We start from the raw sequence: 253,765 nt of genomic DNA, 5'->3' as shown, positions 1-253,765 counted from the left end.
GGCTGGATGAATCAAAAGCCAGAATTAAAGTTGCTAGTTCTAGATTAGGAATCAGGAGTGCTAGGTCACGTTCTCCTAATTCTGGGTCTCTGTTTCCTTCTCTGTAAAATGAGGAAGCTAATCAAGATAATCTCAGATATGCAGATGATACCACTCTGATGGCAGAAAGTGAAGAAGAATTAAGAAGCCTCTTGATCAGGGTAAAAGAGGGTAAGTGTAAAAGCTGACTTGAAGTTTAACATTCAAATTTCTGGCAAAGTTGTACAAAATTGTCAGCCTCACTCTCTTTCAGTCATCGAAGTCCAGTGACAAGACAAAAGTCAGGATGACTGGGGATGACCTGGGATACAATGGATGACCTTAGCATCTTTAATGTCTGACCAAGCTCTAAGATCCCCTCAGCACCTGCTTCAGCTGTTTTCATGGCTAGGTCTTGATTATTTTTAATCTGGTTTAGTCCTTCTACTGAGATTGGCATGTCTGCATAGACTACAGCTTCTTAGAGCCCAGGTGAGAGCTGGGTAGTCACCAAAGGTGGATGAACAACCCTGAAAAGGGCTCAGAAAACTTTCACACCCTAGGTGCTAGTCCTCTCAGAACACCCCATACATCCAAAGACAAAACCTTAAAAGCCTTTTGTGCCCCTTCTATCACTTAAATGGCTTTAGGGCAATAACTGGAGGACCCTAATCTCAGGATGAGAGAAGCCTGGGGTGGACAGCAGTGGAGGACAATAATGAAAACTAGAAATCCCAGTTTTCCCCCTTCAGCAGGTCTGAGTCTTGGATCTGAACTATATGCTCCATGTGGTGGGTGCTGCAAAATCTTTGCAGTTCACACTGGGTCTCTCCATGTAAAGATATTAGTGGCATGAGGAACATAAGGGTCATAGTCCATTTGGTGACACTTTCACCTTTATCACTGATCATAGGTCATGGTCATCTATAAGAGAGTAGCTAGGAGGACCTTACCCTTTTGCATTCAGCCTGTTTTGGAGCCAAGGTTCTACCTGAGAATTGTTTTGTACCACCATGAATTCAGTGTTCCCTGGCCCATAAGCCAAGATCTAGGCTCATTCTGATGTGGGGGAGAGGGAGTATTGTGTGGAATTCCAAATTATTACTCTTTTAGAAGTGTTTTCTCAGGGACTGTGCTCTTGCTTCTCTGGGAACTGGGTAGAGTTTCACCCTTTTCCTGCCACCAGAAAGCAATGGATACCCTAACAAAGCCATCTCTTTGTCTCAAGGCCTCTCTGAAGGGGAGTTGTTTATTGACTACCAGGGACTTATCTAGGCTAGCAGAAATGTGGAGTTCCAGACTGTAGTAATTAAGGATTCTGCTGGACCTGTGTTTCTGCTGCTTGTGCTCATGATTACTTCCCTGAAGCCCTTTTCTTTTCTTTTCTTTTCTTTTCTTTTCTTTTCTTTTCTTTTCTTTTCTTTTCTTTTCTTTTTTAAACCCTTACCTTCTGTCTTGGAGTCAATACTGTGTATTGGCTCCAAGGCAGAAGAGTGGTAAGGGCTAGGCAATGGGGGTCAAGTGACTTGCCCAGGGTCACACAGCTAGGAAGTGGCTGAGGCTGGATTTGAACCTAGGACCTCCCATCTCTAGGCCTGGTTCTCAATCCACTGAGATACCCAGCTGCCCTCCCCCCCCACCAGGCCCTTTTCACTGCCAATTCTGCTATTGGTGAAGCCCATGATCCTGCCCACAGTGTCAGAATCAAGCTCTGCCCTACTTTGCTGAGGGTCCAAGCATGGTCTGATCTCCTTCCCTACCCCAATTCCTATTCTTCCGCTGCTATTAACCAGGGCCTGAGTGCCATCCCCAGTACGTGTACCCTAGCTGCCACATGTAAGGAGTTGCTATTTCTACCAGGGAACATGCCTGGGGCTGTGCTGGCATCACTTTTTTTTCCTGTTTTACTTGTGTCTTTTAAACATTTTTCAAAATAACATTTATTTTTTCCCTCAATTACATGTAAAAGCAATTAACTTTTTTTTAAAATGAGCCCAATTCTCCCTACTTTCCCCATTTCCCTTCTTGAGATGGCAAGCAATGTGATATAGATTTTACATGTGCAATAATGTAAAACATTTTTTCCAAAGTGTCATTTTGTCGAAGAGAATTTGAACAAAAAAATGAAGAAAGAAAATGAAATATGTTTCAATCTGCATTCAATCTCCATCAATTCTTTCCCTGGAGACGAATGGCATTTTTCATATAAGTCCTCAGAGATCATCTTATTGCTAAAAATAGCTGTTATTCACAATTATTCATCATATAATATTGCTGTTACTGTGTACAATGTTCTCCTGGGTCTGCTTATTTCATTCTACATCAGTTTATGTAGGTTTTTCCAGGTTTACTGGGGTCCACTCTCAATGGGACCATCCCTGGAAGCTCTAGAAAGAGTTGTAGTTTATAGGAGTTAGAGCAGAAGCTCTTTTCTTTTAAATAGATAAAATACTCCATCTTCAGAGAATCAATCCATTTACATTTGACATATTTGTCGATTTCCTCAATTTGGGAAGTCTTTGGGTTCTTGTCTAATCCCCTGTCAGGTGCTATATTTCCATTCTGGGCTGAACACTGTTTCCCCACCCCCTTCCCATCTCCATTTCTGCTGAAGGTAACACAACACAACTCCCTTTGGAAGCACCATACTTTTCCTACAGTCAATGGTCAGGGACCATCCAACTTACCATTGTTCCCCAAAGTCCACTGGGTCTAACCATCTGCCTTGCTGTTTGCCTGCCAGATGCTTTTTTTTGCCTGCCAGGTACTTTTTGGCCTTTCCTTTGGTCAAGAAGGCAAACCTTCTTATATGTGTTGTCTTCTCCAATTAGAATTGAGGGCTCCTCCTCCAACTCCTTGAGGGCAGGGACTTCTGTGTTTCTATTTGTATCCATATTATTTAGTAAGCCACTTAATATCTATCTAATCTTCTATTTCATTCCACTGACATTTTTGTTGCCTGTAGAGTTTAAAAATCCTTGTCCCAGTATTCAGAGCCCTTCAGTCTGGTTCTAGGTCCTCTTCCTAGCCCAGTGTTGACATGATGTCATAGTGTCATGTAACTTTGGGCACTGGGGATACCGGCCTGGGGAGTGAGGGTATCTGGGAATGGGGAATAGCTTCCATATTCTTGCCCTACTTTCCTGTACTCTGGGACTGCTTATAGAGCTGATGAGGACAGAAACCTCTTCCTTTCCCTCCATTCCACCTTTTTCTTCTCCTGTCTCCTGTTTGAGATGTTTGAGGTGGGGAAAGATCGCTGGATGAAGCTACTTTTTTTTTTTTTAAACCCTTACCTTTTGTCTTAGAATCAATACTGTGTATTGGTTTTCAGGCAATGGGGGTCACACACAAGGAAGTGTCTGGGCTAGATTTGAACCTAGGACCTCCCATCTCTAGGCCTGACTTTCAATCCACTGAGTTATGTAGCTATCTCTCTGAAGCTACTTCTTTATAATGTTATTGTTCAAAACTCCTTTAGAGTTATTTTACGTTTTAATCATCTTGTCTCAAAAAAGTCAAGAAATCATCCAGATTGGAGGGGGGGTGTGTGAAGGGCTGAGAGGACAAGATTTTATAGCCCTTGTAGTTTAGCATGATATTCTGGTTTTTGTTGTTGTTGTTTTGTTTTGTTTATTTTTTACAATATTGAATCCCGCCAATGCCCCTCCAGATCCTCAAGCTTAGAGTTTGTAGTCTGAGAGCCCTCTGGTAGACAATGGAGATCCTGAAGTCCAGTGTGTCCATCCACCAGTACACACTTTCACCAACTGAATACTCTGGCAAAGTCTCTCTCTCTTTTTTAAACCTTTACCTCCATCTTGGAATCAATACTGTGTATTGGCTCCAAGGCAGAAGAGTGGTAAGGGCTAGGCAATGGGGGTCAAGTGACTTGCCCAGGGTCACACAGCTGGGAAGTGTCTGAGGTCAGATTTGAACCCAGGACCTCCCATCTCTGGGCTTGACTCTCAATCCACTGAGCCATCCAGCTGCCCCCTCGCAAAGTCTCTTGAAGCCTGGTGGTTGGAGACTAGTGGCCCAATTATAACTAACTATACTCCTTAGTTGGCTACTTCACTTAGAGCCTGTTTTCCTACAGATTGCAGGAATGATGGCAACAAACCAGGTGTGGGTGGCTAATCCATCTGCAATGCTGGGGACATCCACCGACCCATACCACCTGTTACAATGACTAAAAACTCACATTTCTCCAGAGCTATGAGATTTACAAAGTGTTTCCCTCACAAACGAGTCTTTATTTCACATTACACTGTTTCCCTCACTTACTCGAAGTCTAAGGCACCGGCAAACTGCGATTCTCACAATCCCCCTATTTGCATTCCTTGCTTCCAGGCCTCGGTGCCTTTTCCTAATAATAATAATAATAATAAATAGCCAACACTTATATAACACCTGTTATGTGATAGTATGAGATGTTAATCTCATAATCTGACTTTTTCATTTTGTAGATAGGGAAACCGAGGTTCAGAGGAATTAGGAGACTTGTCCAAAGTCACATAGCTAAGCCCAGCGCTCTTTGGAGTATGCCACAGACAACAGTCTTAGCTATGGGATGTAACTTGTTCTAATCCACAGTCCTCCCTTTTAGGTAATTTGTACAAGATGATGCCACCAACTGATGATGCATTTATCCATGTTTCCAAGGGGACAGTCAGTTGAATTCTATCCTTCGATAGTTGATCCAAAGTGAGAAATGTAATCATCTATGGTACTTAATACAATACCTGGCACCAATTAGTTCCTTAACAAATACTGTAAAGATAATTATTCATCACCACTCTTACTTACATCCTGGTAGCCAGAGTAAGCTAGGTGAACAATTTCAAAAAGTTCTGATTGAAACATGCTACCCACCTCCAGTCAGAAAGCAAGGACTCAGCAGTGCCGATTGAAAGCTTTCTTGCTTTTCTTTTCCTTGGGCGCCTAACTAATGGGGGAAATCATTTTCACTTGACTATACATAATTGTAATGAGTTTTGTTTTTCTTGTCCTCTCCCTAGAAAATGGTGACAAGAAAAAATTTGGAACTAAAAATAAAACAAAACTGAATTTAGAAATTTAAAAAATAATTAAAACACAGAATAGGCTACATGAAGACACAAAAGAATTAAGACATCAGAAGAGTAAAATTAGCTATGTACAGCTTTCAACACAGGGAAAATATTAAATATTTCCTATGTATTTATAAGCACTTGACATTTGCTTTATTTCTGACAAAAAAGAAAATGAGCACAGCTTAATATTAACTTTTTGGTTTTTTAAAAGATAAATGGTTGCCTTTTATTTGATTGACATAAATGTTGGCTCATTTTAGTCTCAAAACAACCCTGAGATGTAGGTGCTATTTTATCCTCATTTTATAGACATGGATTATGGAGGCAGATTAAATGAATTGCTATAAGGATTTTATAAAGTTCATATGGGTTGGAAGCTGGATTTGAATTCAGGACTTTTAAACTATAGGTCCAACAGTCTATTCACTGTGACACCTAGCTGTTTCATTTGATTACTTATGGGAATGGTTTTTGGTTTTTTATTGTGTATTCCTTTTTGTCTTCCCTTCTTTTTCTCTTCATACTTCAAACAGATCCAATCTGCCCACCAGAGGTCTTTGCCTTTCTTATTTTGCATCTTCTATATCCTTTGAAGAGGTTCTGAAGGAACATTTGCTTCTGCTCCCAATTAGAATATTAGCATTACATCATCATATAGCTCTTTCTAATTGCTCCAGTAAATTTATACCTCTATGTTTTTCTGGATTTTTTAATTTCTATTTTAATTTGTATTTCAACTTTGGTATTTTCACCAGAGATACTGTAAAATTATTTATTCCATTAATGATCATTTTTTATCCTTGCTGGATAATATTCAACTTTCGCATGGTGAGTTATTATTGGTTGTAAACCCATCACTTTTACCTTTTGGAATATTGTATTTCAAGATCTCTTCTCATTTATAGTAAAAGTTGATCCTAACTTTAGTTCCTTGATACTTAAATGGCTTCTTTCTGGATGGTTATAGTACTTTTTCTTTGTGGGAGATTTAGATTTTGACTATGATAGTGCTGACACTTTTCCTTTTGAGACTTTCTCAGATTATTGATGGATTCTTTCTGTCTGTATATTATTTTGGGGGATATATTGGAGTATTCATGGAGGACTAGCTCCTCTGCAGTAAGGGCTTACTAAGCTCTTTTCAGGGATGCTCATCCACCTTTCTACATTTCACCCAGCTCTCACCTGTGACTCTAAGAAGTTGTAATATGAGCAGTAGTCACACCCCCTAAAAACTGTCTCCCTGACAAGCTAAATCAGGTAGAGGGTAACCAATAGGCCTCAAACAATGAGTTTGGGGTCATTGGAATGGATAGATGAAAACAATTTGTTCCAATAGTGATGAAGGCAGTTGAAGTAGGCACTATAGAACCCTTAAAGCTTGGTCAGACGTTGAAGATGCTATGGTCCTCTACTGCAATCTGGTCCATAGCCAGTCATTCTGACTTTTGTCTTGGCACTAGACTTCAATGACTCTGGAGGAGAGAGTGAAGCTGATAACTTTGTGCAACTCTGCTTCACTTAAATCCAATTATTGTTCAAGTCAAGACATCAACTGTAAACCTTAAAATTCCTTAGACTTATAAATGCTGGAAATTTCACCATTGGGAAATTTCATACTTGGAAAATTTCTTACTGATAGTCTATTGGAATGTGAACCCCATTGGCATGGGAGGTTCCTCCTCCTCCCTTTTTAAGATTACTTTAGGACAGAAACCTTTTGCTGAACAATGGAAAAGACTTTGACCTATGCTTAAGCACAGAACAGGAATTTCTTTGAGTCATGATTGATTTTAGAATTGATACAATGGAGATACTTGGAATCAATCTCCACCCTACTCAGTCCTAACAGGATTTAGGAAGGGCTGCAGCATAGATCAAAATGTAATTATTTGAGAATATGACCTCCAACAGACATGTACAAAGCCACAGACCTCTGGGCGGTCCTGGGTTAAGCTAGAGCCACCATTGGCACAGGGAAAATGATGGACAGTGATTGGTAGATGTGAGAACTGAGGGGAGGGAACTTGGATGGTTTCCTTAAAGAGAGAGGGGTCTGAGGACTGAGGGGTGGTTGGAGAGTTTGGTGGAGTGGTTGGAGAGGTGCTCTGAAAAGCTTGCTCTGAAGGAAGCTGAAGGTGGGGGCCCCGGAGACTGTTTCTCCATTTTGGTCACGTGAGTAATAGGGACTGATCTCTTTTCTTTGCCCCAGCTATCTAAGGGCTTGGGCCTTTTGGCCCAGCCTAAACAGAGGGGGTATTTAAGCCCTATTCCCTTCTCTCCCCTTTTTCTCTCTCTCTCTCTCTATCTCTCTATCTCTAATTCCTTTCTTCCTCCTGTTTGTAATTAAACTCCATAAAAGGTTGACTGCTGAATTAAGTTTTCATTTAGGAATTACATAGCTGAATTCCTTGGCGACCTTAAATTAATATATATCAGTCTTTTAAAGTGATTTCCTTGTCACACAACCCCATGATGTCATTGGTCTTCTTGAAAAACATGAATGACAAATTACAATAACATTACTTTCTGGTTCTAATAGACCTGGGCAGTTTTCATTTTTTATTTCTACAGTGGGCACTACTTGGCATTGTGGTGGTCACTGTCCACTGTTAGAGGGCTTTAAGGGTCTCACCTTGGCATTTTTTCAGGAGAAGCCTCTGCTCTTGCTGCCTTTGGACACAGAACCTTTCAGACTGCATGTTCCCTACATCTGGTTCTGAAGAACTGTCTTTCCTGTTGCTCATGGACCTCTTGCTAATTTTTTATGTACAGTTCTGTGGTATAAGAAATCATCTGCTGTAGTTTCTCATTAGATTTTTTTTTGATCATTACTCTGCAGAACTTCAGGGATTTATTGGAATAGGTATGTGGGAGCAGCCAGCCTGCCTCCTATTCAGGAAATCATCTTGGCAGGAAGTCCTTAACAATTTTTTTTTTAAGAAATTGCCCTCCATAAAATACTGCTGTTTGATTTGAATTTGGTGGAAATGAAGTCGATCTTATTTCTATTAGTAAAAAATGCAAATTTCTAACCTCCACATTTGTAGTCCTTGACAATCTGACTCAAACTTATCTTTCCAGAATTATTTCATATTACTCCATTTCACACACCTTACATTCCAGCCAAATAATCTTACTCGTACTCCAAATTCAGTATTCCTTCTTCTGTTTCTGGACCTTAATATTTTCCCCATGCCTGGAATTGGTTCCTTCCTGGACACTTAGAATCCATCCAGGTTCAGTTTGGGCACCACCATCACCTGAATGAAGCCTTTTCTAGTTCCTCCAAGTTATTAGGACTAATTCCTTAAATTATCTTGTGTTTTCTTATGTGTATAAATTCTGCTTTCCCAGTTCATCCCTTCCTCTCAAGTCCCATTGTAACCATCTAACTCTTAACTAGTCTTCAAGTTTACATATATGTATATAGTTTCTCTGCTTTGTAGTCCATCTTCCATATAATTTCCCAAGCAATCTTCCTAATGTACTGAACTAATCATGTTATACCTCCAATCAAATATTTGCAATGGATTTTTATTGCCTTCTGAATTAAGTATAAAAAATTACTGATTCTGACCTTTAAAGTCTTCTACAATCTGGCTTCAATCTACTTTTCTAAACCTATTTCATAATAATTCTCTTCATTTATTCTGCCTTTGGCAGATGTGGTGGTCCATACCTGTATATCCTGATGCTACGGAGACTGTGGCTAGTAGATTACTTGAGGCAGGGAGTTTTAAGCTTCTCTAAGGAGGCTAATTGAGTAGCCATGTTAAATCTGGTACCAATATGGTGAGCTCCTAAAAGCAGGGTACCAGTAAGCTGCCTAAGGAGAGGCCTGGGTAGAAAAAGGAGTAGGTCAAATCTTCCATGTAGATCAGCAGTAGGAAGAAACCTGCGAGGGGCTAATGAATTGCCAAGTTAGAGATACTCAGTCCCCTTACACACACCCCAAATTATTATGCCTTCCAGACAAACAAGACCAGTTTTTCAGTCTCACTCCTATCCTACCTTTTCCTTTCTGTGTGCCTGGAATAGGGTCTAAACCCATTTCATTTCCATTCAATAAAGTCCCTTCAAGACCCAGTTTAGGCACTATGTTCCCCATGAACACTTTGTTCTCTATCTAGCCTTCCCACTTTAAGTCAGACATTTTCCCCCTCTCTAGTTTATCATAACACTTTGCCAGGGCTTTTCATTTATACATTCCTTAGGATAAGTTATTTGTATATATGCCTATTGCCAGTTAGATTGTAAACATCTTCAAAGCAAGGTGTATATTTATCTTTGTATCCCCAGAGCCTCAGTTTGATCATGTCTAAGGTTCTTCTCAGCTAGAGTCCTTTCATCCTTTAAATAATGAAGTCCCAAAGAGAAAAGAGGTAGTAGGCCCCTTAGGAAAAGTATCCTTCTCCAATAGCTATAGATAAACTGAGTCCCTAGAGAATAGGTAGAATCTTTAGTGCCTACACAATGTGCTTCTCTTTCAGCTCTATTCAATTCATGCAAAGCTGTTCAATTTCATGTAATCAACTCTTGTTTTCTCTTCTGAAATTTCCTCTTGTCCCTTGTTTAGTTGAGAACTCTTCTCCTAGACAAAGCTGTGAAAGGTATCTGATCTGGTTTTCTTCTAATTAGAAAAAAATGACACAGCCTTTCAAGATCGGGTGGCATAACCATTCTGAGTTTGTGGCAAATTTTGTGAGATGGTAGTTAAAACCCATTATCTGCCAAACTGCTTTTCAGTTTTCCCAGTTTTTGTCGGAGTTTTGTCAGAGAAGGAGTTATTCCCTAAGTAATTTATATTCTCTGGTTATTCAAGCTGTTAAGTTCATTCGTTTCTGACTCATCTGTTCCATAATCTACTGTTTTTTAAACAAATACCAACTAGTTTTGAAGATGACTGCTTTGTAATACTATTAAAAAATGCTGGAACTGCATCCCTTTTATTCCCTCTTTTTTTTTCATTAATTCTTTTGAAATTCTAGCCCTTTTGTTCCTCCCAATGAATTTTGTTATTATTTTGTCTGGCTCTATAACGTATTCCCTTTGTAGTTTAATTGATATAGCACTATATCTGTAAGTAAATTTAAGTAGTATTGTCGTTTTTATTATATTGGTGTGGCTCATCCAAGAGCAATGAATATCTCTCCAACTGTTTAATTCATTCTTTATTCCTTTAAAGAGCATTATTATTGTATCTATAAAAGTTTTGAGAGTAATTCAGATCAACTCAAAAAATATTTTATTAATCCCTGAATAAGGGCTAAGGCATTTTTAGGGGGTCTAGACCTATGATTTCAATAGGCTTTTCTGTTATAAAAATTTCTTCTTTTAATGAAGATAGCCAAAAGTCTATAGCTTATTCCACTCAAATCTCTTTCATGTAAAGAATAATCTGGAATTATGGTAGGGGGAAAGAGAAAGAAGGCAAACAATCAAGGCAAAAATAGGAGGGCAGTTATAGTGATGGGGTGCAGTAGAAAGCAGATTAAATTCTGTGAAAATTGACAGTCCTTTCAACTCCACAACCTGAGATTACACTCTGAAAGTCAAATTTCTTTCTAAGACAAAGGATTGCCATTTCTTCATATATAGGAACTTTTTTTTAACTTAAAAAAACTTCCTAGTCCTTTTTTGTTGGAGCTAAATAAAGATTTTTTAAAAGACAATATTTGATGCAGTATGGATCTGGGGGTCCCTTATAATAGCTGCATCTCCTAGGTTGTCATTAATCACTGTAAGCTTTGCTGGTATCCTATCAAAGTTGCCTAGGTTTCTTGAGTATGGATGATCAAATTGTTTGTAATTCTGGATACTGAGGATAGGCCCTGGAAATTTCTCTCTATATGTCCTTTTTACTCACAACCCTAACCCTTCTCTTTTTCTACTTAAAATGATTTCTATGTTAAGATATTTAATTTCTTTATAATTTTCTTTATATGATATCTATATAATTTCCTCACATTAGATTGTCAGCTCCTAGAGGGATGGCACTGTTTTTTCACTTTTCTTTGTGTCCCCAGTGCTTGGCACAATGCTGAGCATTATATGTCTAATAAATGATTATTGACTGACTGACAATCACACTAAAGTCCTGACATACATCCCATAAAATAAAATCATGTACAGGATTCTTCTATATAAAGAGCTTTATGAAGCAGGTTGGAGAAGGTAGAGGAGAATAGGAGAGGCACATGTGGGGAAGAGTTGGCATCAGCTGAATTTCCTCCAATTGACCAGAGTTCCTTAGTCTACAGACTCTCTTAGTGTTTTCTGGCATCCTCCCAATGAAGTCAGTCAGTAACTCTACTTGGGCAGGGACACAAATGTGCCTGTGCATGAAGGGGAAGACCTTGCAATGGGATAGAGGTCCTGCAAAACTAGAGGCAAGACTCCCTTCTGGACAGAAACCAAAATCACATATTCATCCTACCTAACAAACATCCTAAGAAAGTGGCATGGCAGCAATCTGGAATTCCTCTGATCCTGAATTTTCCCATGGACATATCTGGGTACTTAGGAAGGGAAATACCAAGTACTGGAGAAGCCAGCTGTGGGCTATCTCAGAGGCAGAATAGAAATGTCTTGAGACCACGAATCCTGAGAGCACCTGTCTGGTTCTCCACCACACCTTTTTGGAGACCCTCAGTGTCCCCTCTAGCTCCAATTCCAGTCTTGCTCCAACATCTTGGGCTCCACGGTGATGAGATGGGGTATACATCTCAGCTAAATTTTTGCAGATCTGGAAAAGACCGAGGAGAGTCATGGGACTCAGTTTCTTTGCAAATGAGGTCCCTCTCTCCAAGTTGGTCACTGTCACTTCCTTTCTCTGTTCCCAAATCTGTTCCCAGACTCAAGGTAATATTGCATTCCTCCCCTTCCCTTCTGTACCTTTGTCCTTCACCCTTGGGGGCCCTCCCTGGTCCCTTCCCAAGGAAGTCTCCATCCCTATCTAAAAGAAACCAGAGTAACTTTTCAGGTAGATCAAAGGCCTTTTGTGTCCCACCTCCCCCACCCCCACGCTTACAACGCCAGACTGTGTTCTTGACCTTTGGAAATCCATTGTCGGGACCATTGCCATCCACATAGTACATGAATCGGAGCTCTGGGGGGTAATTGCTTCGGGCCAGGCCAGTCACCAAGGGTATGGTGTGGCCCTCAGACCCAGGGGCCTCACTTAATGCTTGTAACATTTGGTACTTGCACCAGGGGTCCTGAAGGAAGTGGGGAGTGATAAATAACACACAGCAGTGGCTGCTGCCCAGAGCCTGGCACAGTTCTGACACGATGGCACCGCCTGGGGCTGCATCTCGAAGATGCATGAAGCATCGAAGTCCATCGGGCTCATCCTCTAGATAGGAGACCAGCTCCTGGGCAGGTATCAGGTCTTCCTCGCTGTGGCACACACAGACGTCATAAGTCTTGCTCCAGCGAGAGCCACTGCTCCTGCTGTCTGTGTCTGCTGGTTTTGGGGTTGGAGCACTGGCAGAGTCCTGACGTGGAGGTAGAGAACTGCTTTGGGAGGGTAGCTCTGAGACATCTCTAGTGCTGCTTTCTGACTGCATGTGGCGTTTCTTGGGTTTACGCAGGATCTGCCGGAACCAGCCTGAGAGATCGAGAGAGCAGAACGAGGGTAATCCTGACAGTGCAAGAGGGAGTATTTGCATTAAAAGGATGGAACAAAGGGAAGGACAGATCTGGCTTTTGTTTGGTCTCAGGAAAGCTTGGGTCATCACTGGGAAAGGAAGAAACAGAAATGAGAGAAGGCAGCAGCTAGGTTTAGCTAGACACAACCCAGCAAGGCCATAGGAGTTTCGAAGTGTCGGAATCTGGGGCTTCCCTGAGCCTTCCTTTCTTTTCAGTGGGGAATGAGGATAGTTGGGGCAAGCATTGCAATGGAAGAAGACAGGTTTCTGTGCCCTGGGCATTATAGAACCAGGAAAAAAAATTTAGAAAAGAAACTGGTTGGATAATTTGGGCAACCTTTTTTTCCAGTAGGTATGAAGTCTTTATTATAATACACTTCTCTTTCTTCCTGTAGAGTTCATAGAATTACAGGATTTAACTTTGGAGGAAGTAGTTGTGAGGCTAGAGATCATCTAATCCAAATCCTTTATTTTATAAACAGGGAAACAGAAATCCAAATAGTCACACAGTAAATTAGTGGCAAAGTCAGAACTAGAAAGCAGATCTTTCTGACTGCTAGTCCAGAGTTTTGGGGTGGGAGCACTGGTAGAGTCCTGACTCTATTGGGCCTTTGAGTTCTTACTCCCCAGCTTCCCTGAGATTTCTATCCAGGAGGCCCCCCAGATAGGAAAACTATATCTGGATAATAAAGAAGGAGCCCATACCCAACCCTTACCTTGAAAAAGAAGTCAAATCCTAAAACAGTTGATTTACTCACCAGCCATCCGGTTGAAGTCTCCCGCTTTGGGAGCAGGGAAATGAAGGTGAGGTGGTTGATGCCGTTTGACTTGAGCTCGAAGCTGATCTAGGGGAGGCAGCACACTGATGGGACAGGGGAAGCCTCGGTCCGGATCAGGTATCATGGAACAGCCATCCTGGGAGGGATAGTCTCAGATGCCATCATGCCACCACGGAACAGTCCCTGGTCTCAGAGAGTGAGCTGGCTGCTAAAGGCCCCCTTCTGTCCTAATGACCCAGAGGATTTCTGTCTCATGAATTTCCCATAGGATTGGTCCACAGTTAATAGAATTCATTTTTCATTAAACTCATATTAGTATAGCAAAGTCTATGAGTCCATACAGTGCAGGGGCTAACAAAACTCAGCATGTTCTAGTTGGTCATGACAGCCACAAGTCCTGAAACACTGTAGTGAGGCAACCTGGACTGCCTAACCCTGCTAAGAATGGATTTTGAAACAGGGCTAGAAGATGGCTGTAGAGATTGGTAGGTCAATCAACAGACTTTAAAAAAAACCCTCCCTTCTGTCTTAGGATCAATACTAAGAATTAGTTCCAAGGCAAAAGAGTAGTAAGGGCTAGGCAAAGTGGCTCACCCAGAATCACACAACTAGGAAATATTTGATGTTAGATTTGAACTCAGGACCTCCTGTGTCTAGAACTGGCTTTCTATCCACTGAGACACCTAGCTGCCCCAGTCAATAGGCATTCTAAATGAACCCATTATGTGATACGAACTGTGTATACAAAGACAAAAATGAAACAGCCCTTGTCTTTAAAAGGAATTACAGAAGAAAACCAAACTTGAGATCCTAAAAATTAAGGGAGAAATTAATAAAAATAGAAAGTGACAGAACTATTGAGCTAATAAACAAGACTAGAAGCTGGTACTTTGAAAAAACAGACAAAATACTGGTTAATCTAATTAAAAAAAGGAAAGAAGAAAGGAAAATGAACAGCATCAAGGATGAAAAGGGGGATCTCACCTCCAATGAAGAGGAAATTAAGGCAATCATTAAAAACTTTGCCCAACTATATGGCAATAAATATACCAACCTAGGGGATATGGATGAATATTTACAAAAATATAAATTGCCTAGACTAACAGAAGAAGAAATAGATTTCTTAAATAATCCCATATCAGAAAAAGAAATCCAACAGGCCATCAAAGAACTTCCTAAGAAAAAATCCCCAGGGCCTGACGGATTCACCAGTGAATTCTATCAAACATTCAAAGAACAACTAATTCCAATACTATACAAAGTATTTGACATAATAAGCAAAGAGGGAGTTCTACCAAACTCCTTTTATGACACAAACATGGTACTAATTCCAAAGCCAGGCGGGCCAAAAACAGAGAAAGAAAACTATAGACCAATCTCCCTAATGAATATAGATGCAAAAATCTTAAATAGGATACTAGCAAAAAAGACTCCAGCAAGTGATCAGAAGAATCATTCACCATGATCAAGTAGGATTCATACCAGGGATGCAGGGCTGGTTCAATATTAGGAAAACCATCCACATAATTGACCACATCAACAAGCAAACCAACAAAAATCACATGATTATTTCAATAGATGCAGAAAAAGCCTTTGATAAAATACAACACCCATTCCTATTAAAAACACTGGAAAGCATAGGAATAGAAGGGCCGTTCCTAAAAATAATTAACAGTATATGTCTAAAACCATCAGCTAATATCATCTGCAATGGGGATAAACTAAATCCATTCCCATTAAGATCAGGAGTGAAACAAGGATGCCCATTATCACCTCTATTATTTGACATTGTATTAGAAACACTAGCAGTAGCAATTAGAGAAGAAAAAGAAATTGAAGGCATTAAAATAGGCAAGGAGGAGACCAAATTATTGCTCTTTGCAGATGACATGATGGTCTACTTAAAGAATCCTATAGATTCAACCAAAAAGCTAATAGAAATAATCAACAACTTTAGCAAAGTTGCAGGATACAAAATAAAAGGAATTACATTTTATTGGGTAAGACTATATGTAGGAATCTACAAGTACACAAAATAAATACAAGGTAATTTTCAGGAGGAAGACTCAGATAAAAGGTGATGCTTTGATAGGAATAAATGATTCTAAGAGAGATAAGGGAGAGTATTTGCGTTAAAAAAAAAAAAGGTATGTGTGGGGGCAGCAAGATAGCTCAGTGGATTGAGAGCCAGGTCTAGAGACCTGAGGTCCTAGGTTCAAATCTGGCCTCAGACACTTCCCAGCTGTTTAACCCTGTCCAAGTCACTTGACCCCCATCATCCATCCCTGACCACTCTTCTGCCTTGGAGTCAATATATACAGTATTGCTTCCAAGATGGAAGTAAGGGTTAAAAAAAAAAAGCTAGAGAGATTTAGTTTTTAAAAATACATGTGTCCTTTCCACATCAGAGGGGTTAGGGGTACAGCATCATCTGTGATCTAGAAAATCCAAGTAAAATTTTTTGGCCCTTCCTGCATACCAGAGAAGAAGTCTGAATTTTTTTCTTTTTCTTTCATGAGGTGTTTACAGTATCTTATTGTAAAATCTGGGTCGAATATTTGGTCTTAGGCTATCTGTAGGTCAATGTTAAGATATCTCTACAGTTCAAGCCTTTGTGGGTCATCTGCTGGCTTTCATGAAAACTTTTTTACTTATTTAAATTCAATTAAGCTTAATTTAATTAACATTAAATTTAATTAAATTAAAATGTATTTTTACTTATTTAAAAAAGAAATTATGTACATTTGTGGCATTAAAAGATAAAGCATGTTATTGTTCTATAATTCTAAACATGTTTCATGCATTTCTGAGTTTCTAAACTTTTCTCTGTTGTCTGCTGGCCTTTCCTACGTCATCTGCAGCTTCCCCAAATTTCCAGTTAATTTCTTTCTTCTTTCTTTTTAAGCCCTTACCAGAAGTCTTAGAATCAATACTGTGTTTTGGTTCTAAGGCAGAAGAGTGGCAAGGACTGGGCATGGGTTAAGGGACTCACCCAGGTCACAGAGCTAGGAAGTGTCTGAGGCCATATTTGAATCCAGGACCTCCCATCTCTAGGCTTGGCTCTAAATTCACTGATCCACCTAGCTGCCCCTCCCATTTAATTTCTTATGCAGACCTGTGACATATGGAACCCGAGTTGGAGAAAGTCTATGTGTAAGGGATACTATATTTACTAAGTATATACTAAGTGTAAAGTACTGGGTTTATTGTTGTGGACAGAATGAATGATCCCTGACCTTAGGGAGCTTGTAATTCCTCTGATGGGATAAAACATGCCCTCAGCTAAGTAAATACAAAATAATACAATCTAGCACAAAGTCATTTCAAGAGGTTACCTGTAGTCAGGTGGCTTTTCCTGTGTAGACAAGTGTATGTGGTGGCTGACATGAGACAGGTAGAGGACTCTAGAGGGAAACAGTGAGACAGGGAGCTCAATATGGAGACTAAGGGCTGCTGGAAGCTTTTTACAGCGGTAAAAATGACATCTCTCTCAAGGCGGAAATTAGATCGCAGTTTTTTTAGGTGAAAGAGTGGTTGAAGGAGAAAGGGAAGAGGAAGAAAGTGGAATGGGGACAGGAGTGGGGGTGAAGTGGGTCACTCAAGCGGGGGGGCAGGGAAGAGGCAGAAAAGTCCATCAGCCCATCTGGGCAGAGCTCAGGGCTTCCCGTTTCTGACCCAGCACTACTGGTCCGGCCGCCTGCCAGAGAATGCCTTCAGTCCGGTGCTGCCCTACGCCCGAACTTGCTTTCCAGGTGTCTTCCCTGCCTCCACATCTTAGGAGTCTGGAAGCTGTCTAACTGCATCCCCCTCAGTCCTTCCTTAGGACTTATTGTGGCTCTCGACACCTCCCGACACCTCCCTCCCCTCCTCTCCTCTTCCCCAGACCCTAGGACTCACCCCCGAGGGAAGGAGGCAGGAGAACAACCGCTTACTCAGGCTCTGATAGTTTCTCTGGCTCCGCCTTTGGCTCAGGAAGGAAGTGAGTGGTCAGAGGAGGGTGGTTTCTGGCAGAAGAGGTTCCAGACGGAAGTAAAGGATGCCATAGACTACCGAGTCCTTCCCCTCAACCTCTGGAGCCTCCCTTCTCTAGACTGGGGCAGAAAAGGCAGGTAGACAACGTAAGTAGGAGACATTTAGCGAAGTAAACGCGAGCTTGGAACTCAGGCATCTCCATGTACATTATTGTGTCTGGTTTGGATTTGAACCACAACACCATCTCCTATCTCAAGCTAACCTGATCTACTCTTTTTATCTTTCTCTCTTCCGTCTATATCTTGGTAGGTCCAAGCAGATGAAAGTCCTCATTCCCTCCTCCTGGATTCTTATCCCTACTTCTCCCCACATTGTCTTCTATCCTTGGTGCCCTTTATGACAAACTCCCTCAGATCCTTGGGTTTTTCCTTAAGTGCTACCATTTTTAGCATTAACTGGCTGCTCCTGGAGGATACCATATCCTTGGCAATCCCCTCCCAAAGAGATCCCCTCCAACTTTTAGGATGAGTCAGTGGACATGGCATACCTTTTACCCTTTCTCCCCTTTTCCCAGACCTTCTTGCAATCTTTGTCCAAAAATCTCTCCTCCTTTTGGAGTTCATGCCATCAGCCCATACTACCCTTTCCGTATACTGGTTGAACTAATCTGCTGACCTCCCGGGAATCTTTTAGTTATTTTAGCATCGGTCTAACAATTTTCTTTTTTTGTCCTCAGCTTTTATCTTTGGGTTCTTTGAATGGTTCCTCAATTTTCTCCACTGCAATGATTTCCATCCCACAATTCTGGCCAACCCCACAACCATGGTCCCTCCATAATAATTATTACCACTGCATATTACTATACTCTTTAAGTGCCAGAGATGGAATTATAATTCCAAGGCTAATTTCTAATAGCCATCATATCATATTGCTACCTCCTCTCTACTTATTTTTCTCAATCCACCATTCTTGCTATGGAATCTATGACCTTTCTACTCAGCCTTCATCCATCCTATGGTCAGGCATTTCAGGGATCCTCTTCTAATCACTTTGACCTATCAGGGTCCAGTAAGAACTGTCTCTGCTATTGAATAATTCCTCTTTGTTGCTGGCCAAATTAGAGCAATAGGTGACTCAGCAGGGGCTGAGGGCAAAATAGGGGCAAGGATACCTGGGAATAGAGCTATTGGAGTATAATTACAATTCCATAGTCTTTGACTTTTACCAGACTTGGAACCAGCTTCCAAGTTCATTCTCATTGTAAGGGGCAGAATTGATAGAATGTAAGGGGGTTAATATAAAAGATTGGACTGGATTATTTAGAAGTAGGGTCACCAGGAATTTAGTCAAATTCCAAAGAGATTTATTTATAAAATATAGAAAGTGAAGTAAGAAAATCAGAGAGGGGATAGGATAAGATATCTGGCCTAAGCACTAAGTATTTTGCTCCTGCCCCAGGCTCAACCCAGGCAGGGTTAATTAGTACTTAGCAGGAGGGGCCTCAGCCTTGAGCAGAGGACCCTGGGATGCTGGAAACCTCTCTCAATAGGGTAGGCCTCTCCTGAGGCTAGTCCCTTCAGAAAATCCAGGAAAGGAGTTAGCCTTTTTCACTCGCCCCACAAGGTAGTTTTAAAGAAAGTAGAAGCAGTCCGAGATCCTCGTCAGAGCTCCTCCAAAGTCAAGTTGAAGACAAAAGACTGAAAAAAAGAAACTCATAGGAAGTTCTTGGCATTTTTTATTTTATTTTTAATTTTATTTAGTCAATTTGGAACATTATTCCTTGGTTACAAGAAACATATTCTATCCCTACCTCCCCTATCCCTACCCATCCCATAGGTTATTGGCATTTTTAAAGATCATTCCTTTTCATCACTTCCTGTGACTTCCTTCCATTTTACATGTACCAATTACAGCTCTGATTGTCCCCCAGTATTGCACATGTGGATCACAGACCTCCCCCACTCAAGTGTAAGTGGGGTGTATATGCTTTTGGTGATTAAATATCAAAATGGGCAGGGGAGAATTTAATCTTTACATCATTCATATGGGGAGATATTCTCAGTATCTGTGCTCTAAGAAGAAACTAAGTTGAAAATGATGTGTGTAAGTAATTCAGAGAATTCCCTATCCATTTTTGTTATGTAGTCTCAGATGGGGCCCTTACTGCCCCATCTTATCTATCTTTTTTTTTTACTCCTCTTGACTCTATCCCACTCTGTCCCTTCCAGATCTCTTTACTGCCTCACTTGGCTACTTCCTGCCTCTTAGCAGAGAACTGTACCAAATACTTCCCTGAAGAAACCCAAGGCTTCTTCTCAACTCTACATTGCAAAGTACCTCAACATCATCCCTGACTCATTCCTCTTTTACTCCATTCTCAGAAGAGGTGGCCCTTCTATCTTGCCAATGCCAGTCTATCAACTTATATCTTCAATCCCATCCCCTCTTAGAGACCACTCTAAATTATCTCCTCTTCCTAATTTTCTGTCTATTAGCGCCTTTTCTATTCACAAATTTGGAGCTCTAACATCCTTAAAAAGCCTTCATTTAATCCTGCTATCCTCCAACTCACAGCCAAACTCCTGGAGAATATGAGCTATGCTGGGCCTGGAGCCAGGAAGACCTGAGCTCAAAATCTGATATGTCACTGCTGAGACTCTGGGCAAGATGCTTTTAGTCTGGCTGCCTCGGTTTCCTCAAATGATTTAGAGATAATAGCACTGTAAAAATGGAGATTTGAACCCCAGACTTCAATTCCCAGGAGTCCTTGGTACCTCCCAGAGTTCCCCATAATCCCTGGTGAGGTCCTCACCTGGGCCTGTAGCAGAGAGGGATATTTAAACTGACTCCACCTTCTATTCTCTCTCTCTCTCTCTGTCTCTCTCTGAGCTTCCGCTTCTAGGGTTACGCGTCTCCCAAGATGTAGTGAGTGAAATTGAATGGGCCTTTCGGCCCTCCTAGCCACGTGCTTTCTATATTTGTATTTTCTTTATTTCTTAATCTTTAATAAACCTCATAAAATATAATACTTTTAGCATAGAAACTAAATTTTAATCTTAACAGCACCTACCTGATAGATTTCTGAGGATCAAATGACATCATAAAATGTTTAATACAGTGCCTGGCACAAAGTAGGTGCTATAGAAGTGCTTATTCCTTTCCTGTCCCCTCCTGATATCACATAAATCAGGTCTGAACTAGGTCCTTCCTGACTCCAAGTCTGGTGCTCTTTCTACTATGCATTGTCTTTCAGATGAGAAAACAGATCCCAAAATATTAAGTGACTTGACTAAGGTGGCACAGTCATCAAATAGTAGAGCTTTGAATGTAGGTTCTCTGAGGTCATATTCAGTTCCCTTTTCCATAAATCACAATGCCACCTTTCTTCTCACTCTCTGACACTCTCCAGAGTAGCTATCTCTAAGGGGAGGAGGGAATGAGGCTACCAGTGGAACATTCCACCAAAGTCCTCTTACTTCCTAAATCAAGCATTTTTAAGAAGGGCAGCTTCCTTTAACTTTTACTATATGGTAACTTTTATTGGACAAGAGTATTCACTAGATAAAAATTGAGGCTTTACCAATTACATGGTTTCCCCAGAGTAATTCACCTGTGAATATTGGAATGTGATAAGTGGGCAGTGTTAGTGGCATATTTAACTTGTTCTTGTTCTCCAAGTGTTTCCTCTTGCTACCCCTGGCCTGTTCATTAAGGATGGTGGGTTCCTGGCTGGCAGCCATAGCAATAATGACTGGATCAGGAATCAGGAATTAAGATACAGGAATGCTCTTGAAGAGAAGCTTAGTTCTTGATTTCCTGAAAAGTCAGGTACAGTTAGTGGTTATCAAAGGCATCCTTTGGCTTCAAAAGCAGAGGACACAGTGTGTGTTGGTGGGGAAGGAGTTAATTGAGTTTATTGATTGGTAAAGAACAATTTCAAAAGGTTTCGGCTCAGTCTGTCCCAGAATGCCCAGACCTTGAGACATTCCTTGAACAGGCACTGGGCACTTCAGCACTGAAGTATTCTTCAGGACTCTTAATGTACTGTGACCAATCTGGTTCTCTGTTGTGATCAGGAAGCAATCCCCAGAATCAGCTTCAATTATCTCTGTCCTTCCAGTGCTTGGGTGGCACAGCTCCTGAGGTAGTAAGACAAGGGGCTTGGGTACAGAAGTCTTGCATGCTGATCCCTGATGTCCTGAGAATATTGTTCTCAGTCGTTTTTCCATCATAGACAAAGAGGTAGCCAGACCTAAAAGAAGGTAAAGAGCAAGGGAGATTAGGGCACTTAAGGTGCCCTAAGACCAACCTTATTCCTGTCTGGGGAAAGGAGCCTCTGGCACAATGGCACAAGATGGGAAGAAGGCTGTGGATACAGGAAGGGACTGCAGATAGAGCTGAGGGATGATCCTGGATGGCAGTGACACTTACCAGCTTAGATGATATTGTGCTCCAGCACCTTTTCCCCCAAGTAGAATCGGTTGAAGGAGAATGGGTTCAGGTCAATAGTGTTGAAATGTCCATTCAGCAGTATTTCTGCCACAGCCCGTCCCACAGCAGGGGCATGTTGTAGGCCGTGGCCACTGAAACCTGTGGCAAAGTACATGTTGGACACCAGTGGGTGGGGTCCCACAATGCCATTCTGGTCAAATGTGTTATAATCGTAGTAGCCAGCCCAGGCACTCCGCACCTGCGTGGAATTAAGAAGGTAGAACTCAAGTAGGTATTTTAAAATTGTGATTCCTTGTACTTGGCAAGCACTAACCCATCTCCCTATTCCATCAACTTCAGTTGGGATAGATGACCAATAGCTTTCATAGGCCCGCCCCCCCTTAACAGACTCCCCATGACAGAAGTGGGGTTCCAGGGCTTTCATGAATACCAGAACCCCAGCCCTTCTTCCCCCTTCCCTTTTATTTCCTACCTCCTAACAAAGAATTCTTGAGGGCAATTACCTTCAGGGTATTGAAAGCTGGAACCCTCTGGGCCAGATGGGGCCATACTCTTTCCTGAAAGAAGTTGTGATCAACTTCTAGATCTCCATTATCTGGTTCCTCTTCCTAAGATGAAAGCAGGGAGTGATCTCTGAGGTGTTTGGGGAAAAGAGCTGGTCATTTTTACCCCAAGGATCACTCTTTAGGCTTATCAGGTGAAACCGATCCCTCTCCATGGTCCCTTTTTGGAGACAGCCTTTCTTCTATTTTAAACTTCCAAGAGACTGTAGCACAAATTGTGCTGGGTATACCGTAGACAGTTGCTAAATGATTAGTTCACTGACCACTATAAAAGTTTATTACCTAAATTCTTTCCCTTATCACCCCAAAGTTTCATTTGGAACCCCCCCCCCCCAGCTTACCTCAGTGGGGCTACAGCCACCTAAGTAGTGGCCACCTAGTCCTTCCCGTCTGAAATAGGTTCCACTGGTATCTGTAATTAATGGCGCCTCCAAGCCAGGCCCCTGAGGGCAATGCCAAACATACACAAACCTGCCACATGCCAGGGAGAGCAGAGTCAGGGAAGCCCTAGACCTCCTTCCCCAACTTGCAATCTTTGGCTCCTCTCCTTTCCTCCTTTGCCTACTCAGACCCTTATCACCTTTTCCTTGGCTCCACAGGAAGTCTGGTTCCTTGCAAGCTTCCTGGGGGTCCAATGCCAATGCCAGCCAGCTCAGATAACTGGCCAGACCAGGCCCCAGCAGCATTGATCACTATAGCACACTCCACAGGTTGATACTCCAGGCTGTTGTTCACTTTCACCTGTGGGCATCAGAAGAATAGGGGAGGAGGTAGTTTTTGCCTAGCTCCAAGCACCATAGGAGATTCATTCATTTCTTTCTGAGTCTTTGACTTCTGCATCATTGTCACTGGGCAAAAGATTAGTCCCCATCAGAACAGGCAAGGAAATGAGGTGGACATGAGAAAGGGAAGTTAAAATGAGGGTAGTCACTATTCACTGTTTTGGGTACTTACTTACATGGACCTCATAAATCCTTTTAATGTTTACTTGCTCCCCACTGGAAGTCACCATGGGTCTTACTGAAGAGACTAACTCTGGAGAAGAGAGAGAAAATGGCCTCCTGTGTTCCAGTCAAGGAAGCTGCAGAGAAGCCAGGTACAGGGTGAAGGTCAGGGCATTTCATAGGTATTGGGGAAGATTGGCATCATATAACTTGGAAGAAGAGAACCAAGCATAGTCTGACAAGGGCTGGGATTCTCCAAGAGAACTCAGGCTAAAGAAGAAATTGGTACTCGGCTAGAGCAAGAGGGAGGGTACCCAAGACTAACACTCAAGGTGACTACCTTGCTTAGCCTAAGGATAAAAATGAAAACCCCCATTAAGGGTTTGGTTGGTAGAAAGTACAAGAGGAAGGCACAAGACTCACCTGTGACCTCCCCGTGGCTGAAATAGACCCCCATAGACAGAGCTTTTCGGCGAAGTCCTTGAAGCAGGCACCATGGATCAAACCAGCCTTCATTCTCTATCCCTGGAAAAGGAAAACAGTGAGAAGGGAACCCAGCTAAGTGGAGAAAAGTCAAAATCAGAAGAAGTCAATATTAGCTTTGTATAAAGAGGCTACCACTCAAACCTGTTCTTTTTAAATTAAAAGAATTTTTTTTTTGCACAATTATAGTAATGTTTTATTTTTTCTCATTTACACATGAAAACAATTTTTGGTGTTCGTCAAACCCCATTATTTAGAAAAGTATGTACCCTTCCTTTTCCCTTTGTGAAATAAATCTTACCATAAGATGCCAAAGCCACACCATCTGTGTTGATCCAGGGAAATTTGTTTTTAAGTTGCTTGGGGGATAGCAGGCAAACTTTGGCTCCTTCTTGTCTGAGAAAAAGCAAAGGGGTAGAAGTTAGGGAAAAAAAAAAGGAGATAGGGGAGGCATTCTGCTCTGGAGAACCAGAACTGAGAAAATGTCCCTTTTCCTTTCATGAGAGATGGGACAGGTTCTATCTCTGGGACACTCTCAGTGGGAAGCAGCACCTCTAGGGTGGGATGGGAAGTCTGATTCCCATCTGAAATGCAAGGAAGTGTGGATGGAGTCGGGGGTAGGGCAGAAGTTGATGCTGGCCTTGGTGTGGCACCCACCTCTGCACTTTTACATTGTGCTCCATCACAGAGGCATTTTCTTCCGAAGCCAGTAGAAGGTAGCCTGAGGGATTGAACTGGACATCTAAGGGAGGCTCATCAGGCACAGCTAGGTACTCCTGTGTGATGTAGAGAGAATGGGTGGGATGACAGCCATTACATGCCACAGATACTGCTAACTGTAATGACAGGGAAGTCCCCAGAAAGATAAGCATCCCAGTCAAGTCTCAAGACTCTTTAGCTGCCTAGACCCCTCTACCTCCTGGGCTAATGGCCCAATGATTTCCCACCTTTCCCCCAATCCCTCATATACATTGATGTTACGGAGGAAGTCAATGGAGAAGAGAGATAGCTGGATGTTCTGAGGGATTGAGAACTGCTGCCGAATGCCTCCGATGGAAAGCACAGTAGAGGCCCTAGAGTACTGCAAGACAGAATATGGAATAGTTTAATCAGCCAGTAGAATAAACATCATAGGCAGAGTGATTCTTGGACATATAAGCATTTAAATTGAAGGAGAGCCATGTGAATGTGAAAGTAAATCAATAAGGAACCATATATCAATGCATAAATCAGTTCAGATCAGCGGATGTACAGAAAAAGGAGGGTCAATTTAAATAGAGGGATGGGAATAGTTAGGGAGAAGTGACAGAGCCCTGGGCTTTAGGTAGCATTTGAAATTTCATGCTTTACTGGTAGAATTGCAAACCAGTTGTCTTTTTGGAAAGCAATCTGATAGTACACAGTAAAGGTTAAAAAATAATCATTCCTCTTTACCCAGTTTTTTAAAATTGTTGGGAATGTATCCTCGGTGTTTTAAAAAGGAAAACAATCTGTTCGAAGATTTTAAAAGCAGCATTATTTCAAATTGCAAAAAACTAGAATCAACTTAAATATTCAAAAGGGTAATGTGATATGGTACTGTAATATACCATAATGAAATATATAGTGATGAGGATAAAAAGTATTGAAAAACCTTTATAAAATTATATGAGTATACACTATTATCATATAAAAAGAAAACTGATTTGAAATGAATTTCTTTTTTTCTTAAAACCTGTCTTACATTCTGTCTTAGAGTACATATTAAGTATAGGTTCCTAGGCAGAAAAGAGTTAAAGTCTGGGCAATTGGGGTTTTGTGACTTGCCCATGGTCAAATGTCTAGGAAGTATCGGAGGCCAATTTAAACCAAGGAATTTCTTTCTTTAGGCCTGGCTCTCTATCCACTGAGCCATCTCACTGCCCCTGGAATAAATTTTTAAAAAATTTCTGAGATTTAAAGGGAACATGGAAAAAGTTGGTATGATACTCTAACCATTGAAATAAGCTTTATAAAATGTAAAATGTTGCAAAGAAAGTTACAATGGTGATAATGATGTTTAATATTAACAGGAAGCTGTGGTGACTTGAGTTCCTTACCTACAACTTGAATCAAGGGTTTTGAGGCCCAAAGGTAAGAAAGCACATTTTTGGAAATGGGACTAGGGCCAGACATCTTCATAAAATACATGAATCACTATTAGTTACCTCTCAGGCTAGGAGCCCTAGGATGACTAGTTTTAAGGCAAGCTCTTCTATTTCAACCTTTCCCTAAAACGCCTCCCAATATAAAATCCAACCTCCATGTCCCCTTTACCCATCTAGTCCTTACCGTAGGGTCTCTTTCCACCACCAGTACCCGTATGGCATTTCTCCTTGCCTCCAGCCGCTTTAGCCAATACGCCACAGACCAGCCGATCACACCACCCCCTATAATCACCACATCTGCACGTTCTGGGGGCAGGTGGCTTGTGTCAGAAAAAGGCTCCCAGGATCCTCCAGGCCAGGCCGCCTGAACTTTTTTCTTAAACTCTTCCCATTTCCCATCTTTGTCTGTAGGGAAAGGTTATGGTCACAGAGGGGTATTGTACATCCTCTCCTTTCTCATCCTGGAAATGAGAACTACCAGGCCAGGCTGCCCAAGATGTGGGACAGGCTTTCCCACCTCAACTCCACAATTAAAAAAACAAACAAACAAACAAACAAACAAACCCTTATCTTCTGTTTTAGAATCAATGCTGTTTATTGGTTCCAAGGCAGAAGAGCAGTAAAGGCTAGGTAAAGACTAGGGAATGGGGGTTAAGTGACTTGTCCAAGGTCACACAGAAAGGAATCAAATCTACTTCTAAAGAATGTTTCATTGCTTTTCACTAGTTAGCTTCCTGAGTGGTCACCCAGTACCTCTACCACAAATCCTGGACACTGATACTAAAGCTAATTGCCTTGAAACAAAGTTGCTACTACCTAGTGGACCTTGGGTGAGTCACTTAATCTATTCTGGACCTCAGGTTCCTCATATGTAAAATGAGGGAGTTAGAATAGATGACAAAGCACCTTTCTTGATAACATTCTGATTCTACATCTTTTATTTTGTCATTGCCATACTTAAGCAATTTGAAGCCTACAGGGTAAAGTCCAAAGTCATTAACCTGGTATTAAGTACCTCCTTAATCTAATTGTCCAATTCAGGAGATTTGGAATCAGAGGGTCTAAATCTGAATCCAGTTCTGTTGTTAACTACCTTCTTATAGGCCAAGGCTTCTTAATCTGGGGTTCAGAGTTTCATGGATAGATTTCAAAGGAATCTGTAAACTTGGAAGAGGAAAAAAATATCTTTCGTTTCACTAAAATCTGACTGAAAATTAGCATTTCCTGCAATAATTCAGACATTATTCTGAGATAGGGTCCATGACATGCAAAAAGTTAAGTCCTTTCCCTCCCCCCCAATCTGAGCCTGTTTTTTCAGATGTCGAATGAGTGGATTATTAGCCTGGATGATCTATAAATGTCCCTTCTAACCCTCGATCCAAGATCCTTCCTTTTCTCTAGTCCAGCAATCTCTTACCACACTAAACTGGGCTCAAAGGGCAGCTGGTAGTGTGAATAGACCACTAGGCCTAGAGTCAGGAAGCCCCGGAGTTCAAACGGGCCTCAGGTCCTTATTAACTGTAGTGACTCTGGGCATGCCATTTAACTGCTGCCTGCTTGAGTTTCTCCAATGGTAAAATGGGGATACTAACAACACCTTACCTTGCCAGGGTTAGGAGGATCAAATGAAATGATAACTGATAGTGCTTAACACAATGCTGGTGCGGAATAGGTGCAATATAAATACCTGTGTTCTAGGCTCAGGGGTGCTTAACACAGAATCTGGAGAAGGGCTCCCATAAGTTATCTAGTCCCGCCCCCTCTTAACTACTAGGAAAGTTTCCTCTAATTCTTGCTGTGTCCCGTCACTCAGGTGGGTAAACGAGGTTGAAGAACAAAGGCTCTAGCTGGGTGCATGTAGGCAGGCCAGGCTACCCTTGCCCCTTCAGTCTCGGTGGGAGGTCACCCTTCTCCCTAGCCCAGAGAGGGGGGCTCCACGTACAGGGAAGGGAAAAGGAGGGGTGGGGAGAAGGGCAGGCCAAGGCGCACACGGTTCCCAGTTCAGCACTCTCGGACTGGGATATGGCTACCAGCTCCAGACCCTAATTCTTCCCACTTTACCATCGAAGGGCCCTCTACTGCGCGTGCGCAGGCCCCGGCTCAGCAATCCACGGGAGAGCCCCAGCAGCAGGACACGGTGGAACATGGTACCCGAAGGCGCGGAGAACAGCTCCCGGACCGTCACTTTCGCGTCATCGCTCCGTGCGGCTTGAAGCCAATTCTCACTGGCTTACTCGGGGCTACTCCCATCTACGTAATTGGCTAGAGTCATCACGTAATTCCCAACCAATCCTCTCCTGACTCTTGCCCCGCCCCCAACTCCCATTGGCTAGCTTCGAGATACGCCAGCCTTACGGGACAGGGTTTGGGGGAGGGGAAGGAAAAAAGCCCTAGAGACCTGAAACGGAAGTGCGGCTGTCAGGTTTCCGGGGCCTCTGGTGTGACGTGTCCCGCGCCTGGCGCAGCAGGAAGCGGCGGCGATCGCAGCCCGACTCCCCCGGCTGCGGCCCGCTCCCCTCCCCTCCCCGCCCCACCGCCGCCATGCTCGACTTCTTCACCATCTTCTCCAAGGGCGGGCTCGTGCTCTGGTGCTTCCAGGGCGTGAGCGACTCGTGCACCGGACCCGTCAACGCGCTGATCCGCTCCGTGCTGCTGCAGGTGCCGTTCCCCCCCCCCCCCCGCCCCGGCCCTCCTTCCTTCCCAAGTCCACAGCCCTTGGGGACACCTCCCCAGGAAACATCAACTGCCAGAAGCCCTCAGACTTTTCTTTCCCCCCGTGCCCCGGGAGGGTTCCCTCCCCCCCCCCAGCACCCCCCAACTTCTCCCTCTTCCCTCCGGTTTCGGGGAGCCCAGGCTGGGGCCACTATCGTTTCATCCTTGGGTGTGCGTGATCGTGTGCGTATGTATGTTTTTATGCTTTCTTTTGTACGTGTGCGTATTCAGCCTTCCTTTGGGTGTGTGGACGTGTCTCCCCCCCATCACTCCTGAAGGCCTCCCACCCTCCTTTCCATCTTTTCTGTCACAAGCTGACACTGCCAGGATGCTGAGAGGGCAGCACTGAGACAAGAACCTTTACCTACATGCCCGAGTCTGGTAGCAGGTTTTAGTCTTGTGAGCTCCTTCCATCTCAAATTCTTTATTTTTGTGGGGTTTGTGTTTCTATTGCTAGCCTCATCTTTGGGATTCTCCTTCTAGGAGCGGGGAGGCAACAACTCCTTCAACCATGAGGCCCTTACACTCAAATACAAGCTGGACAACCAGTTTGAGCTGGTGTTTGTGGTAAGTGGGGCAGAGGTAAAAATACTGTATTTGTAATATTGTCTGGATAGAGGTCTTCATTTGGGGCCAGGATATTTGTGGGTAGAGTAACTGACTTGGTTGGTAGGAGAGGGGTAGAGAAAGGGTTTTGAAGAGAAGGAAACACTTTTGGACCCAATCAGGCAACTGGACTTGTCACAGACAGGGAAATCTGCCAGATGTCTGGGTGAAGCTCCAGGGGCCATTCATTATTCATTTGGCTTCCTCCTTTGGAAATTGGAATATAAACACATCCTCTTGCTTTGTGTCTCTCTCGAGACAGGTTGGTTTTCAGAAGATCTTAACGCTAACATATGTAGACAAATTGATAGATGATGTACACCGGCTGTTCAGAGATAAATATCGAACGGAAATCCAACAACATAGTGCCCTGAGTCTACTAAATGGCACCTTTGACTTCCACAGTGACTTCATGCATCTCCTTCGGTAAGGGCCCCCCACTTCTTGCCATTAGTGAATAGATCACTATCAAGGAAGACTTATGGGCAGTGTATGATGTGGGTTGTTGGGGGGGGAGGAAGTTTCTTAGCTGCAACAACCCTTGAAAATATACTGTGTTATAGAAGGATTTCAGTCTGTATGATAATCACAGACCTCTGATTTAAGTATCAGGTTGGGTACTAGAAATTCTGGATAGCTTTGACTACGAGCTTCCTTTTTCTCTTTTGTGTGGGGAGAAAAGAATAACTGTCTTCCCTTATTAATCTGCAGGGAAGCAGAGGAGAGCAGTAAGATCCGTGCTCCCACTGCCATGAAGAAGTTTGAAGATTCTGAAAAGGCCAAGAAAACTGTGAGGTCCATGATTGAGAGACCCAAGGAGAAAGCTAAGAGCAACAAGAAAAACAAAGGGGCTAAGAAAGAGGGTGAGGCTGGGATAAATTAGAGCTTTAACGGTTTGGGGCTGTTGAAAAAGAACCAGGGACTGGTATGGCCAAGTGCTTCTCAGACATTCCCTTAGAAACTACCCTGCTTTTTCATTCAAATAGTTTTATCACCTCTCATTCTTATTCTGCAGCCCTTGTGACTCTCAAGAGATTCTCAGTACTAATATTCTCTTGTCTTGACCCTGTAGGGATGAGACACTTTTTCCCAAAGTAAACTTGACTGGAGCTTAATCCAAACTTTATATATTAACTACTGGTACTTATATAGTGCTTTAAAAAGCTTTAAAGGGGGGGGGCAGCTAGGTGACTCAGTGGATAGAAAGCCAGACCTGGATTCAAATTTGACCTCTCAGATACTTCCAAGCTGTGTGACCCTGGGCATGCCACTTAACCACCATTGCCTAGCCCTTGCAGTTCTTCTGCTGTGGAACCAATATCTTAGTATAAATTCTAAGACAAAAAGTAAAAGTGTTTAAAAAAATGCTTTAGGGATGAAGTGCTTTGTACGTTCATTGAGCTTTACAACATCCATTCTTTATAGAGGAGGAAACTGAGGCCCAGAGAGGTTGAATTGCTTATGATCATATAGCTAGTGTCAGAGGAAGGTGGTGACTTCAGTTCTTCTAGACTTCCAGATTCAACAATTTCTCCATTATACTGTGCTGTCTAACTTAATGAAATCTTTTTTCAGGTTCTGAAGGCTCCTCATCTGCCAACAAAGGGGCCCCAACAGGAAAGCCAGATCTCCCAACTGGCCCTGGGGATGGAGTAGAACTGTCCAAAGAAGAGTTGATGCGTAAGAAACGTGAGGAATTCATGCAGAAGCATGGGAGAGGTGCTGAGAAGTCCAGGTGAACTGACCACTTGACCCCCTACTCTTTATTCCTTAGGTAGTCAGTGGTCTAGCTATGCTTTCTTGGGAGAGAAGACTTAAGCCTCTTCTTTGGATGGACGGACAGACTTATTTCTTATCTATTTATTTCCTTTCCCAACCCCTTGTCAGTAAGTCCTCAAAGTCAGATGCACCAAAGGAGAAAGGCAAAAAGGCACCTCGGGTATGGGCACTAGGTGGCTCTGCAAATGAAGCCTTGGATTATAGCCCACCTACCACCAATGGAACTCCTGAGACCACTTTGCCAGAGGACATTAACCTGGTAAGAAGGAGTTGATTGTTGTGGGGGTGGAAAGAGCAGGCTTCCATTACCAGGGGATCAAAGTAGGAAGGGGAATGTGACTAGGTACTAAGAGTTCTAGATCCTCTTTTTGGAGGATAAGAAAGTAGTAGATATTTAGAAGCCTTTAAAATAAAGGAATATAAAAAACAGTGGTTCTCAAAATTTTGGTCTCAAGGACATTTAAAAATTTTTCAGGACATGAAACTTTTTGTTTGTGTGGGTTATCCATTAATATTTACTACATTAGAATTGAAATCTTAGCATTTTGAAAATAAATTTGACTTCATGGACCCCATGAAAAGTCTTAGGGGCCCCAGATCACACTTAAGAATGGTTGATATAGAACACTGGAATTATCATAATCCTGGTTCTTGGTTTGAGGAATCTTGCTCCATCTTGCTGTTACTAATTATGTCCTTTTTTTCTTATTTCCCCTTCGACTCTCTAGATCCGAGGAACTCAGGCAGGAGGGCAACTACAAGATCTGGACTGCAGCAGCTCAGATGATGAGGGGGTCACTCAGAACTCAGCCAAACCCAGGTAGTAGGTGATTTGGGGTAGAAACTAGTCATGTAGGCCATAGAGAAGGTTAAAGGAAGATGAATGGAAGTGGTGTCAGAGCTCCTTATAGCAGGTATTTTGGTTTAATAAGTACTTAATAGTATCTTCTCTCACTAGTGCTTCAAAGGGAGCTCTGGGTGGCATGTTCGGGATGCTGAAAGGCTTGGTTGGCTCTAAGAGCTTAAGTCGTGAAGACATGGAATCTGTGTTGGACAAGATGCGAGATCACTTAATTGGTGAGGCCTGAGGAGCTGGGGAAGGGCTGTGTTTGTGAGGATGGGGATTTCTGGGGAGCAGGACCCATTTATTTATAGTTCTGCCTGAGTATCAGTCTGTGAGCCAAGGCAGGGGGAGGACCTCCTGGCCCACTGATTATTAAGGGTCAGAACAATTTCTGCTGATGTGGTTCTTAAATAAACCTGCTCTGTTTTGTGCCCTCAGCTAAGAATGTGGCTGCAGACATCGCTCTCCAGCTCTGTGAGTCTGTCGCCAACAAGTTGGAGGGAAAGGTGATGGGCACATTTAGCAGTAAGTATCACCCTGCCCATTATCTGCTGCCTTTCTGTTTATTGTTCTCAGACTTTAGCATTTGTCATAGAGAATATGCTGGGATGGAATTAGAAGACACTTGTCCTGGGGCTGCTAGAAACTAGGGGAGATAACAGTAATATGGGATTATGTTTGCCTAAATAATTATGTGGCTGGTGGCATTAGTATTCCAGGGTTCTGTCTTTTGAGTGTCTTGACTTAGATCCTACCTCTTTTCACTCTTCTGCTTCTAGCCGTGACCTCCACGGTAAAGCAGGCACTGCAGGAGTCATTAGTACAGATCCTACAGCCACAGCGCCGTGTGGACATGCTCCGAGATATCATGGATGCTCAGCGCCGCCAGCGTCCTTATGTTGTTACCTTCTGTGGGGTCAATGGAGTGGGCAAGTCCACAAATCTTGCCAAGGTAAGGGCTCTTCCCCAGCTGCCATCAGCCACCATTATCTGTTGTTCCTATGCTACCTATCCTAGGTGCCCCCAACCTAGGGCCATCTTCCCACAAGGTCCTCCTCTCCTCTCACAGATCTCCTTCTGGCTGTTAGAGAATAACTTCAGTGTCCTCATTGCTGCCTGTGACACATTTCGGGCAGGGGCGGTGGAGCAGCTGCGTACCCACACACGGCGTCTTAGTGCTCTGCACCCTCCAGAGAATCATGGAGGCCGAACCATGGTGCACCTGTTTGAGAAAGGCTATGGCAAGGATGCTGCTGGCATTGCCATGGAGGCCATTTCTTTTGGTACAGTTATAGGGGCGAGAGGGCAGGATGGAGCTGAGGGCTTGTCTATGGCTTTTTCCTGGTTTCATGCCACCATGCTTCATTTTTCCAAGGGGCTTTTTCTAGGTGGGTTGGCAAAGTCCCTGGGATGCCACCTTAGTCTGGCTGGTGAAGAGTAAGTAATGAAGGTCAGAGCAAGGCTCTGTGTACAGCTTCTGGGCTGCTTGTGCTTTATGATCATACCAAATTTCAACTTTGTTACCAGATAGCCCTGGTCTTTAAGTGGTATATTCTTGCCTTCCACTTTGTCTTACCTATGGTGGTAGGCTAACTTGAGACAAAATTCCTCTGCTCAGTTTTTCTCATATTTGTAATGAGAAACCAGGCTTGAGAAAGGAAATGAACAAGCTTTTAATACAGCCCTGATATGACTGAGAGGAGGTGAGAATGAAAAGTAAGGATGTCCAGACCTTGCAGTCTCCTTTCCCTATCCCCAGTCATTTGACATGATGAGTGTTCTCTCTACAGCTCGTAATCAGGCTTTTGATGTGGTGTTGGTGGATACAGCTGGCCGAATGCAAGATAATGCGCCTTTGATGACTGCTTTGGCCAAACTCATTGCTGTCAACACACCTGACCTGGTGCTGTTTGTTGGGGAAGCCTTGGTGGGAAATGAGGCTGTGGATCAGCTGGTAAGGGCCCTTCTGCTTATTTCTTTCCTCTCACTTTTATGGTATGGCTCTCAACACTTTTATGCCTTTTTCCTCTTATAGGTAAAATTCAACAAAGCTCTGGCTGATCACTCTATGGCTCAAACACCCCGGCTCATTGATGGCATTGTTCTCACCAAATTTGATACCATTGATGACAAGGTAAAAAGGATGAAGAGCAGTGAACATGGAACAAAGTTGATCTTTAAGGGCAGGAATCCTTTGTAGTACACAAAGTCAATACTAGATTTTTTCCAGTCTGTCTTCCACATCTTTTTCTCAGTGGGTTAGGTAAAAGAAGAGATGGGCTAGAACTGACTGGAGTGTTTCCTTTCCCTGTTGCAGGTGGGTGCTGCCATTTCTATGACATACATCACAAGCAAACCCATTGTCTTTGTTGGGACCGGCCAGACTTACAGTGACCTGCGTAGCCTCAATGCCAAGGCTGTGGTGGCTGCCCTCATGAAGGCCTAACTTGGTGCAGCACCCCAAACCAAATCACCCGCTTTCCCCCATCCTTTCCACCCCTGTGTCAAGAATGTTCTTTGGAGTATGAGATCTGCTTGTTGTGAATGTATTGTAAACAAAGAATAAAGGGAGCTCCAGGGGCTTGCAATTTTCCCAGAACCTTGACCTGGCCAGCCTCCCCACCCAACCTAGATTCTCCATCTGCAAGGAGGGCCCAATCATGTTTCAATCACTGCCCATTGTCCCTCAGCGCAGCCCTGTGGTCCTCCCCCACCCAACTCAGGAGTCCCCTTCACTCTGCCTATATTGTACTGTCTCATTACAGCTTTGACCAATGGCTGGAAGACCCTGACACCAGAGCTTTCTTTTTGTCCACACTGTGAGTGTGGTTCAAGGGAACTCTGTGCCTGATAAGCAGCTTCGGATCCAAGCTTGATTTGGGACTTCTACCTAAGCAGCCCTAGGTCTTGATTTGGCACTAATCAATGAGACATACATGGCTTTCATTCCCTATTTATGTGCTGTGGCACAGGATAGAACCCACCTCAGTCAGTGTATGACATATTCTTAATTGCTGCTAATTCTGACAACTGTAGCTCACCCATAACTTTAAAACACAACTAGGCCAGGGTGACCTGTTACAAGTGAAGAGGCAGAGATAAGTCCCTGCTTCCTTCAGAGCTAAACTTCCCAAATAAGGGGAATTAGCTGCAGTGTGCATTGGGCTTGTTCCGCCTTTTAACACACCTTCCCAGCCCTTTCCTAGAGTTCATTTGTGAACTTTGCATGTTGCCCTTCCTGGAAAGGGATGCCCTTTCCCCCCTTCCCATTCTTTCTCCTTCCCAGCAGATCCTGTTAAGGGAGGCTGGCAGTTTCCTTTACCCTATCCTCTCCAGAGTGCCTGGTATACAAGTGCTACGTTGAAGAATACAAACTCTCGTTAAGATTTGTCTTGTAGCTTGGTATTGCAGATGTGCTGTTAGTGCAATAAGGTAAAGGCTGTCTGCCCAGAGAAATACATAATTTATATAAAGAAAATAAATTTCATAAATAATGCTTTTTTCTGTTTGCACTGGTTGTGTCTGAGCGCCTAATTCTGGGATTTCATATTAAATATAAGTCCTGACATTGGGTGTTAGGCTGCCACAAGTAATCTTGGTCTCCTGAAAATTAAACTATGTCAGTCTCTGAGCTCTAAGTAAACACTGATGAAAATGGAAGCTTCTTTGGTGAAAGCAAGCAGTAGTGAGTGAGGTAGTAATAACTTTAACCTTGGAAAGGGATGTTTCTATCTTCTCAATTGGTATACGTGGAAAAAGAATCCCCAAACCTATATTTTAAGGGCAAATTCCCATAATAACCCTCTTGCATCCAGGGAGATACTGGAGATCTATGATTTCTAAATTTTATAAGCCCCTTTCTGAAAGAAACCAGGACCAGTGCAAATCCTAGTTTCCTTACTGATTACTTGAACTGGGATAAGTTGTTCCATTGAGTGTCTGAGGTGACCTTATAATTAAAGCTAGGATCTGAGAAAGTAAATGAACAGGTTTTTATTGCAGCTCAGATATGCAAAATACTGTACATTGTAAAAGGTCTAGAAAACTAGAGCTTCAAGTCATGTTTTAAAAAAGCCATTAAGCTTAATTGAAAAACCAAAGTACAGAGTACAAAACTGCAGCAGGGACCATGGCAGCTCCATGGCATCTAGACCCCGAAGTCCTTCATGCAGAGATGCTACCATAACCAGGAGAGGTATCACATTGATCTGTTCAGTGGACACAAGCATGTCCAACCCATGAAGGGCCCAGTGGTCACTCAGGTGTTCTTGAAGTGGGATAGACAGCAGAATAACTAAGCCCAGCAAGAACCAAACACAAAAGGAACAAGGTAGGCCCCTTTTCAGTTTCTCCCCTGAACCTTCGATTTCTTCTGCGTTTTGGTATTTTCTGGGAGCTGTTGGGTTCTTGTAAAGTTGCTTGTTAAACACTGCCTGTGATGAGGCCTGAGAGCTGTGGCTTTTGCTCTAATCATGATGGCTTTTTTAGCCCCTCATGTACTAACACCCTGTGTGAGGAGAGAAAAAAAGGCAAAGGACACTAATGTCACTTCTGAAAAGATAGGTGTACCAATGTCTATAGCTACAAAAAATTAGGACTTTAGCTAACTTTTGGGATCATATAATAGGAATTGTTACATTTTAATGTGAAGATATAATGATTAGTTTTTGAGCTATCTACAACTTGCATTCAGATCTTAGATTTAGCAGTCAGATCCTACAATGCATGGAGTCCCTGTTTCACAGTATTTCCTAAGCCCTCAAAAGATAATCCCTTATTGGTGGAAGCACATAGTACTTAAGAATAAATTTGTCTGCTAACTTCAAAGTTAATGTAGAACAGAAAGTAATTTGTACCTCTTATTTCACTATGTGCTGCAGATGCGCCATTTAGCTGACCTTCTTTTGCCAACCCTGTCAAACAAAGGAATCTGGTTAATAGTTGTAGAGTTCATAGCTAAAATTTTAGAATAACAGTCATGTATCCCTGTAGATTAATATTAAATTAATATTAAATGGCTGAGAGGAAGTGGTGAGCACACCTAAGGAGTTTCAAAATCAATACTGGATACCTAGAATAAAATATCTTTGGGTTCCTACCTAGGGTCCCTTTGCAGGGGGTCCTTGATAAGCTTTAAGGGGTCTATGAAAAAATTACATAATTATTTTTTAAAACCCTTACTTTCCATCTTAAAATCAATACTATGTATTGGTTCCAAGGCATGAGTGTTCAGGGCTAGGCAATGGGGGTTAAGTGACTTGTCTAGGGTTACACAGCAAGGAGATACCCAAGGCCAAATTTGAACCCAGAACCTCCCCTCTCTTGGCCTGGCTCTCAATCCATTAAGCCACCTTACCTGACCCCTTACATATTTATTCTTACTTACTGAAGCTTAGTATTTCCTTTGATTACAAATTTTAAAAAATTATTCTAATAAAGAATTTCAACAGCTTGTCAGAGAAGTCTATGACTCAAAAAAGGTTAGGAATCTCTCAACTGTAATGGAATCACAAATAGGTACCAAAGAGAGACAGTAGCAAAAGATTCAGAGCGCTCACCTCAGGAGGGTAGGCAAAAGTGAGTGGCTACTCCCATAGCTAATCTTGAGGCTTACCTTTCAAGGAAAGTTGGGTGTTTGGGTAAAGGCCAAAACTAACTCATTTTTGAGCAAGCTACAAGACTTATTTGGAATATAGGACAAATATGCAAATGAGAAATGTCACTGTAACAGAAAAGTTCATGTTCTCCCATCGGCTTCTATGGGCAGGCTTACAAAACTCAAGCAAGCAAATTCAGCCTGGGGTTGGAATGGAATTTACCAAGGGACATTATGAAGCACAATGGATTAAGTGATATTATAAAATGGGACTCAGCAACTGAGTTCTTAAAATTTTACTATTAGCTATTTTTCTTATATTAAACCTATTTCTGTGTTGAAACCTCAGAAAAGTGTGTATATTAAAAAATATATATATATATATACACATATACATCTCTCTCTCATATATATATATATGTTTTAAACCAGTAAAAATATACACTAACTTTGGAAAATGATGGAGTTTAAGTATAGAATTCCTATGCTGTCTTGCCCCAAATGTCTCAAGCATACAAGGCCCCTATTGGGGGAGCCCCAATTGGGTTTCCTTTAAGCAATTTGCTAAGTCCCTATTTTGTATGAAACACTACTAGATACAAATCACAAAATCTTGGAGTTAGGATGGAACTTGGAGGCCATAAGTCCAACTCATTTCTGAAAATGGATACCATTTACAATTAATTGATAAGCAGTCATTTAGTTGATTAAAGACCTCTAAAGAAGAGAAACCCATCATCCCCCAAGGCAGTCCATTCAACTTTTGGATAGTTCCAATAGTAAGGAATTTACCTCCCTCCTTTCAAGCCTAATTTTGCTTCTGCAAGGTCCACTTATTGTTCCTCTGGGATCAAGCAGAATAAGCATTTCTTCTTCCATGTGGCAGTTATGCAGATACCTGAAAGGCAGTTTCCATATCCTTCCTGAGTTTTCTCTTCTCTATGCTAAATATCCTCAGTTCCTTCAATTAATCCTCATATTGCATAAACTCAAGGCTATTCAATAACCTGGCTGCCCTCCTAGACATTCACTGACAACGTCCTTTATAAAATGGGGGGGGGGGGTCCAGAACTGAACACAATACTTTAGGTGTGGTATGGCTAATATAAAGTACAGTGGATGTCATGTCCCTATTATAATGTAGTCTAAGATTGCATTAGTTTTCTTGGATGTCATATCACATGACTGATTCATTTGCCAGATAAACTTTTATTTAGTCACACCTTTTCCATCTTGAACTCATGAGGTTGATTTTTCAAAACCAAGCATAAGACTTTACATTTATCTCTATTAAACTCAGTCCAATATTCTATTTCTTCTATTCTACAATATTACTTCTCAGCAGAGCTACCCAGAGATGAGTGAGACTGAAATTATAATTCTGATTTCACAAACTGGAACAATCTTCCACTCAATTTGCCTGTCTAGTATAGTCTACTTAAATGGCAAGTTATTATTTTGAGGGGGAAAATTTTTATTTAATTAATTAATTTAGAATATTTTTCTATGGTCACAAGATTCATGTTCTTTCCCTCCTCTCACCCCACCCCCCTCCTGCAGCCTACTTGCAATTCCACTAGGTTTTACAACTGTCATTGATCAGGACTCATTTCCATATTATTGATAAAAATTGGCAAGTTATTTTTTAATCAGGCTATGGTACCCTAGGCTTGTACTACTATGCTAAAAAAAGTCACTAAAAGTCTACACATCCCATTCTCAGAACAAAAATATTTTCGGGTTTTAGCATGTTATTCTGCAGTCCTACAAAGTTTTCTAGCATGGATATTCAAGATGAGGATAAATTAATATTCTGGAAATTTTAAAACTACTAGAAAAATCCTAAAGCATTCTAAAATCAGAGCTATATAAAGTAACTGTCTTCTGCACAAGAGGATGTGGCCCAAGTATATCAGACCCGAAATGATATCACAGTAAGACAAGGACTGATGAATCTGCCAATATAGGAAGCTCCTGGTGGGGTACTTTTACCAATCTAGACTGAACCTTCTCCACAACTTAGTGTTAGAGAGTTGCCTAAATTGCTGGGAGGTATAACTCATATTAGCACAGGGCCTTAAAGTTTATAAAGTCTTTGTTTCACAATAAACATATGATGTATGGGAATAATTCAAATATTATTCCCATTTTGCTAATAAGAAAACAGTCACAGAGATGCTGAATGATTCACTTTTGGTCACAAACTGTCAAGAGGTGGGACCTGTAAACCTCAAAATTCCTTAGACTTATAAATGTTGGAAATTTCACCATTGGGATATTTCATACTTGGAAAATTTCTTACTGATAGTCTATTGGAATGGGAACCCCATTGGCATGGGAGGTTCCTTCTCTTCCCTTCTTAAGATTACTTTAGGACAGAAACCTTTTGCTGAACAATGGAAAGGACTTTGACCTATGCTTAAGCATAGAACAGGAATTTCTTTGAGTCATGATTGATTTTAGAATTGATACAATGGAGATACTTGGAATAAATCTCCACCCTATTCAGTCCTAATAGGATTGAGTAAGGGCTGCAGCCTAGATCAAAATTTAATTATTCCAATCTCTACCCTACTCAGGTTAACAGGATTTAGAAAGGGCTGTAGCAAAGGAGTAAAGATTTAATCATTTGAAAATATGACCTTCAACAGACATGTGCAAAAGCCAGAAACCTCTGGGCGGTCCTGGGTTAAGCTAGAGCCTCCATTGGCACAGGGAAATTGATGAACAGTGATTGGTAGATGGGAGAACTGAGGGGAGGAACTTGGATGGTTTCCTTAAAGATAGGGGGTCTGGAGACTCCAGGGGAGGGGGAGAGTTGGTCGGTGTGGTTCCTGTGGGCTCTGAGAAGGCTTGCTCTGAAGGAAGCTGAAGGTGGGGGCCTCTGAGACTGTTTCTCCATTTTGGACACGTGAGTAATAGGGACTGATCTCTTTTCTTTGCCCCAGCTATCTAAGGGCTTGGGCCTTTTGGCCCAGCCTAAACAGAAGGGGTATTTAAGCCCTATTCCCTTCTCTCCCTTTTTCTCTCTCTCTATCTCTAATTCCTTTCTTACTCCTATTGTAATTAAACTCCAAAAAAGGCTGACGGCTGACTTGAGTTTTTCATTTAGGAAATACATAGCTGATTCCTTGGCGATCTTAAATTAATATATATCAGTCTTTTAAAGTGATTCCCTTGTAACAGACCTGAATCCAAGTTCTGCTAATCTGAAGATCAGTACTAATCCATTCCTCAACCTTGCTTCTCTACCTCACAAAGCTGAAGTATTTGGTAGAGTACTATATAGGCTACAAATCTGGAAACTTTATGACATAGCTCCATGGAACAAGAAGTCCCCATGCTTGGTACCCCCAATGTTGCTTCCCCCTTTCCAGATTCCTTTTGTGTTTTGTAGTCCCCCCTGCATTAGCTTCTAGATTCCCTGAGTGCATGGACTGTTTCTTATTTGTATCCCTGGAGCTTAGCACAGAGGCTGTGCTTAAATATTTACTGAATTAAATGAGTCAAAAAGTCAGGTTGTCACTCCCTTTTTTGAAAGTGCTATTAGTGTGTTAGATTAAGAGAATACTTAATGTAAAACAGGATTTTATCAAGGGATTTGAGAAGGATCTGAATTATCATTGGAGATCTAGGGTAGATAGAATTTGAATTATCTGAACAGATTCAAAGATTGATAATAGATGAATCCATGTCAACCTAGAGGGAGATTTCTAGAAGAATACTATGGATCTCTGTCCTTGGTGCTGTTCAAGACTTGTAGAAGGTATAGATAAAAGCTTTATCAAGTATGTAGATGGCATGATATTGGATAGTTAACATAGCTGGCTTGGTTTTTCTCATATATAATGTTCTATTTCCTAACTTTTGTATAGGTTGTTCCCAAACTTGGAATGCACTTCTTCCTGTTTTTAGAATCCTTAGATTCCTTCTGAGATCAATTCAAAAGTCGCTTCCTACATGAAGCCTTCCTTTTCTGCTTGGCCTCACTGTTTGACATTTAAAACCTCACAACCAGAGGACTTCCTGTCTTTCCAGTCTTCGTATACTTTATTCTTCTCCACATACTCTAGACTCAGTAATACTAACCTGGCACCTGACATTCCTTTATCCTGACTCCATGCCTTTTCACTAGTTTTCCTCATGCCTAGAATACTCTCCCTCTTTGCCTATGCCTAGTGACTTCTTCCTCCAGGAACTTCTCTTCATCCAAGAACTCTACATTCTGACCAAACTGTCCCATCCAAAGGAGTAATCTTCATGATGCCCTGCATAATCCTCTCAAGTACTTGCACCCTCTTCCCTTAGATTACCTAGAATTTTCTTATCTGTGTATATGTATTCCAATAGACTAAGCTCCTGGCTGGTAAGGATTGTTTTATCAGTGAATCCATGAGTGACTTTAGTGGTTAGTTACAAAACATATGCTAAAAAATTTCTTGTTCTATAGAGTTATGATACAAATGAAAGAGAATGAGTATACTTTGCCCTTGTCAGATCACACATGAGAAACAGTGGCTTCAATTTCGAATCACATAAAAAAAAGTCTTAAAATTTTGCCTCTAATTGCTTAAAAATATTTTTAAATTGATGTCTTTTGTTTGTATGTTGCCTAGATGTCTTCTGTGTCATATTTTAGGATGGCTTTTGATCAGCTGCAATATGTATATTTCGGGTAGGACAATCAATTAAAGTAACTGGGATCAAATTGCTTACCAGATCTGGGAGAGGGGAGGGAAGGAAGGGAAGGAGACAATTTGGATCACATGATTTCAGAAAACTTATGTAGAAAATAGTTATTATATGCAATTGCTAAAATAAAATATCTTCCAAAATTTTTTTAAATGAGGAAAATAAACATTGAAAAGAGGCAAAAAATAAAGTAACCAGGGGCAAAAAAATTGGAAAAGGAGGGGATGTCCCTTGATTGGGGAATGGCTGAACAAATTGTGGCATATGATGATGATGGAATAGCATTGTGCTATAAGGACAAATGAATTGATGGATTTCTAAAAGAACTGGAAAGACCTATGTGAACTGATGTAGAATGAAATAAGCAGAACTAGGAGAACATTGTGGGATGATCAAATGTAATTGATTTTGCTACTAAAAGCACTGCAATGATCTAGGACCATTCTGAGGGACTTATGAGAAAGAATGCTGTTCATATCTAGAGAAAGAACTGTGGGAGTAGAAATCCAGAAGAAAACATGATTGATCACTTATTTATATGGGCATATGATCTGGGGTTGTGGTTTTTAAAAGATTACTTTATTATAAAAATGAAAAATATGGTAACAGGAATTGAGTGATAATATATGTATAAACGAGTGAAATTGCTTGTCAACTCCGGGAAGGGGGAAGGAAGAGGGGAGACAACAAGAATCATGGAACCAAGGAAAAAAAATTTAAAAATTAAATTAAAAAATTTTAAACAAATAAATAAAGTAACCAGAACTGTTAAGCCTGGAGAGGAAAAGACTCAGGAGGCCTTGATACTGCATTCAAGTATAAGAAATTTTGTTATTCGGAAGAGGGATTAAGATGGAAAGCCTTGCTCTGGTAGTCTTTATGTGTAGAAATAGAAGCAGTCAATGTGTGGACATCAGAGAGACATATTTTGGCTCTGTACAGAAAAACTTCTTAATAATTTAAGCTATCTAAAAGAAGAATAGATTATACCTTGGGAAACAGTGTTAGTGAATACTCTATCAATGGAAAGTTCCCAAGCAGAGACTAGATAACTATTTGTGGAGATTGTATAGATGGGTTTCTACTCAGGTACAAGTTGAAATACATCATCTCTGACATTTCTAACAACTCAATCACAAGGTGATTAGTCATAAAAATTTTCTACTAAAATGTTTTGCCAATTATACAAGTAAATCTAAAATGATTTCATTTATAAGAACTCAATTTATGTACAGTTTTTTAGAGGCACGTTTATTGTGTAAATCAAGGTCCTTTTGCATTTCTCAAACCTCTCAAATGAGTCAGATCTCTATGGAACAGTACTTCTTTTTTTCCTTTATTCCATTTCAAAGCATCACTAAGTCTCTGGTCTCTGCAATAATACTGATCAAAAAGTAGCAGAACCCCATCCAGGTTCATTACCCAAGTTCTCAGCCTCCAATGCTTCTTACCTGTTTTGTCCCGGGTTGAGATCTCAGAGGTCAAGCGCTTGAAATATTCAGGAAGGTCAGCATATTCATCTCCATAGGAGATCACCTTGATCCCTTTGTCCAACATGTTTTCCCGGAGCTTCTTGAATTCATCTACATCTCCCCTCCGAACCAGCATAAAATGTTCCAGGTCAGATTTGTGCTTGACAGCCTCCAGGAATAGGGCCTGGAAGGTGGTATCATCTACAGTCCAGCCACAACCCAAGAAAAGGAATGATTTGTTTTCATAGAGTTTCTGAATCTCTCTCTAGGAGGAAGACAGATATCAGTGAGTATACAGCTGGTAAAACTCATCTCATGCTAAAGACAACCTATGAACCATGTGTTCAGACTGATCAGAATGCTTAAAATCTCACAAAGTTAAGAGTTTGGTTTTCTGTGAAAGATTCTTATCTCCTGCTTATTCAGAGCAAAGTTTTTTGTTTTTGATAGTATAAGTCTCTAAGTGACCACCTCTTATAGACTATTCCATCAGGGTTTGTTTAACATTTGCCATTGCACAGATATCTTTTATTTCCTAGGCCTATGAAAACAGAGGTCTTCATGTAATAAATCCATAAAGAAGATAATATGTTGGTGGTTTTTGAAAGTGAAGAGCTGGTTAAGAAGATGGTGTTTGAGAACAAGATTTGTATTTTTCAAATGTTATATTCTTGGACAAAGATATAACACACCTAAAAAGTACTGGTAAGATTGTATTTGCTGTGAGGCTGGCAAATCCAATCAAAATGGCTATAAACTGGAAAAGAAAATAAGAAAATGAGTTATGTATATTCAGCAAGCTGGATTCCACAGGGGGAAGCTATAAGTAAGAAGATAAGCAATAGTAGATGTAACTAAAATTTCACATTATCAAAAATCTAAGAAAGGAGTCAGTAATAGAACTGGTAGAAGTACTATATATAGATACATAAAATAGAGGCAACCAGCAGGGGGAACTAAAGGATAAATCCAACATGACAAATTTGACCTAATTTGGTAGAATAAGAACTAGGTCTAGGTTGTGGCTCTAGGATATGTATTATTCAAAATAAACAGGATAGATAAAAGGGAATGAGACCAGGTAGCACTTTAAATCAAGAAAAATTTCATGTGAGGAAAATCCAGGAATCAGAAGGAACAGAACATGGCTGAGAGCATTTAGGCCAATATCAGACTATACACCAAACCACCTGGACAGAAAGAAGAAACAGAGAAGTAGTTTAGGAAAGAGATGACTATCATGTTATAGTAGTGATAAGCACTTTAATTGTCTAGATACCTTTCGAAGCCCTTTTTGCTCAAAGCAAAGGAGCTGTATTTTGATTTGCCTCAAAAATGTGAGCTTTCAAATACAAGATCCAATTCTATTTTGTATATGACTCTCACCTATGAAAAACTACAAAAAAGAATGGTTGTTGGTATGAATGTGACAAAAGGGGAATCTTAGAATGAAGTGACTATTTGCCCAACATTTGTGACAGAAGAGAAATAGACATAGTCCAAGGTGCACCCTGGATTTCAAAAGAATATATTCTGAGGCTTCAGAGACAGGATAGATTTATAAACTAAAATTCTATAGGGAGAAGTTGGCTCAGAAAATATGAAAATCTCTCTAATAAGAAATTTTGAAGGCAAAATAAAATAATTTTGATGAGAAAGAAAGATGAAGTTGTATAAAGAGATTAATGGGAATCCATCAAATAATTTATGTTTTTTAAAAGATATGTTGTGAAAATGGAACTAAGAAAAGATAATGGAGGGCAATTAGAAAATTACAGCATAGTCTCAAAAGAATAGCTTTCAAGAATGCTAAAGTGAAGAATGAGCTATGGTTAATAAGGACAACTAAGGACAGCAAATAAGGTTGTTTTTTTTTTTTAAGTTGTATGGAAGGATATGATTGGTAATTTGGATACATAGGATAATCCTAAATCATGAAAAGTTCCAGGTCCCCAAAGCAAATGAGCTCAGGTACTAAAAGAACAGGCACTAAGGCAATGTCAGTGAATTTTAAAAATAACTATGTTGCACTTTGAGAAGTACAAAGTGCTTCATAAATATTACTTTATTTAATATTGGCTGAGGTACCTGGTCACAAAGCTGGAAAACATTTGAGGCAGGATTCAAAGCTAAGTCCTCCTAACTTCATGGGTTGCAATCATTAGAATCATGTAGCCTTTGTCGATGATCTCTGATAGATGGCAGAGAACAGGTGAGGTATGGCAGGGGCACTGCAAAGGACAAATGTCCTCATTTCCAAAAGCAGGAAGAAAAGAGTATGCAAACTACAAATCAATAGGTTTGAAAATCTTCCTAGCAAAATTTTAAAACATTATTGAAGGGATGGTAAGTAAGTATCTAACAAAAGAAACAATGTTCACAAAGAACCAACATGAGTTCATCAAGGATAATCTATGCCAGACTAATCTAATTTCCTTTTTTTACACTCTGTTGTTAGATTGGTAGATCATAGATCAAGAAGATGCTTCACGATTTAGTTAGATTTTAGCAAAACACTAACAAGGTTTCTCAGGCTGTTTTTATGGATAAGATGGAGAAATTTGGACTGGACAAGTTCATCAGACTCGGCGCTCCCTGGCTGGCTAGTTGCAGAAATAATCATTAATGAGTTCAACATCAACAAGGAAAGTCTCTAGTGGAGTGTTCTTAGGGAGCTGGGATTAGGTTATAGTTTGACATTTTTATCACTAACTTCAGTAGAGGCATAAAAAGACTGTTGTAAGTGACACAAAGATGGGACAGATGAAGCTACATCGAGAGGTGTGGTAACCTGGTTAAGGGAGTTGAAAACCCAGTTTTCTTCTGCCTCAGATTATATCTCATGTCTTATGTTCAGTTTTAGGTGTTATATTATAAGAAGAATATTGACAAGCTGAAAAGTGTCCAGAGGAGGACAACCACGATAATAAGGACATCAAGACAATGCAATATGAGGATCAGCTGAATGGACTGCAGGTAGTCTAGAGAAGATATGAGTTAGGATAAGCTGTTTTTAAATACTTGAAGGGCTACCATTTGGAAGAAGAATTAGACTTGTTCTGCCTAATTCGAGGTAGAACTACAGAAGCAATGTGTAAAAGTTGCAAAAGGGTGAATTTAAGCTTGCTACTAAGAAAAAACTTCCTAATACTGAGGAAGCTGAGGTATTCTCCTCACTAAAGGTCTTCAAACAAAATTTGGATGAGCACTTGGTAAGGATGTTGCAGAGGGCCTCTTTTTTTCCAGGCAAGAATGGACTAGAAAGCTTCTGAGATTCCTTCCAATTTTGAGATTCTACAATTCTGTGGTTACAGAGTTAAAAAGAAAGTACTATTTAATGTTAAGTAGGCATTTACAAGTACTGATAAGGCAGAGAAAACACACAACAATACATTCTTATTATCTGAAGCCAAGGGAATGTTCAGATACTTAGCTAATTTGGAACAGAAAGCAATGGCCATAGTACCAAGTACCAAATATTCTCAGAAGGCAGTGACCATAAACATTACTCCCTTTCATGTACTCTTTAATTCAACTAAATTGGCATTTTTGCTGTTCTTTTAGATAACTTTTCATCTCCTATCTCCTTGTACTTGGAATACCCTCCCTATTAATCCTCATCTCTTAGAATCTCTGGTTTCCTTCAAAGTCCAATTCAAATACAACTTCCTAAATAAGGACTTTCTTGATCCTCCCAGTTGTTACTGTCTCTATTAAAATTAACTCCCATGTATTTTGGATATCTTTATATGTGTACACATTATCTCCCTATGAGAATATATGCTCCTTCAGTACAGTGACTTTCTCATTTTTATTTTTGTATATCCCAAGGACCTAGCCCAATGCGCTGGCAATGTTTTGTTGACTGAATGACTATATCTTTTCTACTGGTCCTAGAGAAGGTAAGCGTGAATAATAGTAGTCTGTATAAGAGAATCCTTACCTGTTTATAGTACATCTGTAGAATGCAAAGGAAAAACTTCAACTAATTATATTTGCCACATAGTTCTGTAACATTCTTTTATTCTTAAATTTTTAGTGAACTCATCAAACAGAAACATTTAGATATGCAAAGGACAACAAGAAGACTACATGAAATGGAATTAATTAGGTAGTTTGTCTTTTTCAAAGTCTGCATTCCACTTCAAATTTTTTGATTTAGAAAATCCCCATTCATACTTCTGAATTCTGATCTAACAGTTAAAGAATACAATGATACTGCCACTACACTTATTTGCTCCTCATTGGTTAAAATAAAATATATTCCCTCTTCCATATCTGTATAAGCTAATAAATGAAAAAAAATAACCCTCATTCACATATACAAAAAAGAAATGAAATATGGAAAAGGGTAAGTGATTCTAAGGTGTCATTCCCTGCAAATTATGGTGGAACCAGTAATAGAATTAAAGTCTGTGTCAAGGAAAAGTATACAAATACTTTCTACCTTTTAGGAAATCTGACTTTAAGAAAGAAGATACAAGAAAAATAAAAGTATTATTATTATTCTAAATCTTTCCAATCCTAGAAAGAATTCATTCTAGTCACTAAGCTAGAGAAGATACAATGTTATTTCTTATAAATCTATTGTCCATGACTTGAGTTATTTAGAGAATAGAGTTGATCATGAGTCCAGAACTGGCTAATGGGATCAAGGTTATAGGCTATATCTTAGAAAAGGTCAGCTTTTTTTGTGGAGAAAATTCTTTTCTATACCTAGGACTGCACTCCCTAATTCTGGTAAGTCATTTCCTAAATGTTGGGGGAAAGTTTTCTGATAATTTCCAAAAGGGATACTGATTGTATTGATATTATATATCAATATGATATAGGTATTGATGGGTCCATATGAATCCATCATTAACCAAAAATTCCTTAAGTCAATGACTAATGAAAGTATTCAGTAATACATTTTGTATAGATAGATGGCATTATTTATATAACCAGCAGATGGCAACCAAGTACAAAATATTCTACATGGATCTTAAATGTCTCCAAAATGAAGCAGGGAAATCCCTACAGTTTGGTATTGCAGGAGAAGCTTCAAGTTTCCCAGGACAATGCTGACACCCACCAACTGTGAGGAACAGAGAAGGAATGCTTGACTTTACAATATTTTCCTACTGTCAGAGGAAATAACATCTTTTTTGAAGATCTGTGACTCATGCTAAGAGGTTTCTCAGAAAACAGTTACTAACATACCAAGCAGGACCCTGAGCACTCACCATGACTTCAGTATTACGTAATACATTCTGATAGCCAGCTGGATGAAGTACGATTCCACTAGGATTGGTATAGACTCCGTGGATGTGTAATACACTCAGCTTTCTCTTTTCCTGAGCCCATTCCAGGACCTGTACAATATAAATAGAACTCAGCAGGGATAATAAAGCCCAGTATTTGTCCCAAGGTCATAATTGTGTAAAAGATTGTTTTTGAGGCTAAGTTGGTCAAGTCATTTCACCCCATTGGGTCTCAGTTTACCAATCTGTAAAATAATATAGTCAGATCAGAATAGTGGTATCAAACTGAAATAGGAATAAGGATTCATAAGGATACATATGGACCCCTGTGGGCCACAGACTGACAGAATATCATGTTTACATGTTTTTTTTTAATTAATATATCAATATGTTAAAAACAGAACATTTTAATTTCATTTAGGCTACTTTCAGGAGTATTGAAGATCATATTTGACCTGTATATTTGACATCTCTGAACCAGATGGTCTCTTGGGTAACCTAAAAGATCTAAAGATCTAAAAAACAAAAAAAACAAACCTATGAACTTTAGTTGAGCTCTAAGGACAAATAATTTTTTGAAGGTAACTCCAAATATGTACTTATCTATACTGACTATAAAAAAAAAATCTGATCTTTCATAGTTTTGTTTTCAGGAATACTGAAAATTTCTCACAAGGAACACAGGAACTACTTATAGTTTTATCTAAAATGCTAATTTAAGTTTTTAAAAAATCAACTGTATAAGTAAAAGATAAAGGAAATATGTATAGTAAACAGCTGATGTGAAAAACTAGTGATTCTAACCTGCCACAAACTCAAGAGGAATTAGCAACATGTGACAGGCAAAAGAGCTACCACCTCACTCTTAATATGTGAGCTAGTCAGGGAAATGATTATATTACAGTAGCCTAGTTGGTCCTTCCTGCGTCACAATAGACACAGTAAGTCTAATTCTGGGTGCCACATCTTAGCAGATATATAGAAAAATAGGACATGTCCAGAAGAGAGTTACAAGGATGTTGGGGTCTGAGGAGAATGGATGGGTACACAAAATGTCATATAAAAATCAGTTGAGGAAACTGTGCATGTTTAATCTGGCCAAGAAAAGGTTAAAGAAGATAAGATGACTTCAACTATTTGAAAGACTGTTTTGTAGAAAAAAGATTAGATTGGGACCAGAGGGCAGACTTGAGATCAATATATGGAATTTAGAGGAATTTTAGCTCAGTATAAGAAAAAAAACTTCCTAACAATTAAAGAAATGCAATTTAGAAATGGAATGGGAGGACTGGCACTGAAGCAGTAGGCAAGTGAGTTCCTTTTAACTGGAGATATGAGGGCTATGGTGGAAAGGCTTCATAATTTGGGTAGAAGAAAAAACTTGCATCAAGGCAATAATAATAAGTTACTCCTGGTCAGTGGCATGTAGAGTACTAAAAAAAAATTATATTTGGAGTCAGAGAACCTAGAACACAGTACTGCCATTTACTGTATAAAGACTTGGGGCAAGTCATTCCACCTCTGGGCCTAAGTTTCTTCATATGTAAAATAAAGAAGTTACACTAGATAATTTTGGAAGTCCCTTCCAACTCTAGGTCCTATGGCTCCAGTATTCTTTTCTTCTAGACCTTAAGACATCTTTGTGTGCATTATTAAGCAATGGGTTTAAGTGATTTATGCAAGATCTGAGATGAAGCTAGTGTTAGAATAATTCTGACACCATTCCCTCATCAAGCTCTCTACAATTAATCTTCACTACCTCAATCCATGCTTCTCTGCTTCCTCACCATCCAAATTTTCATTTCCTGCTTTTTTGTTGATAAATGATGACAGAAATTATGTAACAGTGCTGAACTAAGAAGGATCCATTACAAATTCACATTAGCTAATTTCAGCTGGATCTTCATAACTATTTGGAAATGTGTTCTTTTTTGTTTGAATCTCTATCATGTTTGTTGTCATGTTGTAGTAGCTGTCTCATCTCTCCTTAAACTCCCAAAGCCACAACAAACCCACTGTCATGCAAATGACAATGCCTCTTTAAAAAAATCTATTTTATTCTATATTCACTTCCCCAAACAGAATTCTCCCTTGTAAGAATGAAAAACAGTTACACAAAACCAACTGACACAACAATCAAGTCTAAGATTATCTGGCTTTGATTTTAAAGAAAAATTGAGGCCCCCTATAAGGAAGTGCTTTACCATTCATTTCTACCCACTGTGCTCTCCTTTGTGCCAGTGTTTGAGGAAGAGGTGATTCTTCTCTTCTTGCTAAGGGTAATACTTTCTGTCTCTTCTGAAATTTAGCATATTTAATTGTTCTTCTTCCCCTTGCCCCCAAGCTCCACTCCCAAACAAACACCAACTTTCAATCTTCCCCTAGTGGACATAATCTTCTCCATTGTCTATAGACATGTCTAGGTACCTTATCTTTCCATTGCCACATTCCTTGAAAAACTACTTTAATTATGCCTTTATTTTCTAAGTCTCAATTTTTTCACTATGGCTTCTAATTACAGTACAACTGAATCTGCTCTCTCATCTCTTAGCTGTTAAATCTAATGGTTTCCTTTGGCCCTCATCATCTTTGACTATGTAGCTAGGCAGTTTCTTACTTCTTCCTCTGGTGGTTTCCATGACACACCCCTTTCCTAGTTTTTCTCCACTTCCTCATTCTCAAGCCTCTGACTGAATCCTCATCTTCCTTCCCTCTAATTATGAGTACCCTCCAAAACTATTTCAAGTCCCTTTTTTGTATTCTCTCTACCCTCTTCTCCTTGGTAATCTTCTCAATCCACATTGATTTAGTTTTATCTGTATGTTGTCTTAATCTCTCTCAAACTCTCCCACATTACCAACTACCTACTAGACAGTTCTACTTGGACATCAGGTAGGCATTTCAACCTCAATATGTCCAAATGTAATTAATCAACCTTTCCTCTAAATCTCTAAACTTTACCATCTCTGTTGAGAGCACCAGCACAAAGTTTTCCAGTTACCCAAGTATGTAACCCTGGAATCCTCTTTAATTTGCCCTCCACATCCAATCAGTTATCAAGTCTTGTTAATTCTGCTTCCATAACATCTCTTAACAATCTGTCCTATTCTAGTCATCTGGCTGCAGGTACCCTAGCGTGGGCCCTTTAAGAGATGTCAGAACTATGCTAAGTGCCTCCAATTCTGCCTCCCTACTTTTTTAGACTCTCCCAGACTGACTGTCACTTCCTTGCTCAAAACTATTCAATACCTCCCTAGTGACTTTAGGACAAAATATGAACTCTTCAGCCTGTTATTTCTAACCTACCTTTTCCATCTTTATTTCAAATTAGTTCTCTTAACATAATTTATTTCCAAATTGTACTATTAGCTATCACCAAAACTGGGGATGCCATGTCTTGCCCTTGTTCATTTGTATCAAGACCCCACACCCCACACCCAATTACCACTACCACTTATCATGAACTCTCTCCTCATCTCTGTGTCTTCAGAATCTTTATCTTCCTTCAATGGTCACTGAAGGTATAACTTCTCCCATTCTTGCCTGATCCTCACCATTGCTTCCTCTATTGTTACAATTAGTTCTCTTTCCTCAAATGACTTATTATTAAGCTTATGTGTAGTTTTCAGAAGAATATAAGCTACTTGTGAGCAGAGACTATTGCATTTTCATCTTTGTAAACAGTGCCTAGAACATAGAAGCAGATGCTTGTACTGAACCATACTATATCAAAGATCTCACATAAAATAGAAAAATTCTTTTAGGTATCAATTTGTCCTGCATTTGAGGATCTCTAGCACCATCATCTCTCCAAAATAGCTTTTTTTCTTTTTTAAAAACCCATTTACTAAGTCAGTAACTATAATAATGATGTATAGCTATAGTTATAATCAGCAAAAACTACTGTCAATTTGTCTGTTTTCTTTTTAGGTGTTAAAAAAGTGAGGCCCCAGTGACTATATCAATAGTCCATTTAGGGGGGAAAGGAAGTAAACAATATTGAAAAAAAAAGTAACTAAGAGTACCCTTTTCCCCCCCAAATACAGAGAAGAGACTAAAAGTTCAGAAAGAAGAACAGACAAGAAAGGCAGCCTTGAAAATAATATATAGGATTATATACTTTTTCCAAAAGAAAGTGGTATGAAATGGTGGTTCGGTTTCATATGGAATCATCTTTTTGTGTGCTATGATATTGTTCTTTTATTAGATGAAGTTGATAAAGGAAAAAGTGTAGAAATACAAGGGGGCTAAGCCCTTAGGGGTTGCTTACATTTGTTAGGTAGTATGGTGACAAACCAGTGAAAGAAATCAAGAAGAACCAATGAAAAGACAATATTATGGAACCCAAGGGAAGAGAGAGCATAATTAAGACAGGGTGATCAAAGTATTAAATGCTGTAGGAAGTAAAAGGGTGAAGACTTAGAAAAGACCACTGTATTTAATGAGACACTGGACTTCTTAGAGCTGTGATGGTGAACCTATAACATGTGTACCAAAATGGGGACATTACTCACTTCCCTCACCCCTCTGCCCAGCAACCAATGGGAGCACTTCCTCCCTCCCTTGTCTGGGGTAGGGGTGGGGGGCTAGGGGAACAGGGGGTCCTCACATACTGTGTGGAGGCAAGGTGCAGAAGGCAGCCTGTTGAGTATGTGGTGAAGGTGATTTCCATGATGGAGTTGGAAAGGAGCTAAGTTTGAGAGTAGAATAGCTCATAGCATGGCACATAGCTGGAGGGGTGCAGAGTGCATAGGCCACTTTCCTCCCCATTGCTACATGCACCTCTCATCATCTACCTCTCTGCCCAGCAGCCCAATGGGAATGCTACCTCCCTCCCCTGTTGGGGGTAAAGGGGAGAGGAGCCAGACATGGTATTTGGTTGAGGGCATGGCACTTGGTCTGAGGGGGGGTGGTGTAGAGGTGAGGCCTGGTACTCCATCTCTAAAAGGTTTTCCATCACTGCCTTAGAGAATGCCATGTCAGCAGAATGGTAGATATATTAGAAGAACAAAAAATTAAGAATACCAAGGGAAATAATGAAAAAAAAAGTGAGGGAAGGTGGCCTAGCAGTACTAGATCTTAAACTGTACTATAAAGCAGTGGTCATCAAAACAATATGGTACTGGCTAAGAGACAGAAGGGAGGATCAGTGGAATAGACTTGGGGTAAGTGACCTCAGCAAGACAGTCTATGGTAAACCCAAAGATTCCAGCTTTTGGGACAAAAATCCACTATTTGACAAAAACTGATGGGAAAATTGGAAAACAGTATGGGAGAAATTAGGTTTAGACCAACATCTCCCAGAATAGTATACATGTCAGATTTTTGGGAAAAGAAAGATTTTAAGACCAAGCAAGAGTTAGAAAAAATTACACAATGTAAAATAAGTAATTTTGTTTACATTAAATTAAAAAAATTTTTGTACAAACAAGACCAATGCAACCAAAATTAGAAGAGAAGCAACAAATTGGAGGAAAATCTTTCTAACAAAAACCTCTGACAAAGGTCTAATCATTCAAATTTATAAGGAGCTAAATCAATTAAACAAAAAATCCAGCCATTCCCCAATTGATAAATGGGCAAGGGTCATGAATAGGCAATTTTCAAGTAAGGAAATCAAAACTATTAATAAGCACATAAAAAAGTGTTCTAAATCTCTTATAATCAGAGAAAATGCAAATCAAAAAAACTCTGATGTACCACCTCACACCTACCAGATTGGCTAACATGACAGCAAAGGAAAGTAATGAATGTTGGAGGGGATGTGGCAATATTGGGACATTAATATATTGCTGGTGGAGTTGTGAATTGATCCAACCATTCTGGAGGGCAATTTGGAACTATACCCAAAGGGCGCTAAAAGACTGCCTGCCCTTTGATCTAGCCATAGCATTGCTGGGTTTGTACCCCAAAGAGATAATAGGGGGAAAGACTTGTACCAAAATATTCATAGCTGCACTCTTTGTGGTGACAAAAAATTGAAAAATGCGGGGATGCCCTTCATTTAGAGAATGGCTGAACAAATTGTGGTATCTGTTGGTGATGGAATACTATTGTGCTCAAAGGAATAATAAACTGGAGGAATTCCATGCAAACTGGAATGATCTCCAGGAACTGACGCAGACTGAAAGGAACAGAACCAGGAGAACATTATACCCCGAGACTGATAAACTGTTGTACAATTGAATGTAATGGACTTCTCTACTAGCAGCAAGGCAATGATCCAGGACAATTCTGAGAGACCTATGAGAAAGAACACCATCTACATTCAGAAGAAGAATTGTGGGAATAGAAACACAGAAGAAAAACAACTCCTTGATCACATGAGTTGATGGGGATATGATTGGGGATATAGACTCTAAATAATCACTCTAGTGCAAATATCAATAACATGGAAATAGCTCTTGATCAATGACACGTGTAAAACCCAGTGGAATTGTGCATCAGCTAGGGGAGGGAGGTGGGGGTACAGGAGGGAAAGAACAAGAATCTTGTAACTATGGAAAAATGCTCTAAATTAATTAACTAAATAAAACTCTCAACAAATAAATAAATAAAGATTTAGGGGGGAAAAAGGATGGTGGGTATAGAAATCAACCTGCTGAGGCTGAAAAGGAGTGGTGAAGAAACAGAAAGAGAAGTGTAACTTACTTTTTCCTTAAGTTTGGTAGTGAAAGGGAAGAGATATACAAGATTATATGGATGCATGGGTATCTCCACCAAGGGAAGAGTTGCCTTTTGGGTTCATTTTATCACAGGGAGAGACTTGAGCATGTCTGTAAGTACATGGAGGGTAGCAAGATAACAGAAAAAGCAAATGACTAATGATGCAAGGTCTTAGAAGAAATTTGTAATTCTCTAATTTGGGGGATATTAATTAGTATAACTGCTAAATTATTTTGTAAACCCATCACTTTGCCAAGTGTAGGGCAAATAAACAAGCACATAATAAATGCTTATTGACCAAAGATCCTCAGGAAAGCAAAATGGGAAAGTAAAGTCACATGGTGATATGAAACTCATCTAGTTAGCTTTCTGAATTCACAAAAATCTTCATGGAACACTTATTTTCAAAATTTCCTAAGAAGCATAGTTCTACACCTTCTCTTGACTGTTAATTTTAGCAACTGATTTAGAATATATTTATATTTAGAATATATTTAGAAAGCTTTTTGGAAATTACCCAGAATATTAGCCATATGAAATCCACCATATGACATGTGATAAGTCAAAGGCTGGATGATTACTTCCTGGATATGTTATACAACTTGAATCCCAATGTCCCTTCCAACTCTAAGATTCTACAAAGTCTTATTCTTAGTTTTTCTATTTACACATATTTATACACATTTTTCTCTGACCTACTGTTATTTTGAAATAGTCTATATTTTAAAATACATAATATTTCAAAGATAGTTTATCTTGTCAAGATGAGCACTCTCTCTGCTGATAGAGGCGGCAATTACCTAGTGGATTATTTTTGTGAGTTATTGTAATAGAAAAATTCATCATCCTATAGCCAAATAAGAGATAGGTTGCTCCTCTTTAAGACTTGGCTGAGCTGAAGCACAATATATAGTGCCCTGTTAGAGCAAAACTCAAAGCCTTTTTATCTTAGGACCTTACTCCAAGGATAGAATTTTTGAGCAGCCAGGGTAGGTAACACATGTAGGTCACAAAAACACATTGGGGGGGGGGGTTAATTAATTATAAATATTAAACCATCTGTCTTTAGGCAAAATGAGACAATGTTCACACCTTCATTGCACCCCCAGGACCTAGCTCAGTACCCTACATAATAAATAAGTGCTTAATAAGTGTTTTTGGAAGTAAATCCTTGGGGCCAATTCTAAATCAGTGCCATAATCACATAGCATTTTAAATAATGAATGATAAAAATCTCATTATAGTTCAAAAGGATTTATTTTAATACTCAGATAATGTAGAAGGAGGTGCTCAGATGCTATTTTTCTATCTTCTAAAGTACAAATGCTGTAAACTTTAGGAAACAAGGGTGTTTGTCAATTATCAAGAAACAATCCTTCATCCCAGAGAGTAGTATTTTATTTTTTATTCTTTACCTTTTTCTCATCAGTAAGGTCAAGGGACTCAAGCTCTTTCCCTTGGTCTGCAGCATAGAGTTCTAGGAGATTATCAAAGTTTGTAGTTAATACCAAGGCTCCATTCTCCATCAGGTAGAGGACTGATTGAAGCAGTTCTTTTCCTGAATCTTCCATTTTTGACTCCAAGTCATCAAATACTTCATATAAACAATCCTTGAAAAATGTAGAACGGACATTGCTGGTACGCTAGAGAAGAAATTAAAAGAAATAATGGATAATAATGGATCAAGTCTATGTTGACATGTCACATGTTACCACTTTATTATTTCTCTACATAATATTCATTATTTGTGCATAAGGCTTTTCATTTTAAATCTATAAATGATCAAAGAATTTCAGCATTAGAAGTCTTGAAAGACTATCCAGTTCAAGCCATACCTGAAAAAGGGCATGTTGTATAAAATAGCTGATAAATTTTTAATCAGACTTTATCTGGAAATCAAAAGATTTCCAAATGAGCAAGATCCTACCAGTTTCTCAAGGTAGCACATTCCATTTTTTAATAGCTACAATTTTCAGGAATTTTTTTCTTATACCAAGCTTAAATTTGTTTTTTTTGCAACTTCCGACAACCATTGCTCCTAATACTGCCCTTTGGGGCCAAGTAGAAGCCTAATCTCTTTCATGTGATAGCCTATCAATATTTGAAGATAACTGTCACCTAAGTCTGTTGTCCAAGTCTTGTCAAGACTAAGCACCTTAGTGGTTTTCATTGTTCCTCAGATGACATTAAGTTAAGGTTCTTCATCATCCTAGTTACCCTCCTCTGGATGATATCCAGTTTTTTATTTTAAACCCATATCTTCTGTCTTGGAATCAATACTGTGTATTGGTTCCAAACAGAAGAGCAGTAAAGAAGAACAGCAGGACCCTTATTCACTTCCTTATTCCTAGATTCTATGCTTCTCTGAATGTAGATCCAGATTCTAATTGCCATCTGGTCTGCCAGAATATCCTATTGATTCCCAGTGAGCTTACAGCTGGGGCTCAATGAATGTTTTCAGACCTTTTTGGATAAACTGCTATCTTAGCCATGCTATCTACCCCATCTTATACTGGTGAGGCTAAGTTTTTTAATCCAGTCATAAAAATTTGTACTTAAACCTATGATTTCATCTTACACTTACATGCACTTTAGTGCTTTAACCTTCAATATAATTTTTGAACCCAGAATCTCTCATGCAGTACCTTATTATCAGTTTAGCATATTTGAAAAATTGATACGTATGACTGACATCTATGTCTTCATCCAAATAATTGATAAAATGTTAAATCCAACAGGGTCAATTAAAGATTCCTGGGATGTTTTATTGGAAACCTATTTTCAGACTGAAATCTAAGTAAGTTTTAACAATTCTTGTTTGGGTCTAGTCATTTAACCAAGTCTAAATTCCTTCACTCTACAGGTATCTCTTCCACAAGGAGGGAGTTTTATGGGCATGGCACCACTCAGAACCTGGAAAATCATAGTAAAATCCATTGGCCTTACTAATAATACCTTACTATAAAATTTAGGTTAAGTATTTGGTCATAGGCTGTATGTAGGTCAATGTTAAGAAAAACTACTGTATAAAAAAGAAAATTTAAAAATATGAAACAAATATGAGAAATTTAAAAAATAAAACAAATTTGGGGAGAATACTGAACGTAATGTATAGGTAATACTATACATAACAGTAAGTACATTTAATGCATTTAAGAGTTTCTAAACTTTTAAAGATATCTCTAGATTTCTAGCCTGTGTATATTGTCTTTTGGCTTTCACATTCTTTTCACAAACCATAACTTTAAAAAAGTGTATATTTATGGCATTAAGAGATAAAATATGTTGATATCATACATATATTTTATGTATTTGTGAGTTTCTTTTTCTGTATTGTTTAGGGACCTTCAAGTGTCATCTGCACCTTCTTCAAAACATCTCCAAAAATTCCCATTAATTTCTTATGCTGACTCATGATACACTGAAATCACGATGGGGAAAGTCACAATGTGGAAGGGATATCTGTACTTCTATCTAGCCTACATCTCTCCATCCTTTTTTCAGGAATAGCATGAGAGACATCACAAAGTACTGTGTAGTAAATTATATTTATAGTATTCCTCTGATCAGTTTAGTAATAGGAAAAAATGTTAGATTGCTCTTAATGAAGTCATGCTGGCTCTTTGTGGTCATGAATGCCCTTTCTAGAAGTTCATTAATGATCTCTTTAATACCATGGTATAGAATATTGGGGCAGTTAGGTGATGAAGTGGATAGAGAGACAGGCCTAGAGTTAAAAGGATTCATCTTCCAGAGTTCAAATCTGGCCTCAGACATGCACTGGCTAGGTGATCCTGAATAAGTCACTTGACTCTGTTTGCCTCCATTTCCCTCATCTGTAAAATGAGCTGGAGGATACCTCAGTATTTCTGCCAAGAAAACCCAAATGGGGTCACAAAGAATTAAATACAACTAAAAATGACTCAACAATAACAACAAAGAATTTTGTCAGGAATCAAAGTCAAGCTTATTATCTTATTAGTTTGAGACTTTAATCTTCTCTTTTTAGGAAAACTGGCACACATTTATTTAATAGCCCCTTTTCAGTTTTGCTGTACCTTTGCCATTTGTCATCCTCCTTCAATGGTTTAGTAACTATGTCTGACACGTATTTTAATACTCCAGGATATAGTTCATTTGGGCTTAGTACTTGAAAACAAGGACAGCTAGATATTCTTTCACTAGTTCTTTATTTATTTTGGGTATAAACTTCCTATTAGCTGTCCTTGTTCTGTAGTTTTTCAGTCCAAAGATACTTCTCCTTGGCAAGGAAATAAGCAAAATAAGATCCAAACATCTGCCTCATGTCAGGTCAGTTATTAATATCCTAAAAATCCCAGCCATACCTCTTTTTAAATCATTTTATCTTCAATAAAAACATCTGATTTCTTAATAATAGCAATAATTAATGTCATACAGTATTTGCAAAGTGCTTCACATGTTATCTCATTTGATCCTTAAATAATACAGTGATCTAGGTGCTATTAGCATCCCAATTTTGCAGATGAAGAAGCTGAGGTTGTGGTAATTTTCTTAAGAGGTCCCAGGCAGGTAAGTGGATAGTGTGCCATGTCTGGAATCAGAAAGACCTAAATTCAAATATGGCCTCATATACGTATACTTAACTTGTTTGCCTGTTTTTACAACTGAAAAATGGGGATAATGGCACCTATTTTCCAGGCTTGCTATTGAGGATCAAATGAGATCATATTTGTAAAGTGCTTAGCACAATGCCTGGTACACAGTAGTTATTTAATAAATGTTTGTTCTCTTTCCCTTCCCTTAACTGTGGGTATCCCCCCAAAGCTGTCCTGGGCCCTTTTCTCTTTTCTTTCTACACTGTTTCTACTGGTGATATCATCAGATTCCATGGGTTCAATTACTATCTTTATAACAATGTTTCCTAGATCTACATATCCAATCCTATCTATTCTCTTTTCCCCTCAACTCCAGTTACTCATCACCAACTACATGAATTACTTATGGATACTCCATTGGCTTCTCAACATTTCCAAAAGAGAAATCATTATCTTTCTCCCAGCATTCTTAGAGTAATAATAATAATAACAAAAGGTAGCATTTATATAGTGCTTTAAGGCTTACAAAGTGCTTTATGTGTTATATATAATTTGATTTTCCCAACCTTGTGAGGCAGGAGACAACTTTATATGAATGGTTAAGTGTTTTGCCCAGGGTCACATAGCTAGTGTCTGAGACAGGATTTAAAATCAGGTCTTCATGACTCCAAGTCTGATGATCTATACCACATACTTCTTCATCTAATATTGATGAAGGTACCATCATCCATCCTCCCACTCCACCAGTTTCGAAAGCTCCTCGACTCCTGACTCCTTATTCTCACCCCACATAACCAACAATTGCCAAATCTTATTTTTATCTTTACAATATCTCTTGTAGACATTTAATTCAGGCCCTCATCTCCCACTGGGGCTATCTAACTGGTCTTCCTGTCTCAAATCTCTACCTAACTCCAGGCCATTCTTCATACAGCTGCCAAAGTGGTTTTCCTAAAAGGTAGGTCTAGTAATGTCTCCCCTATTCTAACTCCATTGACTCCCTATTACCTTTAGAATCAACTATAAAGTTGTCTGGCATTTAAGGATCTTCACAATCTGGCCCCTTCCCATCTTTTGTGTTTTCACACTTTGGTAGAATGATACTGAGCTACTTCTTGTTCCTTGCCAAAGGAACTTGCTTCATCTCTGACCTCTATGCCTTTGTACTGCCTATCTCTCATGCCTAAAATGATTTTCCTTTTTGTCTTGGCCTTCTGACATGCCTGTCTTCTTTCAAGAGTCAACTCAAATGCCACTTTCTGAAGGAAGTTTTCCCTTGGTTACTTGAGCATTTCTTATTTCAGGCTATCTACTTTTAATATCTATTTACATGTTTCTTGCTCATTAGCTTATAAACTTTTTTAGGGCAAGGATTATTTTTGCTTTTGCTTTTCTGTGTATTTCTAGTGCTAAGTAAGCACTGTGCCAGGAATATAGTTAAGTGCTAAATTAATGCTCACTGACTAATTGATTTTTAATTGCCCCAAAACATGTTCAGGTACCCCAAATCCTATTTTTTTTAAACTTCTCTTGACCTTTCTATCTCATCCCACTACTGTACATCTTCCTTCCTATTCTTGAAAAAGTTGTTAATTCCAAAGTCATTATCTTAAGTTCTCAATAATCAATGAATCTGCTTCAAAAGTTATCAATGAACACAACTGCCAAATTTAATGATTTCCCCTTTGCCCTGCCATACTTATCCTGTTGAACCTCTCTCAACCATTGGATGTTGGCATTTACTCCTTCCTTGACTTAAGATACCACATTCTCTTGGATAGCCTATTTGTTTCTTTTTATAATCTTTTCTAACTTTTATGTATTCTGTTTTATCCTTAGCTCTTTTCTCCTCACTTTTCCTCAGCATATTTCTTCACCACAACTGCTTCTTTCATGACCTCTATGCAGCTGATTCCCGCAGCTACATCTCCAGCTCTCATATGTTCCAGAATCACATCTCCAATGCTTGGAGGACATTTGTCTCAACAGCATATCATGGAATCAGAACTGGAAGGAGCCTCAGGAGCCACCTAGTCTTTATCCATAGCTCAACAGAAGCCCCATCTACAACATATTAGACAGATAGTCATCCAGTCTTTGCCTGAAGGCCTTTAAGAAGGAAGAGACACACTATATTTGTAAAGGCAACTCACTTCACTTTTGGAGAGCCTTCTTATAAAGTTTTTTAATTACATCTTTACAAGTGGATGCCCAAACTCACAATGTCTGAAACGAAATTTACTCTTTCCCCTACATTTGTGTGATATCATTGAGAGCAAGTGTGATATGGCAGAATGGGTGATGGATTTGGAGAGTACTGAAGTCAGAGAAGTCAGATATGAATTCTAGCTCTACCACAAACAACTTGTTGGGCAAATTAGATAGTCTTTTTGGACCTCAGTCTCCTCGTATGTAAAACAGAAGTCTGGGCTAGATGACATCTAAGATCCTTTCCAGCGCTAAATACAATCCTGTTTATATAATCTAGTTGGTCATTTCACTGCTCTGCTTTAAACTCTTCAATGAGTTCTTATTAGGTAAAGTTTTAACATGGTGGCCTCATCCCCCACCCCAAGTCTGCCACAACTTCAGCATTTAAGACCTTCCATAATTTGGTATCATTATAGTTTTTTGGTCTTCCAAGGTGGTGGGTTTCCCTTCCTTGTACATACTAGGTAACTGAATGTTGGGTATGTAAAAGTGGGTAGTCCTTTCATTTATGGGTTGGACTAGATGACTGCTCAGTTCTCTACAAATTCTCCAATTCTATGATTCAATACAATTCCCTTCCACATAATCTAGAGTCTGGACAAATCATACTACTAACCATCTCCCAATATCCTTCTGTACTTTGCTGTCTTTGCTTTTTGTTCCTAATGTCTAGAGCAACTTTACGACCTCTGTGTTCACTCTTCAACCAAATTCCTACTCATCTGTTACAGCCCAACTCAAATTCCACTTTTCTGTATCTCTGATCTTCTTACAGTCAATAATGAGATCTTCCCTTACTTAGACTACCCAATGCATTTTTTTGTACTTGTATTATGTTAACTAGCCTGTAAAGTCCACAAAAACCATATTAAGTAAACTTCATATTTCAGTTAGTACTTAGCACAGTGTACAGCACAGTCTTCATCTAAGAAGTGTTTAAATTGAATTTCTTGTTATTTAATAAGTATCTATTAAGCACTATGTACAAGGTACTGTTTTAGATGGAGACTGTGGGAAACAATATTTAAACTCATGCTTTAAAAAAGAATTTTGAGATACTACAATGAAGTCAATTTTATGTAAATTCTTGGTAATAAAACATTTGGCCAAAGCTATTGTTTAAATAATAATAATAATAATCCTTAGTTCTAAAAATTGAGTTATTTCCCTAAGTCTTAAAATAATATTTATGAAAATAGTAACTTTATCAAATCCATCTATAATATGTGACCATGATTATACAGAGAAATAAATGTTATTATTTAACATTTATGTTCTGAAAAGTTATTTTCATATCATAGCACTTGGTACCTATCATACATTAAGTCTACTTCCCCAACTAACTCTAATTCTTTGTATACATATTTAATCACCCCTATTCAACTGTAAGTCCATTAAGGGCAGAAATTATGCTTTATCCCTTGATCTCTCCCACTACAGTGATGTACTGTGTACTTTGGAGGAATTTAATATTTGCTGAATGAAGATGGTAAAGAAACTAGAAATGTTAGAATGTATGTGCAGGATGATGCCCTAAAACAAATGAGTCATTTGTACCTTTCATTCTGATAGCAATCTACTATTTACCATGTCAGGTTCCAGAATTATTTCCTAATGTGGTCTCAAGCTTTCTTGCTTAAACTTCAAAGGACTAAACTATGTGGACAGGTAATCAATATTTAGTTCAGTCTTTCCTCAGAAAAATTTCCAGATCTTGTCTCCATATTTTCCTGATACCAAATTTCTAAGAAGTATGTCAGTTTTCTTGGTGTTATCTTAGTAGATTCAAAGGGAAAATTTTTATTTGCCTAATAATTTTTTCCTTTGATTTTCAAAATTAAAAACCCATATACACTGCAACAAAGAGATGGAATGGACTGTCAAAGGTCACATGTTCAGCTGATGGCATACAACTAAGAAAGGAATTGGATTTAATTCACTATCCCATTTTATCATCAGACCTTACCATATGGTCAAGGCTTTCTCCTAGGGCTAAGTGAAGCTCCAATTAATATATTCTTACATTGCTGGTGATGTGTAACAATTTTTAAACCCGTTTAATACATATAGTAATGAAATATAGACATTTTTGAGACCAAAAAGCTGTACACACAAATAGCTAAGATGAAACAATGCCTATCCATACTCTATACAGAAGGAACAATTTCAACAGTAGCAAAGAAGTATTTAGAATGGCTATCACCTAACTTTATCAGACAAACATGTAAATGGCTCTTTTAAAAACAGAAACATTTTTCTTCTAAAAATAACCTCCTTGTTGAGTTTTATAGTCACAGTCTATATACTGACACTGCTTATTCATTTTATGCTCTCTAGTTTTATTACTCTGCTAAAAGGTGATAGTACTCAAGGGTTAAGCAGGTAAGACATGAGGGTGTGGAATATCCTTACTTCTAAGAGAAGGCGGGTAAAGGCTAAAAATTAGAAATGAATGCTCTGATTCATCCATTCATGATCAATTACTGTTACATCTAAATTTTCTTGAGCTGTGAATACATAAGGGAAGGAATGTATACTTTTTTGCAAGTTGAAATGATTTCTTCAGAATCAAGTAGATGTTTTTCTCCCCTAAAGTTGGTTGACATTATAACTGATTTAATTTCCCACCAATGGTCTTTATGTAAGGGGATTAGGAATATAAACACAGATGTTTCAATGGTCAAGGAACCAGAAATACCAAACTCCCACGCAACTTAAAAAAAAATAATAAATTTCCTCATTCATTTAAGATGGAACATTAAATTCAATTTTACATTCCCTTTAAACTTGTCTTTCATCAACTATATTCTACTACTCACTGTCCAAAAAAATGCCTGAGATTTTTCTTAAATTTTCTTCTCTATCTAGGCTAAACATTTACATAAATTTTATGTAAAAACAGTCCATAATGAATTTATTCACTCAGCACCAGGCTTTAGTTGGATGTATTTTCTTTAAAAAGTGGTTGATTTTAAGAAATACGTTTTTTCTTTTTTACTCTCAAGTAGAACAACCCTAGTGGGCCTATTCAGTCAGTTTAATGTTGCCAACAGGGCACTTTATTGAGTTTTAGGTGACTATAAGAGGGAGAACCCACCATCTCTCCAAGCAACCCAATCTACCAGAAAGCTATCTGAAAGCTGAATGGATTGCCCTGAGAAGCAGTGGGTTCTCCCTCAAACACTGGGTCTTCAAGTAAAGGCTTATGACTGCTAGTTTAGGATGTTATACAGGGGATTTCTGTTCAGGAACAAATTGAACTAGATGGCTTGAGGTCTCCTTCAACTCATATTCCTTAGTACTATTGAGAGTGTCATAGCTAAGGTAATGTTGTGAAACAGGTGAACTCTGGATTCCAACTTAAAATATGCCTTCCTGATTCAACTACCTAAATTTTCTACATTAACAGTGTACTTACTGCTTTCCTATAAGCTCTCATTTACCATATCCAGTCAATTGCCAAATCCTATCATTTCTACTTTTGTAAGCTTTCTTGTATAGGTCCTCTTCTATTTTCTTTCTTTTTTAAACTCTTACCTTCCATTTTGGAATTAATACTGTATACTGGTTCTAAAGCAAAAGAGGTTAGGCCATGGGGGTTAAGTAACTTGTCCAAAGTCATACAGCTAGGAAGTGTTTGAGGCAAGATATTGTCACTACTACAATGAAGGCCCTCATCATCTCTCACCTGAGCTACTGCAATATTCCAGTTGGTCTCACTGCCTCAAGTCTTTTTATTCCAGTCCCTCCATCACTCAACTGCCAAACCAAACTTCCTAAAGTACAAGTCTGACCATATTATTATCCTATTCAATCAATTCTAGTAGCTCTCTATGGCCTCCAGAATGAAATAGAAAACCCTTGTTTGACTTATAAATCCCTTCATAACCTGGCCCCTTTTCTACCTTTCCAGTTTTTTAAAATATTATACCACTCCACATACTCTGTGATCCAGGGACTCTGTCATCTTTGTTATTCTTCAAACATGACATTCCATCACCCACCCCACTCTGACTGTTTTCAATGTATGTCCTCCATGCTTGGAACTCCCTCATTCTTATCTCTGCCCTCCTGGCTTCCCTCAAGTCTCAACTTAAATCCCACCTTCTGTAGGAGGTCTTTCCCAATTCCCCTTAATGCTAGTTAGCTGCTGGCTATCTCTATAATCTATCCTGTACATATTGTGTTTGTACATAGTTGTTTGAGGCTGTCCCCTCCTCATTATAATAGCAAGCTCTCTGAAAGCAGGGACTATCTTTTCCCTTTCTATATTGCCCAACAGAGTTTATTTAGCACAATATCTCAGAGTAGGTGTTTAATAGATTCTAACTGACTGACTCTTTACAAATCTTAGTGTTTATGCTACAGCAGTGATGGTGAACCTATGTAATACATGCCAATGATGGCACACAGAGCCCTCTCTGTGGGCATGCTCAGGTCCCTTGCTTGGCCTGCTGGGAGCCTGGCCCTGCCCCTGAACTAGCCTCTCTCCACCATTGCAGGGGTAGAATATGGCCAGCCCAGGGCCAGTAGCCTGGTCCTGCCCCCTCAAACACAAAGGGAGGGTATGGGGCACTGGAACCTGCCCATGTAACTCGGTCCTGGCTTGACCAGCCTGTAGCCTGGCCCCAACTCAAAATATAGGGGTGGGTGGTACACTGCACAGAGCCAGGGAAGGCATGGCACCGGGTCCCTAAAAAATTCAAAAAGGTTCACCATCACTATACTATAGCATCTTAATGCCAATTAAGACTATCCTCATTTTAAAAAAAGAAAATTATTGGAACAAAGAAGTGGGAAAAGTGCAAAAGCACAGGCAATGAATTAAGTTGGAAGAAATTACTTTATGTGGCTCTCTTATGGTTAAATTTAAAATCAATAACCTCTTTCCAACACGGTTTTCAAAAAGTTTTTTTCATTGTCAATTAATTTTTCAATGAGAAAAGGGCTATATTTTCTGATCTATACATCTACTTGACAAAGTGAAAGATAACACATTCCATATCTTTTGCTTCTTCTAGGTAGTCCTCACTTCCACACAAGTGAATTCTGATTTTTAGAAAAGCAAGATAAGGCAACTCCTACCTCATTTCTAGAGTTTGTCAACTTAGCACCAGCAAAAACCAAAACCAAAACCAAAACTGCAAAACACAGTACCTCTAAATTTGTGGGAAGGTGCTTATTAAACAGGAAAAAACCAAAACCAAATCTGGAGCTCTTCACCACTAAAATGCTAAAAATCTTTCTATATGTAGTAGAAATTGCTAAAAGGATTTTGGTTTGGGTAAAAAAAGCTTTACAGATTTTATAGTGCTGAGTGTATGGAAAAATCAATACAAATCAATCACCACTACTGGAAAAACCCAAAGCACTCATTATATTTGATATCAGTAGTGATCCTTGAATATATTCTCAAGACTAAGGAAATCAAAACGAGGTTAAGATAAACCAGATTAAGTAAGTTCCATAAATAGCAATAGTATTGAATAGTCTTAGAACCTCAGGGTCAGAAGGTTCCCCCCCAAAAGCCATCTAATCTAAATTATATCTTTTAACAAGAATCCTCTCTATGAAAAATAGCCAACCATTCTTTGACTTCCAGTGAAGGGAACTCACTATCTTCTGAGGCTAACTATACCTCTGGTTCCTCCCATTGGCCATTTTAGTCATTTTCCTCTAGACAATATCCAATTTATCAATGTCTTTCCTAAAATTTGAGGACCATAAGTGAACACAATACTTCAGATGTGGTTTGAAGAGGGTAGAATACAACAGAACTGTTGCCTCTATAATTTTACACTATGCCTGTTAATGCAGCCTAAGATTGCACTAGTTAATTTGGCTGGGTTACACTACAATCTTGCATCAAACTCACAATTCACTTGAGCCATTAGATATAATTTTTATATATGTCTCTGACATACTGCACTTCTAAAGTTGATTATTTATCATCCAAGTATAACACTTTATACTTATTCCTATTAAATTCATCTAATTAGATTTGCCTCAAAATTCTAGCTTTTTGAAGCAAGAGGCTACCAATGTGATTAAGCTTTTTGAGTTGCAACTGGACAGACAGCCTTGCTCTATAGTGAGAGTACCACTATGGATTTTGAGAAATGAAGAATGTCCAAGCATAAGGACACTCACAGGAGACAGTTTCTGGATAAGGTCATGGGCAACATGGACGAGGTTCTTGTCTTCATGGAGACATTTCTGAAATTTTTTGCTCTCTTCATCTTCAAGGAGATCAAAATCAATAGCAGCATCTAGCAGGGCCTGAATTAATCCCTTCCATGACTTCAAAGCTGGAACTTGAGGTGCAACTGCAGCACTGATGCCTGTTCCAATGACAAGCACTAGTTCCCCAGGCTTCTTAGATTTTAAACTTGGGAGAAGCTTCCTGCAGAAAAAGCACATTTGAGAAATTAGTTTTCCTAATGCACTGGCCTGGGAGTGTTTCTCCCCTATGCAAAAACACTCAGAAGTTTTTGCTCAAAGTATAGAAAGCAAATTCCTTAGGTATTTCAGTCCTCATTCTGGTTCCAATTTATCTATCTTAATTGATCTTACAGTACTCCCCTTTATGCCAAATGAGTACTAAATATTCCCCAATTTTATGCTTAACTCTCTGCATCTGTGTCAGTTATTGATTGAACATCTTTCACATCTCTACCTGCCATAATTCTTAGACTTCCAGGCCCAGCTCAGGTACCACACTCTATGACTTTTACTACTCTCACAGTAAAAGTGATGTTTCATTCCTCAAATTTTCTTAGGAAATTGTCCATGTTTGTCCTTATCTCACTCTACCTTACATCCTACTATATATGTAATGTTGCATATCCCCATTAAGTTTATGCTCACAAAGCATTTTACAGTTTTATTTCATTTGATCCTCCCAAAAGTCCAGAGAGGGAGGCACTATAGGTATTATCCTCATTTAACAGATAAGGGAATAGATAAGATAAGTTCAGTAAGATAAAGTGATTTGCTCCTGGTCACAAGAGCTGCTGTCTGAGGCTGATTTTGAATTGAGCTTTCTCCTGACTTCAAGTTCATGTTCTCTCTATACCAAGCTATATCTGACATAAAAATATCTTGATATTAAACAACACATTTTTGTTGAACTGAAAAGACCTGACTCAGAAAAAAATGATCAACTAAGAAAACATCTTTCACAAAAACTATAGAATCTAAAACATTTTACTCCAAAATACATGAAGCACATAGAGCTGAGTATCATGAAAATGTCTGCTAACAACACAGCAAAAACTAGCTTTAGGAATTAAAAATAATCCTGAAGTTGACTCTTCTTTTATGATCACTCACTCTTTAGAAGAAACAAAAGTGACAGAAAAGATCCCAAGATTATAGTTCAGCGGGGTAATATAGGTAGTTTGACTTTTAATTTTAAAAAATTAACCTTAGGATAAAAAGAATGAATTTACCATTGATCCAGCCATTCTGGAGGGCAATTTGGAACTATGCCCAAAGGGTGATAAAAGACTGTCTGCCCTTTGATCCAGCTATAGCACTGTTGGGTTTGTACCCCAAAGAGATAATAAGGAAAAAGACTTGTACAAGAATATTCATAGCTGCACTCTTTGTGGTGGCTAAAAATTGGAAAACGAGGGGATGCCCTTCAGTTGGAGAATGGCTGAACAAATTGTGGTATCTGTTGGTGATGGAATACTATTGTGCTAAAAGGAATAATAAAGTAGAGGAATTCCATGGAGACTGGAACAACCTCCAGGAAGTGATGCTGAGTGAGAGGAGCAGAACCAGGAAAACATTGTACACAGAGACTGATACATTGTGATACAATCGAAGGTGATGGACTTCTCCATTAGTGGCAATGCAATGTCCCTGAACAATCTGCAGGGATCTAAAAAATACTATAAACAAGCAGAGGATAAACTGTGGGAGTAAAAACACCGATGAAGAGCTACTGCTTGACTACAAGGGTTGAGGGGATATGACTGAGGAGAGACTCTAAATGAACACTCTAATGCAAATACCAACAACAGGCAAATGGGTTCGAGTCAAGAACACATGTGATAACCAGTGGAATCGCGCATCGGCTATGGGAGAGGTGGGGGGGGGGGAAGAAATTGATCTTTGTTTCCAATGAATAATGTTTGGAAATGACCAAATAAAATAATATTTACAATTAAAAAAAGTAAAAATAAAAATAAATTTTCTTTTATAAAAAAAAAAAAGAATAAATTTACCCCAGTTGTGTCCATGGAATCCAAAATGGAGGCCTGGAAGGAATGGGAGTTACTATGGTTCTGAAAGAACTGAAGACCCACACATCTAATCAAAGAATATGTGCTGCATACCAATGCTTGTTTCTAGTGAAAATCTGCCTTGGAGCATGCAATAAAGCAATTTACTAAACACAATCATAACAGTTTTTTTAGGTAAGCAGATTAGAACCCTAGTCACATTACAATGCTTTTCTTAATTCAAGTTCTCAAGTATACAAGATAAAAAAAATTTCTAAAGGCCAACTTGCTACTTAATTTTTGTTAAAAATATTTTTATTCAAGTAGTCTTCTCCCACATATTTGCCCAAGTTATTATTATTTTTTAAAATCCCTACTTTCTGTCTTTGTAACAACTCTAAGACACAAGTGTAAGGGCTAGACAAATAAGGTTAAATGAGTTGCTCAAGGTCACATAGCTAGGAAGTATCTGAAGCCAGATTTGAACCCAGCTCCTCCTGACTCCAGGCCTGGTGCTCTATCCATGTGCCACTTAGCTGACCTTGTCTTTGCTTATATTATAAGAAATGAATAGAATCATTTAAATAATGGTTACATAACATAAATTATAGGATTATAGATTTTTAAATTGGAAAGGACTTTAGAGACTACTTAATCTAATCCTCTCTTACAGATGAGAGAATATAGTGAGGTTAAGTATCTTGTTCATGGTTACATATTTAATAAATATCAGAAGCAAGATTTTCTGGTTTCTAGTCCAGCATTCTACCTACTATCCCACACTGTCCAGGGAAAGATCGGAAAGGGTAGTATGATATGGTTTGACAGATGAATTTCAGAATTAAGGATTATGGGGATGAACACTGGTACTGAGATTAAGGGTTTGATCATCACTGTATGTGGGGAAGTCAGGGGGCAAACTGGAAGAAGGTTGTGGGAAAAGCAGAGGAAAAAGACAAATGGATATAAGCTGAATAATTTTAAGAAAATCTGAGAATTAAACTAGTGAAGGGGGTCAATGGCTGAATTTGAGGGAAAAAAATTAAGGAAAAATCTAAAGAACAATTTCTAGGCCCATGTATGGGTGTAAATTCTAAATTGTAAGAGAACTAGGTTTGAGGATAATTAAAGAAAAGCAAAGAGTATTACAGAATAGAACCTGAAGAAGTAGGCTTAAGAATGACAAAGATAGGGGGCAGCTGGGTAGCTCAGTGGATTGAGAGTCAGGCCTAGAGATGGAGGTCCTAAATTCAAATCTGGCCTCAGACACTTCCCAGCTGGGTGACCCTGGGCAAGTCACTCAACCCCCATTGCCTAGCCCTTACTACTCTTCTGCTTTGGAACCAATACACAGTACTGATTCCAAGACGGAAGGTAAGGGTTAAAAAAAAAATAAGAAAGATAGGGGCTATATAGCACAGAGGATAAAGAGCTAGACCTGGAGCCAGGAACCGGGCTCAAATCTAGCCTCCAACACTTCTTTGCTATGTGACCCTAGGCAAGCCACTTAACTCTGATTGCCTAGTATTCTGAAGCTTTTCTGTTTTAGCACTGATAAGAAAGTAAAACTTCAAAAATGAACAACAAGGATAAAATATTTGGCAAAGACAAGGCAGCTGGGATATACAGTGGATAGGATGTTGAGTCTGGAGTCAGGAAGACCTGAGTTCAAATATGACCTCAGAAAGTTCATGGCTGTGTGTGTCACTTAACTTTATTTGCCTTAATTTCCTCATCTGTAAAATGATCTGGAGAAGGAAATAGGAAATCATTCCAGTATCTTTGCCAAGAAAATTCCAAGTGGGACAATAAAGAATTCAACTATACTGAAAAACAACCAAACAACAAAGGAAACAGAAATAAAACTTCAATTAGAAAAAATGGATTTGAGGTAGAAGGAAATTTTAATCCTTATTCAAGAAGATAGAGAATGGAAAGGGTTACACAGAAAAGGCAACAAAAAGGAAAACTGTATGATTAGAGCTTAAAAACAGATTTGAGATTCTTCCTTAAGAAGAAAGCCAAGTACTGGACATTTCAAAGAGAAAGGAGTTAGTTTTGATACCAATAATGAAATAATAGAACCAGAGAAGCTATCAGGTGGAAAGATGATTTAGAAAGAGTCAGAAGACAAAGAGAATAGTAATAGTGGTTGGTTATTCTTGCGTAAGGGGTACTGAAGCAGTTATTTGTTGGGCTGATAATAGAGATGTCTGTTGTCTTCTTGGGGCAAGATATAAGAAAACTTTGGACAAATTAAGGAAAAAATATGAAGAACAAACTCCAGTATTCTTAGACCAAAATATAACAGAAAATCTCCCAAGACTTTAAGTAGATTAAACCTCAACTTTTGGTGATTCATGTTGTCACAAATGGTATTTCCAGAACTAACGTAAAAAGTGTTGCCAATGAATAGAAAGCTTTGGGAAGGAAATCGAGGACCACGAGGCAGAAATCATGTATTCATTACTGCTTGATTGAAGATAAGAAATGCAAAAGAGAAAAATTAAGTTAGAAAGTGAACAGCTGGCTAAAAAGCTGGTATCTGGGAATGAGATTTAGATTTCTGTATCATGGCTTACAATATAGAACTAGCAAAGATTCCTGGCCAGAGATGGAACATGCCTAATGCAGGCTGGTAAGAATGTATTTTCATATATATATTCCCGAAGTTAAAAACAATAGCTACAAAGAAAGAATAACAGATAATAATCTTGTAAATTTACAGAAAACATGATACAAGAAGGGAGCGCATGGTCTCATTGCCTGTCCACAAATGCCTAAAGATTAGGAAATAAACAGGAACTGAGTTCCTAATGGAAAAGGGGGGAAATTTGACTTCACAACTGAGACTTGGTAGCTCATGATGAGATTATGGCTCTGGATGGGTATAGCTTATTCAAAAGAAATAATATCTGTAAAGTAGGGGCAAAGTAGGTATATTAAGAAAACACAGGGTCAGCTAGGTGGCTCTATGGGTACTGAGGCAGGCCTACAGACAGGAGATATTGGGTATAAATCAAGTCTCAGACACTTCCTAGCTGTGTGACCCTGGGCAAATCAGTTAATCCCCACTGTATGCCCCTTACCTCTCTTCTGCTTTAGAATCAATATTTAGTATTGATTTTAAGAGAGAAAGTAAGGATTTTTAAAAAGAAAAAAAAAAGGAAAATATATTCATGTGAGGAAATCTAGGAAACAGTGGGAATCATGATGTAGAGGTTTTGGGTGGTTACAGGAAGAAGAAACAAAAAATAATTTTGACATCGAAATGACAAAATTGTTCTGTAATATTACAGAAGACCTGGACAGAGAGAATTAAATCAAGTGACTTGGAAACAGATCAAAATTGTGGAATGGCAGTATAACATGATAGTGATGAGGGACTTCAATTATATGCAGATATCTACTAGTGCTTTCTCTTTCTACCAAAAGCAAAGCAGCCAATATCTTGACTTACCTTAGTGGTAATGCTGTCCTTAGAAAATGGAGAAAACAATAAGAGGAAATTTTAGTTTGGATCCAATGCTCACTAACAAGGAGAAACTGGCTGCTGAGGTAGAAAGGATGAGAATGTTGGGGAAATGAAGGGAAGGGATCACTTCTAGAGTTTGGGACAAAGGACAGGAAAGCCAAGACATGGTTTGACATGTACTCTATATATTGAGAAAGCAGATTTTAATGAAGTTCAGAGGAAGGAAAGTAGGTTCCCATGCACTAAAATAAAATGCTTCAGAGGAAGTCAGCCCAGGAGAGATGGGGGATGTTCAAAAAAGAAATTCTGAAGACATAAAGGGAAATAATTCCAATATGAAGGAAATAGGGGATTTTCCTAAAGATACCAGTGTGAACATAAAACTCACTCATCAACTTGTATTTTAAAAGAAATATAAAGATAGAAACAATGCCTGGCAGCAGAAGATGAATAGCATAAATGCATGGCTGGGTCCAGTAAAAATTTTATCAGGAATGATAAAAATCATAATAAATTCTGGCTGGTATGGGAAACTAAGGGCAACAAAAGGATTATGTTTTGCTCTTTAAAGCTCAATTGGGAGAGAAAGGAGGATCAAAGAAGGGATAGGGCCTTTGCTTCGGGTGGACAGGCTGATGATAATTGACAAGAGAGAAGGTAGAGTTGCTTGACTTTTATTTCATTCCTGTTTTTTCTTCAAAGGAGAATGACCTTTTACACTGGAAATGACAGAACAAAAATGATAATAAGGAGATAATACTGGAAGGAATTCCTGAATAGATCTATTTGAGTATTTTTCTTCTAAGGAAGATGATCTTTGCACTGGAAATGACAGAAAAAAATATTTCTATTAGGGAATTCACATATGAAAGAAGTAAAAGATACCTTACTGGCCACCCTGATGAATTCAATTCACTTGACCTAGATGAACTGAAAGTCTTGAAAGAACTGGCAGAGGTGATTATTTAGCTATTGTTAGTGATTACAGGAAAAAATACAGAAATCAAGAGAGGCACAAACAACATGATTGGAGGAGGGCAAATGTTGGCTCAATTTAAAACAAATTAAAAAAGGAAGGTCTGTCACTGAACATGACGTTAATTCTTATGAAAATTTGGAAGGAAAGTGTAATAACAAATGGCCATCATCATGGTTTCATCAAGAACAGGTCCTGTCAAACTAATCTCATTTCCTTTTTTAATAGGATTGATGTTTGACCTTCATTTTTGAAGAGGACCAATGACATCATGGAGTGATGTCTTAACTTGTATATGAATTGGATTTAAGGTAGAGTTTCATAAAGTAATAAAAGTTTCACTCTCTCTTCCAGAGTCATCCAAGTCCAGCGGCAAGATAAATGTGAGGATGATTGCTGATGGCCCAGAATGGAGTAGATGACTTTGACTCTGACCAATCTCTAAGTTCTCCACAGTGCCTGCTTTAATTGTCTTTGAGTCTGTTGGAACAAACTGTTCTCATCTGCCCATTCCACTGAAGGATGTCTTCACATGCTTGAAGCAGACACACCACTAACTAACCAATGGGTTGGTGGTCATCAGTTACCCTCAACTTGGTCTGGCCCAAGACTTGTTGAGACATTTTACCAGGTATATGAGTGTTCAAGGAGGACTAGTAGTACCTCTGGTATGAGAACTTGCTGAGCCCTTTTCAAGGCTGCTCATCTACCTTTGATGTCCATCTGGCACTCAAGTTTCATGTGGCCACACCCAGGTTTGATAGGACTATTAAATTAGTAAATGAGGGATATGGTATGGATATAGATTACCTAAATTTTAAATAAACTAGATTTATAAAATTAAGTCCTATTATTCTTGTGAAGAAGAGAGAGAAATATGGATTAGACAATAGTACAATCAGATGGATTCAACCTATGGCAGGAGGATTTTAGTAGAACATCACAGGGATCGCTATTTAGCTGTTTAACATGTTTCTAATGATTTGAATAAAGAAATAGAAGGTATGCTTATAAAATCTTCAGATGACACAAAAGTGAATGGGAAAGCTAAGACAGTGAATGCCAGGGTCAGGATCTAAAAGGATCTTAACAGGCTAGCATTGGGCTGAATCTAATAAGATGAAATCCAATAGAGATAAATTTAAAGTCTTGAGGAGGGAGGTATAGATAGACAGAAGTTGTTTTAGAAAAGATCTGGTTGTTGTTTTTTTTTTTGGGGGGGGGGGGCGCGTTGTGGTTTGCAGACTTTATATCAGTTAGCAGTGTGAAGTAGAAGCCAAAAAAGCTAATGAAATTTTCAGCTTCATTACAAAGGTAACAAACTATTACTATCACTACTTTCCTTCTCTCCCTTAACCTCATTATATGAAAAAGTACGAAAAAAGCCCAAAAACAAACCAAAAAAACCTCAGCTCAAGGCTCAAGCATCTCTGCTCTGACAGCTTTTAACAACATGAATTGGATGAAAAATCAAACATGCTAAGTAGATGAAACATGGAATAGACTACTCCTCTGTATCATTACCTTTGTTCCTGAGGTTCTATTCTCTTCCTTACCTGGGTTTTTTGGTGGGGGGTGCTCCATCACTGAAGTATCCAAAAATATCGTCTATATCAGAGGGCTGGCTCCCTGTAGAAGCCATCCAGTTTCTAAAATAGATTAAACATAGGAACTAAGATATTATGGTTCAGATCAACCCAAAAGTATACCGCTGAGAAATTCAGAGATAAATATACACTAGATTTCCTAAGTCTTACATTTTATTTTATTTTTAAAAAACCCTTACCTTCCATCTTGGAATCAATACTGCGTATTGGTTCCAAGTCAGAAGAGTACTAAGGGATAGGCAATGGGGGTCAAGTGACTTGCCCAGGGTAACACAGCTAGGAAATGACTGAGGCCAGATTTCTTTGCCAAACCAAAATTGCCTCAAGAGAAAAGAAAAATGAAAATGAAATTTTCAAATAAAAAAACTCACAAATTATACTATCATTTCATTGAAAGGAATAGATTTCCTTGAAACAACAGAATTTTTGAATTTCTTGATGCCAATTTGTTTGTTACTTTAGAACCCAACTAAATTCTGGAAATTGGCCAGGATCCACAGATGTTCAACATTTTGCCAAGCTTAAGATTTTTGGACATACTAAAAGCCCCCTATCAGACACCTGTCAACAGTTAAAGAAACCATTAGGTCAGGAACAGAATGTACAACATAGGCACAATATACAAATCGATTACTCATAAGACATTACTCAGTTTCTGGGCAATTTGGGACGTTTCCTTTTTTTTACAAAAAGCCTGAACATTTAGTCAGTTTCATATGCTTTTGCTTCCTTTGCAGGACACTATACAGATGTGGACAGATCAATAACTGATATGATGAGCTAAGTGAAAAAAAAAACAGATATGAAAATGACCAAAGCAGCAAAATTTAGATATACTGATAGTTTAAGGTTGGTAAAAGCAACAATAACAACTTGAGAAAGTTGTTAAAATGTTAGGGATTATGTTCCCCTTCAACGTGGGAACAATATTTTTGTAGAAACATACAAAAATAGAGATGTTAAATCTTATGCCTAATTGTCTCTTTTAGTATTTTTGAGGACATATTATGATTTGATCTTTTAAATAGCATATTATTTTATGCTTCTGGGTTCTTGTAAGCAATGCCAGTACAGTACAAGCTAATAGGTCCTATTAAACAATCAATCAACTAGAATTTATTAATCCCCTATTATATGCTAGGCCTTGGGAATACATGTACAAAGAACATGACAATTCATTAGTATATGTAATATATAAGTAGCTTAAATTATAACAAGGGGCAACAAATGCATATTTAAAAAACATGTAAAAAAAACAAACCAAAAAAAACCCAAAAAACCCCCATATATAGTACTGTCAACTTAAAATCTGGAGACCCCAATTCTGCCCCAGTTCCCTAGAGAATTGAACCTGAGGTGAATTTCAATTTCAGATTTAGCCATTTCAGATTGAACAATGGACCTTAAGGTACTTAAATAGTTCTAGTTGGATGGAACTAGAAGACCTAAATTAAATGTTAAATACTCTTTTGTCCTGGTAGTTTCTCCCATTGTATCAAAGTCCTTTCCAACTGCCCAGCCCTCAGTTGGACCCTTCCCTTTTGTATCCATTGTAAAGCATCAGCTTCTCCCTAATAATCCTTATCTCAGGATTCCCATTTCCTTGTAGCCATGGTAAAAGTCAATCAATCAATCAATCAATCATACTTCCCTGTCATTAGTTCCCCTAATGGTATATAAGTACCCCAAGTTCTATTGTTCTTTGGAGGATCATCTAGTGCAGTGATCCTCTCAGAGATATTGTTGCCAGAGTGCAAGTCTTTGGCTCTGTGTGGTTTTAGGCACTTGACTTTGTGGTGGACTAATATTGAACACTATCTCTTCCCTGAATAAAGATTTGGATTTTTCTGACTACTTTAGTAGTTTTGTGTTTTTTATAAGTTTAACAGTATAGATAAAAAGTGAATCTAGATATAAACAAATTAGTTAAGAATAAGGTAGTGTGGGAAGTGGGGTATTCACTAGCAATTGGAAGGGACAAGAAAAGGCTTAATGACAAAAATTTCCTTCGGTTGCATATTAAAAAGATTTTTTTTAATGACTTTCCTGTTTCTTACATTACCCAGTATCACATGTATTCCTCTTCCTCCCCCTCTCTGAGAGCCATTCCGTATGATAAATATTACTTTTTTGGGGGGAGGGGGAGGAAAAAAACTTAGGACAGCAGATCAATATATCAAGAAAGCTGGGAAAACATATGCAATGTTTAACAATTTGACACTCCCACCTCCTTGAATTGGTGGGTTGGGGATGTCTTCTCATATCTCTACGTTTGAACCCTACTTGAATGTTAGCTATGGTATATATTATTTTCTTGGCTCTACTTACCTTACTCAGCATCCATTCAACTCAATAAACATTTTATGTGCCAGGCACTGTTATAGTTATAGTAGTAGTCTCTCGGTAACCGAGAATGACGATTGTCTTTGTGTGTTTTCATCTATGGTGTATAGATGAGTGTGCACAAAGATACTTGTGCCTGAAGGAGATTCAAGTGGAAAAGTCGATGCACAGAGACAGTCCCACTCTCTTGGCGTTGGAAGCCTGGGTCCAGTGGCACGAAAAGTCATTACACCTGGAGACTTCCTCAGCTGCATTGGATGGCCGTGTTGTCTTTTGTGCTCCAACACGCCCTGAGCACTCCACAGTGCTTTGCTGCATCGCCATCTCAGCCGTTGAATCTTCTTATTGGTTTCTTCTGTCTGTTCGGCCGAAGCAGTCTTCACATGCTGGGTGAGCAAAGCCCTGGTTCACCAGGGGTCGACGACCCGATGGCTACCCTCACAAGGTTTGGCCGGCCTGTCGAAGCCGTTGCCCGGGGTGTGGCCGCTGCTGCATGCTAGCAGCTACTGGGAGCCACAAGTGAGAGCTGGGTGTCAGGTGTATAACAATATATGTTATACACAGATAAATAAATACATGATAATTTGAATGTGGGAAAAACACTAACTAGAGTAGAGGTTATTGTTTGTTTGTTTTAAATTCTTACCTTCAGCCTTAGAAAAAATACTGATTGTATTGGTTCCAAGGCAGAAGAATGGTACGGACTAGTCAACATTTATAACCACCACTCAACTATCTTTATAGAAGTTACACCTTACTTGAAGCCATAGCTTATATACCTAAATATGTGTAGAGTATGATGACTGACAATACTACAAAATAGGATATCAATTGTTTTTTGAATGGGAGACTTAAAAAAAAAAACCCTGCAAGTATACTGATGTAGATTTGTATAGTAAATTTTCTTTTCCATTAAAATATTGTAAAAACTCATCATCTGAAGCTAGACTGAGTTCCCCACCCAACTATTTCTTTAAAAAGGCTCAGCAGACATTGATCTCAATTTAATTATTTTAAACAGATATTATTAGCATTTTCTCACTTTAAAGTATGTAAGGGGTAAAATTAGGGATTATTGACTGAATATATTATACTAGTGGTTGCCAGGGATTAATTCAATCCCAATAAAATGCTCAAGTCAGTTTGGGATTTTTATGGTGGTTTAATTACAATAAAAGGAAGAAATTAAGAAGAAGAGAGGGAGAAAAGGGTATAAGATTTCTCCAGCCTAGCCTAAGCTAAGGAAAGTTCAGAGAACTCAGCCATGAGGCCTCCTCAGAAGATTAAAACTAGCTCGGCTTCCAGCCATAAGGTCTACTCTGAGATGAGGGTCCTCCTAAGAGGATAGTGCTTTAAGAGGTAATGGAAAGGAGGAATCAGTCTAACCACTCACCCAGGTCGCTCAGGGAAGACACCTCACCTAACCCACGCTACAGAGCTTCTCCAGTCACCTCACCAGCAAGCTGCAAACTGCCAAACCACCAAGATGCCCAGCAAGCTGCCACAAGCCACACAAGCCAGAGAGAGAACCACGTCTTTGCGAGAGAGCCCAGAGAGAGGAAGTGATGTGAAATATATAGACTGTTCTTTACATTACTTCCTGTGTCTTACATGTATCAATGGTAGCTTAAGCTTGACTTAGGACAGCCCGGGGGTCTGTCAGTTGTTTCTTATTTGTCACTTGCTAGCACATGTCTGCCATAGGCCATCCTCCTCAACACTTAATCCTTAAGTAGGAGTGTATACATTCCTGGTTGCTAGGATTTTAAAGACTAATCAGGGTGGAGAAAATCTAAAATTCACAAGTATGTCCTTTGTTTCCAGGTTACTTTTAAAAGATTTAGAATCTTGTAAATGACACACTATTATTCTTTTCTTTTGGTCTTTTATGCATATCTTGATGGGCATACAAGGACTAATGTCTTTGGATTAATTCTATACAGTGCTTTGTATTTATGTCATACACAACTGAATGCTAAAATCATCTTATAATGGTGGTCAATCATTTAGAAAGGCTGGAAGAAATTTTTTTCCTCTTGATGATGACATGCATTATACTTGTCACATTCTATCAATCATTACTATGAATTTACCAACTTCCAGACACAATTTATACTGTTTCCAGCAAAGATAAGATTGTTTTGCTACTGTTTATTCTTGAAAATGGTCCAGATATTTAGATTCTATAATTGCTTTTAATGCTGTTTGATCATTCTTTTTATTTGGTTAAAATAGTTTGTTCCCACCCCCAATTCTTACCTTCGGTCTTAGAATTAATATTGTGTGTTGGTTCCAAGACAGAAGAGTGGTAAGGGCTAGGAAATGGGGGCTAAGTGACTTTTCTAAGGTTACAGAGCTAGGAAGTATCAGAGGTCAAATTTGAATCCAGGACATCCTAGTCTCTAGGCCTGGCTTTCAATCCACTGAACCACCTCACTGCCCCCCAACAGGTTGTTTTTTTCAATGAAGAAGTTATCTATTTTCTCCTCCTCCCATCTATTTTCTGCTGCATGCACATTTGTGCGTGTGTGATTTAAAAAAAAAAAAAAAACCCTTTTTCCCCTGATTTAAGGTTTCTTTTGCCCAGACTGTAAATGCAGTAACCACTCACAGCTTCAATCTTACTGCTGATTAGTAAAGAAGTGTTTTATTTCCAATATGGGTTGGTTCCTCTCTCTTTAGGCAGCCTGGTGGACTCATCATATTGGTGCCGGACTTAGTGTGGACACCTGATTGACTTTAACTCTACTGAAGTTCAGAATTCCCAAACTCAAGTGAACCAGCAGCCTCAGCCTCCTCAGCAGCAGGCACTATAGGAATGTATTAGCACATGTGGCTTTCTATCTCATCCATGGAGTGGGGAAGGGGGAAAGAAGCAAAACAAAACCTGGTAACAAATTTACATAAACAAAACAAATTCCTACATTTATAGTTACAAAAAAAGCGTCTCATTCTTCATCTCAGGTTTTAAAAAAAAAAGTTCCTTTTTCTCATTTCTTACAGAATAAAAGAATTCCATTGTGTACATATGGTATAATTTGTTCTGTCCCCAGTTGAAAAACATTCCCTAAGTTTCTAGTTCTTGGATAATGCAAAGAAGATTTGCTTGAAATATTTTCATACAAATGGGTCCTTTCCCTCTTTTAGGTTTCTTTTTGTGTGCATTGGGAAGTTAGGCCTCGGATATTTAATGCCTTTTATAGTTATTTGGAATAGGATTTCCCTTTTTATTACTGCTTTTGGCATTTTGTTTCCTATTATTATATAGAAATTCTGTTGAATTTAGCTTTAGCTATATAAAAACAAAACCTCTCAAAGGCAGAATAAAAAAATGCTAATAGCTACTCCTAATGAAATGTGATACCTGATTTTCCTGATTAGCCTCGAGATTCTCTAGGAATAATTGCAATATTGCTAACTCTTTTAATAGGAAAGGAAAGGAGAAAAGTCCCCATATACTTAAAAATATTTGTAGTATCACTTTTTTTTGTGACAGCTTAGAATTTGAAAAAAAATATTTGCCCATTGCCTGGAGAATGACAAAACAACTTAAGACATACGTATGTATATATATAATATATATAATGGTATACTACTGTGCCATAAGAAATGATGTGATAAATTCAGAAAACCATGGAAAGATCAATATGAACTGATGCAGAATTTAGTAAACAGCATCCCTACCCCCGAAATATATACAATAATTGTAATGATGCAAATGTAAAGAACACACCAAAAAAAAATCAAAAGTAAATATAAAAAAAATTATAAAACTCAAATATAATTCAAATGAAGAGATATGAGAAGACATACCCAACCCTTTCAGGAGGTGGGAGATCCACAGGAGTTATGCAGTACACATTTTTAGACTTATTCAATATATTGATTAGCTAATGCTGACTTTTTCTTTTACTTCTAAAAAATACCATTTGTCATACAGGATGGCTCCTTAGGGTTGGAGGGGAGGGAAGGATATATGAGACACAATGGAGATATAAGAAAGAGAAAATAACAATAAAAAGTAAGATAAAACAATTATTTATGGCTATATTCGCATTTATTGCTAAGACACTGAGAACTCCTTCAAAGTACAGGACTGTAAATACTTCAGAAACTTGGCAAATCCCAAGGATAAAACCAGAAACTTCATTTACATATTTCCCTTTTACTTCTTTTTAAAGGTCTCAGATTTTATACAAGGTAGTGTTTCTGTATTTTGAAATTCATCTACTTAGTAGGAAACGAAACTCGGATATCTGGTAGATGGGAAAAAGGAAGAAATGAAGGAGAGTCTTCCAGGAAAAACATATTAATAAGTTTAGGAATGAGATAGTAGAAGAAAGGCTAATTATGTGAGAAGATGAAATATATTTCACCTGAAAGCTGGGGATAATGTGGATTTAAAAACATGTGGTTCCATGGCAGGTCCTAGTTTTACAAGTCCAAGTGCTGCTTTGATAGCAGTTTATCTAAATAGTGATTATGTACATATATGTAGATCAGAGGTCAAACTCTTAGTATAACCTAAAACAGATTAAAATGAAGGGGGGGGGGGATAGCTAGGTAGCTCTGTGAATAGAAAGTCAGGCCTAGAGACAAGAAGTTCTGGGTTCAAATATGACTTCAGATACCTCCCAGGTGTGTGACCCCAAGTAAATCACTTAATCCCCACTGTCTAGCCCTTACTGCTCCTCTACCTTGGAGCCAGTACTTAGAACTGATTTTAAGATAGAATATAGGTCCACGAAGACTAAGTTAATTTGTATTTTTCTAAATCAATATGTTTGACACTATTGATGTAGATTGCATCTGAAATGACTTTAACACGTTCAAATAAGCTTCTATTTCTACGTCACTAGCCTGCTTTCCTTATTTTCAACTACATTTCTTTTCACTTGCTTATCCTATTTTCTTTTTTCAAAATCTGTTTCCAATTATATGTAAAAAATTTTAACATTTGTTTTTTAAAATTTTGACTTCCAAATTCTTTCTTTCCCTTGCCTATCCCACTGAAAAGGCAAGCAATGACATATATGTGTGGTCATGAAATACATATTTCTATAGCAGTCATGTTGTAAAAGAAAATAGAACAAAAACAAAGAAAAATAAAGTTTTTAATTATGCCACAAACTGCATTAAGATACTATCAGTTTTTTCTGGAGGTGGATAGCATTTTTTTTTTATCATGAGTCATTTGGAACTGTCTTGGAACACTATATTAATGAGAATATCCAAGTCATTCACAATCAATCATCTTACAATACTGCTGTTACTGTATTCAACATTATCCTGGTTCTGCTCACTTCATTTTGCATCAGGCATGTCATTTCTAATAAGACAACAGTGTTCCTAGTATTCCATCACAAATCATATAATACAACTTATTAGCTAGTTGATGGGCATGCCTCTATTTCCAATTCTGTTACCACAAAGAGAACTGCTAAACATATTTTTGTACATATAGGTCCTTTTCCTCTTTTATTAAAAAAAACAAACAAACAACTCTTTGGGATATAGACCACTTAGTACTGGTATTGCTGAGGCAAAAGGTAAACAGTTTTATAGCCTTTTGGGCATAGACCAAATTGTTTTCCAGAATGGTTGGATTTATAACTCTACCAACAGTGCAATAGTGTCCCTTTTTTCCTCACATTTATCATTTACCTTTTCTGTCAATCTAGCTAATCTGATAGGTGTAAGGTGGTACCCTGGAGATATTTTAATTTGTTTTTGTCTAATCAAGAGGGATTTGGGGGTCAGTTGGGTAGCATAGGGGATAGAACACTAGGCATTGAATCAAATGTTGCCTCAGACACTTCCTACCTGGGTGACCTTGGGCAAGTCACTTAACCTGTTTGCCTCAGTTTCTTCAATCACAAAATTGGGATAACAATAGCACCTACCTCTCAGGATTATTGTAAGGATCAAATGAGATATCTATAAGATACTTAGAACAGTTCCTGACACATACTAGGCAAGATATAAGTGCTAATTATTGTAGTCGTCATCATCATCATCATCATCATTCACTTCAACATTAAATATTTCCATCTTTCATTATCTTTTCCAATTTTCAGGATGTAAAGTGAAATCTTGGGATTATTTTGAGTTGCATTTTTCTTGATACCTGTGATGTGGAGGACTATATCTTATGGCTGTTAACAGTTTGCAGTTCTTTTGAGAGCTATGTGTTCATATTATGATCATGTATTTCCTGGGGAATAACTTTTGATCTTATACATGTCTGTTAATTGCTTATATAGCCTGGATTCTAAAGCCTTATTATAGAAATATGGTAAAAAGATTTTTTTTTCCCATTTGATTTCCTTCTTACCTTCTTAATTTTGTTTTACAAGGGCTTTTCTCTTTCTTGTTTGGTTTCAGAATTGATTTCTTACCAATGACTGTAAAAGGTAGATGATTTATTTCTTATAATTTTTATACAGTATGAGCTTTAATATTGGTATCTCCATATTCACGTAGAATATATTATAAAATATGGTATAAGGTGTTTATCTAAATCTAATTTTTGCCAAACTTTTCTAGTTTTCCTAGTAATTTTTGATGAACAGAGAGCTTTCCCTAAATAATTATGTTGAACATTAGGATACTGGGTTTCATTCTTTCTGATTCTCCTATGTCCAATCTGTTCCACTAATTTATCTATTTTTAAACAAATATCAGTTGGCTTTGATGACTGCTGACCAGTATAATATGGTTTGAAGTCTAAAATTGCTCATGCTCCTTTGTTTGATGCTTTATTTTTTTAATGAATTTTGATATTATTTCATTGAGTTCTATACAGTATCCTTCTGATATTATTGGTATAGCATTAAAAGTGTAAATTAACTTTGATAGTATTGTTTTTTAAAATTCTATTGACCCAACCTAGTCATGAGCATTGAGTATTCCTAGAGCTATTTCAGTTATTCTTCATTTCATTAAGGAATAGAAAAATATTGTAATTAAATCCATATGAGTATTTTCTGTGTTTTGGAAGATTGTTCTCCAGATACTTGAGGCATTTTGTAGTTATATAGAATGAGATTTCCTTTTCTGTTACTATCTTTTGGATTTTGTTATTATTATATGTATATTTTGTTATGACATATTGTATATGCCATTAGAGATAGCTAGGCCTAAAGTCAAGAAGACATGAGTTTAAAATCCAGCCTCAGACACTTACTAGCTGTGTAATCCTAGACAAGTCACATAAGCTCATTTTGCCTCAGTAGCCTCAACAGTTAAATGATAATAATAATAGAATCTACTTTGCAAGGTAACTGTGAAGATAAAATGAAATACTATTTATAAATTGCTTAGCAAAATGTCTAGCACATTCTTTGTTGTTGTTCAGTTGTGTCTGACTCTTCATGACCCTACCGGTCACAGCAGACCCTTCTATCCTCCACTATCTCCCAATGTCTGTCCAAGCTCATACTCATTGCTTGCATCATTGCTCATCTCTTGTCTTGCTTCTATTGTTAGCATTTCCAGAACTATATCAAATAATAATGAGGAAAGTAGACCTCCTTATTTTACTCCTGTAGCAAACTGGGAAAACTTCTAATATAGCCCCAAAGCACATATGATCCTTGCTTTTGGTTTTAAATATTCTTATTATATTTTTTAAATGCTTCAATTTCATAGGGTTCCAATCCTAAATGAGTGTTGTACTTTGTTAAAAGTTTTTTCTTCTGGATCAACTGAGATAATCATGTGGTTTTGGATATTTCTGTATTTCTATCATCTCTCATATCTTCCAAAATCTCAAGTCTGACCATATAATGTGTAATTGGAAATCTCATACCTTTGAAATAAACTGCCCAAGAGCTCACTCACTTCCTGTCATTTTGTGCTGATGTAGACAGGAGATAAATTGGGTGGAGTTCCATGTTTAGCTCTCTTTCCTTCCTGGGTTGAGACACTAGTGGAACAGGCTGTTTGAACAGGTAGATTAGCCATGGGCATGTGGTTTTATTTTGTTACCTTTTTATTCTTTTACTTCTAGTGATTATTAATAAATTTTATAAAATATATTTGAAGTTACTGTATATTAATTTTAATTTTTACAATGATGGCATCCACAGAAGTTGGAGAAAGAATTCTCAAATTTTTTAAAGATAGCCCACATTTCTCTTGCCATGGCTTCCCCCACCCCACCCCAAATCCAAACTCTCTTCAGAGCTGCTGTGCTGCTCCTGCTGACTTTTTCCCTCCCCATTGTTCCTGATCGCCCTGCCTTCCCGGCTGCTTTAGTTTGAGTGAATTAGTCAGGGGCTCTTGGTGGAAGAGGGGACAAGCTGCTTCTCGTGCCCATCTGCTTCAGCCAGCATTCCTTGCTACTGCCTCTGGCATTACTGCTGCCAATCCAGCCTCCTGCTGCTGTTAATTCCCTGGGTTGTTCCAGTCATCCACTCCTGCTCCTCTTGCTGCTGCTGCTGCTTGCTGCTGCCCATGTCTTTAGAACACATAATCTGGGAATCCTTGGAGCCACTCTCTGGGCAGCTGGTAAAGTACATTGCTAACAGATGAGTGCTTGCTTATGGCTTGCCTTGGAAGCCCAGGTGTGTTTTCCTTAGGCAATAATTAGCCTCCTAATTCCTTGCCATTTCTGCAGTCTGTGAGCTACTGCAGTCTGTGCAGATTGGTCGAGGGTTTGAGAGTCATTTAGAAGCACCTCCCCCCCCCCCACTCCCAGGGTGAAGTATAAATCCCACCCCCATCCTCCACGTGGGTTTTCGAGCCTGTGCCAGCTGTTTTTTCACCAGGGGAACAAACTGCTACCCTAGTTTGGCTAACCCAGATAGGTTTCCATGCTCTGCCTGTGGGGGAGAGAACTGAAGTAGCAAGCCCCTAGCGTTTTTGCCCCTAGTGTTTTTACCCCTAGGGGAAGAGGAAGGAAAATTACTCTTCTAAACAGGAAGTAGAATTGCAATCATGGTTTACTCTATGAGAGAGCAGTAGTACATTGCCTATCTCAAACAGCTCCCAATTTTAGGATGCTTTTTCTTCCTACCATTCCTGGGTGCACTGGTCCTTACAATTATCTTGCAATTACAATTCAGGGAAGAAATTCATCTCCCTACAACCCCTTGACATTTGGGCCTGCCCAGTCTCTAAAATACATCCAATTTGGGATTCCTCCACATTATGTTCAGCAAGGAATTCTCCCTCACTAAGGGAGGTCCCAGAGGTGTGACAAAATATAGGGAAGGATGACAAAAGGATAGGGAAGGAACTTTTATTAGAGTCTGGAGGTGAAATTTTTAAGCCTTTTCAGACTCCATTATTTATGGAAGTCTCTTTATCTTATTGTATTTTGCTGATTTTTTGCTTTACGATTTAATTTTGTTGTTTTAAATTCATATATTAATCTGATCAATACTATTCTGTCATACTGAATCATTTTAATCTACTGTGTTTTGGCTATTAGATATATTCTGTGACATTATTTTTATTTGTACCTTTCCCCTATAACTGTACCAAACAAAATATCATTGTATAAGCCCATAGTCATCTTCCAAAAACCCTCTTTTGTGGCAAAAACCATAGGTCCTTAGGGATACTGAGGTTGTCACCAGATCCACTGAGGTCACATGTTGTTTATACTGCCTTTTCTTCCATTTTGCTTTTGTTAAATTATCACATAGATGATGGATGAGCTCCATCAACCTGGTTAACAACCTTTGGAGAATTTAATGACTTAAGAATTTAAATAGATTTTTAAGGGGTCTTCAGATGTCTGGTACCAGTACCTTTGAATTGTAACAAGGGATAAGCATCCATTTGTAGTTGAAGAGAAGTCCAATAGCAGTATTATATTTCCCTATCTCTGAATTTATTAAAAATATAATGGATGAGACATGGGAAGTGATTTTCACTATTTAGTACTTGGCTCTATGTGAAATGGGTGGAACATTTTGGAGACAGGTCTGTTAACTGTTATAGTCTCACACCAAAGAGAGCGAGATGCCCAAGAGGTTTAGTTACCTTGTAATGGGTTATAATCTCATCTTAGGGGTATAAAGGATTTTCCTTCTGTGCAGCCTAGTAGGTTCGAAATTTTTTAAAAAATTATTTATAACTCTTCAGCTTACTCTACCTGTAGCAGTCCACAGCTGTGTTTACTTAAGACAGATAATTAAGTCATAAAGTTAGGCCTGAGAAGGGCGCATTCTCTGCCCTGCGCATGGCCAGTAAGGCAATGAACTTTGATCCCAACTAGTTTGGGTGCAAAAGTAGGTTTCTTTGTTCTCCCCAGGCTGAAGAAGGATCTGCCCTTATCTTATGACAATTTACCTTTCTACCAAGGATAATCCCCTATGTCATTAATTACTATGCATTATGTATCTTTGCATATGATAATCAATAAATACACGAGCCCACAGGCCCAGCCCAGCTTTTACCACTCATCTTTCTTCCTGACTACTACCTCTCTCTCTCTCTCTCTCTCTCTCTCTCTCTCTCTCTCTCTCTCTCTCTCTCTCTCTCTCTCTCTCAGGGAGCAGGCCTCTGGCCATGCTCCGTCTTTCACCTCTATTGCTCTTATCCCTATCATTAAGCCGTAACAGTCCATGTTAATAGCACGGGTTTAAGGACTGTGGCTTGTCTCTCATGATCTCTAAGCTTATTTCTGATGCCCATGATGTTATGTTGTGGTCTTCTCACTGTCTCATGTATCTATGAAGTGGAAGGCCGGAGCTTAAGTCTGTGGAGCTCAATTTATATATGATTCGATGTCTGGTTCTCTTTCTTGCCATCCCTCCAGCTTCAGATCCTTGTTTCCCCCAGAGATAAACCTCTATCTATCTTTCCTCTTGGGTGCGAGGGCTGCTGGCCAGTTTCTCACCTCATCTGACGCCCAACCTGGGTTCCTACCCTTCCTTTCTAACACAGACATTTTCAGGGAGTGCTCCGGAGAATTGGGGGAAGAGGAAGAAAAAAGGACGAATGACTGAAGCTCAAAAGTGTTTCCCTTTTGGAGTGACCTACCAGGGTAAGATTTCGGTCAGGGATGGGACAGAATTCGTCATCTTAACCTTGCTCTCTCAGACTGTTAATGTCGTTCATTGAGAATAGCGGGAATAAGGTCTCAAAAGCCAAACTCAAGGCGTTGCTATGAGTGGGACCTGATTGGTCAAAAACCAAAAAAATACAAGAGAGAGGGGCACCGGATCGGACAAGTAATTGTTAATTTATGGGCGTTTATAAGTATGTGTTCAGTTCCTCTATCTATCCTAACTTCTGATTTAAAAGAGAAAAAGGCCGTGCAAACCCCAGACTCAAAGGGACAGGCGTTAAAACACAGCACTTCCCAGGGCTTCAGCAGAAGCTGAAAGCAGGAACAGACAGGAGCCGCCTAGAGCTCCTGGGATTTAAATAAACAAAAGAGCAATTTAAAAGCTCAGAAATTTCCTCTCCTCACTCTGTTTCTGTTAAGGAATGCCACTCCCCCCACCCCCCAATGGATCAGGAGTTGGCAGTGCAATTCTATGCTGTAGCCACCCCTCCTCCACCTGGATCTCCTGAGGTTACAAAGTCTGTATAGCTTTAATAAGGCAGGAAAAAAATATTTAACTTTAAAAAGATAATTATGACAGGATGAAATTACAGTGAAGTAAAATTTAAAAAATTAAATTGTTCTAATTTGGGTTGGACATGGCAAAATTGTAAAGGAATGTCTGCTTATATTTCTTGATAGAAAAAGTTAATAAGTTAAAAATCTCTATCTGACTTTGGGCATATGCTACAGAATATCGGGACAAGAGATGTTTTCTCTGCAATGAAATGTTAACTGTAAATTAACCACCAAGGTGCAAACAGGACTTTTTAAGGTTTTGGGATTAGATATGAAGCTGCATGGAAAAGTTTTTTCTCTCAGCCACGAGGCTTACATAAGCCAACTAGAGGGCAGAATTCCTGCAACTGAAATTACAAACTTTTATCACAAACACTGAATATCATCAAAAGGCAAATTATTACTAGGTGTAATTGCTTCTATGACAAGCATGAATTAGTGTATGCTTTAAAGAAATTTCTAATACATTTCAATTTTAAATATGTGGGAATTATTTAAAATCTCTTAAGCAGGACATAAGAGCAACAAGATAAAAATTTGGCAGAGATTAGTTAAAACACCTGAATGCAGTTCAGAAACTTTACATAAGATATATTAATGCAACTGTATCCAGAAAGCAAATGATTTATAACTAGTATGGCTTCAATTATGAAAAATGAGAGACACTCCCAGCAGTGTGGACACATAGTAGAAAGGATTCAATCTGTTAACCAGTAGTTAATTATCAAGGTTATTAAGTAATTTGTTAACCAGTAAAATGATTTATTAATGATTTAAAATAGGCAATACTGCCACTCACTCAAATTACAGATATTGAAGCTGAGCATAATATTAATATAAGACAAATTCAAATACTACCTGCTCAATGTGATCTATTTTTGCAGTGAAGGTTTACAAAATTGGTAGATAAAATTAATAACTCTAGTCATAGTATCAAGATCTTTTCAGTTATGAAGTTAACTGTTATAGTTCAGAAATAGTAACACCCGTATAATCACTTGATAATGCTCCGTATACTTTTACAGCATAAGACAGTGCTATAATGTTAATGATGGCACAAGATAAAATTTTGCAAAAAGCAAAAATTGTGTGCAAATAGACAAATACTTAAGATCACAGCACACGTTGGTAAAATCATACGTAATTTATGGTATGATGTTTTTATGATTATTAGTTTGAAAAAGCAAATATTTAAACATCTATGCATGCTGTTTTGCAAAGTCAAAGGTGAAACTGCTGTTTTGAGTAGACAGCTACTAGCATTCTCTGCTCTAGCAGAGGGCCAAATCTATTGTACATCTATATCCTGTACAAGCAAGTGATGTTGCTTGACAATGCAAAAGTTTGTGTATTAATTTCACCCCTGATAGATATCTACTACATATTTTGGAGCAAAGGATGCATTTCAACATGCTCCTAGCATAAAGGTTGAACTGTGAGAAGTGATGGGAGATACTTACTCTCCTGGTTTATGGGTTTAAGCTCAAAGTGAAGAAGTGAGCAAAGTGTTTACAGAACTTGTAAATAATTGTGCACAGTTGTCTATTCCAAACATCTTGGAAAGGCAATGCTTTTAACAGCAATAAATGGGCTGAATTGGTTAGCTCATGGCTTATATGCAAACTATAGCAAAAAGAGCTCAAAGGAATTTATAAGCCCCAAGGTTCAAAAACTGAAGGTATATATGTTCAGTTACTTTCTAACTTTGTAGGACCCAATGAGGCTTTCATTTGGGGTTGAGATTTTCTGTTTATTTTCTCAGATACGTGAAGTCCATGGAGGATGACTGAAAGCATCTTGCCCAGAAAAAGGGCAGACTGCAGAGGTGTCTGGCACAGGACATTGGGAAAAACAGCAAATGAGCTGGAAAGATCATCACTGCCCTATAGGCAGGTCTAACACACTATCCACACACATGTAATTGTATGAAAAACAATTTGCCTACAGAAGAATATCATTAAGTCACTGACAGATATTCTGTGTTACAAATATATGGGTATTTGTTATAAGATCAAACTTTATCACATACCTGAAAATTTCAAATGGTATTGGTACAATATGTGACTTACAATTATTTTAGTGGAATTGTTCCACGTTATCCAAATATGATCAAATATCAAATGGTACAATTGGGAATGTTATGACAGTACACTGAATACTGTCCAATTGCAGTACAAAACTGTTGTTCTTATGCAAAATGTATATATGATTATTGTCTTAAAAGGTCCATTATATTTGCGAACAACAGCATGTCTTTATTAGAATCACACTTATCTAAAGGTCAATTTTGTTAAGCTATGGCATTTCAACTTTCATAAGAAAAAAGGGTAGATATGGTATCACTAACCATCTAGCTCCTCCTCACCCTAAAATGAATATGAACTAATACTGCAATAACAGTTTGAATATAAGGTTAAAGATTACATTGTATGATATATACCTGAATTGGGTTGAATATCAATAAGAGATTAAGACTGTAAGGGACCCAAGGGGATGATAATGTTGGGTCGAGGTCTTGTTTGTATGTTTACAGATAGTGAATACATCTGATCACCCACAACGCACCTCATGCCAACTGACACAGACCAGGAAGAGAAGCAGACAGATGCTGTTGACATCAGCTAACTACATGCCAGCCACAATCCAGGCACTCTGGAAGGACACTTCTCTGGTGACTAATATCACTCCAGAACAATGACATTACACTATTAGAGACATTTGCTATTAGGCTACTGTGGGACACTTGTCATGCTGACATCCATTGATATATTGTACCCAGACCAATAGCAAGTATGCTAACTCACAAAGACTAAACCACACTTGTGTCTGTTTAAGACATCAGATAAATCCCACACTCCAAGGTCTTTACTATGGAATCAAAACAAAATAGCTACAATTGTTTAGACATTAATGTATACCTTTATGTCTATGATACTGTCAAAAGGAAATTATTTTGTATGCATTGTAAAACTACTACTTATATTGCAAGAAATGCTATTATCAACAAGGGTATAGACATTGGTATGACCCTCCAAAGAGCAGGAGATAGAAAACTTTCATTAATAGCATAGATCTGATACCTCTAACAACAAAAATGAGGTGCTAACCAGAAAATGCTGTACAGGCATGTTTAATGGACAGATGATCCTGATGTTACTCTCAAAAAAGGATGAGAGATCAGGCAAAATGCACTATGAAATCTTTAATCAGGAACCTAAGTTATTGAAAAAGATCATTTACATCCATGCAAAGATTATGTTCCTGGCAATACCTGGGTGGACGTTACGTGCCGACCACCATGGGTGTACTTAAGTGTTAATACCATTGTTAACCATTACTCCTGAAACCCTGTCTATCCCTTTTTTGGAGTATGTATTGAAAATATGACAAAATAGGTACGGATAAGCTTGTAGAAAAAGCACATTGAATATTATACATTGACAACTAGGAAAGAAAAAGCTACATCAAATTCTATAAGTACAAGAACCTGTGGAAATTGTTTCTACGTGTAAAACAACTTAAGCTTCTATTTACCCAAACATTAGTTTGGTGGAATGAATTTTGCAAACATTGGTAATGTTACATGCTTGGTTATCATACTGATGAGTTTATTTAGACAAGCAGAAATTTAACTAAGGATGATGTAAGATATATGCAGTCAGAACTTGAAATGTCACTTCATTATCATCATCCTGGGTATTTACACTGCAAATCAGAATGTAATGTGTATGGGAATATTGGTATTTGTAAAAAAAAAATTTCACAGTAATTGTTGTATTAATGTTTCTACAAAGCTTTTAATGGTGGAAAAATTATGCTCATGTACAAGGCGAATTTTGGTCAATTTAGATTAGGAATTAGTAATCATTTGGAATGTAAATTCTGATATTACATATTGGCTCAACTTCAACCATACCACATAAAGTGAGCCAAGAGTCTAAAAGTTTGGTATTAATTTTGGGATCATGTTCCCAGTATCATTTTCTCAGATTATTTTGTATGTTATGTACATGATCCTCTGGAATTGTTCAGAGAGGATGTTTTTCTTTGAAGGGATCTCTCCCAACAAACAAACAAAAAAAAAAGGGAGAAGAATCTTAAAGGTGCCAGTATTTTCACTTTTTAGAACACTTTTGATTCACTTTCTATTATTCAATTTTGATTTTTCTTTGGCACAGCCATGGCCAAAAGTTTTAGTACATGGCAAGTACTGTCAATGCTCTGATCCTGGATTACAAAGGTGCAAGAATTTTTACTGTTGCAGGCACCCAAAAAGTCTGAGATTACGAGAACCTGACAGTATTTGTTAAATTTCAGATGACTATTCTGGTAAGTGGAGTCTGATTGCACATAAAGGGAATCATAATAAAGGTTTCTTCATGAAACAGACAGCCATAGCCACACGCAGATGCATTTTCCATGTGAGATGGATGTTTAAGGTTGGGGATGCAGGGACATGGTGTTCTGACGCTCTCATTCACTGGTCGTTCTGGCATTGAACTTCCAACCAGTTTTTATGTGGCAGACATCTGGAAGTGAGCACGAATAGATCCCTAAGATGCAGTATCAGTATGAGAGAAGGGAAGGATCTATCCTTCGTCTCCACAGATAGTCTTTTTGTTAACTGTTGTGAGATCCGACAACTTCTTATAGTCATGACTTGTGGAGGGTGGCATGATTGTCTATTGCACCTGTCCTGTGAGCTACGAAACTTCTACATCATCCAACCAGGATCATTGCAGTGAAAATTATTTTCTTAATGTTTTTAGTATTATCACGGAGGTTACATTTATTTTTGATAAGTAGATGAGAAAATCACTTTTACCTTTTAGATTGAGCACTAAGTCAGTTTTTGCTGATGGTCACACTTAATTTTTATATCAAAGTTTTATAATCTGATTTGATCTTCACTCTTGAATCAAGATATGATTATGCACCACTATATTTGTTAAAGTTGTAATCTTGTCACACTTTTGTTATTGTACTCCTATGTTTTTATGTTAAACAAAAAGGGGGAGATATAGCAGTCCACAGCTGTGTTTACTCAAGACAGATAATTAAGTCATAAAGTTAGGCCTGAGAAGAGCGCATTCTCTGCCCGGTGCACGGCCAGTAAGGCAATGAACTTTGATCCCAACTAGTTTGGGTGCAAAAGTAGGTTTCTTTGTTCTCCCCAGGCTGAAGAAGGATCTGCCCTTATCTTATGACAATTTACCTTTCTACCAATGATAATCCCCTATGTCATTAATTACTATGTATTATGTATCTTTGCATATGATAATCAATAAATACACGAGCCCACAGGCCCAGCCCAGGCTTTACCCACTCATCTTTCTTCCTGACTACTGTAAATCTTGAAATCTCTCAGACTTGTGAATGTTAAAAATTTCCCCATCGGGGAATTCTTAATTGGAACAAATTCCCTACTGAGAAACATTCCCCATTTTGATGTGAGAACTCGCCAGGATCAGAAATGGGAGGACCTCTACTCCAACCATACTTAAGACTGCTTTAGGGGAGAAAACTCCTTGCTATGGGAGGACCCCTACTCTACCTGTACTTAAGACTGCTTTAGGGGAGAAAACTCCTTGCTATGGGAGGACCCCTACTCTACCCATTTTTAAGACTGCTTTAGGAGAGAAAGCTCCTTGCTAAACAATGAAAGTACTTGGACCCATGCTTATAATAAGGCAAGGAGTTCTTTGAGCCAGGCCTGTTTTTAGAATCGATACAATGGGATGCTAGGTACCTAAAAGGGTTGGGCAAGTTTTCTCTTGATGAGATTAGCTGACTCAGCTGTGTTTTCTCTCGTTCAGACTTACTGAGGAGATTGGTCGGCACAGCAGCATTTTTTCTGATTCAGACTTACTGAGGAGATTGGTTGACTTAGCAGGAATTCAGATGGGCAATCCTTTGGAAAGCATCTACAGTGATTGGTAGATGTAGGGACTTAGGGGAAGTGACATGGGAGAAAAACCCCTATATAAGAAAAAGCAGAATCTCTTGAGGATATTCCTTTTGGAGGATCTCTGATGAGGATAGCTTGGGAAGAATCTCTTGAGAGAGGCTCTAGAGAAAGGCCCTTTGGAACAGTCTCTGGCTGGAAGGTTCTCTGGTGAAGTCAGCTGAGATGGAGCTGGCCTGGTGTCACTAGAATCCTTGTTTAGACAGACCTTGTGGTGAGTGTTAAAAAACTGACTGATTTCTCTCTTAAGACTCAGGTCTAGGCCATATTGGCTTGAGGCCTTTCATACTTATTCCTTTCTTACTCTCTCTCTCTTTCTTTGATTACTCATTGTATTGTTAATTAAAATCTCTATAAAACCCAATTGACTTGGGTATTTGAATAATTGGGAATATTTCCCTGGTGACCACCTTATATTTGATTTAAAAACCAAGACACTGTAGTGAAACATATTTCTGTGGGAAAATTTACTCACCCTCTCTTATATCTATCACAATTTATACCTTCCACCATTTTAACTCACTATAGTTTAAGACCTCAACCATTTGAAATATCACACTACTCTCTCTCTCTCTCCTCTCTCTCTCTCTCTCTCTCTCTTTCTCTCTCTCAGGGAGCAGGCCTCTGGCCATGCTCCGTCTTTCACCTCTATTGCTCTTATCCCTATCATTAAGCCGTAACAGTCCATGTTGATAGCACGGGTTTAAGGACTGTGGCTTGTCTCTCATGATCTCTAAGCTTATTTCTGATGCCCATGATGTTATGTTGTGGTCTTCTCACTGTCTCATGTATCTATGAAGTGGAAGGCCGGAGCTTAAGTCTGTGGAGCTCAATTTATATATGATTCGATGTCTGGTTCTCTTTCTTGCCATCCCTCCAGCTTCAGATCCTTGTTTCCCCCAGAGATAAACCTCTATCTATCTTTCCTCTTGTGGGCGAGGGCTGCTGGCCAATCTCTCGCCTCACTACCTTTCTACCAGAATGATCTAAATTTCAGTGACTTTTTTAGACCCAAAAGTTTTCATCAACAGTACAGAGGTTTGTGTTTTTTTTTCCTTTCTTTCTGGGCTCCTCTGCCACATTTTGGAATGATGGCAGTAATAGATTTTGTTAAAAACATCTTGGGGGCGGGGGTGGGGGGGCGCAGCTGGATAGCTCAGTGGATTGAGAGCCAGAGATAGAAGATCCTAAGTTCAAATCTGGCCTCAGACACTTCCTAGCTGTGTGACCCTGGGCAAGTCACTTAACCCCCATTGCCTAGCTCTTACCACTCTTCTGCCTTGGAACCAATACACAGTACTGATTTCAAGACAGAAAGTAAGGGTTTAAAAACAAAAACAAAAACAAATCTCATTCAGCCAAGGTTGACAGATTTGCTATAGCTGTAAAACTTGTGACAAGTATCCATTAGCTTCTAAGGTTTTTTTTGTTTTGTTTTGTTTTTTTAATGTCACACAGCAGACTCATGTGAATCCTAATAATGGTGGGTTTGTTTGCTATTGTCATTAACTAGGCTATTATAATTTTGGGGAATTTTGCTACTTCTTGGATGTGCATTACCTGTTATACTACTGTCTTAATAAAGCTGTTACTTTGTCATTTGCACTCACTGTGGATCATGGACAGATTTAAAAAGGAAATGAATCTCATTTTGAGGAGAGAAACCTTTGTATTCTACCTCTCCTTGGCTGACACAGTATGTCACTGATTTTAAGAAATATTTTTGATTTTTAAAACATTTTTATTGTTTTTTCCTTGTATATGAAATATAGTATGAGTTTTTATTTTTTCCTCTCTGTTTTTGAACTCGAAGCACATGTTATCAGTATTAAGAAGTTTTTGATTTTGTACTAGGATAAATTTAAAATGTCTATTAACTTTAGTGTCAATGCATACCCAAAAGCTTTAGACTATAGAAACCTGTCATTCATTGTTTAAAAATTATGGGATTTTGCTTAATAATTGTGTCTGATTCCAGGAAAAGGGAATACAAAAAGAGCCACTACACAGCGCCAAAGAACCACAAAGCTAACCTGCATAGTGCTAATTGAGCACAAGGTCAAAGAGACCAACCAATCCCAGTAGGATTGATGAAATTTTGAGCCAAGACAAGAGGATTTGAACTTGTTTGGGGTTCATGGTTGCAGCTGTTTTGACATGTCAGAGGCAGATCTTGCCCTTTCCACATCGTATCAAGCACCTCACTTTGGCTACCAACCTGGTTCCAGTATCCCTGAGAGAATAGGTAAAATCAGACCATGGAATGCTATTTCCCAGTTTGCTGCTGAAATCAAGTCCCTTTTTCTCTCTTAGAGTATGGCAACTTCCTGTAGTCTTGGCTGTCAATGGGTAAGTACAATATCGTTGTATTTTGTACTACAGGCTTGTGGGACATAAATCACTTTAATTGGGCCCTGATTCAAGGACCTCTGTTAAAGGTTTATTTTTCTTTACTTAGAATATTTACACATAAGACTTTGATATTTTATATTTCATCCACAATTTATTTTTTCTCTTTTATTTGGATTTTTTAATGTTTTTTATTTCTCTTTCCAATTGATTCATATACCTCATAACTTAGCTATGCATCCCTGAGTGATCCCTGTGTTTTTCACCATCCTCCTCAGGGGGGAATGTGTAATTATCCTATAATGCAAAGTTCAAATTCTTTTGAGAGTAATTTCAGGATAAGAAACTTGCTTCCTCTCCAAATCCAGAAAGTGAACTGTTTGGAGAAGGCGCCATGAAAATGCCTTCATGCTGCACCAGAAGATCCACAGTGAACTTTGGGATGTGGTGATTTGAACTGTGGGGGGTTGAATGCATTTTTTTTTAATATATATACTCCTTTGCTGAAGGAGACTGCCCCCTAATTGGCTTTTTTTTCAATGAGCCTAGCAATCTTTGGTTTTGTTTTCTTTCCTTTTTATCCCCAAATTATTGTAATTTAAAAGTTGGTTATGTCTACAAGATCCATTGGAGAGACTAGTCTTCCAAGGGATCTCAGGAGGGCATGTGTAATTGGAAATCTTATACCTCTGAACTACAATGCCCAGGAGACCACTCAATTCCTGTTGTTACATGCTGACATAGACAGATAAATTGCATGGAGTTCCGTGTTTAGTTCTCTTTTCTTCCTGGGTTGGGACACTGGTGGAGTGGGTTGTTTGAAAAGGTAGATTAGCCATGGGCATGTGGTTTTATTTTGTTACCTTTTTATTCTTTTACTTCTAGTGATTATTAATAAATTGTATAAAATATAATATTTGAAGTTATTGTATATCAACTTTAATTTTTATAATGACTAACTCCTCTCCCTACATAAGAACTTTAAGAGGCTCTTTATTGTGTTTGTTAAGACAAGTTCCTCCTTTGGCATTTTAAAGCCTTTGCGTAATCCACTTTCAACCTATATGTCAGTTTATTAGACATTCCATTCTGTGTACCATGTTTCTGCTAAAATTGCCTATTTGACACTTCCAAAATTGAGCAGCTCATCTGCTGCTTCTGGGTCTTTACAGTGCTTCTCCCTATCTGTAGAATAAAGCACCTCCTCTGCTTCCTTTAAGGCTCAGGTCACGTGCTATCTCCTAAAGTGAAACTCATTTAATCCCAGAGATGTTCATGCTCTTTCCATCTTCAAATTATTAGGCACAGATTTGTCTGTTTACACACATCCCACAAGTAGGTGGGTAGGGACGAATCTTCATTTTGTCTCTGTGTCCAAAGCATATGGTAAGACACCTAATAAATGCTTACTGGATTGTACTGAATTGCATTAAGACTTCAAAGATTATATGATTACTTTTGTGATTGCTAAAAATATTTATCAGGGGCAGTTGGGTAGCTCAGTGGAGTGAGAACCAGGCCTAGAGACAGGAAGTCCTAGGTGGCCTCAGACACTTCTTAGGTGTGTGGCCCTGGGAAAGTCACTTAACTCCCATTGCCTAACCCTTACCATTCTTCTGCCTTGGAACTAATACATAGTGTTGATTCTAAGGTGGAAGGTAAGGGTTTTAAAAAATAAAAGAAAATAAAAATATTTATCAAATCAGTGTTTGATTTTGAACAAAACTGGATAAGGAAAAACATTTTTTGTTTCCTTATGAACAATTCAGTTCTCAAACTTATGAGAAATAAACCTTAATGTTTTGTCCTAGAGTTACCATGTAACAAAAGGCAAGACAGTAGAATTAGTACTCTATATCACCAACAAATGAATGATCTGTAATATGTAAATCTCCTGAGAAGAAATCTGCTCATAGAAACCTAAGGAAGTGGTATTGATCAAATGAAAGATGTTCATTATTTTAAGAATCATAGAAAAGTAGTTTCTATAGCTAAAACATCACTTCAATTACCAAATTATTTCCCTAATGACATATAGAGGAGCATTCCATTACTACTACAAATATAGCACACTAATAAGTCAGTTAATATTTTATCTTGAGCTAAATAAATGGGAAAACTCCTTGATATTCACAAAACCTATAAATCTAATAAATAAACTTCAGATAAGTCATAGTTGGAGAGAAAGAAACAGATGCACTAAAGGACAGAAAAGAATGTATTGTAGGCAAGAAAACAGGCAAAGGCAGGGCTTTGAAACAATAGGCAAAGGAAAGTCTTCAAAATTATGGTTGTGAATTCTAGTCATCCTTAATATCAATAAAACACAGGCAAAACACTTCCATGTTTCTCAACTTTCTAAGCTTTAAAATATAAACATTAAAACACTATATAATAGATTCCACTGAATTTCCAAGATATATAATTATCATAATGGTTGTAAGATGAGAAAAAGCCAATGGATAAATTGTCAGGGATTCAAAAAAGTAGAGGACATCTGTATATCAAAACAAAGTATGTCAATCATTAGGACTACAAAGTTACTTATTGACTGACCATTTTCATTGCTTTAAAAAAGAACAAATTCCAGCAGACTGAGGAACAGAATGAGAGAACTAGAAAAAGATACACTGGAAATAGAACAGTATAGTATTAAAGATTTGGCTTTGGAATCAGGAAGACCTGGTTTTATGTCCCCCCTTCAACCACATGCTGGCTGTGTAACCCTAGGCAAGTCGCTTCAGTCCTTAGTGCTCTAAGGAATTCTATGCAACTATAACTTGTAAAGAAGGTGCCCCCAAACCTCATATTAATAGAGGGAGTTTTTCACAAGTCCAGTCGCTATCCCTGTTGTATATATACTGAAATCCAACAGAATATAATTTTTCAAAGTATTTTTCAGTTTTAAGATATGATAAAAAGTTCTTATATTTATTATAAACTATTTAAAGGTCATATGCCCAAGGATTTCTCAACCTTTAACTGACTTTCAGATGGTAGGTAAGAGAAAATGTATAAATCATCAGATGGTAGTTGTTCCTCACCGAAGTCATATAAAAAGGATCCTAGTATTTATACATGCACCATTTCTTTTATTTAAATAAGATTTAAATTGTCCCAAATAACCAATTTTCTTACCTTTTCTTGAAGAGGTATCTTTCTTTGTTCTCTTAGGTTTTCTCCTTCTCAACTAGAATAAAACAAATAAACAGTTAGTACAAGCACCCATTTTTCAGGCTTATTTCTGAGATTAATACTAATAAGCAACAGAACAAGTACCTACTCTTGAAGTGATATTGAAACATCTATATAGTTGGAAGTAACAGGCATTGTGTGCATTTCAAAACTACTCCACCCTATTCAGACCATTCTTTAGAAGATCAGATTTAGCTATTTCCTGATCAATAATATACTTTAAATAACAGAATCAGGTCTTGGAAACTACATTCTCCACCCTACTCAGTGTAACAAGATTAGGAAGGGCTGCAGCAAACTCAAGATTTAATTATTTGAGAATATGGCCTTCAACAGACATGTGCAAAAAAAGGACAGACCTTTGGGTGGTGCTAGGTCAAGCTCGAGCCACCATTGGCACATGCGAGACACAGGAAGTGAGGTAGAGAACAGCCTCTGGAGTTCTTGGGACTTTCTGTGAGGAGGGCTAGAGGTCAGTTCGAGGCTAGAGCTTGAGGTCGGAGGAGCCCCGCAGACTGCTTTTCTTCAGATTGGTCATGTGAGTGATCAGGACTGATCCCTTTCCCTGCCTTGGCTCTCCAAGGCCTTAACGCCCGCTTTGGCTCAGCCTGAGTCAGAGTGGTTCTAATTAAACTTCTTTCCTCCTCCTCCTCCTCCTCCTCCTCCTCCTCCTCCTCCTCCTTCTTCTTCTTCTTCTTCTTCTTCTTCTTCTCTCTCTCTCTCTCTCTCTCTCTCTCTCTCTCTCTCTCTCTCTCTCTCTCTCTCTCTCTCTCTCTCTCTCTCTCTCTCTCTCTCTCTCTCTCTCTCTCTCTCTCTCTCTCTCTCTCTCTCTCTCTCTCTCTCTCTCAATATTTTCTTCCTCTTGTTGTAATTAAAACACCCTAAAAATGTGGCAGCTGACTTGGGTATTTTATTATTTGGGATTTCCCTAGGCGACCATTTAAATTTAGATTTTTTTCAGTCTCAACCATAATATTCACCCTTTATAGTTGACACTAAGGAGGGAATACTAAGCATTCCTTCATGTTCTTTTCTAAACACTGGCTACCGTACCCATTATTAGTTTGCCCAGCTAACTTAAATGCGAGATCCAGTGATCTGAGTTCAAATCCTAACTCTGACACTTTGTACCTATATATATATCCTCAGGCATGTCACTTAATCTTCTAGGCTTTAGCTTCCTCATCTGTAAAAGGAGGAAGTTGAAGTAGATTTAATTTTAACATTTAATTTCACACCTAAGGTTCACCTTCTTTTCAAACCTCCAAACTGTATTCCTGGATCTTGGGAATTCTTGCTTAAAATCCCTGAGCTTTAAAGAGACATCATGGAAAGCAACTCTCATTGAAGTATAAAAAAAAAGGTAATAGAGAAACATGAACATAAGACCAGGAATCATATTTTATATACAATAGGCAATTAATATAATAGATGGATTCTAGTCCTACCTCCACTACTAACTTGATTTTAGCAGGTTGCTTTATGTCTGAAGGCTTTAGTTTTTCTCATTTGTAAAATGAGATACTGGAATTAAATCATCTCTCAGGTTCCTCCTAACTTTAAGATTTTAAAGTCTGATGCATTGAAGTAAAGCTAGAAGCTGCATCTAGCTAAACCATAAACAGGTTTTACATCTCAGGCTGTCCTCACATTGATACTAGGTTAACAGAAAAAGCTAAATTTAGAACTTTGATAAACTAGTTTTGGTTTTTTGGGGGTTTTACAATTGTTCCTTAATTTTTCCTACATTAATTATTTCCCTTCTTTATTAAAAAAAAAAGTAATACCAAGGACCATCTCTAGAAAGAATAATTCTACTTTTGATAAGCTAGAGGAGAAAAGCTGTTAAGCAAATTGTTAAGGGATATTCTCCAACAATATTGTAAAGACAAACAACTTTGAAGAACTTAAGAATTCTGATTAATTGCAATGACCAACCACAATTTCTGGGAGTCCATGATCAAATATGTTACCCTACTTTTGTTAGAGAAGTGACAGACTCAGTGCAGATTGAGACAGTTTTTTGGATATGGCTAATGCAGGAATATGTTTTGCTTAACCATAAATATTTCTTAGGGATTTTTTTTTCTTTTTAATGAAGGGGAGGTGAGAGGTAAGGAAAAATAAGGCTTTTTTAATTGAAAAAAAAAGTTTAAAAAGGATATCCCAGATTCAGTCTAGTTCATAAAATTTTATATCAATTTGTATTAGAAAATTCACATCAGAAAGCTCTGTATTACTGCTATTTAAAAGACCAAAAAAAGATAGGATGAATTCCCTTGCAGAGAAACAGAAAGCAATTTACAAACCCTGACTTTTAGTAATGAAATAAAATACAGTAGTATTATCAATGATGATGCATTTGAAAAACACTTCCTAGTCAGCAAAGTCATTTCTATTAGAAATAATATAAAAGACATAGGATAGGGTTATATTCCAGATGGTAGATTCCCTCAGATCTCTAAGGAAGAAAAAGTGTGAATTAGAAGAATTATTCTTAGTACAGTCCTTTGCTAGGTGATGTGAACTTCACACATGGACTTCTATATCTCAACTTTTATATGGACAAGCTGATTAAGCTGTTTAAAGAGTGCTTCTGTTCTTAGCTAGGCTTGGACCCTGGTTTGCCCTTAAAAGGCCTTGATCTAAGATAATATCACTACCTCAGCCATTAATTCAGTAGTAGAGATGAGAATTTTCCTTAGTTCCTTGGAATCATTATCCAGGTCAACTCTGTTGACAAATATTCTAGGAAGAAAACTTCTTTCAATAGAATTATTATGATGATAATAATAGGTTTCACCTTTTCCCACTCTAAGATCTTCTATGACCTGAGTTAGACTACTTTCACAAATGGTACAAAGACACAAAAGATTTCTAGATACCCTAATAAAACAAAGATTATCTTGTGGTCATTGTATATTGTGGTCATTGACTGTGTACACTGATATTACTCTTCAGTTTGCCTCATTCAGGAATTACTAAACTCCGGTTTTAAGACAATATTGCTGAAATTTCTCATAACAGGTTTAAAGGCTAAGGAACAATTCTTCAAACACTTAATAAGTTCCTAGAATTGGCAAAGTCAATGCCAAGGTACTGAGAGGATTACAAAGATGTATATGATCTGATTTCTCCATCTTCAGAGTTGACAGCCTAGTTGGAAATGAAGCAGAGAGAATACATACAAATAAATGATACAAAGTGAAATATGAAAACTGCATAAAAGATAGAGTAATACAAAAGTTCTGGCTGAAGGGGTAGAAAGTCTGTTAGCACAATGCACACAATAACAACATTATAAAGACAAACAACTTTGTAAAAATGTATTTTGCTTGACTGTTTATTTTAAACCAAGGATTTTGTCTCCCCGTCCCCCCCCTCCTTCTTTCTAATTCAAGCAGAGAACTCATGGTTATTGATATGGTAGCCAAAGGAAAAAAGAAAAGAAGGTCACTGAAACATTTTTTTACCCACAGAGGGAAGGCCAGGAAGAATCATAAATAAGTAAGAATACCTTTGGAAGTTAATGTTGAATTCATCAAATATTAAAAAAGAAAAGCAATCTGTGGGTAATAGATCACCAGGTTCAGATACAATCCCCTTTTTTCTCTTCTACTATATATTTAGAAATATTCATTTCATGTTTAAATTCAGAAATTTTTTTATTCAAAACACTGTTTTAGAGGGTCCCCCTATCCCCCAACAAGGAGTCTCTTATCCATACAGTAATATTATTCACGATTGTTTGGAAGATGTAGCAACAGAAATAACCTTGTGAACAAAAAGATGGGTGCTTAACAGTGGTATTCGCCACTATGACAATGGAGATTCAGCACACAGTACAAGTTGTAGAGAGCTTTCTTGTGAGTGGTGAGGTTCTCTGGATGTTCCTTTTTGTGGAAAATGTTATGCTGATTGCTTGTTTGTATATATTTGTTTGTTTACTATTTCTCCCTTTAGACAGCTCCTTGAAGGCAGGGACTGTTTTTTAGCCACTTATGTATCCCCCCCAATACCTACCACAGGGCCTGGAAAATAGTAGGCACTTAATGAAAGTTCATTGACTGATATTTGGACGTATACTCCATCAGTAAGCATCTTTGAAAGACAGTGTTGATGGATAATAAGTTGATGGATAATAAGTCCAGAGGTGAACAGGAGAAAGAGAAGCACAGTGAACTGCTTTTAGGAAGCTGCAAAGTTTTTTGTTTACAAACCCCAAGCTTCCTCTAAAAGCAAAGGCTCTTGTTTTCTTTTCTTGTTTTCTTGTTTAACATTTACCAGTATTGCATGAAAGACAATGAAATATCAACATCATTGTCTCTAAGGACTAAAGATGAATATCAGAGAAATATGAGTGATGGTCTAGAAGGTTAATATGCAAGAGGGGGAAAAAAAAACAGCTTCCCAGCAAAATTCACTGATGAGGCTCTCATTTCCAAGAGATACAAGGAATTGATCCAAATTTATAAGAACTATTTCCTAATTAATAAAGGATTAAAACAGATTCTCAGGAAGAAATCCAAGATATTGAAAGTCATGTAAAAGGTACTTCAAATCACTAATAAGAGAAATGGAATTTAAAGTAACTCTAAGATTTTGCTTCATGCCTATCAGATTGAAGAGCTGACAAAATAGAAAATGACAAATGTGTGTGTGTGTGTGTGGGGGGAACTGAAGGGAAACAGACACATTGATGCATTGTTGGTAAAATTGTGAATTGGTCTAGTCCAGTGATAGCAAACCTATGGCACGAATGCCAAAGATGGCACAAGGCCACCCTCCCCACCCACCCACCCCAGAGTTCATTACGAGAAAGGAAGAGACTTTGGTGGAGCTGCTCCCCTCCCTCTCTCCACTGTGCCTGATGACATTTTTTCACATCACCTACCCCTCCAACCAGCAGCCCAGAGTGAATGCTTTCTCCCTCCCTTCTGTGTATGTGTTTGTGTGTATGGTGGGCATAACACTCAGTCTGGGGGTGGGGTCTGGCACTTTGGCTCTAAAAGGTTCACCATCACTGGTCTAGTCATTCCAGAAAGCAGTTTAGCCAAAGAGTTACTAAATTGTGCATACTCTTTGACTCTAGCAATATCATTACTAGGCCTATGGACCAAAGATATAAATAAATGGAAAAGGAAAAAGATCCACATGTACAAAAATATTCATAGTAGCTTTTTTGTAGTGGCAAAAAATTGGAAACTAAAAGGATGTTTATATATTGAGGAATGAATGGCTGAACAATTATGCTTTATGCTTTATGAATGTAATGGAATACTATTGTGTCAAAAGAAATGATGAAAGGGACAGTTTCATTGAAACCCAACAAGAAGTCATCATGTGTCAGAGTTTATGCTAATTGGCTCTGGAAGGTCTTGTTGAATTCATCAGAGAATCTCTCTGTCCTCAAAAACCAATGCTGGTGAATAAGTTGCAATTATTTTCACAGTGGGGTTTTTGTAAATACCTATTATTAATTTTGTAATTTTTAATGATCAAAACCTTCCATAGTCTTCTTCCAATAACAGTATGGAACTTGAATTCTTGCAAGCTGTGCAAGTAAAGCATAAGCTCCATATGATCTATCATATGGATATCTAGAAAGGTTTTGAGTATGCTATCATACTAGATCTAATCTGTTTTCACAGGCCCAATCTAGCTACTCAATAAAGCATGTTATCTGTAAGCTGATGACCAAGTGATAAATTCTTTTAGACATGGCAACCATATTTGGACCATGGGTCTTTTCTTACTATCTCTGTCTTCCTTAGGGTATATTCCTAGCAGCAGCATCTATGTGTCAAAATATATGAACATCTTAATCACATCTTTAGCATGACTCCAAATTTTTTTCCAGAGTCATTAGAGCAATTCATAGTTCCATCAACACTGTATTAGTGTTTTTGGACCCTAGCAGGCCCTCCAAGGTAGGAGAGTCAATTAGAGAATGGGGGAGAAAAAGGAAGCTTATAAAGGATCTCACATTTTCTCAATAAATTAGAAGTAAAGGTTCTCTACAAAGAGGGAGGGGATGTACGGGAGTTTTGAAGGGAGAAGATAAGGTTTAGAACAGCTGCTATGTGGGATGGGATAAGCCAATTAAGAGAGAATAAGAGGACTGCCATATAACAGAAAGAACCAGTTTTAATTAGATAATTTAATTTTTTTTATTAGTATAAGATTAAGTCTGTTTAACTTTGGTGACATTGACATTTTAATTATATTGGGACAACCCAGGCATGGGCACTGAGTATTCCTTCAACTATTTAAGTTATTTTATAACTAAATTCATATAATTATTAAGTGTGCTTTGGTAGCCTGACTCCCAAACATATTATGCATTTTTTAGTTATTTTAAATTATATTTCACTTCTATTTTTGCCTCCTGGATTCAGTTATTATCACAGAGAAATGCTGTTGATTGCTGGGGGTTTATTTTGTAGCTTGAAATTCTGCTGAAGCTATTGGGTCAATGAGTTTCCTGATTCCCTAGGATTTTCTGAGTAGATCACGTCATCAGGAAAAATGGAGATTGTCACCTTTTACCTTTCTTTATGTCTTTACTTTTTTTCTCTTGACAATGCTACTACTGCCAGTCCAGTTATGTGGTTTCCTATTGGGGTATTTAGCAGCACTTGAACATGAGTAGAAAAAGTAGATAGTGGGAATGACGCAAGGTTGGGGTTTGGCAAGGCATGAGTAATGAAAAGGCAGGACAACAAAGCTTTCAGAGGGCAGAAGAAATTTTATAATTGAATCAGTTAACTATGTCCTATAGACATAGGAAAGTTAAGCCACAGCAATAGAGATGGAATGACTAGATCATGAGGGAAGGGCACAGAACAGAAAGTGAGGCACAGGGAGATGAAAGGATATAAATATTCTGGAAGAGAAATCTACTTTTAAAGAAAATCTACATTTTTAAAAGTCTAGTGAATTAAAACTGATCTCTCCCTTACTCAAAAACTGAAGAAAAGTAAAAGGAATAAAAATAGTACATAGAAAAAGTCCTTCATAATGATAATTATGTAGATTTAAGCTCAGTGTTTTCCAATTCTCTTCAATTACACAGTCTATATTTGAGGATATACAGTTATTGCAGGCTTCCTAACAGCCCAATAGAACATCTCAGGGGTTTTAGAATCAGACAAGCACAGGTAGTAAAATTTGTATACTAATCCCTCTGGCTGCTGCCAACAATTAGAAATTTCTAAACTCCAATTCTCTAGATCAGTGATTGTGTCTCCCTCAACAACCTATTCTCTAAACCAAGTGTTCTTAACCTTTTTTGGCAAACTGAGGAAGCCAATGAATCCCTTCTCAGAATATGACTTTTAAGAGCATGAATTAATAGTAATAATGATGATAATGGCTTGCATTTATGTAGCATTTTGTATATGTTATCCATATAACAATCCTGTGAGGTAGGTATTACTATTACCTTCATTTTACAGATGAGGAATTTAGGCTAAGAGATGTTAAATGATTTGTCCAAGGTCACCCAGCTAATACAAACTTGAAGCAGAATGTTTAACTCAGTTCTTCCTGACTCCAGATCCAATGCTCTATCTATTCACCACCTAGATGTTTAGTAAGAGTGAGTATTTACATAATGCTTTTACAATTTGAAAAGCACTTTAAATACATTATCTCATTTGATCTTCAAATATTTTTATCCTCATTTAATCGATGTGGAAATGGAGACAAAGACTTCCCAGGATCACACAGCTAGTAATTGTCTGAAGCAGGATCTGAACTCAGGTCTTTCTGATTCCAAGCCCACCAATCTATCCACTGCCATCAGTGGATAGCAAGTTACCTAACAACAGAAACCAATTATACTGAAACACAATTATCAGAGTATTTTTAAAAGTCTGAAGAACCTGAGTTGGATCATAGCTGCGCTCTTTGTGGTGGCCCAAAACTGGAAAACGAGGGGATGCCCATCAATTGGGGAATGGCTGAACAAACTGTGGTATATGTTGGTGATGGAATACTATTGTGCTCAAAGGAATAATAAAGTGGAGAAGTTCCATGGAGACTGGAACAACCTCCAGGAAGTGATGCAGAGCGAGAGGAGCAGAACCAGGAGAACATTGTACACAGAGACTAATACACTGTGGTATAATCGAACGTAATGGACTTCTCCATTAGGGGCGGTGTAATGTCCCTGAACAACTTTCAGGGATCCAGGAGAAAAAAAACACCATTCATAAGCAAAGGATAAACTATGGGAGTGGAAACACCGAGAAAAAGCAACTGCCTGAATACAGAGGTTGAGGGGACATGACAGAGGATAGACTTTAAATGAACACTCTAATGCAAATACTATCAACAAAGCAATGGGTTCAAATCAAGAAAACATCTAATGCCCAGTGGACTTACGCGTCGGCTATGGGGGGTGGGGGGGAGGAAAAGAAAATGATCTATGTCTTTAACGAACAATGCTTGGAAATGATCAAATAAAATATATTAAAAAAAAAAAAGTCTGAAGAACCTGAGTTGGGAACTCTTACTTCAATGATTACAAAGGGAAAAAAAGAAAGAAGGGGATGCTGAATTTAAATGATTCCCATATTCAAATATTAGCAAAAAAAGCATAAGATTACATAAACAAAAAAGTGACAAAATTTTAGTAAGAATCCAGTTCCATTACTATAATTGTAGTTGTCTGGTCATCCCCCTCAACTCCTGGGGCAATTCTCTAAGATTGGAAGTTGCTGAGTAGTTACAGATATATATCAGTAGAGGATACATTCACAGTTGCCCTGAACCCATGGAAATTGCAGTTCTGCCTCCTCCATAATTATACCTGCAAAATATACAGATCACAAAATGATAGGTCTGAAGCTAGAAGGGACTTCAAAAGTCATCTATTCCAACTTCTTCATTTTACAGATGAAGAAGCTGAGGTCTATAAAGGTTAACATTATTTGCTATGAGTCATATAGTTGGCAAACATTGGAGGAGGGATTCCCTTGGTCAGGCCCACTGATTTTTCCACTGTATACAGTATTCCAATTTCTTTGTAATTTGAAGACTATTTGGGTAGAATTAGTTTAACTGAACAAATATCGTATACAGATGGAAGTTATCAAGCTTTACCGTTTCAGAGATAGTTGTGCTGTTTTATTTGGGTGTATTTTAGCTGAATAGTTTATAATAATCCCATACCTCTTCTTCTAGAAGCTCAGATGTTGTGAAATCATCGAGATCCAGGATTCTCTAATGAGTTAGTGTGAGTTAGTAAATTTACTAAGAGTAAAGGCAAATAGATGTGTCAAAAAAAAAAAAAAGCACTCCTCAAAGCTGCTTTTTGAGTCTCTCCAAAGATAAACACAATAACCCCTGAGCCAGGTGACACTGAAGGTTGTTTATATTTGGACCCAGCATAAGGTAAGAAAGCATGACAATCTTTGCTTTGATACCCAAGAAAACCTAACCTTCAACATGTATTTATACAGGGGAAAAGCCTTATTATCACCCCTTCTTCACTTCCTACATGGGCTAATACAACAGCTTCCTAATTGAACTTTCCAGCTTCCAGTCTCTCTCCTGAAAACCATCCCACATGTCAAAATAATCTTCCTAAAACACAAGTCTGGCCAAAAGTCTCTCCTCAGCTCAAGAATCTTCAAGGGCTTCCTATTGTCTCAAGGATAAAATATAAACTCCTTAGCTAGGAATTTAAAATCCTTTACAGTCTTAACTCCAGTCTACCTTTTCAGCCTTTTAGAGCATTATTCCACCTCATACATACCACCTTCCAGCCAATCTGACCTACTTGCAGCTGTTTTCCTGAACTTGACACTCAATCTCCCCAGGTTTCATGCTTTTGCAAAGCAGTCCCTTACACAAAGAATATACTCACTATATCTTCATCTCTCCCTCTCAGAACAGTTATCTACCAGAGTAGAAGCCATACCTTTATCCCAAAGGGTGTCATCCTTCCAACACATGGGTGGCATCCTCTTCTCCCCTTGATGACCAACTGGGGGCTTATTTCCACCTTTTCTACTCCATCCGATAGCAGTTCCTATCTCCTCCCTTCTGAATCAGGTGTAGTCCCTTTTAAGATAGTTTTAGCCTATCCACTATCCAGATCAGCAAAACAGAAGCTGATAGTGCTATTGGGAAAAATAAAATACATTTCCCCAGACTGCCTGGTGGCATATGTTCAGGGCAGACCACACTTAAGAAGGAGTAGGAACCTCTCCTTCCCAATTTTTCTTTTCTTTCTGGGTGGGTCAAAGTGAGCTTCACAGGATAAGCTAGCATGTAGGCTATAATCTATATTTTAGATATCATGACATATTTTTCCACCAAAATTCACTGTCCCTCTTCCAAATTTCTCAATTTCTTTCAAGGATGCTACCATTCTTCCAGTCACATAGGTTTAACAATCTTGGTGTAATCAACTCCTCATTTTTACTCCCTCTGCATATCAAATCAGTTGTCATTTCTTAGGTTTGTATATTCACATCTTTTTCATGTCTCCTTTCCTCTATTCATATAGCCCCCTAATTTCAGGCTCTCATCACTTTTCACCTGGACTACAGATAGAAATAATTGCTTGTTCTCCCTGATTCAATTCTCTCTAATCCATCCTCTACCTAACTGCCAAAGTAATTTTCCTAAATTCCCCTACTCAAAACTCTGGAAGCTTCCTACTAATTTTATGAACTAATATTATTTCTTACTATCTCTAGGATAAAATATAATATATTTATAATAATATATATATCACATCCTTTTAAGAATTTTTGTGTAAATATCATGATGGACATAATTATTAGTACACTAGTACACAATTCAATTTATAAACAAGTAAATACACATTTTTTTTGCTGACAAGGGTACATGATTAAAAAAAATTATGGAATACAATCCCAAGGATCCTTTAAGACTTAATTTATAAGCCATCTCCTATGGGAAGACTTTCTAATCCTAGCTTATTCCTTGCATACCCTTCTCCCTCCATTATCATATAGGCAGATATCCCCCAGTAGAATAAAAGTTCTTTTTGGGCCAAGACTATTTTTCATTTTGCCTCAGTACTCACTAGTACTTAGTCCATTATCTTGTACATAGTAGGAGCTTAGAAAATGCTTGTTGGGTTTAACCAAATATTTGTGGCACACCAAAGCGGTTTCTTCAATTGTGGAATGGACTAGGAAATAATCATAAGCTACTAAATAAAACTTTTACTTTTTATAATTATATTCTGAAAGTTGTGACCACATATTTCTGTATCTGTAATAAGACATGTTACACACAATAATATTCTACTACATACACTACTTGTGTTACTAATATACAAAGATTAGGAGATTTTGGTTTTATTATTGGTTTACTGGTTCTATTTGAGAAACTTTTAAAAAAATTAGTCCCTACTGGAATGACCTCCAGGAATTGATGTAGAGTGAGAGGAGCAGAAGCAGAACTTATACACAGAGACTGATACACTGTGGTACAATCGAATATAATGTACTTCTTCATTAGTGGCAATGTAGTGATCCTGAACAGCGTGGAGGGATCTACGAGAAAAAAAATTATCCACATTCAGAGTTAAAACTGTGGGAGTAGAAACACCGAAGGAAAACAACTGCTTGAATACATGGGTTGAGGGGATATGATTGGGGATGTAGACTCTAAATGAACATCCTAATGCAAACACCAACAACATGGAAATAGGTTTTGATCAAGGACCCGTGTAATACCCAATGAAATTGCACATCAGCTACAGGAACAGTGGGGATAGGGGAGGGAGGGAAATAATAATATGATTCTTGTAACCAAGGAATAATGTTATAAATTGACTAAATAAATTAATTTAAATTTTTGAAAAATAGTCCCCAACAAAATGTAAAAAACTGTAATTTGTTTGGTCAGATCAAAATGCAGAAAACAATAATGCACAACACTTAAATGTTAAAAATAAATGAGGAAGGAACAAGAGACAAAGCCTAAAGGAGAGCCCAGAAAGAAATTTTAAAAGGCACTATCAATTTTTTGGTATGTATTCTTTACCACTGCACAAACATACATAACTCAAATCATTTGTCTTCAGGCAAAGTGGTAGAACTTGGAAGGATGTAATCTAACTGGCTAAATTACCATATATTGCTAATTAGCTGAATGATGTTACTAATAAAGCACTTCAAACTGCAAAAGTTAAAATCAAAAAGACCTAAAAGTTCTTATTCCAGAATGAATTAACTGGTGGTGGTGGTGGTGGTGGTGGTGGTGGTGGTTGTAAGCATAAATTCTTTGAGACTTAGAAATGGCACATCTCCTAGACTTTTTAGTTCTGCTATTGAAAGCCCAGTGTCTGCAAGAAAGACATTTCATGTTTGAGATAAATTGGATTAAGAGGAAAAGGGATTTATAATTAAATTATCACTTCATAATGAAAATAATTTAAAAATACCAATCCAATGTGATAAATCTCAATTCCAAAGCTCTAGTTTCATGGTTGATGTTGCTATGGTTTAAACATATTTTTCCTTCCTGCTTCTGCCAGATGATAGCAAACTACAAGCAACTGAGTTTTATTTCTCTAAAATAATATATTATATAAAGTTGTTCTGACTAGTTATACTGGAATCCAACTCTGGAGGATATTTTTCACAATTTGCAGAATGTTTGAACACTGCAGGGGAATTCTTAGATGGTCTTTAGCCCCCCCACTTCTTTTTTTCCTCCTCCTAACCCCTGTTAGTTACTACTATAAAGTCAAGAAAGCTGGGAAAAAGTACAAGAAATCTAAGAAGTCTGAATTTTTTTTTTGGGTGGAAACTATCTAAAGGAAAGTGTTAGTCAGATCTCATAAAGTGGTATATTAGAAAGAGGGCTGTCTTTGCAATATTGGGACCTGGATTTGAATTCTGGCTCTTTTCCAAGTCACTTTAACTGGACCTCAATTTCATAATATAAAATAAAGAGCGAGGGGGACTGGATTAGATGATCTCTAAGGTGCTTTTCAGTTTTAATCTTATCATCTATTGCCACTTACTTCATTTCGTTATAACTTTGTTTATAATTCTATTTGGACTATTAGAGGTGGTTGGATGGAGTTAATGAGAGGAATTTGAGAAGCTTGGTATTTAAATTTTGCTTATTTCTCCCAATGGATTAAGTCTTATTTCTTATATTCTACACCTTCTTGCCACTGTTGTTACCTACTTAATCTAGCATACTTTCACTAAGATCCCTTCTTTCCTCTAATTTCTCCAAGAGGCTGTACAGAGGCAAAATTCTACCTGTCCTTGATATAACAAGATAATTATCTCACATTATTTCTTTTAGAGAAACAAAATCTCTCATAGCTTTTCTTTCCCAACACATCTTCCTCCCAGTAACCCATTCAGGATCTGACTGTGGTAGTCTGAATAGCAAAGCTCATAAATTTCCATAAATTTTTCTATCAATCCAGACTAATTACTCCCAAAATCTAAATCTTCAGTCCTAAACAATCACCAGTACCATACTTCTAACAAATAAATGTTGAAACTTGGAAGTTCACCACCAACTCCAACCCAAAAGCAGTAGAAAACACATTTGACCAGGAAATTGTAGTTCCAGTTATCTTAACTTTGTGGTCATGGGCAAATCACTTCATGTCGTTGGGTCTCAGTTTCAAGTGCAAAATCAAAGGGCTGGAATGGTTGATTTTTAAAATTCCTTTGAATTCTAATTTCTATATCCAAAATCTTAATTCTTCCTTCCAAAAGAGGTTCCTCTTCCCAACTTTTGTCAAGGTATTACCATTTTTTTTCTCACTCAGTCTAGAAGCCTTGGAAATACTTCCATTTACCAAGTTTTTTTCTGTTTCCAAACTGCTCTCTTAACACTATGAGGCAGGTAGAGTATGTAATTTTTATTTTTTCTTCTTAACTGGAACTGTGTTGTCATTGGTATGGGGAACTACTCAGGAGGAAATTCTCTCCACCATAACAGATCAGCAAGTGTTTTGCAACTTGTCTTAAGAGTTGCACAGGACACTGAGGGATTAAATGACTTGCCCAGGGCCACATAGCCAAGACATGTCATTTCCTGCCTCAGATTATTATCTTATTTTACAAATAAGGAAACTGAGGTTTAGAGAGATTAAGTAGCTAGTGCACAGTAACAGAGTTAAGAGGTTTAATCAAGACTTTAGGAAGTGCCTTTTGCATTTTTTTAAATAATCCTTATATTTGTCTTACAATCAATACTGGGCACTGGTTCTAAGGCAGAAGAGCAGTAAGGTCTAGGCAATGGGGGTTAAGTGACTTGCCAAGGGTCACACAGCTAGGAAGTGTCTGAGGCCAATTTTTTTTTTATTTAGTCAATTTAGAACATTATTCCTCGGTTACAAGAATCATATTCTATCCCTCCCTTCCTTACCCCCACACTTCCCGTAGCCCACGTGCAATTCCACTGGATATTACACGTGTCCTTGATCAGAACCTATTTCCATATTGATGTTTGCACTAGGATGTTCATTTAGAGTCTATATCCCTAATCATGTAGTCCAGCAGTTGTTTTTCTTTGGTGTTTCTACTCCCACAGTTTTTCCTCTGAATGTGGATAATTTTTTTTTCTCATAGGTCCCTCCACGCTGTTCAGGATCACTACATTGCCACTAATGAAGAAGTACATAATATTCAATTGTACCATAGTGTATCAGTCTCTGTGTACAATGTTCTCCTGGTTCTGCTCCTTTCACTCTGCATCAATTCCTGGAGGTCATTCCAGTTCACATGGAATTCCTCCAGTTTATTATTCCTTTGAGCACAATAGTATTCCATCACCAACATATACTACAATTGAAGGGCATCTCCTCATTTTCCAATTTTTTGCCACCACAAAGAGTGCAGCTATGAATATTCTTGTATATGTATTGTTCTTTATTATCTCTTTGGGGTACAAATCCAGCAGTGCTATGGCTGGGTCAAAGGGTAGACAGTCTTTTAGTGCCCTTTGGGCATAGTTCCAAATTGCCCTCCAGAATGGTTGGATCAATTCACAACTCCACCAGCAATGTATTAATGTCCCAACTTTGCTACATCCCCTTCAGCATTCATTACATTCCGTTGCTGTCATGTTAGCCAATCTGGTAGGTGTGAGGTGATACCTCAGAGTTGTTTTTATTTGCATCTCTAAGGCCAAATTTGAACCCAGGACCTCCTATCTCTAGGCCTGGCACTCAATCCACTAGCCACCTCGCTGCCCCCTCTTATACAGTTTAAAAAAAAAATACTTTTTTGACATCTTTGTTTTTACATAACCTACATTTCCCACTGCAGTACTCCTCCCCACTCATCCCTTTGTGAATGGTTACATTTTTGAGATAGGAGTTTGAACAAAAGTCAGGAGAGCAGCTTCTTAAACACAAAACACTTAGTTTATTATTAGGAAAATACAGATATGAAATAGGAAGGAGGAAAGTGAGAGTAATCTTAGAGTAGCTTATAACTATACCTAAAATCCCAATCCTATCTAAAATTTTTCTAAAACACCCTAAATCTATCTGGCTTCAAGGGCAGTGCCTTCTGCCAGAGCTGGGTTCTGGCTTAGCTTTTCTACTTTATCTAATAATTTTCTCACTATCTATCTACCTATCTACCTAAGATACTCAATAATCAATAAGACTACTATAGAAAAAATGTTTAATGAAAAGAAAAAAGTACAGCAAAACTAATGAACATGTCAAAAAAAAAAAGGACTTATATCAATAAACATTGCCTAATATGTGCTGGGCAGCTGGCTAAACCCTGCTCTTTTTACTGTTCTTAATTCTTAATGAGGGTTGCCCGGGATTAGGATTAGACAGTGCTTTCAATCTAGCTACTCCATTTCTTTCAACATGTATGGATATCTCCCATTGCTTATTCAGACTAAGAAACACTGTGCATCTGGGTCTCTAACTTCCTAAACTTTCAATTTGAGGGTATGCATTTCTTCAAGAGACAATGGAATAAACTGAAAAAAAAAAGACTTAGGCTATGAAAGGAGGAAAAGATAGGCAACATTTTCAAAGAATCCTAGAGCTGGAAAGGACCATAAAAGCTTTTAGTTCAACTTCTTCACCCTATGCAGGATTTCTCCTTATTATATCTGCCAATCTGACAATCTGCCAATCTGTAAAAGACCTGGGAGTTGATAACATTTTTTCACTATCCAATATTTTATTACTCCTCCAATAGAAAAACAAATAACTTTAACGGTAGGATGGTGTCAGGAACTTGGGTTATATTCCAAACGTACACCAGTAACCAGTTATTCATCTTTTCAGGGTCTCAGTTTAATCATCTGTAAAATAAAGGGGTTGAACTAGAGGATCGCTTCCCTTTCTCTGTCCTATGATCTATACCATTCTAGAGGCCTAGTTGGGAAGTATATGTATTTGGAGAAATTGTGCCTGTCTGTGAGTATTAAGAATACCTTCATTTCATGGGGGGGGAGGGGGGGTTGAATTTGGAGATGAATTTGACAACCTAATACAGAGGAGAACCAGTTGAGGGAGTTTTTCTTCTTGATTGGAGGGGCAGAGAAGCAAAAGGATCCTATGAAATGAAGTCTTAGGAGAAGACATGAGAAGGGTGGTAGGGTTGGAGACACTGACACTACTGAAAGGGCCCTCAGGTATTGAGGGGTGGGGGGGAGAGGAAGAACTGGAGCCGTTCCCTGGGCAGTCCCAGAAGGTACAAAGAGGAGAGGAGTTTGGGAGCTCAGAGAAGGCATCCCGAGAGCATCCCTGAGCGTCCGGAGGGTCTCGTCTCTGAGAGGCTGCGGTTCCCCTGGGATCCTCCGGCTGGCGCCCTAGCCGAGGAGGGAAGGGGTCCCCGAGGAACGTTGGGGAGGGTCGCCAGGGAGAGGGCGGGGGTGGGGAGATGTTTTTAACTGAGACTGTCCTCTGTCCTCAGATGAGGAGTGCCGAGGAAGTAGTCTCAGAGGATGCGGAGCCCGGGGTCAGGGAGGGCGAGCGATGCCGGAGACATCCCTCAGTACACTTCCCGTGCCGGTCCCAAACCCCAACTCACCCGAATCGCCTCAGTCCGGCCCTCCGCCTGCCGCCACCGTTCTCCAGCTGCTGCTACCGGCCCGCGCAGCCGCACTAAGCGCTGGACAGCCCCACGTGACGGACCGGCCACTCGGTCGGCTCCACCTCCTCACTCTTTCCCACGTGATCTTCTGGAGCCTCCCCTTCACAGCCTTGTACCACCTCCACCCCGCCTCCAGTAGCTTCTGATCCCTCCCCTTTGACTAGCAAAATGGCGGCGTCCGCGAGGAGTGTGCTGAGCCTCCCGGCCCAGGATATCTGCCGCATTTGGGGGCGGCACTTCGACCTCGCATCCAAGTGCTCGTGTTCTGCTACTGCAGCGGCTCGGTCTTTGACAGCTCAGAGGCTAGCAGAGAAACTGCGAACCGAGAAGCAAGAACAGAAAGCGAAGGAGAAGGAGGTGAGGGCGTCAAGACTACGAATCCCAGGAGGAAGTGCGCGCACCTGGTAGGGGCGGGGGGAGGTGGGGGATGACCCTGTGAGTTCTGGGGTCTGAGGAGCGTTGCAAAGTAGCGGCGGACGCTCTGCGGGGTGTTCTATGGTTGGCCGCTGCTGCTCGTTAGTACTGCTCTAGGACCATGGACCCAGCAAACCCTTCTCCGTTTCTTTAAAAAGTACTTTATACACTGTCCAGAGGCACTGTCGGGAGTGGAAAGAGTATCAACTTCATGCTCAGGAAGACCTGGGTTCAAAACCAGCTTTGGTCATATGCTGGGTGTGTGGCGGGGCGCGGGGGGGGGGGGGGGGGGGGCAATAACGTCACTTCTAGGTACTCTAGGCAACTCTTTAACACTGGATTACTGAGTTTTCTATCCAGATGAAGTCCTAAATCACCAACCCCAAAACAGGCATTCAAACATTCCAAGAAACAAAAATGAAAAAATATAAATGAAATAATTTTATTAAAAACGAAAAATAAAACAAATATCCAAACTAAATTTCAGTTTTAAAAATGCATTACATTGGGCTAAAAAGGAGAAAATTAGTTTATACGTTTTGTTTTGACACAACCAATGCTTGCCACCACCCAAACAAGCCCCTCTATAAAACACCGAAGAAAACAATTCTGACACCCTTTTACAGAGGGCAAATCTATTTTTAGACTTTGATAGTTTGGTACTAACACTGACCAACCTATGTTTTGTTGCCTCTCCATAGTAATTTTATTTACCTTGTTTTGATAGTATATACTACTGTGCTGTTTTGGATCCTATCCACCACTTCATACAAGTGCTACCTTGTTTCTCTGACTACATCATTTCTTATGGGATAGCAATATTCCATTACATTCATATACCTTAATTGGCACACTCACTCCCCAATTACTGAGAGCAAATTATTGGGCTTTTTCTGAACTCAGTGCTGCTATGAACATTTTTAACATGTGGTTGGTTTCTTGCTGTCAGTTACCTTTTGGGACAACTTCTGCAGGGGCATTTCTGGATCAAAGGGTATGCACAGTTTACTAATTTTCTCGTAATTCTAAATTATTTTCCAGAAATGTTGAAATGATTCATAGCTCTGCTAGCAGTAGGGTATCTCTCTCTTCCATCAATAAATTATCAATCAGTAGACAATTAAGTAAGTACCTACTATGTGCAGAGAACAGTGCTAAACACTTGGGATACAAAAAGAGACAAAGGAGAGTTCCTGACCTCAAGGAACTTACAATGTAATGGGAGAGAGAAGAAGCAAATAAATAATATACAAAGTTAACTATTAAGTATAAATAGGAAATAATAATTAATAGAAGGAAAGGACTAAAACAAGTGTTTACATCCTTAGAATCTTTGCTAGCTTAATGGTTTCTCCATTCTGATGAAGACATCTTTTGTGTATACTTCCATACTTAAGATTTGTAAACCCTTTTTAAGGACTCCCTCAAATGATATTGATCCCCACCCATCTATAAACTCTTATTCCACATAATTCTTACCCATGCCCTTCCATAAATCCCCCACAAGGGATCTACTAAAGATTCTCAGAGGTTCTTCTAAGTCTCTTGATATTAAATGCCTGTTAGCTATCTGTCTGGTGCATGTACATTTAATATTGATGTTACACTTCATTGTCCATGGTTCCTTTTATCAATGGATATGTAATTTCCTTCCTTGTCTTTTAAAAATTAGCTCTATTTTCACTTTTGCATTGTCTGAGATCATAAACGCTACCCCTGCTTTTTTAATTTTAGCCAAAGTATATTAGATTTTGCTCCAACCCTTTACTTTTAACTTTATGTGTGTGACTGCTTTGAATGAGTTTCTTGTAATCAGTATGTTGTGGGATCTTGGCTTTTAATCCATTCTGCTATTCACTTCCATTTTATGAGTGAGTTCATCTTATTCACAGTCAGAGTTATGATTACTGTGTGTTTCCCTCCATCTTATTTTCCTTTTATTTATCCTTCCCTTTTACTCCTTTCAGCCAGAGAAAGTTCACAAATGTTTTTGCTTCTTTTTACCCAGCTCTCCAAATTCCCCCTCCCTTTTGTTAGTTCTTCCCCTTTATTGTTCCCTCTCCCCTTCTTACTTCCTTATTGGGTAAGACAGATTTCTAAACCTAACTGAATGTGGATATTATTCCCACTTTGTGCCAATTCCAGTGAGAGCTTTACTAGGTTCAAGTATTGCCTACTGTCTCCCCAACTTTCCTTTTACTGTATTGATTCTTAAACATGCCTCCTCATGTGAGATAATTTATTCCCTACTTTCTCTCCCAGTGTGTTACTCTCTTATGCCTTGATTTTTTTTAATACCATACCATCACATTCAATTTACTGTTGACATTCTATAGATTCATTGTTCTAATAGTGATTAAGTTCTCAAGTATCTTAAGTACCTTAAGTGTCCTAAGGTACTTCAAGTAGCATAGATATCTTAAATATCTTAGTTATCATATCACCTTGATAGTAATCAGTTTAACTCCATTGTTTCTCTTAAGATATTTTAAGTATCTTAAATACCTCTTGTACCATAAGTATCTTAGGTATTTTAGTTATTACTTTCCCAAGCAAAAAAACTGTAATCAGTTTAACCTCATTGTTTCCCTATAGGTGTATTGAGTATTTTAGGTATCTTATATACTATAGAAATCTTAAGTATTCTATTTAACACATTCCCATGCTAGGATGTGATTAGTTTAATCCCACTGATTCCCTTGACTTTTTTCTCTTTGCCTTTTATGCTTCTTTTGAGTATCAATCTGGTCATAGAATTTTCTTTTTAGCTACTATTCTTTCATTAGGAGTCACTGGAACTCCTCTGTTTCATTCAGTATCCATTTCTTCCCCTGGAGTGCCAGGCTCAATTTCACTGGATAGTTGATTTTTAGGTGATTTTTTGTTGTCGGCCTAAATCCTTTGCCTTTTGGAATATCATGTTCCATGCCTTCTGATGTAGAAGCTGCAAGATCTTATGTGATTCTGATTGCAGTTCCACAATATTTAAAAAAAAAATTTTTTTTGACTGTTTGTAGTACTTTCGCATTGGCTTGGGAGTTCCAGAATTTGGCTATAAATGTCCTGGGATTTTTACATTTGGTATTTCTTTCAGGAGGTGATCTGTGGATTCTTTCAGTTTCTATTTCCCCCTCTTGTTCAAGAACATCAGGACAGTTTCCCCTGATAATTTCTATCAATATAGTATCCAGGTTCTTTTTTTTTTTTTTAACCTTTACCTTCCATCTTGCAATCAATACTGTGTATCGGTTCCGAGGCAACTCTATACTATCCTTTACATGTCAATCCCATATCCTCTTTGTCTTGTAGCCAATAGTACATTGATAAACCCATACAATAATACTCACATTATTCACCTCCTTTGCTCCTATTTGTATGCTGCTAAATGCGGCTAGGCATAAAAAAATATATTATCTCTGTCTTAAGGAGTTCACATAGTAAGATAACACATGTAGATAAAATATATACAACATAAATGGAAGATAATCTCATAGGGAAGGCACTAAGTGTTGGGAGTCTGAGAAAAGCCCCTTGCAGAAGATAGAATTTGAATTGAATCTTAAAGAAGACTAAGGAAGCCCAGAGGTAAAAGAGAAAAAATACTAAGCATGGGGACAGCCAATGAAAAGTCATGGAAATGGGAGATGGCGTGTTATATGTGAGGAATAGCAAGAAGGCCAGTCTAGCTAGATTGCCGTTAGATGCAGAGAAGACAGATAAAAGAAGGCTGGAAAGATAGGTAAAAACCAAGTTGTGAAGGCCTTTAAGAGCCTAAATGCATTTTACATTTGATCCTGAAAGTAAATATGGAACTACCAAAGCTGACTAAGAACCTCTGACATGTCAGACCTTCACTTTAGGAAAATTATTTTGTTAGCTGAGTGGAGGATTAGAGTGGGAACAGAAACTCCCTGAGACAGGGAGATGTGACAAGGAAATCACTTTAAAAGACTGATATATATTAATTTAAGGTCACCAAGGAATTCAGCTATGTAATTCCTAAATGAAAACTCAAGTCAGCAGTCAACCTTTTATAGAGTTTAATTACAAACAGGAGGAAGAAAGGAATTAGAGATAGAGAGAGAGAAGGAGAGAGAAAGGGGAGAGAAGGGAATAGGGCTTAAATACCCCTTCTGTTTAGGCTGGGCCAAAAGGCCCAAGCCCTTAGATAGCTGGGGCAAAGAAAGGAGATCAGTCCCTATTACTCACGTGACCAAAATGGAGAAACAGTCTCAGCGGCCTCCACCTCCAGCTTCCTTCAGAGCAGCACAACCTCTCAGAGCCAAAAAACTCTCCAACCACCCCTCAGTCCTCAGACCCCTCTATCTTTAAGGAAACCATCCAAGTTCCCTCCCCTCAGTTCTCACATCTACCAATCACTGTCCATCATTTTCCCTGTGCCAATGGTGGCTCTAGCTTAACCCAGGACCGCCCAGAGGTCTGTGGCTTTGCACATGTCTGTTGAAGGTCATATTCTCAAATAATTAAATCTTCGATCTTTTGCTACAGCCCTTCCTAAATCCTGTTACCCTGAGTAGGGTAGAGATTGGAATAATTAAATTTTGATCTATGCTGCAGCCCTTCCTAAATCCTGTTAGGACTGAGTAGGTGGAGATTGCAGTTTCCAAGACCTGGTTCTGTCATTCCAAGTATCTCCATTGTATCAATTCTAAAATCAATCATGACTCAAAGAAATTCCTGTTCTATGCTTAAGCATAGGTCAAAGCCCTTTCCATTGTTCAGCAAAAGGTTTCTGTCCTAAAGTAATCTTAAGAAGGGAGGAGGAGGAACCTCCCATGCCAATGGGGTTCACATTCCAATAGAGTTCCCACTCTCAATAGGAAATTTTTCAAGTATGAAATTTCCCAATGGTGAATTTTCCAATGTTTATAAGTCTAAGAAATTTTAAGGTTTACAGAGAACAGTCTACAGACTATTGTAATAGTTCAGGTGTGAAGTGGTAGGTACTACACAAGGTGCTCTTACTGTGCACATTATACATATTAAGTGCTTAACACACTTTTTCATTTATGTGTTCATTCTTTGAGAATGTCTCCATTTGATGTCAAGTCCTAAGTTATGCAGTCGTTTTCAAGGTGGTCTTCTTGCAAATGTTTATCATGTGAATTGCAATACAAGATTTGTAGGATTCAGTTCCTACATTGGTATGTTTACTTCTCCATCATTAGTTACAGATCTGATAATTTTAGAGTACCAAATTGGGGATGCTTAAGAAACTCTGAAATGTCTGTATATGGAATGAGATTTTGTAGCCATTATTTGTTAGTATATTTTTATATTTACTTTTTTTTAGTATTTGTCATTTCTCATTGTGTAATTATATGCAATTATTTTGATCTACCATACTATATTAGTCATTTTCCAATTATTGGATATATATCTGTCTTGTTTCTTCCCTAAGTCATGATGAAGGAAGTTAAAGCCATTGTGAGTGATACTTTTTTTTCTCTCACAGGTACCTAGAGACCCTGTTCAGAGGAGAGTGCATGAGCTCATACGTTATACTAAACAGCTACAGAATGTCCACCCCAATGTACTGTCTAAGGCACTGAAAAGAGGGATCCTACATCAAGATAAGGACCTTATTGTCATCAACAAGCCCTATGGCCTCCCTGTGCATGGTAAGGATCAGGGAAGGAAAAGATAAACTAAAATGATGTCCCAAATATATACAAAGCTCTTTGCTAAGTGTGGAAAGGTATAGTTTTTTTTAATGACACAGTTCATACCCACAAGAAATTTATATTCTATTGGGGCTAGGGAATGCAGCACATATATGTATAAGAATGATAAAAGGATGAGAAAAATGAGAATGAGGGAGACATGTGGCATATTTTGGCAAAATCTGAGTGAGAGAATGCTTACTTTTAAGTAGAAGGAACAGAGATGGCCTCCTGAAGGAGACGCCTGGAATTTTTATAAGTAGAAAGGATATTAGAAACAATCAAGAGAGTAGAGCCAAAATGGTAGAGTAGAGGAAACACTCAGCTGAGCTCCCATGACTTTGGAGAATAGGCTGACCTGAAGGCCACCCAAATGAAACACCAGTGGTGAGACTAGATGGTAGCAACAGAAGCAGCAGCAGCTTAAGGAGACTGGCATCTGCCAGAAAGAGATTACCAGGCCCCTGGGTTAACATTTAACCCTGACAGTTTGGCAGCTCCATTGCCTACACCTACTTCTGAGAGTTCAGGGATGGAGAGTTTCAGTTAAGAGGGAGTGGGGACCCTGAGGAACAGGATGACTTTTCATCAGAGGGACTCAACGACCCTGGGGAACAGGGTCACTTCTACTTCTAAGGGAACAGAGTCATGAGGAGCAATATCACTTCCAGTCCCAAGAAATTGAGAACTCTGAGGAACAGTATCGTTTCCATACCCAAGGGAGTGGAGGCTCTGAGGAGTAGTATTGATTACAATCCCAAGGTACCAGGGACCCTTCCTGAGTGAGGACCAGAATACAAACCAGGAAAGCAGTGACCATACCTTTCCCCATATTATACCACCTTAGAAGCACCTTCCAAAAAACTTCCAAACCCTGAAAACTAGTGCTAGAAAGAGTTGTGTGGGAAAAACCTGAAGCATTAGAAAGTGTCTCCCCCCTTACCCTCCATGCTGAACTTAGAATAGAACTCAAGATCAAGAAATAGAGTGAAAAAAATGAACAAATTAACTGAAAAGGAACTTGACCACAAAAAAAAAAATTGCTACAGTGGTAAAAGGGAAGATCAAGAACCAAACTCGGAAGAAGACCATTAAGTCAAAATAGCTATAAACAAAGTTTCAATGAAGAATGTGAATTGTTCTCAAGCCCAAAAGGAATTCTTGGAAGAGCTAAAATTTATTTTTTAACTCAAATAAGAGTGGTAAAGAAAAAATTAGGTAAATGTGAACAAAGGAAGAAAATTATGAAAAGAGAATTAACAACTTGGTAAAAGAGGCACAAAGAAATACTGCTCACATCCTTTAACCATAAGAGTCATGAAGGCCTTATCCAAGACTCTCTTCTCCTCTGCTATTTCACTTGGTGATCATCTCAGCACCTGTGGATTTAATTACCATCCTTATGTTGATGATTCTCAACCTGTCCTGTTATAACCTTTCTGCTGCATTTCCAATTACCTTTCATACATCTTTAACTGGATGTCCAATAGACATCTTAAGCTCAACATGTCTAAAACTGAACACATTATCTTTCCTTCTAAACACTCTCCCCTTCCAGATTTCCCTGTTACTATTGAGAGCAACACCATTTTCCCACTCTCTTTGGCTCAAAACCTAGTCGTCATTTTCAACTCCTCACTATCTCTCACCCCCATAAATTCAGTTTGTCTCAAGAGGCCTGTCAATTCCACCTTTTCAGTATCTCTCAAATATACCCCACTTCTCTAAATACTGCCTTATCACCTCACACCTGGACTGCTTTAGTATCTCATTGTGGGTTGGTCTGATTTAAGTCTTTCTTCACTCCAGTCTACCCTCCCATTCAGCTACCAAAATGATTTACCTCAAGTACAACTCCAACCATATCAACCCCCTACTCTTTAAACTCTGGTCACTCCCAGTTATCTCCAGGATGAAACACAAAATCCCTGGCATTCAAAGCTCTTCACAATCCAGGTGAACATTTATTTGTTGCTTGTCTTCCCCATCAAATTGTGAGCTCCTTGAAGCAGGGATTTTTTGCCTCTTTTTTGTATCCATAAGACTTCAAACAATGTCTGACACATAGTAGGTGCTTAATAAATATTTACTGACAGACTGATATATTGTAGAATTAGAATTGATATGTCATAGCAACTGATTTGGATATAGGGAGAGGAACAAACTAAAAATGATTTCAATATTGCAAAGCTGGTTCATTGGAAGAATATTCATACCTTAAAAGATATAGAGGATTTAGGAAGAGAGCTAGGTTTGGGGATGAAGTAGGGGAACAAAATTATTTCTGTTTTGGATATGTTGAGTTTGAGGTGCCTTTGGTGAAAGTAAAAGTGAAAGCCTTTAGAAAGGCTGAGACTAGATATTTGAATCTGGGAGTTGTCTACAGAAAGCTGAAGTTTGAACACATGGGACTGAATTAAGTAATCAGTAATGACTGATGACATTAGTTAGGAGTTAAAAGGAGGTAAGTTTTGAGCATAAATTTTTTTAAACCCTTGCCTTTCATCTTAGAAATATTGCTTCTAAGGCAGAAGAGTGGTAAGAGCCAGGCCATTGGGGCTAAGTAAGTGACTTGCCCAGAGTTACACAACTAGGAAGTGTCTGAAGCTAGATTTGAATCCAGGTCTCCTCACTCCAGACCTGGCACTGTCCATTGTGCTACCTAGCTACTCTTTGAGCATAATTTTAAAGGATGGGAAGGAGAATCATTAAAGGTTATGGTGAGGGAACATTCAGAGCTAGAGAATGAATAGTGTGTTAGCTTTGAACAGAGAAAAATAATTTTACATTTTTCAAATAGGATTTCAGATCTTAAACATAGTCACTTCTTCTTTGTCCCCTGCCCCACAAATTAAGGACCATGAAATAAGGTTGCTTTAAGTAGAGTAAGGAGAACAACTTGTCCTTACTAAGGTCCTTTGATGACTAAAGGCAACAGCCTTCCCCTCCCCCCCCCCCCAAGAGAAGGTGTTATCTCTAAGTAGAATCTTTTACTTTTTTGTTGCTGTTATTTAGTCCTTTTTGTTCTACCCTCTTCACAGGTGGCCCAGGGGTCAAGAGCTGTATCACTGATATCCTGCCTATCTTGGCTAAGATGCTATTTGGCCACAAAGCAGAGCCTTTGCACCTTTGCCATCGCCTGGACAAGGAGACAACAGGGGTGATGATCTTGGCACGGGACAAAGAGATGGCTCACCAAGTCCAAGAGTTGTTTAAAACTCGGCAAGTGACAAAGAAATACTGGTAGGAATAACATTGGGACAGAATTCAGATGAAAGACTTGCTTTTTGTCCATTCACCCTGCAAATGTTTATTGAGCTCCTGTTGTGTGCAAGATATTATTTTAGGCACAAACAAATGTAAAATGTTCCCGTCCCCTCAAGAAACTTAAGAGTCCCTCACTGTCATTTCCCAATAGCTGCCCCCCCCAATAGAACCCTTTTTAATAGAAATTTATCTTTTAAAAAAAAGACTGATAGAGTAACTTTCTGATAACACATAATTTCTTGCTTCCTTACATAATCATAATATATTACCAGCTCTTCTAGCAATAGGAGGAAGGTAGTGCTTCATCCTTTGGGTTCAGGTTGGCTTTTGCATTGTCCTATGTTGTCATGTCTTTTAGTGTTGTTTTCATGTTATTGGGCTACTATGTTTACCTCACTATATATCACTATACATGTTTTCCTAAGATTCCTTGAATTCTTCATATTCAATTCAAATTGATTTTTATTCTATTATAATATTTTATTACATTCATATATTACAGTTTGTTCACACATTCCCCAAATAATGACATCTGATTTTCCCTCCATTTTTTGCTACCACCAGAAGAACAATTGTGGATAGTTTGGAGTGAATGGGCATCTTCCCTTTATCAAAACAGGATTTTAAGATATTTATAGTGACTGTAGTTTGCATCAGTCCTTACAAATGGAATAGAACTTCCTATAGGTTTACACTCTTAAATGAGGTATATTAGACATACTGATTTACACATCCATTACCTTTCCTAGGATTTAGTCCTTGCTCTTGGGCAAGGACATGTTGTGCCATGGACTCATTTGATGGTCTGATGAAGCCTATGATCCCGTTCTCAAAATCATTCTTTTAAGTAATTAGAAGTTAGAGAAAATAAAGATATCCTTTTTTTCCCATCCAAGTTCACAGAACCCCCAAACATCTTATCTGTGGCCCCTTCTTTAGAAGCCCTGCCCTAGCAGGAAGCTTGGTACTCAGTAGATTGAGAACAAGGCTCAGAGATGAAAAGTCTTGTGTTCAAATTTGACCTCAGACACTTTCTTGCTATGTGACCCTGGGCACATTGCCTTGCCCTTACCACTCTTCTGCCTTGGAACCAATATACAGTATTGATTCTAAGATGGAAGGTTAGGGTTTAAAAAAAAAACCCTACCCTAGAGGAACTTGCCCTTTGGGAAGTGAAGATCAAAAAGATGTTGATTCCTATCTGCCTGCAGGCCATATTAGTAATGCATTCCTTAGGGTGGACCAGTGGTGATGAAAAACCATCTGCTCTTCTTTGAACTCTTCGTTCTGAGGGACCACCTAGCTAATAGAATACTCTTTTGTCAGGAGAGAAGCCTAAACTTACATAGAAGGGTGAGCTGATGAGAGGGAAGCCTTATTCCCCCACTGTAGAACAGTTCTTTTTGGTATTCTTTCTAGCCAGGAAGGTGGGACTAGCCCCTCCAATCCTGCTGTCATCATCTTCCTCATTTAAAAAAAAGCATTTAATAAATGGTCAATTGTGATTGACTTTGTACTATCTAAGCATCCTAAATATTAAAGACTGTACAGATTCAGGTGTGGACTGATAGTTTAATTGTGGACTGCAGTCTTCCCTCCCTGTACTCCCTTTAGCAAGGCCTCCCATCTCTGCTATTAGGTAGGAATGTGTAATGCAGTGCTCTATTCTCTCCCCCCAGGGCCATATGTGTGGGGGTTCCCATGCCATCTGCAGGGATGATTGATATCCCGATCATCGAGAAGGAGGTGCAAGGCCAGCAGCAACACCATAAGGTGGGTAGACTTCTTGTGTGTAGAACTTTCTTTTCATCTCATTCCCTTGAAGTCATCTCTTGATCCCTCTGGCTTTAGATGACATTGGCACCCAACTACCGCCTAGAGAATGGGAAGACAGTGAAGGTCCGTCCAAACAGGCATGCTCATATTGCTGTGACCCAGTATCGGGTGCTAAGCAGCACTCTGACCTGTGCCCTCCTAGAGCTACAGCCTGTCACAGGTGAGGTCTTGCTATCCCAGGGCAGGTTAGCACCTCTAGAATGTGTTTCCAGATGTCTTGGTGCAGTTATAAGCTTCTACATTAGGCCCCAATGGGACATCCTGTACAGGAGATCGATGAGCTCTGGCTAGTGTGCATTGGGAGAGTCTTCACAGGATAGCTCTATAGGGATTCTCAGTCTGTATCATTTCTTAGATGTCCAGGGTGAGTTCAATACAACTTTGCAGACATTTATTAAGCATTTGTAATAACAGAACATGGTTCTGGACTTTGGGGGGGATAAAATGAGACATCACCCCCAAGGTTTTCACCATTAGTAGGAAGATTAGACACAGGCATCAATGTTTTGAATGAGATAGATTTTTCTGGAGATATGCAGTTTTTTTTCCCTCAATTATTCAGGGGTGAAGCATCAACTTCGAGTCCACCTAGCCTTTGGATTAGGGTGTCCAGTCCTTGGGGATCACAAATATTCTGACTGGAACAAACTGGCACCCCAGGTAAGAGGGCCACGGCTTCTCCCAAAACATCCCAAAATGGGAAAAAGAAAGATTTTGGTTTGGGTCCAGTGGGTCTGAACCCCAAGTCAATCAGCAAAGGGTTCTTAAATGTCCTTTTGGTGTTGAATATTGGACTAGACATTTGAGGAATATAGAATAGGCAATCATTGCTCTTGGGAAGCTTATGCTCAAATATAGAGGAGTTAGATGTTCAAACAGCAGGCATTTATTGTGTATTTTGTAAAAATGCATCGAGAGCAATGTGGGGCAGGACAGGGCAAGAATTTGTGTAGAGTTAATCAGGAAAGCCTTCCTGCTCCATTCATTCTCAGTTTTAATTTTGGGTCTCTGAAAGTTAATAGCAGCCTTTCACATCACTGCTGAAGAGCCATAGAATTCAGCAAGACTGTTAGAACCCATTCCTTTTGAAAGACTTACAACCAGATGGGTGGCAAATGAAAGTTTCTTATCTGCTATAACTTCTGGATGTAAGAGCCTGGAACTATACATAGTCACTTCCCAGGCCTAGTCTGGAAGAAAGAGGCCTAACAATTATTCTGTCTCTTAGGAAGGTTTGAGGAGTGGTGTCCTTAGAGCAGAGGTTTTCAGGCTTTTCCTACTATCCTTTTTAATGGGCATCTCTTTTCTCTTATACAGAAGCTATCTGTTGGCATCCTGAAGAAACTGGGCCTGGAACAGGCAAAGACCCGTTACCTTCCTCTCCACCTGCATGCCCAGCAGCTGACCCTTCCTCCTCTGGGCCCTGAGAGTGAGGAGCTTAACTTGGTTTGCAAGCTTCCCCGGTACTTCCTGCATTCTTTATTACGTCTAGGACTGGAAATCCCTGAGAAAGATTGAAATTTAAGTGAGGTACTGAAAAGTACTCAGTATGGAACAACTAGACAATTTTTCATTTGAACTCCTTTAAGCCAATATTCTGTGAAGCCAAGAGGTTTAAAGAGGTGTCTTCCAAGAAGAGATCTTTATTTTCTTTGAAGTACTGTTGTCTTTGAAGTTGGAGCCACTGGCTGGGTTGATGTTCCAGTTGAATTAGAATCCAGTATCTGTACTTACAAGGGACATTTGCTATGATGAGCTATAGAATCATAGTTGTCTCAAGGTCTCCCATGTAAAACAAAGCTAATTTTCTGATGAGGTCAGCAGGGTGTGGAGATGCTTGTTTTGAGGGACTGTATTACCCCTTCACTTCATTGAAATGGAATAATCTAGCAAAGGTAGGGAAACGTGTATAAATTGGCAGAATTACATGTGAATAGTTCCCAAGGACAGAAACAAGAACCAAGAATTATATAACCCCACAATAAATTTCTTATTTAAACCTATAGGCTACTTACCATGAAAGTTCTTATGCTTAAATGCCCATCATGACTTAATCTGCTGTGCTGGGCAACAGGTTTCATGGTGGTGGTTGTGGTTCAGTTGTGTCTGACTGTTTATAATCCCTTTTGGAATTTTCTTGGCAAAGATGCTGGAGTGGTTTGCTACTTCCTTTTGCAGCTTATCTTACAGATGGGGAAAGTGAGGCAAACAGGATAAAGTGACTTGTTTAGGGTCACAAATAAGTGTCAACGGCCAAATTTGAAGTTGAAGATGGGTCTTCCTGACTCCAGTCCCAACATGCTATATCCACTGTGCCACCTGGCTGCCCTAGGTTTCATCCATACAGCCTCTCGGGTGTCTCTCTTATGTGTCATTCTCTAGAAGGACTTTTAGAGGTATCATACTTCTCTATTTCTGCAATAAGGAACTCTCCTTTTCCAGATTCCCAGATTACCTTGATGGCTAGTATGGCATACTATTTAAAGCCTTAAATATGAATGTCATTGTCATCATTGTCTTTCTTTCTGGCATCTCCATCTTTGCCATCTTGCAAGCTCCAAGCCCTAAGTCCTTTTCCTGATCATCTCGACCATTTCAGTGCAAGTTGGCCTATCATCTTATAGCTCTATTCTTTGTCTTTGGTATCTGCTCTACTGTTTTGAAATTCTTCTGTAAAGAGACAGTGAAAGGAAATGCAAAAATAGCTTCTATAGAGCTTCCCAAAATTTACAACAGAGCTGAATGCACTCACTCATCCTGTAGGGTTTGTTTGACTTTACAAACTATTTTGAAAGGTGTCTCTCTTCCTCAAGGAATCAGTTCATTTACCTCTTCTTGTAAACTTCTGCTCTCCTTAGCATTGCCCAAACTATCTGCCTCTTTGGGCTTTCCATATGCACTTTGGAGATATGGGGGCTATGAAAGGTGATGGAAAAGAGCTGTTTCAATAGTATTTATGGGGTATGAAGCTCTCAACATTGGCTGTTCTGTTTAGGAATAATGAGGAAACAAGGGGAATGGGCTGTTCTGGGAGTTCTGGGGGATTCCAGGAATTTTTCACATGTGTTCATAGGTATGAAAAAAATTTTAATTAACTGTCCAGTGCTAAGACAGTATTGTTGCTTATGCCCAATCTAATCTTTACTTTGTCTGCAAATCTGTAGTTATGCAGGTATTTCTGTTTCATTTTTTCTTGATTGGACCTGATATGGGAGCCATATTTCTTCTCTAGGTCTGAAAGAAGAAAACAGACATCTTGAACTCATCCAGAAATAGAAATTCTCTTGGACTTTGCGCATTCAGGCCTAGTTAGAGGCAGCTTATTTCTTGCAGCCAAATGCACCTCACATTACTTTTGGCTAAATCCAGCGATGGAAGAGTGGTAGCATAATGGGGGGAGAGAATCCCCTTCCCCCCTGCAGCTGTTATGTGCTTTCTCTGTGCCTCTAATACAAACATCTTTCTAAGCCCCCTTCTTCACTGTTTCCATGGTGCCCATTACCATAGTGCCTAATTACTCAGAATTGTTTGTCTAACAGAAGAGGGCTTTACTTTTTGCTCAGATACTTTCACATTCCTTAATTCCTGACCATATTTGGAGTATTTTAAATAAAACCTGCATTCTTCTGAATAAAAGTACTATGTTGTGAGACCTAGGAGCACAGGAATAGGCATTCTGTCAGAAAGGGAGAGAGCACTATTAGAAAGCAGAGATTGATGGAGTCTAATAGGGAAATGAAAGAAATCTAAGGGAGATAAGTGATTAAATAATTTGGGAAATTCATTAATAACATAACAAAAACTAAGGTTTACATAGCACTTTATAGTTTGCAAGTCGTTTTATATATATTATCTTCCTTGAGTCTCACAACACTATAGGTGCTACAGATATTATCCTCATTTCATGGAGGGAAGAAATGGAGGCTCAGAAAGAGATTTTAAAAAAATAGCTAGGGGGCAGCTAGGTGGCTCATTGGATTGAGAGCCAGGCCTAGAGATGGGAAGTCCTGGGTTCAAATGTGGCCTCAGACACTTCCTAGTTGTGTGACCCTGGGCAAGCCAATTAACCCCCATTGCCTAGCCCTTACCACTCTTCTGCCTTGGAACCGATACATGCCATTGATTCTAAAACGGAAGATAAGGGATTTAAAAAAAATAATAGCTAGCATTTAGCACTTTACATTTTGAAAGCCCTTTATGTATGTTATTTCCTTTGATCTCAGAACAACTAGGTGAGGTAGATGCTATTATTTTTACAGACGAAGAAACTGAAACCAAGACAAAAGAAGATGACTTGCCTAGGTCACCCAACTTGGCAGTGTCTGGAGCAGGATTTGAACTCTGGTCTTCCTTCCTTACTTCCTTACTCTTTATCTCATATAAAGACTGTCTACCAAAGCTGCTATGGTAGCATTGAATCAGTGATTGGAGGCTCATGCCAGTACTATCTCATATCCTTAATAAAGGAAAGTTTAATGTAGGACTGTTAAGTAATGTCAGTATAACCCAAACTTAGAGGTCAAGATGATTATTATGCCTGGGAAATTATCATTTATTTTACTTTATTTTTTAAACCCTTTTACCTTCTGTCTTAGAATTGGTAGTGAGGATCAGTTCCAAGGCAGAAGAGCAGTAAGGGCTGGACAGTAAGGGTTAAGTGACTTGCCCAGGGTTACACAGCTAAGAAAGAAATCCGAGGTCAAATTTGAACCCAGGACTTCCTATCCACTGAGTGGATAGCTTTCAATCCACTGAGTGACCAGCTGCTCCTAAGCTTATCACTTAAAGTGGAACTTTCTTTTAGAATTCCCTTCAGAAACAAGTTATATCCTATAATCCTGTTTGTTGGGAGGAGAAAGCAAATGTCATCAAAGAGTAGCCTCAGGGGACCACAAGATTTTCCAGATAGAGTTCTTGGAGAGTAGAGGCCCAGACACAAGGACTCAATGGAACCTGGCTTCCAAGGGACAAAGAAGTAAATGAGTGAGTTGTAGCTAACCAAATTGGGATTGAGTTCATACCCTTATTCATTTGGGGGTCTGTTATGGGATAGGCTGTGGCTCTGGGTGGAACGAGCAGAGTGATAACAGTTTCCACGAGGCCCTCAGCCACCTTTTTCTTTTTCTGCCTTTTAGCGCTTGCCCCAGGTCCCAGAAAGAGCTTTGGAGCAAGAGTCCAGGACCGATTTCTAGTCCTGCCTCTGCCACCGACTTGCTTAGAGACCTTAAGGCGAGGTTTTCTACCTCTGGCCCTATTTCCTTGGTTCTAAGATGAGTGCCAGAATAAGGCGACTTCTCAGGTCTAAATCAGTTTACCTGAAGCACTTCCTGCCTTTGGCCTGGACCCTGTGCTGCATCACAGTTTCTATAGTAACAGCTACTGTTGTTCCCTATCCAGGGGTGAGCAAACACAAAACTCTATTCCCTTCTGGAGACAGATTTACAGCGGCCCGTCCTGCACGCCTGCACAGCCCTGGATTCACAGCTTCTGCCGCCCTTCAGGCAAAGGCCACAAGTCAGGTTTGTGATGAAAACCGACCAGGATTCGTGTTCCCCTTCTCACTAGGACTCCTCCGGACCGTGCTCTGGGTATTTCGGCCTGAGCGCTTCGCTTCTTCCTTTATTAAGCCTGTGTTCCCAGAGGAGATGGAGGGTGACCCCCTGCCGAGTTCCTGGGGAAGCCAGTCGCACACCTTGGGGCAGCCACCAGGGGGCAGCAGTACTCCACGCTTTCCTGGCCTAGCGAGGACAGCAAGCATCCTGGATCTTGGTGCTGCTCTTAATGGCCAGCCTGCTTTGTCTGGGGCTCTGCAGCCCCCGACCATCTCGAACAGATCTAAAAGTAGAGAACCCAGCCTAGAAATGGGATCTTTCTCTGAGACAAGACTCGGATCAGGCCATTGTTTAGTGCTTAAAAGACTTTTACCTACCCCGTGGGAGCTGGGCTTTCCCCCCCACAGGGTTCAGTCTCGTTCATTTGGTCCAAACAGGTAAACTTGCTCCATATTTGCTCGCTATTTCCACACACACACCATGGGACTTTTGGTCTTCCTTGGAATGGCTTTCCCTCTTTTTTTTTTTTAGTGGCATCTCCCTCTTTCAACTCTATTCTAGTGTTTCTCTTGAAGCCTGAATAGCTGTGTGCCCCTAGGCAAGTCAGTTAACCTCTTTATTTATTCATTCATTTGCTTATAGCAATAAGGGTCAAGTGACTTGCCCAGGGTCACACAGCTGGGAAGTGGCTGAGGTCACATTTGAACCCAGTACCTCCCATCCCTGGCCCTGGTTCTCAATCCACTGAGCCACCCAGCTGTCCCCAATTGACCTCTCTTTAAGGAGTTGTCATGTTTGAAATGAGGTCCCTTCCAATTCTCATCTGTGATACTGTGATTTACCAGTAAGGTGGCTTAATGGATAGAGTGCTAGGTCTGGAGTCAAGAAGACCTGAGCATTTGGCTTCAGATCTTATTAGGTTTGTGACCCTGGGCAAGTCACTTACCACATTTTGCCTGTTTCCTCAACTGTAAAAAGGGAATGATAATACCACTGACCTCACACGCTTATTGTGAGGTTCAAATGATGGAATATTTTTTTAAATGCTTAGCACATTGTTTGTTACATAGTAAGTACTTAATAAATATTTATTCCTTCTGATTCTATGGCTCTCCAGTCATTCCTGTTTTCCTTCTTGCATAACTTCTTTTCCTTGGGGTGCATGGTTCTGTTTTCACCTATAATTCAAATGCTTAACATATATATGTGTATAAATGCTGGTTTTAGAAAATCTTGAGTCAGAGAATCTAAAGTTATATAATTAAAGGATAATAATTTACATTTTAGAAGAGACTATCCAGGAGTATATTTAAAATGTAATTCAGTCTTTAAAACTTTCAATTTATATGACTTTAAGGACATGCCTATTTTGTGAAACAGTGAATGCTTTTATATATATATATATATATATATATATATATATATATATATATATAAATGTGGGGAAAGGAGAGAGTTGTACATGGTTGTTGTTGGGATCGTTTCTATGGTTACATATTTTGGAAATTAATTTATACTTATGCCTTCCAGACCTCATCGGGAGTATTGTTCATCTGAGTGCCATTTTTTAAGGAAGACATCAACATCCACCTACTACATGGCTTTCATTGGATGAGCACAACCAAGGTGGTGATATAGTTCATGCCATCTTAGGATCATTTGAAAGAACTGGGGATGTTTAGCTTAGGAAGTGGGAGGCATGGAAAGGATAGCTGCTTTTAGATATTTGAAGGGTTGACATTTATTTGCCGAATTTGATTGTCCAAGAGGGATTGGACTTGTGTGACAGGCAAAATCAGGACCAATCAGTAGAAGATCTATTTAGGTAGATTTTGACATCACAGAAAAAAAAAATTCCCAACATTTAGTTGTCAGTAGCAAGATAGACCACCTCAAGTGTTAACTGTATATATATATATATACATATATATATATATATACATATATATATATATCTCATTCCTGGAGGGGTTCCAACAGACACTTAGTGATCCCATGTTGGGAATGATGCATAGGAGATTCCTATTTGAGGTAGAGGGGTTCCTTCTAATTCTTGAATGCTATTATTTTATATAATATTAGGGACTCGGCCTTCTTGCCCCAGCCCTAAGCTCTGGACCCCTCAGTTAGTCTGTTAGTTTACTGAAGGCAGAGAATGCCACATCCCTTTCTTCCCACAATATTTAGACCAGTGCTCACACATGGATAATCCATCAGTGATGTTAATTTAATTCCATTATACCATTTCTGAGATTGAGAGAGTGAGTACTTAAAATATTTTCCCTTTTCCTCTTCCATTTGCCTCTCTTTCCCTTATATTTTAACCCCATAGTCAGTCCCTCTGTCAGAATAACAACAAAAACTCATGTTTCCATAGCTCTTTACAAGGCACCTTTTCCTTATAATAGCTCTGGGATACATAGTACAAATGTCATCTCTGTTTTATAGATGACAAAACTAAGACTTTTTGGAAGGCCAAGGGGAGAGGGAGAAAATTTTGTATGGTTATTAAGGCAAAGGCAGCCCCCCAAAAGAATCAGTATGGTTTTATAGTTGGTTCCTTGTGTTTTCCAAGCTCTAACCTATCAGAACTCTCCCTAGAGGAGAGCTTCTTGCCTTTTTCCAAGTCATGAGCCTCTTTGGGCAACTTGATGAACCCTGAGCACCCCCTCTCAAAAGAGCATTCTGTTGTCTACATTCATAATGGAAGGAAATGCCTCATTTCAGTTAGAGGTTAGTGAAAATAAGTCAGTTTTTTCCCCATCCACGTTCAAGGACCCATCTCCCCACAAATCTAGTCCATGGACACCCCCTGCCCCCATCAAGAACTCCTGCCTGAGTGAACCCACGAGGATGCAAGAAGATAGCGTAGCTATAGCTATCCCTGCCCTGGAGTGGGATGCAGTGAAAGTGCTGAGGCTCAGGATGCCCAAACCACCTTTCAGCAGCCAGGAAGCTATTACCATCTGTCCATCAACAACTTCGGAGGCCCTGCGAGTGGTGGCCCGGCTCAATTTAGGGGGCGGAGCATGGGGAAGGGTCCCCACTTTGATCTAAACAGCAGGGGTCAGGAAAGGAGTAGGACACTGGAGCTGGGGGGGGGGGGTTCTGGAGACAATCTCTTCTTCCATCTTGGGCCTCTGATGGGGGGAGACGCCAGTTTGTCTTCCTCACCCCTTTTATCTTCCTGTCTTTTCTAGCCAGTTTTCCCTTTGCCCCAGCCTGTGGGCCCCACCAAGCACCCCAGTCTTTCTCCTTGTCTAGTGTCTCCAGCCTGCATCCCCCTTCCAGGGGTATCGCTGCCCTGAGCCTGGTTTTGACAGCCCTTGGAAGATGTGGGAGCTGGGAAGGGAGAAGTTTGGGGAACAGAGACTGGTGATCAATAGAGTGTGGGGGTTGGGGGGTTGAAGAGAGGGAACTCAGGCCTAGGTCAGAAGGCTTTATGATATTTCTGCCACTTGTGGAACACCCCATACAGAGACTGAGGGGTGGGAGAAAGCTGACAGAGTCCAAGGGGGAAGGCAGAAGGATGGGGAGTTGGCCTGAGAGCCCCCTGCTGCAGGGAACCCCCCGCTTGCTGCCTTCTCTGCCAGCATCCCCAGTGTGCTGCATTCTTCCCCTCTACGCCTGGGCCTCTCTGCATCCAGGCCCTGAACGGCTGCCAGCTCTGTTCAGCCCAGCCATGAGTCTGGCCTTTTTCCTGTCTAGAGTTACAGAATTTTCCAGAAGAGTTTTCTTCTGGAGTTATAAGCCAGGTTTGCTCCTACCTCCTGTTCCACCTCCTCCCCCCCACTTCTTCCTCTCATACTCCCTCCCCTCCTCCCTTACACCAGGATGCCAGCAAAGGCCCAGTCCAGGCCTTAAAGCCTTGCTGTGGAAGTGAGAGGTGGGGGCGAGCCTGTAGCGGAGAAAAGAAATCAGAATGAATTTCCCCGAGCCTTGGTTTCCTTGGACCCAGTGCCTGGGATAGATGAAGGAGAGGAAGAGAAAGGGAGGGAAAATTCTCTTGGTTTCACAGGTGGGGACACCAGGCTTCTGTAGAGATTGGAGTGCAGGAGCTAAAGGAGGAAGTCTCATTCTTCTGGCCCTCAGAGCTCCTCTGGGAATGGAGCCGAGATGTGTGCATCCCCCAGCCCTATCATCTGCCCCAGCGGTGAGATGGAGGATTCCTCCCCAAACGTCCTCCTTGTGCAGGGGAGCCAGCTGCCCCGCAGGGACTGGGGAAGGAGGAGAAACAGGAGGCCATGCGTTGGCTCTGCTTCTAGTAGTCTAGGATTGAGATGCGGAAGGGCCTGCGCAGGCCACTGCGCCCAGCGCCCTCGTTTTACAAGTCGGGAAACAGACGGTACCGACTTGGCCAAAGACACCTGCCACCAAGCGACTGAAGCAGGAGCTCTGGGCCGCGAGGCGGCGCTGTCAGAAAGATGGAGCTTGGGCAAGTCACCTCATCTCTTCTGCCTCCGTTCTCTGTTATAAAATGGGCATAACAATAATATCCCAGGTTATGGGGAGCATCGAATGAGATATGTAAAATATAAACACCGTATCTGGCATACAGTAGGTGCTTAATAACTTTGTCCCCTTCCCCACTTCTTCCAAATGTGGCATTGTTTGTTTTGTGAGACCCAAAGGCTTCATGGAGGTCAATCCAGGGAGAGAAGTTGTGGGACTTGCTTTCCTGGGGAGACTTACTTCTGTCCATGGGACTAAAGAACCAGAAGCCCCCGTCTGCATCCCTGCCTCGAGGGGAAGCTCTCAGGGAGAGCACGTCCGCAGCTCTCCTCCCTCCACTGCCTGGCATCACTCAACCTGGGACAATTTAGCTGCCATCAGGGCCTGTTATCAGACTTCGGGAAGGGGCGTGAGGGGAATGGAGAGGTCAGAGTTGGAAGGAGAGTTGAGAGAGGGGATTGCAGGTTGTGGCAGGGAAGGGGAGGGGGAAACACAGGTGCCTTTGTTTCTGAAGGGCAAGCTGAGAGAGGATGGAGAGGGGAGGCAGGTGGGAGCTCTCTAGACCACCTCTGTGCCCTGCCTGGTCAGTCAGCAGCTCCAGGCCCTGCCCCTGCCCCGTGCCCTCCCCCTAGCAGCTGCAGGCCGCTCGGTGTCTGGGGCACTGAATTAAGTTGTCCTCGCCTCTCCCGGCACTAATGAGGCCCCCAGGGCCCGTGACAAGAGCTGTCAGTGCCACTAAGGGCTCCAGCGATCTCGTGGAGAAGCCGAGTGACTCAGGACCCCTGATAGAGATGCCAGATAAAAGGAGAGGGGAGCTGGCGGCCCCTTGGGAGAATAGAAGAGCAGGACGGGGAACGTGGTCTTCATGAGGAGCATGGCACCTGAGTTCTCCTCTTGCTTTGGACTGATTGTGGTCAGTTGCTTCTCTCCTGACAGCAGGACTCAGAGGGCAAGAGGGTGCCCTGAGGCCTCTTTGGACTAAATAAATGGAAATCAGTGCCAAGAGTTCTGGCCTGGTGCCTCTCTGTCCCGGCCCACTCCTCAGAAACCCTCCTCTGGTAGAATGCCAGCCCAGGCAATATCTGCCAGGAGGTCAGTTTCCCAGTCTAATATGCCAGGGACTACAAAAGAATTCAGGCCAGCTGGTGGGAGCCATTCCCATGGATGGGGGGAACCAGGTGGCTTTCACGAGGGAACTCGCTGGTCTTGCAGGGCAGCCTAGCCCCTCGGCAGGGAAGGTCCTGCAGAGCCAAAGCCACTGAAAACATGAACCTCATCCTTTTCCACACGGGCAGGGGCAGAGTTGCCCTGAAGGCCCATCCCCAAGCCCTCCTGAGACTCTGAGGTTCTAAAACTGAGCCTCCATCAAGGGTCTGGGCCTGAAAAAGGCAGCGAACCCAGGCCACGAGTCCAGCCCAGCTGACTTCAAAACCATGAGGCCGAGTAATAGCAGAAGCCTGACAGCTGCAGCAGCTGTGTTCAGCCTCTCTCCCCGAAGTGCATATTTATTAGCATTATATGGGCATTATCTCAGCAGTAAAACGGTACATCTGGAACTGTTCTCTGGCTCCTTTAATTGCCTCATTATTTTCCCAAAGAGCAGCCCCCTATCACCCCCTTCCCCCAGAGCCCCCAGGGACTGTCCAGAAGTCAGCCTGGAGCCCTCAGCCTAGCAAGTGGCTTCAGACAGTCAACCCTGGGCCAGGGAAGAAAGGCTCTATTTTTCTGGGTTACAATCCCTCTACAGGGGTTCAGAGCTCCCACATAGGTCTTTTTTTGGTCCTGGCAGGTTTCTGGGTCTTAGGAAGGGTCAAAACCCAAAGAGGATAATAGCAGGAAAAGTTTTCCTCTGTCACAGTGTGGCGCAGAGTTTTCTCCAGGCACCCTAACAACCGATCAATGACTATTGGATGGACGTTTAGGAGACGTCAATTTAACCTTGATATTAACAAAAACTTCCTAACAACGAGAGCTGTGCAAAAATGGACTGGTCTGCCTTGAGTGGTCCCTCAATGAAGGGAGGTGATCAGGAAGACGGGCGCTGCTTCTTTGGGGATGCTTTAGAGGGGATTTTTACGGGATTTGGGTTGGATGAAATGACCTCTGAAGTCCGTTCCAACCTCTTGGATCATTTATTGAGAACATAGGAATGCTCATCACGGAGGGGTGGGCCCAACTCCTCTTTCCAGGAGGTTGGAGATTGGGCTGGAGGTAAGTGGGGTTTCGGATGGGGAGCCCCACTTCAGTACTCCTCTCAAAAGGGTGAATAGGCAGGAAAAGGGAGATGAAAAGCAGACCCGCAAGTCAAGAGAAAGAAGTCCTGTTCTGCTCCAACTTTCCTCTTCTCTCAAGGGACAAGCCCGGCAGGAGACGGAAAGCCTGAGATGGAGGGGAAGGTGGCTCCTCTTTGCCCCAGAAGGTCTCCCCATCCCAGGTGGTAGATCTGGTTGGCCACCGGAGGGAGAGGTTGCCTTGTAGGAAATGCAAGGTGCCAGGGCCAGCCCCTCGCTGCCTTCCCTTAAGGGGCACACTGGAAGAGGAAGGTTCTCACACTCCATCATACCCTCCATTGCTGTTGTTTTTAGTCATGTCTAACTCTTTGTGACCCCATTTGGGATTTTCCTGGCATAGGTAAAGGACTGGCTTGCCATTTCTTTCTCCAACTCATTTTACAGATGAGGAAACTGAGGGAGAGATTAAATGACTTGCCCAGGGCCACACAGCTACTTAGTATCTGAGGCCGTATTTGAACTCGTGTCTTTCAGACTCCAGGCCTGTCACTCTCCACTGTGCCACTTAGCTGCCCTTCTCCACTCCCATCACCCAGTTTCTTATTCCTATCCCCCTCAATCTTCCCACCCCTAAGTTTTTTGTTTTTAAAATCCTTATCTTCTGACTTAGAGTCTATACAAAGCATCAGTTCCAAGGCAGAAGAGCAGTAAGGGCTAGGCAATTAGGGTTAAGTGACTTGCCCAGGGTCACACAGCTAGGAAGTATGAATTTCCTATTTGGACCTGTCTTCAGGCCTGACTCTCTATCCATGGAGCCACCTAGCTGCCCCTAAAAATATCCTGTCTATATAGTTTCTTTCTATTTTAAAAAACCCATCACTTTCAAGACAGCCCAAACAGGCATCTGAGCTAAGGGAAACGTCCATATGGTGAGCTCTGGAAGCAGGAGCGTTGGAGAAGGGTGCACTGGGTTTCTGAAGAAGGGCTGAAAGGGCCAGGGTTGGAAATAGGGGCAAGCAAAGCTCTCATCCCATCGGAGTGGCGTGGGACCTGCAGGCAGCCCTGGAAAAAGACTTCAGATATCAGCCCCCAAAGGAAAGGGACAGAAGAACGGGCCTGGAGAGAGGATCCAAGAATTATGGATCTCCCAGAAAAATAGGCATAGAGGTGGAATTTCCTTCCAGGAAATCAGACAAGGAAATTGTCTACAAGGATTAGATACTCAAAGAGTACACATTGAAAGGATCTATTGAATATTGATGGAGGATCCTGACTTTGACCAACCCAGAAGTGTATTTGCCAAATTATATAGCTTCATTGTCAAAAGCTATCACCTTGAGAGCAGCCAAGAGGAAGTCATTTATTTACACCTCAAAAAGGGCCCGTTCAAATTACACAAAAGATGATGAAGAAACAGTGAGAAATTAAAGATTAATAAAATAAAAATAAAAAGTCATTACTTAAAAACAAAGGAAATCAGATAGCATCCTAAAGTTACCTGTCCTATAAAACTGAGCTTACTCTGCCATGAAAAATAAAAAGATGGTTCTTCAATGAATGCAGAAAATTTAATTCTTATTAAGAAATCCAGGGCTGAATGGGGCCTTTGATAGGCAAGATAGCCCACTAATGGCAACTTAAAGAAATGTAGACTTGAATATCCAGGCCCAAAGTTCTATTCAGTGTGCCACATAACTGGGCCAAAAGCTCATCAAAATGAAAAAAGGCATCGATATCCTCTAGTTATGCAAGAGTTTAATAAAGCTTATTAAAAAACTTAAAGGATATTACAGAACTAAATAAAATATTAGTAAGACGGGTTTGTGTTGAGCTATAGAGACTTCTGAAAACCTTCAAGAATATAGGTATTGGAGGCAGCTAGATAGCTCAGTGGATTGAGAGCCAGGCCTAGAAACAGGAGGTCCTAGGTTCAAATCTGACCTCAGACACTTCCCAGCTGTGTGACCCTGGGCAAGTCACTTGACCCCCATTGCCTAGCCCTTACTACTCTTCTGCCTTGGAGCCAATACACAGTATTGACTCCAAGACGGAAGGGAAGGGTTTAAAAAAAAAAAGAATATATGTATTTCTTAGAGATTACACAAAAAATGATCATGTGATAGGGCACAAAACTTGTGAACTAATGCAGGACAGAAATCTTATATATTTCCTATGTAATCAGTAAATATGAACAGAATATGATAGTCGTAATAGACTGACATATATATACTTATGTGTATGTAAATATGTCATGAATGGGTAAAATTATATCAGCAAATGAAAGTAATGAGATAACATACCTATGAGATACAGATAAAGCATCCTTAAAGGAAAGTGTGCATCCTGAACAAAATATAAAAAGTGAGGACTAATGATTTAGAATTCAATTTATAAGCTTGAATATAAATTTATCACAAAATAAATATAAGAGAAAAAGAAGAGATAGTTGAAAAAATGTAAAATGAAAGCAAAGGGCTAGTTTTAAAAATAATAAATGTATTAACCTAATTTGATCCTCAGAGAAAAAACACAATGAAAGAGAAATTCAGAATATAGAAGAAATTTTTAAAAGTTTCAAAAACTACAATATTAATTATGTAACAAAAACTGAACAGTAAAATGAATTAATATATGTGCATAAAATACAAAATATCCAAATAATAATTAATAAAAGTGAAAATAGCTTTAAAAATCAAGTTTTAGAGCCAAAGATGCGCAAACTGTAACTCAAATGGGAAAAACTCTAGAGTCATGAATCTACAAATGAATTCTAGCAAACATTTAAGAACAAATACATATGCTATATACATTGGTTTTTAAAACTGAAAAAGAAGGCTCTCTAACAGACTTTTTATTAGACAAACATTCTCCTGATTCACGTTTGGAGAATGGATAAAGAAAATTGTGAACCAAATCACTAATGAAAATAATTGAAAAAATTGAATTAAATAATGATAAAGTAATTACAACTTTATATCTAAAGTTATGAAGTTCATTATAACCAAGTTGATTTATACTGTGAATTTAAGTGAGGGTCAGAGAACATATCATGTTAATAACAAAAAATAAAAACCACATGATCCTATCAAAAGATATAGAAATCACCTTTAACAAAATGCACTTTCATTTATGATAAAGCACTAAAAAAGGCATAGAAATGAAAAATCCTTTCCTTAATATGACCAAAGCATTGATTTAAAATGAAGAGTTAGTTTTACTTCTAATGGGAATATATCAGAAACTTTCCCAGTAATAACAAGAAGATAGCAAATACTCAATCACCACTTTTATTTTGCTTATTAATGAGTATGTTAGCAGTAAGACAAGAAAAAGAAATTAAGAATATAAGCACTGTTAAAGAAGAGACAAAATTATTTCATATTTGTAGATGATGATAATTAACTTTTAACAAAAAACAATCAGGACAAGTCATTGCTTTGCCGAAAATGCATAATCTCAAGATATAGAATTAATCAACAAAAATAATCAGCTTTTTTGTATATTATGTGTGTATGTATATGTATTGCAAATGCCAGGAAGAAGACCTAAAATGAGAAATTATATTTAAAATAACCACAGCAATAAAATATAAAATATCCAGGAGGTAACCTACCAAAACACACAGATAAAGCATCCATCCTTACTTTTAATAAATGAAGAATTGCTAACATGCACAAACTACGAATTGCAGTCACTATTTAAGCTATTTTATTTAACTCTTAAAGAGTTTTCCAATGGGTGGTATTCAACTATGAATATATAGGGTGAAGTAGGGATATGCTTTGTCAAATAGTTTTTAGTGTAAAAAAATTAATGCTTTTTTCCAATAATCTTTTATTGTTGATGTATGTATGTATGTAGATATATGTAGGTCCTTCTACAAACAAGACTATTATGCAAGGTTCTGTGGGGAATACAAAGATAAATAAGGCATGGCCCCTGCTCTCAGGAAGAATAATTTATATTCTATCTAGTTTTCAAACTTTTTTCCTAGCTCTTTCTCTAATTGGATAATTTAATGGATCAATAATCAATGGATATGATAGTTTTCAACATTTTACAACATTCACTTGCTTCTTATAACCTTCAGCTATTTAATATCTTCTCCCTTGTTGTCCAGCCATATGGTCAGTAGTCAGTGCAAAACAGGGAGAACATCCCAGCCATGGAGGACAGTCAGAGAAAGTTCCCAGAGCCAAAAGATGCAGTGTCCTGTTTGTTGAACAACCAGGAGGCCAGTGTCACTGGATCAAAGAATTAGAAGAATGGAAAAGGAGGAGGGGGTTTGGTATAAAGGGCTTTGATTGCCAAAGAGAGCATTTTGTATTAGCTTTTGGAAGTGATAGGAAGCCAAAGGAGTTTATTAAGAGGGAGGAGAGTGACATGAATGGAGGATGGATTGGAGTGGGAAGGGACTTGAGGCAGGATGACTGATGAGTAAGTTATTGCAGTAATCCCAGTGTGAGGTGATGTGGTAGCAGTGTTGGAGGAGAGAAAGAGGCATATATTTTTTAACTGGTCATTGTTGTAAGAGCATATTCATAAATAACCAAAACCCCCAAATAAAACCAAAAACACACTGATGTGAAAAATGACTCCAACAGTTCTTTCTTTAGAGGTGGATAGCACTTCCTGTCACAAGTCTTTCAGGATTGTCCCAAATCTATTGCATTGCTGAAAGCAGTCAAGTTTTCATCGAACTTTGCTGTTATTGTATACAATGTTCTCCCAATTCTACTTATTTCCCTCTGCATCAATTCCTACAAATCTTTCCAGCTTTTTTCTGAAATCATATTGTTTATCATTTCTTATAGCACAATAGTATTCCATTAGCAATATGAACCACAATTTGTTTAGCTATTTCCCAACTGATGGACATCTCCTCGATTTCCAAATTCTTTGCCACCAAAAAAGGAGCAGCTGTAAATATTTTTTGTGCAAGTTGATCCTTTCCCCCTTTTAATGTCTTTTTGAAATACAGACCCACAATTTTATAAGCCCTTTGGTTATAGTTCCCAATTCCCCTCTAGAATGGTTGGATCCATTCACAACTCCACCAACAATGCATTAGTGTCCCAATTTTGCCACATCCCCTCCAGTATTTACCACTTTACTGCCATAGTCACCAATCTGATAGGTATGAGGTAGTACTTCAGTGTTGTTTTAATTTACATTTCTCTAATCAAGAGTGATTTAGAACATTTTTTCATATGATTATTGATGAGAGATTGGGAGGATAGTTGCCTTCTACAGAAATAGGAAAGGTAGGAAGGGAAGAAAATTTAGGGGGAAAGAGTGAATTCCATTTTAGACATATTGTCTACTGGACATCCAATTGGAAATATCTGAAAGGCACCCAAGACAGAACCCTGAGGGTCACCTCTGGTTAAAGGGCATGATCTGGAGAAAGATCCAAAAAAAGAGAATGAGAAGGAGTTAGGTAGGATAAAGGAGAATGGTGAATGGGAAACCTAAAGAAAAGAGAATATCAAGGAGAAGAGAGTAACAGTCTCTCTCTCTCTCTCTCTCTCTCTCTCTCTCTCTCTCTCTCTCTCTCTCTCTTCCACTCACTCACTGCTGGACTTTTTTGGTAATATGTAGAAATGCTGATGATTTTTGAGGATTCATTTTATATCCTGCAACTTTGCTATAGTTGTTAATTATTTCAATTAGTTTTTTAGTTGATTCTCTTAAGTATGCCATCATGTCATCCACAAAGAGTGATAGTTCAGTTTCCTTATTGTCTATTCTATTTCTTTATAATAGTGGTGATAATGGGCATCCTTGCTTCTCCCTTGATCTTACTAGGAAGGCTTCCAGCTTATCTGCTTTCTATTTAATGCTAGTTGATGGTTTTGGATGAAGGAAAGCTCCATTTATTTTCTAATGTTCTTAATAGAAATAGGTATGGTAGTTTATCAAAAGCTTTTTCTGCATGGGTTAAGATAATCATATGATACCTATTGGTTTTATTATTGAAATGGTCAGTTATGCTGATAGTTTTCCTAATATTAAACCATTGTGGTAGAGGCATCAAGAGAGAGAGGAGTTGTAAGCCAAGATGCAAGAAACAAGCTGGGGACCTAACCTGCCTGTCAATCAAGAAGAAGGTTCCAAAGGAATGTTCCCAGGAGAGGCAGTTGAAGGTCTGGCCACAGAGAGGGGAAGAAGCAGGATCTTAAAACTTCTGACTCTGTCTTGGACCCTGGCAGTTGAGCCTGACTGAAGGGGAGAAGCTGAGAACTGATCCCAGTTAGCTTTTGTCCATGAGTAAAGGGCCCTTGTAGGGCTGGCTTGTTTTGGGGGCTCTCTGACCAAGGGAGAAACCTCTGCTCTCTCTGAGATTTTGACTGACCAAGAGTTGGAGGAAAGCCAGGCTGAAAGAGATACTTTTCTTGGTGAAGAAGAAAGAAGATTTTAACCATTATCCTCCATCTCTCTCTCTGTCTTAGAGTCACAGTTGTGAATGGACTACTTTCCCAAAACCTCAAATTCTCCCTCATTTTATATTAGGGACACCCTCATCCCTCTTACCTCAGTTTCCCATCCTGTTATCCCAATAAACCCCCTGACTTGAAAAGGAAAAGTAAAGAGTATTTTTATAGTTCACTCAGGGGGGAGAGAAGAAGCCAAAGGCTTCAAAAAGAATTGGAAGGTGAGGGGAACAGGGAAGAGAGGGTGAAGGAGGGAGGGAGTGAAGAGGGAGGAGGAGGTTAGGAAATAGATTGATCCATCAGCCATCGGTAGGGATCAGTAGACAAACCCCAGTGCATTCCCCAGTATCTATCTAGAGCAATCCCCTGTGGCAGCATTCCCCTGTACCAGCAGTGTCTCTCATCTCTCCACCATTGCAAATAGGCATACTTAGTAGCAACTTTCTGTAGTCTGTCAGAGTACCACAGTAACAAGTAATAGTTTCTATTTCAATAAGAAATAGTTTCCACAGATCACTCTTCTATTTCACCAGCCTTACATGTATGAATCCTACCTGATCATAGTGTATGATCTCTGTGATATTTTGTTGTAATCTCCTTACTAGTATTTTATTTTAAATTTCTGCATCAATATTTATTAGGGTTATTTGATCTAGTTTTTTTTTTCTCTGTATTTGGTCTTCATGATTTGTATCAGATCCATATTTGTGTTATAAAAAGAATTTAATAAGATTCACCTATTTTCCCAATTCTTTAGATAATATTGGAATTAATTGTTCTTTAGCTGTTTGGTAGAATTCCCTTGTGAATCCATCTGGCTCTGGGGATTTTTTCTTAAGCAGTTCATTGATGACTTCTTCAATTTCTTTTTCTGATATATGGTTATTTAAGTATTTGATTTCCTCTTCTATTAATCTGGTCATTTTATATTTTTGTAAATATTCATTCATTTCACTTAGATTGTCAGAATTATTGGCACATAATTGGGCAAAATAGCTCCTCATAACTTCTTTAATTTCCTCTTCATTGATGGTGGATTCATTCTTTTCATTTTTGATACTGGTAATTTGGTTTTCTTTTAATTTAATTAACCAGTGGCTTTTCTTTATTTTTTTTGTTTTATTTATTAGGTAAATGATTTTTCTCACATTAAATTTTATTAATCTCTCCTTTGATTTTTAGAATTTCCATTTTGTTGTGATTTTTAATTTGTCCTGTTTCTATTTCTTTTAGTTGCAGGTCATTGATCTGCTTTTTCTCTATTTTATTGATTTAAGTGTTTAGAATTATAAATTTCCCCATACGTATTGCTTTGACTCCATCCCATAAATTTTGATTTATTGTCATTCTCTTTAATGAAATTATTGTTTCAATAATTTGTTCTTTAACCTACTCATTCTTTGGGTTAGATTATTTAGTTTTCAATTAATTTTTATTATATGTATCCAAAGCCCTTAATTGAAGGTAATTTTATTGCATTATGGTCTGAAACAACGCATTTAATACTTCTACTTTTATGCATTTGATTATGAGGTTTTTATGCCCTGACATAGTGTCAGTTTTTGGCAAGGGGCCCGGTACAACTGAGGAAAACATCTAATCCTTTCTATTCCCTTGCCTTTTTCTCCAGAGGTCTATCATGTCTAACTTTTCTAGAGTTCTATTTATCTCCTTAACTTATGTCTTACTCATTTTATGGTTAGATTTGTCTAATTCTGAAAGGGGAAAGCTGAGGTCTCCCACTTGTATAGTTTTGCTGTCTATTTCATCCTGTAATTTATTTAACTTTTCCTCTAAGCCTGGATCTTGATCCACTGAGCCACTTAGCTGCCCTAAAAATATTATTTGGGACATTATTTTAAAGTTGTTTAGAGGAATCTTGAGAGAGTTCAGGTGAGTTCTTGCTTCTACTCTGGTATCTTGGCTATGCCCTTCCCTTCCTTCCAGTTCTAAAATTCTGTCATATCTAGAACAGTTAGACAATTTCACAGTTCCACCAACAGCATATTAGTGTTCCTGCCCTCTGGTAACCCTTCTATTATCAACTCTACCTATTTTATCTTTCATTTTATTACTTTACATGGCATAAAGGAAACTTCAGGGTAGTATCAATTTGCATTTTCCTACTATTAGTGCTTTGGAGCAAACCTCCATCACTTAGCTTTTACTACACTTCTGCCTTGGAACAATACTTCGTATTAATTCTAAAACAGAAGGTAAGAATTTTTTATTCAAAAAAATTTTATTAATAAAAGAAAATGTCTTTTAGTCACTTTATCTATTGGAGAATGGCTCATGGTGTTAAATATGTGTGCCAATTCCCAATATACATGATTCAAAAGTGTTAGCTTAAATAATAGCTTCAATAGCTTAAATCTTCACTAAAACTTTTGGGATAATCTATATTTTGCATATCAGACTTTGATATGTTATCCCACTCTGCTTTCTTCTGTTGTTTTTGTTTTTGACTTTGGAAAACTAAAGAGCTAACAAAAGGAGATGAATTGCACCTTATCTCTGAGTACACTTTAGTTTTCTGTTTGGAATTCAAAACCTTCCATTATCTGATGCCGCTTTACCTTACAAGCCTTATATTATTCTTCTCCAGGGATGTGGCAAAGTTGGGATATTAATTCATTGCTGATGGAGTTGTGAATTGATCCAACCATTCTGGAGGGCAATTTGGAACTATGCCCAAAGGTGCTAAAAGACTATTTGCCCTTTGATCCAGTCATAGCACTGCTAGTTTTGTACCCCCAAAGAGATAATAAGGAAAAAAGACTAATAAAGAATATTCATAGCTGCGCTCTTTGTGGTGGCAAAAAAATTGGAAAATGAAGGGATGCCCTTCAATTGGGGAATGGCTGAACAAATTGTGGTATGTGTTGGGGATAGAATACTACTGTGCTCAAAGGAATAATAAAGTGGAGGAATTTCATGTGAACTGGAACAACTTCCAGGAATTGATGCAGAATGAAAGGAGCAGAACCAGGAGAACATTGTACACAGAGACTGATACACTGTGGTCCAATCGAATGTAATGGACTTCTCCATTAGTGGCAATGCAGTGATCCTGAACAACTCAGAGCAATCTACGAGAAAGAACACTATCCACATCCAGAGGAAATACAGTGGGAGTAAAAACACCAAAGAAAAACAACTGCTTGATTACATAGGTCGAAGGGATATGATTGGGGATGAACATCCTAGTGCAAACACCAACAACATGGAAATAGGTTCTGATCAAGGACACATGTAAAAGTCAGTGGAATTGCTCATCAGCTATGGGAAGGGGGGGGGGGGAGGGAGAGAAAGAATATGATCCTTGTAACCAAGGAATAATGTTATAAATTGACTAAATAAAATTTTCTATAAAAATATTATTCTCCTCCATACACATTCTGTTCTTTAGACAAACTATAATGAAAAACACAGCATATGCTTTCCCATCTCTATGCCTCGGGTCACACTATCCTTCTGGTAACAGTATCCACACTTTGTCCTCCACCTGTTGAATTTCTATCCATTCTCTAAAGCCCAACCCAACTACTACCTTTACCATTAAGCTTTTTGATCAGTAAACAATCTTCACCCTTGGACCTCTTGTAATCCTTTTGTTTATAATTCTCTAATGAGTGAATAGCCTGTGGCTTCTGCTCCTCTGGACGTGTACAGATTAGACTTTAAATCCTGGAGGACTTTTAATGGTAATTTATCAATATTTCATTTGTCTCACCCAGTCGGAAATCTGGGAATTTTTTAAGTTAACTAGGACAATATATTCTGTGGTTCACAACGCTTATAGTTCCAGACAAAGAATAGCACTGAAACAGTAATATACTGAGGTAATTAAAACAGAATCAATAAAATTTCCAAATCAGTTGAGTATCTTTCTGCTTTCTTACCAGCCCCCCAGACTAGTTCTGGGCTGACCATCCTCTGTACCCAGGATTCAGAGGGTTCAGTTTCTATCTGGAGATGCAGTGTCCTTTTGAATAATCTTAGGACTAAATACTCTGTCTAAGATTATCGCATCCCTTGCTAATCTCTGTACCCCTGGTCTGAACCCCCCTGGCTCCTGATTGCATTGTCTCCAGTGCAAGTTCTTGACATATCACCACACCTCATATCTATCCCTTTTCCATCTCATAGTGGAAAAAAACTTTCTTTTTGGTCACATGGCTGAGGGAAAGGCCTGAACAAAACCTCAGCCACCAATAGGAAAAATATTCCACTGTCTCTACACCTGCTCAATGAGCCTTTCTCTTGCTCAGAGAAAAGGTGGGGAGGAAATGCCTATAAACAGTGCCCCAAATCCTGGCAGGCTGCATAGATTATTTTGTGTATTTTAGTTATCTGTGTCGGGGTCTTTACCACCTAATAGATTAGCAACTCCACAAATACAGGAACTTTGCCATGCCTAAACTTGCTGTCTCTTCCAGTGCTGTACATCCAATTAGTACCTAATATCTGTTAAAACTAATTATATATTTCTCTCTAATCATATACTTTGTGGTCCAGTCAAACTGTCCTAGAATGAGTCGTTCCTCATACTTGCAGTGCATTTCCTGCTCTTGTGGACTGTCCTCCATGCCTAGAATGCTCTCTCTAATGTTCTTCTGATCCCCTGGAGTTATTTCATATGTATTTTAATTTAATTACCTATATGTATCTACCCCCAGTCTCAAGTTAAATAAGTTTCTTGAGGACAGAGAATCTTCCTTTTGCCTTTGTATCATCAGTGCTTAGCATAATGTCTTGCCCCTATAGGCATAAAAGCTTGTTAAATGAATGGATGTTGAATAAATTAATTACGAAACACTCATTACCCTTTCATTAACATCTGAGGCAGCCCATTTGATCCAACCAGTAACTACTATCATCACCTCCGGCATTCTTGATACTCTCCATACCCTCACTCAGGGGTGAAGAATAGAGACCCACTCCCCCTGGCACCCCTTAGTGTGTGTCTCTTTTTCTCTCCCTCATTTTCCTTTTGTATATGTCTGGTCTTACATCTGCGCCTCTGGCTGACCTTTATTCTTTCTCTTCACAATGCGTTGATCCCTAATCTTTCCTCTGGGTGGCAGCTCCATCACCATGAGCTTGGCCTTCCCTCCTTTGGGAGCCAGGAAACCCTGATCCTGAAAGAGCCCTTAGCAGCAATGCCCAATACAGTAAGGCCTGCCAGATACATGCAGGATGTGCATGGGGAGCCCCAAAGTGAGATGCTGGGCAATGTCTCCCTTATGTCTAATATGCCTTAATATGTCCTGGGAAAGAAAGGAACACCCAAGTCACTAGCTTACTACCTTTCATAGGATCTTGGAATTTAAAACTGAAAGAGACTTTAAAGGCCATTTCGTCCAACTTTATTTTAGAATTTAATTTCTTCTGCTGACCCACAATATACCAAAACCATGATGGAGAGTGGCAATGTGGAAAGATGCCTGTACAATGGAAGTGGAAGGCAATCTTAGGAGGAAGCCACCAACAGTGGAGGGCTTAAAAGCCTCTTGCAAAAGATAGGATTTGAGTTGTCTTGAAGGAAGAAAGCGAAGATGGAGGCTTTGATTAGGGATGAACGTGGCAGGAATGAGGGAGAATATTCCAGGCACAGAGGGTGGCCAGTGAGAAGAGCCTGCTCAAGAAACAAACTCAGCATCAATAAATCATAGAGTATGGGGTGGGGGGAGAGGAGTAAACTATAAGAAGACTGGACAGGCAGGAAGGAGGCTGGGGGGGGGGGTTATATTTCACCCTGGAGGTAATAGAGAGCTACTGAAGTTCATTGAGTAGTGAGATGACCTACTCAGACCTGTGTTTTAGGAAAATCATTGTGTCAACTGAGTGGAGAATGGGCTGAAGGGGAGAGAATCTTGAAGGCAGAGAGATCCACCCAAAGGATATTGCAATAGCCTGAGGGGAAGAAGAGGGAAAGGAATGAACACAGGCAAGGTGTGGTTTGGAAAGTCAGGGACATGGCCTGAAGGGGGATAAAGGCAGGTTTTCTGGAGGCTCCAGGAGACAATCATTAAGGTAAGAAGAAGGCAGGACAGGAGGGTCTGAGCCTTACAGAGGGATATTCTGGGGTGAGGGGACTCTGGGAGTAGAGGGCTGTTCCAGGGTGAGAAAATCCCCAGGGCCTGAGGAAAGGACCATGATTTTGAAGTCCAGAGAAGAGTGCTGAACAGTGCAAGTGAGGAGTCAAGATGTGGCATGAAGATTTCTAGCCTGGGCGATAGAGGGGATGGTGGTGCCCCCAGCAGTAATAGAAAAGTGGGGAAGGGGAGAGGTTTGGGGAAAGGGGGAGCAATAAGTTCTGTTTTGGTCATATTGACTCTGTGATATGTATGGAATTAGTGGTTAATTCTAAGGGAAGGCAGTATAGTGTAGTGGAAAGGAATTGAATTGAGAGTCAAAGAACCTTGGTTTGATTCTGAATTGCCATTTTTTATTATATTAACTCATCCTACTCATGAGCAATCAATGTTTTTCCAATTGTTTAGACCTAGTTTTATTTGTGTGAAGTGTTTTGTAACTGTGTTCATATAATTCCTGTTTGTCTTGGTAGATAGATTGCCAATTATTTTATATTTTCTAGAATGATTTGGATTTGATTCTGGACTCTGATGTTTACTACCTGTGTGAACTTTGGCAAAGTCAGTTTAGACTCTCTTGGCCTCAGTTTTCCAATCTGTAAAACAATATAGTTGTACTAAAGTTCCTTAAAGCTCTAAATCCTCTAACTATTTTTGATTTATACTGCTATATCTTTCCCCAAGGGCCAGTAGGCTGGCAAGAAGGACAGTAAATTGTTACTCATTTTTTTTAACAACCACATCAGAATTTAAATATCCGAGTGACTGTTACTCTTATTGTAGCAGTCCTCTCAAGAAGGGATTATTACTACTGGCTTATTGCTATTGCACCAAACATGTCTAATATTCCTGTCTTGGAATTACCCTCAGAGATTGTTACTCATTATTTTGAATATCTCCCCTGGCTGCAAATCTTCATCCCTTAAGACTGAATTTAGTGGGGGCAGCTGGGTAGCTTGAGAGCCAGACCTAGAGACAGGAGGTCCTAGGTTCAAATCTGGCCTCAGACATTTCTCAGCTATATGACCCTGGGCAAGTCACTTAACCCCCATTGCCTAGCCCTTACCACTCTTCTGCCTTAGAACCAATATCCAGTATTGTTTCCAAGTCAGAAGGTAAGGGTTCTTTAAAAAAAAAAAAAGATTAAATTTAGGGCACTGGAGTCATGTCTCATAATTAAATAGGTGATCAAGTTAGAAAATACCACTGGGGGAATAGGGCAAAAAAAAAAAAGGTGTAAATCAGTTCAATAAAACAAATAGTTTTAGAATACCATATGTGGAATACTGTACTATGTATTGGGAAATATAAAGATTAAAAACAAAACAAAGAAAACTATACGGTCTTAACATTCTTAGAGGAGATAGAACAAACATAGAGAAAAGTAAATTCAAGGCCATGTGAGAAAGGAGAGAACACTGGCAACTCACTGAATCAGAAAAAGGCTTCTCATAGCTAGTGTCACCTAACTGGGCCTTGAAAGAAGCTAAAAATTCCCAAATGACTATGAGCTCTTATTATAAAGACTAAGTTGGAGGCAGTTGAGTGGCTCAGTGGTTTGAGAACCAGGTCTAGAGATGGAAGGTCCTGGGTTCAAATCTGAATTCAAGTATTACCCAGCTATGTAACCCTGGGCACTTATCCCACTATTGCCTAACCCTTATGGCTCTTCTGCCTTGAGACCAATACAGGGTATTGATTCTAAGAGAGAAAGTAAGGGTTGGGGGAAAAAAGAGGACTAAGTGGTAGTATGACACTGAATAGAGAACTGACCTTGAAAGAATCCAGTTCAGTTCTCACCTCTGACATGTACTGATCAGGCAACTTGGGACCAATCCCTTTGCAGTGCTGTCCGGGCATCCCTCTGAGGCAGAGAAGATGCTGAGCTCCATCAGGAGTGTCAGTTTCCTCATCTGGAAGTGCTTGGCATTACAGGCCTGGTCCATATCCCTAGAAAGACTTAAAATACACTTTTAAATGACTCAAAACCAATATTCCAGCAGTTCCTAAGTTTCTTGGGAAGGGAATTGTAAAAGAGACTTCTGAAATGTTCTGAGCAAGGATGGCGTCCAGGAAACAAAAGCACAGTCTGCCAGGAAGCCCCTTGGGAAGGGCGCTGTATAACCTCCTGGGAAGTGACACTGAGTGTGCTGAGGAAGCAGGCTTCTCCCCCTGCATAGTGGGCCACCTGTGGCCCTGGGGAAGGAGCCTTGGCAAGTGGCAAGCTCTTGCCAAAGCTGGGCTCCAGGGCTGCTGGGAGGAGGGAGAGAGATGGCAGAGATGTGTGGGCTGTGCTGCTTGGAGAGGGGGAACTGGCTTTAATGAGGTGACTGTCACTTGTAAATGAAACAGAAGGCGGAGCAGCTTGTGTGAACCCTGACCCTTCCTGTCCATCTTGCCTTTCATCAGGGAGCTTTACGAGCAGCCAGTTCATTCAGGAGAGACCCACCGCAGCCACAGGGAGAGTGGAACTGAGGTCGGGATGAGAGCCTCCAAGCAGAGAAGGGAATCCAATGGGGCTGGATTCCAAGGCTTGGGAGATTGAGGGACCCCTGTGTACCCAGATGTCTTCCTTAGCTAGAGGAAGAAAGAGGGAGGAGGAGGACCGAGGGCCAAGGGCCAAGGGATGGAGGGAAATGTCTACATATGTATTGGAGTGGAGTGACTAAATTTACATAGTGGAAAGATAGCTGTTGATTTAGGATGTTTGGGGTTCTAAGAACACCAGGCTATGGCAGCTGAAAAGATTTTCCGCTTAATGGTGACCTTCCTCTCTCCAGATCTTGAAACATTTTATAAATCATGCACAGTGGTCAGCATTAACTACAAACATGCAGTACATCAGAGCCAAAAAAAAAATCCCCATCCCTTTCCAGTCTAACTTGAGTCCTGAGGTCATTACTATACACCAGTGGTGTCAAACTCAAATAGAAATGGATTCCTGTGGGCTACATGTTGACTTAGAAACTCATAAATTCACATTATGTTGTATTGTATTTTTATTTATTTTGTTAAACATTTCCTAATTTCATTTTCATCTGGTTCAAGCCATAGTTGAGAATTTTGCCTGCCTGCTTAGCTGTTTGACACCTCTACTGTACACCCCAGCTAAAGGAGATAGGGAGAATTTGTAGGGGGAACTGAGAAGAAATATAGAGAACATAAAAAAGGAAGAAGAAAGGGAAATGCAAAAGGGACTGTAGTTATTCAGTCTAAAAAAAGAGATGAGGTGGTAGACAGGGGGCTAGATTAGCATAGGGAAAAGCGAATTTCATAGTAAAACTTGAAAAAATTATATGAAGTGGGATGACTAGCTGTTTGAGCCTGGACTTGGAGTCAGGAGAGACAGGATTGAATCCAGTCTCCAAAATTTACTAGCTATGTATGACTGTGGCTAAGTAATTGAACCTCTCTGAGCCTTGATTTCCTCGCCTGTAAAATAAGAATGAAAATGTCTGTTCGACCTCCCTCCCGGGAGTGTTATAAGAGACATTTGAATTCATTAAGGTAAAACTTTATAAACCTTAAAAAATGATATAAATTTCCCGTTCCTATTGAGAGCACAATCAAATTGGACAGAACCAAGGCAAGGAAGGAGGGATGTTATATTAAATTAAAAGTATTTTGTGACCATGAGGACCCTTAGACTTCTGAGGGAGGTTTCAGACTATCTTTCCGCAGAGCTCTTTAGGGACAGACCAGAATTTCTGCCTATTTAGGATGGTTTAAATGATTAAATCTGCCCAGAGACAAAGGCATGATCTTTTTTTTTTTTAATCTCTTCATCAGACTCTAGAGTCATGTTCTCTTTAGGTGATGAGAAACATAAAGGCACAGGGAAAGTAAATTGGCCAGAACTGAGAGGTTCAAGTTCTTATTCGGTGCCACCCGCTGGGACTGATGCAGGTAACTTCCTCTTCTCAGCAGCCTAACCTTGACCAACTTAGGAGGATGCATATTGGGAGGAAGAAAGAAGAGTAGGGGGTCCAGGGATAAGGAAAGCTGCTAGAGCCCCATGGGGCTGTACTCCGTGGTCATGGTGGCTGCTTTGTGTAAGCTGTGGCTAACCTAACTTCATACAGCTGAGTGAATATTAAATAAACAGAACAGGAGATGGATTCCAGCCCACAATAGAGTGGGTGGAAGTCTTCCTTTACTCTCAGCCCAGCCTAGGGCAGGAATAAACTTTCTTTCTGTCTTTTTCTTTCTTTCTTTCTTTCTTTCTTTCTTTCTTTCTTTCTTTCTTTCTTTCTTTCTTTCTTTCTTTCTTTCTTTCTTTCTTTCTTTCTTTCTTTCTTTCTTTCTTTCTTTCTTTCTTTCTTTCTTTCTTTCTTTCTCTCTCTCTCTCTCTCTCTCTCTCTCTCTCTCTCTCTCTCTCTCTCTCTCTCTGTCTCTCTCTCTCTCTCTCTCTCTCTCTCTCTCTTCCCCTCACTCTCTTTCTGGAAGACCTTGTTTAAGTCTTAAAGGGTCACATACTCCTGTAGAGCTTTCTTAACCAATTCACCCTCAGTGCTGCAGAGAACACAAATGTCCTATTCCCTGGACAAGTATTGTGTCAGGAGGTAGTGAAGTCTCTATCACTGGATGTCTTCAAATGGAGTCTGAATGACTACTTGTCAGAGATGTCCAGGGAATTCCTTTTTAAGTATATGTTGGATTAGATGACCTCTGAGGTCATTTCAAGTTCTATGATTTCCTCTCACTCTCATATGGAAAGATATGATTTCCTTAGATTTCAGAATGTGACTTCTAGGTTTATGTGTCAAAATGCCAGACTTTTTGCCTTTGTTATCATTTTTTGCTGGGTTCTTTTCTAGGGTTTTTTATGCTTCTTCCCTTCCTCCCCCCCTCCCTTCCTTTTTTCTTGCTTTCTTCCTCCCTTTCTTTTTTTCTTCCCATCTTCTTCCTATTCTTCCTTCCTCCCTTCCTTACTTCTTCACTTCCTTCCCCCACAGGATTTCTCTAATGATGTTCCTTTATTTCTAAAAAGAGTGTTTTGCAGTTGTATTCACCTAAGTCCTGAGTAAAGAGTAAATCTTGGTAGGTTACCTTCCAGATAATTTATGTGAAGCTGATTGTTTCATAAAACTTTACAATTATCCTTATTGAATTTCATCTTGTTAGATTTAGTCTAATGCTCTAGTCTGTCATGATTGTTTTGAATCCTGATTCTTCCATCTATGATATTAGCCATTCCTCCGAGCTTTGTGTCATCTGAGAATTTGATAAGTCCTTTGCCTTATTAAAAATTCATTGATAAAAATGTTGGGAGTTTTTTTTAGACCCTTACAAAGTTTCAACTCAGTCCCAAGGCAGAAGTTCCAAGGGCTACACAGTTGAGGTCACACAGCTAGGAAGTATCTGATGTTAGATTTGAATCCAGGACCTCTTCTCCAGGACTGGCTCTCTATCCACTAAGCCATCTGGCTGCCCCCATTGATAAACTGTTAAATAGCACAGATCCCTGAAGTATTCTATTAGAGACCTCCTGACAGGTTGGCTTTGGACTATTAACAACTATTCATTATTTCAATATGGAGCAACAACAATGCTATGCAAATAGAAAGAATGCCAAAATTGAAGTCACAGGAAATAAACCCAAAACCTGGTTTGGTCATATGCTACCTATGTATTACCTATTGGGTAAGCCACCTTAATTTGTCTGGGCCTCAGTTTCCAGAGCTGAAGGTGTTAAACTAGGTGATTTCTAAGACTTATTCCAATTTGAAATCCTAAGATCCAGTGATGTAGATCCTTTAATGACAACCAAGAGGAAATCATAGAAATGTAAATTCCATTCAAAATGACTACAAAATGCACAAAGATTTTGGGAGTTAATCTACCACAACACTCAAAACTTCTAGAAAAAAATGTACAAAATACTTTATAAAAATAGTATTTGGAAGAATATTCATTGCTTTCATTGGGCCATGGCAATATGATAAAATGGTAATAACGTAAAAACTAATTTACAGTATTATACTGGTCCAACTACTAAAAAGTTACTTTATAGAGGTAAGCAAAATAGTTGCAGAAATGATTTGTAAATACATAAAGGATGAAATATCAAGGTAAATCATGAAAAAAGAAAGACAAACATCAGCTCTTTTTTACCTCATGTTATAGAATAGTAATAATCAAAACTACTTGGCATTAATTACAAACATACTAGATAAGAAAAATTCAGAAAAAAAAATTGAACCCTTCTTTCATAAGCTCAAGAACATAAGCTTCTTGGAAGGGGCTCCTTATTTGTCAAGAACTGCTGAGAAAACTGAAAAACAATTTGTCAAAAAAATGGGCTTAGGCTAGCATTTACACCACAATAAGTTCCAAATGTTTAAGGGACCTAAACATAAAAAGTAACATCATTTTTCAAATTGTAGGAAAACAGACAGAAATCTATTTACATTCATAATTATATGAGTAGGAGAAAATTCTTAATAAAATGAAGGATAGAGATCATAAAAAGAATTAGGCCATCTTGACTACATAAAGTTGGATCATGGACCATGATTTTAGAAATAAAATATTTTAGAACTAAAAGGATCTTAGAGGCCATTTAGTCTAACCTCTTAAGTTTGTAGATGAGAACATTTATGTTTGGAATGTTTAAGTTACCTGCCCAAGGTCACATAGGTAGCAATCAAAACAGTAATTGAATAGCATTTGCATGAACAGTCATGGACAAAAATTGGACAAAAAGGGAGATTCTTAGGGAGAAATCTTTGTATCAAATGTCTCTGAAAAAGGTTTGATATACAAGACATAAATTAATATAAATAAATATGGCTAAGAACCATTTTCCAACAGATAAGTGGTCTAGGAATATGAACAAAGAATTCTCAGAAGACATGTAAATTATAAACTACCATATAAAAGATTTCTCCAAATCACTAATAATCATAGAAATATGGATCAAAACAACTTAACTCTTACCTCATACCCAGAAAATTAGTAAAGGTGACTAAAGCTAAAAGTAATGAAAACTGGAAATATTCAATGTCATAGTGGCTGTGGGAAGACTGACACACAAATATATTCTTGAATAAGCTGTGAATTGGGCTATTTTGGAAAACAATTTTATAAATTATATGGAAAAAAAGTAACTGAAATTTTTATACTGTTTGACCCAACTAGACCACTGTTAAGTAGGAGCAAAAAGGTCAACAATATAAAGACTCCTAATATACCAAAATATTCTTTGAAAAAAGAAAGAAGCACTTTTATGGGAACAAAATGAATGACATTGATTGGGGAATGACTAAGCAAATTGTGGTATGTGAGAGTAATGGAATCTTATTTTGCATAAGAAATGATTAAGGTTAGAAATTCAGAGAAACATGGGAAAACTTATGTGAACTGATGCAGAATGAAATAAGAAGAACCAGAAAAGGGGAAGCTAGTTGACTCAGTGGATTAAGCCAGAACTGGAGATAAGAGGTCTTAGGTTCAAGTTTAGCCTCAGATGCTTCCTACCTATATGACTGAGCAAGTCACTTAGCCCCAGTTTCTTAGTCCTTACCACTCTTCTGCCTTGGAACTAGTACTTAGTATTGATTCTAGGACAAAAGATGTAAGTATTTTTCTTTTTTAAATTTTGTTTTGAAAATTTTATTTAGTCAATTTAAAACATTATTCCATGGTTACAAGAATCATATTCTTTCCGTCCATCCCCATCCTCCACCCTTCCTGTAGCCGACACGAAATTCCACTGGGTATTACATGTATCCTTGATCAGAACCTATTTCCATGTTGTTGATGTTTGCACTAGGATGTCTATATCTCCAATCATATCCCCCTTGGCCCATGTAAAGTAACTAAGATGGCCGCAGGTCGGCTGGCTTTGGGAACAGCTGCAGCTTTGGCTGGGCTGCACCGGCGATTTTGTAACATAAAGCTAAATACGAACGACATTAGGAAGCAATCTCTGCATCAATATGTACAAAGACAGTTTCTGCCTCCATTCACAGCATTATATAACGCAGTGCGATGCATGTTTATTCAAACACAGGATACCCCCAACCCGAACAGTTTGAAGTTTATTCCAGGAAATCAGTGCTTGGATCACAGACCATGGATTTTCCTACACCAGCTACAGCATTCCGCTCCCCTTTGGCTAGGCAATTATTCAGGATTGAAGGGGTGAAAAGTGTCTTCTTAGGACCAGATTTCATCACAGTCACAAAGGAAAGTGAAGATTTAGATTGGAACTTACTGAAACCAGATATTTATGCAACAATAATGGATTTCTTTGCATCTGGTTTACCCATACTTACTGAAGAAACACCTTCCTCAGAAACAGCAACTGAAGAGGATGATGAAGTTGTAACAATGATTAAAGAACTGTTGGATATGAGGAAAAGGCCAACTGTGCAGGAGGATGGGGGTGACGTGATCTACAAAGGCTTTGAAGATGGCATTCTGCAGCTGAAACTGCAGGGTTCCTGTACCAGCTGCCCAAGCTCTATCATCACTTTGAAAAATGGAATCCAAAACATGCTTCAGTTTTATATTCCAGAAGTAGAAGGTGTGGAGCAGGTTGTGGATGATGAACTAGAAGAGAAAGATGCAAACTCACCTTGAAACCCTGTAATTTCCTTGAGGTGAATGGCATGGACTGTTGAAGAAATTTGAGGATGAATAAAAGATGTCATTCTTCAAACAAACAAACAAAAATGTAATGTAATCAAGCAGTTGTTTTTCTTTGATGTTTCTACTCCCACAGTTTTTCCTCTGAATGTGGATAGTGTTCTTCCTCATAGATCCTTCCGAGTTGTTCAGGATCACTGTATTGCCACAAATGGAGAAGTCCATTACATTCCATTGTACCACAGTGTATCAGTCTCTGTGTACAATGTTCTCCTGGTTCTGCTCCTCTCACTCTGCATCAATTCCTGGAGGTTGTTCCAGTTCACATGGAATTCCTCCACTTTATTATTCCTTTGGGCACAATAGTATTCCATCACCAACATATACCACAATTTGTTCAGCCATTCCCCAATTGAAGGGCATCCCCTCATTTTCCATTTTTTTGTCATCACAAAGGGCACAGCTATGAATATTCTTATACAAGTCTTTTTCCTTATTATCTCTTTGGGGTACAAACCCAGGAGTGCTATGGCTGGGTCAAAGGGCAGACAGTCTTTTATGGCCCTTTGGGCATAGTTCCAAATTGCCCTCCAGAATGGTTGGATCAATTCACAACTCCACCAGCAATGAATTAGTGTCCCTACTTTGCCACATCTCCTCCAGCATTCATTACTTTCCATAGCTGTCATGTTAGCCAATCTGCAAGGTGTGAGGTGATACCTCAGAGTTGTTTTGATTTGCATCTCTCTGATTATAAAAGATTTAGAACACTTTTTCATGTGCTTATTAATAGTTTTGACTTCTTTAACTGAAAATTGTCTATTCATGTCCCTTGCCCATTTATCAATTGGAGAATGGCTTGATTTTTTGTACAATTGCTTTAGCTCTTTATAAATTTGAGTAATTAGACCTTTGTCAGAGGTTTTTGTTATGAAGATTTTCCCCCCAATTTGTTGCTTCCCTTCTCATTTTGGTTACATTGGTTTTGTCTATACAAAACCTTTTTAATTTAATGTAATCAAAATTATTTATTTTACATTTTGTGATTTTTTTCTAACTCTTTCTTGGTCTTAAAGTCTTTCCTTTCCCAAAGATCTGACAAGTATAGTATTCTGTGTTCACCTAATTTACTTATAGTTTCCTTCTTTATGTTCAAGTCATTCACCCATTCTGAGTTTATCTTGGTGTAGGGTATGAGATGTTGATCCAAACCTAATCTATCCCATACTGTCTTCCAATTTTCCCAGCAGTTTTTATCAAATAGTGGATTTTTGTCCCAAAAGCTGGGATCTTTGGACTTAAAGACAGTCTTGTTGAGGTCACTTGATGTAAATATTTTTAAGAGAAGGAGGAAGAGAAGGAGAAGAAGAAGAAGAAATGAGGAAGTGCTGCTCTTGCCCTTCATTGAATAGGTTGAGATTGGTGGAGAACTATGTATGTAGAATGTTGTATATGCTATCCAATGCCTTCAATCACATTTTGGTTACAATGGAAGGCTCACTGAATGGTGATGGTATTGATGGTAATGTCTGTTTAGACAGAAGTATAATATAAAAACAAAGTTAATCAATAAATCTTTTAAAAAGAGAGAAAGAAGGAAGACTATCCTGAAGGCTGTGTAAAGAAAAGATTACAGCACAAGATGGCCTTTGCAAGAAAAAGCAAGAGAAGGAATGTTGAATGAACCACCAATGAACCAGATGAAGAGAAGATTCCAAAGAGAATCTGGCCAGGAGGCAGTTAAGAAGCCAGTTGGAACTGAGGCACTTCTGCCCTTGAGACTGTTGGGAGAAAGGCTGGCAGACAGACTTGCTCTAGATTCCTGATTATTTATCGATTGAGTACTAGGAAGATTGGAAGCTTAGCTGTGAAGAACCTTGTTAGTTTCATTATCCATATCTCTCCATAGGAAAGTTAACCCTGTTTCCTAAACTTAACACCTTGGGGAAATCCTTCAATAGATAAGAAACTCTTAGAGATTAGGGAAAACATTCTCCTCTCACTTCCTCCATTTCATTTATTTCCTTTACTTTTAAGAATAAAACCCTTCTTACTAAAGACCTAGATTGTGAGATCAGTCCTTGAAACCCTTTTAAATCTTACCATTCAGAGGAAAATCATTTGAAGTCAGCTGAGAGAGATGGGAAGTAGTGTGGGGGAGAAGTGCAAAACCCAGCCTTTGCCCTAGCGGGCTTCCTGTGTCTCGGTCTTTATTACTGTATGTATCCTTGTAATTGCATCTATTACAGTTGACAGATAATTATGACAAGACCTTTGCCCAGGTGTTAAAGATAGTTGGCATAAACCTTGCAGGAAACGTTGCTGAGTAATGATGGCAAAGAAAAAGTCAGGTAGGATAATTAAAGGGCAAAGAATATGCTTCTCCTCCTTCTTCCTCTGGCCCAATGATTCAGAGGGTATAGAATAAAGATCATCCAGTCCTGAAGACTGTGACCAAATATTGATATAACCAGGTTTAGTTGCTTAACAGGTTTGTAAAATCAAAGTTTGTTGTCTTTGTTCTCTCAGGCTCTAAAGGCAAGATGGCTACCCTGAGGCCTGGAGCTCTCAAAAACGCAATCTGACCAATGTCTATTATTAACAAAAGGTTTAATGATATTAAATAACAAGAACTGGGTGAGGGTGGAGGGCCAAGGAAGTCCCTAGGTTAAAAAAAACTATGCTTAATCCACCTCTACGAGACTTTCACAAGTCTCTCTTCTGCTTCCATGCTATCTCACAACCTTCCTGACTGTTCTATGACCCCCAAATTCCCTATCCTAGACTCCCTAGGCTTTAGCCTCTCCAAAACACTTTTTGTAAAGGTTGCAGGATCAGGGTTGGTGACCAAAATGGCCTGATCCTCAAGGATGCAGGCTAGGTCTGTGGAGGTCCAGTAACAGTTCAGGTCAGTCAAGCTGGGTTTCTCTCTTCACAGTAGCACAGATAGAATTCAATCATATCAAGAAATGGCTGGTGGGTGTATCTCAGGAAGGGAGAGGAACCAAACATAGGAGTACACAGGGGAATCACAAGCCAGATCCAAGGACACCAAAGTTCAGAAGCTGTGAACTCTCTCACTGCTCCCTAACTTCTCTCCAGGACTGGCAGTTAACCCCCCAGAAGTCTCTCTCTCAGAATTCTGAGAGAGCCAGGAACATTCTTTCCTTTGCACTCCAACCAAGATCTTATAGTTTTCATCGTGCCACTCATTGCACTTTTCTTTATCTTTCACTTCATGCTCTCAATATGTAGGATCTTCTGGGAAGAGCCATATTTCTATTAGTGAAAGATGGGAAGAGTAGGAAGAGATGAGCTCTTGAGTAAAGGAGGATATCTTAGCATTTGATTGACTTTTCAGAGATTGCAGTAGAATGAAAGTTTAAAGAAGAATGTGAGCTATGGAGGGTTAGACCAGATTTGAATAGGAATGAAAATATGAAGAAAAACGGGATGGGAAGAGGATTTTTACCTGCCTGACTTACAGGGATGATGGAATCAGGAGCTAGAAACTTACCCAGCATAGCATGGGGACATCAGTTGACAAGGGCCATTTGCCCTCTGGACTGTAGGGTGACTGAACATGGAACTGATGTTGGTGATCACTGTCTTTAATGCCCAGAGGTCCACTCTTATAATTCTCACACTCTAGTCATGAAGGCAGAATAAGGTCAGCAAGTTGATCCTTGGGGGATGAGCTGAACATTCATTTCACAACTATCCTGGAGACTTATCCTAGGATGATAAATGAGACACAACTGGAATGCTGCACAAGATGGAATGTTGTACAATGTGTATACAATGTACAAGGCAGACTGTATGAGGCCTTATGCATGGTCTAGGCAGTCAGCTCACCATCTTTGAAAGCATAACCTATTCACTCCTCAGGATCTCTAGAGGCTTTGTACTGAGATGACCTAGAATTGTCTCCTTTGGAGCATGCTTTCTACTATCCTAAAGGCAATCCAACATCTTCTTCTCCAATTCTGGGTCATGATACTTGAATATCCTATTGCAATGGCATATTGTATATTTTATCATGCAATGGGCCACATAGTTCAGTAGAAAGGAAGTCACCTCAGTTCTGCTGGTATCTACCTATATGATCCTAGACAAGTTAATTAACTTCTCTGGGTCTCAGTTTCCTCATCTGAAAAATAAGAGGCCTCTAAGGTCTTTTCCAACTCTAAATCTATAATCTTATGTTTCTGTGGTCTAAGAGGGCATTGGGTAGGATCTGTGTCTGAAAAAAAGTGTATAAAAATTGTACAAAGCACAAATCTACTTTGGACCTGGAACCCTTGGAGTAGCCAAGGACTACCAGACCTTGTAGTGATACTGACATCATAGAGAGGGATAGTTAAGTCCTTGATTGAGGTGGGGATGGGTGGGAATGGGGAAATTCAATCAGTCAATCAACCAATATTGATTAAGTACCTACAATGTGTTCCCCTTGTTAAGAACTACTAGGTTGGACAAACTCCAGTTCTATAGGTGACCTTTGTTGTCATCTCCCTCCAGACTTAGAATCAAAGACTTCTAGAGCCAATAGAAACCTCAGGCAACATCCAGTACCACCTCCTTATTTTTATAGATAAGGAGGCTCAGAAAGGTTTCCATGACTCACCCAAAGTCACATGGTTAATGGAATAGGTGGAATAGACTTCCCTTTCAACACCACTTCGCTGTCTTGCCACCCCTGGAATAGGGCATTTCTTGTTTCCATGCATGTCAGGGGATAGCCAGGTGCTTCCCACGTTCCACCTCTGATGGGCACAAATATAGGAGTGTCTGGGACAGGGGCCCGTCTTCCCTCTCTCCCTCCCTCCCTTGAGGCCCCAAGAGCTGGGAGTTCACCAACTAGCACGAGGCATCTTGTTCATATTTTCTCAGCCGGAGGTCTTGGCAACAGCTCTTCATTTCCTGTGATGGAATGAGCTTTTAATCTCTGAGCTCAAACTCACTCGGGGTGGGGGGGAGGAGGGGATGACTTGGGAGAAGCTGCATAACCCGAATTCACCCCCATTGTGATAAATGGATCCACATTCCTGTCACTTGTCCTGGCCTTCAGATTCTTCAAGGTATAACCAAGGATGCAGAACAGAAATGAAGGCATCTGTCATTTAGAAGAACTGAGGTATGGTTCCAACTCTACCCTCTGAAGCTTCTGTCCAGGCAGCACCATCCAGGAGCCTGATTGCCCTCATGCATGAAAGAGCCTAGATAGGACTCAATCCTAGCTTGTACTGCAAACAGAGGCGCCTTGCTCAGGCACTGATTTGTGGGGAACATGGTTTCTTGTGCGATCCTGCTCCAGAAAATTCTTAGTATAGGATTTTGTTCCCTGTGCATTGGGCACAGAAGAAGCTTTTTTTAGTCATCCTGATGAGCCTAGCCCCAGTCCCAAGCCCAGGCTGAGCCAGAGGCAGCTAGTTCTACCCAGAAATTTTGCTTCTAAAAAATGAGAATGGCTTCACCTGGACTTAGCATAAGAAGAGAACTTATATATAAGTTAGACCAAAACCTCATTTTATTTTGCTTCATTCTATAAGTAATCTTAAAAATTATAAGCTTAGTAATCAACCATCCCCCAAAAATATTCTAAGAAGTAAACAATAAAATTGAGATGATATATAAAAATCACAAACTCCAAACTATTTGTTTTCTTAAGTATATTAATTTAACAAAATAATACCATAAACATCTTGTTTGCATCTCTATAGTCTTCTGATCCCTTTTCTATGTATTTTAGTTATTTCTTTGCTGTTAATCATGTTATTCATGTGGTTGTATTCAGTGTATAAAACAGCTCAGGGAGCACAGTGGATAGAGTGCCAGACTTGGAGTCAGGAAGACACATCTTCCTGAATTCAAATATGTCCTAGCTATATGACCCTGGACAAGTCACTTAACCTTCTTTGTCTCAGTTTCCTCATCTATAAAATGAGCTGGAGGAGGAAATGGTAAATTACTCCAGTATCTTTGCCAAGAAAACTCCAAATGGGGTAATGACGAGTCAGACACAACTGAAAGAACAGAACAAGAAGTGCCAAGGCACTGTGCAAAATGCTGGGGATAGAAATAAGGAAAAAAAGAGTCTTTGCCTTCAAATAGCTTATAATCTAACAGAAGAAGACAACATATAAAAGGAAGCTGGAAAAGTAGGGAGAAAGAATGTCCAGAGTACTTGATTGGGGGCCATCCTGTTAGGTGATGGTAAAACTAGACAGAGTTGTAAATGCAAAGAAGAGTAAGCTAGACATCCAGGTTCCACCCTATATAAAGGAAGACTTTGAGGGGGTTGGGGTCTTCTATTGGGGGGAGAGGAGGCTGAGGGAGATGATGAGGGTGTCTTGTTCTATGGAGTTGAAACCAGAGCTGCAGATGCAAATATTTTCCTTCTATTCTTCATATTTGTAATTTCTTATGGCATCATACTATTCAATGACAGTGATGCTTCCCCACCCTACCTAGAATTTAGATAGATATGTAGTCCTTAACTTAAAAGGCTAATTGTAGGGGGCTCTCCTCATTCATAGATTGATTAATCAATGCTCTAAGCCTATGTGAGGGATGAAGTTGGTGAGAACTAGAGAGAAAAGAGATCCTAAACTTCTGGCTTCCAGCTTGGAGCCAGAAGACATAGAGTTCCCTTCAATCTAAAGAGAGAGAAAGTGTCACTGTGGTATCCCAGGTAATGCTCTATACCAGTGATGTCAAACCTTTTAGAGACCAAATGCCCGAACTGCAACAACCCTCATGCCACATGTGAGACCCCCACTTTACTCCAGACAGGGGAGGGAGGAAACATTCCCATTGGGCTGCTGGGCAGAGGGGCAGGTGATGAGAGAAATGTCCTCAGGCATGTGTTGAGAGGGGGAGGAGAGCAGCTTCCCCCCACCCCGGCATGTGTGCCATAGGTTTGGCAACATGGCTCTATAGTATACCATGTCTATTGGTACTGTATTGATATTTATATTTATACTGTATTACAGGTATCAAGCTTGACTCAGTTGATCTTTGCAAGGAACTACAAAATTTTGGTCCAGGAAGGGAATGTAAGCTGAATCTCAAAGTCCATTGGTTTGGAGCTTCCTTTCCTTATTGGTGGAAATTGATTATTCAATGCTCTCCACCTATTGGGAGAGACAGAGTTGGTGAAAGCTTGGGAGACAGATCCTGGACTTCTGGCTTCCAGCTTTGAGTGAGAGGTCATGCCATTCCAGATTTCCTTCAAGTACCTCAAGAGAGAGAAAAAATTAAGAAGCTAACATATAGAAGAGCTGGCACCTTGATCATATCCTTAGTCCAAGCTTACTTTTTTTTAACCCTTACTTTCCATTTTAAAATCAATAATATATATTGGTTCTAAGGCAGAAGAGTGATAAGGGCTAGGCATCAGGGATTAAGTGACTTGCCCAGGACCACACAGGAAGTATCTGAGGCTAGATCTGAACTCAGGACCTGACTCTCAATTCACTGAGCCTCCTAGGTCCATCCCAAACTTGCTTTCTCTCCCTTCAACTTGAAGGGAGACTGAAACTACTACATATCTTCTTTCTTAAAGCAGAAAGCTAGAATTCCAGGATCTTTCTTCTTCCCAGTTCACATCAACTCTGCCTCTCACATGGGCTTAGAGCATTGATTAATCAATCTCCACCCATGAAAAGAGTCTTATGCAATTGGCCCTTTGAGTCAAAGGTTACAGATTAGATAGATAGATAGATAGATAGATAGATAGATAGATAGATAGATAGATAGATAGATAGACATATGGAGAGACAGACAGATAGACAAATAAAGATAGATGGACAAAGATAGATAAGGGGGGAGAGAGAGAGAGAGAGAGCAGATAAAACATTTATCAGGTATGTACTATGTTCCAAGTCCTGTGCTAAGGCCTGGGGATAAAAATAAAAACAAGACAGTCATTGCCCTTAAGGAGCTTACATTCTAAATGGGGAAAGGCATTATATAAGAGAACTGGAAAGGGAGGAGGGTACATACACAGTAACACCACTAGAGATGTCTGTCTAGGGAGCATTATGGAGAACTGAAATGGAGTGAATTTAAGGCCAAAGTTGCCTTATTAAAGCTCAGAATGTTTTCAAGGGTAAAGTTCCATTTTCTGGTTGGGATGGGAAATAGTAAAGAAAGGCCTGAGTGGGACATGGCATAGCTGGAGATGTCCAAGAAGAATTTATTCAACTCTCACCAATTGTACACACTTAACATTTTTATAGATGAGGAAAATAAAGTCTAAATCAGTTCATTTGCTTTATGTCAATATTGATCGTAGTACTAGAAAACTCAGGGCTCTTAACTCTAGTCCAACCTTCTCTCTTAGATCCTGAAGTTCTTGAAATTACATTGTATATTTTGTATCTGCTGGTCCATGTTTCTGTTACATATTGGCTGTGTGATCCTAGACATGTTACTTAACTTCTCAGAGATCTGGGCAAACTTCCCAGACTACAAAGCTGTAGGGAAGGGACCAATCAGCATTTATAGAAGTTTCTTCACCTGCAAGTTCTTTCTTGCCAATAAAAATCACAGATCAAGCCCCTGTCACTATCACATAGAACCAGAGAAGCAGTTAGGTGATTCTGTGAATACAGTATAGAACTTGGAGTCAGGAATACCCAGCTTGAAATTTTGTCTTGGTCACTGCCTAACTGTGTGATCCAATCACCTAACCTTTGTTTGCTCAGTTTCCTTATTGGTAAAATGGGGATGATAATAGCACCTCACTCCCCAGGGTTGTGCTGAGAATTGTATGAGTAAATTTGTGTAAAGTGCTTTGCAAATCTTAAAGCCATGTTGGAATGCTAGCTATTATTATCATGCTGTGTGCCCTCAGGAGAATGAAAGCTTTATGAGGACAGGGACTGTTCTTGTTTTTGTATCCTTGGTGCTTAGCATAATGCTCTTTCACATCCACTACTAGGTCTGCATCCCATGGAAATTAAAAAAAAAAAGCAGAGGAGGGACCTATTTGTTCAAAAATATTTCTCGCAGCTCTTTTTCTGATGGCAAAGAATTGGAAATGGAGGAGATGGCCATCAGTTAGGGGGTGCTGAACAAGTTGTGGCATATGATTATAATGGAATATTGTTGTCCTATAAGAAATGTTGAGCAGGAGGCTTTCAGAAAAACCTGGAAAGAACTATATGAACTGATGCTGAATGAAGTGAACAGAACCAGAAAAACAGCAACAGCAATAATGTATGATGAACAAAGGTGAATAACTTAGTTCTTTTCAACAAAATGATGGTCTAAGACAATCCCAAAGGGCTTATGATGAATAATGCTATCCACCACCAGAGAAAGAACTGGAGTTTGAATGCAGATGGAAGCAGATCACTCTTTACTTTATTTTCTTCATGATGGGTTTGTGTGTGTGTGTGTGTATGTATTCTACAATGACAAATATGGAAATGTGTTTTGTATAATAGCACATGGATAACCAATAACAAATCATTCATATTCTCAGGGAAGGTGGAGTAGAAGGAGGGAGGGAAAAATGTGAAACTCAAAATGTTGGAAAATGAACCCCCAAAATTGTATTTACATGTAAGTGAGAAAAAAATAAAACATTACCCAATAAATAAATGTTTGCTGAATTGAGTTGAAATGCTAAGTTGTATCTTAACTGGTATGGAGAAATACCTTTGGATTTGAAGTCAAAAGATCTGGATTTAAATCCCAATTCTATTACTAGCTATAAGTAACTGGGGGGGGGGCATTTCATCTTAGTGAAAAATAGTTTCTAAACTATTAAGTAAGTATAATAGTACTTGTGCCAAAACAGGGTTGTTGAGAGATAAAAATGAGATTTGAAAGAGCTTTGTAATTATAAAGGCAGTGAGGTGTTTTAGTGAATAGAATTCTGGGCCTGGAGTCAGGAAGATCTGATTTCAGATAATCTAGCACTCTGTGATCCAGTGGCATTGCTCTCCTTGCTGGTCCTCGTGTGTGATGCTCCATCTTCTGACTGAGCATTTTTGTTAGCTTCCCTCCATCTCACAAACTTTGTATCTCCTCATCTCTGCCTCCTAGCTTCAAACCAAGCTTCCTTCAAGTCTCAACTAAAATCTTACCTTCTACAACAAACCTTGTCTAGGCCTTTTTAATCTTAGTGCCTTTCCTTTGAGATTATTTCCCACTTACCCTGTATATAGAGTTTGTACAGAGCCATTTGCATGTTTCATCAGTCTGTGAACTCCTCTAGAACAAAGGCTATTCTTTGCTTTTCTTTATATCCTCAGCACTTAGTAAAGGGTTTGAAATACTGTTGTTCAATCATTTTAGTCATGTCCAATGCTGTGACCCCCTCTGGGATTTTCTTGAAAAAGATACTATAGTGGTTTGCCACTGCAGTCACCAGCTCATTTTACAGATGAGGAAACTGAAACAAACAGTTAAATGACTTGTCCAAGATCACACAGCTAGGAAGAGTCTGAGGTCAGATTTGAACTTAGGAGGATGAGTCTTCTTGATTTCAGGCTCAGCACTGAACCACTTAGCTGGCCTGAAATAAAGTAGGCACTTTATAAAGGCTTAGTGACTGACTGACTCAAGGATCTTACATTCTAATAACAGAGGAGGGGAATAAATAGGAACTGGAAAAGTGAGGTGGGCAAAATGCAAAAGTCCAGATAGAAAGAATGGAGCTGGAAGAGGAATGAACATGGTGGTCATGGTACATTCTAAAATGATGATCCTAGAAGGCAGCTGGATGGCTCAGTGACTTGAAAACCAGGCCTAGAGACAGGAGGTCCTAGGTTCAAATCTGGCCTCAGACATTTCTCAGCTGTGTGACCCTGGGCAAGTCACTTGACCCCCATTGCCTAGCCCTTACCACTCTTCTGCCTTGGAGTCAGTATCGGAAGGTAAGGGTTTAAAAAATAAATAAATAAAATTATGATCCTGAGCAGGAACTCTCCATTTGGAGGAGGGGGTGGCTTGTGTGGAGGTAAAAAAGTCAAGAGAGAGACTGTGAAGGAATGCTTAGATAGATAGAAGGACTAGAGGAGAGCAATGTCATAGAAATGTGAAAGTTTTAACAGTGGGCATTTGGTGGGGGGAGCCTTGGGCATTTCTGGGGGGAGAGGGGGAAATAGCTACTTGATTGAGAGAGATTGAAGATTAGTGAGATAGTAGAGATGATAAAGGGGATAATATCCTGGAGAAGATGGGATGGAATGGGATCCCTTGTGAATGAAGGTTTTCCCCAAAAGAAGGGCCATCTGATATAGGGGTTAAAGAGAACTTGGAGAAGGATGCAAGGATAATGGGAGATAAGGAGGGAAAGAGAAAAGGAAGCTCTTGGCAAAGGGCCCTAATTGTTTTAGTCATGCATAAGGCAAAGTCCCAGCTGAGAAGGTAATTGGAAAGGCTTCTATGGGAAGCCAGAGGAGAGATGCAAAGGTTAGGAATAGCCCTTATGGTGAGCCAGGGAGCAAATCAGTTAGGGAGGTGTAATGGGGTTCTCTTGCTGAAATGGATGCCCACTTAATTAGATAATATAAATTTATAACAAATCAAGTTAGTATAGTGTCATGATTTTCTCAAACTCCAGTAGTAGTATGCAAACAGGAACGGAGGCAGCAATTGATTGGAGCAATCTGAGGCTGGAGTTTGGCAAGGAAAGATCAGTGATAATACAAGAATGTGAGGGATTTGAATCTAGATGATAATATAGAATTAAACCAATTCACTGAAGGGTCAAGATAGGTAGGAGAAGAGATTATAGCTAATGTAGGTGTGATGACATGACAAAGAACCAAAGAATGGAAAGACTGGAGGTCATGGTATGGATGAAGAACACAATTAGGGATCATAAGTCAAAGGAAATAATGGAATGATAAAAGATTATGATCAAAGAATTTTTTTATTCATGAACATAAGCAGAAAACTTGTGGGAAATTGCAAGATCAAGGCCATGATCATTTCTATGTGTAGTTGAGGTAGAGAAGAAAAGTAGGTCATAGGATCTGAGTAGATTAAGGAACTGATAATGTTGGGTGTACTTGATGGAGTATCACTATGCATGTCTAAGTTCCCTACTATGAAAGCAAGATTTGAATTGGAGAAAAAGACTGTGGGCTAGTCACTGAAGTCATTGTAGAAGTAAAGAATATGTCTTGGGGATCAGTAGAAAAGAAACACAAATCTTGATTTGTTGATAAATCAGGATTGATTTGAACCTCAAGGGAGAAGAATTTACTGAGTGGTGGTGGGAAAAGAAGGGTCTAATTTTTTTTTAATTTGGGCAATTTCAAACATTATTCCTTGGTTACAAAAAAATCATATTCTATTCCTCCCTCCATCTCCCGCCTTTCCTGTAGCTGAAATGCAATTCCACTGGGTATCACATGTGACCTTGATCAGGACCTATTTCCATGTTGTTGATGTTTGCACTAGGATGATCCTTTACAGTCTACATCCCTAGCCATATAAACCCATGTAATCAAGCAGTGTTTCTGCTCCCACAATTTTTCCTCTGAATGTGGATAGTGTTCTTTCTCGTAGATTGTTCTGAGTTGTTCTGGATCATTGCATTGCTACTACTAGAGAAGTCCATTACATTCCATTGTACCACAGTGTATCAGACTCTGTGTACAATGTTCTCCTGGTTCTGCTCCTCTCACTCTGCATCAATTCCTGGAGGTTGTTCCAGTTCACATGGAATTCCTCCACTTTATTATTCCTTTGGGCACAATAGTATTCCATCACCAACATATACCACAATTTGTTCAGCCATTCCCCAATTGAAGGGCATCCCCTCATTTTCCAATTTTTTGTCACCACAAAGAGCACAGCTATGAATATTCTTATACAAGTCTTTTTCCTTATTATCTCTTTGGGGTACAAACCCAGCAGTGCTATGGCTGGGTCAAAGGGCAGACAGTCTTTTAGTGCCCTTTGGGCATAGTTCCAAATTGCCCTCCAGAATGGTTGGATCAATTCACAACTCTACCAGCAATGCATTAATGTCCCAGACTTTGCCACATCCCCTCCAGCATTCATTACTTTCCATAGCTGTCATGTTAGCCAATCTGCAAGGTGTGAGGTGATACCTCAGAGTTGTTTTGATTTGCATCTCTCTAACTATAAGAGATTTAGAACACTTTTTCATGTGCTTATTAATAGTTTTGATTTCTTTACCTGAAAATTGCCCATTCATGTCCCTTGCCCATTTATCAATTGGAGAATGGCTTGATTTTTTGTATAATTGATTTAGCTCTTTATAAATTTGAGTAATTAGACCTTTGTCAGAGGTTTTTGTTATGAAGATTGTTTCCCAATTTGTTACTTCCCTTCTAATTTTGGTTACATTGGTTTTGTTTGTACAAAAATTTTTTAATTTGATGTAATAAAATTATTAATTTTACATTTTGTGATTTTTTCTAACTCTTTCTTGGTTTTAAAATCTTTCCTTTCCCAAAGGTCTGACATGTATACTTTTCTGTGTTCACCTAATTTACTTATAGTTTCCTTCTTTATGTTCAAGTCATTCACCCATTCTGAGTTTATCTTGGTGTAGAGTGTGAGATGTTGATCCAAGTCTAATCTATCCCATACTGTCTTCTAATTTTCCCAGCAGTTTTTATCAAATAGTGGATTTTTGTCCCAAAAGCTGGAATCTTTGGGCTTATCATAGACTGTCTTGCTGAGGTCACTTACCCCAAGTTTATTCCACTGATCCTCCTTTCTGTTTCTTAGCCAGTACCATATTGTTTTGATAGAAGGGTGTAGAAGTGACAATAGGTCTCATTAAAAGAAAGACCTTCCTTTATTAGTGAGAAGAGGAAGTTGTAGTGATTGGTAACTCCATTCTGCCAACTCTGCCAATTCTGAGGAATATCAAACCATATGTATGAAATATATATGAATATACATATGTGTGTATATAAATATATAACATATATACATACTATGTTAACTCATATCTATATATGCATATTTATGCATTTAGAGGTTATTTATGATTGCTACTTAATATAAAGATGGCTTAGCTCATGAAAGGCAAATATAGATAGCTAGATAGACAGACAGATAGACAGACAGATAGATAGATAGACAGACAGACCTGATCTTATACCTGGTCTACCCTTCTCCACTGGAGACTATAATTTCTACAAATTATATAGATAATATATGCCTCTATAGGGAGCAGAAGGAAGATTGTGACTAAGTATGTGTCCCCTGTCCTATCCCCCAAAAGGGTATTGGTCTAGAATTTCATTTACCCACTACACCTCAAATATTGGTAGTATAAAAGTATAGTACTCTTGGGCAGGGAGAAACAATACTATTTTTCCTGTTGTTCCTTAAGGTTGGATAATACTTAGCTTATTATTACCAGTCTAGTTTGCTCCCACCAGAATTAAACAAAAGATCATCATGAATATCTAGTAAGCCTCTTTATTAACATGAACAGTAATTGAAGGCAAAAAAGTTACACAGATTAGAACAAACCAAAAAACACATAAAAGTAAAGAAACTCTTCAAATGGGAGTGAGATAAGATTTTAGCTCACTAAAGAATGATCTCACCAAAAGGAGTCTGTTCTTAGTAGTCTCTCGCATTGAAAGCCCTGGAAGTCAAGGCACACATGAGGAGCCAGCTCCTTTCATCTTTGTGGCTCTGATGGCTTTGGTAGCCATTTAAAAGTTTGTTCTCTCCTCTTGTGATGGCTTCTCAAAGTCCTCCTACCATCTGAAGCCCCCACTATATTTTATAGGTATGCACTTAAAAGGCTCAACACTCACTAAACTAATGAGAAATCAAGTAATAATGATAATGACAGCTAGTAATGGCATGGCAGACCAATCTTTCAGGGCACTATCTGCTGAATAATGGAAGGAATTAGGGTCTAGGTGGCATTTGAACCCTTGTTGCTTATTGCAGGTGAGGGGTTTCAGAAGAGAGAGAAATTTGTGAAGCTGGTTAGATGCTCATATAATGGAATTTGGATTTCTGTAACACTTGACTAAGCTTAACCAAATTATAGGAATCATGGGAAGAAGGGCACTTGAGCAGAATCTAGAAGAAAACCAAGGATTCTAAGGCACAAAAAGAAGTGAATTTGGTTCTAGACCACTTTCCTAGCTATTTCACTAACCAAACTGGAATATTTACTGTTCTTAAAAACTCTGAACTCTTATCTCCTACTTTGTGCCTTTGAAATTCTTAGAATGCATTTTCAGCTCAGGTACCATCTTCAACAAGAAGTTTTTCTGATCATCTTCCTTTTCCCCAAGTGATCATGTATATAATTAACCATTTACATGTTGCATCACCTCAGTAGAACTGAGATTCCTTGAAGGCAGGGACTATTTGTCATTTTGTTTTTTTAATTCTCAGTCCCTAATACAATGCCCTTCACATGGTTCGTGTTTCTTGAATTGGCTCAAATCAGAGCAATTAGTCATGGAAATTTAAAAAATCTGATGTGAAAATTTTGGCTTTATTTGTAGAGGCCTAATGTCTGAAAGAAGAAAATAATAGTGCCACTATATGTTGCGAAGACCTGACTACATCTAGAGTATGTTCACATCTGAGTGCTATATTTAAAAGAAATCAACAAGGGGCAGCTAGGTGGTTCAGTGGACAAAGAGCTAGGGCTAGAGATGGGAAACCTTGAGTTCAAACTTGACCTCAGACATTGACTAGCTGTGTGACCCTGGGTAAGTCATTTAACACTCATTGCCTATCCCTGTACATAAGTCCCCAATTAGCTGTTCCTTTTTCTAAGTCCCCCTTGTTATTACACCCTTTACCATTTTTTCTGCCTTGGAACCAATATTAATAATGACTCTAAGTCAGAAGGTAAAGAATGTTTTTAAAGGCACTAGCAAACTGGATTCCATCCAGAGGAAGCTAAACAGGATAGTCAAGAAGAATCAATACCATGCCATATGAAAATCAGCTGTACGAACTCATGATATTTAGCCTGGAGAACAGGACTCAGGGAGGAGAAGGGTTGATAGTTGCCTTCATGTGTTTGAATAACTTATCTATACAAGAGGAATTTTATTTATTTTGATTTACTCTAAAAGGCAGAAGTAGGAAGACTGGGTAGAAGTTTCAGAAAAATATATTTTCAGATTGATACCACAGAAAACACATCAACAGAGATGTCTAAAAGGTAAAATGGATTGTCTCTGTAGATAGTGGATTCTTTGTCACTGGGAGGTAGGTGGTGCAGTAGATGCCAGGAAGTGCTGTTTTCCTTAGTTTCCTCATATGTAAAATGGGGATAATAATAGTACCTACCTTACAATGTTATTGCAAGTATCAGAGATAATAATTGTAAAGCACTTAGCACAGTGCCCTGCATATAGTAGGTACTATATAAATGTTAGCTGTTATTATTATTGTTGTTGTTGTTGTCTAAAAACAGAGGCTGCATGATCCTTCATTGGGTATGTTGCAGAGGAGGCTCCTGTTCAAGAATGGGATTGATCAGATGTCTTCTGAAGCCCCCTAAAAATATGTTTGTTCATGCTTTGACATTAGCTTGATGACCCTAATGAAGTCATTTAATATCTCTGAACCTCTGTTTCTTCATCTGTAAAATGGAGATAATGAAAAAAGTGCCAACCTCACAAATTTATTGCAAAGAAAGCTTTTTGTAACTCTCAAAGTGTTGACTGTGAATATAAATGTGAATCAACAGCTCTTTGTATTCTTTTAAAATATGCTGAATCTAGTTTAAAATCTCAGTATAACTGATGGCATAGTATCAATTGCCTTAACTCCACTGCCTTCACCCTCCCTGGGGTAGCTCTGCCCCTGGGAAGCTTACTTTTCTCTTTTTGCCCTAGGGACCCAAGAATGAATGAGTTCTTCAGCTGGGAGCTGAGATGCCAAGGCAAAAGTGAAACATTCCTTGTTCCCAAGGAGCTTACCTTCTATTGGAGGAGACAAAACATACATGTATGTAACCCAGCTCCCACGTAGTTTGAGTGGGAGAGGGACAATCTGCTGTGTGCTGAGGGAGACCAGGACTCTTTATTGGCAGAGAATGCTGAGCTCCATGCAGCAGAGCACTGGATTAGGATTTTAATGAGTTGGTTTCAGAGAATCTTTGAAAGGAGATAGTCATGAGAGATAGCACCAAAACTGAAGACATGGAAGGGCTAGCACCCCAATGGGTCTGAACTTCCAGATCAAAAGAAGACACTCTTTTGGTGAAACTGCCTTCTCTTGGTTTGATATAAGAGAGTGATGATGAACCTATGGCATGGGTGCCAAAGATGGCGCACAGAGTGTTCTCTGTGGGCAAGAAGCTACCCTTCTTCCTGCCCTTCCCCCAGAGTTCATTACTAGAAAGGCAGAGGAACTTGGGCAGAGCTACTCCCCTCCCCCTCTCCATTCACCCGATGACATTTCCCTCCATTCCTTGCCTCTCTGCCCAGCAGTCAATGGGAGCTCACAAGGGATAAGGTGGGCACCTCACAGGTGGCAGAGCTGGAGGGGAACAGAGCACTTGGGCCATTCCCCTCCCCCTCTCTACACTCATTGAGGACATTCCTCATTTCACCTGTCCATCTGCCCAGCAGCCCACTGGGAGCACTTTCTCCCTCCCCTGTGTGGGGTACTGGGGGTGGGACATGGCACTCTCTCTAAAAGGTTCGCCATCACTTATATTATAAGATATTGCCTCTTGCTCAGCTGAAGAGCTCATACACTCGCATATTTTCTGCAAGTTCTAGATAATTTCTTTGATTTCTGTTTGCTGTTTGCTTGAATAAATGGATTCTAAAATGATTTTTTGTTTTACAGATGACTCACAGGGGGGTGATTAAGTTTCCTCAGTGAATTTGAACATTTCTTAAAAACTTGATTGGTTATTTGGTTATTTGGTTCTCATTTCACTAAGGTATCAGGGCAAGCATCTTGTCACTTACTTTTAATGGTGGGGGGATGAAGGGGGGTGACAATTTATTGAATCAAACTGGCCATTAAGTATAAGTGGATATACAGAATAACTATCAAATAAATGTGAGCATTTAGGGAAGGGATTGAGGGAGTCACAGGACCAGAAAAGACTTCACATAGAAGATAGTATTTTAATTGAATCTCAAAAGAAGGGGGCAAGGGATTTTATGAGGTAGAGAGAGCACATTTGAAGTATAGGAGATGCCACTGGAAAGGTATGGAGACAAGAGGAGTCCCCTATGTAAGGAACAGCAAGAAAGCCAGTTGGCTATGCTACATGTAAGTACAGGAATGAGGGTAAAATATAAGGAAAATAGAAAAGTAGATTGTAAACTGATTGTAAAAAGCTCCAAAAGCTAAACAAGAATTTACATTTCATCTTAGAAGAAATGGTGAGATGAACTAATGAAGTTTTTTTGAGTAAGGGTGTGACATATTCAGAACATGTGCTTTAGGAAAATAATTTTAGCAGATATATGTGAAGGATGGTTTGGAGAAGAGAGTGCCTTGAGACAGGGAGATCAATTAGGAGGCCATTGCAAGCCTTTTCCATCTACAAGTTTTTGTACCTGAAAGGACAAGGATTCAGGACAGAAAATATGGATTCTCCTTTCACTCAATGAAAAGTTTATCCATTTATATCTCAATTTCCTAGCAAAAAAAAAATAGGTATTAAAAAGTAGGGAAAGATAAAATGGAGGATCATATAATCAATGGGCAACTAGGTGGGGCGGTGGATAAAGTGTTAGCACTAGAGTGAGAAAGACCTGAGTTCAAATTTGGCCTCAGACATTTACTAGCCATGTGACCCTGGGCAAGTCACTTAACTCTGTTTGCCTCATTATCCTTATCTATAAAATGAACTGGAGAAGGAAATGGTCAAACCATTCTAGTATCTTTGCCAAGAAAATCCCAAATGGAGTTACAAAGAGTCAAAAACAACTGAAAACGATTAAACAACAACATATAATCATAGAAATTTTTACCTGGAAAGAACCTTAGATATGCTTTTTTGTTATTATTATTGTGCAAAACACCATACCATATAGGTCATTGGTAAGAACACACTTGCACAAAACCAAATACCCAAAATAAGATCATAAATATACTAATGTGAAAGATAGTATGCTTTGATCTGCATCCATCCAACTCCAACAGTTCTTTCTCTGGAGGTATATAGTATTCCCCATCATAAGTCTTTCAGGGTTGTCGCAGATCATTGCATTGCTGAAAGTAGCCACGTTTTTATAGATGATTATTGTACAATATTACTGTTACTGTGTATGATGTTTTTCCAGTTCTTATTTCTCTCTGCATCAGTTCATGCAGATCTTTCTAGCTTTTTCTGAAATTATCTTGCTTATTATTTCTTATAGCATAATAGTATTCCATCACCAATCTGTACCACAATTTGTTCAGCCATTCCCCAATTGATAGACATCCTCTCAATTTCTAATTACAAAAAGCCACTATAAAAAGAGCAGCTACAAATATTTTATATTCATATTTTATATATTTCATAAAACATATTTTATATTTATAAAGTAGATCCATTCCCCTTATTTATTATCTCTTTGGGATACAGGCACAGTAGGGGTATTACAGGGATCAAAGGGTATAGTTTCAAATTGCCCTCCAGAATGGTTATCAGTTCACAACTCCACCAACAATGCATTAGAATCCCAATTTTGCTACATCCCGTCCATCATTTATTAATTTTCTTTGCTGTCATATTGGTCAATCTGATAGAATCTGTGATATCGAAATCACTTTAAAAGACTGATATATATTAATTTAAGGTCGCCAAGGAATTCAGCTATGTAATTCCTAAATGAAAACTCAAGTCAGCAGTCAACCTTTTATGGAGTTTTTAATTACAAACAGGAGGAAGAAAGGTATTAAAGAGAGAGAGAGAGAGAGAGACAGAGAGACAGAGACAGAGACAGAGACAGAGACAGAGACAGAGACAGAGACAGAGAAAGGGGAAAGAAGGGAATAGGGCTTAAATACCCCCTCTCTTTAGGCTGGGCCAAAGGCCCAAGCCCTTAGATAGCTGAGGCAAAAAAAAGAGATCAGTCCCTATCACTCACGTGATCAAAATGGAGAAACAGTCTCAGGGGCCTCCACCTCCAGACTCCTTCAGAGCAAAACCTCCCAGAGCAAAACCTCCTCAGAGTAAAACCTCTCAGAGCAAAAAACTCCTCTCAGAGCAAAAAACTCCCAGAGCAAAAAACTCTCCTCATTCTGTCCTCAGACCCCGCTATCTTTAAGGAAACCATCTAAGTTCCCTCCCCTCAGTTCTCACATCTACCAATCACTGTCCATGTCTCCCCTGTGCCAATGGTGGCTCTAGCTTAACCCAGGTCCGCCCAGAGGTCTGTGGCTTTGCACATGTCTGTTGAAGGTCATATTCTCAAATAATTAAATCTTGATCTTTGCTGTAGCCCTTCCTAAATCCTGTACTCTAAGTAGGGTGGAAATTGTATTTTCAAAGACCTGGTTCTGTCATTCCAAGTATCTCTATTGTATCAATTCTAAAATCAATCATGACTCAAAGAACTTCCTGTTCTATGCTTAAGCATAGGTCAAAGCCCTTTCCATTGTTTAGCAAAAGGTTTCTGTCCTAAAGTAGTCTTAAGTAGGGAGGAGAAGGACCCTCCCATGCCAAGGGTTTTCACATTCCAATAGAGTTCTTACTATCAGTAGGAAATTTTTCAAGTATGAAATTTCCCAATGGGAAAATTTCCAACATTCATAAGTCTAAGAAATTTTAAGGTTTACAAACCTCAGATATTCTTTAGCCCAACTCATTAATTTTGCAAATGAAGAAGCTGAGTCCAAGGATGGTAAATAACATCTAAAGTGATAGAGATAACAAATATCAGAGTCAAGATTTGATTTGAGGTCTTCAGTGCTCTTTGCACTATTCAGAGCTGGTGTTTTCTATTATTGACAAGGATGAGGCCTGGGAATAAGAAAAAGATCTAACAATCCATCAGTCAACTAAATCAGGACAAGGCGGTTGTGAAACTCCTTCCATTACGTATTCCTGTCCACCAAAAAAGAAAGTTTTGAGCTTTCGCTACTAGACATACAGCTTAAGTAATCATAAAATAAACACCTACTTGCCATAAAGAGCATAATTTTCTGGCATTAAAAATATACATATCTGACAAAAGGCAATATTTAAAAGGGTCCCTTACTGTACTCTTCTATACCTAGATGTCTGTCTACCTTGTTAACCCCCACTCCTGACTCTAGCTGGCAGGTTTATTTCTCTCCCACATGAGAAGTTTCCAAATTTGAGGGACCATCTGTGGATGATGTGAGAATTGGGCAATTTCCATTCTCATCATTAGCTTGGCAGTGATGGAGAGTGAGTCCAGAAAGAGCCCTTGTGTATCATAAAGGAAATCTAAGCCGTATGTTTCTCATTCATTTACTCTTAAGTCATCAAAATGTTGTTTTTTAAGAGGCTTTTGATGTCCAACACGCCTTCTGCATCTTTATGGGGAGAAAGAGGAAGTCACGTTTTTTTTTTGCTAGCAGTAAACTGCTTGGCTCTGGAAAAAGCTCGAGATGGATTCAGTATTCCAGGCTCAGAAAGTTCTGATGGAAATACTGGAGCCCTGGCCAACAGGCACTCCAGCCCCAGGCTTGGAGGGGCCCTCTGGAACAGGGATGGTAATACTTACTTCTACAACATTAAGTAATCCTCTCTAGGGAAATCTAAGCTCCCTTGTTCCCCACCACATCTAGGGTTATCTTCTCTCTTGCCTTTTATTGGAGGACCTGAAAGCACAAGAGAGAATCCTTAGACCTTAAGAGGTCCTTGGGAAGGTATAATCTCAAACCATTCTAGACAGTTGAAAAATATTTAAAATCCTTCAGAACAAAGGAGTTCTGAGTCACCCATTCCAGTATCAAACAGTTTCCCTCTTTTCTCACTTTCTTACAGAGATAGGAAACAGAAAGTTACCATTGCCTGTAGAGTCCTTTATGCTTTTATACAATATTTAAGCAATGAACAAATAATTCAGCAAAAACGTATTAAAAATCTACTCCAAGCAAGAAGAAAGGGATGGTTCAACAGAGGCAAGGGTAGACATGAACAAAAGGCACAATCCTAGCAAAAATACAAAGAGGCATAAACCCTGTTCCCTTGCCTTCAAGGAGTTACAGTTTAGTTGGGGGAGATAAGGCAAAGACCTAGAGAGCCATGGTAGAAATGCTAAGTATCCATGTGGCCTTTAGAAAATAATTTTATCGCACTGTCTTAATTTCATGATCTGCATAAATGTGGATTGTTGTGATTGTTGTTATAGAAAGAAGAATGCCAAGAATTACCTCAGCAAGTTGTCAAATTAGTCACTTTGTTCAAATCTCTCCTTTTTAAAACTCTTGCCTTCTGCCAAGGCAGAAGCTTGGTAAGGGGTACACAGATTAAGTGACTTGCCCAGGGTCACACAACTAGGAAATGTCTGGCTTTCTGAAAATTCCTTGAAACCTTCAATATTTCCTAAAAGGACTTATATACCAGATGTAAAGTCATTATAGCTAAATCCACAACTGAAGATGATAGGACCACCAACAGGGTATGATTTGACACCAGAGAAATTAGAGGATTCCCTTAGCACCCTTCCTCCACCAGCTTCCCCAAACCAGCAACAAGAACAAGGAGGTTTGAAGGTTCATCATGAATGGATCGAAGTAGGGACCTCTGATGGTGCAAAGACATTATCCAAACACTTCCACCATGCAAAAGGCAGCAGATGCTGATTCTGCCCAGCTATAGGAAGGAAAGGAGGAGAGTAAAGGAGGGTCTCAGGTGTCAGAAGAGGTGACTATGTCAAACCTGAAGGAAAAGGGACTAAAACTCAGCTAAAGCCAGTACTGCCTCCATCACCACCAGGCTAGTCAGAGCAGGAAACCAGGCTGGTGGATTCTAGTTCCCCAACCCAAGAAGACGAAGGCATTCTTGAAGCCCAATTTTGAAGACTGCTCACCATCAAAGGAGAAGAATCCAGGAAGTTGAAGAGAATACTAGGAAAAGGTTGCAACACCAGATGTCAAGAGAAAAAAAAAAATCAGCAAAATATCATTGCATAAGCATTGGGTGTTGTTGTTGTTGTTCAGTTGTTTCAGTCATGTCTGACTCTTTTTTTACTCCATTTGGGATTTTCTTGGTAAAAAGACTAGAATGATTTGTCATTTCCTTCTCCAGCTCATTTTACAAATGAGGAAATGGAGGTAAACAGGGTGAAGTGACTTGTCCAGGGTCACACTAGTAAGTTTTTGACGCCATAATAACTGAACTCAGGAATATGTTTCCCTGACCCTAGGTCTTGTACTCTATCCACTGTGCCCTCCAACAAAAGATATCTTTCAAACAGGAGGAAAAATAAATAAAACCTGAAAGAGAATACAAAGCCCTCTTAGAAAATATTATAATATAAAGGAAAGCTTTCCAATAGAGCATAATGAGAGTCAGGACTCTTTGACTCCCCAAAAAAGTATGGAACAAAACCAAGAAACTCCAGAATGGCACAAAAGAAAAATAAAATTCATAATAGCAAAATGAATAATTATGGCAGAAATTAGAGCTTTCAGTGAAGAATTAAAAAAATTAGCAGACTATGAGCAGTTGAATGTGCAATAGTCTCTTTAAATAAGGGAAAGGAAATTTAACAAATTTGTAACATAAAAAAAGCTAAAGTGGAGGAAAATGTGACAGAAGAAAAGCAAGAGACATTAAAAAAAACACATGAATTATATATAAGTTAAAGCAACTGACCTCAAGGAAAAGATGCATAGATATAGCTTAATGATCATAGATTTACCAGAAGAACATGACAAACTACAAAACCTAAATATCACAAGGCAGGAAAAAATACAAGAAAATTATCCAGAACTTATACATATAGGCAACATAGTATCAAGAGAATCCACAGGTTACTGTCTCCATGCTTCATCGTCTAATACATAGAGTAGCTAAATTTAAGAATTGCAACAATAAATGAATTTTGCAAGTGGTCAAGAGCAACATCATCAAATATAAAGAAAAAAATGTATACTAAATATGGATAGCACAGGAATTTAGAGGAGCAATAGATCAGGGTCAGCTGGGGTGGTCATGGAAGGATTCACAGAGGCAGTGGGGGAAACTGAGGAACAAAGACATGAAGCCAGAAGTTACCAATAGACTATAAAGAGAACCCAATAGTCTCATTTCCCACCATGCTCTGGAAATTAGTTTTTGTATGACGTGCTAGACAACACTGGTCTCTGACTGGAAACCTGGCTGATATCTGGATTAATGACCAGTATGTGCTCTCATTTGTGACTAACTGTTTTGAGTCCTACAGATCCCCATTTTGTCCTGGGAGTTCTCACTAATGCTAGAAGCGCCAGCTGTTTCTCTAGCTGTGCTGAGGGTGCTCAGGGATGACATTTTCTCCAGGCTGGGCTGTCAGTGGCCATGCCCCAATCCAAAACTATTCCCCTTCCCTCATTGAAATTAAACCGGCTAATTTTAGTCATTTCCTGATTGCTCCCAGCTGGATATCATTAGCAGAATTAAAAGTGTTGGAACTTCAACTGGAATAGAAGCAACTTCCAATACCACTCCCCACCCCCCTCTTTTTCCATCTTCCTATTGCTGTTGGGTTTGGCTGCCTCTGGAAGATGTGGAGAGAATGGAGAGTGGACTTTCGGTCCAGCTGGAGCAAGATGTGTGTGTGTGTGTGAGTGTGTGTGCGCGCGTGTGCGCACTCGTGCGTGTGTGAAGCAAGAGTCAAAAGATTTACAATGCTGTGTATGTGCTTATGGGTGAAAAGAGAGGGAACATGTGTTGGAAGGACAAGCATAGAAGAATTTATACCTGAAGACAGCAGCGTTTTATTTTATTGCTCCTTTTTTCTTTGTCCCAACAAAACCATGATGAAAATTCAGCATGAAATAAATCCTAACTCCTAGGGGGGTACCCACATGCCTATAACACTATGCAGGATATCACACATCACCTCCTCATCTGCCTCCCCTCTCCACATCCTCCCACCTCTCCACATGTATCCTTTGTCCCTTTGAGCTCTGCCATTCTGTTTAAGAGGTTTTAAGTGTGATAATGACTGGAGGCAGTGAGATAGACTAGATGACCTCTGATGGGATTCTCTAGGGATTCTAGGAATTCTTTCCTGAGTTCTGATAAAAGACAGAAGTTAAAGATCTATGTGAAACAAGAGCAGCAAAGCAATATGAAGAATTATAAATTTCTCATTATTCAGTCATTGCAGTTGTGTCCAGCTCTTTGTGATCCCATTTGGAGTTTTCTTGGCAAAGAGAATAGAGTGGTTTGCCATTTCCATTTCTAGCTCTTTTTATAAATGAGGAAACTGAGGCAAATTGAGTTAAGTGACTTGCCCAAGGTTACAAAGCTAGTAAATTTCTGACGCTGGATTTGAACTCAGGAAGATGAGTCTTCCTGACTCCAGGCCTGACACTATCCACTGTGCCACCTGGCCGCCCTTTGAACTTCTTAAGGTCAGAGTAGATAGTGGCACGTCTTTGTTCACCATGATGGAGGAATTGGCCATGGGGGAGCATCATCATGGACTGGAGATGAGGTGATACTATGGGATAGAAAGAAAACAGGGTTCTAGACCCAGTTTTACCATTAACTTGCTGCAGTAACTGGAGAAATCATCTTATCTCCTCGAGTTCCAGTTTCTTCCTCTGCAAAATGAAGTTAGAATCAATGATCTTAATGGTCATTGATCTTCCAGGTCTTAATTTTCATAAGATTTCCTTATACATACCCTACAGCTGAGAACTAACCTGGGCTGCTTCCCTACTTCATTCTTTTTAATCTAAGAGGATCCCCTAAGACTGACACAGTAAAGGAGCTCTCCGAGAAGCTTAGCTTTGCAAAAATGATTTCATAGATCAGGGGCAGCTAGGTAGCACAGTGGATAGAGTATCAAGTCTGGAGTCAGGAGGACCTGGTTTTAATCTGGTCTCAAATAGTTCCTAGATGTGTGACCCTGGGTAAATCACATAATCCCAATTGCCTAGTCCAAACCTCTCTTCTGTCTTAGATCAACCCTAAGGAGCTAACTGTCACAGTGGAAGATGGATTTCTAGGGGGGAAAAGAAATCAAGAGCAAGGAAGGGAAAAAGTGTTTTGTATTATAGACCAGCCACATTTTCCATAATCAGCTGGGAATAATTAAAACAGCACTAATACCTTACATTTTATATATAAAAGGTGGAAAAGCTATCAACAGATCCATGGAATGCTAGGATATCCATTTGTTAAGATCATGATTAAGTACCTGAAACACCATAACCAAAAGGCACTAAGGGAGAAGTGTTGCCAGGACATCCTAACACTTACTGTTTACCAATTTCTGGTTCATCTTCTTGGGGCCATCTCTGAGTCATCTCAGTCCTAATTTGCTAAGGTATGGTCAGAGAGCCTCTCTTCTAACAGGCCAATAGCTCCTTTAATACCTAGCTTCTAGGATTGTAAGTCACTAGTCAAAAACTAGTTAGAAGCCTCAAAGCTAAGATAATCTTTTTTTTTTTCTGATTATATCTGAGGTTGATTCAAAGTCCATCATCCCAGACAACTATTTGACTTAAGGTTAAAAAATGTTGTGTAACTTCCATTAAACCCTTTAAAGGTATCCCATGTCACCAAAACTCATCAGAGGATTCCTGCTAAAGAAACCCCACAGGAGCCCTGTGGTGCCTAGAGCTGTGAAGTCCACTTTTCTCCCAAGATGTTCTCTAGTTTGGCATTCAAATTAAGTTGAATGAGAAAATAAATTAATTGAAGAGAGAAAGGTAATTGTCCTCCATCTTCTTAGCCTACACTCCAGTCTTTAATATGTATAACTACTAGCATCAAAGCCTTCTACTGAATTTTGGCCATCTCCAAACTCCTTTGAGTCATTGCACTTGTGTACTTGTTATTTCCTTTCTTTTTCCATGTCCTTTCTTCTACCTTATCTCTTCCCAACAACAAGCCCATGAGACAGGTAGAGCAGGTATTATCTTCTAGAAAATGAGGACATTGGGCTAAATAGTCTCTAATTACCATTGGAATCAAAAATTCTAAAACTATATCTCCATCATCCCTTTAGAAGAAGGAGGCATAGAAAAGCTTGACAAAGATCACTTTCTACTGTATCTCATCCCATCCCACAGGCATGGGGGATACTGATACCAGCATAGTCACTGTTGAAGCAGCTTAACTATTCTCTGTTTCTGTCTCTCTGTCTCTGTTGGTCTTTATCGCTCTTTCCTTCTCTTTATCTCTAAGACAAGAGGAATCCTAGAATGTTAGAACTGGCAGGGACCTTCAAGATCATCTAGTCCCCTCTGCTATCTGTCCCTTCCTTTTATAGGTAAGGACAGCTAAACCCAGAAAGGTGAGGTGACTTGTCTGTGATCATACTGTGATGCACTTTAGACAAATGTGTCTCTCATACTTAGTTGGGTGCTTTCCCACCAAACCATCTTATTGTGCAAAACAGAAGTTTCACATTGGAAATTGGGGTCAAAGTGCATTCCATTTTCAATTAGTCAAGTCAGTAGAGAGACCAAGTACAAGCTGATGATCCTGAGTAGGAATAGTCAAACAGATGGGAATTGTGGGGAAGGAGACCTAGCCTCTCCACTCCCTAAGATCTTGGTTAATATTTAAATTGTATATTAAGCCAAAGAAACAATGAATTTCTTGGCTGGGAAAAGTGAAGACAGAATGTTGTGGGGGAGGTGAATTCCCAGCACTTGTTTGGTGAGAATGGAAAAAATGTAGGAATTGTTGGATCATAAAATGAGCTGGAAAGGACTTTGAAGGTTTAATCCACACCCCTCATTTTACAGATAAGGAAAGAGAGAGGTTCATAATGAAACTTTGAGGTTTCTAATAGTTTCTTCCTGCTCTGAGTTGGATGCTCTGGCAATAATAATTAATAATAGCTAGCATTTATTTTATAGTATTCACCTTACAAATGTAATCTCATTTTGTCTTCACAGAGTCCTACAAAGTAAATGCCATCATTATCCCCTTTTTACAGATGAGGAAACTGAGTCAGGTGGCAGTCAAGTGACTCACACAGTAAATGTCTGAGAAATGGGATTTGACCTCAGGTCTTCCCAACGGCACATACAGCATACCACACTGTCTAGCTGCCACCTATGTAACAAAATGCAGGACTGTCTGCTTTTACTCTTAACCTGACCAACCAAGGATTCTGGAATGTAAGGACAAAGAGATATATCCCTTCCTTCTATCTCCTGTATCCCTCCTCCTTGTCAGTCACTGAAGGAGGTGGTGGCAGGGAGCCCTGCCCGAGATGAGAAAGGATAGACTCTTAAGAAACCACTGAGTGTTTTGGCCCTCTATCCCCAACTTCATCAGAGCACTTCAGCTCTAGAGGCTCTTATGGGAAGAAGAGCCTCATAAATCCAGAGGCCAGACACTCTTGGAAGCTTCTGGCCCCGCACTGGCCGTCTGGGCTGTCTGCCACCAGGACTGTCTTCCAGTATGCCTCTCTTCATCGCAGACGTACTTCACACATTGTTTTCTGGCTTTGTTGGGACAGCTTGTGCCTTATGTACCCACCCCAATGCTTTGGACCTGCTTGGCATATCACACTGAATAGCTCTTCTGCACTTGGTCTGGATGGCACCTCTGGCTCACTCCACACATTCTGAGAGCTGTGGTTGATTCTGAACTTAGCACAGAGGAAAAAGGAAAAAAAAACTCACAGCCCATCCTTATTTAGGAGAATCCTAGTGATTAATGTGAGGCTGAATGACCATGGGTCCATGCCAAGGAACTATGGGCAAGGAGGAAAACTCTTGGGAAATTCAACTGAAACCTGACTGAGGATTTTTCTCATCAAGTACAGGTCCTAGCATCTGGGATCTCTCTGGGATTATGAAGGGGTGTCTTTAGTCCTGTCCCACGATGACAAGCTCCCCACTAGCTTCAAGGGTTCTGACTAGCCCTCTTCAGACTCTCATGGCAATGCCTTGCTTCTTTATCCTCATTTCCTTTTCCAGCCAACTCTGTCCTCATTTGCGTAGAGGTCATGAGTAGGGAGTTGTCAGATGCAGTTAGCACTGGAGTGGAAGGAGACAGGACAATCTGTCAAGACAATTTAGGATTTGCAATTAGGAGAGCCAGCTGGGAACTCTTTCCCTGGCCTCCATTTCTCTGCTCAACTTCTTCTACTCCTCTTGGCCTTCTGAAGATGGAGCAAGAGATTAATGAGACATCTCACCACTGACTCTAAGACCATGGAAAATACTGAGCTGTTTGTCCCTTAGCAACAAGGAGTTCATTTCTCCAAGGTCCTAGGATGCTCCTCTGTTTCATCAGGCATGGATAGACAGCAAACTGAGGCTCTCGAGGTTATTGGTTGGCATCATGTCATATAGGTTAGCCTCATATCCTCCTAATAAGATTTGAAAATGCACTTCCCATGAACTCTCCAAAGGACATGAGCCTTCACCATAACAATAGCAACATGGCACTGTGGAAAAGGGCCTGGATTTGGAGTTAGATTCAGAAGTTTGAATCCTATTACTTCTCTTTACTACCTGTGGGATTTTGGGCAAGTCTCTTAGCCTTTTGGTTCTCAATTTCCTCAATTATAAAATTAAAGGGGGGGAAGAAAACTCCAAAGTCTTTTCTACTTCTAAATTCCATTATCCTATGGTTGAATGGAAAACAAGTGTAGCTATAATGGAGAAGGCAAAGTTTTCAAACATATTCATTATTTATTAAATTAAATTTTATTTATTTAAAAGGATCTCTCCTTGTACCATCCTGTGTGTTGATCTCGTCCTAGCTCTTCTGAAAATATAATCTTGGAGTCCCTCAGTCCTATGATATATAATACAGTGGTATCAAACTCAGTAGAAATGAAGACCAATCAATTGGGCATGAGGATCTCTATGACCAGCATGGTGACTTAGAAAACCACGTGTTTATACATTTCTTTTTGTTGCTGTTATTAATATATCAACACATTAAAATTAGATAGGAACTGCATTCTAATCTGATTTGAACCCACTCAGGAGCTGTGACCCATGGACCACGTGCTTGATACTTCTACACTAGAAGGTTAGAAATAAATACAGAAGAACCAAGAAGCATAAGTTTTAAGTCTTCCTTATCCTTTTTGTGACTTGGAGCCACTTCACTCCTATCTCTACAATAAAGACCGAAAAAGAGGAGGGTGGGGAGTCGTATTGGAAGTTGCTTCTATTCCAGTTGAAGTTACAACACTTTAACTTCTGCTGATACCCTTTCTCTGATTCTCATTTTCTCCATCTGTGTAAGGGAAAGAATAGTACTATTTTCAAAGGCAAATAAGTGATTTTTATCAGTAGATATCTTAGATGGAATGATTTGATTTTTTAAAAGCTGTCCCAGGGACTCTGGAGTGGCATAATTCAACCAATGGGACTGGGTTGGGAACAAAGGGAAGAAGGGGAATACAGCGGGTCCATTGAGACTGTGTTGTTGAGAGGGATGGGCAGAGGAGGAGGCATGAAGATTTGTGCCCGATGCAGCAACTTTGTGCCCTAAAAAGTAATTTCCCCCAATTGGGGTTCAAAGCAAGTCGGAATCAGTCAGCCATGGGTGCTGGAGAAATGTTTCCTGGTTGTTATGTGCAAACCAGAGGCCTCAGCAAGGATCCTGATTCCTTGAGAGGGTCCCACTGGAAGAGACCAGAGCATGTTTCCCCGACCCCTCTCTCTCTCCCCAGATCTCACTGTCTCTGTGACTGTGTGTCTATCTCCTCTGTCCCGTGTGTCTTTCCTTCAGTTTCTGTCCCTCTGTCTCCTTCTGTTCCCTGTGTGCCTCATTGCTGTTCCAGTGTCTCCATCTTTACCTCTCTGTTCCTGTCGCTGCTCCCTCTGTGGGAACCTCCCCTTTGAGACCCAATTACTGGAACGTCCAGGAATGTTTAATGGAATATTTGTATTGTAAACAGGAACCAGAGCCCTTGGCCCAGATTAGAGGAAGTGGAGTGACAAGAGGAGAACTGTGTTTGCTTTTCATTCAGGATTAGGGACCTTTAATTGATCTGAGATCACCAACTGGAGCTGAGGGATGATGAGACTGATGTGTATTTGCTTGCTTGAGTTGCCCCCCCTTCCCTCCTCTCTCTCCAGGGAAGAGGGTTAGAGAGAGCTGGCTGGTGGGCTCTCACCCCTACCGACCACTGGGCTCACCTAGCAGCAATCAGAAGAGCTGGAAGTTGGGGTGAATGCAGAACATTTGCTCAGATGTCTGTCTTATTGTATCCTTGTTTTCGGGTATTTAGAGGGGATCCGTGTGGTCAAATAGAAAAGACTGAAAGTGAGGAAACTCCGGATCAAGTCCATCTCTGCCACTACTATCATATAGAGATGAAACAAAACTTTTGCAGACCAAACCCCATATTTTTACATGTGAGGAAACTGAGATCCAAAGAGGGAAAGGGATTTTCTCAAAGTCACACAGCTAGTAAGTAGATTTGGGGACTTCTGCCATTTGTTGCATCTACCTCTTCTCTAGGACCAGATCTTTGTGACCTTTCAACCAAACAACTGCAGTAACTTTCCAATTGATTTTCCTGACTCCATTTTCTCCCCCTCTCTAATCCATTCTTACACCTAGCTGCCAAATTGATATTTCTAAGGTACAATTCTGACCATGTCCCTCTCCCTGCTCAAATAGCTCCAATGGGTCCCTGTTATGTCTAAGGTAACATATTAACGCCTCTGATTGCCATGTAAATAAAGCCCTTTGCCCCTGTCTCCTGCCTACCTTGCTGGACTTAGACACAAACTCTACATTCTTTTTTTTTTAAACCCTTACCTTCACAAACCTTACACACTCAATACTGTGTAAGAGTGGTAAGGGTTAGGCAATGGGGGTCAAGTGCCCAGGATCACACAGCTGGGAAGTATCTGAGGTCAGATTTGAACTAGGACCCCCCATCTCTAGACCTGGCTCTCAATCCACTGAGCTACCCAACTGCCCCCACAAATTCTACATTCTTACCAATTAGACCTACTTGGCTTTTCAGGCAGGGCATTCCATCTAAGTCTGTCCAACTTTTGGATGCCTCTGGAATGGGATGCTTTCCTTCCTCCCTTTCACTCCTTAGTTCAAGGGCCACCTCCAATTTAAGTCATTCAATCAAACAGTAAGCCGATATTAAAGCGCCTTCTATGTGCCAGGCAGTATTTTTGGTATTTGTGTTACAGAGGCAGAGAGTACCTGTCTAGAAGTTCATGTTCATGTTCTTTTGGAAAGGTTTCATGTAGGAAGTGGACCTTACATTGAACTTGGAAGAAAACAAAGGATTTTAAAAGGCTTAGGTGAGGAGAGAGTGTATTTTGGGAATGGCAGACATACCCATGCAAAGGTGCTAAGACTGAAGATGGACAAAAACAGTCAGAAAGCCATATGGCTGGACTTGAATGGATTGAATGAAAGTTCCAATAAGTTGAAAAGGTAAAAGGAGGCCAGATTGTTCATTAGAAAGCTTTGCTAAACAACTTATATTTCTTCTTAGAGGAATTTATTGATCTTGTCCAGAATTACTTTTTCAGAATATCACTTTGGGAGCAACTAACTAAATGGATTGAGAGTCACACCTGGAGCCAGGCGATCCTGGGTTTAAATCTAGCCGCAGACACTTCTTAGCTGTGTAACCCTGGACAAGTCACTTAACCCCAATTACCTAGTCCTTTCAGTTCTTCCTTGGAACCAATACTAAGTGTTGCTTCTAAGATAGAAGGTAAGGAAAGACTTTTAAAAAATAACAAGAAGGGGGAAGCTAGGTAGCTCAGTGGATTGAGAGTCAGACCTAGAAATGGGAGGTCCTAGGTTCAAATCTGGTTTCAGACACTTTCTAGCTGTGTGACCCTGGGCAAGTCACTTAACCCCCATTGTCTAGCCCATACCACTCTTCTGCCTTAGAACCAATACACAGTATTGATTCTAAGACAGAAGGTAAGGTTTTAAAAAAAATAACAAGGATATTATTTTGGGGCAGCTAGGGAGCACACTGGATAGAGAATCACAAGGACCTGGGTTCAAATCTGGCCTTAGACACTTCCCAGCTCTGTGTCCCCTTGCAAGTTACTTAAGCCCAATTGCCTAGCCTTTGCCACAGAACTGATACTAAGATAGAAGGCAAGGTTTTGAGAGAGAGAGAGAGAGAGAGAGAGAGAGAGAGAGAGAGAGAGAGAGAGAGAATATGACTTTGGCAACTATGTGGAAGAGAAGAGAAAGAAGAGAGTGGAGACAGGAAGACCAGTTAGAAGGCTATTGCAATGCTTTATAACGATGATGAGGGCTTGGACTAGCATGGTGGCTGTGGCTGTGGAATAAAATGGGGGAGATGCCAGAGATATTGAAGAGATAGACACCATAAGAGTTGGCAACTGATTGGTTGAAGGAGGGTGAGGAATTTGAGGATGACTCTGAGGTAGTAAACCTATGAGATTGGAAGGATAATGGTACCCTCAGAAGAGGTGTTGATTTTGGGGAAAAGAAATTAAGTTCTGTTTTGGACATATTGAGTTTTACATGCCTATGGGATATTCATTTAGGAATGAATAATCAGAATTGGAGCACAAGAGACACAAAGCCTTTCTTGATCCATTACTCACTCTCCCCACCAAAATACCTCAAAACAAACTAGGCTTCTTCCCACCATTACCTTGCATATATGTTTTATTTGTTTTTCTGTGCACATTTTTGTTGCCCTTAGTAGAATGTAAGTTCCTTACAGGCAGGAAGCTTAACTTTTGTCTTTGCAATTGAACTGTCCAGCTCATAGTAAGTACTTAATAAACGCTCATCAGTTGACTAGAGTTGTCCATGTGTGGACCCAAGTCCTTTCATCTATAAGATATGGGTTTGGATGGAAGAGCCACCAAGCTTCGTTGTCTATGCCTGACAGCAAGAACACGGAGTGCGTTTGTATGGAGGTACAGATGTGTGCCTTTACCTCTTGGGGCATGTGTGTACTTGAGTGTGTGCATATATAAATAAGCACTGTGGCATATGCATGCATGCACTTTTGTGTATATTATTGCCAAGCACGAATGTGTGCCTGATGTGTGGATAAGTGTGTGCCGTGTGTGTGTGTGTGTGTGTGTGTGTGTGTGTGTGTGTATGTGTGTGTGTAAGAAACCATTACCCAGGAAGGTCAGGAGTTACTTCGCACACCTGCCAGGTGCTGGGATGGGCATGTGGATTTGTGATTTATTAGGGCCTGAAAAGTGCTATAAATATCCCATTCCCTGGAAGGCAAAACATGCTATTCTCATGAATAGCTCTTCTCTCCCACCCCTCCCCAGGGCTAAGATTTGCTCGTGCTTTCTGCAGACTTTCCATCTCTTTCTTCCCCACCCTTAGAAGAGGCTCCATGGGGAGCCCAGACTGAGCCTGCATGGAGCCTTCTCTCATTTCTGAGCCAAAACTCAAGTGGATGACAGTGTTAGATGATCCGTTCTTATAGTCGGTCCTTGCCCAACCCAGACAAGTCCAGCCCGGTCCAGCCCAGTCCAGCCCAGTCCAGCTCAGGGCAACAGAGCAGCCCAACACTGTTTCTCCTCCCTAGGGTTTCCTTCTCTAGGATTCTCTGCTTAGCATGTCCCCCTGCTATTTCTTAGAAAATTATTTATTCCAGATCCTGTGTCTCAATGTGTATGAGGAGAGAGGAGCAGATTAGAGAGGAGTCACAACCCCTAGAGCCCTTGAACAGGATGCCTGACCCCCAGAGCAAAGGCTACTTGCTCGAGGTTTCTCATATCCTAGTGATCAGGAAGAAACAATCAAGTAGACTGCCCAGACTAGGTGAGATGCCCCCTCAATTTCTCAGCCTCCTCCAAAGAGGAGAACCATTTTCAGCCACATGTTGAGTATCTGGCAGCTGCAGTGCCAGGACAAGATGCCACTGCTGTCTGGCAGAGAAAGGAGGGACAATGTGGTTTTTTGCTAGATTCTGCCTCTTCCCTGTCCTCATTTTGCCCAGGAATAGGGAGTGCCAATTTGACTGATTCCTACCATTGGCAGCTAAAAGACAACCAGGAGAGGATCCCTCTCTCGGACATTTTGGAGCTTGGAAGCATAAGGGAGGGAAGTGGGGAAAGTGGACTCAAGGTTCAGTTGTACAGTCCTGGGTGAGAGCAAAGACCATTTCCTAGACCAGCCAAGTGACCCAAACCGAGCTGACCTCATTAGTCTTCTCCTTTCCCATTGTTTGGTTTTGTTTGGTTGGGAGGGGGGGTGATAGGAACCATGGAGAAAGCTGGCTCAGGCTGTCCTGGTAAGCAATAGAACTAGAGTTTGGGCTTCCCTCCTTTCTCCTTCTTTCTGCCACTGCTTTTCCAGCCTGGCCAACAGGGGCTTAAATCTCAGCACCAGGGCCAAGTGAAGCTGGGAGGATGCTGGGACTCACTATGCATCAAACAGTAGTAGGAAAATGCAATCATTTGTGTATAAACTAGAGTCATTTATAGTGGTGGAAACTTCCTACAAATTTGGAACAAAGAGACATTCTGGAGGGATGTCATTTGAATTGTTTCTGCTGGCCTCTGATAATTCCCCTGAATCTCTCCCCCCCCCTCCTGGGGCCTGCCCTCAACACCCTCCCGAGTTCCCCGCCAGAGCCCAAACAAAGCCCAGCTGTAGGAACATCAGCCTCTCATTATGTCTTCCCAACGTCTACACAAACACTGCTAGGCCATGGGGGCTGACAGCAGTGGAGACATAAATTAGGAAGCTATTGGGGAACACTGAGAAGGAGCAATCACCAACAGAAGACAGATGTTTTGTCAGGCAGCCCAGTTTGATTCAACAGTCATTGATTAAGAACCTACTATGTGCAAAACTCTGTACCATGGCATTGGGGCAGATGAGGGGGATACAGGGAGTGTACAGTTTGCATAAAACATATGGACCATATGAAGCTTAAAATCTAGGAAAAGGGGGTGCCAGATACATGGATACCTGAATAGCACAATATGGGCAAGTAGATGGCACAGTGGATAGAGTGTTGGGTCTGGAGTCAGGAACACTGGAGTTCAAATGTGCCCTCAGAAACTTACTAGCTGTGTGAGCCTGGGCAAGTCATTTAACTATGTTTGCCTCAGTTTCCTCATCTATAAAAATAAGCTGGAGAAGGAAATGACAAACCACTCCATTGACTTTGCCAAGCAAATCCCAAGTGAAGTCACAAAGATTCATACAAGACTGGAATGACTGAACCACCACAACAAAAATTTCATAATATATGCATCAGAGAGGTACAAAACATTGCATGTTCAGTCTAGCAGAAAGGAAGATTATTAGCAGCTTTAGGGATATAAGGGAAAGCTTCATATAGGAGGAAAGACTCAAGTTGGACTTAGAGAATCAGGAATACATGCATATCCAAGGTATTTGTCATTGTCATTAAAGATATCTGGCACTATCCAATGAAAAAGAAGGATAGATAATGGTGCCCTCCAGATGCTCCTCTTTACAGATGACATTATGCTGATTGCAGCAAGTCCCAGGGCAGTTTCAGAATCTCCATGAGATCCATAATTACTCAAAAGAATTCAACCTCAGTATTCACACAGGAAAAACAAGTGGATGAAAAAAGCCTATTCTCCAGATCAGTGATTTCTGTGGTTTGTTTTTTTATGTACCCCTGTCATTAAAAAATCCTTGAGGGGGCAGCTGGGTAGCTCAGTGGATTGAGAGCCAAACCAAAAAACGGGAAGTCCTAGGTTCAAATCTGGCCTGACACTTCTCAGCTGTGTGACCCTGAGCAAGTCACTTAACCCCCATTGCCTAGCGTTTACCACTCTTCTGCCTTGGAATCAATAAACAGTATTGATTCCAAGATGGAAGGTAAGGGTTAAAAAAAAATCCTTGCATAACTAGTATGTCCATATTTTGAAGCACTTGGAATTTTAATCAACAGATTACATGAAGCCATTTCTCCCCAAAATAACATCACATTAATAGAATCATGTAGTCCATTAACAAAAGAGAAGTCCTTATATCCTCCCCTCATACTATTTATACTATATACTATATACTATAACTCATGCCCTGAGGACAAAAGGGGCTCAGAAGAGAGGGTAGGAGTTTGCATAGCAGAGGTAGGGAATGGAGAGGGGAATTATGGGAGATAAAGGTAGATTTGGTTGTATTGGAGACAAATCCCACAATTAGTTGTCCAACAAACACTGAGAGTGGGATGCAACCAGTCTTCCTGCTCTTAAATTATGTGATCATATACCCCTTCAGGGTAGCCATGGTCCCTCTAGGGTAACATTACTGCCTCCCAGAGGGATTTATCCTCCATTTTGGAGACCACTGGTCTAGGGTATGATATGTAGTACTTCAAATGGATCATAAACTGAGTCTAGAATTGAACAGGAACAGAGGAAAGTAGGCTGAATTACCTTTGGGAACATGAATAATATAATAATAATAATGCTGTCATTATCATAATTCCAGAATAATCCCAAGATCCTCCCTGAAACAAAAACCTATTTTTAACTAGTCCTTTGTTTTTATATCACCTTCATTTCCAAATATTTCCCTACCTCCCTTCTCCTCAGCAAACCATCCCTTATAATAAATATTTTAAAAAGAAAGAGAAAAAAACAGTTCAGTAAAACCAACCATCATATCCACTGCAACTAATAGGATATTCAATATTCTAAATCCAAAGTTCCCTTCTAAATTCACTATCAATATATGTTCTATAATCTCAAGGGGGTTCTCACTGTGTCAGGCCCATTCTTTTACACCTCCTTAATTAACTCACTATGCCACTCAGCACAGTGACATTTCCAAACCCCTTTTCCCCACCCAAATCACCCATGGCACTCCTCCCCCCAACCCATCATCTCAACTGAGAACATTGCCTCATATTTCACTGAAAAAAATTTGAGGCCATTTGCCAAGAATTCCCTCTTCTACCCAACTCCTCATCTCACATCACTCAGAAGACTTCCACCACTTTTTCTTCCTTCACTTCTCTTCTTGCCAAGGCTAACCCTTCTTTATTAAAAAGAAAGCAAAACAAAACTTACCTTTGGTTTTAGGACATAGAAGTGTCAGTTCCAAGACAGAAGAGTAGTAAGGGCCAGGAATTTTGGTCAAGTGACTTGCCCAAGGTCCCACAGCTAGGAAGTATCCAAAGCCATATATAAACCTGGGACCTCCAGTCTCCTGGTCTGGTACTCTATCCACTGAGAAACTGTAAGGATAATTTTAGTGTTTTGACTTGAAATCTAAATAAGTAGTCACCATGGGAAATTCCCAAATATGAAAATACCCAAGTCATCTGGGAATTTATGGATATTTTAATGAATAAAGAGAGAAGGAATTAAGGGAAGGAGAGAGATAAAGAGAGAGAGAGAGAGAGAGAGAGACAGACAGACAAACAGAAAGATAGATAGAGAGAGAGAGAGAGACAGAGAGAATTTAAACTGCTCTGGCTCAGGCTGAGCCAAGAAATAGTTAAAGCCCTAGGCCAAAGTGGCCTCCCTGAGCCTAAGGGAGAGGGAGTCTATCTTATCACTCACCACAAGACTGTCTCCAAGCAAGCTCCAGTCCTCCACTCAACTCAATTTCTTGAACTGATTTCAGAATCACACCAAACTGCATTCACTGACTTTTTACCCCTTCCTTTTAAAGAAATTTTCTATTATGTCACCTCCCCTAAATTTTCACGTCTACCAATCACAGTAGACACTTTTCTCCAGGACTTCCCATTCTTAGTTCTCATCTTCTTTGGTTCTCACCTTCTCTGGTTAGATTATATCTTCTGAGTACTTCATACTTCTTTGTTAAGCTTGCCTTTTGTAAGTTACTTGACCTTTTTGTGATTAATTTAACCTTTACAGGTACTTAATACCTTTTTGTATTAGATCTAAAATTAGACCTATCTTAAGGTTCTAGCTTCACTATAAGGTATGAGTTAAGTAAGTACCTTCATTGTTCAATTGGGAGTTTGCAACTTTATCTTTCCCTAAAGTATATCTGAGTAGGGTGGAATAATTTTAAAAGTTCCCAATATATTCCTGATTCTTGTTAGACCAAGTATCTCCATTGTTACAATAAGGGAATAGCCAAATAAAATCTTCTAAAGTACAGTCTGAGTAGTTTTTAAGATTCACAAAACACAATTGCTCCCCAAACTAGCCTTTATACCTGCACAATGAATCCCTTTACATCTGGTCCTTTCAAGCAGATTGCCCTTTCTATAATCCCCATTCATTCTTATCTTCTGTCCCTCTTGGGCTACTGACTACTTCCCTACTGCCCATGTCTCCCCCACCTCAAAAACCCTCACTTGATCCATCTATTCCTATTATCTTCCTGTATCTCTTTTCTCTTTTTAACTACATTCCTGGAGAAGGCAATCTATTTCCTTTCTTCTCACTCTCCTTACCTCTCTGCAGTCTGGCTTCTGACTCCATCATTCATCTGAAACTGATCACTCCAAAGTTACCAATGACCACCTAACTGCTAAACCTAATGTCCTTTTCTCAATTCTCATCCATTTTGACCTCTCTGTAGACTTTGGCACACTGTGGATCATGGTTGTCTCCTTAGCACTCTCTCCTCTATAGATTTTTGTGATAATGCTCTGTCCTGGTTCTCCTCCTGTCTATCTGACCATTCCTGCTCTATCTCCTTTGAGGGATCTTTATCCAAGTCAAATCCACAAATTCATCACTTTCTATTACTGTCATGGGCATCTCCACCCTCCCAGTCACCCCAGCTTAAAATTGTAAGAATTTATTTTTCATATACTGTATTAATTCCCATATATTAGGTCGATTTACCATATATATTCCTCTATCTGTGGTCTGGGTCAGAGACACCATCCAATCTGCCATTTTTTGCATTTTCTTTGTTCTTGGGAATCCCAAGAATGACCTCCTTTTTAACAAGATTAAATTAGTAAGTGAAGGAGAGGGTTCTTTTCCTGTGAATGAGATTGACTGTCATTTTGGGGAAGGGCTGAGGATCTGATGGAAGACCTCCTAAATAGCTATCATCAATTAAAGATGTCTTAGGTTGTTCAAAGGAGAGGCCAAATAATGAGCTCCTAAAAATCTGTTTATTTGATTGCCTAACCCAGATCAAACGTTCCTGATATGAGAGACAACCGTGGAGACCTATATCACTTTATCAGTTATGAAGATGGCCTAACCAATAAGCCCAATATAATCAGTCAATTTATATCCTTACCCCAAAATCAGTCTCTCGAGATGATTTTAGTTTATTTATTTTTTAATTTTTAAACCCGTATCTTCTGTCTTGGAATCAATACTGTATATTGATTTGAACCCAGAACCTCCTGTCTCTAGGCCTGGTTCTCAATCCACTGAATTACCCAGCTGCCCCCCTCCAGATGATTTTAATTATAACACAACTTTCATATTATCTTTGATTCATCACTTTCTTTCACCTGCCACATACAATCAATTGTCACATCCTATATTTTTACCGCAAAATATCTCTCATACATACTCCCTTCTCTCCTCTGACACTACTACCACCATCAAGCAGGATTTTATTACTTCATGTTGGGACTATTGCAAAAGCCTGCTAGTTGGTCTCTCTGCTACAAGTCTCTCCTCTCCAGTTCATCCTCCATTCAACTGTTAAATTGATCTTTTTGATATTCAAGTATAACCATATCACCCCCTCAGAGGCAATCAACCCTAGTCATTTCATCCTGGTGTCAGGATCAAATATAAATCCTCTGTTTGACTTTTAAATCCCTTCATAACCTGATTTCTTCCAACTTTTTCTATCTTCTTATATCCTTCTTTTTCCTCTTCCCTGGTACACACTTTGCAATGCATTGACACTGAACCCCTTGATGTTCCTTGAAGAAGGCATTCATCTCCCTATTGAAGGAATTTCCCTTGATGTTCCCTCTGCATGGTACTCTTTCCCATTCCATCTCTGCCTTCTAGTTTCCCTGGCTTCCTTCAAATATCAGCTAAATTATCATCTTCTACAAGAGTAAAAGGCCTTTTCTAGGCCTTAATCTTCATGCCTTTCTTCTGAAACTATCTCCAACTTACCCTGTATATATCCTCTTTGTACATGACTGTTTGCTTGTCTCTGCCATTAGATCATAAACACTTTGAGAGCAGGGACTGGGTTTTGTTGGGGGTTAGGGGGAATGGTAGGAAAGGGATGTTTGGGGTTTCTTTGTTTTTTGCCTATCCTATGCTCCTCATACAGTACCTGATGTATAATAGATGCTTTATAAATACTTAACAGCTATGCATCATGAAATACCAGAGTATCCAAAGAATAAAAGTTATCAGTCACCTAAAGGACAATGGCGAGATGCATGATGAATGTTAGTAGGCCAAAACATATTACCAATGAATACTTGTGCAGGAGAAGCCATATGCAATTGGTATTATCAGTGGGATGTATTGCCAGAAAAGGAAGTAGATCAGTCATGTAGCAAGAGTAAAGAATAATTGATGGATAGTTTATGTACTTCCTTGGTATCCATGTGATTTCAAGAGACCTAGAGGAAGTCTGGCAACACATTGGGTGGAAAATGGCAACAACAGTAACACCAGATAGGCTCTCATCTACAAATGGAGGGAGTACCTATTGCAGTGAAATGGCAACTGGAGAAGGAAATGGCAAACTACTCCATTATCTTTGTCAGGAAAACTCCAAATGAGGTCATGAAGAGTCAGACATGACTGAAAAAAAATGACTGAATAACAACATAATAATTAAAGGATTTGTGCAGATTTGAGAAGAATAGAGTCATAGGAAGGATAGTTTAGGTATAAAAGAACAGGATAGTCAAAGGTAGTGGAGGGTTTAGTGTTTAGTCCAGTTCAACTAGAATGTGGCAAAATGTGGGGCAAGGATGAAGAAGAAGTGGAAGAAGGGAAAGAGTCCCTCTTTCTTAGTCCTGGTGGGTTGGTGAGAACAGGGCTGTGAAATTGGGTATGTGACTGGAAAGGAGAAAAGGAAACTGGGTTCTTGAGGATACCAGAGAACCCAACCAAGAGGAAGAAGTGTGCAGAGAACTAGCAAATCTGGCCTCAGATACTTTCTCACCGTGTGATCATGGGTAAGTCTCTGCAAACCTATTGTTTAGCCCTTCTGCTCTTCTGTCTTAGGAATGTTACTAAGTCCAGAGAATGAACTATTGGAGTCATCTTTCACATCAATATATTTATGGTTTTGGCATGGGACCCAGGGTTTCCTCTGGACACCCTAAACTCCAGAAGTTGTTCCAGGTCAAAAAGGACATAGGAAATTCCTTCCTTTTGCATGTATTCCTGTAGTGCTGAGTTAAAGGGGACCCTGGGCATCAAAGACCCATGATAAGCAAAGACTCCTGAAAGAAACATTCCCCTTGGATTCTCCCCCACCTTTTTTTTTTTTGAAAATTTTATTTAATTAGTCAATTTAGAATATTTTTCCTTGGTTACAAGAGTCATGTTCTTTCCCTCCCTTTCCCCCACCCCCTCCCATAGCAGACTCCCAATTCCACTGGGTTTTACATGTGTACTTGATCAAAACCTATTTTCATATTGTGGATGTTTGCACCAGGGTGATCATTTAGAGTCTATATCCCCATCGACCTGTGTGATCAAGCAGTTGTTTTTCTTCTGTGTTTCTGCTCCCACAGTTCTTCCTTTGGATGTGGATAGTGTTCTTTTTCATAAATCCCTCTGAATTATTCTGGATTATTGTATTGCTACTACTAGAGAAGTTCATTACATTCAATTGTACCACAGTGTATCAGTTTCTGTGTACAACATTCTCCTGGTTCTGCTCCTTTCACTCTGCATCAATTCCTGGAGGTTGTTCCAGTTCACATGGAATTCCTCCACTTTATTATTCCTTTGAGCACAATAGTATTCCATCACCAACAGATCCCACAATTTGTTCAGCCATTCCCCAATTGAAAGGCATCCCCTCATTTTCCAATTTTTTGCCACGACAAAGAGCACAGCTATGACTACTCTGGTACAAGTCTTTCCCCTTATTATCTCTTTCCCCCCACGTTTTGTAATGAACACAAATATGCATCTCCCAGTTCTATTCTGATAAGCATTGAATTGTATCTAATCTAATTGAACCTTTTCTATTCATGTCACCCTTCAAGAAGAAAACCTCATTTCTGGTTACATAGTAGCATCATCCCATCTCTTTATCTCTGGTCATGTAACCCTTGTTGTCAAAGGGGTATAAGAATTCCAGACCCCAGCTCCTCAAAAAGATAGTGTCTGCTCTTGCACCTGTCTCCCAGCCATTTAACTTGCATTCAGTTTAATAAATCTCTCTTTTATTTTTTAAGCTAATTTTTGGAGTAAGCCATTCCAACTGTGAATGTAAAATTCCCTACCCCCTTTCTTGATAATTATTTTAGTAGTATATTAGTATAAGTTTTGGTTTAATCACCATTATATAAGCATAAGATTTTCAACAGTGTGGCCTTGAACTTTAAACTTATTTTTCTAGCATCCTAATGCGTGTTCCTGATGCAATCAAGATGTAATTCTAACACAGTTAAGCCATGATAGCAAAAGTTGAGAGTAGGGACTTTTCTAAGCTTCCGTATCACTAGAATGGTCCGTAGAATAGATATTAATTATCACCCTTGAGGACTTTTGGTGACCTTCTTTAAATTTGCATCTCAGTGCAGAATTATATCTTGCTTAGTCAGGTGTAACACACTTCCTTTTGCTCTGATTGGTTACTATTTTCATCCAGCTGTTATAAGATTACTATTTATTTGTTTGGGAAATGCTTCAGTTTTTACATTCTGGTTTGATATTTTGTATAACTTTTTCATTCTTTTCATCTAAGAACCTGTCAATCTTAGTATCATTTTGGTATAAAAGGAGGCAAATCACAAGGTTTGACATCTTTGATCTTGACCAGAATCTGGCTTTATTGGGCAATCAGCCCTCTCTCAATAAACCTATTTCTTTTTGACTTGGAGATTTTGTTTCTCTTATTGGCATTTCTGCTCATAGAATCTTCCCCACATGACATGGGTACCTGTCCCAACCTAGGGTTTTACTTGTAAGCTCTTCCATGTCAAGTTTTATTTTGGGGTTTGGGTTACGTATGACTTTGCTCTTACAACAATGACCAACATGAAAATGTGTTTTGCATGACAATAAAAAAATGAAATGATACTAAGAAAGTAAGGGTTTACAAAAAAGGGCTGAACATGGAAGGCTCATATTCAAGTCAGGCCCTTTCATCTCTACATTCTTTGGTTCATACATCTATGAACTATATATCTATCTCTGATATGAGACCAAAATGCTATTCAGACCAAAGATGTCAAGAAAAAGGCCTCCTTGAAGACCAGGACTACTGGCCTGAGAAAAGTATAAAGGTAAGGAAGTTTCCAGAATCCAGCTGGGATACAACCCAACCAGCTGTTTTTCCAGGATGCATCAGCTCAATTTGTCTTAGCCCAGGCTCTGAAAGAAAGGATGGATCCTGGGGACACGACATCCTAACATTCCAAGAATGGTATGCAAATGATATGCAAATAGACACCATTGTCTCGAATCAATAGCTGGCTTTTTTTTTTCTCATCTCAGATTTGAGGCCTAGGTTTCTGTAGAACCCAGCAGCGACCCAGGTTGAAGCCTGAGGATTCCCTTAAATGCTGGCCTGGAGCTTTGTGTGTCTGTAGGAGAGAAATGCTAACCAAGGGGAGGGAACCGAACATAAGGATAAAAGGAGGGGGATGTGCCCTTCTCCTCTGCCCCAGGGCTACTAAACTGAAGAGAACAGTAATAAGACCTTGGATTTGTTTGGTACATTGCTTTTCCAAGTGCTTTCCCTCTCTTTACCCCCTTGGAGAAAGGAAAGAAAGGGGAGACTCAGCCTTGCCCAGGCAGCCCCTCCAGACAGTAGTTGTGAGGGATGGTTTGGGGGAGGAAAAGGTTGTGATTTCCAAGGTCCTGATGGATGGTCCCTGGCAGCAGCTTTAGCCACTCAGCTGGAGGTCAGGGGCCCCAGACTCTGGTGAACAGGGTCAGGCAGAGGGCGAGAGAAGCTCCTGGTGCTTTCAAACCAGTTGGGGGCCTGGTGCTGATGTGGGGGTGGGGTGAGGGCAGAGAATTTCCCAGGAGCCCCCTGGGGGATGACATTTTGGAACTGATGGGGGAGGGGATGGCATACAGTAGGGAATCACAAGCAGCAGTTGGATAGAAACTCAGGTTTAGAGAGTCTCTCAGGGATTTTGAGCATTTTTTAGGGCCAGGAAGACAGGAAGATAAATTCTCCATGAGATATTTCTCTCTCTCTCTCTCTCTCTCTCTCTCTCTCTGCAAAGCACCAAAAGGAAATTGTAGGATAGGGAAAGTAAACTTTGCTATCTCTAGCTTTCTGAGAATTGGGAATTTGGTTTCTATGGAAACCACAACCTTGCTAGTCTCTTCCACATTCACACAATGACAGAATTTGAAAGAGGGTTAGTGATCTGGCCCAACTCACTCATTCTATATTACAGACACATTTTATAGATGAAGAAATCTGTGCTTAGAAACTCAAAATGATTTTTCAGAGGTCACAGAGTTGGTTAGTGAAGGGTCAAGACTAGAACTCAGCTCTCGATTTCTGGATCTATACTTTTCTCATAATACTTCCACCTAAAGCATATGATTTATCACTGGTTTATTTGGGTATATGTTTTAAGACTTTGGCTTTATAAGATTATTCACTCACAAAAATGAATAATATGGAAACACATTTTGTATAATAACACATGTATGACCCAGATCTCTATTTGCTTGCCAGTTCCAGGAAAGAGGAGGGAATAAGGGACGAAGATAATTTGGATCATAAAACTTTGGAAAACTTATGCAAAAATGTGTTATTAAAATAAAATAATAATTTTTAAAAGATTTAAGAAATTAATACTTCCACCTGAGTTTTCTCTTTCTTAGTCCTGGTAGGATGGTGAGAGCAAGGCTGTGGAAGTGGGGTATACAACTGAAAAGGAGAGAAAGAAACTGGGCTCTTGGGAAAACCAGAGACTCTAACTATGCTAAGATGGTTCTGGGACCAGAATTGTGGCAAAGTTACACAAGCTGCTCAGTCTGGCACATATGTAGGGGTAGGAATAAAAGTTGCTGCATGCTGGAAAAGTCCATGTTTTTTCTGGCCTACTTTTATTTATCCAATAAGATAATCTGTGTCCCAGGCATGTCCTTTTCTCCTGCCTTGCACTCTTCTCTCTCTCCTGCCCCTTTCCTGGAATTTATCATTATTTTGATCTTCTATGCCTAGAAGCAACTTGGCTAGAAACTTCAAGCTTCCTACCTGATTAGCATCCCCAATCTAGGACTGTAAGAAGTAAAAACTGTAATAAATGAAATTCTCTAGAGCCTGTATATATTAAATTTAAAAATTAGTTTATTAAAAAAGATCACTCAAGGAAATGTAGCCACTAGACTCCCAGCATGGTCCAAACAGATACCAAATAATGTGAACAATGTTAAAAACAGGACCCCAAAGAGTCATAAACAAGAGCACTTAGGAAGCTAGGTTGAGTGAGTGTGGAAGCGAGAAATGCTAAAATGAATGTTCTCTTCCACATCAGAGAGAGATTAGGACTTCCTGGACATGCTGATATATGCCCCTGTGGTGTCATCACTCAGTCCCTCACTAGGGCATCTCTAACTGGAAAATAGATGGCAAACAGTTTCAAAAGACCTCAACTCCTTTTTTTAACACTTCATTCCAGGAAGAAGTGGGTCTCAAGAAGACCTCAATACACCCTTTACTCCTCGGCAAGTTTTGTTTGTTTTTAGATAAATAAGGAGCAGGTCTCCACCTAGCCTAGAACAAAAGCCAACCCTTAACCCTGTTTTCCTTAACAAAAACAGAAGATCTGGACAAAAGAAGGGAGGACAACCCAGTTTCAAAGTCTGGGAGAGAGATTGTTTTGTAACTTTAAAATCAAACTGTTCTTGGGGGCCAAAGCGAACTATTTATCAAAAAATATCCCAATTCAATATTAATTTTCATAAAACCCAATCAGACCCAACTCATTCTTCTCTTAAAAGAACGTGAGCTGCTCGAACTCCTGAGCTGCCTCCCTAATGCATAGAATGAAGATAAACCTTGCATCAGTACTCTTTCCATTGCTCTAGTCTTAGAGCTGTGGCCTCCTCTTTGCCAAGGCCAGCACCTCTATAAGTGCCCTCTTGTCTCCTTCCTATTTGTGCAGCCACCACCATAATTCAGGTTCTCATCACCTCTTGCCTGAGCCATAGAAATAGCATTTTAATTGTTCCTTCTTGTCTCCTCTCTCCTTTCCCATCCATTCTCCACAAACTTGCCAAATTGATATCACTAAAGCACAGCTTTGGCCAGGCCATTCCCCAGTACAAAAAGCTCCTTATAGCTCATAGGATTAACTACAAAGCCCTCTGTTTGGTTTGCAAAAGCCCTTCACAATATGGTTCCAGATGACTTTTCCGGACTAATCTTACATTAGTCCTGTTTACTCCCTCTACATTTCAGCCAAATTGGCCTACTTAAGTCTGTCTACTAAATGACATTCTATCTCCTGTCTCCATCCTCTTGCATAGGCTTTTCCTCATGTCTAGTCTACTCCATCAACACCTCTACCTATTAGAATCCTTAGCCTCTCTCAAAATTTGGCTCAAACTTCTATAAGAAGTTTTTGCTGATTCCCTCAGTGGTGAGGCACCCTCTATCTCACTAATTACTTTGTATTTATTTGTATATATGTATATATATATCAATATGGATATGCATATATGTGGCCATATATTTATGTGAGTGCATCTATCTGTATTTATTTTTCTGTATAGATATTCTTTTTCCCCATTAAAACATAAGCTTCTTCTGAGGGCAATTAGAAGCACATTTTCCTCACTATTTTTCTTGCACTCCTTTTTGCAACATGTCTAATAAGGAAATGCTTTATTTGATTTCATATATACAGTTGAAATAAAAATACTTGCTTTCTCAATATGTGTGGGAGGCACAAGAGGAAAGAAGAGAATTTGGGACTGAAAAATTTTTAAATGAATGTTAGAGATGACAAATATTGGAAATAGGAAATAAGGGAAATATATAAAGAAAGAGATTACATTAAAAAAAGTAACAGTAACAAAATCAAGAAAAAAGTATCAAAGTAAAACAAATCCAAAAGAAATTCAAAAGCAGAGGATAGTTACATTAGCATACATATGTGTTTCACTACATTCAAATCAAATTGTAAACATCGTGGTTTGTGGTTTCGCACATTTTTTGCAATTATTTATTTAAATGTTTTTTGTCGTTGATGGTTACTAAGTATAAAATAAAAATTATAAATTATAAATGTTTGTTGAATGAATGAATGAGTCCAAGTAGAAGCTTGAGGTGACACTTCCGGAAGCAGTCTTTCATAAGGCAGTTTGAGTACTCCCTCTTCTCTTCATGACTTGAAAACCTCTGTGCCCTTGGCTCACTGGTGACATCTCTGGTTATATACATTTCCTTTTCTTCCTAGTCTTTGCTCTGGACATATAAGTGCATACCCCAGGATAGGAGTTAACAGACTATTTTGTATACATATATGAGAATATATGTATATATTCTTGGTCCCTACATCCCTCTTGTGATCTCTTGTGAATCTCCAGTTAAATACAGGAGCAAAGATTTAGAGCTGGAAGGGACATTAGTTATAATCTCGTCAAACCCCTTCATTTTACAGATAAATAATTGGGGCTCAGAAAAATTAAATGATTTCATTGGAGTCACACAACTTAGTAAATAGCTAAGATTATATTGATTGAATGTCCACCTGGCTCCAAGTTCCATGCTCTAACCATATTATCCCATGCTGCTCTAAAGATGGCCTTATCTTAAATGTAATGAATCAAAATTCTATTGCTTTTAACCTTGACTGACAAGTCTAATTTTTCTTTGAAGGACCTTAAGGACCAGCAGTGAACCCCAATGGCATTAGTAGTAAAAAGGTCACCAAGGGGTAGTTGGTTGAGTCTCTGGTAGTGGTATAATAACTTCATACTATACAGAATTCAATAGAATTTCTGTCTGAGAAGAGGTTAACAAAATGTTTAGGAATGCCTAGATCCAGAAAAGTATTTAAGAGAAAAGCAATGCAGGATCAAATAGGAAAGGGGACAAAGAGAATAATAGTATTATTAATAATAGTGTGGAATCATAATAATCAAATAAAGCTCCATTTTGTGGTCATTCTCCGTTTTGTAAGTTTAGTCTTGCTTGACTATAAATCCTATTAAGATCAGTTGGCTAATACATTTAGTTGTGGGGAAATGAAGGTGATGAATGTGTTAGCATGTACACAGTGTACATCTGTACACTTGCTAAAGGAATATTCTCAGCACAATGTTCCCCTTTACCAGAAGTGGTCCTCTTTCCATGTCTACCTTTACCCATATACAATCTTTATAAAGGATAGAGGAGTTGACTGGGTCAGGAGAGCCATGAGTTTAAGTATTGCCTTTGACATTTGCTAATTAAGTCAAATAACTAGTTTACTTATTTGTAAAATTGGAACAGTAATAGTATCAGTTGTCCTTTGTTTTAAAGATGACCAATGACACCAATAAGATGATGTCCCTTGAATTATATTTAAGAGAGGCAGAATTATAAAAAGTCATCAGTTTCAGTCTCTCTTCCAGAGTCATTGAAGTCCAATGGCAAGACAAAAGTCAAAATGACTGGCAATGGTCTAGGATGCAGTGGATGATTGTGGCTTTTGGGAAATCTGACTAATCTCTAATGCTACACAGCACCTGCTTCAGCTGCCTTCATGGTCACTGGAACAAATTGTTCTCGTCTGCTCATTCTGCCAGAGGAAGTCTCCAGTGCCTGGGGAAGACATCTTCCTAACTCACCCATGGGTTTGAGTCTGTTGGTTATCCTCATCCTGGTCTAGTTCATTTGCTGAGATGATTTTACCTGTGTGTGTATACTATCATTTCTTGGAGCCACAGGTGAGAGTTAGAAGAAAGGTAAGCACCCAATGGATGAGCAGCCCTGAAAAGGGATAGGCAAGGGGCAGGTAGGTGGCTAAATGGGTTGAGAACCAGGTCTAGAGATGGGAGGTCTTGGGTTCAAATCTGACCTCAGACAGTTCCTAGCTGTGTGACCCTGAACAAGTCATTTCCCCCCTATTGCCTAGCCCTTACCACTCTTCTGCCTTGGAACCAATCCACAGTATTGATTCTAAGATCAAAGATAAAGTTTTTTTTTTTAAAAAGAGGGAGGTTGGCAAGTCCATACATCCGAGCACCTAGTGCTCCCTGCATACCCCACACACCCTAATACCAATTATTTCTTAGATATATCTCAAAGTTACCATAAGAATTAAATGAGACTAGAGATCTAAAGCCTTTTGTAAACCTGAAAATCCCTATATAAATATCAGTTATTATTATTATTGAGGGGATCTCTATCCAACATTTTGTATCAAATGGAGTAGTAATTTGTGCATCTTACATGCAGTTCAAGATACAGTTGAAAAGATTTTCAATTGATCCAAAAGTCTAGCTGTTCTTTAGCTCAGATTCTCACATGATTCTGCTAAGAGGAAAGTAAGACTATAATGCAGCCGAATCATCCTGACACAAGATTGGTTACTCCTAAAAAGAACTTGGGCTTTTGCCCATTGGCCCAAGAATGATCTTTCGCTTTCCCTCTTAGTGCTGGCACCAATGACATTCAGAACAATTTCATGTTTCCAGAAGTTCCTTTCCATAACCAAATGGACTAGGAGTATTCTCCTATTGCCCTTTTCAGGAATAGGGGTTGCCATAGCCTTTTTGATTTCATCCTGGGGCTCAGGACAGGCAACTGAGCAAGAAGACAGACCTCTTGTTGAACCAACTGGCTCTTCACTTCATAAATTCCCTTTCCACTTCCCAGGGATACCTTGAGTTTGACCTTAGTGCTGGATGCAGAGTTCTTTCTTTGTTTCCTAATCAACAGCCTTGGTGATTGCTGGCCTCCAGCTGTTCCCAGCCCCTTTCCCCTACCCCCCACTCTCCCTGTGAAGTCTCATTAATGGGAAGCTTAGGGCTTGTGCAGGACTCCTGACAGCTGTCTCTCCCCTTGTTAGAGCAATCATCTCAATCTGACATGATGGCTCTGGGCTCCTCCTTGAGGAGCCTGTCTGCACAGAGGCCTCTTTGGAAAGCCCTAGGGGCCAATCTGTGACAGTCCTGGAAAAAGTACCTCTTTGAGTTCTCTGGCACTAATGACCTAACCATTTCTCTCCAGGAGTAGGAGGGCAGAGATTTAGAGAAGGGAACATGGGTCTTTTTTAGAATCTGTGCCAAAGCCAGTTGTTGAGAAATCCAAGGATAGACAGTGCCTTTCACTTCCCTCTCCCTGCCACCCCACTCCATTCCCCCCCCCCCAAAAAAAAGAGCATGGTCTTTGGTTTTCTTCAGGAATGAAATCCCTTTATCAGGATGTTCACCCAAGGGACACCTGTGGAGCCCTAGTACCCAAATCACCTTATCCTCTGTGTACTTCAGCACTTAGCTTGGGCAGAGGAGTCAGGGAATCAGGCCTGATACAGTTAAGATTCTATTTCTAAAACTAGGAGAATATATGATAGGATTCTTGCTTTCTTCTGATCTATCTCCCTTCTAGGTCTATTGCCTCATCTGCAAAATAAAGTTCTTTGTTTTGTTTTGTTTTTCCTTAGGGCTATTTGGTGAAAAAGGGAGTATGTATTGATAATTAGGACTGAAAAGTTTTTATAAGATCAAGCAAAATCAAACAAAGCACTTGAGAAGGTCACTTTTTTTTCATGAAAAATTAGAACTAGAAGGGACCTTATGTCATCTGGTTCAATTCTTTCATTTTACATGTAGCACCTGGGGTGCAAGTCCCATGGCTCCCCCAAATTCAAGGTGCTCTTTGAGCCTGTATCCCAAAAAGCGTAGCTTACTTCATGAGCCCCTATTGATTTGTGTGTGTGTGGTCCTAACTACTCAGTCCCAGGACCCAATTACTCAGTGAAGGCATTTAATGAAATGATGCAGTAAGAAAAATAACACCAAAACATTTCTCCTATATGCCCCAACAAAACAAGTCTACTTTTGGGACACATTCTCCCACAAACAATTAAACGGAGGAGTAGAAGCATGTGTCATATTAAAGAGGCACACATATATGTAACATGGGGCATGTTATATATGTGAAAAATTGCAGTCATGGAACATGAAGCCAGGGCACAAATATGCATTGTCTCAGGGTTGGCAGGTCTACTATCTGCTATGTAGTCTGCTTATCTTCAGGATGTTGTTGCAATTGACTTGTAGTTTCTGCTGCCTCCAGTTTCTGGCTTAGCAGAAATCCATGGCTCTCTTTTCCTCAGGAAAGAATGGGTACTACCATACTTGTTAGTTTTTAGCTTAAAGCCTACAGGTTTTTCTCTAGATCTTTTAGAAAAGACAGAAACCAGCAAATAGGAACCAGAAAAAAAAATCCACTTATCCACTTTCTTACCTTATACCTTCAGTCTTAGTTCTGAAGCCTCTTTTCTGTGATATGTACAATTCCAGGGACCCAGTGCTTTGGGGAGAAAAAAAGGGGGGTAGGGTCTTCCCAGCTAGCTATTATCTCAGGTTTTGCCTTTTTTTAAAAAATTTATTTATTTTATATGTTTTGCATGATAATACATGTATAACCAGATTGAATTGCTTGCCAGTTCTGAGAGTAGGGAGGGAAAAAGGAAGGGAGATATTTTGTATTATTAAACTTCATAAAACTTATGTGGAAATTTATTACATGTAATTGGTAAAAAAATAAAATAAAATAATATATTTATTTAATAGAATTTGTTCCCAGATCCCAGCCCCTCCTTCCCTTCCCCATACCCTAAAAAGTATAATCTGACAAAAAGATAAGTATACATAGATGGTATCTTTTGTGTTTTCATTTTCCAGATCATTCTCTGAAGGTGGACACTCACAGGTTATTCTTCAACTATTAATTCTAAAGTTGTATATCATGTCCTCTTGTTTTCACTCATTTCACTCTTACATTATGTAGATTTGTCCAATTAAAAAAATTAAATTGCTCATAGTTTCTTACTGCACAGCATTATCTTATCACAATCATACCATAATTTGTTCAGCATTTCCCTCATTGACATTCCCTCAGTTTCCACTTCCTTGCTACCACAAAGAGAGCTGTGCTATATCTTGGATATAAAGATCCTTTTTCTTTTTCCCTAATCTCCTTGGGAAATACACCCCAAAATGATATTACTGAGTCTAATGGTATGCATAGTTTAATAACCCTCTGGAAATAGTTCCAAATTGCTCTCCAAAATGGTTAGATCAGTTCATAGTTCCACCAACACGTATTTGTGTCCCTGTTTTCTCCCACATCCCCTCTATTTGTCATTTTGCCCTTTAATTATATTAACTAATCTGATAGGTATGAAATGCTTACTCAGAATTGTTTTGATTAGCATTTCTCTAATCAGTAGTGATTTAGAGAATTTTTTCATATACCTACATAGGGTAGGTTTAGTCTCTAATTTACCCTCTTCTTCCCAATCCAGGGACTTGGGTCCTTCTATCAAGACCTCATTGAGCTATAGTGTTTATTTGATATAAAATTCCCAATTTTTAATCTCTGGAATTGGCTATTTGTCCAATAACTACCAAATAGCCTTGGGGTTCAGTTTCCCTCAGGCTTTAAACCTTATTTCTCCTCTGTTCTTCCATGTAGATAAACAGGTTAGAAAAAAGTCACAGGGACAAGCTAAGTCCTAAATTCCTAGCCCTTTCATATTTGGACATGACCCATAAAGGGCATAGCATTTATATAGTGCCTACTATCTGTCAAGCCCTACACTGGATACTGGGGATGCAAAAAAAAAGGTAAAAGACAGTTCCTGCCCTCAAGAAACTCCCAGTCTAATGGTATGAAAAAGGTTAAGCCTGAGAGATTGTTCAAGGGGAAAAGGAACGGATGATCTGGAGCCCAAGAGAAATATTGAAGGTTCAATGAGCCTGACTGTCCCTTTCACTACCATTCTCTTTATAAGTCGTGTATCTTCATTGATTCCTTTAGTGACTCAGTTGTTATCTTAATGAACTCAAGTCCAAGAGATGGGCATCACCATGAAGTATCTGCCTATTCCTGTCAAGTAACAGAAAAGAGTAGTTATTGTTTTCTGGAAATTTCCCTTAGTAGGTCTGGCCTGACTGTAGACAGACTTTAGTTGATCCTAAGACTTAGATCTATTCAAGAAAATCCTCAGGTCTCTCATCCTAGAATGACTCCTATCTATTGGCGGTTCCTAAGAGCCAGAGGTAACTAAGATTAGGGAAGAAACTGAAAGCAAGAGGCCAGAGATCAGCATTCTGGGAATCCCAAAAGCCAATACTGAAAGTTGTTATCAGAGTTCAGAGCAGGACCAGCTCTGGCCCAGAGACTCTAAGGAGATCCATGGACATCTAGTCAGTCCCGCTGCTCAACATCTCACATTTTCTCACTAGACCTCTGTACATTTGCAGGTCATAAATTTTATAGGGTGTTGGTTGGGATCTTGAGGCCTTGTCTAGCCTCCAATCCATCATCTACCAGCCACATAGTAGATCATAAATCATGGGGAATAAGATCCCTGGCATCTCCCACCAATTCCACCATCCCCCAAGGTACACATAACAATCCTTAAAGGGTAAACAAATATAGGGTAAAAGTTTCCTATCTAAACCTCTGATTCCCATCTAGTCCAGTGGCTTCATTTCTTCTGAAGGGAATGTTTGGACCAAGTTCATAGTTAAGAGGGGCAGTGCTTTCCCTCTTACTCTGGTCAAAATAACTCATTTTTTAAAAACCCTCACCTTCTGTCTTGGAATCGGTACTGTGTATTGGTTCTAAGGCAGAAGAGTGGTGAGGGCTAGGCAATGGGGATTAAGTGACTTGCCCAGGGTCACACAACTAGGAAGTGTCTAAGGCCAGGTTTTAATCTACCTCTCTAGGCCTAGCTCTCAATCCACTGAGCCACCCAGCTGCCCTCTAACTCATATTCTTAATGTTTACAAAGCACTTTCTTTTCCACAGTCCTGAGAAATAAATAATGCTAAGAATAATTATCCTCATTTTATAGAAAATAAAATCAAGGGTCAGAGAGGTGAGAAATTTCAGCAAAGTATACATAGGATCATAGATTTCAAGGTCATCTAGTCTAATTCTCTCATTTTTATAAATGAGAAGACTGAGGTAGAGAGGGGCAGGGACTTGCCCAAGGACACAAAGGTAGCAAATGGTAAGGCAAGATTCAAATTCAGGTCCTTTGGCTCCAAAGCCAGCATCCTGCCCACCAAATCATATCTAATCCTTTTGTGCCACATAACTGATTTAGAGTTAGAAGGAAATTTGAAAATTATTTACTCCAAGCATCTCATTTTATAAAGAAACTGAGTAATAAATGATGAGCAGATTAATTTTTTTCAAAACTAGGGAAAAACTACATAAGATAATGGTGGAACTAGTAAATCCAAGAGAATATTATATACAGGTACAGATTTAATGTTTGGAGAATAACTTGTGAATGTTCACCTTCAGAGAATGAACTGAACAATGGAAACATGAATGACATAATCTACATATACATATCAATTTACCAGATGATGGCTCCCATAGTATAGAGGGGGAAAAGGAGGTAAGTTGCTTGGAAACAAATTCTATTAATAAAAAAGGGGGGAAATGGATACATAAAGCATGACATAAATAAAAAGAAAGAGAAAGGAAGAAAAAAAGGAAGGAAGGAAGGAAGGAAGGAAGGAAGAAAGAAAGAAAGAAAGAAAGAAAGAAAGAAAGAAAGAAAGAAAGAAAGAAAGAAAGAAAGAAAGAAAGAAAGAAAGAAAGGAAGGAAGGAAGGAAGGAAGGAAGGAAGGAAGGAAGGAAGGAAGGAAGGAAGGAAGGAAGGAAGGAAGGAAGGAAGGAAGAAAGAAAGAAAGAAAGAAAGAAAGAAAGAAAGAAAGAAAGAAAGAAAGAAAGAAAGAAAGAAAGAAAGAAAGAAAGAAAGAAAGAAAGAAAGAAAGAAAGAAAGAAAGAAAGAAAGAAAGAAAAGAAAGAAAGAAAGAAAGGAAGAAAGAATGGAAGCAAGGGAGCAAGAAAGGAGGGAAGGAAGGAGAGAAGAAGGGAAGGAAGGAAGAATGGAAGCAAGGGAGCAAGAAAGGAGGGAAGGAAGGAGAGAAGAAGGGAAGGAAGGAGAGAAGAAGGGAAGGAAGGAAGGAAGGAAGGAAGGAAGGAAGGAAGGAAGGAAGGAAGGAAGGAAGGAAGGAAGGAAGGAAGGAAGGAAGGAAGGAAGGAAGGAAGGAAGGAGGGAAGAAGGGAAGGAAGGAGGGAAGAAGGGAAGGAAGGAGGGAAGAAGGGAAGGAAGGAAGGAAGGAAGGAAGGAAGGAAGGAAGGAAGGAAGGAAGGAAGGAAGGAAGGAAGGAAGGAAGGAAGGAAGGAAGGAAGGAAGGAAGGAAGGAAGGAAGGAAGGAAGGAAGGAAGGAAAAGAAAGTGAGGCTTATGATGGGACCAATGTCATAAAGCTAGTCCCAGAGTCAGGATTCAAACTTAGGCATTCTGAGTCAAAGACTAGCACTCTGTCCACTAAACTTGGCTTCCTTCCCTCTAGAGTTTCCATTTTTTTCCCTCATGTTTCCTTTCTCTTCTCTCTCCCTCTCATCCAAAAGCCTCAGGTGGCCCTAAGTGACTAAGATGGACAGATTCCATCCCTGCCTGTGCCCCAGTTCTGACTCCAGGCCCAGATCCTCCTTGAATTGGGGAATCATGGGCTGTAGAAGTGAGTGGCAAAGGGATGGTGCAGTGCTGTCTACCTTTTCCTCCCTAATATCTCCCTTCTTAACTAGTCTTGGCAAAGATTCTATGGAGCTAAGATACTATGGAGCTTAGTTAAGAAAATTTGCTTCTGCTAGTGTTTGACTTGAACGATACAGGGATGTCAGGCCTCTCTGGGAATCTTGCCTCTCCCCAGTGATATGGCATCTCCTCAAGATTGGAGGAAGCTTTCCATATTGCAGATTTCTGCAAGTGAAATTCTAAGGTCTGGAATTGTCCAGTAAATTGTCACTATAGGCAGGCTAGGACTGGAGAGGGTTTTGTTCTCCATTTCCCTTCCTAGATCCAATAAAGTGCTCAAGTATCTTTTGGGTATAGTCCCATTTCCCTCCTGGAGCACTGTAGAAATAGATGTGGCCACATGAAGCCTGGTACCTGCACAATGTTCCCCCGGCCCTTTTGCCATCCTTCTCTCCCCTCCCCATTCCCCTCCTGCCCTTGTCCTCTAGCAGTGGCTGCACCTAGAGCCTTAGCCAGGGTAAGAACCTTCAGATTTATTTGGTGCTATTTACTGGCCTTCTGCCAATTAGTGACACTTTGAACTTCTCTGACTTGATGAACTGCTGCCCTGACAATAAACAAGTCATTAGTAGGGTCAGAGGGCAGTGCTCCAGCTGTTTTTGATTCATTATTGGTAAACTGGCTCAAGAGGCTCCTTTTGATTCTATGCCCCTATCCCTGGAATCAAGGAACCCCCAAATTTGGGGTCTAATGCAGGCTTCCAAACTTGCTTCTCCTACTTATCAGGGTCCTCCCTGCTTCCCAGGAGCTTTAGCTGCCCTGAGAAAGAAGGCTTAATGACTACTATTCTCCACTTACCTCTTCTCATTTCTGAAGGGACAGGAAGAGGAAAGCCAGGTGAGAAAAAATCAGGTAGAGGAAGGAGACATATTTTGCTGAAAGAAGGGTGGTGGAAAGGAGAAATGGAAAGGTAAGAATGGAAGAAGACTGGGGGGCTGAGTAAGGTCCAGAATGAACAAAGAGAAGCAAACTCAAGAAAGAAGCAAGGAGAATTCTACCCTACAGGAACACACCTCCAAAAGTTTGTGGTAGGAAACATCAGCACATTCTCTCCAGAATGCTTTCTCTTTTCCTTCTCACTTCCTCTCTTCTTTTTCTTCTCCATCTTCCTTTGATCTCTTCCTTTCCCTATCCTTTGACTTAAGGGTGTGTACACTGATATATCAAGGGAAGAATTACTCAAAATTACTAAGAAACAGAAAAGTAAACAGAAACAACTGAGTCTTTACAAGGTACCCAGCAAACTGATGAAAATGACAAAATATGGAATTAGTTAATTTTGGAAATTAGTTCATTTGGAAGGACTGAAGCAAGAAAAGCACATCAATATATTTGATGGAGCTTGTGAGTTGGTCCAAGCAACTTAATATTTTCCAGTTTACCATTAATATATTCACTTGTACATATTTTTTGCATGTTCTCTCCCTTTTCTATGAACCCCTTGAGAGCAAAGACTGGCATGGCAGGTGCTTAATTAAAATTTTTTGACACCAGAAAAAGTGATTATATTCTACACTTTGATCCAGAGATCCCACTGCTAGAGATATACCCCAAGATGAAAGACAGAAAGTAGTCTCATATGTACCCCTCAAAATCATAATAATATTCTCAGTGGTAGCAAATAATTATAAAGTAGATGCTCAGTAAATGGGGAATGAATAAACAAACTGGTGCACAAATGTAATGGAATATTATTGCATTATGAGAGATGCTAAATATTGAGAATTCAGAGAAACATGAAAAGATGAATCTGACTGGCAGAGAATAATTTTAGATGAATCAGTGAAACAATTTGCAAAATAATTACAACAATGTAAAGGACAATAAAATAACCTGAATGTTATATAATTATAATGTCCAAGGGGCTGGCCTCAGAGAAAAGACAAGAAAATGTACCTCCCTCTTATATAGACCTGGAGTCATAAAGACCTGAGTTCAAATCTAGCCTCAGATACTAATTCTGTGACCCTGGACAAGTGACTTAAATTCTTTTTTGCTTCCATTTTCTCATCTGGAAAATGGATATAATAATGGCACCTGCCTCGCAAGGTGATTGTGAGGATCAAATTAGATAATATTTGTATGGCCCTTTGTACAGGCCTGACAAATTAATAAATGCTTATAAACAAATACATTTTTATTATTTATTTATATAGCACCTACCAGGTGTTGCATACATAAGTGTTAGCTATCCTTTCCAAGAGGTAAGAGAGTACAGAGTGTGATATTGCTACTTAGTTGATAGGTTGGCTAGCTTCACAGTCTTTTCCTTTTATTCTTGTTTAAAAAATCTTTGTTCTAAGACTTGCTACTGGATGATGGAGGGAAAAGGGAAGAGGGAAATAAAAGCAATATAAAAATACAATTGTTGATTTTTAAGTTTAAGGATATAAGGGAAAGGAAGGTATAGGTTCATGGGCAAAAACACAAGATGTCAGAGTTGGAAGGAACCCTAAAGGTTGCCTTGAGTAAGCCCTACCTAAAACTCTAATCCTGTCTACACCATTGTTGTAAGTTTGATTCACATGTGTACATATATGTATAAGGAGGTTAGTTGCAAACACAATGGGATGGTCTCCTTAAGGCAATCAGGGACCATCCTTAAAAGGTCAGACCCACTAGGCTTAGATTCCAAATGCATGGAGCTCTGTGATATTCCCGTAGCAGCATGGGATCAGAGAACAGACACACCATTTATTACAATGAAAGCCAAAGGGATCCTGAGAGCATTTTGCAGTGTCTTGCCATCAAGGAAAAGTCTCCATCCACTAGAAAAACATACACAAATAATGGTGGGGGTTGAATAAACTCATTCTGTCAGGCTAGGCTTAAAGAGAAGAAATAAAAGAAGAGCTAACATTCTGGGGAAGATTTCACATAGTAGCATGTGCAGCTCATCTAAAACCTTACCAAGACAGTTTGACAGGTACTAGTGACATGACACTCTTGGACTGTCAAAATAAATTGGAAAATTTCTCAGGCCTCCAAAGAAAAGTTACAAAAGATTTTGCTCAACGTTTCCTTTCTATTAGCAATTTCCCTTTCTCAAATATATACACTAAAATCCATCCCCAAACAAAAAGGTAGTCATTAGAATTTAATAACCCCTTTATACACAAAATATTCTAATCATGCAATGGTTGTACTCTATATAGTATATATAGTAGTAGTCTCTCAGTAACCAAGAATGACGATTTTCTTTGTGCGCTTTCATCTGTGATGTAGATGAGTGTGCACAAAGACACTTGTGTGTGAAGGAGATTTAAGTGGAAGAGTCGATGCACAGAGACAGTCCCACTCTCTCGGCGTTGGAAGCCTGGGTCCAGTGGCACGAAAAGTCATTACACCTGGAGACTTCCTCAGCTGCATTGGATGGCTGTGTTGTCTTTTGTGCCCCAACACGCCCTGAGCACTCCACAGTGCTTTGCTGCGTCGCCCTCTCAGCCGTTGAACCTTCTTATTGGTTTCTGCCGTCTGTTCGGCCAAAGCAGTCTTCACATGCTGGGTGAGCAAATCCCTGGTTCACCAGGGGTCGATGACCCGATGGCTACCCTCACAAGGTTTAGCCAGCCTGTCGAAGCCGTTGCCCGGGGTGTGGCCGCTGCTGCATGCTAGCAGCTACTGGGAGCCACAAGTGAGAGCTGGGTGTCAGGTGTATAACAATATATGTTATACACAGATAAATACATGATAATTTGAGTGTGGGAAAAACACTAACAACTAGAGTAGAGGTTATTGTTTGTTTGTTTTAAACCCTTACCTTCAGCCTTAGAAAAAATACTGATTGTATTGGTTCCAAGGCAGAAGAGTGGTATGGGCTAGTCAACATTTATAACCACCACTCAACTATCTTTATAGAAGTTACACCTTACTTGAAGCCATAGCTTATACACCTAAATATGTGTAGAGTATGATGACTGGCAATACTACAAAATAGGATATCAATTGTTTTTTGAATGGGAGACTTAAAAAAAACCCTGCAAGTATACTGATGTAGATTTGTATAGTAAATTTTCTTTTCCATTAAAATATTGTAAAAACTCATCATCTGAAGCTAGACTGAGTTCCCCACCCAACTATTTCTTTAAAAAGGCTCAGCAGACATTGATCTCAATTTAATTATTTTAAACAGATATTATTAGCATTTTCTCACTTTAAAGTATGTAAGGGGTAAAATTAGGGATTATTGACTGAATATATTATACTAGTGGTTGCCAGGGATTAATTCAATCCCAATAAAATGCTCAAGTCAGTTTGGGATTTTTATGGTAGTTTAATTACAATAGTATAGAAAATTTCATAATGAGGTCCAAAGAATTAGGTCATAAGGTATGGTCTTATTTTTTTTTTATCTTTTCTCAAGGCAGAATCCTTAAGGATTCCCACAGCACACAAAGAGTTAACACAATAATTAGGGGGAAATCACATCTAAAACAGAATAGAGCATTTAAAATTACAGTAGCTAACATTTATATTGCTAAGGAGGGCAGGTACAACTATCAGATGCTCATCTAACTTCACTTGCAATAAGTTAATCAATTAGAGCTTCAAAGTTCTAGAGTAGTATGAAATCATTAGAACCTCTTTTTTTGTAACCGTCAGTTCTCAACTAAATTAAATCATTGTAATAGGTCTTAGTTTTCTGTATTTTGGATATTTAAAAAATTCCCTGCTATATCAAAATTGCAGTGGAAACTTTAACTTTCAAAGGAATAATTTACAGTATTTTAAAAATCTATAATCTAAAAGAATGTACCACTTTAACAATAGGTATCAAATTCATCCATGGTAAAAATCAGTAAACTAAAAAAAAAACCCATTTTAAGATACCATAAAACAATGTATTTTTAAAAATTGAGTAATTCAATTCCATTATTCACCTGATAGCTACATGTAAGGTTTCACATGATTGATTATCATGCCATCCAATTAATAATTTCTAATTCTCACTAAAAATAAAACCAGAATCAATTCAGTTGATTCTGGATTTACATTTCCAAATAGAAACACACAGAATTTCAGTTATTCAGAATTATTCTTCACCATGTAGAAATATTTTTCATAAACCTGAAATTTATATGTCTGTTTTCCATGAACTACCTTACTATAGAGATGCACTGGACATAAAATAAGCTCATTTCTAGAAAAGGGTCAATCAGGAACTTGCAGTGAGCCAGGAGTTTTGTTCATGACCCAAACATCTTTGCCAAAAAGCCTTCTTCATTCTCAGATGCCTCCACAGTGTTTGCTGTCTGACCTTGCTCAGCTAAAGTTGCCTAATTTGACTTAAAGTAGCCTGGTGGTCAGCCATTGCTATTAAATATCCTGAAGCACCCTGTGTTCCACTGATCTCTGGAAGAGACTACCCATTCTCTATTCTTTTTTTTTTTAAACCCTTCCCTTCCCTCTTGGAATCAATATTGTGTATTGGCTCCAAGGCAGAAGAGTGGTAAGGGCTAGGCAATGGGGGTCAAGTGACTTGCCCAAGGTCACACAGCTGGGAAGTGTCTGAGGCCAGATTTGAACCTAGGACCTCCCGTCTCTAGGCCTGGCTCTCAATCCACTGAGCTACCCAGCTGCCCCCTCCATTCTCTATTCTTAACTCCCCCTCCAAACCACAACTTGTGACATGAAAAATAAATTGGCTCTGCCCTTCTTAGTCCAGGATGGATGGAGGATTTCCACTTTGGATATCCTTTGACATGCAGTCTCTACTCTCCCTTTTAAGAAATAATCCCCTTAACTCAAATGTAGAGATACAATATGGGCAAAGCCCAGAAGTTCTCTATAAGTAAAAGTTTTTTACAAGCCATTATCAGGAGTTTTAAGTTACAGCATTCCATATTATGGGAAATTTTCCTCTATTTAGTCTAATTGATTCAAAACAGTTCCCCACACTTAAATTGGACATCATTTACACATTTCAATTTGGGGTTCAAAGTCACCAGAATTTATACTCTTGAAATTAATTCTCAATTAGAGTTTTAGCTATTTACTCACACTGATTCTTTCTCACTGCTACTAGTAACTCAATTTATTTCAAATTCAAATTATTATCACACACAACACTCCCCCACTACTCATAGTACAAGGAGGAGAAGAGAGGGAAAAAAATAGCTTGCTTTACCTATGGGCACGCACACAGGCAAAAACAAATGTATGTGCTCACTACAAAAAATAACAAACACAAAACCTACCAAGTGACCCCATATGTTCCACGAGGAACCCAAAGGCAACTCCTAGTGTTGGGGTAATAAGGCACCTGATCTGTACCACCATTTCTCTGGAGAGGGACTGAAGGGAAAGACTTAGAGGGATCCAGATGGAATCTAGATTGGAGGTGAGTAAAATACCCTTCCAACACTGGAAGAGCTTGCTACCTACAGGGAGGAAGGAACCTCAAAGGATTGAAGATGAGAGAAAATGGGGGCCATTACCAGATATCTGCAAATATAGGGTTCACAATTTAAAAACATAAAGCCTATAGCCAGAGAAGGATATGAAACCTGTCTATGGAGCTTAACAGAAACTGCCAGTTAAAGAGTCAGACAAGGACTCAAGTCAAAAAAAAAATGAGCTTGGAAATTCAAGAGTTCACTGACCTGTCAAGTCAAATCTGGATTGGAACACAAGGGGTCCCTACTGGCACCATGCCTCTGGGATCAATTGATAGCAGCCAGATGACTTTGAATCTTGTTGGGACCAATAAATATGTCAACCTGAAAAAGCCCAACTACCAAAATATTTATAATAAAGGGTCTTTAATTGCAGTCAGAAAGGTTGCAATCTGGGTTTCCCCATAGAACCATGCACCCTGGTACCCGGGGTCTCCAACAAGATATAGGAAAAGAGGTGTTGAATAATCTTTAGCAGGAGGGGAAACAACCTGCTCATGAGTGTTCACTCTATGACTAAGGTTTACAAAGCATAGGAAATGTATTGGCTGGAGCAAAAAATTTTTTCTCTGTGGAGATTTCTTGGCCATTGTGCTGGACATCTGACCTCTTAACACTGTCCTTACCATTTCTTTGGATTTCTCAGTTCTAGAAAAGCTTTTAGTCATCTGGCTTTGGCCATCAATATAAGTCTCACTGGTTCTTTTCTGCCAGGTTTCTGACTATATTTAAATCTGCCACTTTATTCTGATCTACTCTATTTACACCTACTTTGACTTCAACAGGTCATCTGGCTGTAGGCTCCTAGAACTACCTTGACCACAGACATTTCCTGGGTGAATTCTAGGTGTCTGGTCCCTAAGCTTTCACTCATATCCTCAGCTCTTTCAGTATGGTGGATTGGGCCCTGAACCTAAAGTCAGGAGCTTAAGTTCAAATCCTGCTTCAGACACTTACTAAATGTGTAACCCTAGGCAAGGCACTTAATTTCTTTATGCCTCAGTTTCCTTGCTGGTAAAATGAAGATATTAGACTTTGCTGACTCTTAAAATCTCTTCTATTTCTAAATTATGATACTTACCCATGTACTGCCCATGATCCCAGTGTTAACTAAAAGGCTCAGATCATTGTGATGGAATACTGCTGCATCATTAGAAATGATGAGCAGGTTAATTTTAGAAAAACAAGGAAAGACCTACCCAAAATTATGAAGAGTAAAACAAGCAGAACCAAGAGAACAAAATATATAGCAACAGAAATGTTGTTTTTAGAGTGACTTGTGGGGTAGTTAAGTAGCTCAGTAGATAGAGAGCCAGGCCTAGAGACAGAAGCTCCTGGGTTCAAACCTGGCCTCAGATACTTCTTAGCTGTATGACCCTGGGTGAGTCACAACCCCAGTTGCCTAGTCCTTAGCACTCTTCTGCCTTGGAAACAATACTTACTGATTCTAAGACACAAGGCAAGGGTTTAAAAAAATGATGTGCATATCCACCTACAGAGAAAGAACTGCTAAACAGAAACAAGCAAGACATAATTTTATATATACATATATCTTTTTAGGGGGGTCAAATGATGCCTTATCTAGTACAGGGAGGGGAGGGAGAATGGGAGATACCTGAAAATATTAATGTAATAAGAAAACACAGAAATAAATGAATTTTAAAAGACTCAAATCGTTGCTGTTCTTTTTTATCCTAGGAAAGTACAAAAAATTTAGATCATTCCCTAAGCTACTGAGCCATTTGAATCAGGTAGTCAAAAAAACAACTGTTTTAAGAACTGGGTATTCAAAGAAAAGGTAAAAAAAATATCAAAAATCTCACATTCCAATGTTGGAAATGACAGCTAAACTGTATACATTTAGGGGAAAGGAAATAAGAATTTATTTAGCACCTACTATGTGCTAGGTACTCACTACACAAAAACCTTTGCATATATCCTCTTATCTGATCCTCATAACAATCTTGCAAGATAGATGCTGTTATTATCTCCGTTTTTATTATTATCCCTGGCCAGGGTCACACAGCTATTTATTGTTCGATGCTAAATTTGAACTCAGATCCTCCTGATTCCAGATGCAGTACTCTCTACTAGACCACCTAGATGCCTATACAAGATGTAGAGAGAGTAGATGATCTCAGAGGAAAGGTACTAGAAGTGGGGGGAAATCAGGAAAGGCAGGATTTGAGCTTTGAAGAAACCAGAGAATTTAGGAGGCAGAGCTGAGAAGAGAGAGCTTTTCTGGCATGGAGGACAGCCAGGGAAAAGAGATGGAAATGGGGAAATTATGCTCAGGCAAAACTAGGAATATGCTATGAGCCTTTCTCCCACTGTACCCTTAAGAGAAAGACCCTAGAAGTGTGTGTGCTCTTTCTCTTGCCCCCAGGTGGGCAGCAGGGGCATGCCCAGCCCATCTGTGTCTCATTAATAGCGTCACTAGCTTCAGAGAGGACAGAAAACCTGGGCTTAGTAATTGGCTCATGAAAGCTAAATGTAGCTGGAGGGAGCGTCTACAGAGGAAGGGTGAGAGGGCCTTAATGGGAAGCAAATGCAGCAGCCTGGATGAACTCCCCCCACCACCACCATTAGCATTCCTTAGACACCTGCAGGCACTTCCAAGGAGATGGGAATGCAAAAGGGGTGCATTGGCTCCTCCTTGCCTGAACCGAAGGGGAGAAATGTGAAGTGTGGTTCTGATTAGGGGAGCTGCTGGTGATGGGGGAGGGTGATGAAGAAGAGGAGACCCTTTTCAGGATTCTCCTGGAGCATTTCCTTTGTACTGCTCACATCACAGGTCCAGAATGGGTCCCATATGCCTCCTTGTACTATAGGTATTTTGAGCACTTGTCTCATCTCCATAACTAGCCTAGAAGTCTTTTTCTGGTAAGGACTCTGTTTTGGACAATGCTATACTCTACATTTCCAACGTTATGTCTTCCACAAAGTAGATTCTTAAAATGTGTAACTACATATGGGATAGATGGATGGATGGATGGATGGATGGATGGATGGATGGATGGATGGATGGATAGATAGATGATCTGGGAAGGAACTATGCAGACTCAAGGGTCAGTGCATCCATGTCATAAAGAGAGGTGACTGAATAGTTATAACCTTCAAAGTCTGCCAGACTCAGACTCAAAAAAGAGCATATCCCCAGCCATTCACAGAGAACATTAGATGAAAATAGGCTGATGATACAGTAGGAGGAATTTTGAGGTCAACTTATTTAAGGAGAGCTAGGAGATCCTTGAAGAGGTGGCTAACAGGTATTAACATTTCTTTTTTCTTCTAAGGACACAGAAGAAATAACAATGGTTCTGGAATTAAATCCCATCCTTGATGTCTATTATTTAACTTAATTATCTAACTTACCACCTAGACTGATAGAATACTGGTATTTGAATAGATAAAAAAAAAAACCCTGTTTAGAACCTAAAAAAAAACAAAACAAAACTGAATTTAAATCCTGATGAAGATACATAATAGTGGTGGAACCATGAGAAAGTCACTTAACCTCTGTTTGCCTCAGTTTCCTCACTTGGAATTAAATAACAACAGTACCAACAGGGTTATTGGGAGGATTGAAGAAAATAGCATATAAAGTGCATTGCAAAATTTAAAGCACTATCTAAAGGCGAGTTTTAGCTGTGTCTTCTTGGGCTAATTACCTAATGTCTCCAGACTTCAATTTCCTCATTTGTTAAGTGAAAAGATTGGACTGGTAGGCCTCTGAGGTCCCTTCTACATCTAAGGCTATGATCCAATGACCCTTTCCTTCTCCACTCTCTTCCTCCCCACTATTGCCCAGACTAACTAAAGAACAGGCCTTCTAGAGACAAGGGAATAGATGAAAAAACAGGCTGAAATCCCTTCGATGCCAAGAAGCCCATGCTAACCAAATTTGATTTTCACCTGCCTTCCAGATGCTGCCAGTGAAGCCCCAGCCTGATCCTCTGTATCTTCCTTAGCACCTTTAAACTGTCCCCCCCCCCCCACAGTGCCAGACATCTGCACAGTGGACTGACAGCTTCTCTCAGGGCTGTCTACTTATTTTCTGTTTGTCTAGGAGATGATGTAATACCCATTCTTCACTTTTATGACTCCTTTATTATTTTGTCTTAATGACTCCATTTGTTTCCATTCACACTTTTCTCATCCCACTAAGTCCCAGCCACTTTCCCTCTCCTCCTATAGTCAGGGTGGAGATCCTGGTATAAGTCCCAGCCAGTCAGCCAGCCAGCCTGCCCATCCCCTCTGCCCCTAGCCTTCTCCTCCTACATTCCAGGACCCTGCTCTCCCTGCTGGGAAACTTACTCAAACCAGATGCTGGCTTCTCCTGCCCCTCTCCTTGCCAAGGGCTGCAGGAGGTAGAAGAAGTGAAGGCTCTCCACCCACATCCTGTTCCCTGCCACCCCAACCCCTCCCAACTCCCCAAGGGCAGGCAGTAATTCCCAGGATTGGGTTTTGGTTTTAGGTAGTTTTAGGTTTAAAGCCACTCAAGTTAAATTTGGGGAAATGAGAGAGTGAAGCTGTGAACAGTGCTTTAGCCATAGGACTAGCCTCTCAGCCCTGGGCTATCAGAGGTCCAGGACATTCATAGTAACCCTCCTCCCTTTCCCCACACCCAGCCCAAACTTCCTCACAGTGGGGCTAGAAGTCATCCCACAGGGTCCAAATACCCCCCAACACTTCTCTTTTAAACTCTAACCTGCTGGAATTAGGGCATTGTAGCACCAGTCTCTCCTGCCTTCTTTTGGTCCTTTGGCAAATGAATGAATGTGAGCAGCAAGTTAGCCTTGTGCTTGTGAGCAGGCCCCACTAAAATCCTACCTCCTAGAAGAAGCCTTCTCCAACCCTACTTCATTCTAGTGCCTTCCCTCTGTTAATTATTTCTGGTTTGTCCTTTATATAGCTTACTATGTACATATATAGATATAATTATATATAACATACATATTATATATATTATGTGTATTATATAAAATCTATTATATATAAATATATATTTATCTGCATCTTGTCTCCTCCCAATAGGCTGCAAGTTCCTTGGGGGGTAGGGACTATTTCTTTTTGGAGCCCCATTGCTTAACATAATGTTTGGGCACATAGTTAATAAATGTTTATTGAATTGAATTGAACAGTTGTTCAATCCTGGTTCCAAATCTAGTGATATGCTCATTATTTGAGGGGGTAAGGTGTTGGAATATAGGGTAGGAAATGGAAAAGAGCCCTTGATTAAGGGGATCAGAAAGCTTGTGTTCTAATTCAAACATGATTAGCAAATGGTATGACTTTTATAAGCTACTTTACCCTCTGGGCCTCAGTTTCCTTCTCTGTCAAATAGAAGAATGGACCAGATCAGTGGTGACAAATTAAAAGAGAAACAGGGACCAGAAAATCTTATGGTAAAAATCCATATCCACATTACCTATGTTCTGTCATATTTTTATTGATTTTTAGGAAATGTTTCCCAATTCTGTTTTAATATTGTTATGGCTACATTCCAGAGTGTTGGTAGCCATATGTTGCCAGAAAACTGCATGTTTGACACCCTTGAATTAGATCATTTCTACTTCTAACTCTGATGGTTTATAATTTGAAGGCTCAGGGAACAAAGCTTCTTTTCATGAAATTGGTCAGGACAAGAAAGGAGTAGGGAAGAGATTTCTTTTAATTTTTTTAAAACTCTTACCTTCCATCTTAGCACCAATACTATGTATTGGCTCCAAGGAGAAGAGTGGTAAGGGCTAGGCAATGGGGGTTAAGTGACTTGCCCAGGGCCACCCAGCTAGGAAGTGTCTAAGGTCACATTTGAACCCAGGACTTCCCATCTCTAGGCCTGGCTCTCTATCCACTTAGCCACCCAGCTTCCCCCAGAGATTCCTTTTGAAAGATAGTACAGATAGAGTTGACAGCAGTGGCCATGAGAAAGAATTCATGTGCTTGAAATAGTCATAGATTGTCTCTACTTTAGACAACAAAGTTTCTGAGAATAAGATGCATCAGATTGCCCACTCTTAGGTGTATTCACTCAACAAATATGTATTGAATACCCGCTATGTGCAAGGTGCTTTGGGGGCTACCAGGTGCCAGAGATGTCATTATGGTTAATTGGTGAGTCATGACATTGAATGAGTACCCATTGTGTACAGAAGCTTAGAGCATTCAGAAGATGCAACATAAATTGAAGGTATTGCTTCATTTGCTCATTTTATTTGTATTTTATTTCTTTTTGCTTATTATCTTTGCTTATTCATATAATTGCTTATATTATAGAACTTCCAACAATTGAAGGGAAGTCATAAACAAAGACCTGGTTCAGTTAACTGCTCACTCAATGCAAATAAAAATATATAAAGCACATGAACAAAGAATAGAGGAATTATCAATATCAAAGAAGGGCCTTTTCTACCCATATGACTTTATTTTTTTTAACCTTTATCTTTTGTCTTAGAATCAATACAAAGTATAGTTTCTAAGGCAGAGAGCAGTGAGGGCTAGGTAATTGGTGTTAAATGGCATGCCCAGGTTCACATTTGAATCCAGGACCTCTCTTCTCTAGGCGTGGCTCTCTATCCACTGAGCCACCTAGCTGCCCCCACAAGGGTGATTCTTGCTGAAACCAGATGGAATTTCAATGGATTGGCATCAAAGCTTTGTTGTGGGAGCCCTTCAGGTTAAACACCATTGTCCAAAGAACCAAACATGGAGACATTTCTCTTCTTAGGTCAAATACTGATTTGTTTTTTATAAGAATGTTTTTTCTTCATGGGACAGTTTAGCCTATGAGTACAAATGGCTCTTGTGTGCTGCCTGATCCCTTTTCCCTCAGGCAGACATGGGGGGGGGGGAGCCCATTCCTCCCCAAAGGGTAGGGGATACAGCAGGAAGAGGGGAAAAGGGGTAGGAAATGTGACTAGAGGAGGCAGAGATCTGTGAGGGAAGTAGCTAGGGTCTGGGAACTGAGCATCCTCCTCTCCCATGAACCTCGGCTTCCTTGGGAAAGGTGAAAGTAAAGCCAGCACACCCACCCCCAAAAGAAGAATGACTTGCTCAAGGTCACATAGGCATTCAGAGTCAGATATATAATATTTGAACCCAGGTCCTCTGACATGAATTTAGTGTTCTTTCTTCCCAAGCCTCTGTTTTTCTCAGGCATCTCTCATCCATATCCTTGGGATCCTGGAAGTGGTGGTCCAGGCTGGGGCTTTCCTCTCTAGATAAAAGAGGATGATGCCCGAGGGGACAGGGGGAGGCGGAATCAGTCAAAGGGTTGCTTTGGAGAGAAGGTGATTGCCCTCATTTTGGTTTCCAGTTCTTAAGTTATAAGATAACCCGGGGTAGCCGGGAAAGAGCCCGGAAGGCTGGGAGAAAGGGTCTATACAGCGTGTTTGGGAGGGTGGAAGCGGCCAAGAGAGTCGGGAGAGTCGGGCCAGAAGGGGAGGGCTGGGAGAGGGAGGCTGGGAGAGCTGGGCCAGGCAGCCCCCTAAGCCGCTTGAAAGCGGCTATTGTTTGAGGTCTCGGCTCGGAGGAGCCCCAGTAAAAAGAGCTTGTTAGAGAGGGGCAGGCGGGAGACAAGCTGCTCTCAGAGAGCCAGTGAACCGTGTGAAATGACTTAAACTAACATCCCTGACTGCACTGGGCTGGGACCCAGGAGTCAGGGCCGTGTGTTCATCAGAAATTCATAGAAGGAGCCCCGCGGCTAGGCTTTCTCTGGCCTCCTTGTTCATTGAGCGGTTTTTTCTTTCCAGCCCCGCGGCTCTGAAAGGGAGACCGGGGCTGCCTGATGGGGAAGATCAAGTGGCCTTTGAAAACCTCTCTCGGAGTTTATTAAACCCTGGGGCCGGGGCAGGCTAACCTGGAGGCCCAGCCGGCCCCGGCTCCACCCCCCTGGGCTCCCCTGTAGGGAACCTGGCCTGTTCTCATGTCCCAAACTCGGCGGGCAGCGACTGGGGGATGGGGTGGCGGGGGGAGCCCGGTCGCGGAGACCGAACTGGACGGTTCCTCTTGCCTTCCTCGCTGGTCCTTGCCCTTTCCGGGAGAGATCTGAGGAGGAGAAACTAAGGCACGGGGAAGGAGTTGACAACCCCGTCGCCCTCCATTCTTCCCCCCTTTCTATCGCTTCACATCCAGCCCGCGGCGCCCTGGGAGGAGGAACTTAACTTCGAGGAGTCTTCTACCGCTCCAGACCGCTCGCGGGCTCTCCAGTGTTTGTGCTAAAGGTATAAACAGTGAGGGGGAAAGGGAGGACAGGGCCTCTCAGGGGCATTTTTCCTTAGTGCCCAATTAAGGGCAAGAATGAGGTTTCTCCAGATTGGGGGAGCTGGCTCTTTGGAGACTGGGAAGAGCCGGAGGCAAGAGGGGCGCGATCCAGCCCTCACCTTGAACCCAACTGGGAGAGGCCTGGACAGAGACAAGTGGCCCAAGCAGACCTTCTCACACACATCCCCCGATACCACCCTGGGCCTCATGGCTCCTAGAGATTCATACGTGTGCCATACAGGATCTAGGCAAGGTTTAAAAATTGTGGGACCGTGTCCTCCTCCTCCTCCTCCTCCTCCCCCCCCCCCAACTTGAAAATTATGGAGCCTATGTGTTACTGTTTTTGAGGGGTTTGAGACTCTTTTGAAATATAGTGCTCATATCAAATTGTACAGGTATGTAATTAAAATATGAAAAATATTAAATTACATGGATTAAAATAGGAAAAAGAACTGACATTATTTTAAGGACTACAAAAATGCCTTATATACAGCAGCTCATTTGCTCCTCTTAGGAGATAAGGCAGGAAATAACTGTCACCATTTTATTCTATTTTATTTTTTAAACCCTTCCCTTCCCTCTTGGAATCAATACTGTGTATTGGTTCCAAGGCAGAAGAATGGTATGGGCTAGGCAATGGGGGTTAAGTGGCTTACCCAGGGTCACACAGCTAGGAAGTGTCTGAGGCTAGATTTGAACCCAGCTCTGGGCCTGACTCTCAGTCCACTGAGCTACCTAGCTTTCCCTTTATCACCATTTTAGAATGAAGAAACTGAAGCAAAAAGTGTGTAGGTGACTCACTTATAGCTACATAGCTAGTAAGAGTCAGGGTATAATTAGAACCCAGGTCTTGGTGACTTCAGGGCTAGTGTTCTCACCAGTACACCAAACTGCCACACATTACAAGAACATGCAGGGAACACCTAGGTGACTCAGTGGATTGAGAGGCAGGCTTAGAAATGGGAGCTCCTAGGTTCAAATGTGGCCTCAGACACTTCCTAGCTGGGTGACTCTGGACAAGTCACTTAGCCCCCATTGCCTAGCCCCTACTATTTTTCTGCCTTGGAACCAATATACAATATTGCTTCTAAGATGGAAGGAAAGGGTTTTTAATTAAAAACAAAATAAAACTTAATAGAGGGGCAACTAGGTAGTCCAGTGGATAGAGCAACCAGGTCTAGAGTCAGGAGGACCTGGATTCAAATGTGACCTCAGACACTTCCCAGGTTTGTGACCCTGACTTTGGGCAAGATACTTAACCCCTATGGACTAGTCCTTGCCACCTTTCTGCCTTGGAACCAATACACAATATTGATTCTAAGGGCTTTAAAAGAAAAGCACATGTAGTTATCAAGTTTCCTTTGTTGTACCACTGCTTACAAGCTCTGGCACACCTCCACAAAACCAACATATTTAATGGTGCAAATCCTTTGGATTGATAAACTATGTGTATTTTATGTAAATATCTACTGATACAGATCAGTAATTTTTACAGTTGATCAACAAAAATATGAGATTGGACCAAGTTCTAAAGGTTATCTTGTCACAGCTCTTTTACTGGGGCTACTAGCCAGGGGATAGTCAATGAAATCAGGATTACAATCCCAGCTCTGCCCATTCTTCATCTGTATGACCTTGGTTATCATTTCTTCAGGTCTCAGTTTCCTCATCTGGAAAATAAGGGAGTCAGACTAGATGATTCTCCATTTATAGTCCTAAATCTTTGATCCTATAGTCTTAAGATGGAATCAGAAGGAGGAGCTGGATGTTGTGATGTGTTGGAGCCAACTTGTACTGGCTTGGGATAGTTGACCATTAAATTTTTAATGTGATTTCAATTTTGGGAATAATAGCTATAATAGTACCAGGTATAATTTAATGATCTTACTATATGTCAAGCATTGTGCTAAGCATTTTATAACTCATATGATCCTCACAAGAACCCTGGAAAGTAGATGCTCTTATTATTACCATCTTACAGATGGGGAAACAAAGGCAGATTAAAGGTGAAGTGACTTGCCCAGGATCACACAAATCACACAAGTGTATGAGGTCAGATTTGGACTTCAGACTTAGCACTCTATCTATTATACCACAACTTAATTTATTGTTTTGTTGATTGTCTAGACTTAAGAAAGTAATGCATAAAATATTAATAATTCATATTAAACATATAAGTGTGTCGCGTGTATATATTTTTTTCTTCTTAGAGCTAGTTGTTAAAACATTTACCAGCATATCTTTAGATAAAATCACCACAAAGTGTTGGACAGGCACTGCAACTTAAAAAATATTCAGGCACTGATTTATAAGATTTTTCAAAGAAGCAGAGATTCAGAGAAACTGAAGAAAAAAAAACAAGATTTTTTTTTCAACAAAAAATGCAGAAAAGGTATGTTGGGGGTCGGGGAGAGGCAATGTAGAAGTAGATAGAAGTAGAAACAATAAGACTAAATACAGTGGGAAAAGCACTATCTCTGAAGTTCAAGGACCTAGGTTCAGAATTTGCCTTTGCCTTTTGCCTGTTTACCTTGGGCAAGTTCCCTCATCTCCCTGGGACTGACTTCCTTCATCTATAAAAATGAAGGGCTTAGCCTCTGATATCCCTTCCAATTCTCAACCTCCAATCTTATGGCATCAGTAACTGGGACCCATATGTCTATTTTCTTATCCCAATAAAATCTTTATGCAAACATTCTGGCAACACTGAGGATATCCTTGATGAACACACAAGGCAACAGGCAGGCTCTTGCAGACAGTCTTCTGGGGGGGATCATATCTTCATAGTCACATCTAACTGAGAGGTGCAGAGAATGTTTGATCCTATTGTGTTTGATATTCACTGATAAACTTTTTTATTGCATAATGTTCAATGTCCCTTCCCCTTTGTAAAATTTCTAGACAAGCCTACCTATGCTTACTGCTTCCAGTATCTCACCTCTGGCTTCCAACCCAATGACTCAGGGCTGAAACCTCTCTCTCTCTGTCTCATTCTCTCTCTGTGTGTCTATTTTTCTATATCTTTCCTCCCCAAGGTTATTATATTCTCTTAATCATTGAAGCCTGTGACCTTTACTCAGTCCTTATCCTTCTTGATCTCTATGTGTCATTTGACATTCTCTACCAATCCCTCCTACATGCTCTCTTCAGCCTTTCTTTTTTATGATACTGTTTTGTCTTGATTTTCTTCCTATGTAAGCAAAGGTAACCCCAAGTTTTAGACATGAAATGCTAGGATACTAGTGGTACCATTAACAGAAATAAGGAAATGAAAAAGAGAAGTAAGTCTCTGGAGAAAGACAGTAAGCTCAGTTTGGGAGGCTATAAATTTGAAGTGCTGAGGGAATCTCCAGATGGGAAAGTCTTGGGGACAGCCAGAGATGATGGTCTGGAGCTAGGAAGAGAGGTCAGGGATAAAGATCAAGATTTGTTAATTATCTACACACAGTTGCTTGTTGAACTAGAGAATGAAATCGCCAAGGGCGAGAGTGTAGAGAGAAACTGGAATAAGGCCAAGGACAAAACCTTCAGCAACATCCACCTTAAAATGAAGGGAAGAAAAAGGACAGTCAGCAAAGAAGATGAGAAAGAAGGGTTAGGAGGAAAATTAGTATAGTGTCACTGAAGTCAAGGGAAGAAGGAATATTTATTTATTTATTTATTTTTAAAACCTTTACCTTCCGTCTTGGAATCAATACTGTGTATTGGTTCCAAGGCAGAAGAGTGGTAAGGGCTAGGCTGTGACTTGCCCAGGCTCACACAGCTGGGAAGTGTCTGAGGCCAGATTTGAACATAGGCCTGCCTGTCTCTAGGTCTGACTCTCAATCCACTGAGCTACCCAGCTGCCCCCAGAAGAAGGAATATTTAGAAGAGAGAGGCAGTATTGGTGAAAGCTACAGAGAAGTCAAGGAGGATGACTGATGATTTGGAAGTCATTGGTGTTCTCTGAGAAAGTAGCTTCAGTAATAATATAGAACCCAGATTCCAAAGAATTAATAAAATTTTTCTTTATATTATTAACTTAGTAATTGACAAACTAGAATTTTCCATATACAAAGTATAAAAAAAACTTAACACGCACAATTAGTTTTTAAGTGTGTATTAAATTTAAGGTTGTAACAAAATTGGCCTGTTTGCATCCTCTTCTGAATTTCTTTTTGTCTTTTGTGTATTTTTTTAATTTTTTAGTCATATTTCTTTCTTTCTTTCCCCCAATATGCATCTGTATCACTAGCCACTAACTCATCCTCTTTCAAAATAAAAACAAAACCTCCCACCATCTTGTAACAACTTATTTGTCCCTTGGAGTCAACTTTCCCCATACCCTTAGAATTTTAACTATAAAGAGGAGAAGGATGGAGCAATCGAAAGATGCTACAGAATGGTGAAGGAAAGCTTTCTTTAGGATTAAGGAGACCTGAACATATATGTAGACAGAGTGAGGGTCTCAGGTTACAGAAAACAGAGAGAATCAATCCTGGATCAAAGTTCTGGAGGAAGTGGAAAGGGGTTGGATCAAGAGTATAGGTAGAAGGGATTAGTCTTATATTAGTCTCCAATTCTGCATTCTAAGCTTTTGCCAATTTAGACTACTTAATGACCTCTAAATTCATGGCCTATCTCTTTGTTCATGCTATTCCTATGATTAGAATGCCCTCCTCCCCTCTCTACATATTATATTTCTATCCATCCTTTAAAATTCAACTGAAATACAACCTTCTTCAAGAAGTTTTCTCTGATTTCTCTGGCAATAGGAAGTTGAAGGTAGTGAGCTGTCTGACAATGAAGGTTCAATATTTGGTAGAGTAGAAGAGCATCATATACAGAATGAGAAGACCTGGGTTTATAATCCCAGCTGGGTGACCTTTGGGCAAGTCACTTACATTTCTATGAACTTCAGTTATTTCATCTATAAGATCAAAGAAGGAATAATTATAATACCCACTTCACAGTGTTGTCATTGAGAGAGAGAGAGAGAGAGAAAGAGAGAGAGAGAGACAGAGACAGAGACAGAGACAGAGAATGAGGCTGACAACTTTGTGCAGCTCTGCCTCAACTTGAATCAAATTCATGGACAAGTCAAGACATCACCCCATGCTGTCATTGGTCCCCTACTTTGTTAACTTTAAAGCACAAATTATTGTACAAGTGGAGACTGGGGGGACCTACTGGAGATATGAACTAGATGTCCTTTGAGGTCTGTATCAACTTGAGGATTTACTAAGGATGATAACAATGAGTACTTTGGACCTTCTTCCATTCTTCTTCTTAAGCTTATAGTGCCCTCCTGTGAGACCTGGACTCCAGACTCTCTTTTTTCTCCCTTCAAAAACTCTTCACAATCCTACAGGAAGCCTTACTTGATTGAATGAAGGTGATTTCCTCTCCCCATTTTGTATAAAACAACCTTCTCTAGCACAAAACACACATACATAGACAGCTTTGTATATCACACCACATATAAGTTCATTTTTATTATTGAATCCTGGAGATCTTGAATTTTCTCAGATCACTGTACACTGTACAGTCACTCTCTTTATGTACATTCTTATCACGGTGTGTTTCTCTCATACTATAAACCCCTTGTGGGCAAAACTCTTGGCTATTTCACTGCTGTCTACAGAGCCTAGCTCAGAATCTCTCACTTATTTTATAAAGACAAAAAGCAATGACGGACAAGAAGGATAATGCCTTCACTTAAGATCTACCCTGATGCCTAAAGATGACATGGAGGCTTCCCTGGACTCCCTAAACCTATGCCAGTAGAAGGCAAGATCCAGTGGTTCCTTCCAAGCTGGAAAGGCTTTGAACATAGGCATTGTGGTGGGAAATATGTTGATTGTATGAGGTCAAATCTAGCAAAGTATGGAGAGAGACTTGTTGTATAGTTGATCACTGATTAATGATTTTTTTCTGGCCACAGCAACTCAAAGAAAAAAAAAATCCAAGCAGGATTAAAATCATTAAAATCCAAGTAGGGCATTGATCTCCATAGATAGAGAACACATACAGAATTAGAGATCTTTTAAATACAAAAAACAATAAACAGCCTGTTCAAGGGGCACTCTAGTCCAAGTGGAGGATTAGAGAAGATGAGATTTCTTGTTTTCTTGGACTTTTCCACCTAGAAAGGGAAACTTTTGTCCCCGGCAGTGGGAGACATCTCCTGTGCTACCCATATACCCCCTCCTGTCCAGCTCTCCATAGTCTTTGTCAAGAGGAAAGGAGCTGGTTCACTTATAAGGAGGGGAATTCTCCTCCTCCCACTTCACCCCTAGGCTCTGAAGAGTGTTGGGGAGGGGGACTGTCAAGGGGGGTTGGCTGTGGTTCAGTGCCTTTGGGCTAATTCAGTGGGAAGGAAATGTTAAACACACCAAAGTGCTGCTTATTGGAGCTGGGTAAACTTAGTGCACCACCGTTTACTTTGCTGTCAGAAACCCCTTAGCTTACTACAGAGCAGAACCCTCAGAGGATGCAAGACCACCAGAAGATATATTATTCTGCATTCATCTTCAGCTCTATCCTACTGCCTTCCCTCCTGGCACCTACCTCCTACCCTTCTCTGTGACTCTAATTTGCTTGGCTTTCTCCTTTTATTTCTTCTTTTATTTTTAAATTTATTTTAGGAGGGATATTCTCTGAGTGATTCCAGCTTTTGCTGCCAGTAAGCCACCATCTTGACTCTGCCCTTTATTTATTTATTTATTTTTCATTCTTTCTTTTTAATAAGTTATTCTTCTTCTATTCCCATAACCATAGCTGGGGTGGAGTGACCAGGGCTTTATCCAAGGGACCCAGCATGAAGGAATAAAAGAATAAAGCTTTCTTCCCCACAGTCTAATTCTTTAGCTTAATATTGGTCCCAGTCTCCCTGTCACCATGATGATCCTACATCTCTCGTAGAGCAGATGTATGCACTCATTTTCAGCTCTATTCTATGCTACTCCCTCTTGGTGCCTACCTCCAACCCCCACAAGAGTTCTGTTCCCTTCCTGCTGTACTACCTTGTTCCCTGCTTGCTTCTTCTCCCTTCTCTGCCTCCTCTTGGACTTGTATGGCATGATTATACCTGACTAGGATGGAAGATTCCCTAGACACCTGACTTTCTCTTAAAATTTCCCCAGAATCCCTGATTATAACTCTCCCTATTCCTTTGCATCTCTTGTCTCCTCATGTTTCCTTCTCTTTCTCTTTCTGTCCATTTTCATTCCTATCCTAATCCCACCCTCACCTTTCCAACCCTAGCTAACCCATCATCCAGAGCCCAAAGCTCTAAGATCTAGTTCTAGAGCTGATAGAATAAAAGCAATATGTCTTTTTTGATACCATCCAGACAAAACCCAAGAGACAGTGACCCTTCTTTTTCTCCTCCCAAACCCCCAAAGAGGTCAAGTTGAAGTAGTCTTGTGGTAACAAACTACTGATTCAGAATTGGGGAGATGCAGTCGTCAGGATCCTAGAATTAGGAGGTAGGGAATAGTGGGTGTCATGTAAAGGGAATTTGAGTAGGAGACAAAGAAGGTGGAATTGAAAAGGGGGTCCTTAGAGGTCCTAGGGAGTTGCTTTGAAAAATTAAGTGGGAGAGAGAGATATCAGTTGACTTTCGATCATATCAAATGTTCTTCATCACTGTGAATCTAGCCTCATTCCCCATCTCCACTCTGCATCACCCCCTCCCAAGAAATGTGCAGCCTGAGCCAAGGTTTCCTCTCTGGCTCCACTTGGAGCTGCGAACCTTGCAGGCCTGAGATGAAACACATGCTGCTCTGGAATGTGGCTCTCAGCCAAGGGAGCTCTCAGAGGCCAAGAAGAATTGTCAGCCATCTGCTGGGGGCTGGTTTGGGGGTGGGGTACAGCATGCCATTTGGGACTAAGAATCAGTAATGACAGCTCAGGATATCTTCTTCCTCTAGATCCCAAATAACTGGTGGGAGGCATAGGAATCCAGTACCAGTTCTGGGCATTTGTATTTCTGTACCACAGGACAAGTCCAAAGCTAGAAATTGACCTCCAATGCTATGGCTGAGATATGACTAAAAAGTGAATCACTGAATTTGTATGATGTTTTACATGAAATTTTCATTTTGGTTCTTAGCAAAATACACAGGAATTTCCCCATCCCATGCCCCTCTTCTCACTTCCCATTATGCCTTGCTCTTCTATTTAATCATGACCTACTTCCCTCTTACCCATTCTAGTTCCTTTTTTTTTTTTAACCCTGTGTTTTGTTGTGTCGGCAATGGAGGTTAAAGGATTTACTCATGGTCATATAGCTAGGAAGTGTTTGAGGTCACATTTGAACCTAGGACCTCCCCTCTCTGAGACTGGCTGGCTCAATCCACTGAACCACTTAGCTGCTTCCTAGTTCATTAAAAAAAAAAGTTACCCCTTTTACCCCCTTTCTCATTAATCTAGCATCTTAGCTTCTTTTTCCACAGACAATGGTTTCTCTTGAATCTGTCTGGAAAACAAACAAACCAATCAAAAAACAAATTCGGCTCTGCCCAGATCAGCATAGTCAGCCCTTCGAAGCTTTGCCACATGGTTTATAGATAGATCATAGAAGCATAGACTTCGAACTGGAAGGGCTCTTAGAGACCACCTAGGCCAAACCTCTCATTTTACAGATAAGGAAACTGAGAATATGCTCAAGATCACAGAGGTAGCAAGGATTTGACACCAGCTTCATCTCATTGGATCATACTGCCTACCAAGTTCCTGGGTCTTGTCTTCAGCTAAGGGCTGAGGGCAGAATGGGCTCTGTTAAAAATCTGTTATGGTAACCTCAGGAGTCTAGGCTTAAACTTGCTCTTTTCATTTGCCTCATCCCACAAATAAAGATGCCAGAGCTAGCCTCAATGGACCATCAGTAAGAAGATACTAGAAATGTGGCAAACCTAAGAAAAAAGCTAATGGTGGGGACCAATAGCCCTCTCATACTATGCAACTTGGAGGCAGCTAGGAGAAAGAAATCTGTTTCATATATATATATATATATATATATATATATATATATATACATATATATATATATATATATATATATATATATATAAACTCTTATCTTCTGTCTTAGTACCAATTCTAAGATAGAAGAGTAAATAAGGGCTAGACAATTGGGGTCAAATGACATGCCCAGGGTCATACATCTAGAAAGTATCTCAGGCTAGATTTGAACCCAGGACTTTGTCTCTAGGACCGTTTGCCTAAGTTCCTTATCTGGGAAAAAAATGAGCTGGAGAAGGAAGTAGAAAACCACTCTAGCATCTTTACCAAGAAAACCCCAAAAGGGGTCAGAAAGAGCCAGATATGACTGGGAAAAAAGTGACTGAACAATAAATCCCTGTAGGAATAGAAGGGTTGGGGACTGATATTTTGGTTTCCTTGTATTTCATATTCCTCAGCAATATGAAAATGAAGTGGTAGAGTAAAGAATAAGTAGAGTAGGAATTTTAGCATGAAGATATTCAAATTAGATTAGCTTAGAGAGTAAACCAGTTAAATTCTCATGATGCCAAGTGAAAGATGACATTTCTCAGTATCTGTAGATTGGAGAGATGAATTATATAATGCCATTTACTAGGTGGACAAATGGACTTTTTAGAACAATGTAGTTTTGAAGACAATTGTGCCCTATGTCATCACTCTTAAAAAGCCTCAAGGGTATAACTTTCCTTGTTGGGGAATAATTATAAATCATCCTTGCCTCACTATCTTGTCCTAAAAACATATGCAATTTGGTTGTTCTGTTTCTCCTTGAGATGATTCTCTCTTATATGATGATTTGTCAAAGGTATAGGGAGAATACTGGGACAAAGGAATAGATACTGGTGTCAGCATTTGATTCATCCCTACCCAGCTAAGGATGACCATGGGAAGTTGGGAGAAAGAATTTATTTTTCAGCAATCAACCCCTACCCTATATGTACCTCCTTCTAGCTGTGTAGGACAGGCAAGCCAATTTTTAGAATTTCAGCCATTCTCCCAGTTGGCTGATTCACATCTGCTGACCAGATGGAAGGTACCTGAAAAAACTTCCTACCCTAAGTCTCTTCAGGTCCTGGCACCTTTCCCAAGGTCTGTTGACAAAGGAAAATATTCCTGCTTCTGCTGAATCTTCTTCATGGAATTTAGACTCTTCTCTTTTCACAGGTGCTAGGGAGATAGGTTCTCCCAAGTTACTTTTTCAGTCCTGTCTTGTGGCAGTGGTCCAGGATTGGTAAGAAAGGAAACTGAGACTTTTCTGGACAGGAAAATAGAGGAAAGAAGGTTAGTGGTTGTCTCTTCTCACATGGTCTACCCAGAACAGTGCCTGACACATAATAAGCACAATAAATATTGACTGGTTGGTAAAGATCCCCAGTGACAATGAATAGCCTATTCAGAGAGCAAGGACTGGAAGAGGTTGTTTGTGTTAACATTTATTGAGTTCTGTTGGACTTGAAGAAAGAACATGTGGTTCCTACTCCCCTAGACCCATAAAAACATGGTGTCATTATCCCAGAATCTTGGAAATGGAAGGGAATTCAGAGGCCATCTAGTCCGACCTATATCTGATCAAGAATGCCTCTCTGTGTCATATGTGGCCAGTGGTCATCAAGCTCTCTTAAAAACCTATTGGAAGGGAGAACTCCCTAACTATTTCCCAAGGCACCTCATGCCACTTTTGGATAGCTTTGTGTTAAAAAAAAATTCTTCCTTACATTCAGCTAAAACTTTTCTCTTTTGTATTCATTGCTCTTAGCTCTGCTCTCTGGAGACAACCAGAATAAATCCCTTTTCTATGTGACAATCCTTTGAAAACAATTATCTCATGCCCATTAAGTTTCTCTTCCCCCTCTATACATCTTCAATTCATTCACCTAGTCCTCTTTTGGCAATATCTCATAGGTTCAGAGGTTTAAAGTTGGAAGAGGTTTTAGAGGACCTACAGTCCAGCCTTTCATTTTATTGATAAGGAAATTAAGGATGAAAGAGGCAAAGGGATTTGCCAGCAGAATCACGACTTAAAGTCAAGTACTCTATGTTATACTTTTTTGAATAGTTTTTTGTTTGTTTGTTTTTAATGGTAGTGAGTCTTTGTGAGTAGATGTTATTTTTGAAAATAATAGTATCTTAGGCTATCTTCATAGATGCATAATGGAATGAGGGAAGTGATAACCCTGGTTTAGGCCAAATATAGAATATTTTATTATAGTTCTGGGTGCCATATTTCAAGGCAAACACTGATAATAAGCTAGAGTATTTCTAAATGAGGAAGACTACATTGTTGAGGGGACTAAGAAACTTACCATAAGAGGAACAATTGAAGTAACTGGGGACATTTCACCTGGAGGAGAAAAGATAAGGGAGGAAATAATGTCTTTAAGCATTTGAAAGGTTATCATGTGGAAGAGAGATTTAGATTAGACCTCTCTGCTTGGGCTCACATAATAGAACTAGGTGTAATAATTGGAAGTAACCAAGAGGCAGATTTCAGTTCAAGATAAAGAAAACTACAATTAGAGCTTCCACTGAGCTATGGACTATCTTGGGAGATAGCGGGCTTTTCATTTCTGGAAGCCTTGGATGAGACTACATCAGGGATGGTGAACCTATGGCACAGGTGCCAAAGATGGCAGGCAGAGTGCTCTCTGGGCCTCCCCCCTCCCCCCAAGAGTTCATTACTAGAAAGGCAGAGGGACTTGGATGGAATTGCTCCCTTCCCTCCTCTCCACTGCTCCTGATCACATTTTTTCACATCCCCTGGCCCTTTGCCCAGCAGCCCAATGGGAGCACTTTCTCCCTCCCCTGTGTGGGGTAAGGGGGGACACACTTGGCACTCAGTGGGGGGGGGGACAGCATGAGGTCTCTGGTGGGGGCTAGCATGGCACTCAGTCTGGGAGGTAGGGTGGGGGAGAAACCTGGCACTCCTTCTTTAAAAGGTTTACCATCACTGGACTAGACCATCTCAGAAGTCTCTTCCAATTCTGAGAGTCTGATTCATTCAAAGCAATTCCTTGTGACTATGGATGACTCTTAGCTGTGACATGGTCAAAGCATATTCCATTATTGATTTCAGACTACTTATGTGGGAGAGATTCACCAATACTTCAACAATGAGTTTTAGATAGCAAGGCTCCTTTTTATAAGCTAAGCAAAACAAAATTTCTTAAGCTTCTAAGGAAGCTGGATCAAAAGGATCAAAGTATAGGAATAAATTGGAGGAGGACAGGACATAGAACAAAACATAAAACTATAAAGCTCTAATTAATGGACATTCAGTAGGGATCACAGAGGCTCACCAAGGTCAATGGGACCAACTTAGTAAAATATAAATGGATTATTGAAGTTGCACAACTAAATAAGCATATCATTGATCTGCTCCAGGGCAGAAGCCTCTCCCTAGAGGTCCTGGGGCTAGAGGAACCTAAACTGCCCATTATTCTTTTTGTACTAAGATAAGATTTTAGAGATACAGCAAAATGATAGAATGGAATATGGCTTGATTCCTGATCCCACTCTAATGTGGATAACCAAGTTGAACAAGTGTTTGGATCCAAAGCAAGTTCTATATATCTATATATGTATAGTAATAAAGGTCTGACAAATAGAAGGAGGCAGTTAGGTGGCTCAGTGGCTAGAGCCTGGAGTCAGGAAAATCTGTGTTCAGATCTGGCCTCAGACACTAACCTGGTGACCCTGGGCAAGTCACTTAATCTCTGTTTTGTCTTAATTCACTGGAGAAGGAAATGGCAAACCACTCCAGTATCTTTGCCACAAAACATACCTTTGCTGTATTTTTATTCCCTCTGATTTTGGTACTTGACCAAATCAACATCACCATTTTTGCCTGGAAGGACTGTGTCAGCCATATCCCCAATAGCTCCACTTACCATCCCTATAACTTTCTTTTCTTTTTTATTCTGAATTTGAATACCAAAAGAAAGTATTTTCACATAAACCATGAACCTCTATTTCCTACTGCTTGTTTTTGAAAAAACAAAAAATGTATTATAAATTCTTCAAGAGACTGGCTTGGTGGTACATAGCTGCTACTGGAGGAGACTGAGCCTGGTAAATGGATCACTTGAGTTCAGTAGTACCAAGCTATAGTAGGGTTAAATAGGCTCTAGTGTCCAAAGTAGATCTAGCACTAATGTGGTGAGCCTCTGGGAAATGGAGGGCCACAACTGTGCCTAAGGAAAGGCCACAAGTCTAAGTTGGAAACATGTAGCAGGTCAAAGCATTGATGCTGATCCTTATTGAGATTTGGGCTTATGAATGGCCAGAAAGGGAGTTCCTGTCTCAAAAAAAAAAAATCTCACATAGTACTTTCAAAACTGTCCCATGTATCTGAGTTTCTTCACTTCCCTCTATCTTCTTCTATGCACTAAAAAATGTTACAATAACCTTTTTCTTTTAGTATTACTGTTGCTTATTTCTCCTCTGTCCTGTGCCCACCATACATCATTAACTGAGAAAAAAACAAACCACAAAATCCTTGTACCAAAAAATCATGATCAAACAAAATGAATCCACAGAATGGCCATATTTAAAAAAAGAATTATATCTCTACCTTTTGTTTGTCACCTTTCTTTCAGGAGGAAGGTAATATGTTTCATCATAGGTCCTCTGGAGATATAGATCGTCATCACTTTCATCAGAGTTCAAAATTGTTTTTCTTTACAATGCTATTGCCCTTGTATAAGTTGTTCTGCTGGTTCTGTTCCTTGCCCTGTGTGTCAATTCTAACTACCCAAGATTCTCAGAAATCATCTCTTTGATAATGAGAAAGAAATATCTTTGCTTTTGTATTTGTATCCCCAGTGCTTAGCACCATTGTTCTTACAATGCTAATTATTGTGTGATTCTATCTGTAGTTCTTTGGTACTTGAACTGCTTCTTTCTGAAAGTATATTGAATATTTTCTTTGAAGTAGTTGCTCTAGATTTTGGCTATTGCTTTCCTGGGACTTTTCCTTTTAGAATTCCTTTCAGGACGTAATTGGTAGATTCTTTGTATCTTTACTTTGCTCTCTAATTAACCTATATCTGAGCAATTTTTTTATTTCTTGAAATATAGTATCCAGGATCTAAAAAATAATAATAATTGTTTTGAGGGAGTCTAATAATTCCTAAATTATCTCACTTTGACCTCTTTTTCAGATCAGTTTTTTAATATTAGATATCTTACATATTCTTCTGTCTTTATAAGGCTTTGATTTTATTCTAATAATTTTTGCTGTTTCATGGAACTTACTGACTTCTGTTTTAGTCTATCAGCTTTGAGGCATTAAATTTCTCTGTAAGGTTTGCTACTTTCTCTTCTAAGCTATTTTTTTTCTCCTGCCAATTATCACCCCAAGAGTTTTAATTTCATTTTTAATTTCTTCCTTCATTTCTATTAGGTATTCATGTAGCTCTTAAGCAAATCTCTCTTTTTATTTTGGCTCTCTACTTACAGCTATTAAGGAGTTTGATGATTTCTTTGATTTATTAATTTCCTCAACTTTCTTTCTGGAATTGGGAATTTCTGTCAGCATCAGGCTCTTTCTATTACTTTTTGGTTAAGTTGTTCAGCTGGGCTTGGTCACACCCTGGATCACCTGGGTTCTTATATCAACCTCCATTTCAAGTGGTTAGTTTCCCTTTGGGTCTTGGAGAGTTAGAGAGGATCTTCTAGATTGGTGACGGCAAACTTTTAGAGACTGAGTCGAGCAGGAGAAGGAAGAAACTCCCTCTGGCATATTCTAGCACAGGTACCATAGGTTCACCAACACAGTTCTAGATCCTTTCTGGTATCCCAGGACAGTGTTGGGGAACCCAGAACCTCTGGACTCAACTATCCAAGTTAAAGAACCATGACACTGCAGTGTCCTCAATGTGCTGGCTGCTGCTACTTTCTGGGCTTCCAAGTTTCTCATCCTAGGACTTTTCGGACAGCTCTAGGATTTTATGACCATGCTAAGGCTTTCTCAAGGGAACTCTCTATATTTTGCTATACACAGACACAGATCTAGTCATATTGTCTCTTGCTTTAATTCGAAATGGTGATGTGTACAGACCCTGCCAAGTAGCTGTACACAATCAATAGAACATAGAAATAATAACTAGTTGATTAGAATGGAGCTACACTTCATATAAGATATACAAGTTGCTTGGATTCACAATTATTAGAAAATTCTTCAGCAATCTTTACATATAACCTAAGTCCTTGGTTGGGGTGACAGTAAATACACATGGTTCAGTTTCCCAGTCACACAGGACTAAGTTCAAACAATCCTCCATTTCCACACTCACTACCTTTCTTAGAGTCTGCACAGAATAAAGCAAAACTTGACCTAAAGTTGCCCTGAGACATTTAACATATCATTATCATGCATTTACATTGTGGTTTCCTTCCCCCAGTGGGCAAACAGAATGAACCATGGGTAAAGCCATGTTGACCAAAGTGGACCACCGGTAAAGTGACATCAGTTCCTTGGAGACACAGGTCAACTGCCCAAAAGACCCCTTCCTTAGTAATGAAGCAAGATAAAAAGCATTCCTGAGAACCCCTACAAATACATTCTTATATTTTACACTCTTTACTCTCTCATTAACTTTACTGCCCACCCCTCCTTGCCTTACTTCAATTAATTACTTACTATACTAGCTGCTTGGTTACTATATTCTCTTATAATAAAGTTTGTTTCCTTGGAATGGAGTAGAGTCATCAATCAATTCTTTAGACAAGATCCAATAAACATTAACCCCATCAGTTGGGGAGAGGATCTTTTTCCCATTACCTGTGAACTTCTGTTTGTTTGTTTGTTTAAGTACAGTTCTGATGTGGAAAATATCACTTACCATAGTTTCTCATTAGATTTCTTGGTCATTATTGCATATAAATTTCTGGGTTTGCTAAAGTTAATAAGCAAAAATGGAGTGGCCTTGTCCCATTTGAGAGTGTCCATCTTAACTAGAAGTTCACCATGCTTAAGCCCCAACTTAGCAACCACTAACCATGTGTGTTACCTCTTCTCTTAGAATGTAATAACCTTGAGAAAAAGGAATATCCATTTGTATTTCCAGTGCTTAGCACAATGTTCTGCATATAGTAAATACTTAACAAGTTCTTTTGGATTCCTTCCCTCCCTCCTTCCTTCCTTCCTTTCTTCCTTTCCTCCTTCCTTCCCTCTTTCCTTACTTTCCTCCTTCCTTCCCTCTTTCCTTCCTTCCCTCCTTCCTTGCTTCCTTCCCTCCTTCCTTCCTTGCTTCCTTGCTTCCCTCTTTCCTTCCTTCCTTCCTTCCTTCCTTCCTTCCTTCCTTCCTTCCTTCCTTCCTTCCTTCCTTCCTTCCTTCCTTCCTTCCTTCCTTTGAATGGAAGATATTCCTAAAGACCTGTCAGGCATTTGTTTGCCATAGTAGACTGTGTGTTAACTTGAACAGTTTTGTAGTGATTTTTTTCTGATGAAGAGACAGGTGATGGGGAGGGAAATGGAGATGACAGAGAAGAGACAAGATACTGCCTTAAGACTTGGCATTTGGAGGGATTTTCCCAGCTAACTTTAAATTGCCACACCATGCCCACATCAGATTTCCCCTCTCCCTCATCTCTATAACTGTTTCTTTCTTTCTTTTGCTCTCTTCCTTTAAAATACATTTCAGGTAAGTTTTACACCAGAAAGACTTCCTGAATGCATGATTTAGAACTCATTTCTTTCCCAACAAGGACTTTAGTCACCTGATGAAGTTTAACCTTTGGTTTATTGACTTTATTTCATGTTGAAAACTTGTTTGAAAAAGTTTTAGGGGAAACAGTAGTTCAAAGTCAGGTCTTGAAGTCACTTGAATAATTCCTTTCTTCCCTCATCTCTTCACCTATGAAAAATTGTTACTTGCTTGGACAAATTACAATATTGTGAAAAGAACCTATTGACTTTGATTTCAAAAGAACTGGATTTATACCTCAACTTTGCTGTTTACTAGCTATGACATCTTGGACAACTCATAAAGTGAGGAAGGTGAATAGATGGTCTCTAAAGTCTTTTCCATCTTATATCTCTGATACTAAAAGACATTTTCTGAATAATTACCAAGGCAGATGTGAGTCATTTTGAATAGAATTCGTAAAATGCATTGTGAGAATTGGCTATCTTTATTCCTGAGAATCAGGGACCAGAGAGAGCTGGCTCAGTAAGGGGGTGGAAGGTCTGTTTCATCTTGGACCATACACAGATCCTGGCCCTTAAGGTCTGCAGAAGATTGGGCTGAAAACTTCCAGAACAGCACTTTCACAATGGGGGTGGGGGACTGGGATTGAACCAGATCTTCATAGGGAAAGACAGGATCAGACCCAATCAATGTATAAGTGAAAACACACAGCCCCATAAAGTGGCCTGGGAACGATGCCACATTAATAAAAGGAAAAATGCAAAGGAATGTGTGAGAAGGGAGCCCTTAAGAAAATGCTAGAGGCTGTAAAATTCTGCTCTCCTTGCAATCATGGCTCCAACTTATTTTTCATTTGGATTCAAGAAGACCCTTAAAGGAACCAGAAAATCCTGGAACTGGGAAGTCCTGTACTTGAGAGAAAGGAAAGCCTGGTGGGGAAGGGAATGGAATCTAGTTTAGAGTTAGGACAAAAATGACAGAATCTCAGAATGTGAAGGGATTTCAGAGCCCATCTAGTTCCAACCCACATGAAAACAAGAAACCCCTCTCTCTTCTCCCCAACAAGTGGTCATCCAGTGTCTTTTTGAAAATCCTCCAGTGAGGGAAATGGCCCCCAAGGCAGTCCTTTCCCATTCAGGACAACTATAATTGTTGGGAAGTTTGTCCTATCAAACTGAAATCTGCCTCTCTGAAATGTCTATTGCTCTAGAAGCCTTCTGGGACCTAGCCAAAAAAGTGTCATTCCTCATCCACATGACAACCCTCCAAATGTTACAGCTGAAGGGTTTGGGGCACAATCTAGACCCAACCCTCTTACTTTGTAGGAGAGGAAACAGACTCAGAAACTTGACCTAGGTCACCCAGATAGTTTTTGGAAAAACTTGCAACACTCAGGTTTAAAGACTCCATGCCTAATGTTCTTCTCACTATTTGGATTTTTATCCTATCTTTGCTGACCCTATCATGTAGCTTCTCCCTTTTATCTGTGTTTCCCTTTAGATAGCATTCATACCTAAATCTTCTTTCCAAGGATGGGAACTTGGTGGGGCAAAGGATGCCAGGTCCTAAAGAAAGAGATCAGGATAAATTTTGCAGCAGGACTCTGGGGAATTCCTAGTCTCTCTGACTTCTAGAATGAACCACTTCATCACATCTCTATATTGCCCCTTAAAGTCAGAAGGGTTGTGGGGGGGAT

General features: G+C 39.5%; 6 protein-coding genes across 14 annotated transcripts; 3 read left to right on the top strand and 3 right to left on the bottom strand.

The window, feature by feature from the left end:
• Positions 1-10,254: 10,254 nt before the first annotated feature.
• TIRAP (TIR domain containing adaptor protein) lies at positions 10,255-17,820 on the bottom strand. 5 transcript variants are annotated; one of them, XM_007495097.3, is made up of 5 exons: positions 17,422-17,591; positions 16,860-16,928; positions 13,504-13,660; positions 12,149-12,705; positions 10,255-11,841 (listed from the first exon to the last, which is right to left on the bottom strand). In XM_007495097.3, exons 3-5 carry the CDS (start codon positions 13,646-13,648, stop codon positions 11,545-11,547), a joined length of 999 nt encoding a protein of 332 aa, XP_007495159.2. In that variant the 5' UTR covers positions 13,649-13,660; positions 16,860-16,928; positions 17,422-17,591; the 3' UTR covers positions 10,255-11,544. The 5 variants fall into 5 exon arrangements, with proteins under 5 accessions (XP_007495159.2, XP_007495163.2, XP_056650562.1 ...); XM_007495101.3 differs by having other exon boundaries at positions 12,127-12,705; positions 17,422-17,588; XM_056794584.1 differs by lacking the exon at positions 16,860-16,928 and having other exon boundaries at positions 17,422-17,820.
• Positions 17,821-21,382: 3,562 nt separating this feature from the next.
• On the bottom strand, positions 21,383-28,386 carry FOXRED1 (FAD dependent oxidoreductase domain containing 1). The gene is made up of 12 exons (XM_001372257.5): positions 28,126-28,386; positions 26,249-26,469; positions 24,909-25,019; positions 24,596-24,714; positions 24,240-24,334; positions 23,879-23,980; positions 23,470-23,546; positions 23,092-23,252; positions 22,853-22,982; positions 22,452-22,556; positions 21,928-22,186; positions 21,383-21,748 (listed from the first exon to the last, which is right to left on the bottom strand). Exons 1-11 carry the CDS (start codon positions 28,208-28,210, stop codon positions 21,932-21,934), a joined length of 1,461 nt encoding a protein of 486 aa, XP_001372294.1. The 5' UTR covers positions 28,211-28,386; the 3' UTR covers positions 21,383-21,748; positions 21,928-21,931.
• A 104-nt stretch (positions 28,387-28,490) lies between these two features.
• Positions 28,491-35,501, top strand: SRPRA (SRP receptor subunit alpha). Its single transcript, XM_001365512.4, has 14 exons — positions 28,491-28,722; positions 29,260-29,343; positions 29,645-29,808; positions 30,094-30,245; positions 30,958-31,117; positions 31,270-31,420; positions 31,890-31,981; positions 32,120-32,238; positions 32,444-32,530; positions 32,785-32,957; positions 33,075-33,288; positions 33,796-33,959; positions 34,041-34,139; positions 34,323-35,501. The coding sequence occupies exons 1-14, from the start codon at positions 28,606-28,608 to the stop codon at positions 34,449-34,451; spliced, it is 1,905 nt and encodes a 634-aa protein (XP_001365549.1). The 5' UTR covers positions 28,491-28,605; the 3' UTR covers positions 34,452-35,501.
• Positions 35,502-35,983: 482 nt separating this feature from the next.
• Positions 35,984-119,353, bottom strand: FAM118B (family with sequence similarity 118 member B). 3 transcript variants are annotated; one of them, XM_007495092.3, is made up of 9 exons: positions 119,215-119,353; positions 102,128-102,179; positions 76,701-76,793; positions 68,613-68,865; positions 57,090-57,317; positions 48,991-49,119; positions 43,745-44,030; positions 36,862-36,918; positions 35,984-36,512 (listed from the first exon to the last, which is right to left on the bottom strand). In XM_007495092.3, the coding sequence occupies exons 3-9, from the start codon at positions 76,784-76,786 to the stop codon at positions 36,505-36,507; spliced, it is 1,047 nt and encodes a 348-aa protein (XP_007495154.1). In that variant the 5' UTR covers positions 76,787-76,793; positions 102,128-102,179; positions 119,215-119,353; the 3' UTR covers positions 35,984-36,504. The 3 variants fall into 3 exon arrangements, with proteins under 3 accessions (XP_007495154.1, XP_056650558.1, XP_056650559.1); XM_056794580.1 differs by lacking the exon at positions 35,984-36,512 and having other exon boundaries at positions 36,553-36,918; XM_056794581.1 differs by lacking the exons at positions 35,984-36,512; positions 119,215-119,353 and adding an exon at positions 103,423-103,445 and having other exon boundaries at positions 36,553-36,918.
• A 92-nt stretch (positions 119,354-119,445) lies between these two features.
• Positions 119,446-132,481, top strand: RPUSD4 (RNA pseudouridine synthase D4). Of its 3 annotated transcripts, none has more exons than XM_007495093.2 (7): positions 119,446-119,634; positions 125,168-125,333; positions 128,417-128,597; positions 130,322-130,415; positions 130,494-130,638; positions 131,041-131,138; positions 131,796-132,481. In XM_007495093.2, the coding sequence occupies exons 1-7, from the start codon at positions 119,446-119,448 to the stop codon at positions 131,994-131,996; spliced, it is 1,074 nt and encodes a 357-aa protein (XP_007495155.1). In that variant the 3' UTR covers positions 131,997-132,481. The 3 variants fall into 3 exon arrangements, with proteins under 3 accessions (XP_007495155.1, XP_001372198.1, XP_007495156.1); XM_001372161.4 differs by having other exon boundaries at positions 128,417-128,618; XM_007495094.3 differs by lacking the exon at positions 131,041-131,138 and having other exon boundaries at positions 128,417-128,618.
• Positions 132,482-163,068: 30,587 nt separating this feature from the next.
• On the top strand, positions 163,069-163,927 carry LOC100019185 (NFU1 iron-sulfur cluster scaffold homolog, mitochondrial-like). Its single transcript, XM_056825888.1, is given in 2 exon segments — positions 163,069-163,302; positions 163,305-163,927. Coding segments are annotated over 2 exon segments (759 nt in total). The 5' UTR covers positions 163,069-163,073; the 3' UTR covers positions 163,835-163,927.
• Positions 163,928-253,765: the final 89,838 nt, after the last annotated feature.

Source organism: Monodelphis domestica, chromosome 4 (assembly GCF_027887165.1).
Source record: "Monodelphis domestica isolate mMonDom1 chromosome 4, mMonDom1.pri, whole genome shotgun sequence".
Lineage (NCBI taxonomy): Eukaryota > Metazoa > Chordata > Mammalia > Didelphimorphia > Didelphidae > Monodelphis > Monodelphis domestica.
Note: the sequence above shows the minus strand (reverse complement) of the source record. Positions and strands in the feature narration are given on the sequence as shown.

What these genes read in the sequence shown, in the direction of transcription:
- TIRAP (XM_056794583.1), bottom strand. Translation starts at nt 13,027, where the DNA reads ATGCCCAGGGCACAGAAACCTGTCTTCTTCCATTGCAATGCTTGCCCC.
- RPUSD4 (XM_001372161.4), top strand. Translation starts at nt 119,446, where the DNA reads ATGGCGGCGTCCGCGAGGAGTGTGCTGAGCCTCCCGGCCCAGGATATC. An exon ending in CTATGGCCTCCCTGTGCATG is followed by an intron (nt 125,334 to 128,416) that starts GTAAGGATCAGG and finishes CCCTCTTCACAG; the next exon opens with GTGGCCCAGGGGTCAAGAGC. An exon ending in AGAGCTACAGCCTGTCACAG is followed by an intron (nt 130,639 to 131,040) that starts GTGAGGTCTTGC and finishes TCAATTATTCAG; the next exon opens with GGGTGAAGCATCAACTTCGA.
- FAM118B (XM_056794580.1), bottom strand. Translation starts at nt 76,786, where the DNA reads ATGGCTTCTACAGGGAGCCAGCCCTCTGATATAGACGATATTTTTGGA. An exon ending in TTATCCAGAAACTGTCTCCT is followed by an intron (nt 57,318 to 68,612) that starts GTGAGTGTCCTT and finishes TTTCTTCTCTAG; the next exon opens with CGTACCAGCAATGTCCGTTC. An exon ending in CTCAACCCGGGACAAAACAG is followed by an intron (nt 36,919 to 43,744) that starts GTAAGAAGCATT and finishes TTTGTTTGACAG; the next exon opens with GGTTGGCAAAAGAAGGTCAG.
- FOXRED1 (XM_001372257.5), bottom strand. Translation starts at nt 28,210, where the DNA reads ATGTTCCACCGTGTCCTGCTGCTGGGGCTCTCCCGTGGATTGCTGAGC. An exon ending in CCTGTGGAGCCAAGGAAAAG is followed by an intron (nt 22,983 to 23,091) that starts GTGATAAGGGTC and finishes GGCATGTGGCAG; the next exon opens with GTTTGTGTATGTTTGGCATT. An exon ending in GTGGCTGTAGCCCCACTGAG is followed by an intron (nt 22,557 to 22,852) that starts GTAAGCTGGGGG and finishes CTTTCATCTTAG; the next exon opens with GAAGAGGAACCAGATAATGG.
- SRPRA (XM_001365512.4), top strand. Translation starts at nt 28,606, where the DNA reads ATGCTCGACTTCTTCACCATCTTCTCCAAGGGCGGGCTCGTGCTCTGG. An exon ending in GACTTCATGCATCTCCTTCG is followed by an intron (nt 29,809 to 30,093) that starts GTAAGGGCCCCC and finishes ATTAATCTGCAG; the next exon opens with GGAAGCAGAGGAGAGCAGTA. An exon ending in AGTCCACAAATCTTGCCAAG is followed by an intron (nt 32,958 to 33,074) that starts GTAAGGGCTCTT and finishes CTCCTCTCACAG; the next exon opens with ATCTCCTTCTGGCTGTTAGA.